We start from the raw sequence: 288,358 nt of genomic DNA, 5'->3' as shown, positions 1-288,358 counted from the left end.
GCCCCAAGGTTCTTAGGGCCTCATTCATGAGAAGTGACGCATCGCTGCATGAAAGCAGCGATGCGTCACTTCTCAGTGTGCCCTCCTTGCGACATGATTGATGCATCATATTTATAATATGACGCATCCTGTCGCAAGGAGCTACAGATACGTCAGTATTTCTGAAGTATCTGTATGGCGCAAAGGTGATGCATTGCTGGAGTGTGTCACAAAAGTGACGCAACTCCAGCAATGTGTCCTTTCACATATGGTAAGCCCAATGTGAAAGGGCCTGCGTCAGTCTTACGCTAGCTGTGAGGCAGGCGTAAGATATTGACGCATTTGCGTCCTAGAAGTGGCGCAGTGAAATCTTATAGATTTCACTGCGTCACTTCTATGACCCTTTCTTACCCTGGAACGCCCCCTCCCTGCATACATTATACCTGGCGCAGGTATAATGTGGCGCAGGGGTTTACAAAGTGACGCATCTACCTAGATGCGTCACTTTGTAAATATGGTGCAACAAGGCACATTTTTTACGCCACTGGTGCGTCACACAAAGTGACGCACCGGCAGCGTAAAAGTGACGCATGGCCTCATAAATAAGGCCCCTAGTGTCTCTAACCCAATGGTTGGGAATCACAGGTTGCAGTTCCCTTGTCTTGTGGGTGCCAAGTAACTGGAAGGTAATAGCGTGGTGATCAGACCAGTCTCATGGGTCTATCAAGATAAGCTATAAGCTTGACTGCTGATTCCTTAGCAATGATCCAGTCAAGAGTGTCACCTTTCGAGTATGTTGGGAGTGTGCAGGCTGGGGTAAGGGCTTGGTCGGCCAGGAAGTCTTTGATGGCATTGACCTGAGGGTCCTTGAGGTAATTCCAGTGCAGATTGAAGTCACCAAGCAAACTGTCTTTGGAATTGGAGGAAACCTTTGCTATGATGATTTCCATGAGGGGGTCAGTGAAGGTGTCCTTCATGCTTGGGGGGGTTGTAAAAGATGTGCAGTCCGCACAGTTGAGTGGCGTTGCTGCCTATGGAGAGTGCAAGGTATTCGCAGGAGTCTGTGGGGCCTGCCAGAAGTTCAGATACGAGGAGGTTAAAGCGGTGTATGCAGGCAATGCCTCCCCCTTTTTTTTTGATTGCCTGTCCAGCCTTGTGATATTATAGTTAGGAGGGACTAAGAGGTCTAGGCAGGGAGATGAGGATTTATTGAGCCAAGATTCAATCAGGATTGCTATGTCAGATTTTTGGGTCAGGAAGAGATCAGCAACATTGGCAGCAAGCTTTACTGCAGAGTGGCAGTTAATTAAGATATTGGACAGAGAGGGGTCGGGTGTGTGTTATGAGTTGAGGTGGAAATGGGAACTAGCTGATCTATTGGAGTTGATTGCAACTGTATGTATAGCGTGTTCATTACTCATGTCCAGAGGACTTGGGGTTTTGAGGGCAGATTTGTAGGTGACCTCAACAGGATTGCTGAAGCACACGAAGGTTGGGATCTGACTGTGATCGAGTCTAATGCACCCTGGCCTCAACTTTTGCAAACCCTACAATCCATAGTAACTGCATTAAATTATAATTCTGATAAACTTGACTTACAAGTCGATCTTTCAAATACACTTGCAGTATACACGGCAAGGATAGACCACAAGCTGGAATGTCTTACAAAACTGATCATAAAAGCACAATCCAATTCTAATATGGTACAATCAGTATGTTGTTGTTCTCCAATATTCTACAGCCTGTCCTCCCTCCCTCAGATCCTTGCTACAGTCCTGACAGAAATAAGGAAACTATCAGAAGTGCTGCAGGACTAGCCTCGCATCCACATTTATATCCAACTGATTCAAAGGCCCAGACAGTCTCTAATGAGCTTAGGGTAAAGCGATAAATTAATAAGGAAACAAGGTCTTAGTTGCATGTGCCATCACTCCACTGAAAGACACCTCAGCGGTTGCCCTGTCCCTGACTATCAAGCTGAAACACTAAGCGTAGAACTTACCAACAAGTTACATTAGATAATAAGTACCAAACAGTGTTGAAGACAGAACCACAGACCACTTTAAAGACAAGGCATAGGTGTTCCCGGGGATACTGGTCCAGGAATGGGAGTAATGAATAAACCACCACAAAAACAACAGCTGAGTAAAAGGGAGAAAAAAGACTGCCAAAAAAGCACGATAAGCAGAGTGATGCAATACAAGACATAATCAGTGATTCCTTTCTTAAACATAAAAGCAATACACAATGTGCCTCGATAAGCCCTGCAAATAGCGATAGCAGCTCCATTCTGTCACAACAATCATCCCCAAAGCCTTCAGCAGTGCTGACATGCATTATGACATCTGCACAATGCCACTATAATGAACTTAGGCAAACTCCTGGGCATCGGGGGGAAGATCCACCGAAGAAATCAGCACCTTGACCCCAGTTGAGTTAAAAAAGGACTGAGCAAGTTTTTTCTTTGAATTCCTTAGTAACTGGAATTGAAGTCCCAATAACTCCCATGAACACAGCAAACATGATCAAGTCAAAACAAAGAAAGTTAGTAACAGGGCAGCACAATGATAAATTTAAGTTAGGTGGTAAGGAGAGCCTTCGGATAACATAAAAAAACAGATATTGCAAACACGTGCAAATATGTTACTAAGAAGTTGCTCTTCCACCCTTGCGGCGAACAAGAGGGGCATATGCAAAGAGTAACCATCGATCAAAGGAGGAATGATCTATCGCAGAAAAAGGACAACAGCAACTACATGGCCCAAGGAGGGGTTCCGACCACAATAAAGCCAACATCTAAACTGCTATTTATCCTGGAATACCCTACCCAAGGGCAGCACGATATCTTGAACAGAGAGAACATCCTTAAATTGTTCAAATTTATCCCGGAACTGCGTAACCTTGAAACCAGTGACATAATAACCATTGAATTCAAATTAAACAAACCACTGAACGAACTTTAATTACACTGGCCTGAGCAACAATGAAGGAGTATGGTAATATCAAGATCTGACCAATTCAACAGCTGGGGTATTAAAATACCTCCTCAAATTGAGCTGCAATACCTTCGGCTCCTATAGATAATTCCAGAAATCCAGCTTTATCAATATTAAAATCGAGCTTCTGCAGTAATTAGCCAATCAGCAACAGAGAAGTCAGCCACTATGAAGGATGACTGGAAATGGTTGCCAGTGGCCCTTTCTGAGGTAAACCATGATTGAAATGGCTCCCAACTCAAACTTTTAGTGTGTTCTTGGAATATCAATGGACTCTTCATGAAACCCCAGTCATTGGACGTGATAAAGTTCCTAAAAAACCATGAGGTCATATTTCTTCAGGAAACATGGTACTAGGCAAGCTTCCCAATAGAAAGGTACTTGAAATATAGGTCCCCTGCTTTAAGACCGAATAAGTTTGGCAGACCCATGTTGCCGGCAAGCTAAACGGAAACATTGACCAGCTATCGTTTGAAGAAGATTGGATTACCAGTATAAGGATCAGAAGTTCCAAATCGATCCAATAAATGCTTCTATTTTATATATATATATATATATATATATATATATATAGCCAAACATAGCTCCCCCAAAAATGAAGAAGCGTAAGCCCAGAGGGGATCAAGGTAGGGAGCCTTTATTAACTTGCAAACATCCCTGATGGCGGCGAATGCATTTCGGTGTGTACCTTCATCAGCGCCCAACACTAGAATGTCTAATCAGCAGAGTAACTCCCCGCTTCCACTTATCAGGTGCAATCGAGGTTCGCTCCTCCCCTGCATTGGTGCGTCTCACCAGGTGTATATATATATGTATTTCACCAAATGCCAGGGAGAAGAGTACGGACCAAGCTAGACCATCTGATCTGGATCATGTGCAATCTATTAAGTGATTATAGAAGTATAGCCTGTCTAATCTCAGGGGATTATAACACAAATCTCTTCCAAGATCCTCCAGATGAGCACAATGAAACATGCATATGGAGATACCAATATACCACGGAACAAATAAAGTCAATTAGCCACAAACACAGCAAACTAGGTGACTACATGGTAGGTTTAGGTTTTATTAAATTAGCACAGTTAATTAAAACCATTGCAGAAAGAGTGTCATCATAGAGCAGTTACCATGTTAAAAGCAAAAACTAAGAAAAACATCAAATTTAAGTTCATATACATATAACTAACAAGGCAGTCTTGTAGTTACCATTATAATCAGGTAACAGGTTTCCCGAGCCAAGAATAAAATATTTACTACAGGAATGCTAGGACAGGGGGCAACAAAAGTAGGTGATACGTTTTTGGGGGGAGGAACTGGAAGGGCAGGGGCAACAGAGGGTAAAAAGAGATTGTCCAGGAGTCTCACATATTTTCCAGACCTTGCAAGCATTTGAGTGTCTAAGGAAGTAAAGCAAAGGGCTGATGACTCCTAACATGGTCTGATGCCCCATTTTAAATATAAGGGTTTTAAAAGAAGTCTTCTGGGAGTGTCAAGGGCGGGGCAACCACAGAAGATGCAACCATGATTCAAACCTGTAGTTGCACAGTCTGCAGGCCCCCTCCGCACTTGTTGGAGCCCATCGGTTGAAGGCATTGGAGCACAAACCTAAGAGACGCATAAACATTATATTCTTCCAGGCCACTCCGTTCAGATTTTCCAGAAGGTAAGATTGAGATACCCCAGGGAGGTATGAGTTATTCAAGGGAATTATTCATGGTATTGCAGCTCAGACTTCTGGGCTTCACAACCCTGAACAGTCACTTTCCCATGGATAAACCCCCAAATTGGACAACAGCAAATGGTTGTACTCATTCTTTTCTACACTACACTATATGCAATAAGGAAATGTTCTCTTTGATAGAAAATTACACTATTGTGGCACGGGGAGAAAGCGACCATCACCCCAATTACCCTGTCCTCCCGTTTAGTAGAGCATGCTACGACAAGCCTGACAACAAGCGGAATCTATACAGAGAACTTTAAAAAGTTAAAATGGACAAACCTCTCTACACAAACAATAATTACAACATGTAGAGTTATGTTATGTGTAAGGTGCCTTGATGACAGTCCACTCACTACAGTATGGGGGACTTTTTCCAGCCAACTGCTTAAACAATTCTCGGTCACCCCACAAAAAAACATAAGAGGCTACTCAACAATCGCATCTGTATAGACTAAGAAACTAAAAAATCTACGTAATTCGCCAATTAGACAAGCACAGAGGTGCCCGGGGGAGGAACAGTAATAAAACATCTACAAGAAAGCTCAAAAAGCATTTAGGTAAGCAATATTCCTAGGGAAACAAAAATGTTCCGACCAGTTCTGGACAAAATTAGTCCACGCAGGCATAAACCCTAATCCACAGGCAATTTAGTCGCTTATGAATCGGAGAATCTATGGCCAACGAGGAGAAAGTAGTGCAAATATTCGTGAAGACGAATGGGTATTGTTTCTAACTGCTCACCTCAAAGTGTCTGAAAAGGAAGAGGGTCCATTTGTCAAACCCATGCCATCGGTCCTCTCAACCAATCTAAGTCAACTGCAGTCCACCCTAGGCACAATGAGTTCCGGGATCAGCTAGTATATATGGCTACGTAGATACCATCAATACCTCACAATGAAACCCCTCCCCAGCAAGAGGAGCCTCCTCAAACGGCACTACCCGAACGGCATGAATCATAACCAGAGGCCATTCAGACAGGGCCCCTGGGCCAAATGCCCTTCCTCAGGTCCTATATAACCAGAATACTGAGTTTTGGGATGAATACCTGGTACCCTTATTTGTCTATTGTTGTTCTAGTCAGCTTATTCTAGAGTCCTGGCATGGAGGCATCATACATCCAATCTACAAAGGTGTCACAAGATCAAACCCCAAAAACTATAGGATGATAGCTCTTTTGGATGTTGAATATAAATATTATGCCAGTCTACTGCTTGAAGACCTGTAATTGTGGGCCACAGAAAACCATCTTCTACCTTTTAATCAGAAAGGATTTGAGGTAAACTCAGGAACAATAACAAACCTGCTTGTGATATCAGTGATGATGGATAAAGCATCAGCAGAATGCTAATTCATTGCTACTTTGTTGACTTCAAGACAGCGTTTGATCGTGCACCTAGGGGACAGCGATGATCCAAACTGAAGAAATGGGTATTCCACCCACCCTCTTAAAGGTTATAATTCAACTCCACACAAACACATGGATCCGTATAAAATTGGATAATGGATCTCACATCACAAGGAAAATACAAACATCACATGGAGTAAAACAACGCTGCGTGTTCGTGCCCCTCCGCTTTAACGTCTTTACCTCGGATCTATCACAGTCACTCAAAGACATTAATTCCCACCCTCTAAAACTTGGTGGAACCTGTGTCAGTAACTTGCTGTATGCAGATGACCCAGTCCTGCTCAGTCAAACAAGGGTTGTCTTGCAGAAGCTACTCAATCAGTTTCTTTCCTACATAACCTGCAATAAATTGGGATTAAATCTATCAACGACAAGGACAGACACCTATGAGACAAGAAAATATCAAGGTGACGGGTGGCAGTTAAACTGTAAAAGCATCGAAAGCACCGCCTCCTACAAATACCTTGGGGTTCAATTAGACTCAAGGTGAACCTTCTCAAAACATGGGGATGAGGTTGGAGCCAAAACACTGACAATTCAGGTTGCACTTACAAAGCTTGCAAGGTGGCTATCAGGTTCAAGTCTGACTTCTTTAACAACTGTTATGAAGACTAAAACCTCTAACTATCTATCTTATGGTCATGAGATTATGCTATGGGAAGATATGAAAAGAACAACAAAGAGAGAGAGAGAGAGAGGAATAATAAGAAGAAGGGGGACGTCCTTATGCCCATATCCAATAGATCAGCAACGGACCCGATATCGGAATCCAGATACAATGATGACTCAATGCCATACACAGGAATGGGTAGGTTTTGAAGAATAACACTCACCCACCAACCTAGTTGGTGGCATGCTTCATCATCATTGGGTTCCCAGCTGGCCTGCCAAATGCAACCCAGCTGTGCTACAACGCGTGAGTTGCAGCGGAGTGAGTTGTTTTTTTGTGTGAAAGGAGTGATTTTAGTGCGGTTTAAAAATACCTCTAGGATCCTCAATCGCTTTCATTTATTCCTGAGGTCCTGGAGCACGATCAAAAGTAAAGGGGATATCATTCATTATCCCCATAAAATGGTCAACATGTTTCAGCCTCGACAGATGTACTGAGGCTTTCTTCAGGACCAAGACTAGTGAAGTGCGTCAAAACATTTGTGCTGTGGGTGCAAAGGTGTAGCCGTACTTACGGTTCCCACCGTCAGGTGCTAAATCTGAAAAAAACAAACACAACATAAAAGACATACAAAACAAGTACACTGAAATATTAATGATGGCAGGTTTTGCAGCCACTTCATCTAATATGTGAAGGAGTACTATCAACTGTATACCAGTGCAGCCATTGAGTCGGTCTATGTGACACCTGGATTCTCAGGCAACATACTTCACAAATGGGTGCAAAATACACATACTGCATGCTGAAATATCGCATAGTGGTAGGGCACACAAACATTCCTCATAGTGAAGGAAAATATACGTGATGGCCTCTAATCCACAACTGTGGGTTAAGCCTTAATGGCATATGTTCAATTTGAGGTAGCATGCAGGTGTGACTGGTTTAATCAAATTATTCTGCTAAACCTATGTAATGTGGTCAATGCTAATGGGGTTTTACTGCTTTAAAGAAAACCCGGATTAAAGCTTGTGTAGGCAGCAGAAACTGACAACAGAAAAGTGACATATATGGGAGAACAGCCTTACAGAAGCTACGTAATTTAGGCAGCTAATAATGATCCCGGAGGAAGCGGACTCCTGTAGTCATACACTGCAGAGAGATGAACTAGGGAGACAGTTAATCTCAAGAGTAGGAAATCGATTTAACCAGGAAAGGAACATGAAAATGTATCCACCCAGCTAGCCCACAAAGCTTACTTCATCAAGGAGACCCGTCCGCTGTCGATACCTAATTTGGTACTGCTTGGGATACCGACAGTATTGAGGTATGGCGGAGTCTCCGAATATGAAAATAACTAGAGTGTCTGAGGCCCTGTAGGTGGAGTTAGGGGGCATGCACCATGAATTACGGCTGAGGGCTACGTTGTCCATAAAAAAAGCGGGGCACAATGTCTGGGAAGTGCTTAAGGAAATAATGTTGTGGAACAATGGACGCGTTACTGTTGGTAATGCAGTCGTGAAAAAAGAAGTTGGGGATTATTATGCCATTACATTGAGATCGCATAAGTGCTGCAAATGTTAAAGGATCTGCAAAGCGCCCAAAGCCACGGGATCTGGCCAAATTGCTTTGCACACCATTCTGTAGTTTACACGGGATAAAATAGGGCGCTTGATAAAGAGCAAAATGCTCAGAAGGCCTGGCATGATGAAACACGTCTTCTAGTTTAGCACAATCAATGATGCAGGAGTCAAGAAAAATGCACGGACAAAGTATTTAGTCAAAGGATGCTGTCTAAACACATTTTAACATTTTGAGTATGGTTTGAAAACTTGAACATCTCAGGGCTGTTGGAGTGATTATGGGTTCTTTGTACTCAAATGTATGAGCTGTGTCTTGGCAATATCTGATAAGTATGCCATTGCCAGGAACCATTTAGGCCATTTTTATTAGTCGATAGGCGATAGAACCACCATTGGAGGTCATTAGTTGTATGTCCTGTCTCCAGATAATGGTCTGTCATCCAAGTTGTGTTCCACTTGCATCTGATATTGCTCCAAAGTTTGCAAATGCAGACCTTGTTTGTCCAGCTGGTCATTCTGACATAGTGGATGCCATGGGGGAAGGTGATCAAATAGATCACATTGTAAGAGTTGCAATTAGTATGTTTCATGATGTGCCAAGTTTTTCCAGGTTCCAGATTGAGTGTTTTTACTGGCTTAGTTCAGTTCAGTTTCAGTTTCATACGTCTTTATTTCGATTTTTACACCATAAAAGACATAATATAAAATACATACATATTTCATAAAAATTCAATATATAATCAGTTTAACAATTTTAAGAAATGTTCACATTATTCACTAAAACATCATTGATCCATTAAAACTTGATTAAATAGACTCTAAAGACGTACAGAAGTTCATTCATAATAAAAATATTAATCTTCTCCTAATCATATGACAGATGGATGACTAGCTCTGATGATCCATGCCCACCCTAAGAATTTTGCCACACCTATAGTCACGCACTCAGAGGTATTAGATCTTAAAACCCAAAGGGCTTCCGTGCACACCTGTGACTTTATCCTCCTGTAATGGGTTTTAACCATTTGTGCCGGGGAGCAGAATATGCTGGGCAGGCAAAAAAGATGTGACCGATGGATCCCTTTGGCCACCTCACCAAGGGCAGGACTCTATTTGCTGACCACGCCATTTGTATGTAAACGACCTTACAGGTAGCGAACCAACTCTAAACTGATGATAGAGTTTTCTATCCAAACTTCTGGTGATGATATCCCAATAAGGCTCTAAGCGGGTGTCTACCTTGTGACTCAAAAACAAACCTGTGAAGTTTGCAGACTGTGATAACGTGACATATTGTTCTTTTACAGTCGCCCAATATAATAGTTTAAATTCGTTTTTAGACGGAAAAACATTGTTTCCTGGGTCTGACCACTGTAAACTTAAACCCATGTTTTGCAATATGGACTTCACATCTCGGAACCACGGAAGGTTACCTGACCCTATAATTGATCTTAGGTCTAAGATTTCCTTAGCAAATAAGACCAATTCTGGTGTGGACCATATGCGTCTCCACAGAGCCACCATCCTATATCGCGCTAGATCTTTAATAGAATGACAGCCCATATCAGCGCAGAAACTTATTTTGGATTTTTGCCAAAGGAGCAAGATCCACAAAACCCCATAAATCCACACCGTAAAGGATTGCAGAACTTATTTTTGCATTATACATTATTAATGCTGGCAATATCCTTTTGGTATGTGAACAACGTTGCTCCTTTACTAGACACCCCGTTACACGGGCAAATTTTAAGGCAGAGGGCCTCAATCTGTGGCTTCCATTGCAGCCTATAATCTAGAACCACCCCGAATAGGTCATAACATCCACCTGTTCTAAATCAGTGCCGCTCATGCTGACGTGGCTCCGTTGCGTTTTTTTTTAGTTAAGACTGTAAATTTCGTTTTAGACAAATTGATCTCTAGATCATTAGTTTTACAGAAGTCCACAAACTTGTTTATTGTGGTCTGTAGCCCCGTTTGGGTTTTTGCCAAAATCAACGTATCATCTGCAAAGATGAGGAGAGGAAACTTTGTCCCACCCAGAACTGGCGCGTCAGTAGGGGTGTCTGCTAGAAACTGCACTACTTGATTAATGAATAGTAAAAACAGGGTTGGTGCAAGGACACAGCCCTGCCTTACACCACGAGTCACGGGGAAAGACTCTGTCACATGTCCCTGCCTGCCCCATCTAACTCTAGCAAAGTTATTCTCATGCAATCTTGCAGTTAGCTCCAAAAGTTCTGGTGGCATTCCCATTTTTCCCAAGGCAACCCACAACTTCTCTCTCGGGACAAAGTCAAATGCGGATTTGAGATCCACAAATGCTGCGTAGATGGTGCCCCCACCTAAAAACACAACCTTCCAATATAGCAGAATAAATCTGAACACTTGGTCGATTGTGCTAGTGCATGACCTGAAGCCTGCTTGCATCGGGGATAATATAATTTCCTTACACATCCATGCCTGAATTTTGGCCAAAACCATTCTTGCTATGACTTTCTACAGGGCATCTATAAGACTTATTGGGCGGTAGTTCCCTGGTGACGATCGATCTCCTTTTTTGAAAATAGGTAGAATTTCCGCCCCTCTCCATGAATCTGGAATCCTAGCCCCATTAGCAATGGCATTAGCTGAAATCGTGATATATGACACCCAATTGTGCTGGTCATACTTAAAAAGATCAGCCGGAATGCAGTCCATGCCGAGGGCTTTACCCGCTTGGACCAGACTTAACGCCTTCTCGGCCTCATTATTTTCAACCACTAGTGGCGTACTTGGAGTTATAGGCAAGGTCAACAAGTCTTTCTCTGCTTCCTTTGGTGCCACCACCAGACCACAAAACTGGGTTGAATAGTGCACCACCCAATCCTCAGCAGGAACATAATTAACTGGTGTTTGCGAGTCCTGGGGCCCTCCCCATTTGACAACCTGCCAGAATTTAATCTGGTTAGAAGACAAGCAGGCTTCGTTCAGCCAGCGACGATCGTCCCATGATTTCTACGCTTCCCTTTGGACCTTCTTATAATTTAGCCTTTCCGCTTTAATATCTGATGTCACCCTGGATTTGGTGGCATTAATCAGGGAGCTATGGGCCTGACGACAAGTTTTATCGTACCATTTGCTACCGGAAGAACCTCCCCCAACTTTCCCAGATGTCCCTGGCTTCGTAAAAAGGGTTTTCAGTTTGTCAAACAGTTGCTCGTGTAAAGTGCAAATCTGCTCAAGTGGGCCTGAATTTGCAATCACTGACTTGGCCATGTTTACCGAAGATGAAACTTCGTGGGATATTTTGTCAAGAGTGACTGGGTCATCCAGGACCCTACACCAACGAACCCTACGACAATCGTTTGTTAAGATGGCCTCGGCTGTGATACAATTGGTAGCATTAGTTCTACCAAGCCCCCCATCAATTTTCAGACTTAGTATCAGGGGATTATGGTCACTCTCTGGCCGCTCAGAGATTACCATATCAACTAAAAGTGACCAGAACTCTAATTTGATTAAAAAATAATCTATTCTACTTGTACTTGTTCCATTATCGAATGTTACCTGCCCTATTTTATCAGAGTTTGCTCGTCCATTGGCTGCTCTTAGGCCCCACTTCAGGCACAAGCCCAGCCAATACAGAGGTGCCTCAGTAACCTTTTTAATAGGATTTAGGGCAGGGTGTGGAATGTTCCATAATTGGTCAACCTCTCCATAGCTATCTTCTCCCTCACTAGGCAGGGGTTAAAAAGTACAGTTTAAGTCCCCTGCCACTACTATGAACTTATCCCTCCCAATTGAATCCAACAAAAGATCGAGGTCATCAATAATTGCTGGGCTCCACCCTCCTGGTAAGCCCCTTGCATAGATATTAATTATGAACATGTCCTGTTGATTTTCCCTACTAAGTTTTAGTCCCAGGATATCCATGTTTTGGACTATCAATTCCAGTGGCCTGTAGCCAAGGGATTGTCTAATACAAATTATCAGGCCACCAGATGGTCTACCCTTTTTCCCCCTGATAGCTGGTTTATAAAAGTTAATATAGCCTGTACGAAAGATTGGATCAAGTGCCCAGCTTTCTTGAAAAATTAAAATATCGTGCTGGTCTATAAATTCTCCCCATTCAGCTCCATCTAGTTTCCCCTTCAACCCTGCGATGTTCCATGAAGCTAATTTAATCGTTGGTTCCTGATTTATTAATTGGCTTGGGTCCGTGGCCCCCGTTGGAGTCCCTCTTGATCTTTCTCCCCCACCCATCAGTAATCTACATGCAGAACCATCTGCCACAATGCAACCTTTGGGGTCATCCCCTCTATGTCCCCCCCCCAAGGGCTTTACTGCCACCTCAGCTTTACTACACTGTCTTTGGGCACTACTTTCCTCCACCGTGGCTTGAGATGGATTAAGATCCTCTAGACAGCTAGCTGTGTTAGCCACGCTGTTGTTGTCAGCTGACTTGCACAAAAGTCAATCAACCGCCTCCAGACCACAGAGCGATTCATACTGATTCGAGAGTTGGGGAAAGAACGGGGAATGTGTTACCAAGTCAAAGGGATGCCTTCCTCTAGGTCTGCTGTTTTGATGCGATGGTATTTGGTAGGATAGGCCACTAAATCTGCCTCTTTGGGGATAAAAATAGTGCAGGGAAACGATTGGACTTCACCCACTTTACCAAATCTTGGTTTTCTACGAATAAAATCCACCACCCAAGGCTCCCTGAAACTAACTATAATGCAATCCCCCTCTAGATCTTTTTGGCAATGGCCCACCCAATTTACTCTTCTGACATTAAGGATATCTGTTGTAGACATGGGTGGAAGAGTTCTGTTCTTATTGAGCCAGAAGTTAACTTTATTGTGTAGTTCCCTATATGTTTCCACTTTCCCCTCCTCCAAAGGAACCACTCCCGTTAAAATAATAGTATAAGGTGCTGATTTGGGTGGCAAGTTGACACATGGCAGCTTGGAATGAACATATTTTCTGTCCAGGTTACCTTGTCCCAATGGCCGGGTTGCAATGACTAACCTACTAGGGGCAGGCTGAGATTTATATGCCGCACCTTCTTTTGAAGGTTTATCCATATTGAGTTTATTATCGTCCCTGCTTTTCCCCTGCCTTTGCTGTTCTTGTTGGGGCAGCAACGGTGCTGGTTTGGCAGTTGGCCCTAGCCCTAGAATGTCATTTTTAGGCTGGTTCTGACTTCCAGATTGGACATCTCCTATATTTACAGGAGATTTTGCTAGCTTTTTCAATGTAACCATATTTTCTCTGACTAACACCTCCATCTGGTCAATTTTATCATTTAGCAACCTTGTTCGTTCTAATAACGGCAACATTAGAGATTTAACCAAAAATTCTATCTTGCCTAGGAGGACGTTGTCAGTATTATTTGTTGGGGGATATTGATGGTATTTATGGGGGCAGGGATGTTGGTGGGAGGTACAATTGGATTCTGTGTAGATTGTGTAGTACACTTGCTTTTAAATAACTTTGCGATTCCCCCCTTCTGAATTTTCTCTACCCGTTTCCTCTTGCTAGTTTTAGTTCTATGCGGTTCTTCCGTAATTGGGCTTTTATGCTCAAGACTAGATACTGAACTGGATATTATAGAGCGATCAGCATCAATATTCAGTAAGTTATTATTAAGGGAGCTATTCGTTGATGTATCCAGGGCATGAATGGCTATGTCGGACTCCAGATCCACTGACACCAATTCAGCGCTTGCACATGTGTTGACACTAGGATCAAGTTGGCATAGTGGAACTGGAGAAACTACCTGCCCTATTTTCCCCAGCGAAGACCGCTTCCCGGTTACAAGGTCGATAGATAGACGTTTTTCGGCAAGAGCAATTTCCTTTTCCAAGATACAGGTTGTCCGTTTAAAAAAATTATCAATGGTGCCGGTAAACACCCCATTCGATGTAGTAACTTGTTCCAGTCTTTCTTTTCCAGATCGCAAAGGCATTATTGCAAAGCTACTCAACCAAAGAGCCAACCACAAAAATGCGATCCAATATGATAAGCGATTACACCAAAACCCAAATGTGATAATTATAAGAAGGAAACTCAACAATCCCCAATATGACCTATATCAGTACAATAGAATCCACGATTCACAGGAAAGAGGGAGGACCCAACCCGACCTCTATCGTCCTCGGACGGCCTCAGACGGCCCGCCCTTTGTCCGGGCTTCGTCCGGGTCTCGTCCCGCGCGCATCCCGCTGCGCGTGAAGACCACCCGCACAATAAATATAGATGAAGGAGGAGGCGGGAAGAGGACCAGCTGCGGCGATTAGCGCCGCACGGCACGCTGGTCCTCGCAGTCCCGCTTCAGTCTGTGGGTGGGGTAGCAGGTAATCAGCTCCTCAGGTCTCCCCGTAGCAATGTCCACACTGCCTTGAAGCTCAGGGCGCGAGCGGCCCCCACAGAGAGGGGGCCGCAAGATGTGGCGTAGTGGCCCAGAGGAGGATAGGCACCGTCTAGAAAGCAGCAGAACGGGACGGCAAGGTCAACAGCAGCAGTCCCTCCGAATGTCCGCCAGAAGAAACGCAACCCACCAGGCACAGCTCCGCAAGATCTTAAGTGCAAGGAGGGGCGGGAAGAGGACCAGCTGCGGCCGATTAGCGCCGCACGGCACGCTGGTCTTCGCAGTCCTGCTTCAGTCTGTGGGTGGGGTAGCAGGTAATCAGCTCCTCAGGTCTCCCCGTAGCAATGTCCACACTCCCTTGAAGCTCAGGGCGCAAGCGGCGCCCGCGGAGCGGGGGCCGCAAGATGTGGTGTAGTGGCCCAGAGGAGGAAAGGCACCGTCTAGAAAGCAGCAGAATGGGACGGCAAGGTCAACAGCAGCAGTCCCTCCGAATGTCCGCCAGAAGAAACACAACTTAACAGGCACAGCTCCGCAAGATCTTAAGTGCAAGGAGGGGCGGGAAGAGGACCAGCTGCGGCCGATTAGCACCGCACGGCACGATGGTCCTCGCAGTCCCGCTTCAGTCTGTGGGTGGGGTAGCAGGTAATCAGCTCCTCAGGTCTCCCCGTAGCAATGTCAACACTCCCTTGAAGCTCAAGGCGCGAGCGGCGCCCGCGGAGCGGGGGCCGTGAGATGTGGCGTAGTGGCCCAGAGGAGGATAGGCACCGTCTAGAAAGCAGCAGAACGGGACGGAAAGGTCAACAGCAGCAGTCCCTCCGAATTTCCGCCAGAAGAAACGCAACCCAACAGGCACAGCTCCGCAAGATCTTAAGTGCAAGGAGGGGCGGGAAGAGGACCAGCTGCGGCCGATTAGCGCCACACAGCACGCTGGTCCTCGCAGTCCCGCTTCAGTCTGTGGGTGGGGTAGCAGGTAATCAGCTCCTCAGGTCTCCCCGTAGCAATGTACACACTCCCTTGAAGCTCAGGGCGTGAGCGGCCCCCGCGGTGCGGGGGCCGCAAGATGTGGCGTAGTGGCCCAGAGGAGGATAGGCACCGTCTAGAAAGCAGCAGAACGGGACGGCAAGGTCAACAGCAGCAGTCCCTCCGAATGTCCGCCAGAAGAAACGCAATGACACACACTTCAGTTCCTGCATGTGAAATGTCCCGTAACGTTGGGTAAGCCCCAAACTTTAAGAATATTGCAGGTTGGATGTGCCTGAGTCGGGGGACAAATAGCAACCAGACAGCCCCTGAAGCTCTGTGCTGTTCTATAGGAAAACATGGGTTTTCCCAGGCGAGTTTTACTGTCCAAAAAATCCTCCAATGTCTTTGTAATGATGCTGGACACTTGATTCGAGATAGTACTATACGTAGTCATGCATGTAAGTTGTATTGGTGTTGACGTTCGCTGTGTTTCCTCAAGCAAACCTTCTCTGTTTTGGTGCCGGGCATATTTTTGGGCAGTAGGGATGACCTTTTTGGGGAATCCACATTGCTTTAGTTTTACAGAGAGAGAAGATGCTTGGTTTTTGTAGTCGATAATGTTACTCCAGTTCTGTTGCAGTCTTAAATACTAGCCGAAAGGTAAGTTTTCACGTAAAGGTCTTGGATGAAAACTGTCAAATTTCTGGCTGTGGGTTTGAAGTGTGTTTTTGTCTTTAATTTACCCATCTCAGCTATGATGTCTAGGTCCAGGAACGTGATGGTCTTGTTATCCGTACTGTGTGTGAATTTTAAGTTTTGGTGGCACTCATTGATCCAGGTTAGGAAAGAATGCAAAGACTCTTCCAACCACTCCCAAATCAGGAACATGTCATCAATGTATCTTTTGTGGAATTTGACATTTTCTTTGAAAGGCATGTCTGGGTTGATGATGTGCTTTTTTTCAAATTCAAAGACATACAGACCAGCGACACTCGGGGCAAAGGTATTGCCCATCGATGTGCCGTAGGTCTGTAAGTAGAGGTCACCCTCAAACTCAAAAAAGTTTTCCTTTAAGGCTAATTCCACACACTGTAATACAAAGGACCTGGGGTGTTATAGTCCCCTGTAGTGGGCTCCAGTGATGTTTTTAAAACATCAAGTGTATCATCCTGATGGAGGCTGGTGTATAAACTTTCAATGTCTAAACTGACCAAGAAAGAGGTCTCTGGATTGTAGGTCAGAGAATCCAATTGTTGTAATAGATCTTTGGTGTCCTTAAGATAGGTAGAGGGTGCTTAGACTATTGGTTGAAGAAAAAAGTTGCAGAAGCGAGAGTCGTTCTAATAGTGAGCCAATACCCGACAAATCGACAAATTGGGCGACCTGGGGGGGGGGGAATTCTGTTTTTGTGTATCTTTGAAAGTGTAGAAATATGGAATCCTTGCTTCTCCTGTTGTTAGGAAATCGGCCTCATGTTTTCTGATTTTTCCCCTGGCTTCAACATCCTCTACTATGACTTGGATTTTGCCTTTCAAAATCCCGCTGGGGTCGTGTTCCAAGCGTCAGTAGTTCCTCTGGTCATTGAGTAGGCGTCTGCATTCAGCCTGATAGTCCTCCTTGTTTTGGAGGGCTATCTCACCCCCTTTATCAGCTGGTTTGATGATGATATCCCTGTTGTTCCGCAAGGTCTTGTGTGCTTCTAATTCACTGCTGGTGTTTTTGAAATGTTTGGCTTCAGTTGTCTTTTTGATTTCCTTGAAGACTGCTTGTGCAAATGAGATGAGTTTGACTGGCATTGTGCTGTGAGTGGGGGGTGAATGTCGATTTCCAACTCAAATTGGTATCGTCTTTTTCTTCTGATTTGTCACCCAGTGGGTGGTTCTGGAAGAATGCTTTCAGTTTAAGTTTTTGAAAAAATTCTGCAAGTTTGCAATGTAATTTGAATTTGTCCAAACTTATGGTGGGCACAAAACCTAATCCTTTGTTTAGTAGGTTCTCTTCTGTTTAGATAAGAGAGTGGGAGAGAAAGGTTTGTCACTATACTCTGTGGGAGCTGGGTCCCGCTTGCTGGACTCTGGTTCTGCTCCCTGTATTGGCTCTTATGTTCTGTTCCTCTTCCCAGTGGACTTGGTTTTGTCTACTTTTTCTGCCGCGTCCTTGTCTGCCTGTCCCTAAAAAAGGGTACCTAGGATTGTTGTTCACAAAAGGGTGTGGTGGTTGGGCAAAAGGTGGATTCCACCCATACATCAGGTGTGGATTCGGTTGGACAAATGAGCCCGGAAATTTAATCTGACCTTCCGGTGGAAATTGAGGCCAAGGTAGTTGCCAACTATCAGTGTGTCCTATTCTGCGTTGTTTACTCCAGTAGCTTCATCCACTAGACCCACTGTTAGTTGACGAGTCATCATCCAAAGACCCTCCAGATGTGTCTTGTCGTCTTACTGGTTTGTAGTCAGGGTCCGCATGGGGGTAGGTTTTTGTGTAAGAAAACATTTTAAAATTCTTTTGGCATTTTTGTATTTTAGATTGCGTAAGGTTTTTGTTGTACTCCGCCATTTCCTTGTTTACCTCCTCCAACTTTTTTTTTTGAAAGAGGTCAATTTTGTTTTGAAATGGTTTTCAGTGGCCTGATTTTCAATCAGTATTACATCTGACAACCGTTTCGCAGTCTGGATAATCAATATAATCCAGTCACAGGTACAGTGCCAGGCTATTTGTGCCCAGTCGTTTCTGAAAGCTGCATCTTCCAAGAAGATGCGGGGACTATTGGTGACAATAAGCCCCTTCAGAGGGAAGATATACGCCTAGTAAACAAAATAACAACAAGAATTTTTAAGAAAGTACTGAGCCTACCGAAAACCTCATCCCCAGGCAAGAAAAGACTTGAGTTTAGCCTTCTAGATCCCTGAGCGGGTGGGGACGGAGTATTTATCAAGCTGTGCAATAAGCTGTGCATGTTCAGAGAAGCAAGCTTGCAGGCTATGCTGTAGCAGCAAACATCATCAATCAGTCAGCGGATATCGTGCAACTTTTGAAAGCAAATGAAATCTGGGGGACTAACCCATCTCAGTAGGTCCTCACAAATTATAGCAAAAATAGTGTTTGTTCTTGGTCTATTCACTCAGATAGAGCATAACTGGAAAAATGTAAACAAGCCTGGATGATTATATCGGGGTTTAAGCCAGGGACTGTGGCATCATACCTGTCTGTACCAACGCAGTTGTTTGGAAAAAAAGGATTTCTGGCCCTCATGATGGGGGAATGGCCCTTTTTGCATCACCTACTTGGCTGGTGTCGTATAAATGACAATAGTAGGGGGTATGGGTGCTGCAAGGAATTGTTTGAGCATCTATTGCGTGTTTGCCCTGCACTACTTAAACGTAATTCAAACTTCAAACTTACTTCAAACTTAAGCCTCAGAAAACTGAAGTCATTCTCTTCTCTCCTAAAATCAACAGGCCCCCCCCATCCGAACCTGGATCTCTGATCTCAATTTTTTCAACTGTTCGCTCTCTTTGTCCAATTTAGTGAAATCACTTGGTATTCTCATCAACACAAATCTAACCCTTAACGAACAAATAAAAAACTCTGCTGAAGGAGCTCTCTTCACTCTCCGCCATCTGAAGAAAATCAAACCATTCATTCCACCGGAAGACTTCAAATGGGTTGTCCAATCCCTGGTGCTCTCCAAAATTGACTATGGTAACGCTATCCTCACAGGAACCCCCAAAGTTCACTTAGCCCCACTCAGAACCGTGCTCCACTTAGCAACCAGGCTTATCACTGACTATAAATGTTTTGACCATATCTTCCCAGCCCTGAAGGCCCTTAACCGGCTTCCAGTGGAAGGCAGAACTTCCTACAAGACACATGCATTACGCATAAAGCTCTATACCAGAATGCACCGCTGCACCTCACAAATAAACTCAGAAAAGCGGGCGGTTCCAGACTGATGAGGTGAATAAACACTTTCTTTCTCATGCCCCCTTATTCAAAAAGAAAACTACTCAATCTCGCTCATTCTCAGGAAACGCGCCAAACATCTGGAATGCCCTCCCCAAGGAATTTTGTTGTAACGCCTCCTACATCGGCTTTAAAAGTAACTCAACCTGCACCTTCTCAGCAAATACTGGGGTCCTTAATCTGGCATCTGACCCCTCACTCTGTCTCTCCTGTATGTATCCTCCCCTCCCTCACTCTTATCTCCCACCTCTCCCCTCTCCTCTTCTTATTCTCGCCATGTGTTCTCCCTTCTTCTACACCCTCTCCTCCATCCACTTCCCTTACCTCCCCCACCTGAAATCCCTCCCAGTCGACCCTTCCCCACCTCTTCTCTTACTTGGGGCCCCACGCCTACTCTTATGTAATTATGCCTCACCCGTAGTCCAGCACAGAACCCTTTTTTTCTCCCTCTGTCACTCCCTATGTAAATGTATTTGTTATTATTGTTTCTATGTTTATAGACATCCGTGGAGTGCCTTTTTATGTATATTGCCCTCGGCTCATTACAGTTTGATTTTACTTGCTTTTATGATTTGCTACTGAACATTCCTTTCTTTGTCCTGTAATTTTGTTTTGCACATGTAAATCGCTCTGATATCCCTGGGTCCAGCCAGTGCTATAGAAAACCTTTCAAATAAATAAATAAGTAAATACTTAATGACCAAAGGACGATGTGATGGGGTGAATGGAACAAACTTGGTGTTCACTCCCGCTGACATGCCATCCTTGCATCCATTAACCCAGAGACTCCGATGCTCTTGTCACTAGAGCAGCAACAAGGTTTACCCAGTGGGAGAGCCAGTAAGTCAACAATTACAATCCTGCATAGGGCTGCTTTAAATCCAACATGACGTCAATTTGCAGATTTTACGGCACTAATTGATAATGGCCTTGCCTGGTACACTGGCTGCCCTTTTCTAGGCTGTGTGTTTCTTGGGATTTTAGAATTTTGTCATCTTCTGTAGGGATTTATTCTTTTATAAATAGAGCTGTAAAGCCAGTGGAATTGCAAGTAGGATTTTAATGATTAGAGCCTGGTCCCCTTGTTTTAGTATAAAGTTAAAAAGTAATAATCTATTTGTGTTCCCTAACTGTGATCCAATTGAAAGGGTTTTCGCAATAGAATTAAACCTGCAACTCTTTCAAAATACAGTCTTAAGCAAAAGTAGCATAAAATTAGAAAAACTATGGATTGTAATGGGTGCTGGTTTGGTTTATGTAGGTATCTATTGCTTAATATCTCAATCTTTTATCGTTTGCTATTTAAATGTGATGTTACTAACGGTTTAAGGGCTATATTTAGGATCTTCACAGAATGCGAAGAAAACATGCAGTATGGATTTAGAAACTAATGAATTATTCCCCCCCCCCCCAAATAATCGACTGTTTACTATTGTAATGATTTTTACGAATCAATTAAGCATGTATACCACTACTGGCTGAGGATTCTAACCTTTTCCTGGATCTAATACTGGATAGACTACCCCCCTGTAAACTTAGATCAAAAAATCCCATACACAAATAAAAAGATAACCACCACACATAATCTTACTTACATCTGGAGGCCTTTTAACCCAACAGGTAGCGAGTTCATTTTCTACTCAAAGCCACATAATTTTCACTCAAGGGTCGACTATATACTAACCAATAATAAACTAACTCCCTCCTGTTTGAACCCCAGGATTGAAACAATCCTCATCTCTGACCATGCTTCCATCTCTGTAGATGTCATGCAATCTAACATCCAATATTCTGATAAACATTGGCGCCTCAATGACACCCTACCAAATGGTCCAACCTGTAGAGAAGGAATATGTTCCTGCTATTGTCAACTACTTCCAAGTGAATGCCTCTGCAGGTGTATCTTGAGAAACCCTCTGGGAAGCAATGAAAGCCACACTAGGGAGCAACATTATCAGTATTATGACCAACAAAAAATAAACCTTCCGACAAAAACTTGAAGGAACTCAAATCTAAACTCAAACAGCTTTTCCTCCTAATTTCAAAACATTCTTTAGAAACAATCAACAAAGTCAAGACACTAAAATATTGATCCAATAAACTGATAAGCGAGAGAGTACATACCTGGCTATATACTTACGAGGCAAACAAAGATGCAAATTTAACAAGGGACGGAAATCCTTGCAAACTAACTATAAGTGAAAAGCCAGAGTTTCTCGATTATTGCAATCAAATGCAAATTCAGTCGAACTGACACTAAAACTAATAAAATAGCGAGCTGCTTTTCACAATTTTATAAAGAACTAAATTACTTGGTGGTTTGCAGACAATACGCTTTTGGTCCCGAAAACCCCCAGTGGCCTCCAATTACTACATGACCGGTTTATGTCATTTTGTGTATCGAGAGGCCTGGAAATGAATATCTCTAAGACAAAACTCTTGCTAATGAATCTCGACAAATGATTTGGAGGGAAATTGTTACTGGGTGGGATTCCATTAGAAAGAGTGGACTCCTTTGAATATCTTGGTGTAACAGTGACTGAGAAATTAACCTCGATACTGCATATCTCCAAGCGTAATTTCCAGCAGAGGAAAACATCTGGGGCCTTAATTTTAGATCATAGGGCATCACAAACAAGACCTATTGCTGCCCGCTCCAGATATATGACCAGTAGGTGGTTGGTTCAGCCATGTATGGGGCAGAACTCTGGGGTTTTTACAACCTAGAGGGTTTGCTTTATACTGAAAACACATTTCTAAGATCACTTTGTTCTCTCCCCAGAGCACCCCGTTAATTCCATTAAGGTTGGATATGGGCAAAACAACAATAGTGGATAAGGCGAGGCTTCACCCACTTCTTTTTTGGCTCTGCCTAAAACAGACTCCTGAGCTTTCCCACTACTCAGCTGCCATGGACGAAGTGCTTAAGCTTGACCATTTTAAAAAGAATTGGCTGGTTTAATAACATCCAGAAATGGCTTGAGGTACTAGGACTGGGCAATCTATGGAAGGCAACAGATACCAGTTCTCTTCCCAGCACAGAGTGGGTTAAGTCGCACTACTGGAATTGGTGGCAGAGAGAGTTATTACACATACACAGGTAGGCCAACTCACATTAGCATTCCTGGAATTCAAGCTGTTTGGTATATATGAGCAATATATGGAGCTTATTACTATTCCTCAGGAAAGAAAGTTATACATTCAATTTAGGTTCGACTGTCTCCCTTTGAGATCTCTCATGGAATCATGGAACAGTAGCACTTTGGTTACATCACGTCACTGTCCATGTTGCCCTGAGATTAATGAAACGATAAAACACGTTCTTTTTGCATGTTTGTCTTACAAATCTGTAAGACAAAAATGGCTAGACCCTCTTTGTAGACAACTGGGTACCCGTTGTCATCAGGAGGCACTGTGCATCCTCCGAACCGATATGAGATCGGTGGTGGTATGCGCAGTGACCAAATTCTTGGGGAAAATGTGGCTCATCAGGAGGCTGGTAATACGGAATGTCAAGCAGATCCTTATGAAGTGATGTAACTTTAGCTCCTTCAGCTACTAGTCTAACTTGATGTCTCTATTCCCATTTTTTCCAAAATTGAATACAGGAATAATGCACAATCTACCTAGACTAGCGATTGAGTGAGGTCCATATACATGAGTATGGTCCTCTGCATGGCCCAAAGTATCCTTATACATGACTCTAGCACTTTATTCACTTTAGAAGGCTCTTTTTTCCTGAGGCTTTTATGGAAAAGTTGTCTGGCTCTAGCAAATGGGCTATTATATATGAATATTGTTTTAGATTGGGATTTTATCTGATGGATTCATCTTAATGATATTGATGTTTAATACTTTTTACTTTTTTAACTAATTTTAATTCCTATTTTTAGATTGTATAATCCACAGGCAAGGGCCTCTGTGGGTATTTGTACTTGGATTTAACTTTTGGGGAGATTCTGTCAACAGTACATTCTTGGTTGATAGCTTTATTTCGATATGCAGGTATCATAAAAGCATTACAAAATTTATAAAAACAGCACATCGTCAAAAGACTGTACATTTGAGAACAAAACAGATAAAAAGTAGCAATAAAATCAACAATGAATTATTTAAAAGTGTATTACATAGATAAAGACAGTCTTTTTAAACGGATCAACCATACACATTTAAAAAATTTAGATACAGCACAGACGACCCGGGAAGATGTATCAGATAATAAAATCTGTAAAGCCACCAAATGCTGGCGAGTACCCAATTGTCTGCAAAGCGGTTTCAGCCAGTGGGATCTTGGGCGGGCATAGTCTGGACATTCAAAAAGGAGATGGATGACAGTTTCGGGCCTATTAGTGCATAGGGCGCAGTAGCGTGATACCTGCGCGGGCTTGTTCCATCTAGAGATAAGGTCATTTAGAGGTAGTGTACCTAGTCTAAATTTAATGTAGAGTCCCCGGTCCATAGGTATCGTAATTATGTCCAAATATGGCTCAAGGGCAGCAACGTCTTTTATTTGCAGAAAAGCTGCGGTGGAATTGCAGTGACGCTGATTGCTAATGAGCTTGGCAGAGACCTATTCCCAATAAAGTTTTTTTAAGGTCGCCTTCGGGGGTGCACAATGGGTGGACCAGCACGACCCCAAGCCTAGTTCCCCTAAGAGATTTTTAATATCCCTAAGCCATTTGATCTTGTTACAGCCGTCCAAGCCCATCACCTCTGACAGCCCGTCTGCATAAGATTTTAGCTCCGAAACCCTCCACAGCGGGCCCTAAGAAGGAGAGGCCGTAAACAGGCCTGATCCTTAATTGCTTTGCAACCCGTATCCAAAAGCACAGGAACTGTCGGGGTGCTCATCGGGATGGCCAGGAGGTCCTTTAGGAAATTGTTCTCTGCTTTAGTCAGAGCCTCCACATTACCTAATCCCCAAAGCTCAGCCCCATAAAGTGATGCAGTTACAGCTCGGGCTTTGTAGATATCTATTATTGGAGCTACACATTGTTTAGATGAATTCTTGTACTCCTTCAACAGAGCTCCCCCCACCCTTTTGTGACTAATGGTCATTTTATTTATATGGGGTGTCCAGCTCATGACATCACTCATTCTAATTCCCAAATAGTCAAATTCTGACACTCTTTCGAGAGGGATAGAGTTCAGAATGGGAGGGCGGCCGAGCTTACGGGGTGGGTGCATAATGAGGTATTTGGTCTTATCCACATTGATGACAAGTCCTCTTTTTGTGCAAAAGTCCTGGAAGCGGTTCAAAAGCTTCTGGAGGCCCTGAGGGGTTTTGGAAATGAGGAGGGTGTCGTCGGCAAACAGCAAGGTTGGAATCCTAATGCCCCCCAGGGAGGTTGCATCTGCTGGTTCGCCAAGCAGGTGCTCTACCACCCCGTTCACATACAGGGAAAATAAAGTGGGAGCTAGTACGCAGCCCTGCAGGACGCCCCTAATGACCGGGATCCGATCGGTCTTTTCCCCATTCAGACCCCATCGCACCTGGGCATAGTTGTCTGTATGCAGTTTGATGAGGAGCATTAAGATGTAAGGGGGCATCCCCAGACCATACAACACCCTCCAGAGTTCCTCCCTAGGAACCAGGTCAAAGGCAGTCTTCAGGTCTATAAAGGCCAGATAAAGACTGCCTTTGCCCAGCTCCACCACCTTCCAATAAAGTAACAGGAGTCTAAAGACTTGCTCGATAGTTCCTGTACCTGAACGGAAACCAGCTTGCATATCGGACAATATGTGGTTGTCATCCACCCAATGGAGGATCCTCCCTAGAAGGGCCTTGCCCGCCAACTTCTGGGTTGAATCAATGAGGCTTATTGGCCTATAATTTCCCGGTGTGTCCCGACAACCCTTTTTAAAAATTGGGACCACCTCTGCCCCTTTCCAAGACTCAGGCACAGAGCCTCCCTCGAGGATAGCATTAAGGAGGCCAGAGATCAACACCCCCCATTCCCTTGGGTAGGCTCGGAGAAGGTCCCCTGGCAGCCCGTCTGGACCAGCTGCTTTTAGTGGAGTTAGAGTTTTAATCAGATTCGTGACCTCCCGTACGGAGAAGAGGTCAGTGGCTCTATCCACAGGTGAAGGGGGGGGGGATAAAAGGGTCGTTAAGTGTGCCTTCTACGGCAGAGTAGAGAGCCTTAAAGTGGTTAAACCACGCCTGGGCAGTAATAGTTTAAGTCCTCAAGGTATCATCTGGACGGTTTCTGCTACCCACCAGGTCCCAGAACCCTTTGGCGTCTATCCCTCGACTGGCGGCCAGGAGGTCCTGCCAAAAGGTGTCCTCCCATTCCTTTTTGGCATTTTTTAAACAGTGTGAATAAAGCCTTCTGGCCTCCCTAGTCCTGGCTTGTGATTTGGATTTAACCGCTTCTACAAGCAATATCTTTGCTTCCCTACAGTTATGATTATACCAACCCTGTCTGGCCCGAGGCCGTAATTTCTTCCCATTGGGTCTGGCTGGGACAATAAACAGATTGGTTAGCGCCTGAGTTAGGTTACAAAACCTATTAGACACCCCCACCACCCCACCCTCGAGAGGGTCAGAGTTATCTAGGGCTGCCGCTAGAAGCTGCGTTATAGAGGATGTTATCTCGGCTGAGAGCGACAGCCTTGCCCACTTTAGCCGTCGTCCACAGTTGGAGACAGATGACAGGTCAGAGACAGTGTCGCGTCGGGTTCCATTCCCTATACCTTCTAACCACCACGGAGTCATGTCGAGAGAGAGCAAATTGTGATCGCTCTCGACGGAGGGTATGATCTCCATGTCTTTGACCGAACTCCTTAAGTTGACGTCAAGCAGAATATAATCGATTCTTGACGTATGGCTGGGCCTGTTGTATGTGTGTGCTCCCTTTTTGTCCGAGTTAGTCCTGCCATTAAGGGCCCTCAGGTCAAACTCCATTAATAGGGCGTTTACCTGGAGCACCACTTCCGTCCATCTTCTGATAGGGCTGATCTCTAAAGCCGGTATCCCCCTCCTATAATCTACATCTTCTTGTTCTTGTGAAACATCTGAGCCGAGAGGCTCAAATGTACAGTTGAGGTCGCCCGCTACCAGGGTGCAAGACTTATAGGGGGAGGATCGAAGCAAACCCTCAAGGCGGGTTATAGTAGGGGATGCTCTACCCCCCTTGGTGCCTCGTGCATAGATGTTATAGATGTTTAGAATAACACGCCCTTGGGGGATTTGAGGATGATGTTAAGGAGATCCGGACACTTAGTGTCGTGCTCCTCCACCCTACAATTAAGAGAGGAGGCTACCCAAACAAGGAGGCCTCCCGAGGGGCGACCCCTACCAGTCCCTGAGTGTACAGCCGGTATGTGATGGGATGAATATCCTACCTTATGAGACGGCTCCCTACTCCAGGTTTCCTGGAACAGGCATATGGAGTACTCCTCCACAAGAGTGTTCCAGTCGGGCAGGGCCAATTTCCTGTCCAGACCGGCAACATTCCAGCTGAGAACCCTAACAAGTGGGTCCGCCACAGCTGAAATGCTGCTGGGCTCGACAGGGCCCTCCGTGTCTATGTCTCCCGGAGGAGGACAGACAATGTCAGGCTCAATTTGGACCATCGCCACCCCTGGTTCCCAAGCATCGCCAGGGGCGACCTTCTCCCCAGAGGTAGGCAGTAGGTCGTTTCGTACTACAAATCCGGAGCTTCTAGTGTTAGATGTTCTGTCCACACTGTTAGTTCTACCCATACCAGTTTTTGGGTCGTCAAGAGTCTGTCACCATCCCCTCCTTAGGTCTTGCCAACCACCCGAAGGATTACAAATCGGGCCAGTAGTATGGTTATAATACTGTGGCAGTGGAGCTGGTGTAGCAATCCCTGGCCACGGACAACTTGAGGGGCAATTTTGCTCATTAAACAAACAGGTCAAAACACTGGTAGGACGTGGGTAGAAAAAAGTAAGGTCAAAAATACCAATACCTCCATTACTTGCGCCCCAACCCTGTCTTGTTAGCCATCCTGCCACCCTTGGGTCTTGAAAGTTAACCACAATACAGTCCCCCCCCCAGGCTTTTGGTGGTAGAGCCTATCCAATCTATTCTCCTTACCCCCAATATGAGACCATCAACTTCCCCTGGTAGAGGCCGATTCACCCTTAACCAGTGCATAGCTTTATTTTTAAGCATCTGGAAGGCTTCTCTCTGTCCTGGTAGAAGTGGTGGGACATTTATAAGGACTACTACATAGGGGAAGGAATCAGGGGTGAGGTTCATGGGGGGTTTCTTATGAGGTGGCTTTATCAGGGGTGGTATGGACGGTCTGGTGACAATAGGAACAGGGCGGGGTATAGGTTTATTTGCTAAAGGTTGATTATTAGTAGGTGGGGCAGATGGTAAAGCGGTACCCATTCTGGTACACGCTTCACCCCCTACTTCTACAGTGACCAAAGAGTTTGAACTAAGCGGCGGTTGTTGCGCCGCAGTCTGAGCTGGGGCTACAATGATGGGGGGATTTATGACAAGTCCCAGTGGTGCTAAATTGGGAGGCTTAATAGGCTTCTTCACAACCGCACTAACATTCTTTGGTGGTAATGGAGAGTTAGGTTGATGCCTTTGTCCCTTAACTTGTGGTGCAACTTGGGTAGTGTTCTGGCACTTGCTACTTTCGTCCGGCCTAGCCTGAGCTTTTACCAAAGCCTTAGTAGAAAAAAAATTATCTAAGGTTACCTGCTCGAAATGGTCTAAGCGGTCAGAAAGCTTACTAATACGTTCCTCTAACGGGAGCAGTATTGACCGTAACAACCTTTCTAAGTCAGGAAACAGGCTGCTTAGGGGTGGCGGTTTATCAGCCGTTACCAACCCAGTGACTGGAAGATTGATAGTACTAGGATCTGGGCTGTCTAGTGTCACAACAACCCCCTCTTGTATAGTTTCCCTACCTTGGCTTACTTCGGTGACAGCCTTACTGGGACACATACTTTTGTTTACTTTTCTAAGTTTGTATGGGGGCTTAGCTGGGAAACATTTTCTGGATACAGTATTCCTTTTTCTTTTAGAACCTGATTTAGGGTGGGTCAATGAAACCTGGGCACATAATTCAGCTGTACAAGTTATAGAATCTGTATGACTCACACAAGATGGAATCGATTCGCCCGCAGTACCCTGGATCTCCTTAATAGTAATTGCATCATGAACTTGTTCGGTTACTACAGGCAAGTTTAGTGATGACAGAGGTGTTACCAATGCAGGATAGATTTGTGCAGAGCGCTTATCAGCTGGATTTTTAAGAAGTTCAATGGATAATCTCCGCTCAGCACGCCTCTCTGCAAGCGATATTTCTTTGTCAATAGACTGATTTGGGCGGTTGAAAAATTTATCTAAAGGACCAATAACTGTTGGACCAGCATCGCCCGGTGGAGTCATCAAGGCGGTGCTACTTGGGAGTTCCGGCATTCTTTAAAGTTACCAGCCCTTTTACAACACTTGCTAGTGAGCACTTGTATGGCACAGCAATGTACTAAGGAATATAATAACCGTCAAAGTCAGGGGGGTGGCCCAGCCCGGCCTCCTTCGGCCCCGGACGGCCACAGACGGTCCCGCCCTTGTCCCGGGCTTCTCCCGGCGCGCTCCCGCGAGGCGGTAGCACGATTTACCTTTGAACAAGAAGTGCAGCAGTCTCATAGGCTGATAGGCGGGTGGGCGTGGCCAGTGGGGAGAGCAGCCCAGGTGTGACTGATTGGGCGGGCAGGGACTCTTGGACACTGGAGTCCCTGCCTTTAAGCTCGCAGCCCCGCCGACACTAACACCTGCCCCGCACTCCTCACCAAACAGCTCCCAGAATCCAGCAGCCTTACAAGTCACAAAGCGCTGCGGGACCCGCGAAGCGGGTCCGGCGAGGCGCTTGGGTGTTCCTCACAGCCGAGGCACACAGGAGATGCACACAGGAGATCAGCGATAAGACCAAGGTCCTAGTACCAAGTAAGGTCGGTCGTAATTCACCAAAAAGGGTCATTCTATGTTTTATGTAAATCGGGATTTTATCAATAAAGATGCTATTTAACATTGCTATCATCTTATGCTTATACTATAATATGTTAAGTTTTGCTTTGTAATATCATTGACTGTGTATTGTACTGTACGCCTATATACTTTGATAGTCGGAAAGACAGAATAAAGTCTGATGATGATGATGACATCCCTCACAAACAGGCTTCATTAAAGGGAGACTGGCCTGAGATAACATCAGACTATTTGCACATACTTTAGAAAAAGCTCCCTTCCTCCACTTCCCTGCACTGGCGATGGACTTAGATGCCAAGAAGGTCTTTAACAAGGTCTCTTTTTTAATATCAGCAATGTGCAATATTGACCACGGTACCTTCTTTAAGCAGAGGGTATTTCTACTATAGGATAATTTCTTGGACAAAGTAATGGTAAATGGTTCCCTCTCTGAAAAAATCAATCTATCTCCAGGTACGAGGCAAGGTTGCTCCCTCTCACTATTATTTTTCCTTTTAGCCATGGAACCCCTTCTTTCTGAATATATTGTCATAGCTCCATCATCAAAAGCATCCCTTTTGGCTCTCCAACTCACAAGGTAGCATAGCACCTTATGCAGACAATGTCCTCATCTTCTCTAAGAATGCGGAATCAGCCATTCTGGAAATCCTTAACCTGATATTGCCTGCTCAAATTCCTCCAGTTACACACCAAACAAGTGCAAAACTGAGGTCTTCCCTCTCAACCCTATATGTACCCACACAAATCTCAGAAATACCAATTTCAAATGACAACACTGCCACCTTAAATACCTGGGCATACAACCAGGCAAGTCAATACCTAAATCTCACACACGCATTGAAAACAGGACCTCATCGAGATATGGTCTCCCAAGCACATAACCCAGTGGGTCAGATTAGAATGCACCAAAAATAATATTATCTCAGCAGATGAACTTTATATTCAGTATGTTTCCTCTTCAATTATCAGACTCTTTTTTAAACCACTCACCATGGCCCTTACCCAATTCATTTGGCAAAGTAAAAAACTTAGAATTGCTACTAAGCTCCTATTACTAGACAAAGAGAAATGCAGAGTGGGGCTTTCCAACTTTAGTAAACTCTAAATGGCATTTATGCTCAAGCAGTCCATACACTGGTTCCTTGCCAACCCCCTGCTCCCACCGCCCATTTGGACAGCCATTGAGTAAGAACTCTGTCTACCATTCACCCCCTTTGCCACTATCTGAATGGGCCACTTCAAGCCCCCACTATATACAAATATGATTAGCGATACAATTTTTGCAGTGAAACATTTAGACATGAAATGCACTATCAAAGTCAAACACTCTTCCTCTGCATCACTTTGGTACAACTTGCTAATAAAAATTGATGGTAAAACCCTTCATTGGCACTCCTGGTAAACTCACAATATCTTACAGATCCAACCCTATTCTGTTCTCCCTTCTACAAGCCCCCTCCAGTATTCCCAACAAGGAATTCTCTAACTACCTAAAACTCAAAGTTGCAGTCAATCGCAACCACGTCTTCCGGAACCCACAGAACCCAAGCATACTTAAGAAATTAGCTGTACTTACCTACCAAGACTACCAAGCCTCAAAAAGTAAAAAAAAAAAATACTCCAGGAATTTGTGTCCAACCCTATACATAAATCCCCAAAATAATGGTCTGAATCTTGTCTTAGGGAAGGCTAGTCTCACCTAAAGGAAGACAATTGGCCGCTTAATTTGGAAATAAGCTCAAGATCTCACCTGTTATGCTTCAATGCAAATATAAGGTATTGCACAGATCCTTTTGAACCACAGTAAAAATGTATTAAACTCAAACAAATGCTGGAATTATTCTTCAGAAGTTGGCGACCACAAACACATGTTTTTTATTGTCCTTTGCTCCGCTCCTACTGGAAGGACATTAACAATATCATTAACAATATCATCCCCGTAAAGTAACTCTGGACCCAGTGCTAATCTCCCTCCCCAACCCTCCACCACTCAATACAACAGAACTCCTACTATTTGATTTGCTTCTCACATTGGGTGTCAGAATGATCCTTTTCAATTGGTATCATTTCAAATCTATTTCTTACCACACTTGGTTGGCCTGGGTATGCTTCCTCAGAAGCGTGGACAACACTATCCTTAATCAGAACTTCAACCATGAAAAATTGAGAATTGCTTTGGTCACCCTTAGACACTCACATACAAGCCAACTCTTCTTCTCCCCCCAAAAAGGTACGGAGCAGCGAAATTCTGACTAATTTCCCCACTCAACATGTGATATCTACACACACTTCCAATTTCTAACTACTTACCTCCTATCCTCTCTTCTCTCTTCACTCTTTTTTTCCACATAAATTAAATCCCCATCTGACCAATGAACATATTCTGGCAGTTGTAGCAACCAATGCATGTTGGTGTCTGCATTCCCTCAATGGCCTGTACTATTCTAATTAGGGTGCTGTCTGAACTATATAGATGGTCTTTCTTTTACTGGACTTTCAGGTGCTGAACGGAATTCAGTGTACTGTCTTTAGTTCTTGTTGATTTTCCTTTTCTTCTTTGAAATAGAGGCACAAATATAACCTGGTGGTATCTGCTTGTATGGATGTCTCAAAATTTAGTGTTATAGATTTAATTTATGGCCAACCGACACCCATGATGGTTCTTCTTTTTTTTTTTTTTTTTGAAAACCTTTATTGTGCAGAAATTGCTCACAAATACGGGCCTACAACCCATCGGGCCGGCCACCACAATTATAGAAGCACAATGGTCAGGACAGAAGCTCCAACAGGGTACCACAGTAAACCAAACGGGAATCAAAGGCGAAAAGCCACAGAGCAACCACCACGAGCAGGATGAGAGAAGGTTGATTTTATAATAGAAGAAAGGGTATAACAGAATGATGACAATCATTAAGGTCCAGAGGGCCGTGTCGGGCCGCGAGCAAGCAGTAATACAGAATACAGGAAAATTAAAAAAGAACAGTTACATTTTAACAAAGGCAGAACGTGAGTCCCACATTAGTAAGCAATTGCAACCGCTGCCCAGCGCCCACCCACCACTACGAAAACACACAATGATACAAAGAACGGAAAATAGACTTACAAAACAAAGAGCCCTCTGCTACAACAACCCAGGGGAGGGAAAAAAATAAAAGGGGGAAGGGAAAAAGAAAAAGGACATCGGGAAAAAAGGGGGGAAGAAAGAACGCGGCATCACAGCATGCGCCCCATGGCTAACAAAGCACTCAAAAATAGACCGGCACAGGGAACCAGTGGTAACAGGAGTAATAGATGCGTAGTAAACCGTGACGGCAGGGAGACCAGAAGGCCCATGCTAGCAAAAAACACCCCAGGGGGCCCACATGCAGACACCGCGTCCCGAAAAAAGGGATACATAAGAGCCATAGAACCAAAAAAGGAAAAGAGGGGGAAAAACAAAATGACAGACCCCCCCCCACCCCGCACACCCCACCCTGCACCCCTGCAGAAGGCTATGGCCTACCCCCCAGCAGCGTGCCTGTCGCCCTAACTAGAAACCCGAAATATAGAAGAGTTAAAAGTAAAGAAAGAACCACAAAGACAAAAAGAAGAAGGGGAAATAGGGAGACAACGACGGGAGAGGAGCCACATAATCAAAACCATCAGCTCCCACCCCCCGGTCCGAACACACTCAGTGCCCACGGGAAGATAGTAATTACGAGGATAAGCTCCAGGAACATGAAGGAGAATCGAACATAGTCATACAGTCACAAACGGATCATCCGACCATACCGCAAAATAATAGTCCACCGAGGCAAGTTCATCTCAACCCTGTCCTCGTCTATCCAAAGCCGTAGTCATCCAACGCACCAGGAACCAGATCATGAGGAACCAGAGGCGAATAGCAGGGAGTCCAATCGTCAATCCACACAAGTCATATCGATTTCGACCCAGATGAACAGGAAAAGACGGTAACCACCGCAGGTAATGCAGGCACAGTTCCGCCGACAATAGGAGGAAAGCCGTTTCGGCGGAGCAACCACAGGATCTACGTACGGCCATTCGAGGCAAAAAAGGAATGGGAGATCCAACGAGACCGGTCCGGACGGGACCCGGCCGGCGGACCCCCAGCACAGGAGAAATCACATGATGATTGAGAGCAGAGGGTATCCGTATACCCAAACAAGCGGCAGCCGCCGGGTCCACGACCTCCAGGAAAGTCCCAGCAGCACACAGCAGCGATGAAGCCGCACACATTGGGGGGGGCCCAGCAGGCCCGGCAAAATGATCGTCATCCAGTCCAGCGATAGGTGCGGTCACGGAAGCACTCCAGGAGCGCAAGGCGGCGAGAATGTCGCCAAGCGTAGGCTCACCTGTACGGTATTCAGCAAACGAGCTATGCGGCGGACCAGCGTCGCCAGTCTCGGCCAGGCTGAGAGACAGGGAGCCGGCCGCCATCTTGAAAGCCCGGCGACCGCGGCAATCTCCGACCCCCGTCCGGCCACTAGCGGGGTCACACAGGATACAGCCGACCACAAGCAGAGGCACCCCCAGGGCAGGAAGGCGGGCCACCAGGATAAGGAGGGTCGCCGGCTCCCCCACGCCACCGGCTCCGTTCTCCGAGTCCGGGCGGAGGGACTCAAGATGGCCGGACAGGAGAACAAAGGGGAGACGAGCCACATACACGGTCAACCCCCGTCCATGGAAGGCAGCGCCTCAACACCAGGCCGCAGGATCGCCTGTCCAGGCCCGGAGAGCCGTCACCGGTCTAATTGCACATCGGCCTCTCCGCCCGAGCCCACACCTCCACCAAGGGCCGGCCACAGCGCTCCGCCCCGCCTGGGCGCCGCCGAGGAGTTTCAGGCCCGCCCGCTCCGGAGGCCCCGAAGTGAACAAGGGCGCAGCTCAGGATCCGCGGCACCTAGGAACAGACGGCTCAGACGGTAAGTGCCAGCGAAATGTCTTAGTTCCATAGTCTACCAAAGAATACTTCCCGGGGCAGGATAAGACACAGGATAGACGTTCCAGGCAGGAAAGCGAACGGAGCCGAGCTAAAACGCGGCCATCGCGGACGCGAGCTTGGCTCCTCCCCCCCATGATGGTTCTTCTTATTCTGGTAATGCACTTCCTGAAACAACCAGTGGATGATCTTCTCTGCAGGTCGAGATTATGTAGGGGCCCCCAGAAGGCTCTAGGTAGCCTCCCTCTGTGTGTGTGCTGTAAAGGCCTGCTTCATCATTGAATATTTTTTGCAGTCGCAAACGGGAAATCGGCTAAAAATTGGTCTGCCCATGTACAAACCCTATTTTGCAAGTCAGTAACCTATTACCGAATTGCAAAAAAGGATTTGGGACTCGCTATTAGAAAGGGGTGTGCCAATGGTGTCCCTTCCTAATAGCAAGTCACACTTCTATGTACAATTGTTTTGCGACCGCAATTGCAGTTGCAAACACTCTCAGTTTACCACCTGTTTCAAGTAGGTGGTAAGCCACTCGCAAACGGGAAGGGGTCCCCAGGGGACCACTTCACCTTTGTGAATAGATGGGAAAATATTTTTAAGAGGAGAAAGTGGACCCTCGGACCACTGCCTGCTCATAAAAAAAAAAACAGAAATGTTTCATTTTTTTCTTATTCAAATGCATCCTATTATCCTTTTATGTAAAACAGGCTGCATTTAAAAAGCAGTCACAGAAGTGGTGGTCTGCTGAACCCAACAGGCCACCATCCCTCGAAGTGCTAGCCATTCGCAATGGGGTCGCAAATTGCACCTGCCTCCTGAATATTAATGAGGCATGCAATTTGCAACCCCATTAGGACTCAGAAAGAGTGTCTGAGACACTGTTGTAAATTACATTTTGCGCGTCGCAAATTGCGAGTCACAAAACTATGCAATTTGCAAGTTGCAAATTGTAAGGGTGGTACTTCTGGCCCTTGATCTCTAAATATGGGTGATAACAAATGAGAGAAGGTAAACAGATGTATCCAAATTTCCACCTGAAATTTGCTGACTCCTACCTGTCTGTTCCTTGTTGTCCATTGAACAGTGCTGGCGTTGATTGTAAATGTTTTCCCTGTTGGAGCACTGGAGTCATAGCTACCCACCTTCATGTGCTGGATGGTCCCTTTGGGATCCCGCTGCCAGTTTACAATGTCATACCATGATGGGGGGTTGCCATGTTCATCAAAGAATGCTTCTGTGTCTTCAGGTCTTAACCTCACCTTCTTGATGTAGTAAAGGAGCTAGGAATAAAGCAGGGTGGACACAGGTTTAAACAATTTCTTCGCTAGTTATGCCTTGTTAAAGGTGCCCTTTTGAACCACCCTTCTTCTATTTCTATGATGGTATTTTTCATAGGAAATGTGAATGTTTAAGAATAGCATAGCTTTACAACATTCCCTAAATTGCATATTCAACATGGAATATTAAGGAAGGCAGACATATGAAACTCAAAGTCCTGATTCACGAAAATGCTACTTTGATATGTTTGGTGGCAATCTTAGAGCCTACTGTTTGTGCACGAAGGGGAGGCAATGCAGCGAGCACAGATTCTAGCATATGGATGCAGGTGATCTGGTATTAGGTAGCTCCCATGTGCCACGTGAGCATGGGAAGAGTGAGGAATCAGCAATGTTTCATCTGCGTAGGCACAGAAGATTCGGAGACCTCTGGTACAATGTAGCAGAACTCATCAAGGGCTAATTAAGCCTTTTGGATTGCTAACATTTTAGGGCCTCTCAAGAGCCCAAACACCAAAATGCCAGGCAATTAGGTGTATCTCCTTATCCATCACAAACACCCAATCATCGTATAATTAAGGTGGCAAGAGCTGCAGACTTTCATCAACACTCTCTGAAGAAAATTCACCACATCTCCCCAGTTCATCAAAAAGCAGCTGTTCAAAAACTGGCCATTTTCAGGATTGACTTTAGATATCCATTATTTTTAAGGCTTTAGCAATCAAAACCTGCCCTGCTTAACGTTGTACTACAATCCACTGTAATTCATTCTACAAATAAATTTGACCATGTCTCCACCATACTGCATGACTTCTGCTGGCTCTCCGTCTCTACCAATATTCACTTTAAGATTAGTTGTTTTGTTCATAAAGCTAAACATGGCACATCTCCTCTCTGTCAGACCTACTTAAAATACTTTATGGCCTTGATGACATGCTGGTAGTTAAATGTTGATCCCTGTGCAATCAGCAGTTTGTCTATGGATCTTAATTCTAAGTTGTGTGATAATTATCAAATCCTTACTGTTTTTCCCTGATAGATTTTGGCAAGTGAAACCTACCTAAATTTATAGATGAGAAAAAGCTGTGAGAAAGGCAAAAATGCAAATTTGGTGTCTAAAATAAATATTAATTCCGCATGTAATACTTCATTTTTAAGTTGATAACTCAGGACAAGATCCAATGACTATACCGGATAAATACCTCATCCCCAGTGGTAATGGTATTCATAGGGTGCAGTAAACACCTCACCATATTGCTCACAACTTGGAACAAGGGCCTATGTCTGTATTATGACAATAGCTTTTCTTTATGAACGTACTTATCTTTAAAATGTTATTAGAAAATCTTGGATAATCCATATAGGCATATTACATGATGAGGAAAAAAGTAAAACAAATTACATATTTGATGCTAACACATGCTATATGCAATCAGAGAGATAATTATCCTAAAAAACTTCCTGAGCTCCTCAGGTTGTTTTCAAATCATATACCAGACCCTCTACCAAACACTAATCCTGAAATGAACTGCAAAAACTATGCACTCTTTTTCAATGAAAAATCATCAAAATTAAATGTTGACTTGTACTGACACCAACATCTCCTGTTATTACGAAATTGAATAGGCCACGTTACATTGCATGCTTTTACAAAACAAGTCATTACAACACAGTCATTACAACAACTGCGTTATTACATCGCATAGCATTACAGTGCAAGTAATTTCACCGACTTGCTGTAGGGAGGCACTAGATTTTGGAATAGTATAATTTACTATTCCAACTCCAGTCTGTGCAATAGTGGGGAAGGTGTTGGATTTTAAATCCAATACATTTTGCCCCCTTCAGCAAGTTGTTCCGACTTGCATTGTAAGGGTATGCGATGTAACAACACGGTCGTTGTAACGTCCATGTTGTAATGGCTTGCATTGTATCGCACGTGTGATAAATAATGTTTACCTATGAAATTGATCCATAAAACCATAACCACTTGGTATGAATTCAGAGAAAGTACATAACTTGATCTGTGTAAGACAACAGCAAAGCTGAAACTTTCTACCTTCCTCACAGACCCTGTTCCTTGCTGCAACTTCAATGAGGTTAGCAGCTCCTTGATACCATGCTGGTTACATTGAATTCATCCATAACTATCACAAGGCCTCATCCTAGTTTGCCTACAAGCTGGCCAAGCTGACACCCTGTTTCAAAAGTCAATGATAGATATTGAACAGTAGAACACTTATCAACCAATAGCAATCCTTCTTTTTCTGGCAAAGGTCCTGGAACGTTGTGCTAAAAAATCCAACTAAATTTGGTAATTGGTCATAAATAACTTCTTGGTGACGCGCTTACCGATCCTTTGCAGACGCCGTGAGGGGAACGGCAGTCCTTGGGGTCCTCTGCTCGCGCCGTGTGGGAATCGGCTTTGCCCACAAGACCAGCGCGGTGAGGGGACCGGCTTTGTACATGAGATCAGTGCCATGAGGGGAACGGCTTCGTGGGCACCTTTGCCTAGATCCCCCAGCAGCCACCAGGGGAAACACATGACTCCAGCACCAGCCCCAGCCCTCAAAGCGCGCGCGCCCCCACGCATCGCGGGACACGCGCGGGACGCGCGCGGGACGCGCGCGGGACGCGCCGGGCTAAGCCCGGGCAAAGGGCGGGCCGTCTGAGGCTGTCCAAGGCTGGACGTGGCTGGTTTACTAAAATTGGGACCCCATACAGCAACGAACTAAGACTCACAAGTGCCATTAATGGTTGTGTAAGGGGACGATGACCTTCTGTAGTGTTCTTACTATTGTATTTTAATATTACCTCAATGAGGAGTTCTGGAATATAGTTTACCCAGTTTGTCATTCATAATAGTTTTTTTGTATATTTGATATAATCTATACTCAGTTACCTATTGCAAATATGGCAAAGCGAAAAGGAAACAAGACTCCTCTTGAGTTGGCTAGCGCTACGCTTGACAACTATCTGGTAAAAGCAGTCAATAAAATTAACAATCAAATTGATAAAACAGAACAGCGACACTCACTGGGCCTAGGCAGTCTGCCAGCAACGCCCTCGATACCTCTGGCAGCTCCATCTTTAGTAAGTAGGGAATCTAGCAATTTAGTTAGTATAACCCCTGAGGCTTTAGCCCAAATACCAATTACACCTACTACACTAATTGATATTTCGAACACTTCAATTCAGAGGTCCCCGGCCCCTAAAACTAGAAGGGGCTGTAGAAAAGCCCAAATGAACCGAGGAGGAAATTGTAAAAAAAAGGGAGCTAAAACACCGCCAACAGGCACATTAGGTGGAGTAGAGTCAATGGAGAACCCTAGTATAGTAAAATTGAACGCGGGTCAGCTTGACCAGTTAATTACCATCATGGGTGCCAAAATAAAAAAATTAATTAAACCTTTAACTGAAAAGTTAGACTTTATCTCCAGAGAGGTCTCTAGGCTAGGTGACCAATTATCTTCCCATATCGAACTGGTAAAAAGACTTAGAGACAAAGTGGAAGGACATAGGGCCAGTAATGTCGCACCAGGTATAACTAATGTAGTGACCGAATGTAGCGGGGAGATGCACAAGACAGTAACAGACAAGTCTAACTCCCAATCCACAGGAGGTGAGAAGAACCTGGTAGTAGGAGAACCTGATATTGGCCCGAGGCCGAAAGAAGTTAAGCGAAGCCACACTATTAATCTACCCCTGACTGTGCCCCATACGTGGTTGTCCTAACAAATGTGCCACCCTTTGAACAGCATTTGAACCAGAACCTAGAGGAATCGCATGATTCTCTTAAAAATAAAACAGTGTTCTGGCTCCATAAACAAAGTGGGTTCCCCATGAATTATTCGAATCAGATTCTGAGCACCAGAAGGGTTAATTGGATTGGCAACTCCCGAAAGAGAAGTGAAGGCGACTGCGTTATTGTTAATTTTAAATATCCCCAACATGCTGCACTCACCCTGTTGAGAGCGGCCTCGCTACCATATTTTGATAAGGGCATCACTCTACGACCACTGGGTTTCTTTTATAGCCACATTATTAGTGAACCCATTGGAAAAGACAAAAGAGGCCTTTCTGCCCCTAGTAATCGCACTAACTTTTGTCCTTTGTTTGAGATACCAGTGTTAAATCGTTATCAAGCCCTCAGTACCTTAGATGCTTACGACTGACTCTACCAAGATTGTTATACCAACACTGAGGTGATCCCAGTTTGCCAGGTTGATGGAAAAAGGGAACAACTAGTAGATCTCAGACCATCATATATGGTCAATCCGAGCTCTGAAGCAGACGATAGGGATACGCAAAACGGTGATCACAATGATGGGGCTGTACAACAAGACTGGGATCTGTGGTAAAAATGGAATATCTGTCGTTAGCTGGAATATCTCCGGGTTGAACTCTAAGGGCGATATTTTGGGCTGGATGAATTTAATCAATTCACATGACATAGTTTGTTTCCAAGAAACGTGGTGCACGGATTTTGTTAATTATGAGGGCTATGTTTCATATAATTTATTAGCACAGGGTTCTGTATCAGGAAGAGCCAAAGGTGGCCTTTTGATTTTAGTCTCCATTAATCAGTCTATAATTGTAAAAAGGTATCTGACTGTGGGGGCTCATGTACAGATTCTTTGGTTGCATGAGAGACATGGCCGCAATGTACTTCTCCTTAACTTCTATAATAATATCTTTGATAATACTCGGATGCAAGTTGTAAAGGATTTGGCCGTTGTGATTGATAATTTGATTGCAGATTCAAATGTTTTCTTTGATTTAATTTGGGTGGGTGATTTTAACATACCGATCTGTGAAAAGTCTACCCAAAAGGTCTGTGGGGTCAAAAATAATGTTGGTCTGGACGATCTCCATTTCCGCCATAATAGCTATGGAGAAATACTTAACAAATTCATGGGTGACCATGATTTGGAAATTCTAAATTACTCAAAAGATGAAAATGGTCAGACTGTCCCTACGTTTAAGAGACGGAACACTAGTTCTATTATAGACCATGTAATTGTTTCTTCTAATATTGTCCCCTACTGCCTGGCCCCTAGGATAGAAGTTTCCTCTTTGAGTGATCATAACTGTATTATCCTAGAAACCACAATCTGGGGAGGCAGGACAGTTCACCCGGGGAGAACAGTAAAGAATATTGAACCACATAGGCCTAATGGTGTTGGATTGAGATGGAAAGGGGAAAAATCAGATGAACTATTGAGCTCCATCGTTAAAGGGTGCTTTGCTGATATTACCCTCATCTTAAATAATAATAATGAAGCAGATCGGGTTTTAGACATTTTTAATGGCATTAACAAATGCATAGATGCTATGTTCACTGGGCCTGCCAGAGGGAATTTCAATCATAAACTGGGTTGGTATGATCATACCTGTACCACACTCTTAACTGAATCAAAACATGCACTGACGCTAAGGCCCAGGGACACAAAATCTATCATTAAGTTGAGATTAGATTACAAAACCGCCCTGAAACATAGGAAAGGAGATCTGCAACAACAGGCCTGGGATATCTTAAACCAAGCCGCGGAATTGTCTAATTGTGCCCTTTTTTGGGCTACGGTTAACTCCCCCTTCCTTAAGGAGGACTCTATCCCTGAGCTTAACTCGAATGTCTCTAGTGAGGGGTGGGTATCCCATTTTTCTATGATTGTTAAATCTGATAATTGTTATGAAACCAACCATAGTAACTGGCCTATTGTGTTCCCGAGGTGGAATTAGGCATTCGTGCTAGCAAAGGGGGGAAGGCCAAGGGGCCAGACGGGGTCCCTATTGATGTCTATAAAGCCGCTCCGGTGATGTGGAGCCCGATTTGAACTATTGTTTTTAATGCAGCTGTATGTAACGAGGCTCCCATGACCTGGGGGGAATCTATTATAATCGCAATATATAAGAAGGGCGATAGGTCAGATGCCAAAAACTACCACCCTATCTCTCTTTTAGACTCCTCAGTTAAGATCATGAGTAGAGTATTATTGGTCAGGCTGGAAGAGTGGGTAGAGACCAAGGGGATTTTGGCCAATAGCCAGTATGGCTTCCGGAAAGGACGGGGCACACTCGATCAATGAATACATTTAGATCCATTGATCGGGAAGTATACCCAGGCCAAACAAGGTTCACTTTATCTCTGCTTTGCAGATCTAAGCAGCGCTTTTGATTTGGTGGACCATTCCATCATGTGGCCAACCTAGTTACAGCTTGGGGCACCGGAGGGCATAATTTTCTTCATGGCAAGGCTCTATGAAAAATTACAAAGTAGTGTGTGCTATGGCGTCAAAGGAGAGTGTACCCCGAAATTTAGTGTAAATAGAGGTATCAGACAAGGCTTTGTTCTTGACCCCTTGCTTTTTACTTTGTTTATTAATGAAATTGATGCAGTTTTAAAAAATATTAATGCTGATGCCCTCCAGGTCAACGGGGACGTAGTGCCGGTGTTGTTATACGCGGACAATGCCGTGCTTTTATCAAGAACCCCCATTGGTTTACATCGTTTGATTGACAGTTTTACTGTTTTTATTAAAGACAGGAAACTGGTCATCAACAAAGGGAAAAAACATACCATGACTTGTGGGGCCAAAAGAAAGCCGTCCAATGCATTTTTCATAGACGGACAAAAAGTGCTACATGTAGATAAATTCTGTTATCTGGAAATAACCTTCTCTAATGATAGAACATGGTCTAATGAATGTATTAATGTTCGTAATAAGATGGCGAAAAGTGCTCACGTGGTTTTCCGATTTGCGGATAAGATTGGAGACAGACGTATCAGGGATATGCTTCATATCTACCAAGCCAGATGTGTGTCAATTGCTCTATATGGGGCAGGAGTTTGGGGATACCACTGTGATAATAGTTTACAGACGGAGGAACATTTTTTCCTCAAAAAGCTTTTATGTTTGCTTACTTCCGCCCCAACTTAGCTGATCCACAGAGAATTGGGGATCGCTTTAGATAATTATCTAAAAATTACAATATATTGTCGACTGTTTTCGGGAAATTTTTGATATAAATGTAAAGAGGCCAACCCTTGTGCTGCTGCCGCAATAACCAAAAGTGAGTTGAAGTCAACATTTTTATTGCATAGAATAGGGAGGCGGTCAATAAAGAATTGGTTATTGTCTTCTACCCTGTTTTACAATAGCCACACTGTCAACAAAGGTTTTCCCCTGTATTTACCAGAGGTGACCAGACCTTCCCATAGATTTGTTCTCATTAGACTTAGGTTTGGGTTGGTACACCACCTGGTGGCATTTCCCCACCTTAAAAATTATCCGACCGGACCCTGTCCATGTGATGGTCTATCCAAGCAGAGCACCTTGCACTTTCTTTTGATATGTAAACTATACATGAGTTTTCGTATTGCCTATTTGAAACCTCTGTTTATCAAATATGGTTCTCGATCTATCAATGATGCAATGAAATTCATTTTTAACATGCAATCTGTGGATATATGCTTTTTTACTGCTACATTTTTAAACCAATCAATTTATGCCAGAAAAAGTATGTTGTTTAGCTCTTGCATTGTTGTTAAAATCTGCAATACTTGTTATTTATGTGTCTCTCATGTGCTTTTATGGTCATTTTTGTATACACTGAATAAAGATTTATGAAATGAACTGAACTTCTTGGTGATTCCCAGCCAAGTTTCAGGACAGATTGAGGCACTAAGATTGCAATGCTTCAAACTGTAAATGATGTACTCCTTGGCAAAGTGACTTCTGCCTCATCACCCTCGTTAATCTCTCTGGGAGACTCAACACCATTAACCTTCAACTCTCGCCTTAACATTATTGATGAGAGGATGGGTCTCAGTGAATTATTATTGAAATAGTGATTTTCATGTCTGTACAACCACCCTGAACCCATAAAAGCCCTAACAGCACCAGCCTCATGTCTCTCCAACAATGGGTATGCTAATGTTCAATATAACCTCTACAGTATGGAAGCATGTGACACCTTGCCAAAACTGCAAAAAAGTATCCTATCATTGCATTTTAGATGACACAGAGCTCTATATGAGAGTATCTCTCCAACAGACTGGCTTTCTTGCTTTAGACATGCACAAAAATACATTCTTGGATGACCAACCACCAACTCAAACTGAAACCTTAAAAAATTGAACTATTACTGATTTCACCACCTGGGCAATCTTGGCTAAATGCCCTCAATATGCTTGAATTTCAGTTCAATATAATCCACTGAATAAAGTCTTGGACATCCAGTTAGACAAGTATGGCAGTCTTTAAACCCACATCAACCCCAATGCAAGGTGCCTGTTTACAAATAGGAATTCCTCACAGAATCAAAACCTTCCTCCCAGCCAATTACGAACCAATTTATCCAAACCCTAGACTTCTCCAGATTAGACACTTATAATTCCATGTTAACAAGTATACCAATGCTTCATCACGCATGTCCATATCTCTTTGAAGTAGCTCACAGTTGAAGCAAAAAGTATCTTGAAAGGTGATTGACCAAAGTATTGAAATCAAATGTTGTGTGGCCAAAATAGCATAGTAAGAATATAAGAATATCAAGGACAAGAATAAGAAGGTATTTTTCTATGGATAAGCAAAGTTTTACTAATTCTTAACTACTTATATATGTAACTTGGTGATATATAAATACATATGTTCATGAAGCTTAGATGTGGAGTTAAGAATAAAACATCTATGTTAATCTATTTGCGCTTACCTTCTTGATATTCTTGTTCCCAATATTTTTGCCACACTATACTTTTGTCCTAGATAGTCTGACAGATACCCATCTCGAAATGTACCTGCATTATTCATACATCTCCCCACCTTTAAGACACTGACTTATTTCTATAACCAACGTGTTGTCTCAGGAGGACTACGAAAATTACATAGTGCAATGACCGTTCTGTTGGAATTTATTCTCTGAAAAAAGAAAATGAGTTTTAACCAATCCTTCACTGGGGTGGGCACCAAAACTATAGAATTGAGTTCCAAACATTAACAGGACAATGCTGTTCTTTGAATATTTAATACCAAACTGAAAAAAATTGATTTTCCATCAATAATGTCTTTCTTAACTAATTGCCTCTTTTTGCAAATGAAATTTGGTAACAAATTTTCCATACTTGTAAACTAGACTTATCTTCACAAATTGATCATGATCTAAAATTGTCCAAATGCAGTCTCTCCTTTACAGATTTAGGCCAGGTACAATGTGGCGATTATTGTGCTTTTCTTAGTGGATGATAGTATGGAAAAGAAATTTGCCTCCTTGCCCCTGTGATTGGACAGCAGAGCAATCACTGCTGCATTTTATATTTTTCTGCAAACTCTATTGTAAATTCTTTGAACTTCACCTCAAACACATTGTGAAATCACTGGTGTTTAAAAGGTGCAGAGAGGCTGTTGTGTATCTCCAGCTGTTAGATAGCTGCCACATCTGTTTTGGCATATGTTGCTCCCTTAAAACGTTAATCTACAGTAGCAAAACGAAGAAGGGGGAATGAGCGAGAAGGAACTTTGAAAAAGCACTTTATTGACAGCATATTTTGCAATGTATTAAGTTTAATGTTGACTTCACATGGCTGTTTTAATATGATTTTTAAGCATGCTTTGTTTTAACTACATATTATTGTACTTTGTTGATAATTTGGTGCTCTGTTCTTTTATGATCTTTACTTAAACATTAAATAAAGATATTTTGATTGATTGGTCCTAATGTAGTTTTAAATAATGCATATGCTTGAAAAGATAGTTGTCATTTAACCATAGATATATGTGCCAATACCCATCATACCTTTCACTGCTCCACTTCACGTTGTAAATACTTTGTGAACTTTTAAAGATTTATTTGCATCTTATCTCATTCCTATACTAAGCAAATTACATCTTTTTGCTTATAAATCAGAATCTCTTTGAATTTCTTTTCCTTTCCTTTGGTCAATTACATGCTACACAACATCTTGAATAAATAAATAAATAGATTATTTAAACAACTGTCAAGATTTCAAATCATAGGATCTCTTTGGCGGGATCCTGAACTTTCACCTTTTGTAATTTGAATATTGTCTTCCATTCCCATTATTTACTTCGCTGACCTATTACAGTGTAGTGGCTCACTTTTCTTCACAGAACGAAATTTCAGGGTTAGTATGTAAAAAAACAGCAGTTTGAAATACTAGGGCTGCTGTTTAAAGATGAATTAGAATGTACCTATTGCTTAAATATTAAAAGAGAAAGGAGGACAACACAAAAGGACATATGGGAAAGCTCTATGCAATGGAAATAGACACCAGTATGAATTATCAAAATTAATGAGAGCTTTGAACTCGGAATAGATAGTTCAAGTGAAAAGTTCAGGAATTTATATAGCGCACTACTCACCCAGAGGGTCTCAAGGCGCTTGAGGGAGGGAGGGTGAATTACTTATCGAAAAGCCAGGTTTTTAGCTGCTTTCTGAAGGAGAGGTGGTTCTGTGTAAGGCGGAGGTGAGTGGGGAGAGAATTCCAGGTCTTGGCCGCTAAGTAGGAGAAGGATCTTCCTCCCATGGTGGATCTGTGGATGCGCGGAATTGCGGCGAGTGCTTGATTGGATGATCGTAGTTGGCGGGTGGGTGTGTAGAAGGACAGTCTTGTGTTGAGGCAATCGGGTCCTAGGTCGTAGAGGGCCTTCTGTGCGTGGGTGAGGAGACGGAACGTTATTCTCTTGTTGATTGGGAGCCAGTGGAGGTCTTTCAGGTGACCGGAAATGTGAGCTTGACGGGGGATGTCCAGTATGAGACTAGCTGAGGCGTTTTGGGTGCGTTGGAGTTTTTTCTGTAGTTTGGTAGTGGTTCCGGCGTAAAGGGTATTTCCATAGTCCAGTCGGCTGGTAACCAGTGCGTGGGTGACTGTCTTTCTTGTTTCGGTGGGGATCCAACGGAAGATTTTATTGAGCATGCGTAGGATGTTGAAGCATGAAGATGAGACGGCGTTGACTTGTCTGGTCATCGAGACGGAGGAGTCCAGGATGAATCCCAGGTTGCGTGCGTGATCTGTAGGTATGGGTGCTGTACCCAGGGCCGGTGGCCACCATGAGTCGTCCCAGGATGAGGGGGATGATCCTAGGATGAGTACTTCCGTTTTGTCTGAGTTCAGTTTTAAACGGCTGTTCTTCATCCATTCGGCTACTTCTTTCATTCCTTCGTGTAGATTGGTTTTGGCGGTGTTTGTGTCTTTGGTAAGGGAGAGGATCAGCTGGATGTCGTCTGCGTAGGAGATGATGTCGAGGTTGTGTTGTCATGCGATGGAAGCGAGGGGACTCATGTAAACGTTGAAGAGGGTGGGACTGAGTGATGATCCTTGTGGTACGCCGCAGATGACTTCGGTGGCCTCTGATTTGAATGGGGGGAGGCGGACTCTCTGGGTTCTCCCGGCGAGGAACGAGATGATCCAGTCCAAAGCTTTTCCTTGTATTCGGACGTTGTTGAGGCATTGTATGAGGGTGCTATGACAGACTGTGTCGAAGGCGGCGGAGAGGTCGAGTAAGATGAGGGCGACTGTCTCTCCGTTGTCCAGTAGTGTTCTGATATCGTCTGTAGCTGCGATGAGGGCTGTTTCGGTGCTGTGTTTGGCTCGGAAGCCGGACTGTGAGGGGTCGAGGGAATTGTTGGATTCAAGGAAGGCGGCAAGCTGACTATTGACGGCTTTCTCAATTACTTTGGCAGGGAATGGGAGGAGTGAGATGGGGCGGTAGTTCTTAAGTTCTGTTGGGTCTGCTGTGGGTTTCTTCAGAAGTGCGTTGAGTTCGGCATGTTTCCAGCTTTCCGGGAAGGTGGCGGAGTTGAAGGAACAGTTGATGACATCGCGGAGATGGAGTGCGATGATGGAGTCTGCTTTGTTGAAAATGTGGTGGGGACATGGGTCGGTTGGTGATCCTGAGTGGATGGAGTTCATCAGGCGGATGGTGTCTTCAGTAGTGATTGGGTTCCAGGCGCAAAGTTTGTGAAAGTGCTGAATTGGTTCGGAGGTGGGTGGAGTGGACTGTTCTTCGGATTGGTTTTCAAAGCTGTTATGTATGTCGACGATTTTGTTGTGGAAAAAAGAGGATAAAGAGTCGCAGAGGTCTTGAGAGGGAGTGATGTCGTTGGTGTCGGCGGTGGGGCTGGTAAATTCTTTGACGATGTTGAATAATTCCTTACTGTTGTGGGCGTTGTTGTCGAGTCGATCCTTGAATGCTGATTTCTTGGTGGATCGGATCAGTTGGTGGTGTTTGCGGGTGGCGTCCTTGAAGGTGGTCAGGTTGTCAGTGGTTGGGTTTTTTCTCCATTTTTTCCCGGAAGTACGACATAACTTCCTTGATTTCTTAAGGTCATCGTTGAACCAGGGGGCCTTTTTGTTACCTTGTGTGGTATGGTGGTTTTTCAAGGGTGCTAATTCGTCAGCGCTGTGGGTGATCCATTGTGTGAGTTTGGTGGCAGCATGGTTTGGGTCGATGATATGGCCGGGGGGTTTTGGTTAAGCGATGTGAAGAGTTGGTTGGTGGTGATTTTGTTCCAGTTTCTTCGAGGAATAGGTTGTGGGGGGTTGTGGGTCGTGGTCTTTTTGTAGCTGAAGTGAACGCAGCTGTGGTCCATCCAATGGAGAGCTGTGGTGTGATCGAATGAGATGTGTTTGCTGGAGGTGAAGATAGGGTCGAGCGTGTGTCCGGCAAGGTGGGTGGGGGTGTTAACAAGTTGTTTGAGGCCTAGATTGGCCAGGTTGTCCAGAAGGGTGGTGGTGTTGCTGTCGTTTTTCTTTTCCAGGTGGAAGTTGAGGTCTCCCAGTAGAATGTAGTTCTCGGAGGTGAGGGCATGTGGGCTGATGAAGTCAGTGATGTCTTCGTTGAAATGTGTGCGGGTTCCTGGTGGTCTGTAGATGAGGGTGCCTCTAAGTGTGGTCCTGGGGTCGGTGTGGATCTGGAAGTGAAGGTGTTCGGCAGTCGCGAGGTTATCGTCGGAGTTGGACGTGATTCGGATGGTGTACTTATGGACTAGGGCTATGCCTCCTCCTGTTTGGTTGGTGCGGTCTTTTCGGATATGAAGGTCTGCTTATTTTTTTAGAACACACTTTCTCTATATAGGAATATTTTCGCTCATATATTCTGTCTCCTTGTAAAGGACCCTTTTGGTATCCTTTTGCTCACATTCATGTTCAGTGTTCCTTTGCTCTGCAGCCAGGGGTGTGCTTTACAGATCGCCTTACACACATACATTCATCTAGTTTCTTCCAAATAATAATGTTAATAAAGCGATACTCTTGAATATTTCAACAGCGCCACTGTCTAAATTAATTCAAACAAATTGTTGCGCTTATGTTTCAAGATCCTATTCAGCATATATTAAAGTTTAAACATAGCAAAAACAGTACTTCTCATTTCAGCTCTAATCTCATTGGTAACAGAGAATATCTTGATGGTGCCAGCTTTGATGCTAGTAGCAATTATATTTTCAGACTACTTGATAGTTCACTCCCATAATGCAGTCTTCCTCTTAGTTCACTAAGACATAGGCATGACAAATGTTTTTTCTGTCAAAAGCTTGTATAAAACAGTTGTTTACTTATCCCTGGAATACAGTTTGTTTATCCTGGGCAAAATAGATACAGATATGGAAAATGTGTAGCAGTTCAACTAGCAGCCAACAGTTGCTGTATATTTTTGTTTAGGTTTCACAGCAAACAGGAATTAGTCTTTAGGTAAATATTAGTCAAAATTCTACATCGGTCACAGGTGGTTTTCCCAGAATATGCTGATCTCCTCTAATATAATCTGTAGGTAATTCTGAATATAGTGGCTTTCCCATATTGGACTGCAATAATGGCTTGTAAGTTACCATGCTGCACAGAATGTATACCTGTACTAATCATAAGAAACAGAACGGAGGACGTGACTCCTACACAGCACCCTAAAATAAACCAGTCTATAAAAACGCTAGCGGAGACTCCCTTTGATAGCACCAGGATGTCCCCTACTGCCTATATTTAATAACCTGCCCCAGACATGTACCTTGATGATATATACATCATTTAGATGTCAAGTTAATCATAGTGAATCTATACTTTGCTTCATATACTTACAGTTATGATATTTTAGTAGTGGATATTTTGGCCACCACATTTTTGGAGTGTGATATTTATAGATCAAATCCTCAGGTGAAAAGCCACTCAGATCAGAGTTGTAAGAGAAATGGCTATACCATCCGAATCAAGACATGCCGATTGAATGCATTAGAAGATTATACTATCAAGGTCTATGCTAGTTCTGGTTGCCTGATACCATACTAACCAAGCCAGATTTGTACTTCACAGGTAATAGGTATATGGCTATAAGCATCTTTGACATGAGTAATGGACTGCTAGTAGCAGAGTTACCCTGTGCTAATTACAGAGCAGTGTAACCGTTAGAGAGCTAAACACTGGTGGGACTTTAATTGCTCTCAATGTGTTTACAGTGATATGCTAAAGTGACAAGATAGTTTATGGTCATGAGAATGTCCAGGACTGGGCAAAAAAGCCTCACAATGTTAGTTTTCTTAACTTACACAGACAGTATGAAATGACAAGAGCAACCATATAAGTGAATTGAGCTCACCATCATTTCCAGTGGCTGAGCTTCTGAATTAGCACCTGCCAATGAGTCTTAGTCAAATGATCGAATGATATCAGTTTATGTTCAAACAGTGCAGTCGGCAACTTTTGTGGCCCCATCAATAGTCAGGTTAAAATGCCAAAAGATGCAGTCAGGGGATGATTAAAACAGCTTTCTGTTGAGTGCAAAGGTTTTATCTTGATGTTCTAATGTCATTGTGGAGACGTTACCTTATGCTCTTTTGCCATAATGTATGGGCACTTATTGGGGCCATGGTTAGCAAACACATGAAGCACCAAGTTCTCTTATTTGTTAACTAATACTGTGGGAGCATATCTGTGTTGGAACTATCTGTGCTACCCCTGCTCTCTTCCTCACATACACATGAGATGTCCTTATAATATGCTTTAAGTGAAAACATACCTGCCATGGGTGGAAGCCTGAGATATTTGGACAGATCTCTTGAATGAAAGGCCAACCACCATCTATGCACATTGTCAGATCCTTTAAAGCCATTGCTGTGGCATAAACTGCTTCGTAAATATTGTAGGTGGTTCTAAAGTCCATGCTGATTGGAAGGCTTTCCAGTTTCTCATCCCCAATGCATTTCTTGGTTGTATTGTCCTTCATCAGGAGTGTGTCCTCATCTGACCACTGACAGCCAAAGGCTTCTTCCCAGAACCTTCTCACAAAGATATCTTCTGGATCTGTAGATGGGTGGATTCTCATGAAGAACTCTGGAAAGCCCTCCATTTCTCCACCGTATATTGCAAATCCTATGGTGCTGGCCAGGATTTCTGAGTATTTCTCAAATGGGAAGAGGAAAGATGTTGACCAGCCTTCGCTGGCAATCCAGGTCTTCCCAGTTACATTTTGCCTCACCAGCTCATCTAAGAGAGGAATCAGGTATGCAATAGAGGAAAATATGACAATGGCGGTGGCTTCTGAGTTTTTGATAACTTGGGCAATATGAAAAGCATTTTTGTCTACTCGGCTTAAAAGAATGTTCTCGGTGAAGGCCACACAAGCCCCATTCTTGGTTAATGCTTGTTGCACTATTTGACTCCCCAGTTGTCCATAGCTGTCATCCGTGGCTACAATGCCAACCCAGCTCCATCCAAAATGTGTTACTAATTGGGCGAGTCCTCTGGATTGGAAGTCATCACTGGGGATGGTGCGGAAAAAGGAAGGGAATTGGTTCCGGTCACTTAGTAATGGACTTGTTGAAAGATAACTGACCTTTCCCAAAATAGAAAAAGACACCTTTTAGCATGAGGTTACTTCAAATGAACATATTCTCAAACATTAGCTGTATCCTAAACCTATTGTTAAACTAAACACCTGATGTAAAAAACAACAAGAAACATTGACAACAATCATTTTTAAGGGACTGTAAGTGGTGAAATCCATAAAAGCGGGAAGGCATCTTGATTAAACAGTGGAGGAACTCCAACTTAGGGACAAATTGACACATTTACTTTTAATACGGTATCATGAGTCAGTGGCAAAGAAAAATGACAAACTGTTCACAGTGCAACAGTGTTGAGTGCTACATACCATCTGACCAGTTGAAGTCGGCTTGTCTAAAGAACATCATAGCAGTCATTGTGTCTAACACCTTTATATAACACCTTTTACCTATACTGCAGCACTGCAATTCAGTAAAAAACCCAGACAGGACTACATCCTAAAGTTTCATCACAAACAGATACTGTGAAAAAGGTAATATTTTAACCATGATCATCCCCATTGTTTGATTGATATTGGTAGTAACTAACTCTGATTGTGCCCTGGGCTCCGCTTACCAGAGCCAGGTCCAGTGCTCTGCTTTACAGGTATTGTCTTATGAATAGATCGGACTATGTAAGGGAAGCCCTATTGCTAGTGAAGTACAACCATTGTTATGCCAGGGTTGAGAGTAACTATCTCACAGACCTTCAAGAAAAATATCATAACTTACTACAAGGGTGGTATGAGACCAAAATTCGAACCTGGGATAAATTACATTTTCTTAAAAAAAGTACACCAACCACATCAACCTTATTCCTCCTGCCTAAAGTACATAAACGTACCTTCACCCCTGGGGAGACCCATTGTTTACTCTAAGAAGAGTATTTTTTAAAATACATACATTTTTATTGATCACTTCTTCTTTACCAATGTGAAAAACCTGAATTCGTATGTGCGAGAAACCAAAGACTTTCTGTAAAAAATCCAAAACCTGTTTTGGGGAGGAAATGTTGGATAGTATGTTTAACCCCTTGCATGCTTTGGACAGCCCTCGGCCATCATGCATCACAGTGGGCGTGTGCATAGGACGGCCAAGGGTAGTCCGAATCCTTCCCACTATTTAAATCGCCTGAACAGCGTGAAAATGTGCGCAGCACGCAAGGGGTTAGACATGGAGAGCCTTTATATGAGCATCAGGCACCAAGAGCCTTTACATGAGCATCAGGCACCAAGATGGATTAAGAGCATGTAAATATTTTTTATGGACTAGAAATATCAGCATGTTGGAACACACCCATATGTTATATAAAATGATTGAGAAATGCCTAAAAGATAATTTTTACCTCTTTGAAAAAACGTTGTACAAACAAATACCGGGAATTGTGATGGGTACCTGCTGCACCCTTAGTTATGTCAACCTGGCCATGGGTTAGTGGGAGGAGCAGGAACTCTGGGGCAATGACCTTCTGGAATGGACACAGATCGTCAGAATATAGCTAAAGTACATCAACAATATTTTCTTTGTATGAGAAGGAAACGAGAAAGACCTGACTGTGTTTCTTTCAAACCTGAACTCAAATATTATCACTCTGAAGTTTACGATGCAACATAGCCAAGAAACCATTGATTACCTTGACACTCAGATAAATATCGATGAGTGCACTTTTCAAACTGTGCTATTCAGGACATCCACTGCAGGGAATTCTGTCCTACATGCAGTCAGTTAATTTACCTCTAGTTTTCAATGGAGTATCCTGTGAAGTGAATTTTTAAGAGCGAAGAGGAAGTGTAGCTCAGAAATGAGCTACTTGAAGACCAAATCAGAAATGACTGATTGATTTCAGGCAAGGGATTACCACCGAAAGTTTTGAAGTTGACCAGCAAAAAACAGACAGCCTATATAGAGCACAGATCTCTTTCCATTCCTCATCCAACAGGGAGAAAGAGAACAATGATTCCTTGTGGTTGATTACCCTTTACACCAATCAGGCCAGAAAACTCAGGGGCATCCTAAAAAATGGATGGGGTATCTTAACACAAGAGCCATCTTAAAAACCAAAATAGGCAGTACACCAAGCATCTCTTTAAACGTAACACTACCAAAAAATATCTGTTAGTACAGAGCCTTCTAATACCAACAGACAACAACTAGCTCACACAAATAAAAGGTTTTAATAGATGTGGGTCTTTCAAGGCATGTAGACATAGAATTAACATCCAAGAGGTCAAGCTGGAGAGGATCAATAAAAACTGGAGAATTCTGAAACTCATAACATGTAAAACAGACTTTGTGGTATCTGTAATCACATGCATGTGTGAAAAGTGGTACATTTAATCCGCCACTTTTCCAGTGCAAAAGAGAATCCTTGAACATTGTAGGGCCATTACAAACAATGACCTAATCTATAGCACAGCTAGACATTTTTGAGAATCACGTCAAAGTGACTAGACCTAATCCAAATTTTTTGGCCTTGACACAGTCCTTAAACACCAAAGAGGAGGAAACAAAATATCTGCCATACGAAGACTTGAATCAAGGTTTATACTACAAGCAGGCTGCCAGATACCATTTTGAATGAACAATGATGAGGAACTTTACTCACATTTATTAATACAATGATGACCTCTCTTCCCTCTTTCTTTCCCCAACCTCCTCCCCTACTGCTCTACCCCCACATACAGTCAGGTGGCCGGCTGCCCCCTTTCTTCTGAGTGACTCTGTTACTGCAGGGTAACTTATATGTATGCACGGATCATTGTGATGTTTTGTTTTGTTCTTTATTGTGGTTTGCTAACATGATATCTGTTTGAAAATGATGCATTAATACTGGCGACTTCCCCCCAAACTCCCCCATCTTTTGGAACCCCCGTTGTTGAACTCTAAACCATGATGTATTCCCTTGGGATCCTATGGGACTATAGCACTTAGGTTTACCAACCATGTATACTAATGTATGTTATTATATGTTACAGATAACAAATGGACACTATGGTCTGCGTAAGAACAACCACTTGAACAGAGGGAGTTCAATGCCATGGAGAAGTGACACCATTGTGAAACCTCTTCTTTGAAGTATGAAAGTTACCAGATTAAGGCTGCTAAAGCTGGTACCCCCATTTGTCTATTTTCATAGTCAGAGGTAACTCCAACCCCTCCATTTGTTACAAACTCCCTCAGGTACTAAACCATGTTGTCTAAATATGTAAATCCTCTCAGCACTACTCAACAAATAACCTACCCACAGAAAACCACAGACAGAGACATTACCCTATAATGCAGACTCACCCTAGTACAATCTGTAAGCCCCCCCGTATACCCAGAACTTAGAATCAGGGCACTGTCATCATTTTATACAGTTTTACACCTAAGATGGGGATGTGCAGCATATGTGACAAGACATTATCTCAGGACACAGCAAAAATATATTCATGCGGCACAACAAGTATGTTGCACCATTTGAAAATGATCACATAAAGGAACTTAAAATTGCACAGAGAAAAACAAGGAGATGGATCTCAAGCCCCTGCTCCTGACAACAATGCTCCAGCTTAAGTGGAGAGACAATGCAGTGAAATGTCACCAGGACTAAAGTGTTTCGCTACTTTCTGCATGAACTATAACAGCATTGAAACAGCTGAGAACCAGTCTATAGATCTACAATGTGAAAAACCATTGTTGTTAATTTGTATTCTTCTTTTATTGCAGAAGTTCAAGCACTGTCAAAAAATGTAAACAAAGAAGAATGTATTAAGATTTCATTTTGAACAGTAGGCAATGAAAACAAGATATAATGGTGAAGTGGAGATGTGAATTCTTAGATGCAACTTAAGGGTGCTGGCATTATAGTACCTCTGTTTAGTTTGTATGTGTAGTTTATCTGTAGTAACAGAATGTAGTCCTGTAATGTGTTATAAATTCATTTCCTTCGGTGAAAAACAGGCTTTCATTTCTAGCTACATGCTATAGTCAACAACCCTAATAGGCTGAATAATGTCTCAGAAACTCTAAATTCATATACATTTCAACACAATAACACATTTTGTTATCGTAAATGATCCTAAGAACTTATATACGTTTGTTACATAGTTTTGATTTGAATGACATCTCTATGTCATTGCACTCTCCCCATCCTGTTTGGCATCTTTAATATATTGTGCCGTTTATAGATGTTATGTTAACTACTTCATGAAATATGGTTTCTATAGTTGTGAAACTTCTTTTTGAAATGGAATTTTTCCAGCTACAAAATTTGTAATTTCAATTTCTAATTTACTAACTTCCACTCTGCCTCATTGTAGAATAAATATGACATATTTCTCATACGTTTGTAATAACAACATACACCGAAGTGCTAATCTGCAGTTTAGAGGGGTCATATCTTGATGTACGTTTTTGGTTATATTTTCAAAGGCCACAGCTGTACAATCTGGTAACGTCAAATAGACGAATAGTTCCAAATTAATTTCAGGGCTACATGTGAACTCACATTGTTCACGGTTATTGTTCCATTTGTAACTGAAACCAAATAATTCATTGATATTTGGATCCCCTTCCTCTAATACTCCTAGCATTACCATTAGAAATTATTGAGCCTCCGGCTGAACAATTTTGAAAAAAACAGTACTAATCCAGTACAATAATCTATTTTTGCTTACCTTTCTGCAGCTCTATTGGTGTTAACTTGCATACTTGCTGTGAGTTGAATTTGAGACTGTGATGACGTACCGAAATGGGTATGAATTTGGAGGTTTTTTCATTTCATGGAGCCCTCTACAAATAATATAGAGACGCCTTTGATAACTCATATCAGGATTTGGATGAGCATAATTGAAAGATCATCACAAAACCAATAATAAGGATGGTAAGGGATGGAATTACAATTGATTGCAAGGAACTTTGAGAGAGAGTTTGAGCCCTGAGGAAGTTGCAGGATAACTCACCCAGAGCGACGAAACACGTGTTGGCTTTTTGAGGCTAAAGAGTTATACAGTTGGAGAGAGGATCAACAAAGGATAAGAAAAAAGAAGAGCCTGAAATGGGTGGACACTTTGGATAATAATGGAGTCATAAACATTTAAAACCTTGAACTGGCTCTGAATAGGGAACCAATATTGACTTGTTATGCACAGATCTAGCAGACATTTTATCATCTTTTACTTTATTGTAAAAGTACCTACATATAACTTACTGTGTGGACAATACAAAGCATTTCTCTACAAATAAGTACAAAGCAAACTTTTGCCAGTTATCATTATTTTCTTTTTCACTTTTTACATACAACTCAGCACTCAGTGTTTAAATCTTGTAGTGAGTGTGTCGACAATATATACAAACAAACTCTGGCTTTTCAGAGCGCACTTTGATCAATTTTTTAATCGCTTCTTCAAAGCTATCAACTATAATACCTGCTTGCTGTTCTGCAACTCCTCCTCTTATCAACTTTTCATTTTCTGTAAAGTCCTGCTCGGGACAAAAGAAATTAAACTGCACATCATCACAAACCTTTTCTATCTCCGCCACAATACCATAGAAAAGTGCTCTATTCATTTCTTCTCAATATAAAGCACACATTTTCACAAAGTACAACCTCCTAACTAAACTTCACATTGTTGAGAGGTGTACAGCTTACATTCTGAAATAATGAAAGGTGCTTTGCCACACTGTCTTTGATACATAAGGTACTCAGTGTCCCTCCAAATTTGTATTGTTTATATCCTTGCAAGAATCTAATCCTTGTAAAGTACCTATTTAGTGTTTGAAACTTCACCTTAAAAAGATATGTAGAGGTTTTCTTAGTATATCAATGGATTACTGTCAAATACAAACACTACTAAGACATCATGTATATACATGGCCTGACTATGCTTTACCTGTACCTCTTCTGCAATAACTTGTTCTACATTTCCTGATACCATCACCTCTTTTGCGATAGGAGTGCCATTCTTAATTTCATAACATCATCCTCCTTCATCAATAGCATGAACTAATGCGTTATCATAGAGATAGCTTTCTTCATTAAAGAGAGGCTCTGTAGTAGAAATGTGTATCGGTTCTCTACTAAAACCTGCACAAAAGTTACTTCTAATGACTACCACTATTTTGTCAAGACTCTTCATTCAAGTTATAATCAAAATGAAAAGCTTCCTCTTCAAAAGACAGGCCTTATCAATGACTCACTCAACTTGTTCTTTCTGTATCAGTGCCTCTGTCCTTCTTCTATACTTCTTCATATCTCTCAATACATTTATAACCACTGTAGTTTGAAACATCTTGGCTCTGATTTCCTTAAACTGCTACTGGCTCCTGATTAAGGTGTGTCCATCGTTGTTACATTCTTTCCCTTTTCTTGTAATATAGATTTTGTTCACTCTTATTGTTTCTCATAGTTTGTTTTTTATTATATTATTTTCAAACCTTTGCAGGTGTCCAGATGTAGTTTTAAGAAATTACTTTGTCCTCTTACTAGTAGCTGTGTTTTCTTTCACCACTTTTTCTGCATTTTTTGTGTCAGTTCTACAGCAATACTGTAGTTACTTTTTCCTCTGAAAGTTTAAAGGCGTTCTAACTGTCTGTAGTTATATATATATTGTTCTGTAAAAAGAAATAAGTATATTTTAATTTTTACTCTAGCCAACATACCAACTACTTTACAACTGACTTACACATAAGACAAAAACTGTTTTTTTGTTATGTTGCAGTTTTAAATCTACATATGAACCTACCTATATAACTACATGCACTTACTTCAATATACCAAAGCCAAAACAAAACACAAAACTTTATTTATTAGTTACCTTTTAACATTATAGCACCCTTTCCTACAACACCAGTTCATCCCTTCTGTAGTACATTTTAAAATGAACATCAACCAAAGTGTAGATGTCATACAGTTCCTCAACACTTTAAATCCGAAAACACAAAATAAGACCTAGTTGTGTGCCTCTCTACCACTGTGCTACTGGTGTATTTAATATCTAAGTACTTTTCTTCTTAAATGTATCACATTTAAAATTTGTGAAACTGTGCATGTAAAAATCTGCACATTAATCTCTATCAAATCATATAGCTCACTAATTATTCTGAGAACATGCAAAGAGCGTGTGACAAGTTCATTATATATTTCACCAGGTGGTTCTAAAAGACCACACATTCCTTACTAAAACCTACAAATACATGTGTTTATGGTTGAATACATAAATACTGCCTGGATGATTGCATAGGTAGTGCCTAGGTGATTCCCTGAGGATACAGGTAGTGCCTGGATCATTCCCTGAATATCTGAGAACTCCACGGGTCCTTTCACATATGCATAGTTACTGGCTGTGTGTTTGTATGAGTACATCAATACTATCAAGGTTTTTGGATGAGCATATGCATAGTGGTGCCTGAATGATTAGAAAATTGCATCACTAATGCCTCAATGTTTCAATATATGCATCAATAGTGGTTGAATGGTTAAATAGGTGCAACTCTAGTGCTTGGATGATTGCAGGACTGCATGCATAGTATAAAGGTGATTTATAGATTGCATGGATAGTGCATATATGATTGTTTTAGTGCACACATTACATCTGGCAGATTGGCTGTGTGCATGAGCAGTGTTTCAGTGATTGCATGAGCACATTGCTGCTGCTGACGTGATTTTGGTTGAGTGAACATGCAGTCCCTGGGTGTTTAGATAAGAACATGGGTAGTGCCTGGATAATTGAATTAGTGCATCAGAAGTGCCTGGCTGATTACATGAGTGCATTAGTAGTGTCTGAATAATTGCATGAGTCCATTGTTAAAGTTGGAGTTATTGCGTAGAAGCAAGTGTACTGCTGGTGTGATTTTATTAGTGCAATAGTATTGCCACAGTAATTGAATAAGTGGATGATAGGTTCACTGCAATTGTGCTGTCTGCGTAATTGAATGAGTGCATGGGTTGTTCCTCTGTATTTCGATGAGTGCATAGGTTGTGATTGGGTGTTTGAATGACTGAATAGGCACAGCCTTGGTAATTGTATAAGTGAATGGTTAGTGTCTGGGTGATTGGTTGAATGCATGGGCAGTACCTGTATGGTTAAGTGACTGCATAATTAGTGCATGTGTGATTGCACAGGGCATATGTGTGCATGGGTGATTAAAAAAGTACATGGCTGGTGCGTTGGTTTTTAAATATGTGCATGGATGGTACGTGAGTGATTCGATGATTGCCTGAGTAACAGCTGGGTGATTGGATGAGTGCTGGAGTCGTTCCTGGCTCACAGTGACAGTACCACCATTGCTGTTAGATGCATAACAGTTGTGACTATATCTGTGACTCATTGAAGTCATTCTGTAAGTATGAAACTATTTTAGTGAATCTATCCTTTTTGACTGAGCTACATGTGAGTGAAGTCTACATATCTACACTGTCTACACTGTACATGCATCACTAACTTTCTAAAACTGAAAACAACAATACTTACTTTTTCAGAGCACAAAACCTTTTCTTAATGGTATACCTACATCAATTCCCAAATATGTATTGTGTCTTTAATATTCCGCATTTCTCAAAGAAAAGTTACTCGCCAAGGGACGCTAGCACATGACCTCTCAAGAGATATTCTACACTATTATCCGCCTCAATTTTAAACAGAGCTTGTTTAAAGAAATGCATCACCCTCACCATATGCATTAATAGCCTTAAAGAACAAAGATCACCATTTAAACATATATGCAATTTCATAATAGACATACACCTTCATGCCATCTTTCCAACAATATATAGTTCTCTACATATTTAAGTAAACTCAAGAGTCTCATCCTACATATTACTATCCGCAACCAGAAAAACAATATTGCACAATATAAACATATGCAGACAGACCAGTCATATAGGCTGACAACCACATTGACAAATACTTCCTAATATATATCAAACAAGTATTATTACATTGTAATTGATATACAGGTACAGCACATTTTCTTATCTTGTATTCATGATTACACTACTCCTATTTAATAAGGTGACTAAAAGTACTACAATTCCCAGAATGCAAATAACATAGGTCTGTCTGTTCAGCACATGATTCTTAGACATTTAAAAATCTGTCATTTTTAAAGGCACTGCTGATTGTTACTTTCAACAGTACTCACATCTTAAACACATACCCTGTACCAGATACAGTTCATCGCATATTTTTGTTTCATATCACTGGCATACTTTCTTTTATCTAACTACAATATACTTCTTTATTTCAAATGTATCTTTTTTAAATAATTAAAAAGTTATGTACATACCAGTAAATTGATTTCAAAGATCAAATTGCTCTTTTAGCTCTTTCTGGATAGTTTTGACACACTTAAGATTTGTAAAAACTAAGCACAAGAATGGTACACCACTCTAATATAAAACAACTATAAAATGGCATCCTCTTCAACTTTCCACTCTATGATCATGAGAAAGACAGCAAATGAATTCATCTCTTTCATTTTAGAGTACTCTATTTCCACTTATGAATGGTTAGCGTCTCCCTCTATTTTAAAATAAGGTTCCAGTCTATGTTTGTTTGCAATGTTTTCTCAACCATATATATTTAGCTTCATATTTTTAATTTTATAATACAGAACAGTTTATTACATAGTCCAGAATTGGATGTGAAATTTCATCAAACTCCACAACTTAAAAAAAAACAATTCTGTCTCTAAAACACCCTACCCCCAATATACTCTTAGCTCAGTGTACCTAGCAACCCAGTAGAACCAGTAGCTCACACGTTCACAACACATTCTAGTAGTGCCATGCTACTTCCAAATAATATACCGGAGGTGTGGTTTACTCCACAGATTCAAAATCATATCCATGTCTAAATTACATTTCGTTTTTAACCACTTCTATGCTCATGACGAGCTTAGCTCGTCGAGTCACAGTAGAGCTGTGCTCATGAGGAGCTTAGCTCGTCATAACGGCCGCGTCCCGCCCACGCTCGGTTAATTCCCCGCCTGTGCAGGAGAATTAATCAGTGGGCGGGTCTGTGACGAGCCCAGCTCGTCATGAGCATAGCTCCACTGTGAGTCATGACGAGCTGGGCTCGTCACGAGCACAGCGGCGCCAAGGACCCCCGCACCATGGGGGGAATTACCCCCACAGGGAAGGGGTTAAACAACAGCCAATAATAGGACTTCAAGCAAATGCATCCTTCATACTACCTAATTTTATTCACTTACATGCTGGCAGCTTCCAATGAAACATATATATATTTTTTTTAAAGAAACTGCTTTTCATTTGGAAAACTACGTCATTCAGCTCCAGCCTTCTCCTGACTGCTATTGCTCCTTCACTTCAAAATGCTTAGAGTGTGGATTGTTGGCCACAGGTATGTCCATTGAGCTAAACAGGCTACAAAAAAGAGAGGTATTGACAGGGACTTGGGTTTACCAAAGGTGGAGATTACTTGGTTTGGATAGAGAGGTTAAAGTTTCATCAGTTGCTGGCTTTGGTTAAAACCTTTGTGGATTACCGAGCTCATCATCTCATGATTGTGCACTGTGGTGGCGATGACCTAGGCACATTGACCAGAATAGGGCTGGAAATCCTAATGAATTATACCTTTGCAGAACTGATGTTGCTTTTTCCTCACACTGTCTTAGTGTACAGTATTTTAGACACTTGGGGTTTATTAGTGCACTGTTTAAAGTCATATTTTTATAGGCAGTTTGCATAAAAACCATAATTGAAACCGATTTTCCATGTTCATGAGTACTCCAAGAATCACGATAATCTCGGTAAGTGCGCTGATCGGGCCTTTTTTGAGAGGTGTTAAACACATATAGGTACACATTGTACAGCATTTTAGACACTAGGGGTGTATTAGTACACTGTGTAAAATCATCATTTTCTAGGGGGTTTGTAAAGAAACCTTCTTTAAAATCGATTTCCTTTTTTAAGCCACTGCAAATACTTAATGAACTTACAAAAAATAAAAGCAGACATTCAGTAGCCACCTCCACAAACAAAACATATAACTGCAAAATAGATCACAACCAACACACTAAACCTATTACTATCTAAAATAATCTATAATAACATGTATAACACCTGTAATATCTCCATAACACAGTGTATACCTATGTCACTGCAATTTGGGACTGCATGCACACTGTGTAAGTAAGTCTCTCATTTACTGCATAAGCATTTTAGTAGACCTGTGAGATGGTGCATCAGTCTATTAATAGTTCTGTATCGAACTGCGTGACTGTGTCAGTGCATCTACGAGTGGGTGCATCGGTGTCTCAATGGATCTTTGATAAATTGCATGACTCAGTTAATCTGTGAGTAGATGTATAAGTGCCTTTGTGCATTTGTAAGTAAGTGTATAACTGTCTGACTTGATCTGGGAGTGGATACATGAGTGTCTAAGTACATGTCTCAGTGGGTTAGTGAGTGGGTGCATGAGTGTTTGAATGGATCTGTGACTGAGTGCATGAGTCTCTCAGTGGGTCTATGACTGGAAGTGTGAGTGTTTAAGTGAATGAATGAATAAATGAATGGGGAATTTATAGTGCGCAAACTTAACCCAGAGGGCATCAAGGCGCAAGACGAACACAAACATACAGTCTCAGAGAAGCGGATGCCAGGATATTAGTAAGCCTGAGAGAAGAGCCAGGTTTTTAAAAGTTTGCGGAAAATCCCCAGTGAGGGTTGACTAGAGAGTTCAGGTGGGAGGGAATTCCATAGCTTAGGGGCCAAGGTGGAAAAGGCTCTTCCTACCCACTTCGCCTTTTTAAATCTGGGAACCGAAAGCAGATTACTAGAGGCCGAGCGAAGGGTTCTGCTGGGAATGTAGGAGCTGACAAGAGACCTGACACCTTCAGAGCCCAATCCAAACACTGCCCTGTGGGCCATGCAGAGGAGCTCGAAAGAAATTCTTAAATGGATAGGGAGCCAGTGAAGATCTTTCCCGGCCTGAGTTGCAGATGCAAGCCTAGGGAGGTTCAAGACCATCCTGGCTGCGGCGTTTTGCACCATCTGGAGGCGATGGACAGACCTCTTATTTATGCCGCAATAAAGTGCATTGCAATAATCGAGCCTGGAGGAAACAAGGGCAACTGTTGACTGTTTGCGGGCATCAGGTGAAAGATAGGGGGCAATCTTTCTAAGCGTCCGAATGATGGCACAACAAGTGGACACCGGTCTGTTGACCTGAAGGTTGAAGGAGAGGGCCGGATCTATCAATACGCCAAGATTCCTGGCGGAAGGGGTCGGGTGGGGGCAGTCCCCCAACGAGGAAGGCCACCAATCCTCAGACCAAATATCTTGATTTCCTCTGTCTTTTCCCCGTTCAGTTTTAAGAAATTTCGTACCATCCATTGTGATACTGCCTCCATACATGCTCTGAATTTAAGGGCTGAGTCGTTTACCGACTGAGCGATGGAGACCATAATCTGAGTATCATCGGCGTACGACAAAACCTGGAATCCAAAAGATCGTACCACTTTGGCAAGTGGGGTTACATAGATGTTAAATAACAGCGGGCTTAAGGAGGAGCCCTGCGGTACCCCACATTGCACAGACTGGGAGGGGGACAGAAAGTTGCCCAATTTTACTATCTGCTTTTTTTGGTGAAGGAAGGAAGAGAGGAGACTAAGGGCGATGCCGCTCACCCTTATTCCTTCGAGCCTGTCCACCAGGATCGAAGGAGACAGGGTGTCAAAGGCAGCCGTGAGATTGACTGGCACCAGCAGTGTCGTCTGGCCCATGTCGACCTCAGAATGGATGTTGTTCATCACAACTGTGAGGGCCGACTCAGTGCTGTGAGCAGCACGAAACCCATGTTGAGAGATGTCCAGCAGGGCCGAGCTCTCCAAATAGGAGGCCAGATGGCAATTGAGGTGGGCCTCAAGTAGCTTGGGCTGGGAGAAGGGGCTGGGAGAAGTGAAATAGGCCGGAAGTTTTTTAGGACTCCCGGATCCACAGAAGCCTTCTTAAGAAGGGGCTTGACAACTGCGGTTTACCCGGATATGGGGAAAATCCCTCGGTGATGGCTAAATTTATGACCTCTAGAAGAGGAGGAAGAGCGACCTCTCTGCAGGCCTTCAGAGTTTTTAGAGGACAAGGGTCCAAAGGCGAGCATGACTTAGTGGCGTCAAGGAGGCAATTTAGTTCTTCCAGGGTCAGAAGAGGCAAGCCTGCAAAACCGAAATTGGGGCCAGATTCAGAGACCTCATCCTGGGAAGGAAAAGGAGGAGGAAGTGGGGATGCACAGTTAGTATCCAACTCCAAATTGAGGATTTTAATTTTAGAGTGGAAGAAGCTCGCGATAATATCGCAGAGCTCCTGTGTCTCGACTACGGGGTCAGCTGCTTTAGGTGTCGACAGAGTATCAATGATTTTGAAGAGCTCTCTTGATGATTTAAGTGAGGCAGTGATATTGCTAAAATAGTTCTTTTTTTCGTCTGCTATGGCCCTCTTGTATTCCCTCAGGGAGAGTTTGTGTTGTATTTTTCCCGAAGAATCGGGATGTGCATGCCAAGACCTTTCCTTTTGTCTGCACTTCTGCCGTAGGAGTCTTAGACGTTCAGTGTACCAGGGCAGCGAGGGACTTTTCCTGGCAGAATAGTGTTTCTTGGGCAATGCTAGGGTGTCCATCGCGTTAGAAAAGGCGTTGGACAAACCAAGTGCAGCTGCATTGGGATCTGACAGAGAGAGGGAATTAAAGGCATCCATAAATGGAGCAAGGTAAGTATTATTGACCTCTTTATGGTTCTGGTTTCCCATACATTCCTATTCAATTTATATCGGGACAGAGGGAGTGATGTTAAGGTGAAAGGACACTGCCCGATGGTCAGACCAGGACAAAGGAATAGAAATTCCCGTCACCAGTCTGGTGTCATTTGAAAAGACGCCATCCAGCATGTGCCCAGCAAGATGCGTATGGCCTTCAACCAATTGGGTCAGCCCGCAAGCGGTCAGACCCTCGACCAAGGACATCGTGTCTCTGTCATCTACCACCTCCAGATGAAAATTGAAGTCACCAAGGAGGGTTAGATTGGACCTATTAATGAAGGGCTCTAAAAGTTTAAGTATGTCGTGTGAAAAAGTAGCCCTAGGGCCAGGGGGTCTGTAGCAAAGAATGCCAGAAAAGGAGGCTGTGGGGGCACACTTTATCGAGAAAAACAGTGCCTCAAAATTATCAGAGGAAGAAGTGATAGGGTCAGTGCACCAAGTAAAACAATCTCTGAATAGAATTCCCATCCCTCCACCCCTACGACCGGTTCGGTCCATTCTGGTCAGGGCGTAGCCCTCCGGGATATCATCAACCAAGTCTGGGCCTGAGGAATCCGAACCCCAGGTCTCAGTTATAAAAACCCAGGGGGGATTCCTCTGTAAAACAAAATCACTGAATGCTACATTGTTTCTGACCAATGACCTGGCATTGATAAGAAAACCTGTCTCCTTAGCGGGATTATCAGAAGGCTTCACTACCCCCGGAATAACCTGATGTTTTCTATGATGCCGAATCCGAGCTGGTCTAAGGACGCTACTGCAATAGTTTCTGGTTAAAAGATCATCCGGGGATAGAGTGTGATGACATAGTTTTGGAGGGGGCCTAACAGAGAGCAAAGTAGAGAGAGTATAAAACTCACAGTCGGCAGGAAGGGAAAAGCGGGGCCTAGCCTGTCTGGCCCGTGGCGCGGTCTCAGCGCAGACAGGCGCAGACGGGCTTAACTTTGGCGCAACCTCGGCGCGCGACCGCTGTGCGTGGAGAAAGCCATCCGTACTAAATAGGGTGGAGCCAATCATATGCAGGACCCCCTCTGTATTGCCTGCGCCCTCCACAACAATCGCCAGATCCCGTGGTGGAAAGGGGCGCCGGCACTGATGATGTAAAAGCGGTAAGAGCTACGGGGGACTGCGGGGGAAAGTGCACAACGGAACACAAGTGGTGGTTTTAAAAAGAAACACAGAGTATTATTATATCAAGCAGCAAAGCTAAGCAACATCTAAATCATGCTCTACAGGGCGATGCTATGCAAACAATACTGGCGGCAATTAAAAAGTGATTCTGTGAGTGGGTGCATGGGTCTCTGGGTGCAACTATGAGTGGATGCATGACTCTCTGAGTATATGAGTGACTGGGTGCATATGTTTCTGAGTGGGTATGTGAGTGACAGTATGGGTGTGTGGTAGGGTCTGTGAGTGGGTGTATGAGTGTCCCAATGGGTCAGTGAGCAAGAGCATAAGTCTCTGAGTGGGTGAGTGAATGGGGCATGCTGAGTGTCTCAGTGAGTCTGTAACTGGGAGGGTGATTGTCTGGGTGGGTCTGTGAGAGGATGCGCAAATCTTTGAGTGGGTGTATAAGTGGGTGAGTGTACATCTGAGTGAGTCCGTAAGTGGGTGTGTGTGTCTCTGAATATATGAGTGACTGAGTGCATAACCCTCTGAGAGGATCAGTGACTAAGTATGTGAGTGACTGTATGGGTGTATGAGTGGGTGTCTACGTATAGGAGTGAGTCTGCAGTGTGAGTGTCTCTGTGGGTCTGTGAGTACATGCATGAGTGATTGTGGGTCTGTAAATGGGTTCTTAAATCTCTGACTGGGTCAGTGCTTATGGTGTGTGAATGAGTGTATGAATGTTTCTGTGAGTGGATTCATAAGTGCCCAGGTGGGTCTGTGGGTGGGTATAGGAGTCACTAAGTGGGTATTAATCTGTGTGCATAAGTCTATGAGTGGGTCTCTAAGTAGGTGAGTGAGTCTCTGCGTGGGTCTGTACATGGGTGTGTCACTCTCTGAGTCCGTAAGTACCTTAACAAGTATTTGAGTGGGTGCATGAATATCTGAGTGGGTATGTGACTGAATGTATAAGTGTGTGAGTGGGTATGTGAATGGGTGTTCAAGTCTCTAAATGAGTTTGTGAGTACATACATGAGTCTGTGAATGTAACCTGCCAGGGTGTGTATATCGATATAGATACTTTTTGTTTTATATTTCCACCAATAATCACAATGTCACCGCAATAGTCATGATATCCCCGCAATGGTACACAAGGCTGTGCTGGCGATCTCATATTCTTTGCGAATATTGCGCGTGATTAGATACTCTGACCCCTTATCGTAGCTTTGACACAAATTTTCAACCCCGAGTATCATTCCCAATTGGTAAAATGGAGGGTGCAACTTTCTGTTCAGGCTGCGTCCAGCCAATCACAGCATTCCCACTGGTGTGCACTTTCGCAATTTACCTTTAACACATCGTGATTGAACTACAATAACTGGGAAACTGCTGCCAAATTTCTGCAGTCTTATATGTCACTATATTGTTTGGATTTATTTTCACAAAAACTAATGAGCGGTTGTGTACAGCCAATCAGAGCATCCCCACTAGTGATCGCTTTCACGATTTACCTCAAACTCATTGTGTTTTCACTGCAATCACCTCAAAACCGTTGTGAAATATTCACAGCCAGAGACATCACGATATTGTATGGATTTAATTTCACAAAAACTACTAACTTGATTTCCACCAAATTTGATGTAATTCTGTCCAACGTTTCTGGTTGTAGGTTCGACAATGCCCTCCTATGAGAACTAACATCACAAACACACTCTTATTTCATGCCCCTATTTCTCAGTCCCCACAGCACAGTTCAACACTAAACATTCCATGACACTCAGAACCTACTTTAACACACTTTTTAGGAAAATTCATGAAGATTGGTCAAACAACGGCAAAGTTGTAGGCAAGTCAAAAATACTTTTCGTATGGAAACTATGTCCTAACTACAAGTACCTACTGGTGACCACAGATAGGTTTTAAAATAATTTTTAAAAAAAGAAAAAAATAATAATATATATATATATATATATATATATATATGCAGCAAAACCTCGAACCAGTACCTCCAGCAAATCTCCCTCGAAAAGGACTCCACCAGAGACAGGAAACAAGAGCTGACCCAAGCTTGAGGTGAATAATTTATTCGTTATTTAATTTCGCCACCAGCATAACGTTTCGGCCTACCCAGAGGTCTTGGTCACATGACGCTATTACAGCAGCAGTTTCTTTTTAAAGTGCAAGTGTGCAAAACCGTGTTACATGAGTGATAGTCACAGCTAGATTAACTAGACATAGAGAAAATAATGGGTGCGTGGTAATAAACACGTTAATTTATGCAGCCTTGCATTTCATGATCCCTATTGAGACTTGAATATGATGGCAAACATTATCTTACAGATTGTATAACGGCAAGATAAAATATAATGCAGTACTAATTCCGATATGACATAAAAAGGTACTCAATATGATGGTCTCATGACTACTAAGAAAACCCCCGTTTAACAAAATTTCATTAACATTCATTGATTCATTCAATCAAATCAAATAAACGAGGAATTTGACCGAATACAACCCAAGTGGGTAAAAACACAATCCTGTTTGGAGAGTATATCCCCAGAATTTCTAAAAAATGGCTGTAAATAAAGTGCATATATATATATATTGTCCTTAACCTGTGCCATGTGATCAAGGCTCTGTTGGGAGCAGAAACCTTATGGCGGCACATCAAATAAAAAGATAATAAACTGGAATCTTGGGTCCGTGTCCGTATCTTTGGAAAAGGTGAATACTGAGTGAATTGATATATAAATATATATATATATATACATAAATATACATATATATAGGCATACATATATGTATAGATTTATATATCTATATACATATATTACCTACTGGCGGTCGCCAGTAGGTATATATAGTTAGGATTTTTTCTCTATGGGATTTTTGAAAATTCTATGTCTAATAACTTTGGCGTTTGTGGACGGAATTGGCTGAAATTTTCAGGAAAATGGAACATTCTGTTTCTGAGCAGCCCCTGAAAATTTGGGGGGGGTTTGTCAAGGGGGGGCCGAGAAAAAAGGGGGGTCCCAAAACGTGTTTTTAACATTGAGTTTTCCATAGGGCGGTTGGCCTCACTTTTAGCCCGAACGGCTGAATGGATTTGCACGAAACTTGGCAAAATTGTAGGGACTGGTAGCCCGATGTGCCTTTTGTAGGTCTCAATATATGTGCTCCAGTGGATTTTGAGAAATTAACGTTTAAAAAAAGATATATATCTGTAACAGCGGACCGGGCAGCGCTCCGGTTCGCGGACTTTCGCGCAACGGAGCTTTGTGAAGCGAAGCTGATTGGTTCTCCGGCGTCTGTCAACATTCCAAACAGTCCGTAGCGGCCGCCATCTTGTCTCTCGGTAGGATTGAGAGACAAGAGGAGGCCAAAACAAAGGGGGAAATAACCATAAGGGGGCATAGTAGATCCTCCCTGACCCCCTAGGTTTAATGTGGAGGTTTTAAAAGGGCCCCGCGGGGCCAAAAAAAAAAATTTTTTTGTTGTTTTTTTTGCGTGGGTAGCGCCCGGTCCGCGAACCTTAAGCGTTACGGGAGTCCACCATTTTGTGTTTCAGTCGAATTAAGATACAAAATGGAGGGCAAATAATGTTCAGAATGGGTAGAAGGGGGCACGGTAGACTTATCTTGACCCCCTAGGTTTTGTGAGGATGGCTGAGGAGGCTTATATGTGCGAAAAAAAACATTTTTTAAAAAAATTTCGCGAGGTTAGCTCCCGGTTCGCGTACAGGGTAGCGCCCCGGGGAGCGTACTTTGTTGAAAATTAGTGAAAAAAGTTAGAGTAAAATAATAATTGTGAGTGATCAGATGTAGGGTAGCTCTGAGAAGAGCTTTTGGGTTTATGGTACATTTAGGTACTTATAAGTAGGTACCAATGCACATTCTTAAATTCAGAATGAAAATTCTGTTGCCCTCATCTGAGAAGTGAACTCCATCTCCTCTGTAGATATCTTGCATGTAGTAATGCAAGTTATTGTTGTACAGGGAGCCCATTCCATGGTCTCTCATGTAAGCTGAAACAGATTTGTTTACATGCTTCCTCGACTTCTCAATTTGTGGACAAAATTGGTTTGACCACCTCCATTTCTGTCTTTGGCATATATTTGAATATACCAAGGCAGTCTGAGGAAAAAGTGCCATCAATTGCTCAAAGGTGTCCTTTAAAAGCATTTCCAGACCTACCCCAGTCAAAGTGCCCAAATCATTACCTCCACAGTGCACAATTAACAGGTCAGGTTTGGGCAAATGCATAAAGGTTTTCACGAATGGTATCAATTGGTGACATTTTAATCCTCTGTGGCCAAACCACTTAATTTCCACATCTTGTAAATTGAGGTTAGGTAATTTTCTGTTCTCAGCATACCTGTGAGCCCAGTGGATATAACTATGTCCAACAATCCAGACAGAAAACATGGTGAGAGAAGGTTCTGCTGCAGTCAGATGAAGTGTGGCAATGAAATGGCAGTTGAAAAAATGAGAGTTTAAAATGAAAAAAACTGTGGAGTTTCTGTGTTAATGAAGCAGTAACAGTGATTGGTGGATTTTGATTGCTGAAAACAGAAAGTTAGGGTGCATGGGTGAGTTCTTTGAAAGATGTATTTTGAATGGTCAATAAATAATCATTAAATGAAAGATTACAGTGGATACGCAGGTGCACTGAGAGTTCAGAGTTTAATTGCAACATTGTTGTGTGAACTTGCAAACACCAGAGGTCTTGCAAGAGGTGGTTGCTATGCAGAAAAGGCATGAAATGGCAGAGGGGGGAAGGGTTTTCATTTGAAAAAAAGTGAGGGAAGAGTTTTGATTGGGTGACATGAGAGATATGTGTGAAGAATTACAGCATTTCTGTGCTTTTGATAGCTGCAGACTCTGGAGTGCATACCTTTTGCTCTGCTGAAGACAAATTGGTGTGTTTCTGAGACTGTTTTCAAACTCAAAGTATTTGCTAAGGTGAGAAAATATTTCTTTAATTTAGATAGAGAATAGTGTGCTTTAAGGAGAAAATTATGAAGAAAGTTGTGTTTTTCAAATGTTGCTTTGTCTCAAGTGTTTTACAAATAGATTTTGTTTCTTTGAGAAAATGTAATTGGAGAAAATGTGAAGTATTAGTACTGACAGGGTGTTTTTCTGCATAGGAGCTGTGGAGTCTTTTCAAATTATGACTTGAGAATCGTTTTTGAGGAAGATGAATGGTTATAATATTTCTGAGAAGGACATAATGGTGTATGCTTCTTTATAATGCAATTGAATGTCTCTGATGTTATTTTTCCCATTTTAATGTAAGACCTTTCTCTGTGGCGCAAATTGCTTGTAAATATGCTCCCACCTGTGCATGGCAAATTTAGATTTTGAATGTTTGTGTTAAATAGCCATGTTAAAAGTGACCCAACCATGCTGGAAAGGCAATCAAAAAACACTTTCATGTGTCTTAAGGACATTTTAAGTCATTTCCTCATGTGCAGTGTTTTCAAATTATGATTTGAAAATCGTTTTTGGGGAAAAGGAATGGTTTGTAAATTTATGACAAGGATATAATGGTGTATGCTTCTTTATAAGGCATTTCTGTGTCTCTGATGTCATTTTTCCCATATTATATTAAAAGACCTTTCTCCGTGGGCCACATTCATTGTAAATATGGTCACACTTGTGCATGTTAATTTTGGTTTTTACTGTTTGAGTTACATAACCATGTTAAAAGTGACCCAAAAAAATTGCAAAGGCTTTCAAAAAACACTTTCATGTGTCTTAAGAACATTTTAAGTAATTTCCCTGTGGGCAGTGTTTTCAAATTATGAATTGAAAATCGTTTTTGAGGTAATGGAATGTTGTTAAAATTTATGTGCGCCATATGCCCCCAAATTTCTTTTTCAGGGGTGCAGCAGGGTGTTCTTGAGACACACATGCACCCTTGGAAAAATTCCTAATTTGCGATGAGCTAATTGCTAATCGCAAATTGCACCTTCATTCCTATGAGCCTCCTAGCCCATGGAAATGAATGGGTAATTTGCAATTAGCAATTTGCTCATTGCAAATTAGGAATGGTAAAGAATTGCTATTTATTCCTTAAAATTTGCTATTTTGGAAATGCAAAATAGTTATATGATACATATGCCGGTTGATGTCTAACAAGATAAGAAGCTTAGGGATACATTTATGATGACTGGCGCAATGAAGTGGACATTACTTACTTCATTGGTAGAGCTTTACATGTATTATGTCCTCTGTATTCTTCATCAAGCGTAACTTTAATCTGCAATCCTGAGTAGGCCTCACCTTAAACAAACCTCTGGATAGGCCACACCTTATCGTCATCATGAATTAATCATTTAAAATGCTAGGGACAGATTTATGATAGGTGTATGCCTCTTTTGCGCCACTTACAAAACACTGTCCACGGGGAAATGACTTAAAATGTGCTTAAGACACATGAATGTGTTTTTTTAAAGCGTTTGCAATTTTTTTGGGTCACTTTTAACATGGCTATGTGACTCAAACAGTCAAAATCTAAATTCACCATGCACAGGTGGGAGCATATTTACAAGGAATGTGCTCCATGGGGAAAGGTCTTATAATGTAATATGGGAAAAATGACATCAGAGACAGTGAAATGCCTTATAGAGAAGCATACACCATTATGTCCTTGTCATAAATTTGCAAACCATTCCTTTTCCCCCAAAAACGATTTTCAAATCATAATTTCAAAACACTGCACATGTGGAAATGACTTAAAATGTCCTTAATTCTAAATTTGCTATTCCTTATTTTGCGATTGCACTGAAGGATTTGCAAATTTTGCGATTTCTTAAATGCAATGTATCAAACAAAAAATATGTAAAAAATGACATTAAGGATTTGGAAACTACCACCAACTTCTAGTTTGTGGTAATTTGCGAATTCTTTTCAAAAAGAATTTTTTTTTTAAAAACAAAAGGTGCCACATGACGCCAATACATGCCCTTAGGGCATGTATGTGCACCATATGCCCCCAAATTTCTTTTTCAGGGGTGCAGCAGGGTGTTCTTGAGACACCCATGCACCCTTGGAAAAATTCCTAATTTGCGATGAGCTAATTGCTAATCGCAAATTACACCTTCATTCCTATGAGCCTCCTAGCCCATGGAAATGAATGGGTAATTTGCAATTAGCAATTTGCTCATTGCAAATTAGGAATGGTAAAGAATTGCTATTTATTCCTTAAAATTCGCTATTTAGGAAATGCAAAATAGTTTGATGGTACATATGGCGGTTCATCTGTAACAAGATAAGAAGCTTAGGGATAGATTTATGATGACTGGCGCATCACCAGGGATGTGCCAGTCATCTTGCGCCGCTGTTCCGCCACCCATGGTGTGCTGCATTTACAATGCGGCGCAGCATGGGGCAAAAATGGCACAGATGCGTGACGTATCTGTGCTGTAAAGGTGGCGCATTGCTGGAATTGTATCGCAAGTGCGATGCAGCTCAAGCAAGGCTCAGGGGTGCCCCATCTCCACAATGTTGCGTCAAGACCTATGCCTGCTTAAAGCAGGCGCAGGGTTTTGACGCAGCTTTCTCCTATCTGATTGTAAATACGGCACACCATGGGTGGCAGAGCAGCGGTGCACGTTAACTGGTGCATGCCTGGGGATGTGCCATTTAACATAAATCTGCCCCTTTACATTTAAGTATGTGCAGGGGACACAGAGTTGGTGAGGCTTATCCAAGGTTAAGAAGAGATGAGTCCTGTTCACTGAAAAATTAGACATAGGCTTCACCTGCTCAGCATCGCTGGACATGGCTAAATAATAGCTGCAAAATGTTACTCTTGTTAAACAATTTTACTATTATAATCTCTGAGATTTGTCTCTTACTCTGCAACATCTCATTGTTGTTATCTTTCTTTAAAGATAAAGACAACATCAACATGAGCGACAATCTGCAATCAGTTGATTTTTACCTCATCATTGAACTTGTAATTGAAACATCTGTGGATGTTGATCCCTTGGATGATTTAAATCCTGAGGATGAAGAAGAGCGTGATGAGGATGCAGATTTGTCCGAATTATATGAGATAGGGTGGGAAGCTGACCTGCTTGAGCCTATGGAACTATAAACATTTATTTTTAAAATTTATAATAAATAAAAAGTAAAAGTGTAAACCGTTTAATTTAAAAATAAAGACACCTTCAAAAACAGGTTATGTGTAGTGTCTTCAATAAAATATAAAAATATGCTCATAAAATTAGATCAGATTCACATATAAAATAGCACAGGTAACATGAATATAAATTCCATTTCTTTTCTGCTATTTCTGTATTGTAAATTTGCCAAGGACTAAAAAATCTTCTATTTAAAATGTCAAGTAGTGTGTTAAGTTTTTGATCACTGTTATTGATTTACTGTTTGGTAATAGTGGTTAATAACATTTTTTAATATATTTTACCACAGATTCAACTGCAGATCATTTCAACATTTCACCATGCCAACGAAAGAAAGAGAGAGAAAGGCTGCAAAACGTCAAAGACAGCAGGCCAATCAAAAGAAGCAGCAGTCCTCTAACAAAAAGATTTGTCAAGTCACGAAGAAAGCACCGGGTAAGAGTACAAAAACATTCATAAGAAATATGTGTAGTAAAAAAAATATTACTACAGAAAATGTTTCAGTCCATAAAAAGAGAAGGAATTCAAATGGAAAGGAAAGGCCAATCAAAAATGTTACTGCTAGAGCAAGAGATAACTCTGTGCATGATAGTAGAAGGAAACAACAGTTTAGGGACATTCGTAAACGAATGTTCCGCAACAGGATAATTGGCAATTTGTTAAAAAATATTAAGAAAGGTCAACAGAAAGTGGTTTTTTATAAGAGAAAAAAAAAAGTTGAGAAAGTTATTGATCAGGCATTTGAAATTAAACGTAAGTTATTTATTTTGATAATCAATAGAATTAGGAAGCTAAAGAAGGCAATTTATGATTTCAAAAGAAATAGTAGATGGAAGAGAATAGTTAATCGTAGTAATTTTTGTGAAGTTTTTTCTGGAGAATGGATGCATAGTTCAAGCTCTGAGGCATTTTTTAATGAGGAGAGTTATTTCCAGGATAATGATTTGGTGCATGCAGTTGACACCAGTGGTCGTGCTTATGAAGTGAAAGATGGTTGTCCAGTTGAAAAAGAAAAACTTGTGACAACAGTGGCAGGAGAGTTGTTAGGTAATGAGGTTTTAGGAAGACGTGCTAAGGGTCCTGTGTACACCTGGAAGTGTAGTAGTATTTGTAGTGTGCGACAGGATTCCTTCAATTTGCTTTGTGATTTTGTACGGTCATTTAATAAGAAAAGTTTGAAGCAGAAAATGATGTTGTTGCAAGAATTAGATCCTTGCAGAGTGAGAGAAGTGACAGGTTCGCATGGTCATTCACTGGCTTGTCTTTCCAGGAGAGTATGCCAGAGTGTTTTTCATCATTTCAGGATGCTAGCAGTGCATCATAATAAAGTGAGGAAATTAGTTAGAATGTTGTATTATGCTAAGAGTCCAGCAATTATGCTTAAACAATTATGCGCTGCTCTTTTGCATGGTTCTGAAATAGATGTGAAGAATATATGTGAAGAAATTGAATTTTGTTACTTTGGAAGTAAAGAGGAGAATGTTGAAATTGACCAAGAAGAAGCGGGTAATGTGGAAGATAGTGTACAGGTTTCCAGTACAGATAATTTCCAGAGGGAAATTGCGACGTTTCAGGTCAAATCAAGTCAGAGGCCAAATTTCACTTGTGTGTGTTGTCGACGCACTTATTATAAGAATCAGACTAAGTTAGTGGATTTATATGCAAAAAGTGAAAGGGAAAATAATAGTGAATGGAAGGATTTCACAACATACTTGATGGTAGAAAATTGTTTTGATTTGGGATTGGATCAACGTGTGTGTACTTATTGTTGTAACAAATTAAATCAAAACCAGATGCCTGCTAGAGCAGTTCATAATAATCTGGAATTGATTGAGATTCCTTCTGAATTGAAGGATTTAAATACTTATGAATCTATTTTGATTCAAAGTATCCATCCCTTTCAGGCTATTGTAAGAATGGAGCCAAAGACAGGGAAATTGCCTCCATCAGATTTACAGAGAGGATTAAAGGGAAGAGTTGTTTATTTGCCTCTAGATTTGAAGAAAAACATTAACACAATTGGAGTAGAAAAAGTGGACGAGGAACCTCTGGTTATCTTAGTTAATGGGGTTCCGACAAAAAATAAGAAAATATGGCAAGATTTAGTAGATGTTAGGAAAGTTAAAAAGGCAACATTGTATTTGAAAAAAAATAATAAATTCTATAAGAATGTATATGTTGCAGAAGAGGAAGTAAGTGAGGAAGAGGATAGCGATTTGTGTGCTGGTCAAATTGAGAAAGTAGAACCCTCTACTAGTGAAGAAATATATGAACATTATAGTGTTCATCCTTTGCATTCCAAGGAAGTCATGGGGAATGCTATTGAGTTGTTTCAAATGAAACAAGCCAAAGGGAGTCCCATTAGTGTTTGGGAGGAAAGTTTGGAAGCTCGGTGTTTCCCACAGCTTTTTCCAACAGGTCAGGGAGGAAGATATGATGAGCGACCTCATCAAATTCCTGCTTCTGAATACCGGACTTTGCGATTGTATGCAGGAGATGCTAGGTTTCGACAATGCATTCCTTATTTGTTTCATCTCCTGTTTGAAAGCGATCTGTCTGGACTGTCATATGCAGTGAACCACATCTTGAAAAGTGGTATACACATGCAAAACATCTCGGCAAGTGACTTTATGGATAAAGTCAATGTCCAAGACAGTATTTTGGATTCTCACCTGATTAATCTCATGGCGTGTCAGCGTGGTACTAATGAGTACTGGTACCGTCGTCATGGTGATTTAAAATGTATGCTGAGGAACTTAGGTACTCCCACATGGTTCCTTACTCTGAGCTGTGCCGAGTATGGCTGGGAAGACTTACTTGAATTTCTACGAGAGGCAAATGCTAACGTAGATAACATCGAATTCAAGACACCCGGAGAACTGTGCTCTTTGGATCCAGTCAATGTATGTAGGTACTTCAATCATAGATTTGAAGCTATGATGTCTTTCATCATGAATAAGAAGAATCCACTTCTTGGAGAGGTGTTGGATTTCTTCTGGAGAAAGGAGTACCAAGCAAGAGGTGCTCCTCATATACATATGTTGTTGTGGATCAAGGATGCACCTAAATTTGGATCGGATCCAGAAGACTCAGTGATGAGTTTCATCCAACAGTATTCTACGTGTGCTGTTCCAAACGCAAAGGAGAAGAAAAGCCTAAGAGAAAAAGTTCAGCGTTTCCAAAGCCATCGATGTGGAAAGTACTGCCGTCGTAAATTCCGAAACAAGGACAAGTTCTACACCAAATGTCGTTTCGGCTTTCCACGACCGGTGATTTCTAAAGGAAGAGTAAACAGTTTGATGTCTTCGCTGCGACATAATGTGATGAAGAAATCACCTAAAAACACATACAATTTGAAGAGGAACGAAGAGTCCAAGTACATCAACGACTACAACCCGGTGATTTTGTCCATGTGGAATGCTAACATGGATATAAAGTTTGTGGCTGATAACTGTATGGCTGTGGCTCGGTATGTGACATCTTACATCACCAAAAAAGAGAAGACAGAATTGAAGGATATGTGGGAGGACATTTCCCATGAAAAGAGCCTCAGCAAGAAGTTGTACAGTTTCAGTCTGAAGAAGTTGTCGCATCGAGAAATCGGAGCTTACGAATGTTCTGACCGGTTGTCTTCAGCAAGTCTCTATGCCAAGTCCATGAGTATCGTTTGGGCGAGTGTTGGTCTTGCTGCAACGCGTAATCGAGTTCTGAAACCTGTGCGGGAAATTGAGTATTTGGCGGAAAAGGAGCCAAACAGTACCGACATTTTGAAGAGCAACATGTTGGATACATATTATCCAAATCGAAGCAGTCACCTCGAGAATGTTTGTCTGTATGAGGTTCTGCAAAATTACATATTCAAGAGGAACATCAAAGAAGATACTGAGAAAGGAGTGTATGCTGTAATAGGAAGTGAGGGATGTCTGGTCAAGCAAAGAAAATGCCACTTGATAAACCATCGAAAATTGAGTGGCGAATCTCCTGAAAAAAAGGAGTTTTTCTATTTAGCACTTTTGCAACTTTTTAAGCCATGGCGTGCAGAAGAGGAACTGCTTGGAGATTTCCTTTGTTACGAAGACTCATTCAATGCTGCCAAGGAGACCATAGAATGTCCTGCTTTTCCCAAATATGTAGAAATGTTGAATGTGGAAATTGAGCAGGAAGCAACGATTGCAGCCGAGATTGCCAGAGACAGTTCTCAGGACGGTCAGAGTTCTGCTTCATTGAGTCAGGATCCACTAGGAGGACCTCTTATCGAAAATGAAGCTGCCACTGCTATGAATGAAGTGGAAAGAGCCATGGCACATGCTCAGGAGGATGCGGTTAACTTAGAAGAGTTGGAAAGACAACTCAACGTTGAGCAGAGGAAAATATATGACGAACTTACCATGCAAATTGATCATGGATTAAGTCATGACAAGAAAGAGTGCTCATGTACGTCGTTGAAGCCTGTCCGACTGTATGTGAGTGGAGAAGCAGGAACTGGAAAAAGTTTCCTTATTAAAGCAATTTCATGTTATTTGCAGGAAAGGACAGAGTCATCACTGTCTTGTGTTGTCACCGCTCCAACTGGACTGGCAGCACATAACATTAAAGGGATTACTTTACATCGTTTACTGATGCTGCCAGTGGAGCATGACAACAAATTAGTATATCACAAGCTATCTGGAGATGCTTGTTTTGAAGTTTCAAGAGTCTTGAGGAAAATGAAACTTCTTATCATTGACGAAGTAAGCATGGTTTCCAATGTCATGCTTGCCTTTGTGCATTTGAGAATGCAAGAAGTTCTCAAAACAGAGTATGATGTGTTATTTGGTGGCAAACACATCATTGTTTTCGGAGATCTTCTGCAGCTGACACCAGTGAAAGGGCAACCTGTGTTCAAAATGCTCACGCATGAAGATACCAGGAAGTGCTTAGGGAGCATTGGCAACGTCAATATATGGTTAAACTTCAATTATGCTGAACTGCATGAAAATATGCGTCAGGCAAAGGATGAAGTTTACAAAACTATTCTACAAGATGTTAGAATTGGAAAAGTGAGCGAGCATGGGAAAGAAGCTTTACATGCACGATTACTGACAAATTTATATCCAGACGAAGATGTTGTGCCTGAGAATATTTTTCAGAAAGTTACTGAGAAAAAATCTGGAATATGTTTGATGCCAACTCTTGCAGAATGTGCCAAATTCAACAACAAAATGTTGCATTTAGAAAAGCAAGAGATTGTGAAACTGGAAGCTATTGACAGAGTAGAGCATATGGGATCAACAATTATTTTGTCTGAGAATCTGAAAACAAAATTGGATTCATTAGAGAAGAGTATATCTAAAACTGCGGGTTTTGAAAAGACTCTGAATGTGTGCTTGAACTGCCGTATAATTTTAAGAAGGAATTTACATGTTGAAAGAGGTCTGGTAAATGGATCAATGGGTAATGTTGTTGATTTTGTGAAATACAGAAATAGAGATGGAATTGAATTTTTAAAAATTAAATTTGATGGCATTGAGGAAGTACAGCTAATTGCTCGTTGTTCTGCTAGATTTTTGCTTGTAAAAGACTTATATGTTCGTCGTAAGCAGTTTCCTGTTTGCTTGGCATATGCGGTGACAATCCATAAATCGCAAGGTTTAAGTGTAGACTGTGCATTGGTGAATATTGGCAGTTCTGTGTTCAAGGAGGGTATGGCATATGTGGCATTGTCACGAGTTAGAACTTTATCGGGATTGTACTTGATTGAGTGTGATGTCACAAACATTTGTGCGGATCTAGATTGTGTTAAGGAATACAATAGGTTAAGAAGAGAGTATGCGCCACATTTGCCTCAGTATCCTTTGTTTGAGAAACGTGTGGTAGGCCGGAAACGAAGAAATGTGACCAATACTGGGGAGGTTGTAGCAAAAAGACGAAAAGTCGATGAACCTGAAATTATAAGCAGAAACAAAAAGGATTCTGTTGAAGATGTTGTTGGTTTTCAATTTGAAAACAGTTCTGGTGTCAACTGCTATGCTAATGTAGTGGTTAATGTTTTGTTTTCTCTAGAAAATGTAAAAGAAGAGATTGTGGTCAATTCTGATCAAAGATTTTGCAGTTTGTTAAATTCTGTGTTAGAGAAATGTAGCACTGATAGAACAAACATAGAAAGTGTGTCTGAAATTCGAAATCTGTTAGACAGATGTTCAGGCCAAACACAATTCTCTCAAAATAGTCAGCAAGATTGTCAGGAGTTTTTAATGTATATGCTTGATGTATTGCATGATGAAGGTGTAGATGTAGATCACCTGTTTGGGCTTTCTTATCAATGGCAGCATGACTGCGAGAACTGTAGGGTATCAAGTACTAATTGTGTAGACTCAGAAAGATTTATATATTTAACTTTGCCAGACAGTAAATCAGTCTCTTTTAATAAGCTAGTAAAATCAGCTGATCACAACATGGAGTGTAGCCAATGTAAATCTGAAATGATGTCCACATTATTTATACGAACATATGGCCAGTATGTCATTTTAATGTTCCAACGATGTAGGCCTGATGGAACAAAATTGACAACTTTAATTAAAAATTTTGTGGCTTCACAGTTGTCAATATCAGGAAGGACTTTTGTAACTGTAGCAATTATATATCATGATGGTCCTTCAATAACATCAGGACATTATACAGCTTATTTAAAGTGTAGAAATGGCTGGTCATTCTGCAATGATTCTGTTTTAATTTTCAAAAAAAAATTGCCGTATGACCTTAAAAACTCTTACCTGGTGTTTTTAAAACCAAAATTTTAGGGAAAGAATCTCGGGATGTGCTCTGAGGAATTTCAAGAAGTTCTAATGGCTCCTACACGATTTGGCCTTGAGGATAAGTGTAGTACAGAGACATAAGTTCTTACCATAACACTGGACGTCATGGAGAAATACGTGCACTTTGAATGAGTTCAGAAAAACTGTTTCTTTTTATAAGCTAATTGAAGCAGCCAATCAAAACATGGAGTAGAGGGAATGTAAGTCTGCAATGCTGTCTACTGTTTTACATTGCTTTGTCATTAAAAGTGATGTAGAGAATTAAATAATTGTACTAGTCATAAAGGTAGTGTAAGTCTGCTTCATAGTAAGCAGTATCAGTGTGATAGGAAATGTAGAACATGATTGAGCAAGAAGGGGAAGATATTACTAGTCCAGGATTGTGAAAATGATCTTCAACATTTTAATTGTGAAAGTTGCGGAAATACAACATGACGGGATTGGCTTAAAAGAATTCTAAGAGTTATAAATGGCTCAGACACGATTTGGCCTTGTGGAAACGTGTGGTAGAGAGCGAGAAGTCATTTATTGTATGTAACATGTTTTTGAAAACGATGGAGGTTTTCTTTCAGAAAGTGGCGGGTTGAAAGTAATAACAGCACAACAGAGTGTAAGCTGTTCATAGGACATCCTTGGCCGTCATGGAAAGTAAGTTAACTTTAAGGAGTTCTGAATTCTGATTTGTTATGTTGTATGGGTTTTTTAAACACAATCATTTTGATTGTGTTTTTTTTTCCCCGCTGTTATATGATGAATACCTTCAAGTCACTGTTTTAGTGAAATTTGATACATTCTGAGAACAGCAAAAATAAACCATTTAACATGTATAATTAATTCTGTTCTGTTTGCATTTATGATGTACATGTAGAACTGTGTAGGAGGCATGGAGAAGGTGAGGCTTCTGTAAGTGTCAAAGTTGTTGCATACAGTGCTCATATTCTACGTAGTCTTTTATATTTCATTACTTTCACTGTTTCTGACTGATCTAAAATTTTTTTTTTAAAAGAACAGTAAGTATAAGGGAAGGAAAAAGACAGTTATGTTAAAAGAAACACAGCTATAGGGAATAAACTAGGGATACTGTTACCCGCAATCCTCTGCTGATGATGTCACTGAGCATGTCATGAATGATGTAATATGTGACATCATCAGCAGTGGATTACGGGTAATAGTATCTCTAGTTTACTCCCCTATAGCTGTCTTTCTTTTAACATAACTGTCTGTTTCCTTCCCTTATACTTACTGTTCTTTTAAAAAAAAAAAAAATTTTGGTTCGCTTCCGGTTCGCGTACCGGGGAGCGAACTGGGAAGCGAACTAAGAGAAATAGAGGTTGGCACAGTTCCAAATATTGTACCAATTTTTTAATAACGGGGAGGTAGTTCTGAAAAGAACTTTTTTTTAATTGTTTTTGTTGTTTTATATTTTTTTTATTATTTTTCTGAACATTTTTTTACTTTTTTTGAATTTTTCTGAACAGTTTTATTTTTTTTTTGTTTTTTTTTCGGAGGGGGCAACGAAAACGATTCATTGTAAAGGGCTCAACAGGAGCAACAAAACAAAAAAAAAAGAATTTATTGTTTGGGGCGTTTCGGACAAACATGAGCATGATTGTCAATAGCTCTGTTGATCAGAGTGATGCTACTTTCTCCGTAGCAAATGAATCCACTGCAATGTACGCAGACTTGTTTTACTTCACGAAATCTCGTTTGTATATTTGGCACCATCTCACTGCCCTCTGGTCCCGTTACTTCCGGTACAACAGATCTTCTGGCCATAATAGGGAGATTATCTAGGTCGTCCTGTTCCTCTTCTTCCTCTTCTTGCTGAATTATAACTTTAGCAGGTGGTCCACTCTTCCTTGGATGTGGTGGAGGTGGTGGGGAAGCACCAGCTGAAGCTACTAAAGAAGCCATTGCTCACTGGTAACAAAGGGTCTTTCTCTCACAATGATGAAAGTCAGAGTGAGGAAAGAAGGAGGGATTTTCATCATTTGGGAAAAACAATAGTTCTCAACCAATGAAAAGTGTTCATTTTAGATTATATGACCTAGTCTTACATCATTAGGAAAGCAAAAGTGAAATGAACCAATGAAAAGTGTTATTACCAAGTCACATGACCTGCTGTGTTTACGTTACGCGCTTTGCAGGGCCTCCCGGTTTGCTTCCAGAAACCTGTGCTTTGCGACTCGGTAAGCGTACCAGTTCGCTAACGTAGCACGTCATATGACGTATCATGCGACAACACGAAACGTCATGCGGACGGGAGGCGTCACGATGTTGTTTTCTAACGCGGCAGTTGCGGTAAAGAAACGTTTACCGGCTCGCGGTCTATTTCGCGGCATCAAGGTCAGCTAACGGGAAGCTTCCCGATTCGCAAAGCGGGAACGAAGAAAAAAAAATATAAAAAAAAAAAGTTATTAATAAACATATAAAATATATTTTTGGATTTAAAGAAGAAAACATTTTACAGCTACAGATATTAGCTGTTAAAAAACCAATGAAATTCACTGAAAAAACCATAGGTTATAGACCATATATAGTTAGGAATTAGCATTTACAAAACCTTGAAAATTCAGTGAAAAAACCATAGGTTATAGACCATATATAGTTAGGAATTAGCATTTAGAAAACCTTATTTTACTCACACAAAACCATTGAAATTCCATATATAGTTAGTTGCACTAACTATATATCGCGCACCCGCAATCCACTGCTGATGATGTCACATATTACATCATTCATGACATGGTCAGTGACATCACTGATGACATCACTGATGACATCTCAAATGACATCACTGATGACATCACTGATGACATCTCAAATGACATCACTGATGACATCACTGATGACATCTCATTTGACATTACTGATCACATCACTGATGACATCATTCATGTGATAATACGATGAACCTCTTCAGACTCTAATATAACCTTAGATACACTCAGTGTAAACAGATACTCACAGACTGTCACTCATCCATGGAGTTACTTACACACCTAGTCAGTCATGCAAAGAATCAATCACACCTCCATTTTCACAACTATACAGTTATACACACCTTACTAATTCAAACATATACTAAAACATATTTACTCACTTATACAATCCTGGATACAAGTGCACAATGAACCATACAGCCACTCACACATTCACTGGCTCTTATGCACAGTTATTTATATATGTCAACTCTCACATGTACTGTATTTTACATATGTACTTACTTTGACATGTAGCACTGAGATATCTATTCACTCACCAATACAGTCATGCACACAGTCAACCGCCCATACAGCTGTTTCCACATGCACTTTTGAACCCATACATCTATGCACAGAGTCATACACCTCCCAGCCACCCACACACACACTCAGTCTCCCATACAAATGCTTGGGCAACCAATCAATAACCCATATAGTTACTCATATAGCTACTGATCAACACATGCAGCAGTTTACAGAACAGACATAATGATGCACAAACTAAGACAGTTTAGTCACTAAACCATGCACTCAGTGAGACACATTTAACCACTCACTCATACAGTCAGTCATGCACCTACTAAATCCTTCATCCAGACACTTATACATCTACTCATTCTTAAATATGTAAGACATATTTTAACTTTACAGAAAAATACAGTCACTGGATGTTGTCATCAGTGATGTCATCAGTGATGTCATTTGAGATGTCATCAGTGATGTCACTGACCATGTCATGAATGATGTAATATGTGACATCATCAGCAGTGGATTGCGGGTGCGCGATATATAGTTAGTGCAACTAACTATATATGGAATTTCAATGGTTTTGTGTGAGTAAAATAAGGTTTTCTAAATGCTAATTCCTAACTATATATGGTCTATAACCTATGGTTTTTTCACTGAATATATATATATATATATATATATATATATATATATATATATATATATATATATATATATATATATACAAACACACACAGGTAGCCAACGAAGAGAAGCCTGCCAGGAGTTCGTAAGTATTCGCATTTAATAGTTTCAACAGCTTGCCAGCAGACAGCCAAAAACACTCACAGTCTTCAAAAATATTTGTTCGCCTGACGCGTTTCAGGAACTGTGTCCTTTCATCAGAGGCTTGTTCGTGAAGGATTCAAAGCTGTTCGTGGACTCGCACCCTTGATAAGTGTCAGCACCTGCCTGTAGTGGGCGTGGCCTTTCGCAAGGTCTTCTGGGTCCTGTAGTGCGTCCATCATCTTCCCCGAGTGGGGCAGCTTATGATCCCATAACTCAGAACAATTCTTTTCCCAGTGGATGAAGCTGTGCGCGAAAATGCCATCTGCCCTGCTTTGTAGCTGCGGAAAAATGCTGGAGGCGGCACCACCTGTATGGCGCCGTACTCGTCCCCTGTTCAATGCTGCAGGTTAAGGTTCTTAGCCTGCATGAACCCGCCTTGCCGCGGTGAGCTCCTCTTCACGGCCTGGCAAACGGCCGTATATATTACAAACACACACAGGTAGCCAACGAAGAGAAGCCTGCCAGGAGTTCGTAAGTATTCGCATTTAATAGTTTCAACAGCTTGCCAGCAGACAGCCAAAAACACTCACAGTCTTCAAAAATAATAGTTCGCCTGACGCGTTTCAGGAACTGTGTCCTTTCATCAGAGGCTTGTTCGTGAAGGATTCAAAGCTGTTCGTGGACTCGCACCCTTGATTTTTTCGCGCACAGCTTCATCCACTGGGAAAAGAATTGTTCTGAGTTATGGGATCATAAGCTGCCCCACTCGGGGAAGATGATGGACGCACTACAGGACCCAGAAGACCTTGCGAAAGGCCACGCCCACTACAGGCAGGTGCTGACACTTATCAAGGGTGCGAGTCCACGAACAGCTTTGAATCCTTCACGAACAAGCCTCTGATGAAAGGACACAGTTCCTGAAACGCGTCAGGCGAACTATTATTTTTGAAGACTGTGAGTGTTTTTGGCTGTCTGCTGGCAAGCTGTTGAAACTATTAAATGCGAATACTTACGAACTCCTGGCAGGCTTCTCTTCGTTGGCTACCTGTGTGTGTTTGTAATATATACGGCCGTTTGCCAGGCCGTGAAGAGGAGCTCACCGCGGCAAGGCGGGTTCATGCAGGCTAAGAACCTTAACCTGCAGCATTGAACAGGGGACGAGTACGGCGCCATACAGGTGGTGCCGCCTCCAGCATTTTTCCGCAGCTACAAAGCAGGGCAGATGGCATTTTCGCGCACAGCTTCATCCACTGGGAAAAGAATTGTTCTGAGTTATGGGATCATAAGCTGCCCCACTCGGGGAAGATGATGGACGCACTACAGGACCCAGAAGACCTTGCGAAAGGCCACGCCCACTACAGGCAGGTGCTGACACTTATCAAGGGTGCGAGTCCACGAACAGCTTTGAATCCTTCACGAACAAGCCTCTGATGAAAGGACACAGTTCCTGAAACGCGTCAGGCGAACTATTATTTTTGAAGACTGTGAGTGTTTTTGGCTGTCTGCTGGCAAGCTGTTGAAACTATTAAATGCGAATACTTACGAACTCCTGGCAGGCTTCTCTTCGTTGGCTACCTGTGTGTGTTTGTAATATATACTGCCGTTTGCCAGGCCGTGAAGAGGAGCTCACCGCGGCAAGGCGGGTTCATGCCGGCTAAGAACCTTAACCTGCAGCATTGAACAGGGGACGAGTACGGCGCCATACAGGTGGTGCCGCCTCCAGCATTTTTCCGCAGCTACAAAGCAGGGCAGATGGCATTTTCGCGCACAGCTTCATCCACTGGGAAAAGAATTGTTCTGAGTTATGGGATCATAAGCTGCCCCACTCGGGGAAGATGATGGACGCACTACAGGACCCAGAAGACCTTGCGAAAGGCCACGCCCACTACAGGCAGGTGCTGACACTTATCAAGGGTGCGAGTCCACGAACAGCTTTGAATCCTTCACGAACAAGCCTCTGATGAAAGGACACAGTTCCTGAAACGCGTCAGGCGAACTATTATTTTTGAAGACTGTGAGTGTTTTTGGCTGTCTGCTGGCAAGCTGTTGAAACTATTAAATGCGAATACTTACGAACTCCTGGCAGGCTTCTCTTCGTTGGCTACCTGTGTGTGTTTGTAATATATACGGCCGTTTGCCAGGCCGTGAAGAGGAGCTCACCGCGGCAAGGCGGGTTCATGCAGGCTAAGAACCTTAACCTGCAGCATTGAACAGGGGACGAGTACGGCGCCATACAGGTGGTGCCGCCTCCAGCATTTTTCCGCAGCTACAAAGCAGGGCAGATGGCATTTTCGCGCACAGCTTCATCCACTGGGAAAAGAATTGTTCTGAGTTATGGGATCATAAGCTGCCCCACTCGGGGAAGATGATGGACGCACTACAGGACCCAGAAGACCTTGCGAAAGGCCACGCCCACTACAGGCAGGTGCTGACACTTATCAAGGGTGCGAGTCCACGAACAGCTTTGAATCCTTCACGAACAAGCCTCTGATGAAAGGACACAGTTCCTGAAACGCGTCAGGCGAACTATTATTTTTGAAGACTGTGAGTGTTTTTGGCTGTCTGCTGGCAAGCTGTTGAAACTATTAAATGCGAATACTTACGAACTCCTGGCAGGCTTCTCTTCGTTGGCTACCTGTGTGTGTTTGTAATATATACGGCCGTTTGCCAGGCCGTGAAGAGGAGCTCACCGCGGCAAGGCGGGTTCATGCAGGCTAAGAACCTTAACCTGCAGCATTGAACAGGGGACGAGTACGGCGCCATACAGGTGGTGCCGCCTCCAGCATTTTTCCGCAGCTACAAAGCAGGGCAGATGGCATTTTCGCGCACAGCTTCATCCACTGGGAAAAGAATTGTTCTGAGTAATGGGATCATAAGCTGCCCCACTCGGGGAAGATGATGGACGCACTACAGGACCCAGAAGACCTTGCGAAAGGCCACGCCCACTACAGGCAGGTGCTGACACTTATCAAGGGTGCGAGTCCACGAACAGCTTTGAATCCTTCACGAACAAGCCTCTGATGAAAGGACACAGTTCCTGAAACGCGTCAGGCGAACTATTATTTTTGAAGACTGTGAGTGTTTTTGGCTGTCTGCTGGCAAGCTGTTGAAACTATTAAATGCGAATACTTACGAACTCCTGGCAGGCTTCTCTTCGTTGGCTACCTGTGTGTGTTTGTAATATATACGGCCGTTTGCCAGGCCGTGAAGAGGAGCTCACCGCGGCAAGGCGGGTTCATGCAGGCTAAGAACCTTAACCTGCAGCATTGAACAGGGGACGAGTACGGCGCCATACAGGTGGTGCCGCCTCCAGCATTTTTCCGCAGCTACAAAGCAGGGCAGATGGCATTTTCGCGCACAGCTTCATCCACTGGGAAAAGAATTGTTCTGAGTTATGGGATCATAAGCTGCCCCACTCGGGGAAGATGATGGACGCACTACAGGACCCAGAAGACCTTGCGAAAGGCCACGCCCACTACAGGCAGGTGCTGACACTTATCAAGGGTGCGAGTCCACGAACAGCTTTGAATCCTTCACGAACAAGCCTCTGATGAAAGGACACAGTTCCTGAAACGCGTCAGGCGAACTAATATTTTTGAAGACTGTGAGTGTTTTTGGCTGTCTGCTGGCAAGCTGTTGAAACTATTAAATGCGAATACTTACGAACTCCTGGCAGGCTTCTCTTCGTTGGCTACCTGTGTGTGTTTGTAATATATACGGCCGTTTGCCAGGCCGTGAAGAGGAGCTCACCGCGTCAAGGCGGGTTCATGCAGGCTAAGAACCTTAACCTGCAGCATTGAACAGGGGACGAGTACGGCGCCATACAGGTGGTGCCGCCTCCAGCATTTTTCCGCAGCTACAAAGCAGGGCAGATGGCATTTTCGCGCACAGCTTCATCCACTGGGAAAAGAATTGTTCTGAGTTATGGGATCATAAGCTGCCCCACTCGGGGAAGATGATGGACGCACTACAGGACCCAGAAGACCTTGCGAAAGGCCACGCCCACTACAGGCAGGTGCTGACACTTATCAAGGGTGCGAGTCCACGAACAGCTTTGAATCCTTCACGAACAAGCCTCTGATGAAAGGACACAGTTCCTGAAACGCGTCAGGCGAACTATTATTTTTGAAGACTGTGAGTGTTTTTGGCTGTCTGCTGGCAAGCTGTTGAAACTATTAAATGCGAATACTTACGAACTCCTGGCAGGCTTCTCTTCGTTGGCTACCTGTGTGTGTTTGTAATATATACGGCCGTTTGCCAGGCCGTGAAGAGGAGCTCACCGCGGCAAGGCGGGTTCATGCAGGCTAAGAACCTTAACCTGCAGCATTGAACAGGGGACGAGTACGGCGCCATACAGGTGGTGCCGCCTCCAGCATTTTTCCGCAGCTACAAAGCAGGGCAGATGGCATTTTCGCGCACAGCTTCATCCACTGGGAAAAGAATTGTTCTGAGTTATGGGATCATAAGCTGCCCCACTCGGGGAAGATGATGGACGCACTACAGGACCCAGAAGACCTTGCGAAAGGCCACGCCCACTACAGGCAGGTGCTGACACTTATCAAGGGTGCGAGTCCACGAACAGCTTTGAATCCTTCACGAACAAGCCTCTGATCAAAGGACACAGTTCCTGAAACGCGTCAGGCGAACTATTATTTTTGAAGACTGCGAGTGTTTTTGGCTGTCTGCTGGCAAGCTGTTGAAACTATTAAATGCGAATACTTACGAACTCCTGGCAGGCTTCTCTTCGTTGGCTACCTGTGTGTGTTTGTAATATATATATATATATATATATATATATTACCTACTGGCGATAGCCAGTAGGTATATATAGTTAGGATTTTTTCTCTATGGGATTTCTGAAAATTCTATGTCTAATAACTTTGGCGTTTGTCGACGGAATTGGCTGAAATTTTCAGGAAAATGGCACATTTTGTTTCTGAGCAGCCCCTGAAAATTTGGGGGGGGTTCGTCAAGCGGGGGCTGAGAAAACAGGGGGGTCCCAAAACGTGTTTTTAACATTGAGTTTTCCATAGGGCGGTTGGACTCACTTTTAGCTCGAACGGCTGAATGGATTTCCAAAAAACTTGGCAAAATTGTAGGGACTGGTAGCCCGATGTGCCTTTGCTATGTCTCAAGATATATGCTCCAGTGGTTTTTACGAAAATTAACTTTGAAAAATATATATTGGGCTACATTGGGCTATATATATGTTGGAGCCCAATGTAGCCCAATGTAGCCCAATGTAGCCCAAAGATGGCCACCAGAGACAAAAGAGCCCAAATGTAGCCCAAATATCAGCCAGATGTAGCCCAACTATAGCCCAGTGACAGAATGTCCCAGAGTGTTCTAAAGAACAACTAGAGCGCTAACAGTCTTATTTATGACAAAAGTATGGCACACCTGAAGTCATCTTGATTGGAATAAAGTGTTAACACTTAAAACATTTAATTTGCAAAGGAACAAAACGAGGGGTTTCATTTTGCCATAGAAATGTTATATATATTACCTACTGGCGATAGCCAGTAGGTATATATAGTTAGGATTATTTCTCTATGGGATTTCTGAAAATTCTATGTCTAATAACTTTGGCGTTTGTCGACGGAATTGGCTGAAATTTTCAGGAAAATGGCACATTTTGTTTCTGAGCAGCCCCTGAAACTTTGGGGGGGGGTTTCGTCAAGCGGGGGCCGAGAAAACAGGGGGGTCCCAAAACGTGTTTTTAACATTGAGTTTTCCATAGGGCAGTTGGACTCACTTTTAGCTCGAACTGCTGAATGGATTTCCACAAAACTTGGCAAAATTGTAGGGACTGGTAGCCCGATGTGCCTTTGCTATGTCTCAAGATATATGCTCCAGTGGTTTCACGAAAATTAACTTTGAAAAATATATATTGGGCTACATTGGGCTATATATATGTTGGAGCCCAATGTAGCCCAATGTAGCCCAAAGATGGCCACCAGAGACAAAAGAGCCCAAATGTAGCCCAAATATCAGCCAGATGTAGCCCAACTATAGCCCAGTGACAGAATGTCCCAGAGTGTTCTAAAGAACAACTACAGCGCTAACAGTCTTACTTATGACAAAAGTATGGCACACCTGAAGTCATCTTGATTGGAATAAAGTGTTAACACTTAAAACATTTAATTTGCAAAGGAACAAAATGAGGGGTTTCATTTTGCCATAGAGATGTTATATATATATATATATATATATATAATATATATATATATATATATATATATATATATATATATATATATATATTACCTACTGGCGATAGCCAGTAGGTATATATAGTTAGGATTTTTTCTCTATGGGATTTCTGAAAATTCTATGTCTAATAACTTTGGCGTTTGTGGACGCAATTGGCTGAAATTGTCAGGAAAATGGCACATTTTGTTTTTGAGCAGCCCCTGAAAATTTGGGGGGGTTTCGTCAAGCGGGGGCCGAGAAAAAAGGGGGGTCCCAAAACGTGTTTTTAACATTGAGTTTTCCATAGGGCGGTTGGACTCACTTTTAGCTTGAACGGCTGAATGGATTTCCACAAAACTTGGCAAAATTGTAGGGACTGGTAGCCCGATGTGCCTTTGCTATGTCTCAAGATATATGCTCCAGTGGTTTTTAGGAAAATTAACTTTGAAAAATATATATTGGGCTACATTGGGCTATATATATGTTGGAGCCCAATGTAGCCCAATGTAGCCCAATGTAGCCCAAAGATGGCCACCAGAGACAAAAGAGCCCAAATGTAGCCCAAATATCAGCCAGATGTAGCCCAACTATAGCCCAGTGACAGAATGTCCCAGAGTGTTCTAAAGAACAACTAGAGCGCTAACAGTCTTACTTATGACAAAAGTATGGCACACCTGAAGTCATCTTGATTGGAATAAAGTGTTAACACTTAAAACATTTAATTCGCAAAGGAACAAAATGAGGGGTTTCATTTTGCCATAGAGATGTTATATATATATATATATATATATCTATATATATATATATATATATATTACCTACTGGCGATAGCCAGTAGGTATATATAGTTAGGATTTTTTCTCTATGGGATTTCTGAAAATTCTATGTCTAATAACTTTGGCGTTTGTGGACAGAATTGGCTGAAATTTTCAGGAAAATGGCACATTTTGTTTCTGAGCGTCCCCTGAAAGTTTGGGGGGGTTTTGTCAAGCGGGGGCCGAGAAAAAAGGGGGGTCCCAAAACGTGTTTTTAACATTGAGTTTTCCATAGGGCGGTTGGACTCACTTTTAGCTCGAACGGCTGAATGGATTTCTATGAAACTTGGCAAAATTGTAGAGACTGTTTGCCAGATGTGCCTTTGCTAGGTCTCAAGATATGTGCTCCAGTGGATTTTGAGAAATTAACGTTAAAAAAAATATATATATCTGTGACAGCGTCCCGGTTAGCGCCCCGGTTCGCGTAGCAGACGCGTAACGGAACTTCGCGAGGAGAAGCAGATTGGCTCTCCGGTGACTCTCAACATTCTAAACAGTCCGGAGCGGCCGCCATCTTGTCTCTCGGTAGGATCGAGAGACAAGAGGTGGAAATAAACGAAGGGGGAAATGAATGAAAGGGGCAAGGTAGACCCCTCCTGACCCCCTAGGATTGATGTGGGGGCTATTAAAGGGCCCCGCGGGGCAAAAGAATAAAATACATTTTTTTTCGATTTTTCGCGGTGGAAGCGCTACCCGGTACGCGAACCGGGTAGCTCACCGGTAGCGTAACGGGAGTCCGCCATATTGTGTTTCGGACGAATTTAGTCAAAAGATGGAGGATAAACAATGTTGGGAATGGGTATAAGGGGGCACGGGAGACATATCCTGACCCCCTAGGTTTTCTGAGGGTGGCAGAGGAGGCCCATATATGTTAAAAAAAACACCTTTTTTTTCATATTTTCGCACGGTTAGCGCCCGGACCGCGCACCGGGTAGCGTTCTCGAAAGCGTAACAAGGGGAAAACCAAGGGAAATAGTAAAATAATATTTTAGAGTGCTTTGAGGTAGGGTAGCTCTGAATAGAGCTGTTGTGTTGTGTGGGTGATGTAAGTACCAACATGTAGGTACCAATGAAGAGTCTAAAATTCAATGTACACCGTCTCCTCTGTAGATATTTTGTATGTTCTAATATGGGTTATTTAAATGTAAATGTGTGGAAAAGCACTTCATGCTTTAAAGCAATTGTATTTTTGAACTGATTGTTCTTTCCTCTTAGTCCTCCTCTTTGGTTTTTTTTCCCCACACTCTTCTTCAGCATGATAGTTGATAAATTTGTTCCCTCAAAAAATTTATATACATAAAAAAATTATATTAAATACATATAAAATATATTTTTCCTTTAAAAGAAGAATACATTTTACAGCTTTTGATATTTGCTATTAAAAAAACATTGAAATTCACTGAAAAAACCATAGGTTATAGACCATATATAGTTAGGAATTAGCATTTACAAAACCTTGAAAATTCACTGAAAAAACCATAGGTTATAGACCATATATAGTTAGGAATTAGCATTTACAAAACCTTATTTTACTCACACAAAACCATTGAAATTCGCATATATAGTTAGTTGCACTAACTATATATCGCGCACCCGCAATCCACTGCTGATCATGTCACATATTACATCATTCATGACATGGTCAGTGACATCACTGATGACATCACTGATGACATGTCAAATGACATCACTGATGACATCACTGATGACAACATCCAGTGACTGTATGTTTCTGTAAAGTTAAAATATGTCTAACATATTGAAGAATGAGTGGATGTATAAGTGTCTGGATGAAGGATTTAGTAGGTGCATGACTGACTGTATGAGTGAGTGATTAAATGTGTCTCACTGAGTGCATGGGTTAGTGACTAAACTGTCTCAATTTGTGCATCATTATGTCTGTTGTTCTGTAAACTGCTGCATGTGTTGATGTGGCGCCTCGGGGTCGCTATGTACGGCTAGCGGGGCAGGGGTCAGGACTACAGTCCCTTCAAACAGACTGACAGAGACCGGTAGTCGGGGTAACGCAGGTTTTATTGCTTTAAACGTTCTTTTACGGGGTACTGTCTTTCTGTAGTATGGTAAGGCTGTCTCCGCCTCTTCTGAGAGTCTTTGTAGGCGTTTCTCCCGCTCTGCTCTTCGCACGTCCCGGTGGGTTCTGGGACTGGGGGTCCTGGAGCTCTCCTCCACGATGTCGAGCCGTCCGCCGTGCAGGGGAGAAAAAAGAACAGCGTTTCAGCTGACTGTTTGAATCCGAATCACGGGTAAGGGAGTGAGGGTTCACACGTGCACAACTCCTTCTATGGACTACGGTAGTGGTAGGTGAGGGAGGGGTAGTGCATTAGGGTGTGAGTGCCAAACTACTTTCGTGGTCTAATCCACTTAAAGCCCACCCAGCCTGGAAGCCGTGAACGTACCTCCGGTAGCCACACTTCCCTCGATGAAGTGTGGCTGGGCGAAGCGCCTTCCTGGTGGCCTCCTGGCTTGTCGGTTTCTCCCTTCCGCTGTCGACTCTCAGTGCTTTTTTCACTTTCCTCGTCTGGGACCGCCTCCTCGCTTCTTCGCCGTTCTCCCGCTCTTGCCTCTGCCTCTGGCCTACGATGTTCCTTCGTTTCCCGGCTCCACTCCGCTCCTCTGTCTCCCTCGCTCCTCAGCTCTCGCCTCTCCTCCGTACTCCTCTCGCCTTCGTCCTCTCCTCGCCAACCGTCCGTCTCTCCTTCTTCACCTCCGGGTGTGTAACACACCTGTGCGGAGTCATGGGCGGCTTTTACCTGCACATAGGGGGCGTGTTCAGCGACGTATTCCCTGTCCAGCTCCGCCCAATTAAAGTAGCAGGACTCTCCAGCCTCCTCGGGGTCCGGACCGTCTGTGTCCTCCGCGTTCCTCCAGGCGCCGGCATGCTGTTCAAAGAGAGGGGAGACAGGTAAGCCAGGCCTCCCCGGACCCACCCCGTCACACCCCTCCCCCCTTAGATTCTCCCGATCGGGGAGAGGAAACCAGGATAGAAAGTCCGCATTGGCATTGTCTTTCCCCTTACGGTGCAGTACTTGGAAGGAAAAAGGTTGCAACGATAGGAACCACCTCATGACTCTCGGGTTGTTGGAGGCGTTGCGGCTCATCCATTGGAGCGGGGCGTGATCTGTGTACAGTTTGAATGTGTGACCCTCCAGGTAATACCTCAGCTTGTCTACTGCCCATTTTATCGCCAGACACTCTTTCTCGATGGTGGGGTACCTCACCTCCCTGGGGAACAGTTTCCTGCTGATTAAGAGGATGGGGTGCTCGAGTCCTTCCTCTGTTATTTGTGACAGGACAGCCCCGATCCCAAAATCGGAGGCGTCCGTGTGCAGAACGAAGGGTCTGGTGAAATCAGGGGATATGAGAACTGGGTGTGAGGTGATTGTCTTTTTGAGGGTAAAAAATGCTTTTCTCATCTCCGGGGTGGGATTCCGGAAGTCCGACTTCGGGGTTTTCTTCAGGGTGTCTGTGAGGGGGGCTGCAATGTTCGAAAAGGCGGGTATGAATCTCCGGTAGTATCCCACCAACCCCAGGAAGGCCCTCATCTCGCGGAGGTTGGTGGGAAAGGGGGTGTCTGCGATGGCCCGCACTTTTTCGTTTTGGGGTTCGATGAGCCCCCGTCCCAACACGTAGCCCAGGTATTTCACCTTCTGGAATCCGATCCTCGATTTCTTTGCGTTGATGTGGAGCCCGGCTTTGGTTAACTGCAGCAGGACGGTTTCTAGGTGTCGGAGGTGTGTTTCCCAGTCCGGGCTGAAGATGATGATGTCATCCAAGTAAGCTGAACTGTATGCCTGGTGTTCTCGTAGTACCTCATTCATTAACCGCTGGAATGTTGCGGGCGCTCCATGTAACCCGAACGGGAGGACAGTAAACTCATATAAACCGTCCGGGGTTGAGAACGCTGTTTTCTTGCGGTCTTCTTCCCATAGTGGCACCTGCCAGTATCCCTTGGTGAGATCTAGGGTGCTGATGTATCTGGCCTCGCCCAACTTTTCGATTAATTCGTCTATCCTTGGGATTGGGTAGGCGTCAAAAGAAGACACAGCATTCAGGGCCCGGAAGTCCATGCAGAACCTGCTACTCCCATCCGGTTTGGGTACCATCACGATCGGGGATGCCCACTCACTTCTCGAGGGGCGGATGACTCCCAGGCGGAGCATTTCCTTCACCTCTTTGCTTATGGCTTCTCTTTTGGCGGCCGGTATTCTATAAGGACGCTGCTTGACAATGGTCCCCCTTGGTGTGTCGATTCTGTGTTCGGCCAGGTTCGTGGATCCCGGGAGGTCGGAAAAAATGGTCTCCCGACGCGTAAGAACACTTTGTAGCCCTTCTCGCTGCTCAGGGAATAGCTCTTCATTGATAACAAGATGTTGTACGGTGTTTTCCTTCTTGGTGTCTTTAGCGGGGTGAGAATAGGCTATGACGGGAGGGGCTCCCAGCCATTTCTTCAGGACGTTGATATGGAAAACCTGGCTTCTCCTCCCCGATAGCCGTAGCCGGTAGGTTGTGTTGCCAATGCTTTCGATGACCTGATAAGGTCCCTGCCACTCCGTTTGGAACCTCTTCGTGGTGGAGGGTAACAACACTAGTGCCCAATCGTTTGCTTCCAGCTTTCTCCATTTCTTTCCTTTGTCGTAGTGGTGTTTTTGTTTGGTTTGACTCTTCTCCAGTTGTGAATAAGCCAGCTCCCGTATTTTCCCTATTTGGTTTTTCAGGGTTTGGCTATACTCAAGGAGCGTTTTCGTGTCTCTTGTAGGCTCAGCCTCCCAATACTCCTTTGTCATGTCTAACAGACTCCGTGGCTGTCTTCCGTACAGCATTTCAAAGGAAGAACATCCTAGGCTGCTCTGGGTTTGGCCTCTAATGACATAGAGAGCAAGAGGAAGTAGCCGGTCCCAGTCCTTGAGGTTTGCTGTCAGCATTTTCTTTAGGATGGTCTTGAGGGTCCCGTTATATCGCTCCACAAGACCGTCCGTCTGTGGGTGATATATTGATGTCTTGATCTGATGCATGTTCAACAGGTGGCACACCTCTTTCATGACTCGTGACATGAAGGGGGTGTCTTGGTCGGTAAGCACCTCCTTCGGGAAACCGACTCGGGAAAATAGTTCCAGGAACTTCTCGGCTATATTTTTGGAGGTGGGGGACTTCAGGGGAAAGGCCTCGGGATATCTGGTGGCGTAGTCCACAATGACCAGGGCGTATTGGTTTCCCCTAGTCGTTTTTGGGAGCGGGCCGATGAGATCCATTGCCACCCTCTCGAAGGGGGTCTCGATGATCGGTAGGGGCTGCTGGGGGTCTGTGTACGTTTTTGCGCTGAAATATGTCACAGACCTGGCAGTGGGTCTTGATGTCTTGGTAGACTCCTGGCCAGTAGAAATTCCTCAGGATGTTCTGGGTGGTTTTCTCGCTCCCGATGTGTCCTGCTAGGAGATGGGTGTGGGCGTAGAACAGAATCTGATCCCTAAAACATACCGGGACCAGAAGTTGTTTTGGGTCGTTTTCCTTCGCCTGTCTGTATAACAGGTCCTCCTGTATCAAAAACCGAGGGTATCGGGGGCTCGGGTTGTCCTGCTCTGCATGGGCCTGTTCCCAGGCATTGAACAACGTTGAGTCGTTGGCTTGCGCAAATTGGAAGCTCCGGTCGCCCTCCCACGGGTCAGGGGCTATGAGCACTGATTTTGGGCCCACCCTCCCTCTGTTCAGCTTCTCAGCAAACAGGTCTAGGAAGTGGGGGTTATCAGTCCCCAGTAGGAGCTCCTCTGGAAGGTTGTCCATTATCCCCACCTTTACAACCACCTGCCGCCCCCCCTCCATCTCTATAGGGACGCTGGTGACCTGGTAGCTCTTTACGTCTCCATGCACGCACTTGATATGTACCAGGGAGTCGGGCATTACCTGGGAGTCACACACAAACCTACCCTGTATCACTGATTGTTTGCACCCAGAGTCCAACAGGGCTTTTACCATCTTGCCATTTACTAGGACACTCACGTGATAAGCGCCTCCAAGCTCCGCTGAAAACAGAACAGCACGAGGTAAGTAGCCAACCTCCATGGGTTCTTCTTGTATTCTCTTCTTTGGGCAAAACCGGGCTATGTGGCCCCATGTGCCGCAATCGAAACATTGAGGGCCTCTCGCAGGAGACGCATCTGGGTTCAGAGGTCTGGGTGCAGGAAGCCCGGGAGGAGGTCGGGGTTTCCGGTCTACTCGAACCGGTGGTCTTGTGGGTTTTTCGGGTTCCGTCGGGTGTAGCCTGGGTTGGGCCTGTGAATAGGTGGAGGCCATCTCCATCGCTTGAGCTGTGGTCAGGTTGGAGTGCTGTCGTAACCAGCGCTGGGTCCCAAACGGCAGAGCCTCCAGATATTGCTCTAGGTAGATCTTGTCCATTATGGCCTCCTTTGTACTCAGGGCTGGGGTCAACCACTTGTCAGCCGCCGCTTTCAGCCGGAAAAACAGTGTTTTAGGGTTTTCGCCCGGGGTTCCTCTCTCCTTGCGGAAGCGGGCGCGATAGGCTTCCGCATCCAGCCCTAAGTGATCAAGGATGATAGTCTTTATCTGCCCGTACGGGGTCTGTCCATTTCCGTTGGCCACTTAATATGCGGCCTGGGCTTCTCCTGTCAATAGCGGGGCCAGAAAGAACGGCCACTTCTCCAATGGCCACCCACACGCCAGGGTAACTCTTTCAAAGTTTATCAGGAAGGCATCCGGATCGTCCCCAGCCACATATTTTTGTAATGAGATGCCGGATGGGGTGGGGGTGTGTTGTCTTACTACTTCTCTCACTGGGTTACCGGCGGGATCGGTCCTTAGCGGTTGCAGTTCCTCAATCGTCTTTACCACACTTTCTCTGAGTGCAACCCTGTCGGCCTGGGCGGTGACTAACTGCTGTTCCACGGCCCAGCCCAACTGCTCCTGTCCTTTCACTAGACGTTGTAGCAGCTCTTCCATCTTTGGATCCCAGATGGCTATCGGTGTGCCCGCATTCTCCACCACTTGTGGCGCCTCGGGGTCGCTATGTACGGCTAGCGGGGCAGGGGTCGGGACTACAGTCCCTTCAAACAGACTGACAGAGACCGGTAGTCGGAGTAACGCAGGTTTTATTGCTTTAAACGTTCTTTACGGGGTACTGTCTTTCTGTAGTATGTTAAGGCTGTCTCCGCCTCTTCTGAGAGTCTTTGTAGGCGTTTCTCCCGCTCTGCTCTTCGCACGTCCCGGTGGGTTCTGGGACTGGGGGTCCTGGAGCTCTCCTCCACGATGTCGAGCCGTCCGCCGTGCAGGGGAGAAAAAAGAACAGCGTTTCAGCTGACTGTTTGAATCCGAATCACGGGTAAGGGAGTGAGGGTTCACACGTGCACAACTCCTTCTATGGACTACGGTAGTGGTAGGTGAGGGAGGGGTAGTGCATTAGGGTGTGAGTGCCAAACTACTTTCGTGGTCTAATCCACTTAAAGCCCACCCAGCCTGGAAGCCGTGAACGTACCTCCGGTAGCCACACTTCCCTCGATGAAGTGTGGCTGGGCGAAGCGCCTTCCTGGTGGCCTCCTGGCTTGTCGGTTTCTCCCTTCCGCTGTCGACTCTCCGTGCTTTTTTCACTCTCCTCGTCTGGGACCGCCTCCTCGCTTCTTCGCCGTTCTCCCGCTCTTGCCTCTGCCTCTGGCCTCCGATGTTCCTTCGTTTCCCGGCTCCACTCCGCTCCTCTGTCTCCCTCGCTCCTCAGCTCTCGGCTCTCCTCCGTACTCCTCTCGCCTTCGTCCTCTCCTCGGCAACCGTCCGTCTCTCCTTCTTCACCTCCGGGTGTGTAACACACCTGTGCGGAGTCATGGGCGGCTTTTACCTGCACATAGGGGGTGTGTTCAGCGACGTATTCCCTGTCCAGCTCCGCCCAATTAAAGTAGCAGGACTCTCCAGCCTCCTCGGGGTCCGGACCGTCTGTGTCCTCCGCGTTCCTCCAGGTGCCGGCATGCTGTTCAAAGAGAGGGGAGACAGGTAAGCCAGGCCTCCCCGGACCCACCCCGTCACAGTTGATCATTAGCTATATGATTAACTATATGGGTTATTGATTGGTTGCCCAAGTATTTGTATGGGAGACTGAGAGTGTGTATGGGTGGCTGGGAGGTGTATGACTCTGTGCATAGATGTGTGAGCAGTTGATTCACTAGATGTATGGGTTCAAAAGTGCATGTGGAAACAGCTGTATGGGCGGTTGACTCTGTGCATGAGTGTATTGGTGAGTGAATGGATATCTCAGTGCTACATGTCAAAGTAAGTACATATGTAAAACACAGTACATGTGAGAGTTGACATATATAAATAACTGTGCATAAGAGCCAGTGAATGTGTGAGTGGCTGTATGGATCATTGTGAACTTGTATCAGGGATTGTATAAGAGAGTAAATATGTGTTAGTATATGTTTGAATAAGTAAGGTGTGTATAACTGTATAGTTGAGGAAATGGAGGTGTGATTGATTCTTTGCATGACTGACTAGGTGTGTGAGTAACTCCATGGATGAGTGACAGTCTGTGAGTGTCTGTTTACACTGAGTGTATCTAAGGTTATATTAGAGTCTGAAGAGGTTCATCGTATTATCACATGAATGATGTCATCAGTGATGTGATCAGTAATGTCAAATGAGATGTCATCAGTGATGTCATCAGTGATGTCATTTGAGATGTCATCAGTGATGTCATCAGTGATGTCATTTGAGATGTCATCAGTGATGTCACTGACCATGTCATGAATGATGTAATATGTGACATGATCAGCAGTGGATTGCGGGTGCGCGATATATAGTTAGTGCAACTAACTATATATGCGAATTTCAATGGTTTTGTGTGAGTAAAATAAGGTTTTGTAAATGCTAATTCCTAACTATATATGGTCTATAACCTATGGTTTTTTCAGTGAATTTTATATATATATATAACGCTGGATATTGTCAAGCACTCACCTGCAATCAGAGGTATGTGTCTAAATCTATTGTTTTTTTGCTTACCATGTCATTCCAGTTTGGACCAAGCCATATGCAGACCAGTCTTGAACCTGCTCCCCATCGAAACTGTCCAGCATGAACTGCCAGGCCTGGTCCTTCCTGGACCAGAAACATGCATTCTAGGGCTGGTTTTGGGGGATCACCCCCTCATCAGCCAGATTAGCCCGAATTCAGTGGCATAGCAAGCATGGGACCCATGTCTTGGGATGCCTGTCCCACTCATTGAACAGTGATGACATTTGAGATGTCATCAATGATGTCATCAGTGATGTCACTGACCTAGTCATGAGTGATGTAATATATGAGGTCATAATCAGTGCATTGTGGGGGCATAAGTAATATTTAGCTCAGGTAACTATAATTGCTGAATTTCTATGGCTTTGTACAAGTGAAATTTAAGTGTAACTATATCGTCCATGTAGCCCATGTTTTTTTCAGTGTTAGAAATGGATTGGCAAGGGTTTGCACCTTTGTCCAAATAGGGACCATTCTTCCTAGTCAGGATAAGGGAGTTACTCTCCTAAAATAACCCCCACATTTGCACATAACCAGCAGTAATACAGTGTAAGCACTACGAAAGGACACCACACCACACCATTTTAGAAAAATATCCAATATTTTTATATACTTAAGACATGAACCAAAATGATAAAAATCCACAGTAAAGCACTTAAAATTCTTTAGTTATCAAAACAACCTTGAAAAAGAGTTCCTTGAAGTGATAGCTCCGTCCGGGGCTATCACAGCACTTTGAGCAAACAAATCAAAACAGTTCTGGCTGACCGCAGCGTCGTGGGCCAGCTATGGTGTCGGGAAGACCCGCAAAGAGTACCTTTTAGAAATGCAGGGCATCAGCGACCTCTTGTTGAGTTTCTGAAAGCACAGCGTCTGCAGGCGTCAGTTCCGGAGGTTGGTGTAGGAGCTGTCGGGCCCTCGAAGTCACATGCATTGCAGATCCAACTCCTTTTTGTGGAAGTCAGGAGCGCTGGCGTCGGCATGGGTTGTGTGTTTTACAGTACGAAGTGCAGCAGTGCCGCATGCGGTGCCCTCAGGTTGCGGTGCGAGCAGCGGCTCAGTTGCAGCGTCAGATTGTGTCATCAGTGAGACCAGGGTCGAGGTGCGAAGTGGATGCAATGATTGTCATGGTGCTGGCAGGTCGCTGTGCAAGCAGCGGCGTCAAATTGGAATCGATGGCACTGGCGTCAGTAGGCCAAGGCTGCGGTACAGGATGAGGACGGTGCATGGTGTAACTTTACGAGTATTGCCCTCAAACCACGGTGCAAGCAGCATCAATTTTGGGGTAGAGCGGCATCATCGGGGCTACCAAGGCGTTGTCATGAAGCAAGGCGGTGCAGAATGCGCTGCCCACAGGTCATGGTGCGAGCAGTGGCTCGGTGACGGCGTCAGCAGGTGTCGTTGGTGAGACCAGGGTCGCAGTCCAGCGATGCCCTCTGCGGTGCCGTCAGGACACGGAGTCGGCAGTAGCGTCGTTGACATCGTCAGGTTGCTTTTTCTTCTGTTGCAGCACACACAGTTCCCAGTGCTGAGGGCAGAAGAGCTTGAAGTCTTTGTTGTTCCCGAGACTTCTTGAATAGGTGGCAAGCTCTATCTCAAGCCCTTGGAGAAACTTACAAAAGCAGATTGCAGAAAGTTCAGCCCAGTCCTTTCAAAGCCCAAGATAGAAGCAGCAACTGCAGGTGAACACAGCAAAGCACACAGCAAAGTGGTAGTTCCGACTCACAGCTTCTCCAGCTCTTCTTCACAGTCATCTTGATCCAAAGGAGTTCTAAAGTTCAGGGGCTTAGGCCCCTATATTTATACCACAAAATCATTGTTCTCTGAAGGTAGAGAGTGTCTGTACGCAGCCCAAACCAGTTCTGTCCTCCCTGGTGCAGCATCCTGGCAGGAGGTGGAGAGTGCATTGTTGAAAGCAGACTTGAAAGGAAGGAACCTGAAAGGAAACTCCTCCACCTACTCTTTATTCTATGACGGCTCACGCAAGTGAAAGGAAATCTCCTCCGTCTACTCTCTATTCAATGCAGGGCCCATTCAGCCCGGCCCTGACCCATCAGACTGTTGGAGCCAAGGCCCTCTCCAGCCCCCTGTCACTCACAAACCAGACATGGAATACACATACCTAGCAGAGGCATACTGGATGGTTAGGCAAGAAAATACCTACTTTCTGAAAGTGGTATTTTCAAACACAGTATGTAAAAATCACCCTCCTTAAAATATGCTTTTTAACATTCTGCGTTCAGGCATACTAAACTTGTTTTTCTACTTTGTTCCCTAGGTCAGTTAGGATTATAAGATGTTATACTCAAATTGCCCCATTCTGATTTATGGACTATGGGAACAAGTCACCTTGCAAAGTGAAAAACAAAATTGTCTATAATTAACGATCAGGACATGCCACACACACAAGGGCATGTCCTGATAGTGGCTATTTTATTGTTCAACCATCCTGTGTGCCTCTGCCTGTTTGTGGATTGACTGACTGGCTTTGGAGTGACACGGGCTGGGGAGGTGCAGTGGCTTCAGGAGTCTGGATGAGTCAGCACTAGGCTGAATACGCTAATGGTTTTGGAGTGCTGGGAGCAGTAGCACCTGTACCTGAATAGGGCTGTGCCTGACTTCTACAATGCTGGCTCCGCCCCCCTGTGGTGTGTCTGGAACCAAAGTTCACACTAACAATCGGTGTTGTTGTGCACTTGCAGAGTGCCCCCAGAACTGGTTTGAACTGGGCTCAGAACCCCTTGCACAAAGAGAGCAAACACATTTGGGGGTATAATTATTAGACCTAAAACCCCTGAACTTTAGATAATTCCCTTTACCAAGGAGAAGTGCCGGAGAGACTGAGGAGAAATACTGCCCTTGCTGTGTGTCTGGGGTTGGCCTGCAGTTGTTGTTTCTGCCAAGGAAAGGAGAAGGACATTGCTGTGTGCTGTGTCCCCTGCTTGAAGGAGATCTCAAAGGGCCTGAAGTGAGCTGGCCTCCTGTTCGGAAGTCTCAGGGACACAAAGACTTCACCCCAGCTCCCCTGAACTCTGCTGCTGTGAGTTCTAGCCTGCCAAGAGGTGCTTGTGCCAGTTGTAGGCCTCTGGAGGTTGCTGCTGCTGTCTGGGAGCTGGAAGAAAGAAGAATTGTGAAGAACTGCTAAGATCGACGCATCGAGGGATTGCTGTCTACTACCACAGGGACCCGAAAGCATACATGACATCCCTGCTTAACATGCGTGACTCATTTTATTTTACTTATTTTAGACTTGGTGTGCCTTTTACTGAGCGGGGGAGGATGCATCCCAGATGTTCATGCTTCATACCTGTGCGGCATGCTTTCCTGATGCATCACCTGCGAACTGGAACTGTCACGAAGAATTGACACATCACTCCTGATACAGACCAGATTCAACCAACTCATCCTCTGCATGTACCAGAACTGTCATATTGCCTCCCCAAGGTCTCAGGAGTGTTGCATCTCTTTGTTTTACCACTCTGCAGCTGTTTGGCTTTCGGAACTTTGAAGCATCTACAGGTACGTTGGTGAAAAGTCACTCATCCATAGTTTTCTATGTTACTAGTTCTTGTAACCTTTTGAAAGCTATATTTGTAACTGTGTATGTTGGATTGTTGTTGTTTTGGTCTTGTTTAGTTTAGATAAAGATGCTTTATTTTTCCAAACTGGTGTGTTTTCCTGTTGTGGTGTTTTCACTGTGTTATTGTGAGTGTTGGTACAAATACTTTACTCATTGCCTTTGGGATACGCCTGCCTACGCCAAGCTATCAAGGGGGTGAGAAGGGGTTATCTAAAATGTGAATCCCCCTTACCGTGATTAGAAGCAAGGGTCCCGATTTGGACAAAGGTACCTACCTCTGCCAACTAGAGACACCCATTTCTAACATGAGCATCCAGGGCATCACCAAGCCTCTAATTCACCACCTGTGGAGGAGTAAAACACATCTCTGCGTTCATATATGAGGAGATACACGGTGTGCTTGATGTCTTTCTGTAGAATGTGATTCGAGATACTGTCGCCTACACCCAGCATACAAAGATGAAGACCGTCACATGCAGTCTCTATGGAGCTGGTGGCTTAATAGTCTGTGTTACAGGTTTTTATCTTGCCTGTGTTTACATGGTCACCACATAATGTCCAGATAGTATGCAGTTAGTGTACAGACTGGAACCCAAATTCAGCACTGAGAAAACTATTCAAACCAACCCCACACTGGGAGAATGATTGGGTCATTGCAGCCATCCTGTTTGAATGCAGCCTCCTAGTTTGCAGCATAAATAGAAAATGCCAATTCAACTGATTGCCAGTACTTGGGTTTCTCTCTGGGAGTTTTGTGTTATTATTTGCAGACATATAACACAATGAACAGCAACTAACAGCTGTATAACAGACAATGAACAAGACGATTTATTGCTGTTGTCAATGCTTGTCAGTAGGAAATGAGTAGTAACTATTTTGTTGCGAATAATTAGAATTGAAAACGTATCAATTCTGAAAATATTACACTATGAATGAATCATTACTAAGGTTTGTGGAAGAGTAATTAGTACTCATAGTGTCTCTATCGGTAATGTTCATCCCTTCACACCACTTTCCAATTCTGTCCCTCACTGTTATCCCGTCTCATCCTTTACCAGCATCTTTCTGAAATCTTCACTTTCATATATATATCACGTCAACTTATTCCTCCTCGTTATTGTCCTTTCAGGTGGGCAGACAAAATCTCGATTTTTTAATATCGACCTACCATAATATTGATGTTTTAATATCGAAGGGACAGAATATAGAAGGAAAGTAATATCGATTTTTTTAATATCAAAGGGACAGAATTTTGGAGGTAAGTAATATCTATTTTGTTAATATCGATGTAAGTAATATCGATATTAATAATATGGATTTCTCTATAATTTTTATGTATATTATTATGTATTTAATATGTATTATTTTTTTTAAATGTAATTTAAGTAAATGTTGTATTTTAGTACCGTAGCGGGTTGTGGGTTTATAGGGGAATAGGTTGGGAAGTAATTTAATTATACTAAATTATTTTTTATTTTTTAGGAATTATAAATTAATTTTAATTAATTGGTAATTAGTTTTTATTAATTGGTAAATTTTTTTAATTAATTGATTAATTGATAATTATGTTCTGTTGTGGGTTGTGGGTTTATAGGGGAATAGGGTGGGAAGTAATATAAATGTAATTAAGTAATATTTTATTTTTATTAATCGTTATATTATTGTTAATTAATTATTAATTGGTAATTCATTTTTATTAATTGCTAATTAATATTAATTAATTAGATTAATTGATAATTATGTTAAGTGTATTATTGTATTATTGGTGTTTGTTGTGCGTTTATAGTGTGCAAAGTGATTGATATGTAATTAAGTAGGTATTACATTTATAGTTGGGTAGTGATAGTTAATTTATTGTATATTAATTGGTAATTAATTGTTTAATAACTATATATTGGTATTTTTAAATACTTTAGATTAATTTAATAAATATTTTTTTAATATTTTAAAATATTAGTTTATTTATAAGTATGTTATTTTTACCTTCTATGCTATCCAACACTTTCCCTACTGTTGCACTCTCTGGAGTTGGAAAAGTAATTTTTACCCCTACTCTATCCAACACTTTCCCTACTGTTGCACTAACTGGAGTTGGAATAGTAATTTTTACCCCTAGGCTATCCAACACTTTCCCTACTGTTGCACTCTCTGGAGTGAGAATAGTAATTTTTACCCCTACGCTATCCAACACTTTCCCTACTGCTGCACTCTCTGGAGTGGGAATAGTAATTTTCACCCCTTCGCCATCCAACACTTTCCCTACTGTTGCACTCTCTGGAGTGAGAATAGTAATTTTCACTCCTACGCTATCCAACATTTTCCTTACTGTTGTTTTTTGGGGAGTTGGAATAGTATTTTATTCCCTCTGTTACTTAATATTTTTTGTTTTGTTTTAGTTAATGTAGTATATAATTAATGTAAAAAGTATTAAAAATATATATATATATTTTAATTTGTTTTGAATTTGTAATATATATTTTTAATTATTTATATGTTATTACAATAAATATTACAACTGATTATTAAGTATACATGTTATATAGTATATGTATATGTTTAATTTTTTTAATTACAGTATGTATATTACTTATTAATTATAAATAATATAATATATTTTGTACTATGTTTATTATATTTTTAAGTATTTTTTAATTAATTTTACATTTTTTTAATTAAAAAACGATATTTTTGACATCGATATTTTTGTACTTACCTTTTTGTAGATAGGATGTCGATATTGTTGACATCGATATTATTGCTCCGATATTTTTGTAGGTCGATATTTTGCCCTTCTATATTTTGTCATAGATCCGTCATTTCACTCTCTCCTTCCGTACTTCCTAGCATTACCCACCCACACTCTCTCCTCACCTGTACACACCATTTTCATTTTCTTTGTCCCATCAATATTCGCCACCTGTGTAACATTTTCACACACTTTAATGCAAAATGTTAATTACAATTAACACATATATGATCATCGCTCTGCTGTCTCTGCAGTGAGGCCAAGGACTGGATGAAAATGCAGTCTGACCACTTTTATCACCCACTGCCACAGTGAGAAACTATCACTGCTTTCCAACTCAACTCCAAGGCTCCCACTTGTGCCTTGTCTTCATCACTGGCCCACAACATCAACTTACACAGACAATTAGAGGTGACTCGGTTTACAATGTGCACTACACAAGAGTCACATGTTACTTGGGGGAAACAACTACAGAAAGAAAGAATCAAAAAGTACAATGTAAACAGAGACTCAGACTGCATTGTTGAAATCAATTACCATAAAGGTTTAAAGTCATTGCTGAGAACTTGATCTGAGCTCCACTGGCTAACTAAGGGGCTCATTATGATCGCGGACGGACTTGAGTACGTCCGCGACCATAGAGTAGGAGGGAACCTCCGCATGGCCGGCGGAGTTCCCTCCTGTCCGATTAGGATGTGACCGCCACCCTGGCGGTCACATCCTCTATTTTTAACATTGCGGCGGGTGCGGCTTCAAGCTGCACCCGCCGCAATGTTAAAAATGCATACATTGCATTTGTATGCAGAAAGCGGCAGGCACCGTGCGGTGCCTGCCGATTACTGCATACAAATGCAGGGGGGTACCATAGGTACCCCCCATGTGCACCACCCACCCCCCCTTCACCCAGGGGGCCTGCAACGGGCCCCCGCAGTGAAGTTACACATGCTTTTCCACAGCGGAAAAGCCGCCGTGGAAAAGCATCTCTTTTACGCCATCCTAATATGGCTGGCGGTGTCTGATAGACACCGCCAGCCATGTTACAGCTTTTCCGCCACGGTTGTAAGTCAACCGCGGCGGAAATGCGGCGGACTGAAACCAGGACCCACCAGCCATCCTAATGTGGCGGTGGGTCTTTGGTGGGTCCGCAGAGGATTTTCCGCATCCTCCGGGCCGGCGGTGGCTTCCGCCGGCCCGGAGGATGCGGAAAATCCTCCATCATAATGAGCCCCTAAGTCTGTACTGCTGTTTGGGAACCCCGGGCAAGCTTCCACTGTATGGTTGCTCTTGTCAGTCAGAAAGTTTCACCTGACCTGGAGAGAGGACTGAGCAGAGCTCAGAGTGCCTCAAACTTGCCGGGGTCTCAATGGGAACTTGATAGGATGCTGGTGCCAGGTGAAACGTGCACCTCAAAACTGACCCCCTCAGCTATCTGGCTGTCTGAATCCTCTACACTGCTCAGAGGACCAGCTATATGTTGCTCGTAATCTACTGTGATGTCTCTGGGGTTACACAGCACTATCCTGTCTGGACAAGATAGGCTATGCTCAAGACATCCTGCAATGCACTTCTCGACAGAGCACTGAGGGCCACAATGCAACAAAGAGATACATTGTAAAATCTGGGCCCACTGCTAGTTTCCAGGATAATCACAGTCTTTTCTGGACTTTTCTCAGACTGCCTAGGTCACATGAAAATAAGTGATCAATAAAACTAGTTCAGACTTTCAACATACTACAGTGAGAGCAAAGCACCACAATCAATGAAGAGAAGTAACTAATTATACATGCCAGTGCATTTTAGTGCAGTGATACAAGATATGCACCAAAGTACATTAGACAAGCCCTCAATGGTTCCACTAGGCAGGGGTGCTACGGCATTTGTGTGCTTACTCTAGAACTCAAAATGTGCAGAGTTTGTCTCTGTCTGCTTCATGCTGCATAGAATTAGTGTTTCTGCTTCAGAACCTAGAGGGTGGAACAAGCACAAATAGAATATATTTCTTGTATCTCTCTGCTCTATGTCTTCCAGGATTAGAACTTTGAGCCACCTGGACCTCAAAATGTGTTTTTTTAACACTATCATATCTTGAACCATGGTTTTCATTTTCCATTGAGGCACTGTTTATTGCTATGACATTACCTCACTTCTTAATGAATCAGGTTAAATGATGTGCAATAATGTCAATGTCTTACCTGTGGATATCTGTATAGACCCAGTATACGTGCAAGACTAATTGAGTGTGTGGATCCGGAATCACCAATGATAACTGCTGGTGGCAAACTCCTCTGGCACCGAAAGTTTGGAATCGGATCCTCGTGTCCTGATAGAATCCATAGAGTCCCTTTCAGTGATCGCTGGAGCATTGTACAAGTGTCATAGATCTGGAATCCCAGGGTAAAGTTGGGCAAAAGGTTTGGGTTGTTGTTAATTTCTTCAATGGCAAACAACATAGCCTGCACCATCTGGTAATTCTGGAGTCCAAACCTGGAATATGCAGAGTTTACTAGCACGTTATGTATTCAGCAGTTATGAAATGCCAAAATACTAAAGAAATGGACATTGTTGAAATCATTTCTAGCTCCAATTCCGTAGCCATCATGTCTATAATATCAATATATATTATAGAGCAAAGTAAGCTGCTAAGGATGATAACTGTTTCTTCTGCGTCAACATTTTTACAGTTGTGTACATGCTCCGCTATTGGGTATCTTATATCGTTTTTTTAATCGCTCTTAAGTGTTCGCCCATGCGCTCCATCGGCATGCGTATTGTGCTACCCACATAGATTTTTCCACATTTACATTCAATGATATAGATTACATATTTAGTGCTGCATGTTATATTTGTCATAATCTCATACATTTTCCCATCATTGATTTGAAATCTTTTTATTTTGTCCTTAGCACACCTGCACATTCCACAATGTCCACATTTAAAGAAACCCCTCGATTGTTGGTCTAACCAAGTGGCAGGTTGTGCTGGCTGAGGATAACTTGGACTTGACAGTGAACCCAGTGTTCTTCCTTTTCGATATGTAATTTGAGGCCGTACCCCCACATACTTATCCAAGGTTTTGTCCAATCGTAACACATTCCAATGTTTGCTCATACTGTTCAATAGAACGTTCCCCACTGGAGTATAATCTGTGATCAACCTAATTGGTTGCTTTACCTCCAAGCTCTTTTTGGTAGGTTTTATGGTTATTATGTGCTTGGTCCTCAAGCCCCTTTCCTTTGCCTTGAGTACATCTTTCCTACAGTACCCCCTACGGATAAATCATTCTCCATGTCATCAACACAATCTTTAAATTGCTGCTCTTCACTACAGTTTTGCCTTGCCCTTAGCATTTCACCAAATGGAATAGCCTTCACCTGGTGACGTGGGTGGGCGCTTCGAGCATGCAAGATTGCATTGCATGATGTTGGTTTCTGAAACGTTCTACTCTGGATGCACCCATCTTTTACATACAATTCCACATCCAAAAATGTTATCTCTGTCGTGCTGTGGTTAGTGGTGAACCTGATATTCATGTCATTGCTATTCAGGTAATCAAAAAACTCTTTCAAAGCCACCTCGGTTCCTGTCCAAATCATGATGCAGTTGTCTATGAATCTTTCCCAATAGAGGATATATTCATTCCATCGGCTTCCTTCTGGACCCCAGATAAATTTCTCCTCCAGCCATCTCATAAATATGTTGGGTAAGGCTGGTGAAAATCTAGAGCCCATGGCTACACCTTATTTTTGTTTAAACCAATCCCCTTTGAATAAAAAGAAATTGTTTGATAGAATTAGCTCTGCCAAAGCTAATGTCATACATGTGTGCTCCCAATGGCTCGCTGGTCTTTTGGATAAAAAGTAGTCAAGCGCCTTTAGTCCTAATTCATTTCTGATACTCGTGTATAACGAGACCACATCGAGAGTTACTAATGTAATCCCTGATTCCCATTGTATATCACTCAAGGTGTTCAAGATGTGACGGCAGATTAGTCATAATTGGCTGCAAAAAAAACATCCACAAATTGTGACATACGTTCGGTTGGTCCCCCAATGCCCAACACAATCGGCCTCCCTGGTGGAAAGGGGAGGTCTTTCACCACAGTAGGTCAAGATGGCGGACTGATGCCGCCAGTGCAGAGAGCGGCTGCTGAGGGGTTCGGCTGTGCTGACTACGGCTGGCAGCTGGTAGTGTTGCTAAACGGCCGGGATTCAATCTAAATACCACTACTGACAAACAGTGTAAGAGCTGAGGGGGTATCGCTGAAGCGAAGTGGCGGATTACCTGCTTCACGGCACAGCATCGGAAAACCATCGGAAGAACGCGGAGGTGGAGCGGGGCTGAGCAGAGTGTAGCAGAGCGGAGCGGAGCCAGGTTGGAGCTGGATGCTGCGGCTGAGGTCTCTCGAGTTCCGGGTGAGAGAGTTGCTCCGGTCTATCAGACTACCGCACCTCACCCCTGTGGCCTCTAGGGGCTGGATGGCATTTGGTCGGTTTAACCTGTCGGCTTACTGGAGGTTGGCTCAGGCTTGCCAGGTTCTTCAACGGTAGCAGTGGATCCGCCCGTAATGGCGCCAAAATCTCAGACGAGGAATGCATGATCTACAAAACAGACGGGGGTAAATCCTGTTGATAAGAAAATGGCATCTACGATAGCGGTGACAGGGGCTATCACAGAGAGACCGGCAGCGCAAATTCCAGACGGCGGAAAGAAAATGGGCAAGCAGGAGAAACCCGGACTTAATGCCAGTAAGCCTCTTCTTCGTTTACCCCTTTGCGTTAAAACTAACTTGGTGCCTAATCTGGTGCCTGATAAAAACATATTAAATCTTACTGTTAATGATCTACAATGCTATCGGAGGCTTCCGGCTCCCCGGGGTTACAGGGTAACATTCTTGCTAATCAAACAAACAGGGAGAATAATGTTACAACCACTGCCTCTTATGATATGATGGGACTGAATACAATCTCCCTTAAAGGCTGTTCTCCCAGTATTGATACTCAGATTCAATTAGAAGTTCAACTAGAAACTGAGACTGATAATAATGCTAATCCTAATAATAGTATCACGCTACCTTTATCGACTTCATCTGCACCTGCGTCTGTACTGATAGAGACGACAGAAGGTGTATGCGATAACGAACTGATCAAAGGAGAAGTAACGGAGGTTGGACAACTATCAGGTGAAGGAGGGGAGAATACTGGGGAAACAGAAGCGGCAGGGGAGATTGATCTGTTTGAACACTTGGAGGGATCTCATACGGACGAGAACTATAGCGATTTTCCTGACCCAGGTAATAGTACACCTTCGTGCCTAACTAAAGATAAAATCAACAGTGTAAGGAAAGGAAGAGGCAAAGTGAAGAACAAAGTAAAAAAGATGGTAAATAAACCAAAGCCTACGACGGCAAAAGTGATAGCAGAGAATAGCCCCATAACGAAATGGGTACAGGCTAAAGGTGGTGTTAAGTCTATGGCCCTAAGGCTCTCAGGGAACAGCCCTACCGAGACGGGCATTATACCAAGGGAAACAAACAGCCTTGGTGATAAGACAACCCCTGTAGTGGTTTTGGCAGATGGATTGGACACCGCGACTGCTACAATGAAAGAAACAGAAGATGTTTCTTTTCTCCCCTCTACTCCACAGATAGAAGCAACAGGGATAGCTCCCATACCAACTTCAGTATCTATATTATCCGGGTCAGCCCCAGCCGCAGTAGTAATAAAAGACACTGGCTCTACCTTAACAGGGGCAGGTAATATCAACAGTATACCCTCCCTACCCTCCTCTCAAGATGTCACACCTACTGATTGGAACTTGCATGGGGAAGTTTCCTCGTCATTTCAGATGATTCTGCAGCTGCTCAGTGAGCAAAAACAAGAAGCTCAATCTCACTACCAACAGATGCGGGAAGATAGTAGTAAGACTCAATCATCGCTTCAGGAGATGTCATGTAAATTAGGGCCTATGTCTCAGGAGATGGAAGAGCTACAACAGAGGTGTTGGACAGGCCCCATGAAGGGCTCGCTCCCTCCCCGCATGACAGGGCCCTGGTACCGGCCTTCCAGGTACTACCCGCAGAAGCAACCCCCAACCCGTCCCCCATGGGAAGTCTGCTCCTGGGAATCCCTGTGTCCCTGGCCTGGGCCACCGTCAGCACCCTTGCCCGGGCCAGCCGCCATCTTAGACACTGCGCCACGAGGCCGCGTGGCCTCAGCTCGACCCCAACCCCGGGCCTGGCCAGGTCCCGACATCCCGGCACCACCCTCCACCCAGGAGGTGGACGGACCACTTGGCAGGTCAATGGGAGTAAGAGGTGTCGATGGCTCTCTCCCGCCAGGTGCCGATCACCCCCAGCCTCCCCGGGCGCTGGCTCCACCCCCCTGCTGGGTGTCTGGACTCCCTCATCCCGGACCTCCCGACCTCCAAGAGCGAGGGTCCGGACATCAAAGAGTGCCAGACCTATAACTGAGGCAGCCCCAGAACAGGAAGGCAGTTGTATCCTGGAGTCGAGAGACACCGCGACAAACTCATCCTTGACGGACTGCTGGCGCTGCCGCAGCCCTGCCTTGTGAACTATTGTCCTGCCTGCTGGCGCTGCCGCGGCCTTCTGCAACCTTCATCCTCGTGGGACCTGCTGGCGCTGCCGCGGCCCGTTGTCACCTTCATCCTCGTGGGACCTGCTGGCGCTGCCGCGGCCCGTTGCAACCTTCATCCTCGTGGGACCTGCTGGCGCTGCCGCGGCCCGTTGTCACCTTCTTCCTCGTTGGGACCTGCTGGCGCTGCCGCGGCCCGTTGCCACCTACGACCTCTTCGGGACCTGCTGGCGCTGCCGCGGTCTGACCCGTCCGAACACCGAGCTCGAGGATTGTGAGCTATCACCGTTCCACCGCCGTACCTACGGGTACCAAGACTGTCCCGCTACCCCCTTCCCTAATAGAGACTAGAATTGAGAGGATCATCGTGTCCTGATCTCATTGTATCGTACTACCTTACTTCAAGAGCTGCCTATAAAAGGTGTTAATCTGATCTTCGTGTGGTGTCCATCTGTGGGGGGGGAAGTTACTTGTCTGTACGATCGCTGGGGACGGCCCTCACCGGAGGCCTCTCCCCTTGTGCTCGGCCGACCCTCCAGGTCCCCGTCTAACATTGGTGGCCAGCGGCGCGATCCGAACCAACGCGTACCGTACAGATAGTAACTCACCCTACGACTAAACCACAATGACGACCAAAGAGAGCGGATCGGCAGAGAAGTTCCAGATGGAAAAGCTGGAGGAATACAGCCACCGAGAGCTAAAACAATTTTGCATGGACTTAGGCATTGCTACCACCGGGCTAAGCACAAAAGAAGACTTCAAAAACGCCCTAGAGGCCTGGACAGAGACGAATACCGCCACACCCCGGGACCTCGAAGCCCCGGAAGTCAACACCACCCTGACGGAAGAACGGAGAACAGGTCCCTCCCGAGAAGAGATCCAGGAGCGGGAAAAAAATAGACTACACGAGCTGGACTTGGCACGGCTCAAATTAGACGGAGAATTGAAGCTGGCGGAACAGAAAATAAACTTAGAACACTTACGGCTCAGAGAAGAGCGAGAGGAAAAACAGAGACAGAGGGATCTCGAAGAAAAAAGACTGGCATACGAACACGAGTGCAAACTAGCAGAGATAGAAATACGTAAACTGAACACAAACCTAGGGGTGCCCGAGCCACCGCGCTCCCCGGGTACTACCGAACAGAAGGTCCACATCCCCAAGGATGTGGTCCGAGAATACCACCGGAACGACGACATACAGCAGTGGTTCAAGGCCTACGAGATCGCCATGACGGCCCACCGGATCGCTCGAAGTGACTGGGGAGCTGGGCTATGGGGAAGATTCGTCAATGAGGGCCGTGATGCCCTGCTGCAGCTTCCGGACCATCAAATGACGTCCTATGACCACATGAAGGCCGCCCTCCTCAGCCGATATGGGCTTACGCCCGAAATGTACCGCCAGAGGTTCCGCAACTGCACCCGGATCCCAGGTACAACTTGGTTGGAGTACGTAAACTATTTCAGCCGAGCCTTCGAGGGGTGGATCAAGGGTAACAACGTAACCACCTACGAACAACTCTTCAATCTCATTGTGTGGGAGCACCTCTCCAACAACTGTTTCGTCGAGCTCAGGCAGCACCTCCTCGACAGTAAATTTACTGAACCACGGCAGCTCGCCACCGAGGCGGACCGGTGGGAGAGCACCCGAGTGGCCCGGAGTGGGCCGAATGAGCAGAACAGATCCAACCAAGGTCATCATCGTCCCCGAGGAGGAGGAGGAGGACCGGGCCGGGGCAGAGACGCTGTCCCGGTCACTCCCGCTAACACCACCCCGCCCCCAGCCGGCCGGGGAAACCCCCCGATGCGCTCGGGGTTCCGAGCCAACGTTACGTGTCACCGATGCCAGCGAGTCGGCCACTACGCCAGTGACCCGACCTGCCCAAAGAACCAGACCCCCGGGCCCCGCCAGGTGGCGGCCGCCGTCCTAGGAGAAGAACAAGTCTCCGAAGACACTGAAGCATACGAGTCGGAGCAGTTCGAGTGGGAACCTGCCGCCATGACCCTGGCCTGCCTAGGGGGAAGAGACATGGTCCCGCGGACTCCCCTGCCAGCCAACACTCGGAAGTACAGCCAATGGGTGAGCATAAATGGGCGCAAGGCCGAAGCCCTGCGTGACACCGGGGCCAGTGTGACGGCAGTCCGTTGTCACCTGGTGACCCCAGAACAAATCCTGCCAAACGTTCTTTGCCCGTCCGATAGGCAGACAATTCGGAGAGCCTGTGTCGGATGGCCTGCGTCCCCTTCGAATGGGGAGGAGTGTCCGGCATGCTAAAAGTAACTTTCCGCGACGATGCCCCCGTGGACTGCCTCCTGGGGAACGATCTCGAGAGCTCCCCGTGGGCAGCTGTTGAAAGAAGAGAGCATCTGGGGATGTTGGGTCTCCCGGACTGGGCGTGTGTGACCACCCGGTCCATGGCCACCCGCACCATCCCTAGACCGGAAGAACCCGAATGGTCAGCACCTCCTCCCCCGATCGCTCCCGAAGACGACTCCATCCATACCGTCCACCCGCAACCAACCCCAGAGGGGTCCGCACAGCCCCCCGAACTTCCCGACCTGGCTCAGTGGCGTCAAGAAGGGGGGCCCACCCAAGAACAATTCCGGCAGGAGCAAAAGACCTGTCCCTCCCTCGAGGGACTGCGACAGCAAGCGCTCGCCCAGGGCCAAGGAGACACCACCGGGGCCCACTGGGTTTATTGGGACAATGATCTCTTGTACAGCGAGCAGAGAATCGCAGAGCTGTGGGCCGGTCGAGTGCTGGTGGTGCCCCTCCACTTCAGAGACTTCCTGTTGAACTTGGCCCATGATGTCCCCCTGGCTGGGCACCTGGGGCAAGACAAAACCTACCACCGCCTGGTGACTCACTTTTTTTGGCCCAAAATGAGAAATGACGTCTCCAACCACTGCCGGTCCTGCCCGACCTGCCAGGCCAGCGGGAAGAGCAGCCGCAAACTCAAGGCACCCCTACAACCATTCCCCGTGGTGACCACCCCGTTCGAAAGGGTGGGAATAGACATTGTGGGGCCCCTGGACCCCTGAACAGCACAAGGGCATCGCTTCATCCTGGTCCTGGTGGACCACGCCACCCGCTATCCTGAAGCGGTCCCCCTTCGTACTATAACAGCCCCAGTAGTGGGTCGAGCCTTAATGGGGATCTTTTCTCGAGTGGGCTTCCCCCGGGAAGTCGTCAGTGACAGGGGCACGAACTTTATTTCAAAGTATATGAAATCCCTCTGGCAGCAGTGCGGGGTCACTTACCGATTCACAACCCCCTATCACCCGCAAGGAAACGGACTGGTCGAGCGGTTCAACCGCACTCTCAAGGGGATGATCATGGGGCTAGAAGAACCCCTACGCCGCCAGTGGGACGTGCTACTACCGTGCCACCTCTTCGCCTACCGAGAAGTCCCCCAGAAGTCCCTCGGCTTCAGCCCCTTCGAACTCCTGTACGGACACCCCGTTCGCGGGCCTCTCAGCCTAGTGAAGGAGGAATGGGAAATGGCCCCCCTAAAATCCCCTCCAGACGTCTACAAGTACCTCCTGACCCTCCGCAATCAGACCCGGAAATTCAGGGAGATCGCCAAAGCCAATCTGGAGGCCAGTCAAGAGGACATGAAGAAGTGGTACGATCAACATGCCTCCTCCATCGAGTTTGAACCGGGTCAGCAGGTATGGGTGATGTCCCCCATCGAACCGTGTGCCTTGCAGGACAAATGGACAGGGCCCTTCAAGGTGATCGAGCGCAAGAGTCCCGTCACCTATCTCATCGACCTGGAGTCCCCCCGGAACCCCCTCCGGGTTCTCCACGCCAACAGACTCAAACCCCACTTCGTGCGCTCAGAGCTCAGCCTGCTGATGGCTACCGACAGTGGCGCAGAAGGAGACTCCGAGCCCCTTCCTGACCTACTGAGGACCCGCGAAAGAGATGGTTCGGTGGACGGGGTCCGACTCTCCGAGGCCCTGACCCCAGAGCAGCGTCAAGATTGTCGGGCCCTCCTACTGCCGTTCGCAAACCTGTTCTCCCTCGCACCCGGAGTCACCTCCTGGTGCCTGCACGACGTGGACACTGGGGACAGTCCTCCTGTCCGACACCGGGCGTACCGAGTACCGGATCGGGTACGTACATGCATCCAAGAAGAAGTCTCCAAGATGCTCGCCCTCGGGGTCATCGAACCTTCGGACAGTCCCTGGGCCAGCCCGGTCGTCCTGTGCCCCAAGGCCGCGGCCCCGGGCACCACACCTGAGCTCCGATTCTGCATCGACTATCGGGGTCTGAACGCGGTCACCCGAACCGACGCTCACCCTATCCCCCGAGCAGATGAACTAGTCGACCGCATGGGGGCAGCCCGCTACCTAAGCATCTTCGACCTGACAGCGGGCTACTGGCAGATCGGCCTCACCCCCAGGGCCCAAGAACGTTCCGCTTTCTCCACCCCGGATGGGCACTACCATTTCAGAGTGATGCCATTCGGCATGAAGAACGCTCCAGCCACCTTTCAAAGACTGGTGAACCAGGTATTGGCGGGCCTCGAGGAATTCAGCGCCGCCTACCTGGACGACATCGCGGTATACAGCCGCCACTGGACAGACCACCTCCACCACCTCCGAGAGGTCCTGCAGGCCCTCCAACAGGCCGGCCTCACCATAAAGGCCAGCAAGTGCCAAATCGGGCAGGGGTCCGTGACCTACCTCGGACACCAAGTAGGGAGCGGTCTGGTGGCCCCCCTCCAACTCAAGGTAGCTGCCATTCAGTCCTGGCAACCCCCCGAAACACAGACCGAGGTCCAAGCCTTCCTGGGGCTCACCGGATACTACCGGCGGTTCGTGAAGGACTATGGCAGCATTGTGGGGCCCCTCACGGAACTCATGTCTAAGAACCACCCACAAAGAGTCAACTGGACTCCCGACTGTCAAGCGGCCTTCGAGAAGCTGAAGGCCGCCATGTGCACCGCTCCTGTGCTCCAGGCCCCCGACTACAGCCGCGAGTTCATCGTTCAGACCGATGCCTCCGACCATGGTATTGGGGCCGTCCTCTCCCAACTGAACCCCGAAGGAGTTGACCAACCAGTGGCCTTCATCAGCAGACGCCTACTGCCCCGAAAACAGCGCTGGAGCACCATTGAGCGAGAGGCCTTCGCAGTAGTATGGGCCCTCAAGAAGCTCCGGCCTTACCTCTTCGGAACCCACTTCTGGGTACAAACAGATCATCGGCCCCTGCAATGGCTCATGCAAATGCGGGGGGAGAACCCCAAACTATTGCGATGGTCCATCTCCCTGCAGGGGATGGACTTCACTGTAGAGCATCGCCCTGGTCAAGACCACGCCAACGCGGACGGCCTGTCCCGCTTTTTCCGCCTCGACGAGGAAAGTCCCCAAGAGGATGGGTGACTCTCCCCGCCTTCAGCTGGGGGGGACGCATGTTGGACAGGCCCCATGAAGGGCTCGCTCCCTCCCCGCATGACAGGGCCCTGGTACCGGCCTTCCAGGTACTACCCGCAGAAGCAACCCCCAACCCGTCCCCCATGGGAAGTCTGCTCCTGGGAATCCCTGTGTCCCTGGCCTGGGCCACCGTCAGCACCCTTGCCCGGGCCAGCCGCCATCTTAGACACTGCGCCACGAGGCCGCGTGGCCTCAGCTCGACCCCAACCCCGGGCCTGGCCAGGTCCCGACATCCCGGCACCACCCTCCACCCAGGAGGTGGACGGACCACTTGGCAGGTCAATGGGAGTAAGAGGTGTCGATGGCTCTCTCCCGCCAGGTGCCGATCACCCCCAGCCTCCCCGGGCGCTGGCTCCACCCCCCTGCTGGGTGTCTGGACTCCCTCATCCCGGACCTCCCGACCTCCAAGAGCGAGGGTCCGGACATCAAAGAGTGCCAGACCTATAACTGAGGCAGCCCCAGAACAGGAAGGCAGTTGTATCCTGGAGTCGAGAGACACCGCGACAAACTCATCCTTGACGGACTGCTGGCGCTGCCGCAGCCCTGCCTTGTGAACTATTGTCCTGCCTGCTGGCGCTGCCGCGGCCTTCTGCAACCTTCATCCTCGTGGGACCTGCTGGCGCTGCCGCGGCCCGTTGTCACCTTCATCCTCGTGGGACCTGCTGGCGCTGCCGCGGCCCGTTGCAACCTTCATCCTCGTGGGACCTGCTGGCGCTGCCGCGGCCCGTTGTCACCTTCTTCCTCGTTGGGACCTGCTGGCGCTGCCGCGGCCCGTTGCCACCTACGACCTCTTCGGGACCTGCTGGCGCTGCCGCGGTCTGACCCGTCCGAACACCGAGCTCGAGGATTGTGAGCTATCACCGTTCCACCGCCGTACCTACGGGTACCAAGACTGTCCCGCTACCCCCTTCCCTAATAGAGACTAGAATTGAGAGGATCATCGTGTCCTGATCTCATTGTATCGTACTACCTTACTTCAAGAGCTGCCTATAAAAGGTGTTAATCTGATCTTCGTGTGGTGTCCATCTGTGGGGGGGGAAGTTACTTGTCTGTACGATCGCTGGGGACGGCCCTCACCGGAGGCCTCTCCCCTTGTGCTCGGCCGACCCTCCAGGTCCCCGTCTAACAAGAGGGTTGTTTTAACGGAAGAAAAGTCAACCTATTCTGAGACAGTAGTGAATAAACACGAGGCCCAGATGGACATTGAACTATATTTTGCCTATCTTATGAATAATGATGAATTATGGAATTATTCTATATACAGGTTGATCATGATTGGATTCTGGTCGTTTGCTAGCTGAACTTGCAGTTAAATTTGAAAAATCTTTATTTTTCTTTTTTTTTTATGTACAAGACACTGCAAGATAGGATACGTAGCTATGAGTTTGTAGTAATGCATGGCCGGTTCCTCGGGGCCGCGACTCTGCGTTTGCTGCCACTTCAACGGCAGCTGGGTTAATTGGGGGACCTGTAGGTAGGAGCAGAACGGGGAGGGGGTGGGTCAGTGCTCTGCAAGGTAGGGAGTGGGGGGGTGGCATGGTTCAGGGGAAAAAATGCATCACAGGGGCAAGTAATTTAATAATACTACGGTGTAGCAAGGCTGATTTGTTTCGGTGTATTGAAATCAAGGATATGAAAATGTATTATATCAAATGTATCAATTAAAGTGTTTGGTATGGAATGTGGCGGGTTTAAATAGTAGGACTAAAAGAAGTCTGGTGTTTGAGGAGCTTAAAATGTATAATCCTCAGATTGCAGTAATAACTGAGACTCATGTTGCATAAAAAGATAGAAAATTATTTAAACAACTTGGTTATGATACTTTGGTATGCATGGATTTTAATGCTTCAATTCGGGGGCTAGCAATTCTAAAACATAAACAGCTCAAGTTAGAAGTAAACAAAACACTGACGGATAAAGCCGGCAGGTGGGCGATTGTACAGTTAACAATCGAAGGCTGCAAATACACTATCTGCGGCATCTATGCGTCTAATTTAGATGAACCTAGAATTATTGATCAAAACAATGTGGAGCTGCCTAGTTGGGAAGGGGAGTGTATCGTGCTAGGAGATTTTAATTGCATTATGGACTATAATTTGGATACAACTAGAAGGGGATCATTCCAAAGAATGCGGAAGACTAGGGCTGCAATTCGGGATCTTGCAACAATACATCAAATTAAGGACACTTGGAGATATTTATACCCTAACATAGCTGGCTATACTTATTATTCTGCCGCACACAAATTATGCTCATGCATAGATATGGTCTGGGTCTCAGATTCTATCCTTGAAACTAGCACTATGGTAATTTGCCCCAGAGTCACCTCGGACCACAACCCTATTCTTTTGACATTTGAGGTAAAAACTGAAAGACAAGCTCCTCGCTCTTTTTCATTCCCTAGATATTTATTCATGGATGCTATCTTTTTAGATCAATTAAAAGAACATATAAAAGAATTCATAGATATAAATAATCATTCTGCCTCACCAAGGATAGTGTGGGATGCATGTAAAGCGAGCATTCGAGGATTTTCACAACAATATATCTGGCAACAAAATAAGGAACGTAGGTGCCAAAATGAGAAAATGATAGCTGATATACTTTATATTGAAAATCTATTGCCTGAAGCTTTGCTAAAAGGGATAGCGTGGAAGCATTAAACTTTAAATTAATTGAGTTAAAATCAGCTCTAAAAAATCTATTTAGGGAAAAAAGTATTATTAAACTCAAAAAATACCAATTAAGTCAATATGAAGGGGGTGAAAGGATAGGCAAAATCTTAGCGTATAAAGTGGCTGAAGATCGAGCTCAAATGGCTATTAAAGAAATTAAAGGGGCTAAAAACCAAATATTCCAGGATCCTAAAGCAATTCTGCATCAATTTGCTCAGTACTATCAAGAACTATACACACCCGAAAGCGAGGTGAGTAATGATAAGATCAAAAGATATTTAACTTTGAATAAAGTTATGACTATTGATATAGAACAATCAGATCAATTAACGTGGGATATTACACCGGCAGAAATCAGAATAGTTATTAATTCTTTGGCATCTGGTAAAGCTACGGGAGAAGATTCGATCCCTATAGAATTATTTAAAACCTGTGCAGAGGAACTGATACCATTATTAGCTAAGGTCATTCAAGCTATTGGGAATGGGGAGCAAGCGCCAAAGTCCTGGAACTCGACTCAAATCATCTTTTTTTTCAAAAAGATAAGCCAGCTTATGAAAGAGGGTCTTATAGACCTATATCGCTTATAAACAGCGATGCTAACATATTTGCAAAGATATTAGCAACTAGGCTGTCTCCACTAATGTCACAAATGGTATCACCCCGACAACATGGTTTCATCCCTAAGAGGGACACTACGGCCCATATCAATATGGCCATTATGACTTTTGATGTGGCGCGGATCGGGCCAACCCCACTCGGTAGGATTTTATTAGATGCAGAGAAAGCATTTGACCGAGTGGGGTGGGGCTTTCTGTGGGCCAAACTACAGGCTTTTTGTATAAAAGGCCAATTTCTGAAGTGGATTCAATCCCTTTATGATGAGCCTATGGGTAAAATCTCCTATATGGGCAAATGCTCCTCTATCTTTCCGATCAAACGTGGGACAAGACAGGGGTGCCCTCTATGACCTCTGTTATTTGCCCTTATAATGGAACCATTCTTGATTGCATTACATAGTCAAGACCTGATCCGTCCTTTTGTAAACGGCGTAGACTCCCTTAAAATAACTGTCTACGCTGATGATGTTGCGGTTTACTTCACTAATGTTTTGGAAGCAATGCAGGGTATTATAATAGAGGCAGGGGAATTCGGCTCGGTCTCGGGATACAGACTTAATACTGGCAAGACCCAAATTGTTATGAATTATAAACCACCAAGCTCAGTGACGGGGGTAAGTGATGTAGCTACTTATTTGGGGGTTAAAATTTCTTCGGATATTAATTCAATATCTGCTTTAAATTATGAACCGTTACTAAAAGAAACTGTTACTTTATTTAAGAAATGGCAAAAACTACCCTTAAGTATTATCGCCGAATAAACCTGGTCAAAATGAAAATACTACCCAAATACTTATATCTTTTTCGTTCTATCCCTTTATGGATAAATAATTCTTATTTTAATAGATTAGATGTTATTATTAGTAGTTTTATTTGGGGGTACAAGAAAGCCCGCCGCGCTGTCACATTGCTTAAATTACCATTTAATCAAGGAGGATTAGGTTTACCAGACTTTAAAGCTTATTATTGGTCTACTTTTTTGATTCGCTTTCAGAGTTTGATAGTCTTCGATAAATGTTTATCTTTTCATAAATTTGTGTTAGGGGAAGACGCAAATATGTTCCTTTACAGGTTAAATTACCCTAATGATTTTAAACGCGTGAAATTTAAGACGGCACAAGACCTTGTTAATATTTGGCGCTCTATTGTGATTAAGTGTAAAACTTCTCTTTTTCATCATAGAACCCCATTGTGGTTCAACCCGGGTTTACCGGGAATCTTCCATGACTCAGCAGGCTTAATATTGTCAGAAACTGGTATTAAAAAACTGGGAGATCTGTATGACCACAACGGGTTTTGTACATTTGAAAGGTTGAAGGCATGCTATAATCTCTCAGAGGGGGCCCAGTTTAAGTATTATCAAATTAGAGACTTTTTGGGACGGAAACTAGGACTATAGAATGTTCTGGACTCTGATTTATCGAATTGTATTTATAGAGAAAATAATAAAGCTTGGATTAGCATTGGTTATAAAATATTTATTGATTATAGAAGTGATGACTACAAAATTAGCCGAGAAATGTAGTAAGAAGCTAGGAATTGATGTGGCTCCAAATTTAATTACCTTTTCTCTAAATAGCTTAAACCGCTCTGTCCACTCTTCCAGTTTACAGCTGCAGTTATTTAAAACCATATGTCAACTCTATTATACACCAGACAGGATTCTTAAATGGGCAAATAATAATGTCATCAGCAAACGTACGAAATGCCCAAAGTGCAATTTAAGAGCAGCTGATATTACTCACGTGTTTTTTACTTGTCCGCAATTAACTGAATTTTGGAGAGGTGTAACTAAAGTTATGTCTGAGAAATTAGCATGTCCGATAGTATTAACATCAGTTGATGTGCTTGTGGCCAACTCTGGTGGATACAGGTTTCATTTATTGAATATTCTAATTTTATGCGCTAGATTAATAATAGCTAGGGTCTGGATCCAACATAACCCACCGACGGTCATGGAATGGTGGAGCCTTGTAAAGGAAATTTATAATATGGAATATGCTTTAGCTGCAACAAGGGGTCTTCAAACTAAACTGAAAGTGGAAAGGATTTGGGGACTGTTAATGTCATGATACTACTTTTATCATTTTCTTCTCTTGATGTTATAGGTACTCAATGCTTTATGAGGTTCGCTTGGCCTTGCTGAAGATTTTGTATTGTATTAATTATGTTTCGATGCTTGTATGAAACTTTTCTGTTTTTTTCCTTTTTTTTATCTCCTTTTTTTCTCTTTTCTTTATTATCGGTTACTATGTGCTTGTCCCTTTTGATGCAAATAAAAAATAAAAAAATAAAAAAAGGAAAGGGGAGGTCTTTGTGAATCTTCTGTAAAGTATATTTAGCAACACATGGTCACAAAACACTGCTTAATGGAGGGTTTGAGTGCTATGCTTTGAGAAGACAATCAGAAAAGTGATATAATTTAATTTATTGTGTTCTTAACAAAATGTGCGTGATCTATAAAGCATTTGGAATATGTGTGGACAGACATCTTGCATGTATCACAGACTTCATTATCATTATGTGCACAGGGATGTTTGGAAACTATGGGCTCCGGTAATTGTACGGAGCAGTCTGAAAATGTGATTGTAAATAGAGCAATTTGTCTTATTTCCAGCCCTGAGGTAGCCGGTGGGCTTTTGTATTCCACGGCAAAACGCGTTGGCATAAGGGATTGGAATTGGGAGGATAAACAGAAAACAAAGACCATCACAAGCCTAATGGATTACTGCTGTATTTTCTCTATATGAATAGTGTCTGAATAGACTGTAATAAGTGGTGTGCTACGAGCATTATTGTGATACAGATCTGGGTTTAATCCATCATTATTTTGCTCACCAAGCCACCCCAGTTCAGACATGGCCATATGCAAATCAGTCTTGACCCAAGCTGCAAGACAGTCCTCTGAAGTACAAGGCAGTTCTTCTGGGGTTCTACACAGGTCCAGAAGCATACTAAAGAGTTGGTCTGAGGGTCCAATATTTATACCTGGTGCCACCCTGTGAATTGGGGAATACTTATAGGCCACCCCTGCACCTGACCTTGGAAAGTTCCTTCCTCCCCCTTTCAAAGCTCCTAGAAGACTGAGGTGATGAAAGGCTTGTATGAATTAACTGTGTGTGTGCTAGACAAAGCTCTTTGAAATATAATTGGAGCTTGGAACAGCTCAGCTCCACCCATCTGGGCAGGACAACTTTCTAAAAGTGATTTTTTTTTGAATTTTCACTTAAAATCCAACTTTAATTTTAAAGATTTTAAATTACAATTCTTCTGAGACCAAAAATGACAGTTCTATCTGTTACCAATCAATTACTAGCATGTTAAAAGGTTGCCCAAAGTTATCTTATGAGAAAGGTAGGCCTTGCATTAGTGAAAAACGAATGTAAGACTTTTTCACTAACAGGACATGTAAAACTTAAAAGTACATTTTCCACAATTTAAATACACTGCACACTGCCCTACAGGCTCTTTAGGGCATACCTTGTTGGTGCTTATGTATTAACAAGGACGATTTGGACTTGGCAAAAGGTTTATTTTGCCCGGTTGAAACAGCATTTTAAAACTGATCAAAGACTGCAATGGCATGCCATAGACAGGTTTCAAAGGGCTACTTAAATGGATGGCACAATACGTGCTATAGTCCCACTAGTAGCACTAAACATAGTGGTTACAAGCTGTACCACTTTACTAGTAATGTACAAGTACATTAAATGTGCCAATCAGGAGTTGGCCAATTTTACCATGTGTAAAGGAGTGTGCACTATCAATTTACACTGGTTACTAGTGGTAAAGTGCCCAGAGTCATAAAGCCAACAACACCAAATTTCAGCCAACAGGAGGGGAGAAGGAAAAACATGTGGGGGAAGTCCACAACAAAGGCTGTCAGGTCTAACACCTACTATGCTGGTTGAAAGCTGAAAGCCCAGACCTTTAAACCCAAGTCGGAGACCTCAATAGACCTCCGAGGACTGCCAATTATTTGTGACTGAGACACCATTTGGCTGCAATTAGAGATAAGTCCCATAGAGGATTACTTTATATATCTGATTAACTTCCATGCATGCAACCTGTTAACTACATCTTATCACATTAGATGTTCAGGTGTGATCCTATCATCAGCATCTACATATATACTTTTCACACACAACTTAGATGTATCCCTTTGGTGCTCAACTTCCCCCGGATTGTAACTCTGATTTTATAGGCCTTAAATCACCAGAATGCTTGTGTGCTCAATGCTTTAGCTCACTGTTCAGAATGCCTCAAGATATGTGCTGTTTTAAACATGTTATTGCTATTTGTACAATCTGACAAAGACTAGATATAGCATGACCCTATTACTGTTTCATTTTACTGCAATATTTGCATTTATGTATCTATGTATAGGTATTTCCATAGTGCACACCTAGCGCAAAGGTATGGAAGCAGTGAAGAGAGTCAAAGACTAACATAAAATCAAGAGTGATACAAGAGGTAGCTCTGTTGTGGATGGTGAATGCATTGTGATTTAGTGCTCTTTGAAAAGGAGTGTCTTTAACTCTTTTTCTAAATTGGAGTAGCGTTAACGTATTGTTTTGGGTATTATGAAAAATCCAAATGTCACACCAAGAACAAGTGCAGCAAATGAGCCACTTCCATTCTGCAGGAGAGTGATACGAATATTGTGTGTAGCACGTAGTGCATTTAGGAACGCAGAATCGTAAATATATTACTAAAGCATAGTGTGCACTGTTGTTTACGGAAACCAAATTTGTCATTGCAATCATCACTATATTGTCACAGTCGTGCAGTTTTACTGATGAAGCTTTACAGTGCACAAACAATATGTGGGAATATAGTTTTCAACACATAACTATAATTTTTGCAACACCCCGAAAAGTGTCTTGATTTGTTCTGATCCTATTAACATCTTTGTTTCCATCGCAATTCAGAGTAATAAAAAGTGTGCCTCGTGTGCTTTCCTAATAGCTGTTATGAGCATTTGAATCATCAGTTAACTTTAAAGGTACAGTTATTACAAAACAAATTTTACCCAAAGCAAACATATAGTTTTTTCACCAATACCATTAAGTGTTGTGAGTCCTTCCACTTAGGGCACCTGAAGTTTCAACACAATGTGCGAATGTATTGCAGAGCTGTTTATATCTGGTTGCTCTTGCTCCACACAACATCCCCTTAAGCTGAGCTGAGAACAAAAGGTTTCTCTGAAAGTAGGGCAGGTTCTACATGAGTGCCTCTGGTGGCCTCTTCAGCCATTTAATATTTCTCTTTTGCCAGGAGAATGGGTGACAAAATGCCCATTAGCCTACAACTCAAGAAAGGCATTCACTGGTAATCTCCATATCCACGGTGCCCTGGTCGCCTCGCATTTTAATCACTGAATGCTATACAACACGGCGACGAGGAAGTTCTGAGAGGGTGATAAGATAGTAGTAAAAAATACTGTCTCTATTTTATGTGCCCCGGGCAATTCACAGTGGCTATTATAATTAACATCATTCTTCAGCTACGTCTAGTGAATAATGACAAACACAAAGAGATGATGGGTGGAGCGCTGAAACTGTTCAGACACTCACCCCAGTCATAGAATAATGACACCAGCAGCAGGGCTGGTGGGAAGCCAGTTTGACAGCATCTGGAGAATGGCTGTAGAGTTGCATCCTGAAGATTGCCCTCTAAGGGGCTGGAGCAGAATCCAACTCTTTACTATTCAGTGAGCTTAGACTACCTCTATTTTGCTACTAAAGCCAACATTTGGAGAGAATTGTTTTATTTCGAACACAAGCCACTAAAACGTCAAGCAACGCCCTATATTGCATACGTGACTGCATGATAACGGTATCACTGGCCTTTCTTGTTTTGGTGTTGCTTTTCTTACACAATAGTGCACTTCTAAAGGTAACAACTGCAATCAAACCATACATATATTGCTGGAGCCGTGCTTGCTGTGGCAGCCTCCTACACGCACTCGTGATAGCAATGTTGCCTAGTTAAATTATTATCAGTTTTGCTGATTAGGTGCTTATAAATACACTGAATAGAGAGACCTACATAACCCCTGGTTTCCCCAGAGTTTATGGATTTCACACATCTCTACAGCTTTCAGCAGAATGCATAGTGACCCAGCATACAAGAGACAATGTGAATAAGGCACCAACGTGGGAAAAACACTGCTATGCCTTTAACAAATATTCTCACAGTTTTGTGCTAACTGCCTGCAGGACAAATTATGTTTTCACATAATTGTAAACATACTGACCAAAGCAGATTGAGTATTTTTGCACAAGCGCAGTGTTCTAGAAATACTGAATTACCTAGTCTCAATATTGGGTTTTATGAACAAAGATGTAGTCCCATAAGTTGTAATGGCACTGACCAGTAATGGAATATACACCCTTACAATACAATTGTAGTGAACCTTCTTGGGACCTGGGTGTTTTCTTAGCTTTATTTAAGTTGCTTTAGAGAAAAAGAAATATTACATTTTAGAAAGTGGAATATTCAAATAGCAACTACATACAACATGATAGAGGATCACACCTCAACATGAAAAAGTAACTCTTACATGAGAAAACATACCAAGGAATCAATATGCATGTTTAGTTGTAGATTTAATATATGTGCCATTCTAGGTGACTTTCACATTAGCAAACTTTGTAACTAGGGAATATTGTGGCTGAGGACTCATGTCAGTCGTCAATAGTACTGCTTTACATTCAAGGACAGCTGACCATACACAGTACTAGGTCCCTGCACCACCATTTTACATTGCTACTACATTGCTACTATCACTGTTGTTATTCATCAGAACACGACTTTAGGGCTTCTGGTGTTAAGTTGAAACAAGTATGCAAACACTCTGTTTACTAGTGAGAAGTTATGGACTTACGTCTGGCACCTGGCTTCCTCAGGTTCTTCTTGGAAGGTGATCTCTTTCTGCACCACAGAAAAGTGAACCCGGAAAATCCCAGCGATCAAGATGTCTCCATTTCTTGAAAATCCACTCGCATTGTCTCTCTTGAGCTGGCACCCAGACACCATGCCATGGGTAACAGACCCTGGCATCAAGCAGCACAAGAGGAGGTACATGACTAAGCAAATGCCCAGAAGATTGTTGATGAAGGCCATCAATGTCATATCTCTGCTTGTGGGAAGAAATGTCTTGCCCATTGTATAGATGAATTTCTGATCTAAAAACACTGTTAAAGTGTGTTTTTGGCATTAAACGTGAGAGTACTAGTTATGCATCTTGCTATGATCATGTGTTTGTTCATTTTACGTTATTGCATCATCACATAAATCTCATGATAATTCTCATGTAATTGTATTACCAAAAGAGAGGCAATGTACTATATAAATGAACAGAAATATATGTTATTATAGAAAGTATGATAGTGAATGTCTTTGCATGTGTGTGTGTGGGTGTGTGTGCATGTGGGCGTGTGTGTGGGGGGCACGTGTGCTTGTGTGTGTTAGTATTAGATTGAGTGTCTTTATATGAGAGTTCAAGTGAGTTTATCAATTATTTGCAGAAAAGGAAATTTTCTTCAGTGAGAGGCTGTCATATAGAAGCTGCATAAATCCATACAAAACTGGCACACTATAAAAAAGTCTGCAGTCTAAAAAGTCTTTTTCCTAAAACAGTGTAGCTGATCTGCCTCACAGTGGTATTTTGATGCTCTATAAAGTTTCCGTACTCTCTTTAATACCCTTCAGTGCTGCCAAGGGAAGGACTGGAGGGTCCACAGAGGATGGTGGTAATTGTGTTTAATAGCATGAGATCTTGGATGGTTGTTAAAGCTCAAGTGAGCATGTGTTCACTGAACAAACTGGAGTCGTGACATTGACTGGTGGCTTAGGAGATGACAAGCAGATAATTAGAGTTAGTTCCCCACAGTCTGTAATAGGTTCTATCACTATTGCACACACATACCTTCTTTAACTTGTGATCATTTATTCGACTGATTTTGAGACTGAATGTAAAGAAATTGGCAGGGTTAACTGGGAAGAGGCATTAATAATGATTAAACTTGATATATAGAGTTGATTTAAAGTAATGTAATCATTTTAAACAACATGTGTTATCACATTATTTTTTAAATTCAAAATAGATTAAAATACTTCATATCTAAATATTAAACATGATTATATTCCGCTTTCAATACGGTTAAGCACAACAACCTATTGTCCCTACTGGAACGAAAGATTGTCCTAACTGTCCCAGTGCTACAATGGTTCAACTCCTTCCTAAATAACAGAAACTAAAACATCAAATGAAGCAATCACTTTCTCATCCCTCCATGGCCACCATAGGGTTTCCACAGGGCTCAGAACTTTCACCCACTCTTTTTAATCTATTCATGGAACCCCTGGCAAAGGCACTAAACTCTGTAAACCTTCTATATTACCTGTATGAGGACGACACACAGCTATGTATGAAAATCCCCTCTCTAGATGACTTCATCTCCCTCAACGCTATTCTACGTAATACTCAAAGTTGGCTCACTGGCAACCACCTCATGCTTAACACCAAAAAAATGTTATTCCTTCTCATCTCAGTTATCACACACTCAGGATAGACTTATGGCTGAAGCATCTAACTTCCTTTGACTGCGCTGCCCACATCATTGACTCAGCGAAATCCTTGGGAGTCACCCTAGACAAACACTTGAATATGCAGGCGCAAATCAATAATGCCACCAAGGGAGCTAATCAACAGATGAGTATCCTAAGGAAACGTAAACCCTTCCTCCCACAGACCGACTTAAAAATGGCAGTGCAAGCCCTAGTGTTACCAAGATTGTACTATGGAAGCACCCCGGTATGTGGTCTTCCCAAATACAAGCTGGCCCCATTGAGGGTATCTCTTAACGCTGCGGCCAGACTGGTCTCAGGAACTGAAAAAAATAACCAAATTTCCCAGATCTTGAAAGTTCTGACTGGTAACCCCACAAGGCAAGAATACAACTAAAGATCTCCTGCATGACGCATAAAGCCCTGCATACCAATCCCCCCAGTTACTTAGCACAAAAGCTAGAGCAGTCAGGAGGTTGCAGACAATTGCGAAGTGCGAGTTCACTACTACTGAAACCACAATCCTTCCATAAAAAGAGAACTGGTTGCAGACCATTCTCAGGGATCGCACAGAAGATTTGGAACACCCTACCTCCAGATGTATGCAGAATCTCCTCCTTTACCTCCTTCAAAAAAGAAGTAAAATGCTTCTAATGAACAAATTCACATCCTAAGACTTTAATTCTTTAAGGACTACTAGCCACCTACGCTATCCATATGCCACTGTCTACCACTTTTGTATTGACAACTACATTTTGAATGTATTTATATTACCCCAAAAATCTAATATTTAATAACTGTGTATTGTAAAGCGCTCTTATACCCTCGTGTGTCATGTTCGCGCTATATAAAACGTTATAAATAAATAAGTATATTCATAAGCTATCCTGGCTGAAGACGGCTGATAGCCAGAAACCAGTCCTAGGATGCTTGATTCCGGTCCAGGAAAGACATAGCTTGGCAGTTCGGGCTGGACTGTTCTCATGAGGCACAGGGTCAAGGCTGATTTGCATATGGCCAGGTCTGAACTGGGGTGGTGTGGAGTGCAAAAAAACAATGGATTTAGGCCCAGATCTCTGTACTGGGGTGAATGTATGACATTGTTCTGCATTCTGTCCATCAACTGTTGGTTTTTCTATTTATTCGTACTCCTATGCTGGAGTGTCGTGCGTTGGACCAGCACACTCCGCTTCTGCTTCCAGGGGGGGACAACACAGCTACAAAACCGAGATCTTCCCCGCTGCCTGAGGTAACATGGTTGCGTGCACTGTGCACTACACTAAAAGTATAAATAGTATATCTCCACATGGAGTGTTTTTTGGTTTGCACAGTGAGGTCTGTGCAGCACATCAGCTTTACACTTGGCATTGTGTGCATTATTATTATTGATGGGTGACTTGCTTTCTTCATATATAGTTGGTTGCCACATCTCCCAACATTCAGCTATTGTGCGGCTGAGGGACCATGGTATTTTGGGAAGGTTCGTTGTCCTGTTTTGCACTGCCTCGGTGGTAGTAATGGGGGGGTGGTCTTGGGGGAAGGTTCTGGTGGTGGTGGCGCTGGGTGTTGTGGTCTTGTTGGGTGTCGAAGCTGCATGATCAGTAGATCCTTCACTTGTTGGTCTTTAGATGAGGCTGTGAGTTGGATGTAATTCTCGCAGTAGATAGTCAACCTCCTTACACCAGTTAAAGGTTGATGTGAATTTGTTACTGGTAAGTCAGCTTATCATCTGCTTTTTGGATCGCATTGCAGATTTGGCAGGTTGTTTAAAATATGGGAAAGTGGTGTTTTCGTGTTTTTTTTGCGCGGGAACGCCTAGTTTGCATATCATTAGCGTTAGTTGTGGCTCTCATTTGTGGCGATTTTGTTGGCGGAAGGTATCGATGGAAAAGTGGTGAGATTTGCAGTTTTCACCAGGTTGAGGATGGGAAGATAATTAAAAAACACAGAAAAAAAAGATATGTTTAATGAAGATTAAAATTAGAAATTATCATTTAAAAAACCATTGTAATTCACTGAAAAACCCATAGGTTTCAGGGACGTTATAGTTCGTTGGACATTTCCCTCATACAAAACGATAGAAATTCCGCTGTTATAGTTAGTTGACCTAACTATAACTTGTGCCCCCGCAATGCACTGCTGATGACGTCACATATTACGTCATTCACAACATGGTCAGTGACATCACTGATGACATCTCAATTTACATCACTAATGACATCATCCACGTGACAATCTGATGCACCTCATCAGACCTTAATATATATGATACACCCACTTTAAAATACAGACTATATTTTTTTAAACCATTAACACACCAATACCAGTTAGTACATATCCACTGACTAATTCCTAGGTCTAAACACACATCAATTCATTCACCCATACAGTCATTCATACATACAGTAAGCCATCAATACAGCATTATCATATCGAGTCACATATCTATATAGACACTCAGACACTGCCTCTCATCCATAGAGTTATTTAACCGCATGCGTGTGGGCGGAATTCCGCTCGTACGCTGAGATTTTTTAAAGCGCACTTTACGTGACGAGCTGGGCTCGTCATCAGCGTGCGAGGAGGCTACGCCATGACGAGCCCAGCTCGTCATCAGCGTGGAAGGGGTTAAACACCTAGTCAGTAATGGAAATAATTAATCACACTTTTATTTACTCACCTGTACAGTTATACACATACCACCTCATTTATTTAAACATATACTAACACATACTTACACTCTAATACAATAACTAAAACAAGCACACACTGATCCATACAGGCACTCTCACAACCACTCACCCTCTCATATAGTCATTTATACAGTCCAACACTCATATATGCTGCCTTTCACTTATGCATTTACTCACACATGTACCACTGGGGTATCCATTCTCTCACCAAGACACTCATACACACACTCACCGAGCCATACAGCCCTTCACAGATACAGTCTTGAACACATATACCCAGTGAATTATCCCCTCACACATCTATGCACAGAGTTACACCCCTCACCCAGCCACACAGACACTCAGGCACCCATACAGATTCTCAGACAAGCAATCAATAGCCCATATATATATCTTAATTTAGCTGCTAACCAAACCATGCAACCACTTACACACCTTCTGACAACCTAAACTGTGTGAATGTCTGTGTCAATCGCTAACACATGCATTAAGCAAGACAAAATTAATCACTCACTTATACAGTCAGTCAAACACCTACTTAATCATCCATCCTGACTCTTATACACCCATTCATTTGTCAATACACTTTGGCATATATATAAAACATATTTACATTTTATAGAAACACACATTCACTGGATGATGTCATCAGTGATGTCATCAGTGATGTCACTGACTATGTTGTGAATGATGTAATATGTGACGTCATTAGCAGTGCATTGTGGGGGCACGAGTTATAGTTAGCTCAACTAACTATAACAGCAGAATTTCTGTCGTTTTGTATGAATGAAATGTCCGACTAACTAACTATAACTCCTTCAATTCCCCTGGTAGTACCCAAACAGTCTAGCAATCACCCTCTCACTTCCAATGCACTCCTCCAGTCACCCAGCCACTACCATGTACTAATCCAAACACTCCACCAATACCCAAACACTTATAAATTCACCACATAGTCTCCTTGCAGTACTCTAATCATCTACTGAGTACCCATGTACTCATGCAAAGACCCAGTCACAAACACATGCACTGCTGCAATCCTCTATGCACTACTCATGCAGTCCTCTAACCACTTACACACTTCTCATCCGCTCCTAAACCTCTACACATATACTCATTCAATCACACATGCATTAGCATGCAGTTATTTCTCCTTTTTTAACCAAGTAAGGTCGCTCTGAAATTAACTCTTTTTTTTCTTCTTTTTTTGCTTTTATAATTTTTTTGTGTTTTTTAAACCTTGGTTTTTTAAAAACGGGAAAACAACAGAACTAAGTTTAACTTTTGCAATTAAACATTGCAAACATAAAAAAAATAACAGTGGTGATTCCTTGCTGCACGAATCAGAGCATCTACAGATTGCTCCCCGCAACAAATGACACTCTTGCACTTGATGCAGTGTTTCTGCAGATTTCCAAATTCAAGACGAACTTCTGGACCTCGAGATGAGGAGCTTGAGGCTCTTGAAGTACTTGGACCAGCTCCCTGCTCATTCTGTTGCATCACTTGTTGGGCATGTCGCAGTTGTTCGCGTGCCAGAGGTCGAGGGTGAATTGTCTACAGATGTTTCAGCATGCTAGAGGTTCCGCATGACTACTTTCTGTCACTTCCCATCGACAGTACTCTAGGACAAAGAGTACAGCTGACCTTGAGTGCATTCACATTTTTTTCACCTGGAATAGTGAACATTTTTCACACAATGGATTCCTTCTTTTTTTTAAAGGCAAGTCCAATTCCTCTTCTTCAGTAGCAACATCCACAACAGGAATCAAAGAAGCCATTTCTCTTCAAGTAGCAAAACACCAACAACATATATGAACCAGCACAAAAAAACACAGCAGTTGGTATCTACTGGAATGATGTAGAAAGAATGACAAAAATGGGTGGGGTCCTTCAAGTTCTAGAAAAACCTTATAAACCAGTACTAAAACTAAGACTATGGTCATAACCAGACGCCACAAAGTGCAACCAACCTTCACTATAGACAATGTCAAACTGGAAGCGGTTGAAAGTTATAAGTATCTCGGGATACTACTGGACAAGCGTCTCAACTTTGCTACGCACCTAAACAGCATGGAAAAGAGGAGCATGGTCCTATTGCACGCTTTCAGTAGCTTGGCAACCAAATTTAGAGGCCCCCTGGTCTCCCCCCTCCTAACAATAATGAAAGCCAAGCTACTTCCAACAATAGGTTATGGGAGCGTATAACATCATGGCAAGAGTGCACAACTCTTGGACAAACTTCAAATGAAAACCTATAAGCGCGTATTTGTGTTACCTACGAATGCATCACCCGCACAAGTCAGACTTGAATTCGGTGTGCAATCTCAAGTCCTGCTGAAAAAGTACGAGACCATAACATTCTGGTACGATGTTTGGATGAACCAAGAAATTGCGCTGTACCGTGCCATGTGGGAAATAATCAGTAAAAGTCCCAACTCGCATTATGCCAAGTACCTCAAATCATCACTAGAATCAACCAACCTGCCTTCACTTTGGGAATCCAAGCTTCCGGTGCTTTCCTTTAAACAGTTGATAAAAAAGGCTGCGAACAGGCATTTGTTGCTCAATGATAAAATAACCTTTAGTCATCGGTCCCACGCCTGGATGACAATTCAATCTTATAAAAAATTAGCACCAGCAGCCTACCTAGACCTTGCTTTCTCGCCATTCATCAAACGGAAATACCTCGATTTAAGGCTGGGTAGCCTACCAACAAATTCTGAGTCACCAAAATGGAAGCCCCAAGAACGTGACGGATGTTGCTTATGTGGCGCAGGAAGACAAGACTTTATCCATCTGATCTGTATTTGCCCGGCTCTGATCCAGGAACGTCGGAGCTGGTTAAAGTCCAAGTTTAAGGAATATGGAACACGTACCTGCCGGTCTGCGATCATGCTAATCCTGTGCTCAGTAGATCCGCAACTCATTTGCAGGGCAGTCAAATTCATTGTCAATTTCGATAAAAAACAAAAAACACTGGTAAAGTCTTGAACCCTGAACACTTTTACCTTCCTGAACTGAAAGGCGTTCTCTTTTTATAACATTTTTTTTTATTCGCTCAGCAGTGTAAATGTTCATGTGTTTTAATATTGCCGTATTCACATTTTGTAATGGTTTTTACTAACTATACAATAAATATTGTTTGTTTATTTGTTATAAACCAATGAAATGCTTTATTTTAAGGTCACATGGGAGTCTTGCACCCAGCACGCACCCAGCGCACACCGGACACGACTTCGCAAAAGTATATTTAAGAGTAATATAACTTTATTGCAATTAGAAATATATGATTTTTATAATAAGTTTAAATAATCTCTTGGTCAAATATACATATTGAAATAGTATACATATATGTTTTAAACATTACGCGGGGCAGGCACCGTGCATCCGTCGCATTACAAACGCCCACACGACGCGATCCCATACATATATGATGTCACGTATGGTCAGGCACCCCTCACCGATGCATACAAAACACGCACACGACTCAATCCTATACGTGTATGTTGTTACATGGCAGCAGGCACCGCACACCCGTTGCAAACCCAACACGCATAGTTAACGTCTTTGCCAATATGGCGGCTTGGATCCGCGCCCCCACTGAGATAGGTACATGATGGTTATGCGATATATATTTATTTAAATTTAACAAAACACAAGACATTATATAATTTTAATAACATTAAAAAAAATTAACAAGTATTTTTAGGATATTATAATATAAAATATCTCTAAAAAAATTGATAAATATTAGAAAATTCATAGGTTTAATGAATGTTATAGTTAGAAATTATCATTTGAAAAACCATTGAAATTTACTGAAAAACCCACAGGTTTCAGGGACATTATAGTTAGAAATTAGCCTTTAAAAAACCTTAGAAATTCACTGAAAAAACCATAGGTTTCAGGGATATTATAGTTAGCTGGACATTTCGCTCATACAAAATACTATAACTCATGCCCCTGCAATGGACTGCTGATGATGTCACATAATACATCATTCATAAAATGGTCACTGACATCACTGATGACATGTCATGAAAAAAAAATAGAACATTCTGATTGGCTGAGGTGTCTTTTTTCCCATCTTCCATCCCACTCCCGCGGGGGTCAGGGTCACGTGGGAGCGACCACTCAGCATAGCAGGCTGCAAGATGAAAACAAATATTGCAGTGGCCATTACTGGACTCAGGAAATTAGTACCCTGTCCTGGAAATGTTTTTTTTTTAAATATAAGAGGGCTGGGTTATGGATACCCTGCCCCCCCCTTAGACCTTGTGGGTGGACCAAACTTTAAAGATTTTTTTTTTTGCTGAGATTCCGCTGTACTCCACTGGTGTTGCAGTAACAAAATGGCGGGCACAATTTTATTAATTAAAATGAGTACCCGCCCTGGATCTAATTTTAATTAATAAATCAATGGCGCTGATAATATACATAAAAACCAGTGAAATTCAGCAGTTATTGTTACATGACCTAACTAGATCTTACAACCCCGCAATGCACTGCGTATGACCTCACATACTACATCACTTAAGACAAGGTAAGTGACATCACTTATGACATCACTGAAGGATGGAGCAGTAGCACGCAGGAGGCAGCTTGAGAAGACTGGGAAGCTAAATGGGGCAGTTTTTAAAATGAAGTCTTTAAAAGAGACCCAAGCAAGTTAGATTTAAAAGATCACATTTGATTGGATGCTGTAATTATGGCACCTTTTTAAATTAAGGTTGTGGTATAACTTTAAAATAGGTACATTTGTGATTGGCTATGTGAGATATGTTTCTAACGGCCTACAGTCAGCCGTACCTGCAGTCTTAAGTTTAGGAGTTAGCATGCTGCTGTACAGAATGATGTGAACTTTTGACCTACTGTTAGCAGAGAATGTCACAATTTTGTTTTCCATGCTAAAAGAGCTACATGTGTTTGGGGAAGGGAACTAAAAAGGCCTTGATTGTTCATTGGGTCTAATTTAAAGATGTATAGGAAGTGATGTGTAAGTAGTAGTGTTTAGGATGAGTTTCTAATAAAGATTTTGGTCTGCCGCATTGATTCACTGATCCATCACAAGGTTACACGTTGGCCGCGCTGAGCGCCGTGGATCTGATTGTGGAGCTGCGGATCCCATCCAAAACCACTACTATATTGGGCTCTATTTGAATGGAATTGAATTGACATTGATATAGTGTGCATATACTCCAAGGAGTACCCTGGTGCTGACCCTAGGGGAAAACTTGCCATCTGCCATAAAAGGTGATTGTGTTACTCTTTTTGTTGGAACAGCCACCTTTTTTTACCTGAAATCGGGAAGATGTGGAGTAGTCAAACAAAGAGTTAACAAATGTGATGATTCAGAAGAGCTATATGATTAGTAAGAAAATGAAAACAGTATTTCAATGTGTTTGCAGCCTCTGTAACCTTGAAAGCAATGTTGAATTGGGTGTCATTAATGGTTGAATTGTATGAGAGTGGGCTACCATTCTTCTGCTCAGTTTTTCTGTGCTTTCTTAAGACAAGTTTGACATCTTGATACTAAAGAAAAACAGCCCAACATTTAACAGTTTTGTGAATTAAGCTATAGTATAAAAATAATTGAAGGAGAGAGTCGAGTAAGGTGGATGAACGTGAGCAGAATATGTAAGAAAATTAACTAGAAATGTTAAAAGAGAGCTAAAAATGAAAAACAAGTAACACCTACTGATCAGGAAGTATGTGTAAAATGTTGTGAAGAAAATCAAAACAAAGGTATAATCCAATCTAGGGAATGACACAAGGAGTGAAATGCTAATCCAATTGCAGTGCCACCACCATGGGAACATCAAAAAAGCCCGGCAGATGAGCAAAACACTCGCAATCTGGTGGGCGGCCCGGCTATGGGATTGGCGGTGCTCTGGTGCTGCGTACCTGGCGCTTCACTGCCAAACTCGTAATCGAACCATAAGTCACTACAAGAGATATTGATGTATGTACTTAGATAACTAGCTAAATAGTTAAATGTAAGATGAGGTACCTGGAGAAAAAATAAAATACATAATTATTATCTGCAGTAACATACATATAGACAGAGGCCCAAATTAATGGGACAGTAATAGAGGTATGACATATAGATAAGTACTGAGTGACCCTAACCAGACACTGTAATGCAGGGACAAAGTAAATAGTAACATTCTTAGAAAGATAGCCAGCAAAGGATATAATAGTGGTATTTACAGGACCAGGTATATCTTGAGACACACAATAATAGACTAAGTGAAACAGTAATGTATGTAGTTAGAAATAAATGTGCACACATGAATCTTTAGAGCAATACAATGCGTGTATCTGTAATACCTATCCATAAGAGAGGTAGATGGATAGAAAGTTATATGTGTGTATGGTACAAAGCAGAGGAAATAATAAATGAGCAGTATTTTTTGCATAACTATTTAGAAACTGTACAGTACAACTACACAGAAGCTATGGGCACAGTGATGCACTCACTAACACACTAACTCACTGACTTATGCATACAGTTAGACACCCTGGGAGACATTTATGCACATAGTTATACACCCATGGACACATTTCTACACACACGTTTGACACAAACACTATATAGACACTCAAAGGTACCCATGTACACAATAATGCACTCACTGACTTATGTAGACTCTAACTTATATATAAAATTACACACTCTGAGACATATTCATTCATACACTGACATAGCCATGCACATAGCGATGCATTCACTGATTCACTCACACTGTCACTTACACACACAGGTTTGATATTTTTACTAAGACACCCATGCACACTGCGATGCACTCACTGAGTTACTCATGTATTCACTGGCACATACACTCAGACACTATTGTAGACATTAATACATACATACACTGATACACTCATAAAAACAGAGCTGCATTGAGTGATATAGTGACACACTCACTTATACACATACTCAGATTCCAGAACAGAGTGATAGATATAGTAAGACAGTGACACATTCAAGTATACAGACAGTGAGATACTCTGTGACACACTGATACATACACTAAGGAATCTGTGGATACACAGATGCAGTCATTGACTTAGTCACATAATCTGATAAATACAGTACGATATTCTTAGAGGGAGAAATACATACAGGGGAAACCTGTGAATTGCGGACTACTGGGCGGAGGCTCCTTCATCTTTGTTCTCTGCCGCCATTGGATCGTCCTGGGACCGAGGGACAGCTCTACGCCTTGCCGGACCCGCTGCGCAGGTCCCGCTGCGCCTGCTGACTCTGTGGGGCCTCGGGAGGGGAGCAGAACTTGCCTGAAACCTCTCTCCGCACCGGCAGGGCTGCGAGCAGCCTAGCAGGGACTCAATTGTCCAGGAGCCCCTGCGTGCTACACCTGTGGCCGCTCTCCCTGCCGGTCACGCCCCCCGAGCCGGATAAAGCAGTACTGCCTCCACTACCCAGCGGGAAACCTGTGAATTGCGGACTACTGGGCGGAGGCTCCTTCATCTTTGTTCTCTGCCGCCGTTGGATCGTCCAGGGGAAGCCCCGCCCCACATATAGCTAAACTCTCCGCCTATAAATCCAACCAGCGACCCCCGCGTCGCGGGAGCGCGCGGGAGCGCCCGGGGATAAGCCCGGGACAAGGGCGGGACCGTCTGTGGCCGTCAGGGGCCTAAGGAGGCTGGGCTGGGCCCACTCTCTTTCGCCTGCACTTCCCTGATTTCAGTTGGATTACGGTATAGGCTTTGAACATGCCTTCACCTGCCCTAGGCGGAACCCCAGTGAAGGCGGGGGGAGGCAACCCCGGGACTCTGGATAACTACTTTAAATCGGCTAAGGGTGATGGGGGAAAGGAAAGCTCTTTGGAGAAGCGCAGGGCAGAGCGTCGCCGCTCTATCGAACACATGAAAAATAGGTCCCTTAGTGATATAATCCCCTATCCTATCTCCCAAGAGGATAGTCCCCTTAATGGTAGCCAGGATTTATTATCCCAAGAAGGCGTCCCCCTACTATTACGGGATAGCATTTCCAACCGCGGCTCATACCCCGAACAGACTACGGATGTCATCCCACTCCCAATTTCTAGTAGCATGGCTGTTGATTTAGTCACCCAAACGCTCCCCGTAGTTAAAACCAGGAAAAACAAGCCTAAGCAAATTGTTGCGGCAGAGGTGCACGGCCCACCGCCTAACAAGCGCAGAAGGAAGACGAGGGGTGGCCAGGGGAAGACCAAGATACCCCATTCTAATTTTGGAAAAAACCATAACTCTGCACCCATGTCAGACAGGCCTAAAGAGAATGCGTACAATGCTACTCCCCCTAAGGGTACCAACACTATCTCCGCTGCCTCCACCAGTGACCAAGGGGTCAACCTACCCAATATAGTACCCCCTGTCACATCTTTGGGGAACATAGAATTCCTACTCAGATCACTCCTGCTGCCCATTAGCGAGAGTCTGAGGAAAGTAGAGATCAGGCTCACCATCCTAGAGGCAACCCTAACTAGCCTGAAAGTCTCAGCCAGTAAACAGACCAGATCCACCGAGTCCAATCCACCAATAGGAACCTTCCCCAATATACAAAACCTTTCCACTAATACGGGACCCCCTCTGGGTGCCGCTGCTGTCCTCCCATTGCAGCCACTTATGGCCAATCCAGCTCCAACCCCATCCAACAATTCTAACATCTTACCTCCACAGACAGTAGTCCCAGCTTCCCACAGTTCAGCTTTTGGTACAAATTTGGGGCTACCACCGAATGCTAGTATTTTTCCTCTACCTCCTGGTAAGCCCGCTCCCAGACCACGGAGACCCGACTTGCCACCGGAAGCTAACAGCCTTATGGTGGTTCTGGCGGGTGCCCCCCCTCTCGAAATGGGCAAAAGTGAAAACTTCCAATCACTCAAGAGGAAAGTCATCAAATGGCTGAATTGGAACACACCTCTCCCAGCCCATCTCAACAACAAGATCATTATGGTGAGAAGGGTACCATGGTTGGGGAAGACGAGAAAAACAATAACAGGGGACTGCATTATGGTGTCTTTCTGTGACCCTGGGACAGTATTGCATATTTGCACTGGGTCAAATAGATCACTGGAATCCACCATACAGACTTTGCCAGTCTCTTTCTTCTTTCCCCCCATTCGCATGCACCATGACCTACCACAAGGTAACTGGACAAGGGTAGAACGGAGACCCAGATTTAGGGGATATGCTGCACGTCCAGGTTATCGACCCCCGGAGACACCTTTTTTGGACTATAATCATTTTAATTGTCTTAGTGGACTGGATGGGGTCGATTGACTGTCCTTAAACTTTGACTCCAATCTTGTGACCTCGGACAACGGCCCCAGTGGACTTTCTGACCCAACTGGACTTATTGCTGACAATGGCCCTGATGTAGTATTTGGTGTAGCATCTGGCACTGGCTCCTCCCTTACTCCAACTGGACTTATTGCTGACAATGGTCCTGATGTAGTATTTGGTGTAGCATCTGGCACTGGCTCCTCCCTTACTCCCAACCTTGTATCCCCCCCTGCCGCGGCTCCGGCGCATCTGAGACTAATCTGGTGGAATGTGGCGGGCCTAGCTAATAAGCTGGTCAATCAAGACTGGGTAACTTACATTGAGTCTGGGGATGTTTGCATGTTCCAGGAGACCTGGGCAAGGGAAGAACATAGGCACCAGGGCTACCTGTCATTTTCCATCTCGGCAAGGTGGGAGGGCAAGGGTCGCCCTTCAGGTGGTCTCACAACCTGGGTGGCATCCCACCTAGGCTGCCAGGCATCACGCTTACCGGTACCATCAGATGATATCCTGGTGGTTCTATTGGCCTGGCCGAACCAAGCGAAACTTGCCCTGATAAACATCTATTCCAGGCCAGTGGGAGCTTCTAGTGAATCTTCCACCATAGATGAGCTTTCAGTTTATTTAGCTGAAATGCCAAGAGAGCTACCCTATGTAGTGGGAGGAGATTTAAATTCCCATTTTGAGCCGCTGCCTGGCCTCCTAGAGGGATTCCCCATGGAAGAAGAGTCCAGGTGGTCAGTACCTTCGGTATCTGCTCCCCCCCGAAGGCATGGACCCCTGTAGCACTGCAGATCACTGCCCTCACCTTAAAACATGGAATTAGAGCCTGCAATGGGCGTATTACGCCTGATGTACCAAGCAAAACCACCTATAATAGAGTGGGAAGAGAGTCCCGCTTGGATTACGCCCTTGTACAGATAGTGAATTGGCCATCTATCCTGAACTTTAGGGTCACTGAGAGACTGGATAGTGATCACAACGCCCTCGAACTTGATCTCATCCACCCCGGCCGTCAAGCCTCTATAACAACCAAGGAGGAGAACAAACCTGAACTTCTACTGGGTAACAACAGGAGAAGAATCAGGTGGGAAAAACTAGTCACGAGCCAAGTGAAACTCCAGAGGCTCTATGCAGGATTAATCCCTATTTTGGAAAGAGTGGGAGATTTAGCTAATGGCGTGGGCAACAAAGATTCCCATGATAAATTATACCAGGCCCACGAGGACCTTATAAAGGGAGCGGCCTCCAACCTCTTTAGTAAGGTACAGAATTCGAGGAGGGGGCAGCAATACAAATCCTCATGGTATAACTTAGCCTGCAGGAAGGCAAAGGGAGAACTTCTCAGAAACATCAAGGAGGGACTAGGAGGAGAGAAGCTACGAGATAATAGACGGGCATATAAAAAACTAGTCGCCCATGCTAAAACTGAATGGGAGGAGAACCAATGGGAGGAGCTAACTAATTCCCTCGCAACAAGAGACCACAGAATATTTTGGAGAGTAGTTAACGAGGGGTCGGGGAGCCTCCACTCGGCAATAGAGCCCAATATTGCAGCAGGGGTGTGGCAGGCACACTTCCAGTCTCTCTATAGTCCTGAGCTGGGAGAGACCTTGAATGTCATTGGTGATGGATTGGCTGAGTACGACGGGGATCTGATAACAGTGGGGGAGGTCAAGGCAGCAATAGCGGGACTGACGTCTGGAAAGGCGCCAGGATTGGATGGCCTACCAGGGGACCTGTTCAAGCTGGAGCCCGATGTTTGGGCCCCCTACCTTGCCGTTCTGTTTAATGGAGTCCTGCACGGCATGGAAATCCCGAGTACATGGCTGGGGGCAGAGGTGGTTCCCATATTTAAAAAGGGCTCGCCCCTGCTCCCAGCCAATTACAGACCAATCAGTTTAATTGATGTGCCACAGAAGCTGTTTGGTAGGATACTGTTGAACCGGCTCCAGGACTGGGCAGAAGAGACAGGTGCCCTTAGTCCGTATCAGGCGGGCTTCAGAAAGGGAGTCTCTACAGTGGACCAGGTCTTTCGTTTGAACATTATTTACTGGAGGGCAGCGATATTCGAAGGCGGCAGCTTATACACAATATTTGTGGATCTGAGGGCCGCCTTCGACCTGGTACCCAGAGGGAAACTTTGGAGTGTTTTGGCCGAAATGGGGGTCCCCCCGGATATCCTGATAATTTTACAGAGACTGCATTATAACAACTATGCCCGGGTCAGGTGCGGGAAATTTGGGGAACTGACGGACAGATTCCCCATTGACAGGGGGGTTAGACAGGGTTGCGTACTGGCACCGACCCTGTTCTGCCTCTTTGTCAACGGGGTAATCGCCCACCTAAATGGCACTGAATATACTGACGCCCCAAGGTTGAACGGCAGCAATCATGTTTGCAGATGACACCCTGCTGCTGTCCAAAACCCCCATGGGGATACAGAGGATCCTTGACTCATTTGTGGCCTTTTGTACAGATAGGGGCCTAGAAATCAATGCTGCAAAAACTAAGTTTATGGTTCTGAACCCAACCCAAAAATCACGTCCGAATCCCCTATTGGGATCTTCACGGTTAGAGAGAGTCTCACTCTCCACCTTTAAATATCTTGGTGTAACGTTGAATGAAACCGGATCACTGAAAGAATATCGACGGACAGAATATCGACCATCAAAAATATCGTTGAGAAAATATCGACAGTCAAAATATCGAGTTTCTATCTACAAACAGGTAAGTACAAAAATATCGAGTTAAAAATATCGTTTACAAAAATATAGTTGTAAAAAATATCGTATTTACTAAAAACAGTGTTAAATTAAAATAATATTAATAATTAATTACTCAAATATACTTAAAATTACTTAAATTAACTTATAATAATTAAATAATTAATGAAAGTTAAATAAATATTTTTTTATTTCATATTTATTAAACATATATATATAGTAATAAAATATAATAAAATAATACCCAAAAACTGAAAACTGACCCTGAACCCTAAAAATACCCCTTTACCCAAAAACTGAAAACTGACCCTGAACCCTAAAAATACCCCTTTACCCAAAAACTGAAAACTGACCCTGAACCCTAAAAATACCCCTTTACCCAAAAACTGAAAGCTGACCCTGAACCCTAAAAATACCCCTTTGCCCAAAAACCGAAAACTGACCCTGAACCCTAAAAATACCCCTTTGCCCAAAAACTGAAAACTGACCCTGAACCCTAAAAATACCCCTTTACCCAAAAACCCAAAACTGACCCTGAACCCTAAAAATACCCCTTTACCCAAAAACCCAAAACTGACCCTGAACCCAAAAATAAAAACGATATTACTTCACTTACCTTAAAAACGATATTACTTCACTTACCTTAAAAACGATATTTTGGCTGTCTATATTCTGTCCTGTCGATATTTTCTCCAAACGATATTTTGGAGTCGATATTATGTCCAAACGATATTTTGGAGTCGATATTATGTCTGTGCACCAATGAAACCATGTCCTGGGGATCACACCAGATTAGGGCTAATCTTAAATTAGTTCAGACCACTGGGGGCATTACTCGGATGATGAATAGTTCCACATATCGTCCGTTGGGGCCGCTTATCCAGATCTACAAGGCACAGGCCAGGGGTGCTAGTATGTATGGGGCGGAACTGTGGGGTCACACAACTTCCCGCAGTCTGTCTATAACCGAGAACAACTTTATTAGACAGATAGTTGCACTTCCGCCCAGTAGCCCGCTCCTTCCCCTGAGGATGGACCTGGGACTGAGACCAATAGCAGATGAATTTGGTCTCAGACCCATAGTCTTCTGGCGAAGGCTATGGAGTAGCGAAGAACTTTCTACTTACAGGGCGGAACTGAGGGAGCTTCTAACCCACCCCAAAGCTTTACAGATCCCCTGGATAAAATATATACAAAAGTCCTGTGTGAGACTGGGGCTCCCTGACCTCTGGTCCGATCCAGCTAATGCCTCACTAAAGATCCCACGGAGAGCACTGGTCAATGTTTACCATGAGCAGAAATTAGCTATGGCCTTGGACTGTCAGGGTGAGGGGTCATTAACATCTGTATTTGTACAAAGCAAGGACTCATACAGGCTGGAGAGGGTCCTGGACGCCATGTCCCCCGTGTTGGCCAGGAAGCTATTTCTCCAATGGAGATATGGCACACTGCCTCTGCGATCCTATACTAGCTCCTGGTCAACACCGCCCTCTACCAAGCAATGCCCGGCATGTACTTGTGATGAGGAAAGCGATGTACATGTGGTCTTGTTTTGTCCAACTTACAAGGCAGCTAGGAAATACTGGCTCCTCCCACTTATTAGAAACCTTGGTTGTAGGGAGTATCTCCAGATGTATAGAATTTTAAAAACTGATGTTTCAAGTCCAATTGTGTTTGCACTAGCTAAATTCCTTACCAATGTCTGGCATACTCGCACCCGTATTCTAAAGTCGCAGGCTCCCACATAATTTTAAGTCTAAGAAATTTTAAATGTACGGTCTTTTATCTGTTCTCACTCTAGTAGTATTCAATTCTTAGAATGGAACGATCTTACATTGTACAATATGTATCTGTTGTTTATTCTTGATGATTTTATAACGTTTTAAATGTGTTTTTATTGTATATCTTTGATGGTCAAATTGGCTGAAATAAAGATTGAAATTGGAACTACATACAGTGGCACACCCATGGACATATTATTGCAGTCACTGAGCCACTGACACACTCAGTTATACTTAGCACATCTATAATTCATACATTCAAAAGAGGTAGATGGATAGAGAGCAAAAATAAAAGGAAAGTATGTCTTGAGAAAAGAATAACCAGCTAGTCAGTAATTGTGCAATAAATGTATTTATTATGGATGTTAATTTATTGTTTTTTTACAGACATCTGATTTTATTTTTGAAATAAGGTTTACAATACATGACAAGAGACAAATAAGAAAGAAACAGAGAAAACGGTTTTACCGACAACAAACTGAGGGAGACAAACAAAATATGGAGTAGAATAGAAGTAAAATAAAAAAGATAAGATGATGAGAGTGCTAAGCAGTTTCTCAAAAAAAGATGTTGTAAAATGCAAATTGTGTCTACAGTTTTACCTAAAAATGGAATATACCCATCAAGTGGAAAAAAGGAAGGAGTACATGTTTCTGAAAGTAGGAGGTGCTCTAAAAAATAAGGGAATTTGTCATGGAGACAAAAACAGTTTAAGGAGAGCTAAAATGTTTCGAATCAGAGTAATACAAAATTTGCTGAAAAGGATGAAGAAAGTATAGGAGAAGAAGTGCGGTATTTAAGCAAAAGAAACACATTGAAAATGTTGTTGAGAACTATTTAGCTTTGAAGAGGAAATTATTTATATTAATATTGAATAGAATGAGGACACTAGATGAAACAGAGTTGTGTATGAAAACAATAAGTTAGAAAACAGCTTATTAATAGAACTTTGGTTTTAATGGTGAATGGAAGCATACCTCTAGTACATAACTTTATTTTAATGAACAAAGCTATTTACAAGAGAACACACCAGTGCATGCAAGTGATTTAACTGGTCATTGTTATGAAGTAAAATATGGTACTCCTGTTGCAATAGAGGAGATGGTTTCCAGGAATGTAGATAAAGTGGTAGCTGAAGAGGTGCAAGTAGGCATACACAGGCCCCATTATACAAATGGAGCTGTAGTACTATGTGCAGTATTCCTCAAAGGTCAATGATTTATTTGAAATTAAATTATACATGTCTTTTCAGCCAATACGTCTTAAATGGAAAATTTCAATTTTGTAAGGATTAGATCCATGCAAAGTGAGACAAAATACAAATTTACAGGGACATCCATAAATTATTAAGGGCCTTATAAAAGTTTTGCGGTCCTCCTGTTGGCCCGCCACAAGCTTGCTGACTGGAGGTCCAATAAGCTTGTGGTGAGCCTGCCCGCTGGATTATGAGTGTAATCCACTGCGGGTGGGCTGTATTGCAATGGTCTGTTACGCTCATAGGAGAGCCTAACATGCAGACCACCACAGTGAGTGCGCCAACTGAATGTTACAGCACAGTGGGGCATATATGCCACATCATGCAGGAACAGGGGTGCAATTTCAGCGGGACACATCCTCCTGCAGGCACCCGCAGGTCTAGGAGTGGCAGAGGGACATGTTAGGGCCCCTTTAGTTGATTTCCCACCACCCTTTTCATGGTTGGCTCTCCACCATGCTGCAGCACCGCCAGCATATTAGTGCTCCTGACTGCTGCCGACCGTCACAGCAGTAACAGCAGTGACCCTGTCACAGTTTGACTGCCTCACTCCTAATACTGCGGGCAGGCCCACACTGTGGCAGTGGTTGGGCCACCACCGCGAGTATGACAGTCCTGTGGACCACTGTCCTCGTAATAATGACCTAAGGTGCAGATTTACAAGCTCTTGTGACACTTTTGTGCTCCAGTTGCATCACTTTTTGTGACGCACCGGCAGCGTAAACAATGCGCCGTATTGCGGTCCATTTACAACGTCAGGCATCTAAGGAGATGTGTCGCATTGTAAAGCCCTGGTCACATTATACTTGTGTCAATTGCATACAGGGTGGGTGTTCCCACGCATAAAAATCCTCATAGAAGTGACGCAGTGAAATCTACAAGATTCAGTGCACCACTTCTAGGACGCCACTGCGTCAAAACCCTATGCCTGCTTGGAGCAGACATAAGGAGTGACATAAGGAGTGACTCAGTGTATTGGGAATAGGCCTCCATGTGCGTTGCTGGAGCTGTGTTGTGCTTGCAACTCAACTCCAGCAATTAATTACTTTTGGGTCAACAGATGTGTCAGAATGTCTTACGCATCTGTCAATCCTTGCCCTATGGTGCACCATATTGTAATTACGGTGCATCCATAGTGGCGCAAGGGTATCACACACTGGCGCATGTTTACAGATGCCTGTTTCTTGTAAATCTGCCCCTAAATATTTATGAATCCATTCTAAAACAGTGTATGGATCCATTCCAAGCCATAGTTTGTATGGAGGCGAATACAGTAAAATTACCTTCAACTGAGCTACAGAAAGGACTACGAGAAAGAGTTCTGTATTTATCTTTAGATTTTAAACAGAATACTGAAACTATCGGGGTAGATAAAGATATTGAAGAACACATAATATTTTAGTAAATGGTGTTCATTAGAGTTAGTAGATGTTAATAAAGTCAAAATAGATACATTATACTTAGCAAAAAATAATGTTTAGTATGATGATGTTTCTAAAAATTTAACTTGTATAGAGGATGAGACATTAGTATCAAACGGACAGATAGAAAAAGTGGATCGATACAGATCAGAAAATTGTGAACACTACAGCATCCATCCCATGCATTCCAAAGAAATAATTGGTGATGCTATTGAGCTGTTTCGAATGAAACAAGCAAAAACAGCTCCTTTGAGTGAATGGGAAAAAAGTCAGGAGGCTCACTGTTTTCCCCAACTGTTTCCCACTGGAGCAGTAGGCTGCTATGATGACCATCCTTTAGAGATGCTAGCAGCTGTATACCATTTCACGCTACTATATTGAGAGGATTCAAGATTTTGTTAGTGCATTTTGTACCTATTCCATCTGCTGTTTGAGAGGGACTCGTCTGTACTTTTCATATACTATGATTTACATACTGAAGACAGGTGTTAATCTTCAAAATGTCTCTGTTAGGGACTTTGTTGATAAAGTTTATGAAAAAGATGAAAACTTAAAACACATCTTAATAAAACTGATGACGTTCCAAAGCGGCACCAACAAGTAATGTGATCATTGTGATGGAGAACTCAAATGCATGCTGAGAAACCTGGGAGGGGGGGGTGGGCAACTTGGTTTATTATACTTAGTTGTGCTAAATATGCATGGGATGAGCGGCTTGAAATTTTAAGATAGGCAAACATTGAGGACATCAACATAAAAACAGCAGGAGAACTTTGCTCTTTAAACCTGCTAATGTTTGCAGATATTTTAACCACAGGTTCTAAGCCATGCTATCATTTATCTGTAACAAAAGTAATCCTCCTCTTGGCAAAGTAACTGATTTCTTTTGGCATAACTTGTACCAAGCAAGAAGTACTCCTCATATTCACATGCTGTTATAGATAAAAGATGCTTCAAAATGTGGACAGACAGTAATGACGGTGTGTCACCTTTCATAGAACATTGTGTGAAATGTGCCATCCAAAAAGATACTACTGACAAATGCCTGACAAAGCATGTTCTGTGTTTCCAAACACATAGATGTGGAAAGTACTGTGGTTGAAAATACAAAAGCAAAGCAAGATTTTACACAAGATGTTGTTTTGGCTTTCCACTACCAGTTATTTCATAAACAAGAGTCAACAGCTTTTTGTCTGCAGTGAGACTTACAGTACCATGGAAATCAATGAAAAATACGTACAACCTAAGAAGACAGAGCCTTCCAAGTTCATTACTGTGTGGGTCTGTGAGTACATGTGGGAGTGGCTGTGCAGGTGTGTGAGTGGCTGTGTGGGTCTGTGAGTGGCATTGTGGGTATGTGAGTGAGTGGGTGTGACTTTATAGGTGTATTAGTGGTAGTGTGAGCTGATGTATGGGCGCGTAAGTAGGTGTGTGAGTGTGTGAGTGGCTGTGTGAAAGCTATTTGGGTCTGTGAGTGGGTGTGTCTGTGCTTTTGAGGGTCTGTGAGTGGGTGTGTGAGTCACGTATGAGTATGTGAGTGGTTGTATGGCTATGTAAGTGGGTGTGTGAAAGCTGTGTGGGTCTGTGATTAGGTGTGTGATTGGCTGTATTGGCATATGAATGGATGTATGAGTTGGTGTATGAATAGCTGTATTTGGGTGTGAGTGGGTGTGTAAATAATTGTGTGAGTGTTTGAGTTGGCGTTTGAGTGGTTGTGTGTCTGGGGGCAGGTGTGTGAGTGGTTTTGTGGGTATTGGAGTTGGTGTGTAAGTAGCTATATGGATGTGTGAGTGGGTGTGTGGGTGGTTGTGCAGCTGTGTAAGTGGGTGTATGACTTAGTGTGTGAGTAGGTGTATGGATTTGTTAGTGAGTGCATGTTTTATTTATTGAGGTCTGGATCCCATGATCCTGCCCAGATCTTCCCCGTATTCCACCCGAATCCAATAAGGATTCGGGAAGGATCCACAACTCCTGGCGTGAAAAAATAAAAAGATTTTTGTTCAATTTCTTACCCTCTACCCTGACCCCTTCTATCACTTTTTAACATAATTTTACTCACAGGGAATGAGTCCCGATGAGCAAAATGGCAGCTGCGTCCAGCACTGCTATTGATACATGGATTCGTGAATCGGAGGAGGATCCTTATCCCTATACAAATTTGAATTTCAGTCAATATCTCTAAAACTACTAAATGGATTAACACCAAATCAGAAAAAGGCACTTCTTTGTACCAATATCTACCTTTATTCAAAATTTAGTGTAATTCCGTTTAATAGTTCAGGCTGTAGCTGTGTCTAATGTCCCTATGGGAATTAACATAGCTTAGGAAGAGCAGCAGGCGGCTTCACAGGGACAGCGGGGGCAGCGCCAGCACAAGCGCTGCGCCTTAGGCTGCTCCCCAGAACAGCCCAAGATCCGAATGCCAGTGCGACAGAGTATCCTGGTGAGACTGCAGTAAAAGGGCAAGAAAGGAGTGGGCCCCCGAGGTGGAAGAAGAAGGAAAATGGAGGTATAAGCTGTCTTTGAGTGGGGCCTGGTGGGGCACTCTTGAAGCCATCCCGCGCTGCTGAACAACACCCTGGTGGGATCCTGGTCCCAGGGTATAACGTCGTGCCTTTCTTCTCATCCCACCTGGCTGACACACACCCTGGTGGGACTCAAAGTCCCAGGGGGCTTTGAGTGCCACTTCGCCTTCCCGCCAACGCAGCAGAGAAGGAGGCGCTCTCCATCGTGCAGGGCAGGGCCACCCCCCTTCAAGTCCTCTTACAAGTCGGATTGAACACTTACCACTATGATCATATTTTATCTGGACAAGGTGCTGTGCCAAACTCCATTTGTACATGGGACTATCGAAGTCGAAGGCAATGTAATTGACCTGCAGACGCACACTGTGCTTGGATTGTGTAAATCTTGAACTGGTTTTTTTTTTTATTTTGCCACTGTCGCTGTTGCTGGTTACTGGGGTTTCCCTTTACCTTCACGGTTAGGGATACTGCCTAGGAACTGCCCTTCTCCCGTCTGGGCCATGGAGAAACGGAAAACCATGGAAAGCATAAAGGCTAGGAAAAGTCAGAAGCACTCAGCTGTTAATTGTGTTATCGATAAAATTGACACTCTTATCAATGAGTGTGAGGAAATCCTGGCCTCAGAACCCCTGTTACCACGTAGTAGTGGTCATTCCTCACCTGCACATGCAAGTCCGCCATGCCTAATCACCATCCCTGCTATGTTCCAGAAAGGCACTAGGAAGGGCAATTCCGAGAACAGCAATATCCCATTTGTTTAAATAGAAGGGTTACAGGATGAGGCAAATAAAGAATCAGCTTCTATCACTGACTTAGATGAATGTGTTTCTTATCCCACAGTTCCTTGTTCAAATACGTTTGCTGTGCTAGCTGTGCCTGATTCTAATCCAGGTACAGATATACAGCTAACAAATACAGCCCAAGTACTGCCTCATCTGCGAGGCAGAATAGATCTGCGAACTTTTGTTCCTCATGGTGATTATACGTCTATTGACTTACTGAAGGGGGAAATATCCACTATGAGACAGATGATTGAAGATCTCACTGCAATGGTTAAAATGTTATTAGCCCTGGCCACACTTCTTCTGCAGTACCCAAGTAAGTAACCCTTCTTTTCCTAATGGGAATAAGGATATAATGGCTAAGACACTTTCAATTGAAAGGGATAATCCAAGCGGACTCGTTAGTCCATGCCCCCCATCCTCTATGACCCCAGTCTCCAAAAGTCAGAAACCAAATAACAATAGAAATAACATTGTACCTAAAAGTCATCCTGTCACACAGAGATTGACATCTAGAGAATGCCCAGAAAAATTGATACCTAGTCTGAGACCGGAGCAAGCAATACCTATTGATATACCCTTGGCTAAAAACTCTGCTGCCAACTCATACCAGCAGATTCGTTATTCATCTATTACCCTATATCTACCGGGCAAACTATTTATATGACTAATGTCCCCTAACTTAGCCCTAAAGTTGTTCACGAGAGTTCTAACTCCCTAAAAAATAAAGTGATACATTGGATTTGACAAGTAAGGGGCTGTCGCTCCTTGATTCGGCTGGAATTTGCACTCATAGATGCTCATCCCGAGCCCAAACACATGATTCTTTACTTACATTATGTTCTACTGACCTAGCAGAGAATCTGCTTTCGTTAGAATTTAAAACTTGTCCCCCATCTGCCTCATCTATGCAATTTAGGAGCATCCGCTCGCACACTAGGGGTGGAACAATTGGCACCTCGGAACAAGGATCGTCCTTAGAAGCAGTTGACTGACTAGAAACCATCCGTTCTCGTAACATAGCTCCAATTACCAACACCTGTAGCTCCAAGTAGGACATGCAAATATATTAGAACATTGGAATGTTGGGAGCTCCTTTGAAAACAATGGAGTGCTCCGGGTTTATAATGGCTGGTATAAGCCTAGAGCTCCAACATTCCAATGTTTCTTTGTTCACAGCTATGGCTTCAGGGAGCCTGAGGGGATTCCAATCCCCTTACGCTCCCATAAGGCTTTGTTATTCTGCTCTCTAGTGGCAGAATGTTCTAATAGCCTTATAGCCCTTCGTAGCTGGGCTATACCGGCTATTAAAGTCCCTCTCCCTTGTTAACGCTGGAGAGGGACTTTAATAGCTGGTATAGCCCTCTACGGCAGGCTATAAGGCTATAATGTACATAACTCCTTATTAACTTTTGATACACATAACAATGTATTGGAAACTGGGGGGAACATGGGACTAAGTCCACACACTGAGTTCAACCAGAGGACATGTGAGACAGGGTTAGACAAACTTCTAGTTCACCCTGGAGAGTCTGGTTCGCAAATACAACCGAAACTGTTTGAACTGACAAGTTATAGCTTAGCCCTGACTCCCTCATCCAGCTATCTTAGGATTTTATTGTGGAATGTTGCAGGACTACAAAACATACTTTATACTCCCCCATTTTAATGAATGCATTGAGGGATTTGATATCTGTATTTTTCAAGAGACATGGAGTCTTGTGCCACTACACAAAACAGGTTTTGCTTGTTATTGCATTCCAGCTACCACTGTGGTGAGAGGGCGTCCCTCAGGAGGTCTGATCGTATGGGTGAATATTGCCATGAGTTGCCAAATTCACATGCATTTACTTCTAACTCATGACATCTTGAGATTGACTGTCAGGGGCCCAAATGGTGGGGTTATTTTAGAGTTTTTCAATGTTTATAGCAGGGGAACGAAGGGGGGGAACCAATCTCCCACTATCACACTTTTAGAGCATGCAGTATCTAGTTACCTGCCAGGTAATCGTATTATGATTGCAGGTGACTTAAATTGCACATTTGAGCCCTTGAGCTCAGATGATTTGCTGGAGTGTGACTGGGCTGATGGTAAAAGAATTATCCCTCGACTTAATTTATCCCAATTAAAAATGGACTAGCGGAGCCATTCAACTCAATGCATTGGACACAGAGTTTGATCTTAGTGCAACAAATGGAAGAACTTCCTCAGATAAACAGGGGGCAAACACCTTTAATAGAGTCGGCAGTTCTTCACGAATCAATTATATTTTACTGGATGTAAACTTATGGGACGAGTAGACTGACATGTTTGTAGGTAATACGACGGATAGCGATCATAATCCCTTATGTATGACCATGACTAACGCCTGGGCTCCTGTATTAAATTCCTTGATCAGTAGGGCAGCAACCTGTATTACTAACATCATACCCTCTAATTGCAAGAGGCATCTTAAGCGGGACAGGGTCTCTCTGCATGAAGAAACATTATTGGCTATCTTCTAATTCTTGTCCGAGAAAACTGTAGAACTTAGTGTTGTGGCTTCAGATAAATCCAAGTGCAATATGATCTCGACAGTTCATTCCAGTACTGTAGTGACACTCAGCCATATTTTCAGGCTCCTCGTAAGGACAGGACTTTGTGTGTCTGCCATAAAACACAAAATCCTTGGTATAACCCAGATTGCAAACTCAAAAGACAATCTCTGTACCTAGCTATTAGAAACAAAGATTGTTCTAGAGTTAAAAGTGCTAGGAAAGATTATAAAGTAGCCCTACCTAAAGCTAAAATTGAGTGGGACGAGCGATATTGGTTTGAGCTGAAGGACACTAGTCTGAGGAAAAACAAGAATCTCATTTGGTCCCTAGTGAGTCAGGGAAAAGATAGGGATTTAAATACCATACCCAATCATATTGCTGGACTCGATTGGCATAACCATTTTGCGAACCTATATTCCCGTACAGAGAACCAAAGGTGCACCAGGAGGTGTGTTTGCAGAGTGGTGATGTCATTTGAGATGTCATCAGTGAGGTTATCAGTGATATAACTTTAGATGGCATGAGTGATGTAATATGTGAGGTCATAAGCAGTGTATTGCGGGAACATGAGTTATAGTTAGCTCAGCTATCTGTAACTGCTGAATTGCCCTTTTTTTGTGAGTGAAATGTCAGCCTAACTATAACGTCCCTGTAACCTTATTTATTTTAGTCAATTTTTAAAAAAATTTTTCTGTTTGAATTATAACGTCCCTGTAACCTTTGTTTTTTTTTAGTGACTATCCGCTTCACCGCGGCAGACATTCCGCCTCAGTGTGGAAAAAAATTACGCGTGCACAGTTCGGACGTCCGAAGGACAGGCCCACCACGACAAGGCTATATCTAGCCCACCACGAAAAAGCTATATCTAGCCACTAGTCCCAGAATGCAGCATAAGTGTAAACTCAATTGGGTGGCTCACTTAAGGTCCAAAATCATTTAAAAAGCAAATTTCACTAGTGCCGCCAACAGTGTTGATGAACTGATCTGTGAACAAGGTAATTCAAGAATGAAACCCGTTGGGTGCAGAGGATTACCGGTTTCAAAATAATTAAATTGGTGATGACTAATTCGGAGTGTGCCTCATCTATTTTTGGAAAGGAGTGATTGGAACATATCAGCAGCGTGGTTCTGCCGCAGAGTACAGCACCACCACAGTGAAATCTGTTCTGCCAATATAGGACTAGCACTTAACTATGTGTTACAGCTTACAACAGATAACATAAACATAGAAAACCTGTGCGCCTGTTTGTGATCTTCAACAAAAATCATAAAGTCATAAAATTGCTTTATAAGTGAAAACAGACTTACAATTTGATACTATTTTACACAAGTGAAAGAAGGTTTTTCTGTTCAGCCATGGCATTTATAAAAACTTTGTTGTGAAAGAATTGAAGCACAGGAAAAACATATATATGTGGGGGAGAGAGGTTAAGTGATTAGGATACATCTTTCAGTTTCCAACATTACAAACAGAGTTTTGTATAAATGTTTGTCACATTGTAGCACAAAGAACGTTCAGGTATCTGGGTGAAACAAGCAATCCCTGCAACAAAACAATCAATAACAAATCAAAATTGCACTAATATAAAATACAGATACAGAAATCAATCAATCAGAATACGTGTAAAGTGTGCTACTTACCCGTGAGGGTCTCAAGGCGCTGAGGGCAGGGGGTGATGCTACTGCTCCAAGAGCCAGGTCTTGAGGAGACTTCTGAAGGCGAGAAGGTCTTGGGTCTGCCGTAGGTGGGTAGGGAGGGTGTTCCAGGTCTTGGTGGTGAGGTAGGAGAAGGATCTGTCATCAGAGGTTGTTCGTTGGATGTGGGGAACAGCGGTGAGGGCGAGGCTGGCGGAGCGAACCTGGCGGGTGGGGGTGTAGAAGCTGAAGCTGAAATGTGAGGCCAAGGAGCCTGACATCCACCTCAAAAGGTAAGTGTGATTGTTAATAACATGTATCTTAAACACATGATAGCTCTGCAAAATGTATACTCTGTTACTGATAAAAATGTAAAGCTTTCCACCAGTTTCAAGTGATAGTCCTGTGGCTCAAAATGGCTAAATAACATCTCTCTGGACTACTCCAAACACTTGATTGAAGAAAAAAAAGGCAAATACAAATCACCGTCAGTATCCTAAAGCATGCAAAAAACATGGTATGACTAACATAAACAAAATATTGTGAGAAATTGGGTTGTTGGTTAATTGGGAGGTGGCAGCTGTTCAAGCAACAGTAATGATCCCTGGCAGGCAGAACCACAAAAAGTCACTACATTAACCTGTACTTAACCCTGGGCAGTCAGGTATGACTTAGAGTCAACGTGTAAGGTATTTATGCAGCAAATAAACAGTAATAATGCACAAACACAATAGAAGGAAAAATGCACACCAATTTATAAAAATAGTGTAAATTTGACACTAAAATGACAAAAATGAAATAAAATCCTAGTGACTGAAAGATCAAAGCACCAACCATGGACATCTTGTCTCACATGATCAGGTCAAAGTTGAAAAATTTGGATGACTGCGGTAGAGTGTGGGTCGAATATAAGAAGTTGATTTGCCCGGTCAGCACTTACCTTCAGACTTAGAATACATTTTGAACAAAAGCTTCTGAAAAGGTAAGGTTTAGTGGGACAAGGCTTCAGGCAGTGTCTGAGAAATTAGCGTCATTGCTGGGGACACACTTCACAAAGTCCCAATGAAGATTTGTACATTTTTGGAAGTAAAAAAAATTCAGTGGGATGAGGGAGGAAGCTGTAGCCGATGAGAGTTCAAGGAGGCCGCATACCCCTTTAGCGAATGACCACTAAAGACTGCAGCTGCGGAGAAGATCATAGCAGGAGCTACTGCGAAGTCAGGCTGACCGGTGATGCACCTTGGGCAGACAGGTGAGCATGTTGGTTCCTGTCTATTCTAAGTCCCATGTTTTGGATTTTGGTTATCTGGGCACCTTTAACACGACCATGATGGGTCCAGAGCTGCAGTGGTACCACTTGGGAGGTTACCCCTCACTCATGCGGGTACAGGTACCTGTTCAAGATAGTGAGATCCTGTTATGTCCCTGTGACTCTGAACAGAAGGCCAGCAATCTAGCACATGAAGTCACTCCAGTAGTCCTGGGTGAAGGTGAAGAAGCAGGGCTCAAGCAGCAAAGCAGTCCTCTGAGGGTGCAAGGCAGGTTCCAGGCAGCAAAGCTCCTTCCAGGTGCAGCAAAGCAGTCTTGTGGAGTACACAGCAAGGCCACAGCAGCAGGTAGACTTCCGAGGGTCCTTCTGCAGGTCTAAAAAGTGAACTAAAGAGTGGGTCTGGGGCCTTATTTTCATATCTGGTGAATTCTTTGAAGTAGGAAGTTGTTTCTAGAAGTGTTCCTTTGAAATGCTTGGAATTTACTGACTTCCGTGCCATGGCTCCAAGTTGACTGCAGAGGCAATGCAGTGGTGATAAGTGCTTTGCGTGAAGGCAGAGCACTTCCTATTCAGATGCAAGGGAACCTGTGCTTAGCACCGCCCCCTCCCTCCTGCCAGCAGATGGCCCATTCAGGTTCAGCTAACCCCTCTATTGTGTGACTGTCTGGAAGGAACGAACAAAGTCTAACTGTCAACAACTCCCAGTCACGTGACCTAGGATATGCTGCAGGCACCAAAAGTTTTTTTTTCAAAATTGCAATTTAAATTGGACTTTACCGTTAAAGAAGATTTTTAATTACAATTTCATAGATACCAAACATGAAATGCTTATCTGACCCAATCAAATGCTAGCACTTATTATTTGTAATAAGGCAACTCAATGTTATCCTAAGGGACAAGGAGCCCTTAATGTAGAGAAAACTAATTTAGAAGTTTTTTACTACCAGGACGTGTGAAACCTAAAAATATATGTCTAATCTTTTAATTGCAATACAGCATGCCCCACGGGCTACCTACGACCTACCTTAGGAGTGATTTATATGCAATAAAAGGGGAGTTTAAGGCTTGACAAGTGGGTAATATTGTCAGGTCAAATTGGCAGTATACAACTGCATATAGGTTACAATATCAGACCTGGGGCATGTTTTAAGGGGCTACTTAAGTGGGTGACACAATAAGTGGTGCAGACCAACTAATAGCATTTAATTAACAAGCCCTGGGATTATGGCACACCGATCTAATAGGGACATATAAATCAATCTGATATGCCAATCAGTTGTAAAGCAATTTTGCCAGGTTTAGGGGAGAGGGCACAGGCACTTTAGCACTGGTTAGGCACCCATATTACATCATGCATGACATGCTCCATGACATGATCTGTGACACCATTGATGACATGACTGCAACTTCTAAAATTAAATCAAACACGACACCACTGTACATGGCTGGGACTTCAGTTATATATATTTTAGGGCACAAGGGTACTCCAAGCAGCTATGTGGGTAGCACTCTGAAATGTTTCTGGATCCAACCTGATGCCTGGAAAATACTGAAAAGGTGAGGAACTTGCGTTTAAATAAATTACCTGAAAGAGTGTTACCCACGGTTCATAACTTGTTCTTTTGAAACTTTTCTTGTTAGTAAGATGGACCATGGCAGTTATGCTGTTTTGTTTCTTGCATCATATCAATGTTTGAGCTCAGTTATTCTCTAAATAAATCTTTAGGCTACATTTTTTTCAGTATATCTTCAGAAAGTTAATTTTTTAACGTTTATAATTGTCTTCACCTTGCTATTGATTGCAGGTCACCTCTGTTTTGGCAATAGGGTTGCAATCTTTCTCCGAAAAAAAACAGTGACTTGTTAATGTTGAGCTATATGTGAATGGGCAAAACTTTGTAGGTAAATAAGAATTTGTATAACATTTTGAGCATTTATCTTTAGAATGGTATTTATCCCTTTGTTCAGTTTATGAATCATTATGAAATACTTTAGGTAACTCATTAATTTTTTTAATCACTTTCTTCAAGTACTTGATGTTCTAAGTTTATATTACAAATGAGAAAAAAGACAGAATTTTACAGACTTTCCCTTTTTTTTTACTTGCTTGAGGTAGAAATACTGGACAAGTTTGTACAATACAGGCCAGGAGGCAATAGTCAGACATTTTGACTAGTTTTCTAGCTGTTTCTATTCAATTTCCATCTCTGAGAATTGTAAACAATCTGAGATCAACACAAGCTCCATCTGGCGTGAGTGTGTCAGAAACCCAATGCTATTTTGCCCCATGCTTTCTATTGGGTCTGAAGAATTGTACAATGCTCTAGATTTCACTTCATTCAGATAGCACTAATCTACATTTGCTAATAGTTGTCAGTGTATAGTTGGGCAGACTGTGCAATTGCTTCTTCACAACAGCAAATTAATAAATGAAACTGAATAGGAGGTGGTTTCAAGATTAGATCACACCATTCCATGATCCAGTTTGACAATTTGCCTATGAGTAGAAACGTGTTACCAAATGAATGATGTGTCAGTTGGCTAAAATTGACCAATTTTCTTGCCTGTGATGAGTCCCGAAAAAGCTTTGTAAATGGTGATCAGAAAGCACAAGCCTGAGAAATTGTATGGCTTTCTGATTAAGTTTTAAAAAACTCTAAAAGGTATAACAGTGAAGCAAGTCAAAGATCAGAAATGTAGTAATGGGATTGACAATTAGTACTTTAATTTAGTTTTCAGTGCTAAAGATTGCAGCGTATTTCCTTCTCCAATAATACATTCCCTCTTTACCAGTCTCTGGGGCTGCTTTTGCCTTTGAGAACAAATTATATAAGATTGTTAATGTAGCTGGGCACACCTCCCTAATCTCTGTCATTGGTGTGCTTAGTGTGTAGGATGTGGTCCTTGTGGAAGTAATTTGTACCAAATTGGTTTGAAATCTTTCATCCTGTTTTTTGAAGCAATTAACACGGTTGCTTATTGCTCCCTATCTTCAGTGAGTCACAGGTTCATATAAAAAAGCAGGTTGCAATGAGAGAGTGTTTATTGCACCTCGGAAGGCCGAAGGGCTAAGCTTGGGCTTATCCCATTGAGCTGATCTAGACTGAGGTCAAGCTCAATAAATACTGAAGAAGGTGAACACCGTAGGTGTGCAGAGAGGCTGGGCAGGCAGTTTCAAAATATGTAAATAAAACCAGTTGCACTTCAGACAGAAGATATTCTGGGAGCAGCCAACTGCTGATGTTTACAGCCTCCATGTCACAGAACATCTGCAGTACACCTTGGAAGTAGGGGAGTGTGCCTAAGCCAAGATCTACAGAATGTCTTCTGCCAACCCTCTTGGAAATACTAAAGAACAGTGAGTAATGCACTGAAAGTACTGCTATCATTGTTTGTCAATATTTTATATCTGTTCCTGATCACTGCCCTGAACCATTTCTGTGATCATCCAATGGAATTCTCTTCAAATTGAGAAGTCCAAGCCCACCTTTTCCCCACATCCTAAAAAAAGGACTACTCTTCACTATGCTACTAGAATATTTATGAAGTTTTCCACTTATTGCTGGACCTTGTTATGTTTTTGCTATATATATAATATAAATATAATCCACATTTGTAAAGCGCACAATCACCCGTAAGGGTCTCTAGGCGCTGGGACTGGGGCTGTCGGGAAGATTAAGCAAGCTATTGCCCAGAGTCACATGGTGCTGGGCTAATCTGCTGCTGGTGACAGGGATCCTACCGTGATCCCCAGATTCCGGAGTCAGTCGCCCTAGCCGTGGCGCCACACCTCTTCTTATAAAGGTGCCATGATAGTTTCCTCTGGCTTTGACCTCCCACATAGGGTATTCATAGACTTCAATGGAATGCCAAAAGAGAACACTTCTTGAGTGTTTCTTGATCCAATATTTTTATGAGCTGGTAGAAAAACTTTCATTTGATTCTTTTCTTGATAATTTTGACATACCATACATTAAGACAGACAGCCAAATTGTGTTTAGTTCAGGCTCTTATGCCAAGGAGCTTTCTCTAGCCTAATAGTTCACATGTAAATGTATAAAATGGGGGAGAATTCATCTTTAGCACAAAAGGCTTTATATGGAGCTGATCGAAGAGGTCTGTCTTCTCATTCCTACTGAAAATATTTGTAAATCATTTTTCAATCAATCAATCAATCAACACTAAATAAATTAGAAGGAATACTTATGAAATGCCCTCAACTTCACCATTTCCATTTGTGGTCCTACTTTCATAACCCAAATCCTCCTCCACCACCCACACCCAAAGTACAATTCTTCAATAGCAAAATGGGAGGAAATCTACTGTTTTGTAAAATGCCCTGAATCACTACATGTATAGTGTGGAGAGCTCGGCAGCCAGATTACTGGTTGGATGCAATCCATGCAATGTCTCATTACGTATTTCTTGACATGCATGCTTGATATCTAAAGTCAAATCAGAGCACAATGGGCATCTCAAACAACTTTACAAGCCAGGCAGGTGAAGGTTGTTGTGTACGTTTACAGGGACAAAAGAATGCAGCATATTTTACCGCCTGGGATAAAAACTGTGGCTGCTTAGTGGGTCTCTGAACCAAACATACATGACTGAAGCCAGTAGCAGTCTGGGAATGATAGGTACCTGCGTGATATTGTACTGAGTGATTGATCCTGTCCAGGAGAGTTAGAGGTGCAGGGTTGACTTCCAAGAATTTAGGGCCAGATTTACTATTGTGTTGTGTCATGCTTGCACCAATGTTGTGGCGCATCCATGATGCAAAATGATAGTAGACATTTACAAAGCCATGCAAGGGGTGATTTGTGCTGCCTTGCATGGCTTTGTAAAAAAACAAATGTAATGCATTTCAGCGGCTTGAGCTGCATTGCACTACTTTTCATTCTGGGAGGCATTGCATGGGTGGAATATGGGTGTGCAGACACACCCACCCGTTGATTTAACACAGTCCGAGATTTACAAAGGTTTGTAACCCTGGGATTGTGTGAAATATCTACACCGCCCAGAGGATGGCATTGACAACGAGAAATCTTTTAGTTATTTCCTCTTTTTACTTGTCCTGCATTCTGAAACAGTCATACAAAGAGGAACATGTCTTGGGGATTGTTTTTGTGCAGAAAGGTATCCCTTCTTGCACAAACAAATTCTCCTTGTAGTGCACGCAACCCTGCACCATGCTGCTAGGGTACCTGCATTGGCGCCAGGCTGCCTGAAGAGAAAAAGCACAAGGAAAGGACAGGAATGCACTGCATAATGCTAAATATGGAGCAGTCCAGCCCTTTCACGCTGCGCAGCAAGGTGGCTTGCTGAGTTGCACTTCACGAAAGTATGTTAAATATGCCCCTTAATTATGTAAATGGGGCCAAACTATTAATTTTAAAGCACAATATCACAAATATATTGGGAAAAAACATTTGTTTTACAGGCTGTTTTGAATAGTAATTTATGAAACATTCCAGTACCTCCATGGGCTGACTATGGCACCAAGGCATGCATGTGCAGATGAGAACATTGTGTGATGCTTGCTTCGCTGTGCCCAATACTTCTGATTCAGCTTTTCTAGGAAAGACCAAGTTTTGTATTTGCGAAGATCTTTGGGCTGCTGGATTCCAAACTTGGAGATGTCTAAAAGCTAGCACTACACTGGCATTGCACCCTTGAGTTGTTTTGAATAAATTATTTGTGAACAATAAAAAGTACACAATCTCTATGCCACTGAATGGCGTTTCTACCTGTTGGTATTGTGCTATGTTGTGTCATCATGAGATTCTCTAATGATATTCGTAGATATCATGCAAAGCAGAGGCTATATGTACAAAATACTAATATTAACTGCTAACTGTGTTGATCATCTTATTACAGAATAGTGCTATGAACACCAGACAATTATGTGTCTAGAAGACCAGAGATTTTGTGAAATATCAGTTCTTCGAGCAACAGTAAAAGTTGTGAAGTATACAAACCTGCCATAAACATGTTTCTAAGAAGGTTGAACCAACCTCAGTCCTGCCAGAGAGCAGTTTCCTGTCTGTTGATCAGCTGCCTGGTGCCAGCTTCTTTTGAGCAAAAGAGAGCAGATGGATGCCACCTCTCTAGACCACAGGCAAATGGGTACTCAAGAGATGGAGATATCCTGATTGGTGGTCTATTTCCACTCCATGCTGAGTCATATCCCGAGATCAGCTTCAGAGAGGAGCCCGCTCCGATTAGATGTCACACGTAAGATCTCAATCTATAAATGTATATTTAAAATGCTCTAAAAACAAATAATCATCAATGTAATGATGCATTCCTGCCATCTTGGTACTTCAAGCAAGAAGAGGGGAGTTGCTCATTCATCATTTTTGCCAAGAGTTTGAGATATTTTCTTCCTCCCATTATAAACCATGCATAGGTAAGAGGATTATCAAACCTCTTCCAACCTATCTTTTGATTGTTGTCCTGCGTATAGTGCAATCATGATATTAGGTATTTTTCAGATGCATGTTGTCATCTTCAACACAAGCACCATGGATTTGGTGCTCCATGGTATTATTAGTGATTGTGTGAGTATGTAGTATACACATCACCTTTAATTGCTAGCGGTGGTACTCCAAAACAGAGTTTTGGCATTGAAATGGAAAAGTGGTGGTAAACATGCACTGCCCACCTGTGCTAGATCTATGGCTACATTCGAGGTCAGATCAATTTCTGGAACCATCAAGTACACCAATAGCACATAGAGGTAAGATGCTAAAACTGAGACAGAGGGATGGTTACCACATTAGGTGTGATCCTCATGTTGGCTGGCCAACATTATGTTGGTTGGCTGGCTCTATGAAGAGATATAAAAGATGGTTTGCTGGATGATGGGTCACAGAGTCCTTACACGTGTTATGAAATGAGGCTAAGTATTTAATATGATAGATAATACATATTTTCATATGACAAATCAACAGAGATGTGATTGGTAACTGGATTAAGCTGGGAAACAGTAGAAACTCATAAGGCTATTTTCTTCCGCAGCAGCTTTAGGTACGTGGGTACTGCTAGCATTCTGTCTACATTCCATTATGCAAATGAATTCTAATTGCACCCGCAGTTTGGTCAATCAACAGCCTCTAGTTATTTCAGAAAAGTGTATGACAAAATATAGAGTACAAAAGTATTGTATGTAAATAACAAAAATATAAACTTGAAAAATACTGTCATTCAAAATCAACAATAGCAATGACAAAATTATATAGTATTAACATATCAATAACAGTGTATTTGTCAAGATGATATAACGAATAAATCTGGTAAAACAAGAACACTTTAATTTGTATTTTCCTTATATGCTTATATGGAAATACCTACAAAAATACCTCCTAACTAGAAATGTAGCCAATCACATTTAAAGGCAATACAGTTAACAAATAGATAAAAACTATTTTAAAAAGAGCATGAATACAACGCATAAGAAATACACAAATTGCTGCACAGCTAGCCTTAAGCAAAGGAGACCATCACTCTAACCAAACAGGAGCCCTTCAGCAACCTACACAAGGGATAAAAACTGGATGAAGTGGGAAAAATAAAAGTTGAGTAACTCTCGCCATAATCAAAACATCATTCATCTCCAACATAAAAATTAATTCTAATGAAAATGAATAAAATGCATACTCCTTTTTGGATATTTAAAGTATAAAACTTAATGTCTGAAACATCAAAACACAACTTCAAGAAAAGGGAACTGTGAATTACTGCACCAACCAACAGCAAGTCAAACAAGAAGGCATGGATTAAATAATGAAATATAAAATATTAGGAAGTATTTGTCATAATCTCATAGAATTAAATGTATTTCACTTGCATTTCTCATATTTATATAATTGTCCATATTTACATTTCCAGTGTAGCTATGTGCCGAACTTCACTGAAATTTAAACCCCTACAAAGCCATATGGGTTATGCACACACTAAAGAGAATGCAACCAATGAAAAAAAAATACTGAAAGTGAAATAATGACTGTTGAGAATGCAAAAAAAGATAATAATCCTTCAAACACAGCGGAAGCACAGGTTTGTATCTACTACAAGACTTAAAAGAAGATAGCACTAGCTGAACAACACTAGCAAGTAAAAGTTTCAAGGTTTTGGGGACAGCTGGACAAAGCATTTTTGCAGTTGCATACGGTCAAATTCACAGCATCAGGCCGTTGGAAATTCCAAAAATGCCATTTCTTATGTATAAACCTTACCGAACCACAATTTGGGTTTTCAACCCAATACAGATTTGGTATTTGGGAGAGACATGTTTGGGTTGTATGATTGAAAATCTTAGTGGTATGTATTATTGTTTTATAAAAAAGTCCAGTCACAAAACATTAATCTTTTGCCATCTCCTCAAAGAAGGTGGTAAGCCATTCAGAAAGAGGAAATGGTACCCCTTTCAGTTAGTGACAGTTGACAAAAACCTTTTGAAACCCATCTCATTTTCCTTTAAGAAAAGTGGGTTGCATTAAAAAAAAATATTTGTTTGAAGCAATCACAGACATAGTGGTCTTCTGACACAAGCAGGCCACCAGCCCTGTGATGAATCCCATTCCTAGTGGGTCGAATTTGCAACCTACCTTACTAATATTCATGAGGTAGGTCGAATTGCAATCCACTAGTAATTACTAATTTGTAATCCGATCTATTAGTAGATAGGTCAATTTGCAATTACCACACTGATCACAAAAATACAGGTCACAAATTGCGACCAGTAATTTTGCGACTGTTTCTTAATACATCCATCTCTTTATCCCTAACTTTCCTGAATAACTATAAGTCAACCTGTGCAGCTTTGACCCACACCACATTAGTGTCCGAATGATAGTATACCCCCTCCCTATGCAATCAGGTTTATCAAGATGTGCTAGAATAGATGAAAATGTTGAATAAAAAATGGAGCACGTTAAGGAAGCTGTAACTCATGGACTTTCACTGGTAGGACAGCCTTTCCAATGAGCCACATATTGAAGTTGGCTTCTATATGAGCTGGAATCAAATATGTAAGGTTATTCAACTTCTGAGGTTTCTTTTAACATGGTTAGAGTTGGACGAGGAAAAGCATCCAAAATATATGTTTTTATTTGAGATACAAGAAAGGTCGGACTAACTTTCCAAGACAATGGTACTTTTAGATGAAAAGCTATTGGATTATTCTGTTTCTTTCTGAATTAATAGAAACCTAGGAACTGAGAAGAAAGTCAGGCTTTATTTCCAACACAAGGCATTGCTTTTAATGAGAAGTGTTTTTTATGTTTGTAAATGTCTAGGATTGGTGTGCATTCTTGCCAATTATTGCATATGCTCCTCTAAATGATAGATGACGTAGGGAGCAGCAGGAATAAAAGTATTAATTTGAGGAGCAGCTGGAATACTCTGCAAATTAAAAGCCAGAGGCAAAAAGGAGAAACTTTAGGGACAGAGTGAATAGCATTATTATACTCAAACTCTGCCTGGGGCATATTGTGGCCCACAATGACTTTGTGTAGCATTGATATAACTATGCAAGTACTGTTCTAAGGATTGACAGGTTATCTCTTTAAATACATTTGAATGAAAAATGATTAAATAATTGGACTCTGACAGGTAAGCCCAGTACTTGTCAGAACTTTGAAATATACAAGGACCTTCTGTCTAAAAGTATAGAATTTGGTAAAACATGTGGATGAAAATTATCTGAGATAAATATCTTTTTCCATTTGCGAAGATGTAAGTCCAGTGCTTTCAAGAATTATACTGGACACTTCAGCTTACAATCATAAAATTAGGTAAACCACATAGATAGAAATATCTGAGATAAATAGCTTTGCTCTTTCTGAAGCTGACAAAGTCGTCATAAATTGTAAAAATTGGCCTTCTAAGAAAAGGCATTTAGAGTTACAATTATTAACTGGTCACTAAAGTTGATAAGTATACAATACAATCAATGGGAACAGTGTGCCAAGGATGGGGTGGAAAAGGCCCCAGAAATAACTATCCATAGCGACACACGATCCATAGTGAAAAGAAGTCTGTAGGAGCCTAACATAGGTTTTCAACTGCATGGGTACGCTTAGACTTCCATTTAAACTTTTGTATGTGTGTTGTACGATCCATCACACAAGCAAACTGTTAGACCTGAGAGCCTTAGGGTTCGCTTCCACTAACTTTTTGAGTGCTTCCCTCCAATATTCCGACCTTGTTTTTGTTTGTTTTAGGATTCTGTGCACTTTACCACTGCTGACTGGTGCTAAAGTGCAAGTGCTTTTTTCTTACTACATGGTAACATTAGTTCATCCACAATTGGCTACGACCGCCTGCAATGAGAAATCTCTCCGGGAGGAGGTCTAGCGCATTTTTTTCACAAACGCTCGCCAACTTACCATTGGGAGTCACTCAAGAAAAAACACTCTGCTCGCATCACTTCATGGAGTTTTGCTCAATTACGCACGGAGCGTACACAAACTCAGCTGGCAGAGCAGAATTCTTGGGCCACTCCTACAAGTTGAGATGATCAAGATTTTAGTTTTCTTTAACAAATCATTATTTTTAAAAACCTTAAATAATTTTAAACAGTAAAATTGTTCACTTTCCATAACAACACCATACATTTGTCAATGTTTTAACCCTACATACTCAAACGAACAAGGGACATAAGTAAACATGTATGGAGTTGTCCTACTCTAGTACATTTCCTAAAGAAAATTCCCTATTTATGCACATTATGGGATCTATTATGATGTAGGGCGGATCGCCACCGCCCGCATGGCAGTGGCAATCTGCCCTACATCTTGCCTCGCCTGCCTACTATTTCCCCCCGCCATATTATGATGACCGTCCACTGATTTTACACCCGGTTGAGGGGTCGACCAGGCAGAAAAGGGTTTCATACAGTGGCGGTGTCTGCTAGACACCACCAGCCATATTAGGATGCCAGCGGGAAGCAGCCTTTCCATGGCGGCGTTGATGCCACTGAAAGGCATGCGGATTCCTGGCTTGGGGGCCCGTTGTGGGCCCCCTGGATGTTGAGGGGGTGGGGGGACACAAGGGGGTCCCATACATTGGCATGGACGACGGGGCAGGAACCTCGCAGTGCCTGTCACATTGTGCATGCAAATGCACACAGTGCATCCACAGCATTATGGCGGGTGGTGAGCACCGCCCGCCACAATGTTGTGGATGAGGGATGCCAACACCACCGTGGCGGTGGCATCCTAATTGCTGGTGCAGGACCACCGCACCACTGGCGGCCAGTCCCAGCATCACAAACTAGAGTCCGCCTTCCATCCTAATAGGCCCCTTAGGGTGGTTGTTAGAACATTTCATTTCGATACAGAAAGACATCCGATGTTCCTTTTAGGATTGCCTATGTGTGGTTGTTTATTTATCACCACCTTCTGTCGTGCAACAAGGTCAACACGTTTCAAATTCCCTTTATTAAGGGTTATCTTCAGGACCAACACTGTTTCTGGATTGATGCTGGTATAAAACTACAAAGAGAATAAATTAAAGCATTTTTGTGAAGCATGCCATTTGAGGGTTATAAATATTTTTTTCTCTCTATTATCATCTATTATTATCTAGAAAAAGAGATGTATGTCCAAAATTTGGATTGAGTACTTCAAGCCAATCATTGATATTTTCCTTTGTCTCTTTGCCTCATTTCAATTGACTTGAAGTACTGCAAAAACAAAACCACCATTCCCACTCAAAAATCAAAGAATTCCTATAGCAAAAAAACAATAACCTAAAATATCCCATGCAACATAAGTGGAATCATGTATCTACAAAGCAACAATTTAAACTTAACTGGATGAATTACTCATTGCTGTCCCACTTACTAAACTAACTATAATGATTTCCAAATTAACGGAACCACTTTAACTAAACAAATTATCAAACACTAACCTAAATTCAGAACCACCAACGTACCACTATCATTTACAAATCATAAAAATATACCCTTACCTGAAACACAAAGCTGCACCCCCATAGTCATCACTATTGAAGACTAAAAACATGCAATTAGCATTAAAAAATTGCTGCAAATTTGAAATCAGTAAGCTACTACTGTTACATTGATCCAAGTGTAAAAATCATTATCAAATTGTTTAATAAAACAGTTTTATATTTTATATTTTTTTTAAATGATCAATAATGTATTAACAAAAACTGATTGATAAATGAGTAAGTCATTTACTGACAGCATTTATTATGATATAAAATGTCTTTTTTTGATTAAGCTCATATTTTATGTTACATCTACAAAAAACGATTTGAACATTTTTGATGTCAATAACAAGTGTCTAAGAAAATGATTTTATTTTTATAAATAATTTTACTTATTTTAATACATGTAATAAAAAATATTTAATAAATAATTTACAAAAGAGTGACTGAGACAGTTAATACCCCATCCATCAATACAAAATACCCAAGAAGGAAGGGTGCTCGAGTATGGGAAATCAGTACAGGCCATATGTACACGTAAATTTGAATTGTGGTATTCAGCACTCCAGAGAGAACTATTTTTAAAGTAATACAATGCAATCTCTAGTGAAGATCAATGTCTGAGCTTCCATATAGGACAATGAGCAAGTCACAATATTGCTCACTTCGTTATTGTTGCTCTTCTTCTAAAGGCATTTTTGATTGTAGCCATAGTCAATGCGTTTCATCCCTCTGTGGACTTTATCTGAGCTACAAGAATATATATACTATTTGCAATTTGTCCATGTAAAATTAAAACCATCATACATACAAAAACAACTGTAAAACTTGACTATGTGGCTCCTCTTTGATACAGTTCATCTGTTAATAATGCACATGAAACTGCATTGGATACATCCAAAAGCATGGACGGCATTTGAAATGTATGTTTCACCATTCAGGGCCTACACCGCTCAGCATTACCAATGGTGTCTTAATGTCATCAGTATGGTTAAACTTATCAAATGACCAAGTGCACCTACTTTTGTTTACTACCAACATATTAACCATAGTCATCTAATGTGTTATATTAGATGTATTAGATATAGTGTCACACAAATAGCCAATAAAAATTAGATCCACTTTCAATGAAAATCGTTTTATAAAACTGATTAGGTCCCACTCAGGACTATATACTAAACCTCCTATTCTACATCACAGTATAAAAGATCCTTTAATATGGAACCTTTTTGTTATTGACCCACACTTTTCTATAAATTATATATCTATAAACTTTTCTTAATTTAAGTCCATTTTCGGATGTCTGTATTGTTTGTAGTCCTCCAAAAATCTGAAGGGATTGATCTCTGCGGTTCTAAAAAAATTAATAAAATAAATTCATGACACTACAGACCAGACCTGATGCCTAACATAATATATTTTATTTGAAAAATGCCTCTGCTGATTGTTCCAAACAACAGTCTAACATTTAGATCTTGATCCTGCGGGTTACCAGCAACAGGTAATCCAAAACCACATACTCCCCTGGGACCATAAATTCACCTCACATCACACAGGTAATAAACGCTGGAATCATGTTTTTGTAATTCTCTGGATTAATTATCTTTAGTCCCTAACTAATCTTTTCACTGAACAAAAGTTCTTTCCTCTGGTCAATGGACCATTTAGTTGGAACTAGTTGATGGTGAAATGACGTAAGATTTCTAATTACTTACACATTAGAAATGATCACAGAGTCGGGATGTCTTTGAACATTTTATCTCAGATTAAATTCTTGTGAACAATTTACACAGCACGGAATAAACTCTGTCTCTCTCAGGAAGGAAAATTCTAAATATCAATCAAGAATACATTCATTTATACTTTGCAATGACACTGCTTGGAAAGGAGAGGACAGAGAGAAATTCACGTAAGTGCATATACAGATATAGATATGATTACCAACTATGGTGTGGAAACCAACTCCCAGGCCTAGGAATTGGGAAGGGGCCCCCAGGAAAGATCTGCCAAACAAAGGCTTCAGGACAGGATTCAGGACAAGACAGACGACCTCTCTATCACCGACGCTTGCGTAGCACCCCTCTCTGCCACTCTCTTCCTCCTCGAGATTCTTCTACGATCTTCTTCTAAATTAATTTGCTTAACATAATTGGTTCTCAAATTTGATTCTTCTTCAGCATCAAAATCTGGGACTTCTCTATGCTCTCCGATGGGAAACAACCTTTACAACGCAACTTTTACATCGCACTACCATTACAGCGCATTTTAAACATCGCAACAACCTTTACATCGCATGCCATTATAACGCAGACATTACATAGCATGTCACTAGAACACATACCATTACAACGCATGTCACTACAACTCAGGCATTACATCACAAGACATTACAAAGCATACGATTACAATGCATAGTACCCTTAAACTATCCAGCACTTACCTTACTGTTGCACTCACTGGAGTTAGAATAGTAATTATTACCCCTACACTATCCAACACTTACCCTACTGTTGCACTCACTGGAGTTAGAATAGTAATTATTACCCCTAAACTATCCAACACTTACCCTACTGTTGCACTCACTGGAGTTAGAATAGTAATTATTACCCCTACACTATCTAACACTTACCCTACTGTTGCACTCACTGGAGTTAGAATAGTAATTTTTACCACTTCACTATCCAACACTTACCCTACTGTTGCACTCACTGGAGTTAGAATAGTAATTATACCCCCTACACTATCCAACACTTACCTTAAATGCGATGTAATGGTATGCGTTGCAAATGTATTTTGCGATGTAATGAAATGCGTTGTAAAGGTAATTTGTAAAAATGCGTTGTAGTGACATGCAATGTAAAATCATGCGATGTAAAGGGTCTTTGCGATATAAAAAATGCGCTGTAAAGGCATGCGTTGTAATGGTATGCGTTGTATCGTCCTACCTCCCCTCCGGCAGCGTCCCGGTCTCCTGTCTCCTCTGTGCTCTTAGCTCTGAATAACTAACTAACTAATGCTGCATTCAATTATACTTTTCTGTATGCTTGGACCACCCATTAATGTTTCAAATTCATGAAACTCCAAATTCTGATTGGACAGGCAAGGAGAGGTGCTCATCACACTATGCTTATTTCATAATATTTTCTGTCAGCTCTTTGTTTAAAATCCCACACCTTACATTTTATACATCAGTCTTTATTCCCACCCGTATTCACAATGTAACTGTAGCAATTTAGAGAAAAAAAACGGTAGTTATCATGCATTTCAGTGAACTGTCATTCCGGTTACCATGAATGTAACAGTTTTTCAGCCTTGACCAAAGTTCAAGTTGACATGGCGTCTTCCAGCTAGGTTTCATCACACATGCGTAGCAGAACGAGAGGGAATTGACTGTGGCTCATAACTGCAGGCCCATAATAAGAGCTATTGAACGAGTCAAAAGACAAATGTAAAAATCTAAAGTAAATGGTTTCACTGTATACCACCTATATGTACTCTAATCCCATGTACTTATTATTATTATTCCCGCATTAGCATTAGTATAATAGCTGGGTTTAGTGTTACAGCAAGCAGGTGGCAAGCATGTGAGTTTCAAGCGGCCATCTTGTTAGCGCAAGTGCAGAAAGTTTCCCTCCAAGCATAGATACGTCATACTACTTAGATGCAGTAGATGCATGCGCACTAAAAATTTCAGTTAGCGGCCATCTTAGCATCACTCTTGAGTTGCTGGTTAGTAAAACACATATGCAAGCTTCATTCTGATACTCAAGTGTCATGTAAAAGCATGTTATTTCCACAAACAAGTTTTAATATGGGGTTACATGAGAAGATTGCATCCAAGCAAGTCTCTTTTTCATGAGCCCTTTCTCCATCATCAGATTGCCCCCAAATGACAAGGTGTGAAAATTGCCAAAGTCGGGTAAAGAATACTAACGACAACATTATACAACCTTGATAATGTTTCAAAATCATCTCACATAATCATAGGTAAACTATGACACTTTGTTTTAATGTTCCATAGGGTGTGCGCAGAGTGTAGAAGCGCCAAACCAAAATTGGGTACTCTCAGAGAAAATCATATATCCTTTTTAATGTTTCAAATCAGCCTACGTAACTTGGGGGTGAACTATATCATTTCCATCAGGCATTTCATACAGCGCGTTCACAGTGTTTAACTGCCACACTGCTTGTGATGTGCTTTGTAGATGATTAACAAGAGACCCTTTGACATCTCCAAGGAAAGGTTACAAATTAAAATGGGATTTACATCATAACTCCCACCGCCAGGATGATGTTTATGTTAAATAATTATCTACACGTTGTAATGTTATGAAAAACAACGCAATGCTTACCAGTGAACAATGTTGTTCCTGTTTGGCATTCCGAGGCGCATGCTCACATTGTATAAAGCGCCACCAGGGCCTGACTGGTAAGTCCGGGCACCGGGCAATCCCCCGGTAGGCTGGAGGGGGTGGGGGCCGGTTTTGTGACAGGGGGCCGGTTCTGTTGCTGGGGCTGATTTGAGCGCGTGGAACTGACCCCTGCGTGAGTCAGAGACAGTCATTACATTAAGAACAGCCAGGCATTACCTCCTCTTTCCTCCTTTCGTTTATTTGCTCCCTTGTGAAAAGGATCCAAAAAAGAAAATCACGTTTGCTGGAAACGTCTCTTTTTCTGACATTTTTCAATTTCTAAGTGTGCAGCCCCGGGGTGGAGAGAAATAAAACATTCGGAATATAAAAAAATAACTAACTAACTAACAAACTAAAGCAAGACAGGGTAGTTGCAAGGTGGCCAGATTGATTTATTCACACCTAAACCCATTAGCGCCACTGTACAGTGTATGACAGTGAAGTGCTACTTTTGTTTTCTCATCTCTCAACATTGCTTACCCTGGGTGGGAAAGTGCACTATTTCTGGAGGTACTGAAATACCTGCTTGATGGGTGAATTGGAAAACAAAGTATGTACAGCGGCTTTGTGTTCACAAACGTGGTCTTTTTAAACCAAACTGCTTATGTTTTGTAAGGATATTAGCAATGGGCATTGAAACGTGTCCCTTCTAGGCCCTGTAGTAATGGCCTTAACTTTTCAGGCAAAATCACTCACTTATTTCTGAATGAGTGTTAAAAGAAAACGGTAACCATGTTGTTTCCTGCTTACATTTCACATGCTTTACTTAATCTTGTATTCCCTATGAGTGTTAGCTTTTTCTAGAATGTTGTAAACTTTTTTTTTAAGCCAGCATATTGCTCTTGTCTAGTGCGCAATTTGAATTAAGTCACATCCAGGTGTTCATAGTGGGTCAGTGCAGTGCAAGTTTCTCTCAGTGGGGCAGTATGGTGAGACCCAAGTTCAGCCTTCATGACCAGTCTACCAGACCACTCTCCTGAGGGAGCACATTCCCATGCTAAACCTTAGAAGGCCCCACAAGACCTTAGAAGCCCTCGTGTCTTAGCACCAGCAGGTGGACCCTAGCAGTGGCAAGTGTGGGTTAACCTAGAAGGCCTGTCCGCCACAATTCATTCTGAAGTTCACCTTCAGTCTTGCAGGCAGGCCTACGAAGCAGTACACCGTAGAGTGACAGTGACTTTGTCACTGAGGTCACAGGACCCTTGAGCAGGGTGGCTCTAGGGCAGTCCGACCGCACCAGGCGCTGACCAGCCGCGGTCCATGCAGGTAACAGCAGTGAAGCAGAGAGGCCGGGTAAGGGGGTTTTTGAGAGATGATGCAGAGGGAAAATTAAATACATACTTAATTTTCCCTCTGCATTGCCCCTCAAAATCCCCCTTTACCCTGCCCCACCTCCCACCGCTCTTACCTGCACGGACCACGACTGGTGCTGACTTCAGGTGGGGGCATCATGTTTGCAAGTATAATATGGTTTGAAAAGCACTTGCTGCCTCCTTCCTGGCCTCCAACAATTTTCTGCAACAATAAAAATGTCATGATAACTCCAGTGAATCATCTTCTTAGTAGAGACAGAAGGTGTTTAGTCTAGTGGACGTTTTGACTCATGGAAAGAGGGTTAATGTGCCTGCTGCTAAGAACATGTACCATACAGATCACAAAGTGCAGATAATGTAAATAGTGTAACTGCAACAAATGAAACTGGTACTAGAATGCTTGTTTCCAGTTCAGGGAGGACCTGGCTTGGCAGTTTGGGCTGGGCTGTTTCCATTGGGCACAGGGTCAAGACTGATTTGCATATAGCTGGGGTCAAACTGGAATGGCATGGTGAGCAAAAAAACAATGGATTTAGGCCCAGATCTCTGTACTGAGGTGAATGCGTGACATTGTTATGCATTCTGTTAACCAATTGTTTTTGCATAATGTAAAAAGGTCAGTGGGTTCCTGCTTTTGCCAGAGAGGCCCTATTGTTACTTGCAGTTAATAAGTTAAAATCCTAACATAGAACAGTGAGCTATTAACTGTCATCTAAGAGCTGCATGCAAACTGCAAGGTATAAATTAGAGTGTTAAGGTTTTTTCCCCAGTCTTTGATTATCCTAATGTTACAAAAAAGGGTTTATTTGGGTAGAAATGAATTCTGATTATTAAAGAGAACCCCCAACCATGTTATTACATTTTAAATTCTGAGTTTGTGTTTCTCTAGAACAATCACTATTAAGTTATGCTGTTTACCAGTATGGTTGTCATGTGACTCCTAGACCTTGTAGTCCTTTTTCTTATGTAACATTTCCTATTCAGCCATTCACACTCGTAAGATTGATTGTCTCTGTGTAATATGTGTGATGTAAAGCGCTCTGACACCCTACACGGGTATAAGTGGTGCTGTAAGTTTTCTGATACTTTATTATTTTGACATTTTTACACATGCTAACAGCCTCTGCAAAGATTTTTACTTATTAGTACCAACCGCAGCAGTGAGAAAGGTGACCAGTCAATCTTTTCATTGGGCCCTCCACTTCACAGCAGTCACATTTCTTACTAACTTTTGATACATTTGAGGTATAAAACAATGTCTTAGTTAAAATTGTCCGATTATGCAGCAGATGATGTATTATGTGGCAAATATGACAGAGCCATAATTATGTGGAAAACATTTGCAAACTAGGATATTTTGCCATTCATGTTTGAACTGCTCTTCTGGAAAAGGGAGGAGAAGTGCTGATGACAGAAACTCCATGGCTGGGAGACAAAAGGCTTGCGATTCCACTTTTAAGGATATTTGGGACATTCTATGATTGGAAACGTATCCCACTTTGTGAATGTATTTTAATGTCAATAACTAATATTAAACCTTAAATAAACATGTGTATCCATTGGTTAAATTAAATAATATAATAAGCTGTAACCAGTTAGTGAAATAGAAAGCAAATACTAAAAATTGGGATATTTTTCTCTTTCTGCCACACCTTTGACTCCGCCCACTGACCCCAATCCATGGCTTATTCAGCCCTCTGATTCTCCGCCCACAGTTCCCCTACTTTTTTTCCCCCACTTCGACCACTGGGTGGTGGGCGCTGGGCGGCACTGTATGGGGGCGTCCCGACCGGGCCAGAGAAATGGAGTAAAAGCAAAAGGGGCCTAAAGGGGCAAGGAGCAGCAGGGCTAGGCCCTGGCCCTGGCCCGGTTCCACAGCGTAGTGGTTTTATTTGTTCTGAGCAGGGGCGGAGCGGGTGGTGGCTGGCATCAGGCTCTAGGCCAGGCAGGCTCTGATTGATGACTCGGGGAGCGGCTACCCCGGACCCCGATCCTCCATGTAACTTAGCCAGCCATGAGCCATCACCACCCCTCAGAGGTCGAAACATGCTACATGCATCAACCTGGAATCCAGGAGGACCTTGAGGGCATGTGGTGAGCAGGGACAGGAGGAGGCAGAGAACCTTCACTATATTTCAGCTAAAGCATCACTCTGGGCTTTTCCAGAACTCATTAGAGAATACATACACATCAAAATTAATTGGAAAAATGTTGCACCACCCAGCTACAAAGATCATTCATTCTGTATAAAAAGCAAACAAAAAATGCCTCAACCTACGCACAGCATTGCTGCAAACGGGTTAGCAAATGTTTAAAATAAATAAAGTGGGTGCTCAGTGTCCCATACTGCTGCATTCACCTCAGAAGTGCAGTCACTGACATATTACAGTTATTACACCCTGGCAGTGACGTGCTGCACCAAGAAAGGAAATCAGTCCTTTATGGAAGTGTTACTTCTGGCCGCACTAAAGAGTAGCAGGTCTTTGCAAAAGTGTTGGTACCACAAGGGTTGAAGTACTCATTGTCTTGTACACTTTTTACTCTGAAGCCTTGCACAATTGTTTGAATTTAAGTGCGTTTTTAAATGACTTTATGCTATTTTATATAAAGAATAAATTGGTTATATTTAAATTCATGTTCCGTGCTCGACATTTCATTTTATAGTGTTCTCTGTAGGAATGTCTGTGATTTATGACTGGGTATCCTGTTGCTCCATAAGGTAATCATTTACTATGCTTTAAAAGTGAATACAATCTAATATCTAATGAAAAATGTGTTGAAAAATGCTTTGTTTTGGCCTTTCTGTCTCAAATTTTCTTGGGTGGACAATCCCCCAAACTCCCCCTAGTAGTGGTTGTTCACTGTGCTTGCTCGCTACACACCATGTGGGGGCTGGTCTCACTTTTACTTTGTTCTCTCTGATTCACTTCTTGTATTTATTTTTGGTGCTCTCTGAAAGAAGGTCTATGGGTACATATGACTTGGTGGGTAACCTGGTGCACTTTAAGGTCATCATCTACTATTTACTGTGCTTTGAAAGTTGATACAATTAAATATGTAAAATTCACCATTTTGGGCTGTCTTTTTTCAGTAGCAGTCGGTCTCGCTCGCTGCACTCGCTTGCTACGGGCCGGATGGGGGCTGGTCTGGAAACATGTGCCAGGGCTGCTTTCAGTTCCCACTCCGGCCCTGAGCACCACAGCATTTTGGAATGTGTTTTTATAATCAGAAGTAGGACTACCCTCATGGCCACAGCCTCCACATTTGAAGGAGAGAGGCTTTATATGAACATGTTATTTACAAGTATGTTAGTATTTACAAAACTACAATTGTAAATTCATATTCCTTTTTTATTAAAGGGAATTTGTAGTGTATTTAATGGGTATCTACCACTATAAGCCTTTTAATTAGTAACCTATTGTAAACGGGAAGTCTGGGGAAAACATAACTTCCATTTGTCATTGTTATCATATTCAGGAGACAACTCCAGCGCTAAACTGAGTCACCTAATATGTGGTGTTTCACCCCATTTTTGCAAATTCATATTCTTACTCTCAAATTCCATATCGCAGTGTATATGCTATGTCTAATTTCTAGAGATTTATATTATCATTATCAAATTAGAAAAGCTGCATATTGCATGATATATAATGCATTAAAGATGTTACACACCTCTATGTCTATTTATTTGTGGCAAATTGTAAAAGGAGAAATCTAAGGAAAATATCAATACTTTTGTCCTTAATATCGCATTCAGTGGATAACACATGTGATGACTCAAGGGCTCGATGCGGGCACCTTCTATGGCGTTCCACTCCATTTTTTGTACATTCATATTCTTACTCTTTTCAACTGAAATTTTACGGATAAATATAATATATATTACAACTGTATTTGCACTCAAACAACATAAATTATAACTGCTAACTGTAGAAAATTGGATTAATAGTTATGTAGGATGTGGGGCCTACACAAGTATTAGATCCACAATTTCACTTTAGTGGGAAACAAGCAGCCCACACAACACTTTCCAGAATCATTGAAGGTGCCACTATCCACCTAGGTATAAAAAAGATGCAAATTAGCTGGGCATTATGGGGTGCTTTTCTTTTTTTTTTAGAGTTTTATATAGCGCGAACTAGACCCGAACCGAATCAGGTATCAGAGCGCTTTACATAGCACCAGTAACGTTACATGAGGACACACTTTCATTTTAGGCACGGGGAGATTAAGGGATTTGCCCAGAATCACAGGAGGTTTTGGCGTCGTTACCGAGACTCGAACCCAGATCCCCAGGTCCGAGGTCGAGCGCCCTAGCCGTTAGGCCAACTCCTCTCTGCTTCAGCCTGGAGCAGTGAAATATTCAGTAGCAGGTCTTCTGCAGTGCCGGGGCGAGCCACATACTGTTGCTCTTGTTTTTTCATTGTTTTTGAGGGAGCTCAGTCCCTCACAGGCACCCCAACCGGCTGGCTTGGGGAGCCCTCCTCCCACTGACACAGACAGCTCACAACCCCACTGGGCTATCTTCTCGGCTTGCGCAGGAGCCGACAGTGCTGTTATCCCCTGGAGTTAGGTATGTGGTGACCGCCTGCTACCCCACGACACAGGGACTGAGCTGAGGTCAACTCTATTGGGAGTCTGTCAAGCTCTCCCTCTCCGTTTTGCATTAACCCCTAATGTGATGGGGGCCCGGGGCAAAAGTAGAAACAAGGAGGAAGCCACACACAAGTCCCTACCTGAAATATGTAATTTAATTGTATGCTGAAACCTAGGCCCTAGCCCACCCCAGGGATAATTTTTCACTGGGCAGTGGAGTCTCACATGCTTATCCTTTGGTGGGCATTCAAAGTTTATCAATCAACCGTTGGGCCAATTTGGACAATCCTGGGCTCATTTTACACCTCACGGCGAGCTCTAGCCTGAAAAGCGGTATAATTTGGAGGGACCTGTTTCCAGTGGTCCCTGACCTTTGTTTGCAAAAGTCCAGATCTTTCCCTCATCTGGTCTTCAGGGGTTTAAGGTGGACATTCTCACTGTCCCTTGGAGAGACCCACTGGTCCTGGAGACAACTGATGAAGAGTCCTTAGTCCTTTTGGGCATTAGGGAGTTTGTCTTTCCAGTTGTCCATGGCTGTCACAAACAGCACCAACAGCCCTCCCTCTCCCTTGTACAAAAGCTTTTAAAAGGGGGTGAACAGTACTAGAAGCCAGGCACCCATGGCCAGTGCTAGGGTGCTACATCACCTCTCCATCCCTGTCCCAACCATCCTGAACAGCATGCTCAGACAGCAAGATTGCATCCTCTGGGAGCCACTAGTCACCTCTGCTTTTGGGGTCCCAGGTTTGCCCCCTCACTGACATCAGTGACAGTGCCTTTTCCACCACAATATCAAGGAGTAGCCCCCTCCTGTGTTGACTTCAGTTGTATTGGATTCCTCTTTTGTTCAGTGGGTCCAAAGCCCTGGCACAGTGTGCCTGGTAATTAGCAGATGCAGATTTTAATCCCATCCCAACACCTTCATCCTTGGTCACTGAGGGAAACACTGTTAAATATGTTTTTGTGTGGGGCAGCCTGTGTTCCCTCAGCTGGGGAGAAATGTAATTTACTTGGCCCGGCAGTGTGCTAAAATGCCTGGGCTCTCATCCCGAGCTAAGGCAGAGAAATCTGAGAGTACGGGAAGACCCATGAGATGTACATGTATGGTCTTGTGAAATGTAAATACTTACTGGGAACATCTTTCCTACTCCAGTTTCATAACTCACAGGACTTTGTAGGCCTAAGAGAAGAGACACTGCACTCTACGACAGACTTCCCTCTATGTATATAATAAAGTTTCATTGCAGACAAAACAGTAAATGACTCTGACTTTACCAATAGGTGCCCATTATTATTATAAGGCCTACTTCAGGTCAAATCTAACCTTGTAGAGTCCCCTTTGCACCAGGTTACCTGTGTGTAGTTACTCGGCTGTGCATGGTGGGAGTCTCCCACATGCTGCCCACAGAAATGTGCACAAATGCGTGCATGTGTTCAGGTGTAACCAGCCAAGTGCCTCTAACCCTAGCTGTGATGCAGTGACCTTTTCTTAACAAGCAGACACTGGCAGTAAACATGTGCAGTCCAGTTGCCATGCAATTATTGGGAGTGAGAGATGTAATGAGGCTCAACCGCAGTAAAAAGTCAACAACAGGGTGATCCACAAAGAACTAAATCTGAATATTAAATGGGTGGAACACATTTTGCAGTGCTAACAATAAACAAGTTTAAGTCAAAACCACACCCATTATCTAAACCCTTTAACTTGGGTTCTGCGCATCACTATTGCAACTCCGAAAGATTAAGGAAAGTTCAAATTTACTGTTCTAACTCTAGTCAAACTACCACTGGGGTAAACATTTCATTTTGACAAGTGCAGATATATTATTCCCATTCCAACCCAGAACAATCTATAAGAGCTTCACTCAGTCAATAATGCTATTACCAAAACAGAAGGTAGAGGAGAAACAAGAGGGTGTTACAGCTATGGAAGTGCTAATGTTAATGGATGTGTGGTTCCATAGATGTGGTGCAGAGTTTTTGGTAGCTGGGTCAGAAGAAGAGATTCTCAAAAGCTTTAAATGTGCAGGGAGTTTTGAGGTTAATATCATGATGGATTCAGGTTCTATATAGGCATTGATTTCCGAGAGGTGTTGTAATAAGTATTTACATGGAGCTATAGAGTTGCATACCACTACCATCCCGCTAGCCATATATAGTGAGTTCCCGTCAGATATTTCTGACTTTTTTAAAGACTTAATTTGTTAAGAGCTCATTGGGAACAGTGTATGCACATAGAGTGGCGAATGACTTTATAAGCTTGTCTCATCAGACCATCGGATTAGGGTTGACCCATATAATAGTACATAGGTCTGCAGTGTAAAATGAACAAAGTATCTGAAGTGTGGGAATTACATGATTTTCCAAATGATTATATAAGGAGATTTTGAGTTTGTTCTAAGTGGTCTCTTTAGCTGCATGTTCCTCTGAAATGTAAAGTCTTTCCCAGAACCCTCCAGAAGGCTGTGTATATGGGCCCTTTATATTTTCTATAAATGGGTACCTTTTATACTATTAAAACATTGTCTGTGTTGGAAATGGCCCTTTTTGCAGGGTTATCCCCAAACTTTTTGCTTCTTCCTCCCTTATTTTTCCTGGCCTGTGGTTGTTGGCAATAGTACTCTGGGCACTTTACCACTGCTGATCAGTGCTAAAGTGCATATGCTCTCTGTAGAAATTGTTATTGTGATTGGTAATCCATGATTAGCATATTTTTGTTACCAAGAAGTCCCTAGTAAAGTGCACTAAGCGTGTCAGGGCTGGTGATTCAAATGCTACTAGTGGGTCTGCAGCACTGGTTGTGCCACCCACATAAGTAGCTCTAAAATGGTGTGTCAGGCCTGCCACTGCAGTGCCTGTGTGCAGTTGCTTACTGCCATGCTGACCTGACCAGTGTCCCCACTTGCCAGGCCCCACTCTTTCCTTTCTGTACACATTGGACACCCCTACGGAAGGCCCCAGGTACCCCCCTGGGCAGGGTGCAGTGTATGTGAAAGGTAGGGCATGTCCTGATGTAGGTGACATTCCCTGATAGTGAAATACTGCCAATTTAGTTTTACACTATTGAAAGGCTATCTTGCCCATAGGCTATAATCGGGAATGCTGTGTATAATGTTTACCTGCATATCTTCCCATAGGAGCAAGATAGAAGATTAAAGTCTGGTATCCCTAAACTCAAAATGTATTAACACATCTTTTAGGAAGGGGTTTTTTAAATCCTGTGTTTGAGAACAGCACTTTTAGAAAGTGGCTGTTCTCTTGTCTGACCTTTCTGTGTGCCTTGGCTTGTTTGTGAATTCACTGTCTGGTTTGTGAGTGACAGGGGCTGGGGAGCCCCCAGGAGGCTGGATGAGTCAGCCCTAGGCTGAATAGCTGCATCTGCATCTTGAGTGGTGTGCGGGGATAGTACCTGGGGCTGAATAGGGCTGTGCCTGCCTTCCACAATGCTGGCTCCACCTCCTGCTGGGCAGCTGACAACCCTGCCCCTCTCTCTGAAAGGAAAGGAGAAGACAGAAAAACAAAGTGCTCAGGAACTGACCTGAACTGGTTCTGACTAAGCCAAGGCCTTTCTGCCTCTAGAGAACAAAGGAAAGATTGGTATAAAAACAGCTATCCAAACTACAGAAAATTAGATCATCCTGGAATCAAGAAGTAACCTCTAACAAGGAGAAAGCTGGAAAACTTTAGAGTAAGGACAGTCCTGCTGTGTGTTTGTGGGCTGACCAGCAGTTGCTTTGCTGCCAAGTAGAGGGAAAGGACTTTGCTGTTGCTTTGTCCCCTTGCTTGAAGAGATCTCCAAAGGCCTGAGAAGAGCTGGCCTCCTGTTCAGAAGTCCCAGGAACAAAAGAACTTCACCCCCAGCTTCCCCCTGAACTCTGCTGTATGAGTTCTGCCCTTCCTACAGTGCTTGATCCAATTGTGGGGCCTCTGGAAGTTGTGCTTGCTTTTTGGAGAGCTGGACAAGGAGAAAAGAAGACAATCTGTAATTTCCATGCATCACTTGCTTGCGGAGCGCATCGTCGACAGTGCGAGGAAATACCCGCCGTCGCAAAGATCGAGATCGTCGCAGCGCCTGTCATCGCTGGGTGAGATCGCCGCACCGCTTGCTTGCGGACTGCATCATGTCGCTGCGAACTTCGTCGCAGAGACATCGCAGTGAGAGGAGAAGATCGAAGCTGCGCATTGCCGCCGCACCTGAGATCATCGCTGTCCCGAAGATCGTCGCATCGGGCCTGTGCGAGACGCTTCCTACTCAAACTTACCACCGGAATCCATACAAGGTATCGCATCCCTCCCCATACAGACCAGATTCGTCGCAACATGCCTGCTGCGCCCAGCTGGGCTGTTGCATCGCCTCCCCAGGGTCTCGAGAGTGACGCATCACTTGATTTTCAAGGCTGCAGCTTCCATTTGGAACTTTTGTCGCATCTACAGGTACTTTGGGGCTAAACGTGACACAACTGTGGATTATTGTGACGCAAACCCTAGAACTCTTTTAAAATCATATTCTTGAACTGTGTATGTTGGATTTTTGTCGTTTTGGTCTTGTGTAGTTTAAGTAAAGGTACTTTATTTTTCTAAACTGGTGTGGAGTCAATTTGTGGTGTTTTCACTGTGTTACTGTGAGTGTTGGTAGAAATACTTTACACATTGCCGTTGATAAGCCTGTCTGCTCATGCCAAGCTACCAATGGGGTGAGCAGGGGTTATCTAAAGAGTGTATCCCCCTCACTCTGACTAGAAGCAAGGGTCCCTATTTGGACATTGGTACCTACCCCTGCCAACTATAGACACCCAGATCTAACAGTCTAATTGAGTGGATTTTTAGTGCTGTATAATGGACTTTGTTTGAATTGCACTGGCTTCATTAAGATTCCATAAAGGGGCTATCCAGTGTAAAGAAACAAATTATTCTATTGTGACATTATTCACTGGATGGCTTCTTTAAAAAACTAGTTACAATGCTTCATGTTTTTCTTGGTTGGACCAAAGAAATGCTGTTGCACAGCTTTTTTGTTTGGTGATTGCACGCATGCACTCTGGTGTTGAACATCCATGTATTCCCTGTTTTTTATTTCTACTGCAAAGGCATTATGTCCTTAATTCTTCCTTATGATGATGTCAAAAAGATTAATACATATGAGTATAAACAGTATAGATCAAGACCATTGCATATTAATTATAACCTTTCTCTTTTTACTATCCTGTGCTTTCTAGGGTATCTTTAAAAAATTACCAGTGGCTCCAGGCTATGGTCTTTGCTATTGAGGTGATCAATAGAAAATCTACGCTGCTACCCAACGTCTCTCTGGGTTTCAGGATCTATGATTCTTGCACAACCGTGCAGCGGTCACTCTATGGGACCCTTTGGATGCTCACAGAGCATGTGAAGCCTGTTCCAAACTATAACTGTCATGGGAGTCGCCCTCCAGCTGCAATTATTGGGGACTCTGGTTCCACACGTTCCATGCTTCTAGCACGCATCCTTGGTCTGTATCGATACCCGCAGGTACCACACTATAATTATTTACTTACTCTAACTTGAGATCCAGCGCATTGCTCCCCTACTATGTCAGATCACAGTTGAACTGCCAAGTAATTTAATAACATGATGAAAACTAAAATATTAAATGGGCATGCACGTTCAAATAGCATCTTTATCACAACATTTCAGGTTGTATTGCACCTTACAAGAAAATTAAAATTAATGTTAATGAAACACTCTGATTTCATCTGTTTAAAAATTTCCACCAGTTCATTCCAAAAAGATATGCCTTACCATGTCCCCCCATGAACCTTCAGCGAGGTTCTGTTAAGAATTAACCAAATCCTTTATGAGTAATTTTAAGAAGGATGCAAGGCCAACTGTCAAGTAAGACAGGTGTGGCTCACTGGTTAGAGGCGGCAGACCTGTAAGCAGAGAACGGCCCGGGACCAAGGTTCAATTCCCAACGCGGCAGGGTCTTGGACCAGGGTCAACGAACTCGATAATTCTCGCCTCAGTGCCTACTCTAACCAGGGAACACACTCGGTAACTCTGGGCATTAAGCTGGCCTCATCTCTACAACAGCCCCCCACAGATGCCGGGGATGCCTGGTTTCACCCTGGAGATACCCAGAAAGGGACCATCTCACAGGGAAAACCAGGACAGGTTCCCCAGCGGTCTACAGCGCCAGGACAGTGTAACAGTGTGCTTTACAAGTATCCCACGTTTACATTTACATTTAAGATGGGAGCTTAGGAAAAAATTTACTATCCCAATAAAACAATCATGTGGATTCTGATCCTGCATCTCAAGGCTAGAACACATTTTAGAACTACGTCTGATTCGAGAACAAGCAGGGCAGTGGATTTTGCCGGGTGGTGTAATAATAGATGAAAGATGTCAGAAACTAACATGGGGTGAAGGGAGTACTAGTACGGCCTGGCGGAACACTCTCTCAGAGTCCTGGCAGTGATTTAGGGGCATATGTAGGAAGCGTTTGCGAATCCCAAACAGCGTTTTGGTATGTATGGGCCACATAGCAAAATAAGGAATCGCAAAAATTGCGATTCCTTATTTTGCTCAAGCATTTAAGGAATCGCAATTTTGCAAATCCTTAAATGCTATGAAGGGGTGCTTCGCAAATTGCGATTTTGGCTTAAGGAATCGGAAAATGCCGCCTACTCCAAGTAGATGGTATTTTGCGATTTCCTGTTAAAGTGCATTTTAAAAAATAAATTCAAAGTGCCATGTGGCGCACAAGCAAGCCCTTATGTGCGCCACATGTACATACATGCACATTCCAGGGGTGCAACAGGTGTCCTTTGGACACCCTGGCACCCTTGGAATTGCGATTCTCAAATTGCGATTTTCTCATAGAAATTCGCAATTTTCGAATATATCCCCATTCATTCCTATGGGCCTCTTGGGAAGCAATCACCTGTAGCCTGTGATTGACACAGTGATTGACACTTGCATTTGCCAATGGAGAACTGGCAGTACCAAACATTGAACTATGTAGTATCTTAGTTATTATGCTTTTCATGTCATCCACTGCTCCACCAGTGTAACTCTTTAGATATGATGTAACATAGAATGTTGGTGTATGAAATCCACAGTTGGAGAAGGGCTGAGCACCTTGCCGGCTGCTTCTGGTGGGGCTGTATTACCAATCTTGTAACCAACTTGAATAAATCCTCTTGAACTTCATCTACATGCGTAGAGTGATTACTACAATTTTATGGTGACGAGGACCTCAAAGAACCACGCGTGTCTACCTCCCAAGACCTCCATCTTCAAGTGTGGATAATCTGGTAACCTCCTGTCAAGTTAAAGAAACTCTTCTAACTACAGCTGCACTTACTCTACTACTGGCACATTTCAGCCCCATTAGTGACCTCCCACTGGTCGCCCTCAAAGCAAAAGTGTCATTTCCAGTTTCTACGAAGCTCAAGTCTCTGTCTGCTGTTCCCACAGCATCTCAAAAGGTCTGTTCTTACTGTTTCTATAGTCTGTTTCAACTGGGAAACATCCTTTACAACAAAACTTTTACAACGCAGTGCTTTTACAACGCAGGTTTTACAACGAAAACCATTACAACGCATTGCGCTGGGGGCGCTCTAGGATAGGGAATAGATTTAATTTACTATCCAACACCTTCCCTAGTGTCCACGCGTACTGGAGTTGGAATAGTAAATTAAACTATTCACTATCCAGCACCCCAAAGCGACATGCGTTGTAAAGGTTTGCGTTGTAAAAACTGCGTTGTAACAGCATGCGTGGTAAAAGCATGCGTTGTAACGTCATACATCCGTTTCAACTGCATCGCCTGGTGAAAAGTATTCTTCATTGGTTTTGTGCAGTGTGTGTGCCTGACAACTATTTGTTTTGGAACACACTTTGTCTAAAATGACGTTTCCCAGACTGTGTGGCTGTTCAGTGTCTGCTTTGGAACTGAGCCAAGAGACATATTTGAAGCTATTGTATCACCACTATTCCGAGTTTTTCATCTCTACAGTGGCATTTGCTGGGAGAATGATGCCACATGACAAGTTGTGTTTAGGGTCAAACAGCTGTGGTGTCAACAAACCACAACTAACAGTACGTCAAACATCATCTAGAGGAAGCTGTACCACACGTGAGCCTATCTGTTTTTCCAAGGGCGACTTGTCATGTGTGGTGCAACATCGTTTGTAACTTTGTGTGTGTTACTGTGCGGTTGACTGAGACTACACGCTTTCAGGTGAGCAGTGACTTTTTTTCCCTTTTGGATACCTTTTTGGGTTGGCACTGCGACATGGCAGTTTAACAGCTGCCATTTGAACATTACTGCACGAGCGTTGCACGAGCTCCAGCGCACGCATTAATTCAAACGCGTGCTGTCTCTCCTCACCTGCTATGCCGCCGTCATACGATACAAAAGGGGATGATGAACGGAGCGTTTGAGCAAATCAAACACTCACCCCCAGTCAACTGATCTGGGTTTAATCCATCACCATTCTTTAGCCCACTCAGCCACCCCAGTTCAGACATGGCCATATGCAAATCAGTCTGAACCTGTGCCTCATGGGAACAGTCCAGCCCGAACTGCCAAGCCATGTCTTCCCTGGACCGGAAACAAGCATCCTGGGACCGGTCTCGAATTCATAATCCTCATCAGCCAGGCTATCTTGAATCCAGTGGCCAAGTGAGTGCCTCCGTCATACTGCATGCAAACTCTTCTTGTTTCATGTTCTGTAGAATGTTTGGCGCACACAGTTGCCGCTATCCATTCGGCTCGGTATCTTTATTGCGTGCCGCCATCTTTAGTTTGTCTAAGCTCCTTGTTGACAACCATGTTGCCGCCTGTTTCAACTGAGTTGTTTTTCAACCATCTCAATAAAGTTTCAACAAACTTATCCTCCGGTCACGTCGTGACGCAGCAACATGGTGAAGTATTGTCTTTCACTTTCTTCTTGGGAGACGTTCAACTTTTGAAGGTACTTTTTCCTGTCTACGTACATTTGAGGATTACTGTCAGCTGTACTGCCTTGAGATTGGCAAGCGGTCATAATGCCACAGGAACAATTTTGGCGAGCATAATTAGATGGCAAGCGGTCATAATGCCACAGGAACAATTTTTTTAACGATAATTACATAGCAACGAGATGTTGGCATATTGTTGCAAGGGGTTCCGTTATGGATCAGTTTCTTTATCCCAAAGTTTTTCTGATGGGTCCTGTTTTGTCTGCCTGTTCCTACCACGGTGACAGGCACACCAGTGACTTTTTGTGTTTTAAAACCTACACAGCGCATAATAATAATAATAAGGAAGTTTATAAAGCACCTGGTTACGCCCACCGGCGTGTCTCCGCGCTGCAGTAAGTGAGAGATTCAGAACCCCATACCCAGACTGAAGTGCCAAGTTTTAAAACACCTTTACAGTCAGAGGGTAACGATCGTAGCAGCAGCTTGTGGGCTCTGCCACCGCCCACTTACCACCAGCATGTATTGTTTAACATTTATTTTACACATTTATGTATGCCAAGGTTTCCTTTGTTTCAAGTGCTGGAATTTGGGTTTTAGTCCCCTTTTCCTTGTTCTGTATTTTATAAGGTTTGGTGATGGGTCCCAGTCTCTATCACCATGTGCACAATTTCTGTACCTTCATAAGGTGTTGGTGTTTGGTCCTGTTTGTTACGGTGCACGTTGTTTTATGTTCTAGTCAATGGTCTTCATGTTCTTCATGGCTCTACAGTGCACAACAACAGACACTCACCCATATTCACTGCTTCTTGTTTAGTCACTCTACATTGGGTGTCTAGGGTGTGTTTTGGGGTTTTCCGCCCATATTTTACAATGCGCAACAACAGACTTTGACTCAAGGTCATCGTTCTTTGTTGTTTCCCTACACAGGGTATATTGTACAATGTGTGTACTTCAACATTAGGTGTCTGGCAGGGGTTTGAGTCCCTTTATTACAGTGCACATTGTCCTTGCCTCCACACGAGGTCTCTCGCAAAGGTTCTAGTCCTGCTACTTTAGTGCAGAACACTGACCTCTTCTCGAGGTTTGTTTCTTTATTACAGTGCACACTTTCACCTCATGGCTCACATGTTGCGAGGATTTTTGTCCCGCATTTCCACAAGGTTTGTATCTTTAAATACAGTGCACACTTTCACCTCATGGCTCAAATGTTGCGAAGATTTTGTCCCGCATTTCCAATGCACATTGTCTCTTGACCTCTCCTTTTGTGCACAACACTGACCTCCCCACGAGGTATGTTTGACCTCTCCATGAGGTGCTTCCTTACACGTACATGATATTACACATGTTATTACATGATTTATACCATCCTTACAGTGCACGTTCTTACCTTCCTTAAGGTGTTTAGTGTGGGTTGTTTGTTTTATTCTACAGTGCACAATAGTTTGATCTTCTCTTGTTCTCTTCTTCTTTTCTCCTGATGTGGTTTGCTCTCTCGCATACTTACCTGGCCAGTTGGTGAACAGAGAGTACTCATTGATGGTTTATCTTTTTTTTCTTTATTTCTTTCTCTCATTTATAGAATGGAGGATGCAAATAGGTTATGTTTATCTGTTTCTTTAAGATTTTGGGTTGCTTTCTTTTTCTATACCTCTGCTTTATTTCTCTCTAGTACTCTCCTCTCCATTTCGTTCTTCTAGCCTCTACATCTGATTCTATATTTCTCTTTTCTCTTTTCTGTATCCCTTCTGGAAGAAAGGAGGATATGTAGTATCTTGGTTATTATGCTTTTCATGTCATCCACTGCTCCACCAGTGGAATTCTCTTGATATGATGTAACATAGAATGTTAGTGTATGAAATCCACAGTTGGAGAAGAGCTGAGCGCATTGCTGGCTGCTCTTGGTGGGGCTGTATTACCAATCTTGTACCCAACTTGAATAAATCCTCTTGAACTTCATCTAAATGGGTAGAGTGATTACTACAAACTACGTGCCTTATTTTGAGTTTGGTGGGTGGGTAGATCATAACAAATGCCATGTATTAGGATATAATGAACTTGTGTAAAAAGGCAAGAGGGAAATCCGCCATCTTTGTGTCCAAGTACTCATCTGCCAAACTGCAAATCAGGCACCATATTTTTATGTATCATATGTATATCGGGTCTAATTCTGCTTCTGCCTCATACAGCAGTGAAAAAAGAAAAAACGACACCGTGCCACATCAACACAGCTATAGTATGCCAATTGGCAGGGTCCTATAAACAGATGAAATCAGTGGGATGTATAGTATGGGTATGGCATAGACTTGTTCGATACTTTGGATGCATGATCCCAAACTCACCTGAGCAGCCACTGCTTGATATCCTATGTTTGCCAGTGATGGCAGAACCCAGGGCATGCACCCAACTTCTTCAGCTTTGGTTCACCAAACTGAAAGAAATGTATCCCAAATTGTCAAAGTGACATGCCCATTTATGTTTTGAAGCACAAACTGCAATAACCATTTGGGTTGCTGGCAGCACATATTACATTGTGTGGAACGCTAGACAAATAAAAAGGGCATACAAGCGGGTCCATTGCTACTGTTAATTATACTGCATAACTAGGGCCTATCCTGAGTGTTCAAATGGCAACCTTATGCACTGCTTCACCTTAAGCACAGCACCGCCTCGACTGGTTTCAGGGGCCCAATTCTAGGACCTTGAACATTATCACACATGGTTGCATTGTCACCGTCAAAGCAGCACAACCCGCTATCCCTTTCTAGCTGCTGGAAACGCCCCTCATACCCTAGTCTTCACATTGATAATCCACTGTGAGGTTCTTGCGTTGATATTGTATTTTAATAACAGGCATGAATTAAATGTCCTGAGGATGGTACTGTTTATCCTTGCACAGGGATCGAACCGCCGTCGACATCATATACACTATATGCGTTTGACTGTATTAATATAAACAGGTCACAATAGTGTATTCATGTCTCATCGGTCTGCATGATTAGATTGTACGCAGACCCTTTTTTCGCCTTGCCTGGCCCTCTCTTCTGTATGCCATACTTGTCTATATGTGGTAGTTGGACCCAGGCTGTGTCCCACTTGGATCTATATGGATAAATGACTACCTTAACTTATGATATATTAAATTCTGTCCGACTGGACAAAGGATCTAGAAGCATTTGATCTATATTTATTTTTTCATTTTCCTCCATTGTCTAGGACCACTGTCTTAAAAAATATCACCTTAAGCATTGTCAGTTCTTTAACCACTGCAACACCGCAGTCAAAGTGAGGCTCTAGAATGGAAGTTGGGAGTAAGTTTGCAACCATGAGACAATGTGCTTCACTTGTGTTTTACCTCCAGTGTTTGTTTTTAGGACAGCCATTGGAAATGTTTCACTTCTGCAGGTCAGGCGCCCATTAGGTCAAGTTTCCTACCTATTTCACAGTAAAACAGAGGCAGCATCCATTACACCAGTGACTGTCTCTGGTGCAGATGGGCACAGTTTTCTAAGATCAAAACACTGAGAATTGGCTTTATAGGTTACCAGAATGAACATATTTGCAGTTAGGGAGTATTTTACAAAATAGTCACAGCTCTTCTGCCATATTACACAATAATTTATGTAGCTGACACCACTCACCAGATGGAAGCTAAGGTTTTATTCTACCCCAGTCCACTTTATTTATATTCATTCTACCTATTGTACTTTTTGGGAACAACATTTTCTTAGGACAAATTGTAGTTGTGTGGAAATAACCTACAATTAATTATTGATGATTGCTTGTAATTCAAGACACTTACTTCCCTCTAAAGTGACGCAAACTCACCTAAGGCCCGATTCCATTCCGATACAACCCTCCAATCCATCTCAGACTACACTCCTTCCAAATTCTGTCACATCTGTTTTAAACAATAATGCTAGAAATGTCGTCCACCCTTATCATTCATTGCACTGAGAAGAGAGCAGAAAGTGTCAAGGCGTTCCTATAATTACCCAGATATAACACCTGATGAGACACGCAGTCTGCAGCAAGTCTTCCCTTATCAATATATGATGACAATCAAGCAACATCCCTTGAATATTCATTATAGAGGTGTAGTTCAAATTGACACCCCCTTGATTCTCATTTTATTGAAGATATGTCTAGGACCCTTTCTATGGTGCCTATAATTTATATACCACATTCCTAAAACGAAGTCAGAGTTTTTCATCCCTGATAATGTTTAATATTTAAGGAACAACACTCGACCCCTCGGGCAAAGATGTCCTTCATCCCAGATTATCCTGCAAGATGCCACCCGAAGACAATCTTGATTATTGCCAACATTCACAGAAGCTGATGTTTCCTGCCTGAAGCTGATAAGAACTGAGTACACAAGGAGAGCTGCTACCACAGCTCTTCTTATATTGACAGGCCAAGCTGTCAAAAAGGTTTGCAGCATGCTACTTCCCAAGCTTCCAACTAGGTATGCAGTGCCCCGCTTCTTCAAAAGAATCTCTAGTTCGCAAGCTGCTCTACTATATGCTCTCCTAGGGTAGAGCATAGATGTAGGTTTGGGGTGCTAGGCTTAAAGATTACAATTTAACCATTTTAGAAATGTTCATTTTATTCTCGTTGTTTGCAACATTCCTTCTTGTTGTTTTTATGATATCCTGTGTGATTATTTTAGATCTGCTAAGAAAAAGGTTCACCCTGTTGTAATAAATACTTTTAATTAAAAGTGTCTGTTCCTCTTAGTACTGTGTGTGTGCAGCTGTGAAGAACAAAATAGGATTACTGTTACCACAATGTCCCAATCCCCTTCAGAGATTGTTAGTAACCCAAAAGCAATGATTTTATTTCAACTGTGTATTGAGTAGAGTTCTGCGGAACTACAATAACCTTTCACGTTTAGAGTTAGTGCAGTGAATTTAGTTCACCTAGGTCATCCGTAGGTGGGAAAATAAATCTTGTAGACCTATACCAGACCCGTAGCTTACACAACAATAATACCCATTAAAAAATGTTGGCTCAATAAAGACCATGATAGGTGCCACTACTTAAACTTCCGGTGATACTGTGTTTACTTTGACCTAATACCAGGCATTATATATGCCCACTTTGCGTGGGTCCTCCAGAAGTGGTCTAGAATTTAAGTTCATCAACATTATTATGGTAATTCCTGACTTGCATTGATGTTTATTATCTCCCTACAGATTACTACTCAGGAAATATTCTTTTAAACTCTCAATATTTTTTTTATCAGATCAGTTACTTAGCAACAAGCCCACTCCTGAGTGACCGGAACCAGTTTCCTTCCTTTTTCCGGACCATCCCTAGTGACGACTTCCAGTCGCGTGGTCTGGCACAGTTAGTGATACACTTTGGCTGGACTTGGGTGGGTCTCCTGGCTGATGACAATGACTATGGTCAACTAGGCATCCAACTCATAAAACAAGAGCTTGTTCGATCGGGGGCCTGTATCGCCTTCTTGGAGAACATCATCACCAGTCGACCGGATAGGAATTCATTACACATAGTTCAAGTAATCAAAAGCTCTACAGCCAAAGCTGTTGTCATTTTCTCTTCTGACCCCTTTGTAACTCCAATTATGAATGAGATGGTGAGGCAGAAAGTGACTGGAAAAATATGGATAGCCAGTGAGGCCTGGTCTACATCCACTGTCCTCTCCAAGGAAAAGTATTCAGAAATTCTTACTGGCACCGTTGGGTTTGCAGTCCACATCGGAGAGATGGAAGGCTTTGAAGAATATCTCAGCAATGTCCAGCCTTTCCTACCTTCCACTGAATCTTTTATTAGACAGTTCTGGGAGGAAGCTTTTGGATGCACGGACCAAAAAACTCTCCAAGTAGTTGGTGACAAAGAAACAAATCCCTGCAACATCAATGAGGAAAACGATGTGACTCTTGCAAAATACATCGGCAATATTGATTTAAGAATAACTTACAATGTCTACATGGCAGTATATACAATTGTTTTGGCTTTGCAAGATCTCATTTCTTGTAAGAAGGAGGAAGGACCTTTCTTTGGTAGGACATGTGCACAAGGCATGGATTTCCAAGGATGGCAGGTAAGTTTTTTTTAACCAACCACCATCCATATAAACAACCACTGAGACAGCCAATAGGGCTGTCTTTTGTGTAGCTCAGACACACAAAATATAGGCAGAATGCTGGCACATAGTCACAAACACATGCATACATTCACCCATGAGAGACCAGACCAACATCCAAAAGCATTCTTTCACACAGACCAATGTACATGAAACAACACATGCATATCACCCTTTTATGTATATGCACCACCAATGTATATACAAATAAAAGATATATAGAAACACAATATCCATACAAATAACATAATAGCATTACAATTAGTAAACACGCAGGTCCACTTACACTCACACACATGTGGATGGATGGATGCGTATAATAACGGTTTGGGAGGTGAAGGACTGGTTATGTGTTAGTAGAAGAATGCACAGGTAAAAGATAGAAGGAGGGAAGGCTAAAATGCTTACCAGATGGAAGTGAGTTTATTTGTATGTGATTGGGTGTTTTTGAACGGATGCATGTATGAGTGAATCAGTTGCTAGTGGATTTAATTGGTTTACCAAATTGCTGTACGAGCAAAAGAACTGGTGTAGGTGAATAGTTCATGTATAGGGCTTGTTCATCGCCTATGAATATATGAGATTTTAGAGCAATGAAGTAGTATGGTTGAATGGGTAGACACAAATTAGGATGTGGGTGGATGATTGGCTGAATGGAAAAGCTTGGTAGACCAGATGGATGTTTAAGGTCATTCTGTTGGACGATAAATGCATGAATGAATGAGCTCACAAGTTGTTTGGGTCCGGAGAAATGTCTGTGTGTGTGAGAGAGAGGTTGTGTGTGTGCGTGTATGTGTGTGTTTGTATGCCAGGTGAACTCAAACAAAAACAAAAAATGATGCAATCATGGTAACACTCTGACTGTCACATGTAAGAATTCTTCAGATTCATCACTACTAAAAATACTATAGGACTTCACATGTCTCTTCTCCTAAGATGTTGCTTACTGAAAGCAAGCTCCCAGACCTTAGCACTACACAGAGTCTGTCATCAAGCTACCTTTATATGCTGCTGTGCTGTCTGGTCAGTCAGCAGATAAGTGTCGCTAGGAGAGCAATCAGGTCGACAGAGAGATTCATATGCAAACACAAAATCTGTTCAAGTCATTGATTCCGAAAAGGAAACAGATTGGTCTGCATAATGAACATGTGCTGCACACTTAACCTATTTCAGATGCCCTCAAAGCCCAAAGGAATCTCTCTTTGGGTACAAAAATGGCAACCTTTAGTTGGTTTTCTAGATCTCATTAAAGCAGCACCTTACTCATCACCTCCATACTGTCCAAATCAACACCTTCTTCCAGTTCTTGCACATTTAGGTCCTTCATGGACCAGTGAGGAGCATTTCGCACTTCCTCTTCGTAATTAGAAGCAAGCACCATACATAAGAGTTGCAGCCTGTTTCAAAAGAAGTGAGTGACTTCCTGTATTGCATTGTGCACCTTTACTAGCATCCCCTGGCCATCGCTTGCAAAGGTTTGGACTCTGAACATTAACATGTACATCCCTTCTCCCCATTTCTCCATTCTACAGCTTCTCCACTATGTGAAAACTCTTGGTTTGCAGAAAAGAGATGGTGTGGAGCTGGTCTTTGATGCTCAAGGGAATCCCCCAGCTCTCTATGACATTGTGAACTGGCAGAGAGGTCCAGGAGGCTCCCTGAGACATGTGAAGGTTGGGAGCTATAATGCCAGCGCCCCTCCAGAAAAGATCTTCATTATCAGCAACAGTGATGTCCTTTGGTACAATGGGATGTCACAGGTATACGATGTACTTATGAGAACCAGTTTTTGACTTCCACTGTGTAGCCTATACTTATTGTCAGTCATGATCAGCCACATCCTGTCTTTTTATTGGCTTTCAATGTATTCACCAGTTTTTTTATAAGGAAATGTGTATAGAAATATGATCTTTTCTAGACAAGGTTCGATTTATTTCTGTACTTTTACAAGTTAAACAGTTCCCGTTCATCATCAGGCCTTTAAATGTTCATTTTCAGTGATTCAGCTGTTTCCACGTGGTCCTTTTTGGAAGGCATTTGACTTTTATCCTTGGCAGACATTCAGCTGTTCTCATGGTTATCATTTCAGCCCACAGCCACTCACCAGCGTCACCGGCATAGCTGGGGGGGTGGGGTGGTCCGCCCCAGGCAACAATATTTTCGGGGCGACGGCCACGCGGCCCTGATGGCCCATGGTGCCGGCCTTTATAATTTATTTGCAGACACTGACACAGTGTCCCAAAATAAATTATATAGGCAACCGTAATGGGCCATCAGTACCGCGCTGCCGCCGCGTATGTGGGTCCCAGAGCCATCAATCTTGCAGCGTGCGAAAGCGCTACCAATGATGGCTCTGGGAATCACTTTTGGCCAGCCCCCCCTGCGCTCAATGCGCAGCAGTGACGTGCGGCACCACAATGCGTGGGACGATCTATTAAATTCAACCGTGACAGGAAGTGAAAATCTTGAAGCAAAGCCTACAGCAGGTCCAAGTTGGTGACCAGTGAATTTTCATGCTCACCTGGAGGCCATGACTGGACTGGACAGTGAGTGTGCCTGCTCATTTTTGTTTTTAAAAGGGCCTTCCTGGTGCCTTAGTCTGTGTAGCCCTGGCCCTGCTTAAACACATTGACCCAGCATTCACGCATTGTCGTCTCCAACATATATAAAAGGCCAGGGATTAGCGACGGGGCAGGAGGGGGGTTCATAGGCTGTTTTCTCAGCGCTGCCATGGCTGTGGCTGGGGTTGCAAGAAAATAGAAAAAGCTAAATACTTGCTGAATTTGCTAATGCGTTCTTTATATTTTACAACTGCCCCAGATATAAAGCGTGCGGGCTTTGTTAATTATCTCTCAAACCATTTTGCATAATTTTGTCATGTTCTGCCATTCTATAGCAATGCTTGGGGCAACCATGTGGCAGCCTTCTATTTTCACTGCGCCATCTCTCTGTTTATTAAGCGGAGTCATTTCAAAACATTACATTGTTAGTTGAAGTGGTATCACACGTCTGTTCATGCTCTAAAAACACAAAAAATTACATCACACAACCTTTTATCCAGATAACTGGCTACTACTATGATAAAGAACAGTGGCAGTTAAAAGCCTCAAAATATAAAACTCTACTCACTTTTGAAGATCAGCAATGAGATGGATTAATTAAAACAAAAAAGGTAACTAAGCTGGCCATAAGTAAGCAAGCACCAATACACGATCAACCATTGCCCCCCTTAATTCATAGCTCTCAATCTGCCCGGTGTCATGAGGCTGACCTCTAGCCAGTCCTGCTCACTGAACATACCTACAAAGTGGAAGATGAAACTATAAGTCCCTCCTTCCCTTCTGTTATTGGTGGAAACAATATAGTTGTCACAAACATGACAGGGAAGTTGACAGGTCGGCATTGTGATGCCTTCACATTTATTGTAACTGTATGTGAGCAGTTTTTTTCATAAGCCTGGGTGTTTCCACGTATCTATCAGCAGAGCATATCAGTCCAGTGCATTCTGGGAGATGAAGTCCTCGTTTTCTTTCATTAGACATTGCTCCCACGTTTTGCATTCACCATTTCTTTGACTGTTCACACCATGTACTCTCCCAGCAGGCTATAAACCCTCTTCTTGCTGCCTGACAGGCCTCCTATGCAGCATGTGTTATTCTTCTAACACAGCACTGCTGAGAGCAGGAGCTGGTAAAGATATGCTGGTTTATCGATATTTTCAGACATGACTTGCAGTATGTTATTGTGAACATATTCTGAGCCCAGTATGTGTTGGAACAGCAGGAACGAGGCCTTCCCAGTGCTTGTTATGATATCATATTGAATTTTATAGACCCCCTGATCTCTGCTCAGCTGCAGCGATTTGGTAGAAATTAAATGCTTTCCTTCAGAGGAGGAGCAAGGCCATTATACGTTCAGGCCAAAGGTCATGCAGCATTTGCTGGTGAAACAATATACTTTTGTGGGGTTGAAACCTCAAAAACCATACCTTTTTCGGTCACAGAATGTTGTTAAGAGTATGATATCTGTCAGTCTGTGTTTCAAAAATAGTAGTTGCTCTGCGCGCCTGTTGTATATTGACAAATAGTTGAGGGAAGACGTTTGTGGCTTCCATGACACGTGACACTATCATTTCTGTTACTCAATTATCTTCACCAGCTAACAACCATTTAGAAAGCCAATTGTACTGACAGGTATTAGGTGTATGTCAGTTGTTGTGTCATATATCTGGCTGCTATTACAGCTCATAGAGAAACCAAAATACCCATCGTGTGGCACGGAACCAGAAATGTATTTCACATGAACCCCCACTTTTTTCATCCCATTGAAGATCCTCTCTGCACATATTTCTATACAACTGATTGCAGCCAGAAGCTGTGGGTGCTCCCCGAGGCCTGGTTAGAGCATTTTCTTCAAAAGATGCTGCTGCATGCTATGCAAGCTGAGCAAGCACACATTTTAAATGGCTGAACTTGTCAAGCTGTATAATTTGCACATTACCGTAATTGCTGAAGATATTAATGCAGTAAGATATGGTGCCGTTTTTAACATATTTCTCAGTGAGTTGCTGCATTTTGTCACAGAGCTCCTTTGGTTACTTGCAGTTCATAAGTTACAATCCTAATAGCACAATTACATACAAACTCCCATCAAGGAGCTGCATTCAAACTGCATTTTATTTTTCCCTGCAGTCTTTAAATATCCTTATGTTATTAAAGGGTTTTGTTTGGATAGAAATACATTCTTGGATGGGCACGCACATAGCTAGGGGTCACAACTCAGGCTGGAAGCTACTGAATGTGGTGATGAGGAATAAGGTTTATATGGTTAAAAATACATGGTAACGGGAGGGAATAATGGAGTATGTCTAACGTTATGACGTAAAGCATGCCAAGAATGTCAGAACACAAAAGCAGTGTGCGATTTCTCTAAGTCACTAGGCCTTGTGTGAAATTAACTTATATATATCAATAACAAGCTGGAGGTTTTTGGCGCGATAGAGCCAAGCTACACAGTTGACTTCATTGGGGGCTCCGGAGCAAATACGTCCTTTTTTCCACAGCCCCACCCTCCCCCTCCCGTTATCGGCCATGGGCAGCAATCTGAGGGACAGCCCCGGGCGCCAGAAGCTCTAGCTACCCCACTGACCAGCGTTCATATCAAATGGCCTCGAATATAGTCAGCTGAAGTTGCAAAGTTTTCAGTGAAGCACAGAGCATGGACGAGCTTCTCTCAGCAAAATGATGTAAGCTTTTTCTACTGTGCAGATCCGGGAAAAGCGAAGCCATTTTGGAATTGGCAACCAACCAAAACTACGATAAACACAAAAAGAAAATGTATATACACAGAATATAAGTGTTTTCTGTCCCCCCCATCCCACCAGTGCTAATATTTATCCTTTAAAACTGTTACCTAGCAGAAAAGCATCACACAGCAAGCCATTAAAAAAAATTAAGCAGAAAAGCAGCATGCAGTGTTCAATGTACATTGCAACATAGACATGCACTATTACACTACTTAATGCACAAAATAGATTAAACATGCGTTTTACATCTTTAATTAATATGTTAATCAAACCTGTTAGTGCAAAGCATTTCCCACATGTAATGTGTGTGTTTTGGTTAATACACAACAATCAAAATTAATATATTTTCTTTGTTATAGGTGTGATTGATCTGAATGGGGTACACACAAAATCTTCTGTACCTCGCTCTATCAGGTACACCTCCCAAAGGCAGGCCTTTGGAGGAATGAAAGGGGGTGCCATAGATCCCCCAAGAAATACCCCTGCAGGCTGGTGCTTTCACTCACTTCACCCACTTGCAAGGGGATCTAATCCCTCTTAAAAGTGCAGGCCGGTCGCCGCTTGCACAAAGATAAAAGGAGCAGCTTTTAAACAGTTGCTCCGTATTTCCCTTGAATGCCCTGCCTTAGGGGCAGCGCGTGTTTGCAGCTAACCTGAGGACATCGCATTCAACATATTAGGGCACACTTTCACTGTTTGAAACCAGTGCACCTGCTCATCGGTGCGCATTGTCGCAAAGAAGAAAAGTGCGCTCTATCTGTAATAGGGCCGCTGAATACTCAGCCACTTTGGCAACGGCGAACACCAAGAATCCTATGTCACTCTTATATTGTATCAGCACCACAGGCCTGGACTAAACTGCAGTCTCACAACTGCAATTTATTCAATTAAGTAGGACTACACACTAACTCAAACTATCCTTTCAACAGTTTTTCATGTGGGATTTCCCCTTATATGAGTGGTACTGCACTGCTCTAATAGCTTTTTAAATTATTGTTATTTTAAGGTTTACTTTTAGAGCATGATTTCCTGTAGCTTGAACATTGTCTCTTGCATGTGTCATCATAGTTTGTAATCTTCTTTCCCTTCCTGCAGTTGATTTCACCTGGGTGGTGCAGTACGAAGGTGTCTAAATTTTGGGGGCAGTGCAATTAGCACATTGTGATCTATCTATATTATTGATACTGGACAAGGCACAAAATTAACTATTTTAGTGGATATGTAGTCTCAATTTTCCACATTGCGTTTGTGACCTCCAATTACATTATATTGATTGTGATTTCTTACTTTAATGAATTTAATAATAGTACAATTCACAAATAAATATGAATCTAGTTCTAACTCAAACAATTCTCTGCCATACAGAACTAGTCCCTTGTCCTACAGGAACTGTCAGGCACACCAGGCTCTTCCTATGTGCAATGAGTCCTCTTGTCCCTTAGCAATGATAATGTTTCTTCTTTCATGGACACCCCTATCATAGCACTAAAGAGCTCAAAGGAGCACTGCATTCTAGTTGGCACATGTACGTTGGAAAGACCTGACCTCCAGAGATGTTCCTGTCTACCTCTATGTGTCATACCTGTACACATTTATTGTCTACATCTTCATAATGTGAGTCGCACACTGGAGTGGCTATCAACAGTGCAACTGGTTCATTTATGGTACTTCGTTTGCAGTTTTACATACCACAAACTCGACCCAAGGATATTGGCGCGCTTTACATAAGAACAAGATACTTTACAGAAGAATACATTAAATTTTGTTTTTTTAGGCATAGGGAAATTACATGATCTGCCCAAATTCACAGAATATTGACTTAAGAGGAGTGAGGCGTTAGCCTTCCTGGCTTAATGCCTCACTCCGCCACTTCAAAAACTCAGGGTTGCACCACAGTTACAAGAATGTGGTACAGCCCTGTGTTTCCCACTGCGCTGGCGCTACCCTTAGCAGCCTAGCACCAATGCAGGCCCCCTTCCACCATAGTGCAAGGTTTTCTGCATGCAGGGGAAGATTGTTTATGTGCAGGAAGATCCCCCTTCATGCACATAAATTATCTTTAAATTGTGCTTACTAACTTCTATGTGTGCAGCTTAATGCAACACACACAGAAGTTGCAAAACAGCATTAAAAAATAAAATGTATGTGCCGGAAGGGGTACCTTCCTGTACACAAACAACCTTGGCATTTTGCTGTTTTCATGTGTGATGCACAATGCAGCATACATGAAAACAGCAAAAACATAGAAAAATGAAACACTTTTCCTGATTGTGCCAGGGTAAGTCAAGGTTTTCCCTGGTTTTAATTCTGGTGCTGTCTCCTATTTACGCCTCCCTTATAAATAGGAGGCAGCGTCAGAATCAATAGGTGTTTCGTGGAACACCCACAGCAACACCCATTGCCTTTCCCTTTTAAGTGGCTTAACGCTGCCTTGTAAATAAGGCGAAGCCCCTATCGCTATCACAACATCACGGACACCAGATCGCTGAGAGCAGGGCTTGATTTCTGTGAGTACACCGTATAACTTATTCGCCATGGATCCGGTACCGTTTTCTCATACAGTTATATGTATTTGGATGTGTTTTGATACTCCATTTACTGATGGTTACTTTTTACTTTGTGCCTTTTCCTTAGAACTGAGATACCCAGGTACCCGTGCCTTACCGGAGACCTAGCCGGTTTTTCTTTCTGACACCTCGCCACCCTGGAATATAGGTGAGCGGGGTCCTCCTAACTTTATGTTGCACAGTATCCTTACGCGCCATATTATTTTAATATCACCGCCAGGTATCGTAGGGCCTTTTTCTTTATGACCATTTTTTCTTATATCTAGGTGCAGATCTGATATGGTTTCCTTACCACTGATGACTCTCGTGTGCTGGCGCCCCGTTTCACTTTAGAGTTTTCGGCCATCAGTGTAAGTTCCCCTGAATTAGTCTTGGCCCCTTCCACGTTCATAGATTAAATAGATTACTTTGGGAGTCTATTGTTTGCGTTTGTCTATAGACTATGAGATTTCTATAGAATATTATTAATTCTGTTCAGGTATAGATGAGAAGGGGACTTTATGTGTACTGGCATGCTTCTCACAAATATGAACAGATAACATGGCACTCCCTTAAGTATTATTGTTCCATTATGCCGAGCCACATTTAGAATTTGAAATTAACCATTTGAGCTCTTTTGAGGACGTTTGGAATATCACTTTTGCTCACCTATGATGGAAATATTTTGTCATTAGGACCTTTCGTCCGATCTCTGACTTAATTGGATTGGAACATTTTCCCTCATGTAAATTGTTCATTTTTTAATATTAAAGCCTTTACCCGACCTCTTCCTATCCTTGATCACCTACCCTTGATCAGACAGAACTTGTTTACCCTTCCGGGTTGGAATTATCACCAAAACCGGGGTAAGAACACTTTGGCCCACATGCATCAATATCGGCTTTTGCGAGTTCTAAATTGCGAAAAATAACGATTCGCAATTTAGAATTCGCAAAAGTCTATGCATGAATATTTTAGCTTTTTTTTGCAATTCGGTAAAAATCGCTATTTTTACTGATTTGCAAAAAAAATGCAAATTTTCAATTGCGAATTCACAATTCCCATTCATTCCTATGGGCCAAAATGCCCATAGGAATGAATGGGAATTGCGAATTCGCTATTTGAAATCGCAATTCATCAATGCATTTCAAGGGTGGAGAGGGGGGTGCAAATGACCCCCCCCTGCACCCATGAAATGTACTTTTCAGTATAAGTTACATACACACATGTCCTAAGGACATGTGTGTCTGTAACTTAACAGTTTAAAAAATGCATTTTTGTGCATTTTTAAACAATTTCGCAAATTAGCACGAGGTTGAACTTCGTGGTAATTTGCACTTCCTATTTGAAAAATCACACTTTTTTTTTAAATGATGCATAGCATTTAAGAAATCGCACAATTGCGATTTCTTATGTGCTATCGCTATTTTAGAATTTGCAAAAAAATTGAATTTTCTAAAATAGCATGATGCATCCCAAACAGCACTTTTGCATTCGCAAACGGCCGATTTTAAGGAATCGCACCGTTAGCGAATCCAAAAATGCTTGATGCATGTGGGCCTTTGGTCTTTGCACTATCATTTCTAGTTTAAATTCTCTCATATAGAGTACATTTCACTAAATCCCCCTCACCCTTTCCCTTTCTCTTTTTCTCTTTTCCTTAGCCTGGAGTTCTGGACTTTTTGGTTCCGTCCAGAGGTGTCAGGGACAACACCCGAAGACCCCGGAGTTCAACCTGTCTCGGTGCACAAACAAACAGAAACACGGGCTTCTCGATGGTGGCGTCAAAGACCAAAGGTTTATTACTGCAGGGACACAGAAGTCACAGAAACTGCACACGGGCAGTGTCTAGGAGCCTGTTCAATTTGTACAAAGAGGGTTGTTCCTTATATACTAAATATTCTGCTCGGGGCAAATTCTTTACATGTTACCACAGTTCTAAACATTCGTGTCTTAAACAATAAATATTTGGCGTTGCACAGGAATCGTCAACAGTATCTGATGTCAAAACATTACGAATGAGGGGTTCCCACTAGTCCATCATAATCCCATGCCAATTCTTCATTCAAGACCCGGACCGCCTCATCGTAAATTTCGTTACCTCCCCCTAATAAAGGCCCAGAAGGAAAGGAGCAGAGCCAGGTGTGGAAGATAGAAAGACAGGACAAGAGATGTTTGTGGGTCGTAAATGGGCACGGTTACCAGCTTCGGCCGCCTAATCATGATCAGGCCAACGAACACAAGAACCAGTATAGCAGGACTGGCCTCAGGCTGGGGAGGCAGCTCTTGCCGAGTCATGCTGCCACAGCGTTGCTGGCCTAAGGTGCACGTGTCACTCGCAAGGTGAATCGCCGGCTAAAGCCTACGTGTCCTTAAATGAAAAGAGGTCATTGTGTGTCCATTGACTATGTGAGGGCAAGGAATACAAAATGGCTTCCGTGTTCTAAGATGGATGCCATGGGTAGAACAGAAATGTGTTTGTAACTGGAGTGCTCTTGCTCGTAGCATAGCGAAAACACCAGGATATACTAAATGGATCATTTGCGGTCCACTGATACCAAAATTATGTATTTACGACAATGTTACAAACACGAGTAAAATCGTCACGGAACCTCAGACCCTCCTTTTGCCCTTACATAGGCAATTACTCAGTCTATATCAGAGTCAGAGTCTAATTCTATGCTCATTAGGTCAGTGACATGTTGTTGTATCATCATCCTGTCTCGTGCCTTTTCTCCTAATGCAGGTGGTTTTCTGAAACAGGTTGCAGCACAGAGACTACACAGAGCGGGACCACATTGGATAATAAGACAGCACGAGAACAGAAATACTAGGATGACACCAATGACCATCAGAATCTTCCATCCCCACGCTGATACCAGAGTCCAAAACCACTCCATGAAGGACCAGTTTCCCTTATCTACGTGTATAGAGTCGGAAATCTTGTGTAGCTTAGAGATTGCTTCATAGACTGTTGGAGCATTATTTGGAATAAAGACACAGCAGCTTGATTGGATCATTCTGCATACCACACCTCGATCTGCAAGTATTACGTCTAGAACCATACGGTTCTGCAACGTCATGAGACGATCCGCCTGAAGCTCAGCTGTTAAGTTACTAAGGGCACCAGCAGTTTCTGTAATAGTAGATTCAACTACCCGTGTTAGTTGACGTAGATTTCTACTATTGGCCATAGGCCCCCAAAACGGAAGGAAACCTTTGAAAAAGTCTCCAGCTTCTTGACCAGCGGTATCTTCCTTGCTGAAGACACCTCTTGCTACTCTGGTCTTGTGATAATCTGAAGAAGCAGTGTATGTCGGAGGTAACAATCGAGCAATATAACATGAACCTGAGAAGTCAGCAGGCAGCCATGTATAAGCTCTGTCCTGACAGATGAAGTAGGTACCCCTAGCAGTCAGAAAGGCAGGGGAGGAGTTAGACGGAAATACGTAAGTCTCAACGCACTCACTCCTCCCTAGCTGAGCTCTCGGATTTCTCCCATTTCCTTGCAAACAGACTTGACCTCGGTGAGGCACGACCCAAACTGAAGTGGAGCTTTTACGCTTGCTTTCTCCCAAACTAAGGCGATACTCTGTAGAGTTCCAACTCAAATACACCCGTAATTCATCTCTAGGGTAAGATGGAGTATTATTGACGCCTTTAATCATATCAATAATTCCCTGGACTAAAGCTTTGTTGGCTGAGTTGTATTTAGTGGACAGTGGTGGACGCGGAGGATAGGTCTCAAGGGCATATGAAAAAATGGTCTGAAAGGCCTGAAATGATCCATTGTAGCTAAAAGGCAAGACTAAATAGGGAATGCCTTTATCCATAGTGTGAGGTATCAAGCCGCACACCCAGCAGTCTGTAGTATTAACTACCAGTTGGTGTTGATGCAAGAGCTGTACAAATGTATTGTTAATAAATTCTGAGCGTCGAGCTTGTTCGTGTTCAGGAAATGAGTGAAAAGAATGCATAGAAGAAACCGTAGAAGTAGTAGGATCAAGGGGAGGTACTGTAGTTACTGGCATAAAAATCAAATGTACACCAAAGATGATTCCACCCACCAACGTTATCAAAACGATTAAAAACGTAACTGCACATTGCATTAGAAAGCATTTGCTGTGAGGTATTCGGTACAGTCTATTTCTGCGAACATAAATTACATTTTCTCGTTGCAGCTCAGGAAGCTCCATCTTCTACGACCGTTCGCGACCACTGATGATGTGTACGTAGATGAAAATGCCTCTATCAGCCCTGGGAGTTCCCAGAACTAACAGAAAGATCGACCTTGTGTCTGACCCCCGCAGATTCAACTAGGCACACAGCCACGACCCTACGGCTACCCAGACGGCAAGGCAATTTTAAAACAAAAAGAAACAATACAAAGTATTAGCAAACTTCCTGGCTGGAGGCAATGTATAGCAAATTCAAATCTGAAAATAGGCAGTTTCCTGCTTTATTTGTCCATATTGCGAGAACGTAAGTTGTATCTCAGTTTTGCAGGAGCTGTCTGATCTGGAAACAATGTATTTTCAGCTGACGTTGCAATGTTCACGTTCGCAGATGGCAAATGTTCTTTTGGTGCAGATGGCAAATGTTCTTTTGGTGCAGATGGCAAATGTTCAGGGTTCAAAAGAGCAGTTTCAGGAGGAGAGTCAGAATTTGGTGAATCCGTGATCAGTTCTGCATCGCTGAAAGGTATGAACCTGGGGATTTGTTCCGTTTCAGAGGCACCGATTCCTTTCTTTACCCAGTTGTCGTAAGGAAGTGGCAGAGGCACACGTTTGGCATGTGTCGTATGGATCCAGTTCTTCCTTCCGGCCACACGAATAGCAGTTCTCGTTGCTAGTAGGACTTGGAAAGGGCCAATGAATCTGGGCTGAAGATTTTTCGTTCTTGCAAAATTTCTAATGACCACCTGATCACCTGGTTTCAGCTGATGGCCTGGACTCTCCGGTGGCTTTGGCAATGCATCGAAAACCTGTTGGTGAATAAGACTCAATTTAGCAGTCAAGTCGAAAAGGTAATCAATTAACATTGGGTATTCCAGCTGCTTGAATTCTTTTGGTCTAGGTACCCCCCAAACATTTGCAGGACGACCAAAAACTATTTCATAAGGACTAAGCCCTACTCTAGAATGTACAGTTGCTCTTGTTGATAGCAAAGCCAAAGGCAATGCGTCTGGCCAGGACAAACCCGTGGATGCTTGTATCTTAGCAAGTTTCAGTTTAAGGGTGCCATTGTAACCCTCGACTAAATCCGCGGACTGGGGATGATTCGCACTATGAAACTTCTGTCTAATCCCTAGGCCGGCACACACACTCTGCATAACTTTCCCTACGAACTCACTTCCGTTATCTGACCATACAATCCGTGGCATTCCGTATCTGGGGAAGTATTCTTTAAGAAGAATTTTGGCAGTGGATAAGGCAGTATTGTCCTTTAGCGGGTATGCTTCGATCCATCTGGAGAAAGCACAAACTACCACTAGGACGTATTTCAGGTTATTACAACGATCCATGTGAATGAAGTCTAGCTGGATCACTTCAAAGGGGCAGGAAGGAGGAGCGAAGTGACCTGCAGGTGTGGGGATTCCCTTGCCAGGATTATGCATCAAGCATACCATACAATTTCTCACCACTCTCTCTGCACACTTACTAATCCCATCATTCTTCCAGACCGGAGCCAACATCTTACATATCCCTTTTGAACTGATGTGAGCTGTTCCATGTGCCATCGTTACTACTGCAAGCACATACGCATCAGGCAACATCCAACGCTGTTGTTCCGACAAGTCAATCCAACACCCACTCGAGTCCAATTTACCCGTGCTCTCTCTCCATGCAAGCTTTTCCTCCTCAGTCGCCTCTTTCTGAATTTCCTTCACGCTTTCCACTGTGTCCTCACACATTCCAGACTCAGAAATCCATCTTGCAGACGTTGCAACATACATTCTACTCATCATATTTCTAGCTGTCTGTTTTGCAGTCTCATCAGCAAAAGCATTCCCACGACCAACATCATCCGTGATTGCTTTATGAGCACTGCATTTCACAATCGCAACTTCAGTCGGCAAGGTTAGAGATTCCAACAAGTCATTAACTAGCTGGCCATGTTGAATCTTAGTCCCATGGGACGTAATGAAACCTCTCTCTTTCCACAAACGGCCAAAACTATGGGCCACGCCGAACGCGTACTGACTATCTGTGAACACATTCACTCTCTTTCCCTTAGCTAAAACGCACGCTCTTGTTAGCGCGATCAATTCTGCAGCCTGGGCAGAATTCTGACTCACTCTTGCAGTCTCCACAATCGTACTCAAGGTCGTTACTGCATAAGCAGCAGTCACATCACCATTCTCCAATTTGAAGCAAGACCCATCAACATACAGCGTGCCATCTGGATCTGACAACGGAGTGTTTTTTAGATCAATTCGTCCTTTTGTTTCTTCCTCAGTTTTGAAATAACAGTCGTGTGGTTCGGAATCACTCGACTCTTGGCTAGTCGGCAACAATGTTGCTGGATTCAATACATTGCATCTTTTGATCTGAATATGACTAGCTAACAGTGTCAGTTCATAACCTGATAATCTAGCACTGGTAAGGTGTTGCGTCTTGGTTCGGTTCATGAGTGTATCCACAGCATGAGGAACCATAACTACTAGCATGTTGTTCATTACTAAACCAGCAGATTGTCGAATGGAAGCTGCAGCTGCGGCTGTAGCTCTCAAGCAACTAGGCAATGCTCTGGCTACCGGATCTAACGTTGATGAAAAATACGCACAAGGGCGTTGTTTATCACCAAATTTCTGCGTCAAAACACTCAATGCACAACCTTCTCTCTCGTGGACATAGAGCGTGAATGGCTTACTGTAGTCGGGTGTACCCAATACAGGTGCTGAACACAGTGCATTTCGTAACTCAGAAAAACTCTGCTGACATTCAGCAGACCATGGTACCGGACTCGGAACACCTTTCCCAGTCAAGGCTACCAATGGTTTTGCTAAAAGAGAAAAATTTGGGATCCATTGCCTACAATATGAGGTAATACCTAAAAAGGCACGTACTTCTCTCTGCGTGTTAGGAACATTCATCTGTGTAATTGCTTTTATTCTCTCTGGGGTCAACTTCCTTCCCTCCTTTGACAAGAGATGACCTAGGTAGGTCACTTCTTGGCAGCAGTATTGCATTTTTGAAGGTGACACCTTGTGATTCAAATCTGACAAGTGATGCAATAAAGAAATCGTAGCTGTTTTGCAAGTTTCCTTGTCATCAGCAGCCACCAGAAGATCATCGACATATTGTACTAAAGCAGAACCAAGAGGAAGTACGAAGGAATCTAACTGGCTTTTTAATGCTTGACTGTAAATGGATGGGCTTTCACAATAGCCTTGTGGAGCGCGTTTAAACCTAAAGCTTCGTCCTCCTAGAGAGAAACCGAAGATATCTCTGCTTTCTTCGGCTATCGGAATGCTGAAAAAGGCATTTTTCAAGTGGACAACCGAAAACCATGCTGCTGTAGCAGGAATCAACGTTAACAATGCAGTAATGTCTGGAACCACAGGAAACTGTGGAATCACAATTTTATTAACCTCTCTGAGATCAATTACAAACCTATATACTGGAGGTTTTGTAGGGTCAGTTCGTTTCAAAATAGGCAGTACAGGACTATTACAGACATTACCTCTAGTTTCTTCTATAACGTCTTTCTCAATCAGATCATGCACTATCAGTAGGAGCGCACGCTCACCTTCACTAGAGATTCTGTATTGTGGAATTCGTGGAAGTTTGACATTTGCTTTCAAAGTTACTACATAGGGTGGAATTTCCAATAGACCTACATCATTAGGACCAGTCGCCCAAAGAGTATCAGGGAGTGAACGCAGCTCTGGTGGGAGCGCATCCATCGACAAGTACATCGGAGAGATTATTCTTTTACCCAACGTAAGCTGTACTCCTGCTGGAGAACAGTACAATGTCGCGTACAGGCGTTTTAACAAGTCTAAACCAAGCAGATTTTCGTTACAACCTGTCGTCAAAATCAGGGGTGCTTTCAATTGACAGGGTCCAACAGAAATAGACAAAGGACCAGAAACAGGGTTGTGAACAGGGGCGCCCGAAAAACCTACTGAAACGTTTGTTGAGCCAGACAAAGGTGCGCCAGGGAGTTTCGCATGTATGATAGAACTTTTTGCTGCACCAGTATCCAACAGAAACGGTTCGACTATACCTGATGTTGCTACTGGGACATAAGGCCCACTCTGATCTACTGGAACTGATACTACTCCCTCTCTTTGTCCATGGCTGTCCTAGTACTCACTTTGCTGAACTTCCTCACTAGCTTCATAATAGTCTTCAACATGATATTGTGGAGACCTATTCTGTTGGGCAGATTGTCCATTTCGCTGGTCGAAATAATTAGAAGGGCGATCACTCGTCTGCGGAGGCATAGCACCTCGTCCTCGACCTCTAGAGTTTTGCATAGAACTACCACGACCTCTCTGAGCTGCCGCAGCATTATTTTGTGCCCGAACTGGACACTCATTTTTGTAATGACCTTCCACTTTGCAATAAGCACATTGATTCCATTGGTATTGTGGTCTTTGAAAATTATATTCCGTTCTTTGATATGACCCTTGCTGCATATTCGTCTGATTCGTGCGAGGCGGATAAGCTTGCTGTAAAAGTACTTTAGTTTTTAAATCTTTCGTCTTTTTATCTGATTTTTCCTTCTCTTCTTTATCCCTATTTTCATAGTACTGGGCAGTCGCAAGTATTTGCGCAGTCGTAGAGACAGCCCACGCACTTTCAGAATTCTTTAATTTACCACTAAGTTCTGGTAACAGATTGTGCACAAATTTATCAACAAATAATCTCTGGCCTCCTTCTGTGCTCATATCCTGACCACTATGATCCACGAAAGTCTCCTCGAATCTTGTGAAAAAGTCTGAGACGCTTTCGTCTTTCTTTTGTTTGCACGCGGACAATTTGTCCCAGTTAACGCGTAATGCTGGCATCAAGGTTTTCATTAAATCGATTATTCTACCAGGCAAATTAGCAATTAGGGGTTCTGGTTTGGAACCACCTATTTGTTGACCATCCGCTGCAATTATAGCTGCCCAGTCACCACCTAGGGCAACTGGATGATTCTCTTTACGAATTTTAGCCCAAATTGGTTGCGGTACTACATTACCAAATAGCAGATCTATGTCAGCAAGATTCAATACACAAGCGTCAACTGTTTGAGCCAACTCTTTGTAGTACCCTGCAGGATTTTTACGCGGATCTGGCAAGGCCTGTTTCACTGCTAATACTTCAGCTCGCTTCCATGGAATATGTATCCATACTCTCTGGAATTGTGCCGGAGCGGCTGCAATACCAAGGTTTACATTAGCTTGCACAGCTTCACGCCAAATTGGTGGAACCTCTCTCATTGGGTATTGACGATTTTGTTTCGTACTGCGTTTCCCTAACTCTCTTGGTGAACGAAGGGATGAGTCGGTTCTATAACTTAGAACCAGTTCCATCGCTTCTTTTATATTTTGTCCAACTATCATACCTGCAGCAAACTCTTTCTGAACATTAATTAATTCTTCTAGATTTGATTCAGGGTCATCCTCTTCCAATTCCTCACGTAGAAGGAAACACATTTCATCGAACACATATCGTTGTGTCGGTTCATTCCATTGCATAAATGTATCTAATACATCTTGTACATTATATCTTCCAACTTTCGAAACCCATCTAAGAGCAGTGGAATCTAATATTCCTCTTTCTTCAGTACTGGGAAGCTGACTACGCCTCTGTACAGAGTCAGAGGTAGGAGTCTTAATCAGAGTTTTATAGAAGGGAGATAGAATATTAGAGACAGAATCAGTGATTCTCCGACGAACAGAAAGCGGAGTCATAATATTAGCAGAGGCAGTAAATAGAGTAGCAGTTGGAACAGATAGATTAGGAACAGTAGGAGTAGCAGGAAAAATAGCTTGTGAACTAGCAGGTGTGAGCGATACAGGTATAGGTAAAGAAGCCGGCAACCCTGGAAGAGGGGTTGTCGAAGGAACATTAATATTGACCACAGGAGGTACAGGAACTTGATTCAGGGGAGCGGGAACACCAGGTTGTCCAGCAACCGGTAATTGAACATTCGGTATAGGTGGAGCCGTAGCACCCTGTGCATACGGTGGGGGTGATCGTAACAAGTAAGACAACAGGGGATCCTTTTCAGGGTCCTCTACTATCTTAGCCGTACTCGATGGTAAAGCAGGATAGCACTTGTCTATCGCTAAATTACGCTCTCTATTGGCCACCTCCATCGCTTTTTCAGACTCGTTGAGTTGCAGCTGCCTAGCAGACTGTTCTAAAGTCAACTCTTGCTCTTTCTGTTCTTTCTTCAACTTTTTAATTTCTCTCTGTTTAGATTCTTTTCGCCAATAACGGAAAGAATCAAACATTGCCGGCCGGGCTTTCTTCTTAAACAACCTTCTTTCTAGATTATCGAGAACTTCAGGTTCAAAACTACCATGTAGTGGCCAACTAAGGACACCATCTTTCTCTGTGAAGCGGATCCATACCTCGTTATAAGAGATAGGGCCCACACCAAATTTGCAATATAGATCATAAAGGGGAGTTCCAATCGGAGGAACCAAACACGAGTCCTCCAACTGGGAATCACTGTTGCAACTAAAACAAGGCAACATACAATTTTTCCGACTTACCATTTTATAATCCGGAACACAAAACAAACAAGACACAAACAGAAAAGATGCGCACTCGAACCAAGAACTTAGGCCTACCAGAACTGACAAATGTATCGATACCTGAACTGAACAGAATGATTATCGTAACCAGAATAACCAGTGATAATCTTACAGAACTGAACTGAACTGAGAACTAAAAGGATTATCCAAACAGGAGCAACCCTCACAAAATACTTAACTGAGGTACTGAAGACGTCACCAAGGAGAAACCCGTCACGTCTCGCCGTACTAAGGACTGCACCTCGGGTCCAAGACAGGGCGACGGTCAAGGCAACGGACCACTGCAGCCGTCTGAACGGGAACCCTCGTGGAAGAGAACGTCGGGGCCACTTTTGCGATATGCCGGGATCGATGAAGTGGGGCGCCTCCCTCTGAAATCTTCACACGAAGCTCCTCGAACTCTTCAGGCTTTTGGACCGGTACCGAATGACGTCGCCCCACGTTGGGCGCCAATTGGAGTTCTGGACTTTTTGGTTCCGTCCAGAGGTGTCAGGGACAACACCCGAAGACCCCGGAGTTCAACCTGTCTCGGTGCACAAACAAACAGAAACACGGGCTTCTCGATGGTGGCGTCAAAGACCAAAGGTTTATTACTGCAGGGACACAGAAGTCACAGAAACTGCACACGGGCAGTGTCTAGGAGCCTGTTCAATTTGTACAAAGAGGGTTGTTCCTTATATACTAAATATTCTGCTCGGGGCAAATTCTTTACATGTTACCACAGTTCTAAACATTCGTGTCTTAAACAATAAATATTTGGCGTTGCACAGGAATCGTCAACAGTATCTGATGTCAAAACATTACGAATGAGGGGTTCCCACTAGTCCATCATAATCCCATGCCAATTCTTCATTCAAGACCCGGACCGCCTCATCGTAAATTTCGTTACCTCCCCCTAATAAAGGCCCAGAAGGAAAGGAGCAGAGCCAGGTGTGGAAGATAGAAAGACAGGATAAGAGATGTTTGTGGGTCGTAAATGGGCACGGTTACCAGCTTCGGCCGCCTAATCATGATCAGGCCAACGAACACAAGAACCAGTATAGCAGGACTGGCCTCAGGCTGGGGAGGCAGCTCTTGCCGAGTCATGCTGCCACAGCGTTGCTGGCCTAAGGTGCACGTGTCACTCGCAAGGTGAATCGCCGGCTAAAGCCTACGTGTCCTTAAATGAAAAGAGGTCATTGTGTGTCCATTGACTATGTGAGGGCAAGGAATACAAAATGGCTTCCGTGTTCTAAGATGGATGCCATGGGTAGAACAGAAATGTGTTTGTAACTGGAGTGCTCTTGCTCGTAGCATAGCGAAAACACCAGGATATACTAAATGGATCATTTGCGGTCCACTGATACCAAAATTATGTATTTACGACAATGTTACAAACACGAGTAAAATCGTCACGGAACCTCAAGCCTAACAGACTTTGGATCCAGCCATTTAGGTACCATACTAATCCCTGATACCAAATGTATTCTAATCACTTGGGTATGACTTGGAGCGTGCTTAGCAGTCACTATAATGAGTATATACATGTGTTCGGGTTGAAATGCAATAAGTGTGGTTTTTACTTTTCTTTCCCTGACACTGGGCTGGCACTTATGTTGGGACAATTAGGCCTTTCAGTCAAATTATGTGTTTGTTTATGTTTAAATGAATTTGACGTTAGAATTTCTCTTTTGTGGTCTCCACGCGTGTTGGGTGACGGTAGTGGATTATGATTTGTATTGCTGTGGACATGGATACCCATGCCCTGTTCTTAGGTCATCTCTTTTCTATTTTTTCCCAGCCCTGAGGAGTTGTAGAAATTTGTTTGGTGTACAACGAAACACGTGTAGGCATGCTTTGTGTAACCTCTACTTGGTGACCTATTAAAAAAGGGAGAACAAAAAGCTCCAGAATCAACGCTGGATTGTTTCTCTTCATCAACAGAACTTTCACTTAACACATTGTTGTTTTTCTGTTTTGAGTGCGCAGGATGTTAGTTTATCAGTAACTGTACGCAGCCCAAGTGGGATATGCTCAGCAGTCCTCAAGTTCCTCACACATTGTGAGAAGTTGGCCTGATATGCAGTGCTCACTATTCTAGTGATCACTATGTATCAGTCCAAACAACCCTTATTGATGATTGGTTGTAAGTCAACCTTATAGACCAGCTATCCTAGTAGCATGGATACGAGCAGTCTAAGGCTAAGACTCTAGAGGGCGTGTTAAGCCAGCTGTTTCACCATCACATTACCCCTTGAACACCAAGTGAAAGGACACCACACAAGTTGTTATGAAAATAAACAGATATTTATTCATAACAAGACTACCCTGAACTCTTTATGAGTCAGGGAGCTAAGCACACAACAAAACTCTTACGAAAATACTTTAAGTCGCACAATTTACACAAATGCCCTAGGGGTACGAAAAACCATATACTCAGTAAGTGGAATGCGAACTTGCTAGCAGGTAAGTAATACTTTTCTAGACTCAGGAATCGCTAGGCCTACAATTCTAAACACTGGGAGTAGGTGCAGGAGGCCTGTGGACGTCGTGTGCAGAGTGGGAACTCTCAGCGTAGGGCGGGAAAAAGTCTATGGGGGCTAGCAGTTGCAAAGTTACTGTTCTCGGGCGAACCCGACTAGGTGGGTCGAAAACAAGAGTGGATCCGAACACTAGGAGTGTTGGACTATGCTGGAGCACCGGAGTACTCGGTTTACCTAGCCCAGGGGCTGCGGCTGCATAGGGTTGAAGTCACGTCGGAAACCCTCGTTGACGAACCAGGAGCCTGAAGTGGAAGTTGCTGGCAGGCGGCCAGTGAAGAAAAGTTAGTGGTTATCCAAGCCTGGATCAGGGAAGAGGAAGACCTGAAAGCAGAGGGGACCAAGTTCTGAATCACTAGCCAGTGATTAGATGGGTACCAGAGTGGCACCGGGCGAAGTCACCTCGACCAGGTGAGTGGGCGCTGCTGGGCTCTGCAGTCTCTCGGACCAGGAGGCATTGTCGGCGACCAGGATGGAGGTGCGAGCTGTCCCACGAAGGTCTCTGCTGTCGACGTCGCTGGACCCAGGATTGGGCAACAAGTCTTGGCAAATGCAAGGCCCACGCGGTGGACCTAAAATGGCGTCTTGAGTGGACCAGGAGGGTCCAGGGTGCTCCTCTGGTGGAGGGGAGCACGGGCTAGTCTGGAGCAACCAGACCAGCAGTGTTAGTTGTCGTGGAGCGTCGTGAGGGGGTCACTAGCCAACGGGCAAGTGACCTGGACAATGCGGTGAGCAGCAAAAAGCAGAAGGGCCCCACGCCGATCTCTTGGATGCAGGGGGGCTGAACTTTGGTGCTGGAGCTGCTCAGGGTCGGGGCTTCTCTTACCCCAAAGCACTCAGTCGAGGGTCACTCGGGAGTCGTGCTGGGCAAGCGTCGTGCAGTCTTGAAGATGGCCGGTCCCTCGAGGTCTCGTCACACCCACGAATCTCAGCGTGACTGATGATGTAGGTAGAGGTCAGAGGTGCCAGGGAAGCCGGTTCTCGTCGAGCTGGGCAGTCTTGATCCGGAGGAGAGACTGGCAACAAACCGTGATGCTTGGTCGGTGCCTGCTGCTGCAGGGTGACTACTCCTTAGTCACGAGGGAGAATCTTGGGAAGAAGTCTTGAGTTCCTTTCGTGGAAAGTAGTTTCAGGATTCAAAGATGATCTGATTTGGAAGGGGGCCAGTTCCTACCTTTATCCTGCAAAAAGGGGCTGGCACGCGACTAAGTCCTGCCCTATGGGTGGGACTAGGAGGGGGGTGGTTACACCCCTCTCCTTTGGCGGGCTTTCCCCAGCTCAGGGTCTGGTGTGCCCCTGGAACTGGTTCAAGCCGGCCTATGCACAGTGAGCACCGGGGTGCCACTTGCAGTCACCTTCCTCTAAAGCCCTGCCTACCTAGAATACACAAAACCCTGTCTGGGACGGTGCTGGCACCGCCCCTGGCAGGAAACCCTTTGTCCTTGCCTCCTGCTCTGGGAGGACTCCCAGCAGCAGGAGGGCAGACTTGTGTCTCGGTGGCAGCATCCATTTTGTGGAGCTAAGGCTCTGTCTGACTTTAACCGGGGTTATAGGTTACATACATGTCGTGTCCCTCTAGAAGGGTGGAATGCTAACCCCGTCGCCAGAATTGGCGAGGGGTTAGTATTCCAATTCGTATGACACCTTACTCGACATGTTTTGATAAAGCGATACCAGAGTTGGCATATAACCGCGAGGATTATAATGCACTTAAGAGTATATGGTATGCGTTATCAGGGAAACGGCTAAGGGATAGATCCCGAAAGCCGCAGACAGGCTCAGCTCATGCCAGAGCACCATCTCACACGATTCCAAGCACTCTGCCTTCAGGATTGTCAAGGCCTGCCATAGGAGTGACTGATAGGAGATCTGTGTGCCCATTTTAGGGTTAGATATAGGTATACTATATCTAAAGCAAAGGGTGATTACACCACCTTGCCCCAGCTGTCGTGCTGCCAGTTGTGTCAGATTTGGATGGCCAGCCAGGGGTGGCATAATACATGCTGCAGCCCCTGGTAGGCCCTGGGTACACTATGCCCTGGGTCCCTAAGGTACACTGTACAGGGACTGATAAGGTGACTCAGTATCCAATTAGATATGTACCTAAGGTACATGGAATCCATTTTACAAAGAGAGCAGTAGGCCTGGGGTCCTGAATAGCAGGGCCCCAGGTCAACTAAGTCAGAAAACCAGCAAAACACCAGGCCAAAAGTTGGGGGCAACCATAGTCAGGGATCTACCTTCCTACATAACCCCCCCCAAACGAAAGGAGATAAGGCTATCCTTGACCAGGTAAGCCTATATTGCCTAAGTGGCCATATAAGGAAGTACCAGCACTGGCATGGTTACCCCCTATCTCATGGTCCACTAAGCAATCCCTCACCCTAAGGGTCTCTGAGGGTCTCCACCATAGGGAATCTCTACCTGTGGTGTGTTTTGGCAAAGTAAAAGACTGGTGCTGGGATGGAGTACTGAAGTGAGACTCCACTAATGTTGGGCTCAACTTCCTCCAATCACCATCTACCATGTGTGCCTTTCTTTCCAGGACTGAGTTGCTATGAGCTCTCAGGGTCAACCTCTGGCTACCTAAAGCTGGAGGCTGGGTCCCTCTGTTTGGCTTACTGGAGGGACAGGTCAGGTCTGGGGCCCTCAGGTCCCAAGTTTGGCTGTGCCCAACAGTGTCCATCTGTGGGAGGTCCCTAACTAATTTTAAGGGGGATCCCTCAGGAGTTTGTTTTATTTTCACTTGGCTAGGACTACTAGCTTCAGTGCCCTTAATCTGCTGATTGGGGAATTCTTTTGGACAGGGGGCCCTTTGGGGTCCAACACTGGCCTCCCTGACCTCTACAGCCCTGGGCTGACTGAGGCAGGGTAGAGAGGGGCAGGTTACCTGCTCCAGACTGGGTCCCACCTTGGAAGGGTCCACTGACATCAGGGGTTCTGCCAGGCTAGGCCTGACTACCTCTGTGGCAGTTTTTTCACAAGGGGTCAGATCAGTTCCCTGAGGAGGCTGATCCTTTCCTAAAGTCTGGTGGGAGGGAGATTTCTCTTCCTCCTCAATACTCTCTGTCTGAGTGGAGTGATCCATAGTTTCAGGCTTCACAACACTATTATCTGTCTGAGTTTGAGCTGTGGCCATCACAACTCTACCAACCTTTTCAGGAGGGGACTCAGTTTGGGTATGGGCTGTGAACATCACAGCCTTGACAACCTGTTCTGGGAAGGAAGTTGTCTGAGATTGGGTTGTGACTGGCACAACCCTCCTGACCTGTTCAGGGAGGACATCTTGGACTGGGGCTGTGGCTATCACTGCCCCACTAACCTTACCATGGAGGTTTACCATTTTAGAATGGGTTTCTTGCTCTACTTCAGCCCAGGCTGAGAGCTCTAAATCATTCCCCAGTAGGCAATCTACAGGCAAGTTTGGTGACACTGCCACTCTCTTGTGGCCAGTGACACCTCCCCAGCTGAGATTGACCACTGCCATGGGATGATCTCTCTGTACTCCATCAATATTGGTCACCTGGTATGTGGCACCAGGTAAAAGTTGCCTTGAGGGGACTAGACTCTCAGTCACCATGGTGATGCTAGCCCCTGTATCTCTATAGGCCTCAACTTTTATACCATTGATGAGGGGTTCCTGTCTGTACTTGCCCAAAGTGTTGGGACAAGTTGTGAAGTTGGCAAACCCCATGCCAGTCTCACAGACAAGAGTATCTAAGTTTGGGGACCTGGTTAGGCCAGAGTCCCCAGAAACTCCCAAAGTAAATGCACCCAAATTCTTGGGGGCACTCCCACCACCTGGGGGATTACTACTAGTAGTAATAGGAGGTTTGGGAATGTTACTTGGGGGTATGTTCTCCTTATTGTTGTTCTTTGGGCAACTGCTGTCAGTTTTCAAATGACCCACCCGTTTACAGGGATAACAATAAGGTTTCTTCTGGTTATGAGAAGGATTCTGGGACCCACCCCCCTCAGAGGATTTTTGGGGCCCTGATGTGGTTTGATCTGTAGATTTATTCCCACCCTTCTCTTGAGGCTTGGTTGATTCCTTTTTCTGGTCACCACCTTGGTTCTTGGGCCTAATCCTGGTTCTGACCCATTTGTCTGCCCTCTTACCCAATTCTTGTGGAGAGGTCAGCTCAGAGTCTACCAGGTGCTGGTGTAATAACTGGTTCTGACAATTATTTAAGACTTGCTCTCTTATAATAAGATTATACAATCCTGTGAAGTCAGTAACCTTGCTACCCAGTAGCCAGCCTTCCAAAGCCTTAGTGGCACAATCAACAAAGTCAGACCAGTCCTGAGACTGAGTTTTCTGGGTGTCTCTGAACAGCAACCTGTACTGCTCAGTGGTTAAGCCAAACCCATCAACCAGTGCATTTTTCAGGACCTGGTAATTGTTAGCATCCTCAACTCTAGTAGTGAGGAGCTTATCTCTACCTTTACCATCAAAGGAGAGCCACAGTATAGCTGCCCACTGACTCTGGGGAATGCACTGCACAGTGCAGGCCCTCTCCAAAGCAGCCATCCATTTCTGGATGTCATCCCCTTGCTTAAAGGGGGGCACTATCTTTGTCAGGTGTTTAGTATCTAAACCCTTCTCTTTTTCTCTTGGGAGATTGCAGCCACCAGTGGGAACTATCCCACTCATCTGCTGCTCTCTAGCAAAGGCAAGCTTCTCTTTGGCCAGGGCAAGTTCTTCCCTTTCAAACCTCAGTTTAGCTTGTCTCATCCTTGCTTCATGCTCTCTTCTCTGAGGGGAAGTCAATCTCCTCTGGGCAGAGTTCCTTCTCCCCTGAGAAGAGGCATTAGAGTGCAGAGATCTAATGGAGTCCCTAGAAGGAGATCTATTTCTCCTAACTCCAAGGTTAGGCCTAATTACGGTCAGTACTGGGGGTCCCCCAGATCCTTGCCCAAGTAGGTCTAAGTTGGCCCTAGTGAGTCTGCTGACTAGTTCAGGCCTGTCTGCCTCATCCCCAGAGAGTTCCTCTTGATCCTCCTCCTCAACTGCATTTTCAGTGTCAAGGAGGTCTGGATCGCCACGAGTACCCTCTAAGGCTGGCATATTCCCATCTGCCTGAGATGCTTTCCTAGCATCATAAGTCTCTAAGAGACCTATCAGAAAGGGAATGGTGGGGTTAGACCCCTGTTTCAGTTTCCTGGAGGTACACACTTGTCTCATCTCCTGGAAACTGAGAGCTGCATATCTTGATTTGACCTGTGGAGGGTCAATAACCACAAGGGGAGTCTCTGAAGACTCTCCATGGGTAGACATGCTTTTCTAGTGAGGTGTAAGTGGTGTACTTACCTACACTATATGTTTGCCTACTGATCCCTTGCTAGAGTTGTAGTTTAGGGTGTGCTAGGCCCTAGGAGCTACAACAGCTGGTTCAGTAGAACTCAGAGTATTCTAAGCTAAGTTATATGTACCTCAGTACTTATGTGATCTTTCACAAAATATTCTTAGGATATGTGTGGTAAAACAACAGCAAGCTCAAATCCCAACCGCTGCTCACCAATGTGAGAAGTTGGCCTGATATGCAGTGCTCACTATTCTAGTGATCACTATGTATCAGTCCAAACAACCCTTATTGATGATTGGTTGTAAGTCAACCTTATAGACCAGCTATCCTAGTAGCATGGATACGAGCAGTCTAAGGCTAAGACTCTAGAGGGCGTGTTAAGCCAGCTGTTTCACCATCACATTACCCCTTGAACACCAAGTGAAAGGACACCACACAAGTTGTTATGAAAATAAACAGATATTTATTTATAACAAGACTACCCTGAACTCTTTATGAGTCAGGGAGCTAAGCACACAACAAAACTCTTACGAAAATATTTTAAGTCGCACAATTTACACAAATGCCCTAGGGGCACGAAAAACCATATACTCAGTAAGTGGAATGCGAACTTGCTAGCAGGTAAGTAATACTTTTCTAGACTCAGGAATCGCTAGGCCTACAATTCTAAACACTGGGAGTAGGTGCAGGAGGCCTGTGGACGTCGTGTGCAGAGTGGGAACTCTCACGCGTAAGGCGGGAAAAAGTCTATGGAGGCTAGCAGTTGCAAAGTTACTGTTCTCGGGCGAACCCGACTAGGTGGGTCGAAAACAAGAGTGGATCCGAACACTAGGAGTGTTGGACTATGCTGGAGCACCAGAGTACTCGGTTTACCTAGCCCAGGGGCTGCGGCTGCATAGGGTTGAAGTCACGTCGGAAACCCTCGTTGACGAACCAGGAGCCTGAAGTGGAAGTTGCTGGCAGGCGGCCAGTGAAGAAAAGTTAGTGGTGATCCAAGCCTGGATCAGGGAAGAGGAAGACCTGAAAGCAGAGGGGACCAAGTTCTGAATCACTAGCCAGTGATTAGATGGGTACCAGAGTGGCACCGGGCGAAGTCACCTCGACCAGGTGAGTTGGCGCTGCTGGGCTCTGCAGTCTCTCGGACCAGGAGGCGTTGTCGGCGACCAGGATGGAGGTGCGAGCTGTCCCACGAAGGTCTCTGCTGTCGACGTCGCTGGACCCAGGATTGGGCAACAAGTCTTGGCAAATGCAAGGCCCACGCGGTGGACCTAAAATGGCGTCTTGAGTGGACCAGGAGGGTCCAGGGTGCTCCTCTGGTGGAGGGGAGCACGGGCTAGTCTGGAGCAACCAGACCAGCAGTGTTAGTTGTCGTGGAGCGTCGTGAGGGGGTCACTAGCCAACGGGCAAGTGAGCTGGACAACGCGGTGAGCAGCAAAAAGCAGAAGGGCCCCACGCCGATCTCGTGGATGCAGGGGGGCTGAACTTCGGTGCTGGAGCTGCTCAGGGTCGGGGCTTCTCTTACCCCAAAGCACTCAGTCGAGGGTCACTCGGGAGTCGTGCTGGGCAAGCGTCGTGCAGTCTTGAAGATGGCCGGTCCCTCGAGGTCTCGTCACACCCACGAATCTCAGCGTGACTGATGATGTAGGTAGAGGTCAGAGGTGCCAGGGAAGCCGGTTCTCGCCGAGCTGGGCAGTCTTGATCCGGAGGAGAGACTGGCAACAAACCGCGATGCTTGGTTGGTGCCTGCTGCTGCAGGGTGACTACTCCTTAGTCACAAGGGAGAATCTTGGGAAGAAGTCTTGAGTTCCTTTCGTGGAAAGTAGTTTCAGGATTCAAAGATGATCTGATTTGGAAGGGGGCCAGTTCCTACCTTTATCCTGCAAAAAGGGGCTGGCACGCGACTAAGTCCTGCCCTATGGGTGGGACTAGGAGGGGGGTGGTTACACCCCTCTCCTTTGGCGGGCTTTCCCCAGCTCAGGGTCTGGTGTGCCCCTGGAACTGGTTCAAGCCGGCCTATGCACAGTGAGCACCGGGGTGCCACTTGCAGTCACCTTCCTCTAAAGCCCTGCCTACCTAGAATACACAAAACCCTGTCTGGGACGGTGCTGGCACCGCCCCTGGCAGGAAACCCTTTGTCCTTGCCTCCTGCTCTGGGAGGACTCCCAGCAGCAGGAGGGCAGACTTGTGTCTCGGTGGCAGCATCCATTTTGTGGAGCTAAGGCTCTGTCTGACTTTAACCGGGGTTATAGGTTACATACATGTCGTGTCCCTCTAGAAGGGTGGAATGCTAACCCCGTCGCCAGAATTGGCGAGGGGTTAGTATTCCAATTCGTATGACACCTTACTCGACATGTTTTGATAAAGCGATACCAGAGTTGGCATATAACCGCGAGGATTATAATGCACTTAAGAGTATATGGTATGCGTTATCAGGGAAACGGCTAAGGGATAGATCCCGAAAGCCGCAGACAGGCTCAGCTCATGCCAGAGCACCATCTCACATGATTCCAAGCACTCTGCCTTCAGGATTGTCAAGGCCTGCCATAGGAGTGACTGATAGGAGATCTGTGTGCCCATTTTAGGGTTAGATATAGGTATACTATATCTAAAGCAAAGGGTAACTACACCACCTTGCCCCAGCTGTCGTGCAGCCAGTTGTGTCCGATTTGGATGGCCAGCCAGGGGTGGCATAATACATGCTGCAGCCCCTGGTAGGCCCTGGGTACACCTATGCCCTGGGTACCTAAGGTACACTGTACAGGGACTGATAAGGTGACTCAGTATCCAATTAGATATGTACCTAAGGTACATGGAATCCATTTTACAGAGAGAGCAGTAGGCCTGGGGTCCTGAATAGCAGGGCCCCAGGTCAACTAAGTCAGAAAACCAGCAAAACACCAGGCAAAAAGTTGGGGGCAACCATAGTCAGGGATCTACCTTCCTACACACATGGTTGTGCAATTCCTGTGACTGGCAAATTTCATGAGTCCTCCTGGCAGGTTGAGTTTTTGGTCGGGTAAGAGGGGAGTAGTGCGAAGGTGGTGATGCAGATCCTTTGTCCCTGTGAAGATTTGCAGGGGTGCAGTGGCCTCACCCCTCTGGTAATGATCCTGACACTGTCTCACCTTTTACTGTTCCCAGTGACACCCTCGGGCTGATGGAGTCACTATAGCTCTACTGCACAGGGGCTCCAACCAGATTAGCATAGGAGATTCCTTAACAGTGGCCTCTCCTGGCATACAGGGTAACCCGCCACTGCACATGGACTGAACAAACTCAACACAGCAATCTGTCCAGGAAGGCATGCTTGTCATATGAAGTCACCAGTCCTTCACCGCACATGGGCACAGCCCAATCAACACAGCATGGGTCAGCATTTACTTGCCAGTGGCCCCTCTGTGCATACAGTGTCACCGGCTGCTCACTGCACATGGGCAACGACCCATTTAAAACAGCGATGTCCACAGCTCACTTCACAGCAGCCCTCCTCTGGCATACAAGGGTTGCCTACTATTTTGTGCACATGGTTACCAATTGGTACAGCAGCTGGATCCTCACAAAAGGAGTCCACTCAACAGGATTGCCCACTGGACTTCACTCCTGCCAATGCTCTCCTCTACCTCAGAGTGCACACTGGTTTTTGAAAGCAGGCAGGCACTGGTGCTCCAGGCGAAATGGCAGGGGGTATTGGATTCCCTGGGTGATGTCCCTTCACCCAACTGGGAGACTAGCAGTCCTTAACCCCCAGTCCTGGTCACAGATAGAAGTCTTGCAAACCATCTCCTCGTTGCACAGCCTGACGAGCTTGCTTGAGAGCTGACAATGTTTGGGGCCTCAAACTCCCCTTCTTATAGTCCATTTCAAGACACTAAATGTGATTTAGAGCCTGTTTTGATGTTTATGTTGTGGGTCTTCTTCATTTGATGTGTCCACTCCTCTGCCCTCTCTTCCTCTTGAAAGCAGTCTGTTATAGCAGGAGTGACTCCAAAGCGGATAGGACTATCGTTCACACCTGGATGTCAGCCACAGTGATATGAATATCAAACGGTTAGCCCAGTGCCTCCATCCTATTCAATATGATTCTCTTATCATCCCCAATTTCCTTCATAAGATAGGCCCAGGGCCCTCCCTTTTACCCTTCTCTGAATAAAAGAGCAATCTTGAGAGTTCACTTGGGGTGCCCACTCACTTTTTCTAGTGTGCCCCACCTAGCTGATGGGAATGCAGCAATACATAAATCTGTCTGGGGGTATTCCTCCACCTCTTTTCCTCATGCTTCACCATGGAGCCCTGGGTGCACCAAAATGGAACCTCCATGTACACACATACACCCAACACTTGCATTTAACATACATGCAGTGCATATCACTATACCCTTCATCGATTGTACCACTCAAAGGTACACATTTACCCAGCACATGCATTCAACATGCACGCACTGCACTGTACTACATTGTCCTTGTATTGTATTGTTCCGAGGCCCACATACAACCAGCGCAGGTACACCTCTCGTGCTGGGCAGCACTCCACAGCAAACTGATATAGGCGAATGGGTAAGTTAAGCACACAGCAGAGGAACTCTGAATGAGTGGGCCTGCAGGCCTCACTCCAATGACATTTTAAAAAGGGCCTCCTACTGGTAAAGGCTGTAGCTTTTTACCACTATAAGGGTAGCACTTTTGGTGCCCTTCCTCATCCAACAACACCGCACTCCATGAGCCAGACCTATAGCATAACACACATGCATGATCTGTGTTTGCCTATGACAACACAAGTCAGCAAGAGGCATCCAGGTATTAGTAGATTTGAGGCACCAAAGGCAGGGATCCATGTCCATTACCATACGGATGACTTTTCTGTGTCAACAGCAAAAATTAGCTAATCAATTCTTAAAATGCAAACATTTTGCTTTTAAAGTCATCCTTTTGAATTTTGGCAACATACCTAATATAACCAAACAAAAGCTTTTCATTTTCTAGGCTGTGCTACACATAGGGGAGATACTCTCAGGTAGCTCTCCACCTCTTAGCTTCTCACTGGAAAACTTTGATCAATGCAAAATTCATCCCCATTGAACACCTCAGTTCTGAGTGTGGGATTACAAAGACAAGAATGCTGCTGGAAGAAAGTTATGAAAGCTGTCATTCTCCTTCCCCGTTTACATTACTGATCATGTCCAAGACTGCGCTCAGCGCTGACTAAGATGATAGAGGAGGTGAGATATTGAAAGAAGGCACATAAGCTACAACATTGGTTTTTATTCACACAGCTTGTATCTTCAGATGGAGGTTCTCTGATTCTCCGTAGTGTCTCACGAGTGACAGCTTTTTTAAACTAACCAGAACACAGTACTACTGTTACTCTCTGCTCTTACATCACCTTAAAATAAAAGCAGTTTTTTTCACTTATATGATTTTGCATGAATGGTATTATTCTTCAAGAAATTTGAAATATCCAGGATTTATATTCAACATCTTAATGGGACGGTACCATTATCTTCTTAAGAGTCAACAAAAATCATCATGAGACTGGCCTTGTTCTGATGTTCTATAACAGTTGTTACTGCTCCACAACTGGAGACACTGATCAGAATGAATTTGCGGAATTTGGGTAATATGGGTAATTTCGCATTCCATAGAGAACGCGGAATCACCCAAATTCCGCGATCCGCAGCTTCGTGGAGTTTTTTTCTTGTTTGCGCTTTCAAAATGCGTGTTCTCAAGATATTTCCCCCCGAGCATGCAAACAGCGTTCGCGAACAGGAAAAAAGCATTGCAAATGGGCGGAACAAGCAATTCCACGTGTTTGTGGAACTCTGTATGCTCGTGGTGATTTTTGACCGCGGAGCTTTGCGTAGCATGACTACGCAAATTCCGCCCACCCCTGGTTTACACAAGATCTACAAATAAATCTGCAAATGCCCAATAGACATTTGTTCCAACAACAACTTTCAGGGCATGACAAAATCCAAGTACATAGCTGCAGGTAACAGTACAAGGGCTTACCAGAAGGACTGCAATCCACACAAGCTATTATTAACTCCCCATAGCTATCACTAACCTGAGCCTCTGAAGACAGCACAGGGGAGGTTGAATAATTCTAATAATGCAAGGAAAGTCTTTGAGGTAATATTGCAGAAGAAATTTCGAGAGGTTCCACAAACCGAAAACTTCTAAGAAGATGTTCTCAAAGCGTGACTTGAAAACAGAACCCAGCACAGCCATAAATCTGCTATTCACGACTGTGGAAAGAGGCAGTAGTGAAACTTCTTCTCAAAAAACCTAACCCAGGTCCGGAGATCTTAAAAACTTCTGACCTATCTCCCTTCTCCCAGTCCCTGCAAACATCATGGAATGCCATCTTAATAACCACTTTATGGTTTGTGGGGAAGAGCAGAACTGGTTAGATGTGTCACTGTGGATTCCGTAAAGATCCTCGTATAAAAACTACATAGTTGTTGACTATGGACAGTATCAGGTGACTCGTGTACATGAGGAAAGGCTCATCTTTGATCCTGCTGGATCTGTCCGCGGCCTTTGACGCCATTTCTCCATCCCTTCTGATAGATTGCCTTCACAAACTTAGCATCTCAGGGAGAGTACTAAAACTACTGTCCTTTTTCCTCAATCATAGATCGCAGAGGGTGGCAGGGTGCCGCAGGGCTCATCATTAAGTCCTCCTCTTTTCAACTTGTTAGTCTCTCCCCTTGGCAGGATTATTCACTCATTTGAGCTACAGGTTGTCTCCTACACCGACGGCTCTCAGTTTATTGTGTACATTTCAAAAAACACAGTAGGGATTGCAGTCAATTTCAGCCATTGCATGACAGCAGAAGTTGGGTGGATGACGAGGAACTACCTTAAGCTCAATTGGGAAGCATCTGAGGTGCAGCTAATTGGAAATCAAACCTCTACCTGGAATCACAGTTGGTGGCCTGCGACATTAGGCACTATAGCAATGCCTACTGAGAAGGCTAGTGACCTGGGGATTCTGCTAGACTGTCACATCTCCTTAGACCTCCAGGTAAATTGTATGGCAACAATGTGTTTCTGGTTGATCAGGATGTTAAGGAAATGTTTCCTTTCATTCCCTTTGCTGCGAGTATACTAGGGGCTTTGGCACTAGTCATGTCTAGAATCGATTACTGTAATGCCCTATATTTCGATACCAACAAGAGCTCCCAAGCTACATTGCAGCTAGTGCAGAATGCACTGGCGGGGCTCACCTTTAACATTCCCAAACAGCAGTCACTGAACAATAGGCCACAATACCTTCAATGGCTACCCATAAGAAAACATATTATGTTCAAATCTGTCTACTTAGTGCATAAGGTCCTCTATCGGAGCTGTCCAGCAGGACATATGGCTATGTTTCATAGCTACGTCCCTGGTAGTCATCTATGCTCTGCTCTCTTTAATTTGGTAAAAGTGCACTGGTTTCAAGAGAAGAAATGAGGAAGGCCGCAGTAGCAATACTATGGAACTCGCTACCAAGTCATTTGACTAGCATTAGAGTTCGCTCCCCGTTCACGAAAGCATTAAAGACCTAACTTTTCACACTATAGTTATTTTTTGCTAGACAGTGTGTTCACTACTCATGAGTGAACCTTTATCATTGTGACCTTAGCACCCTGACGTCTTCGGACATTGTGCTGCGCTCTATAAATACCCTTCATATCATATATCACATGATCACTCCAGAAACTATAACGAATAACAACAATTCTACTATTCATCAACTTTCAAGTATTAACAATATTAGATATTTAATTCTGGCAGTCACCACTCTTAGTGATATTGACCACCTGATCTTCACTGGTAGTTAGGAAATGTGACTAGAGCAGAGCTGGAGATGTCTTCAGATAACTAATTTGTGGGGGACACACACATTGTAAAAATTGTAACACTGAAGTGGGATATAGAAATGTAGATAATAAGGGGGGAGGAAACCTTAAGTGGAACATGAAAGAACCTAACAAATGAGAACACATGGGGGTTATCGGTGCAACCAAGTCGAACGGAGGGAACTCACCAAGAAGATGTTGCGAATGAGTACTACAACTTCACTGTTTACCTTTTAAGCACTCTTGCCACAGGCCACCCAGAAGCCAAAGTGAATTTATCCCGGATAACTGGCAGCATGATAGACCTGGAAATGAGTGATCTGTCACCATCTTGGATTGGAACTTGATGCACCTGATACCAATCTCACATCCTACCACAGCAATGTCAGGCTCAAAGAATAGAAGCAGACAAGAGAATGACAAAAGAAGATTGACAGTGCAGCCATACGCCAACCAGGGAGAAAAATGCAGGTATAGTGAAGGCTGGCTACACTCCCACTATTGCGCTACTTCTCTGTTTAGCAGCTTGGTTGATACTCGGACATGCATCCCTGAAACCACGCAAAATCTTCTGTAAACTTGAATTCATCTCCCCTTTCCTACACTTCAAAAGGTGTGCCCTCTACCGTATCTGTGAAGGATTACCCTCTCTCCTACACCCACTTACCTGTTCACTCAGCCCAACCCTCTTGAAGCAGTGCCCCATCTCCTGAATAACTGAAGCCCTGTCCCCTCGTGTACCCCGTGAATATTTTCCTTTTCTCCTGCATTCCATGATCCGCACCCTGTTGCATGCATCATAAAAAGTTTACTACCCACTGCTTACTTTGTAAAAAGAAAAGAAAAAGAGTGCCACATTCCTTGTTAGCAGGTCCCTGCAGTGCACCCTACCCATTGCATCTGCCAGCAGTGCCAATGTCAAATACCTCAACTGACCATCACAGTATAACAATTTATACTAGTCCTTGCCATAAAGCTATAAGAATGGATTGGGAAGCAGGCATTAGTCTATGTAATGCATACTTATTTAATAAATAACCATTGTTGCACTAATCTCTAACATAGACAGACAGTGACACCTTGTGGTAGACTGTCAAAAGTACTGGTGTTAAAAATTAAGTGCCAGTGATGAGCTCCAGAAACCACTGGCTCAAATTAAGCACCGATACTACCTCACTTACACCTGGTTATTGTGCCATCTCTCCTAATCTATTGGATCTGTGTGCCCTCTCTTGCACTAACAAATGCTCCCCCACCACTAAATCAATAGTCTCGATTTAACATGTGTAGAAATGTGTTCTCTCTCTTGAAGACTTAGGTGACTAGGTATGCAGGTGTGTGGCAATGTGACAGAAAGAACTGCTCATCGGAACTGAAGGACCAACCTGTGGAAAGTGCAAGATTGTTACTTCAGGGCTTATTCTGGCCGAAATAAAATTTGCTAATGGTGGCAATGTGCCAGAGAGCCACTGCTGTGCAGCTTGACACAGGGAGCTGAACTGGCATAGGGTTGTGGCTTGGGGTTGTGCATCAATGTATGTTGGGTAAGGCCGCTTTTCAGGGAAATCCCTGACGGGTCACATATGATGGAGCAAAATTTTGCATGGGTTAGAACTGGGGTGCTCAAGTTATCGCCACTGTTGAGGGGGATTTTTGATATCAAAAAATCATTTTATAGACAGAAGCAGCTAATTGTGATAGTCATGGACAACAATTAACATACATTTCATCTTGAGTTTGACATGAACCTGAAGGACAGTCTCTAGACTGAAATTCACCAGTGGAAAGCCAGTGATTAGTCCCAACATGGATGCCACCAGTCTTAAAATGAATAAACATCTGACTTAAAGGTCAAGATTGGTGCTCATATAAAACTGCATGTGATATCTCTTAGCTGTTCTACACAATGGATAGAGACAACTTATTTGTAAACAATGCTAGCACTCTGAGCTGCCTCAAATAATTTTGTAATCTATATATTCTTGAAACAGCTTTTAAATTTATACTTTGTTTGAGAGGTTTGTAAATCAGAATCTTTAAGACCCAACATTTCCGCAGCAGAAATAGTTAATCTGATGAATCTATAATTATTAAGTTCAGCAGAAATAAAGGATCACATGGTCCTGTGGCATCTTGGTTAATATTCCCCCAAGTCTGGATAATGTAGGCTGAACCTTAACCTATTACAGGTGAATGTATACCATAACTAACATAGCCAGCAGTAGAAACTCTTAACAAGCATCAATTATCAGATGACCTGTGGCAGTAATAACTCAAGGCAATTGAAGTGGCTTTACTGCATTGTACTTGAACTTGTTCTTTTGTGCTTAAATGTGCCCCAGAGAGCATGCCTAAGTAAAAATATTTCTGATCAATTTCAAAATGTGACTTTATCAATACTCCAAGTTTAGGACTTTTTAACAAATGACCTTCTAAAAACCATAACATGGAGAAAATGATTGTTTCAAAATCACTATAGATCCGCCAACTACCACTAGAGTCCTATGGGAGTAGGATCTAACAAACCAATGTCAGCAGCATGCATTAGGATATTCATTGATCGTCCCTCATTTTTTGTGGGGAGTAGCATATTCATTTAACTCAGCGGGTAGCTCGCCTAGGTGCACTGGGAAAAGAAGCCAAAACACATCCCTGATTCTGACCTTTTTTTTTTACATATGATCATTCCTATGGTAGAGCTAAATTCCTTGGCAGAACCGTTTCCTGGCCCCTTTTCTGTTTACCAGTGTGTACATCCTACAATGTTTTGAACAAAGGTAATAATAATCACTGTTTTGCCAACTTAGCCGATGACAGTGAGCACTCCATGTCATTAAAAGATGAGGAACAAATGAACACTGTCAGAGATAAGCAGGCCCATAATTGTTTACCAGAGTTTAAAAAGATGTAATATGTATTTTGTGTACCAGTTGCATCCAATGGCGAAATGGGCCATAAACAGAAGAGTATTCATGTGGTCCTTTGTTATATAAGGGCAATACTAGCCCCCCCCCCTTGACTTCATTTATTATGCAAACATTAAATACACAAACATTGAGTACCAGGTCTAAAAACATGAATTTGGGTTGAATTATTGTGATCAGAACCCTATCAGGGACTTGAACATGCAGAAATTTAGCAGATTGAATTAATTTTGGGCCATATGTATCAAGCAAAATTGCATTCACAAACGCCGAAATTCGCAATATTTCGGCGTTTGCGAATTCAATTTTGCCAAATGGTATGTATTAAGGCAAAATAGGGAATCGTAAAATTTGAGATTCCTTATTTTGCGATTGCATTTAGGGAATCGCAAATTTTTCGATTCCCTAAATGCAATGTAAGAAGCACCAAAAAAGTGTAATTTGGACTTAAGGAATCGCAAATTACCACCAACTTCAAGTTGGTGGTAATTTGCGATTTCTTTGAAAAATGCACTTTTATGGGCATGTATATGCGCCACGTGTGCACCCATGCTTATTTCAGGGGTGCATCAGGGTGTCCTTTTGACACCCCTGCACCCTTGAAATTATTCTCAATTTGCGAATCGCAAATTGAAAATAACTTCCCATTCATTCCTATGGGCCTCCTGGCCCATAGAGATGAATGGGAAAGTATTCCTTAATTCCTTAATAGCAATTCGCACTTTGCTAATCGCAATTAAGGAATATTAAGAAATCGCTAAAAAAATTGCAATTATTCACATACATCCCTATTTGCAATTCTCAAATAGCGATTTCTAAAAAATCGCTATTTGAGAATCGCAAATCAGGATGTTGATACATATGGACCTCAGTCACTAAATTTTCTGCACAAAGTAAATGTTGAATAATGCTTTATTTCTTAATAAAAGGTAACTGATCATTAACCAGGTAATAGCAATGGACTACATATTACTCGTCAAAATATTTCCAAACTAAACTGAAATAATCTCTTTGGGACATTCTTTCCTATTGATTTCCATACAAAGTGCCAACATTCTTTACATTTCCCCTTACTAAATGGTATGCTAATACAAGACCTGGCTCGTACCGTTTGATTTTCCTATATTCAGTGAGACAAAATACTCAATTATCACTTCAAATATTATGCTTCAGTTGGAGTTCTAAAAAAAAGGACTGTCTGCATATCTAGGACATTGTTCATAAAGACATTAAGCTGGTGTATAGTGGTCCAAATAGGATCCGTGGTCAGGTCCAGTAAATCATGAAGACATACATCAATCATTCCCACAGTGGTGCCATACAACTTAATTTCTAGTTGTGTAAAGCCCTGGCATCCTGCAGAGTGCTTTTATATGGTCAGTTCACAATTAATTTTTATTGCAACAAGTCATAAATTGTGATTGATCCTGGCTTTTCTAGCTAAATGTGTAGAAACAAAAACACAATCAACTATTGAGGAAACCCAACCTTTGGACCAAGTACAGAGACCTGGAGATCCACCTTCGGTTTGACCATTTAGTAATACTTAATTTAATTTATATGCCCATTGGAGCCACATTGTTATACGTCCTCTTTAAGTGACTTGTTCCAGTGATAATACATATTTAAAACATATTTGTTCATAACAAGGTTTCATTCTCAAACACAAAGTTATGCCTTTTCTTCTCCTCTAGGTCCCTCTATCTCTGTGCAGTCCGAGTTGTACTTCTGGATTCAGAAAATCTGCTCGAGAAGGAGAGCCCATCTGCTGCTTTCAATGTGTGCCATGCCCTCAGGGAGAGTTTTCTAACCAAACTGGTAGGTAGCCAGCAGCACTGAGATCCAAATGCAGAGTCTTACAGAGATGATGGTGAATGACCTCTAAAATCTCCCATGTCTTCTTGATATTTTAGATTCCACTGAGTGTTCCAGCTGCCCCTGGGATCATTGGCCCAACAAGAAACAAGACAATTGTATTAAAAAGACAATAGAGTTCCTCTCATATCAGGATGTGCTGGGAGCCACCTTGGCAGCTGTCAGCATCTTCTTATCATTGATGACCTCTGCCATTCTGGGACTTTTCATTATTTATAGGATCACCCCCATTGTCAAAGCCAACAACCGCTCCCTTAGCTACCTCCTCCTCTTATCCCTTATCCTGTGCTTTCTCTGCTCATTGGCGTTCATTGGTTACCCCACAAAAGAGAAATGTCTCCTCCGCCAGGCTGCATTTGGCATTAATTTTGCTTTTTGTGTCTCTTGCATTTTGGGCAAAACCATCATGGTGGTCATTGCATTCAATGCCACGAAACCCAATAGTAACATAAAGAGGTGGGCTGGACCCCAACTGTCTCTTAGGATTGTTAGTGTCGGTACTCTGTTTCAGATTCTTCTATGTTTGTTTTGGTTGATTTTCTCGCCTCCTTTCTCACAATATAACACACATGCACAACCTGGAAAGATTATAATTGAATGCAATGAGGGGTCTCCCATTGCTTTCTGGTGCATGCTGGGATATCTCGGGATTCTATCCACTATCAGTTTCATTGTGGCCTTTCTTGCCAGAAAACTGCCCGATAGCTTCAATGAGGCTAAATTGATCACTTTCAGCATGGTCACCTTCCTCAGTATTTGGATATCTTTTATTCCAGCCTATTTGAGCACTCATGGAAAGTACATGGCGGCCATGGAGGTCTTTGCTATCTTGGCTTCCAGTTCTGCATTGATTACATGCATATTTTTCCCAAAATGCTACATCCTCCTGTTGCGATCAGAGATGAACACAAAACAATACCTAATGGGCAGGGGAACCAATCATAGGAAGAAACTGTAATAAATCTAGAGTGTCCTTAATGTATTGTACGACATCTTGTTTCCTTTGTAGTATATGTAGCTTGCGACTGGCGTATGACGGACATTCTTTTGAAGCATTGTATAAAGACCTGAACAGTCTCCAAAGCATAGAATTATTCAAGTGGCAATATGGGTTTCTGCATAGGAACAGGGCATCATTCTGTGCCTGAAACATATTCCAAGGTAATCAGAGTGGCAAACTATGGAAGCAATTAAAACAGCATCAAAAGAACTGCAACAAAGTAGTCAGTGAACAAGGCAGTCCTTTTTTTTATACCAGCACCTGAATCTTATTATGTTGAATTTCACTTTTGTAGCTGATGTAAAAGATAACACATCCACTTGCAACACATGTATAAGTAATGTATTGACAGTGATGGATAGGCATGGTACCATATTCAGTTTGATAGATAGTAGACATATTGACTGATAGATAGCTGAGATAACACATCAACTGTGAGCAGAATTAAAGATAACACATCCAATGTGAGTGACAGACGAGATATCAGAACGACTGATCAATAGTGTGGATAATGCAGGCACTGTGATTCAAAGTAGAAATAGCACATCACTTATGATCAATACTAGTGGTATCAGATCCACTGCGAACCATACTAAAGATAACATATACACTGTGATCGATAGTAAGATAAGATACCTACTGTGAGTCATAATAAAGATAACAATAATACAGTAATCTTCTGAATCTCCTTTATTTTTCCCAGGCCATTCACTGTGGAAAGATGGGTTAAAGGTCGCATTGGGAGTTAAACACATGAGGAAACAGAAGAGCACAGCAGTAGAGCATTGAGGCAAAACCCCTGCCACAAAGTAAATTGCAGACACACAGCCAGTGATCATCTTCCAATAAGACAAGGCAGCCCCACCCCCGATTAGCACTGCTCCGTAATACGACTCATGTCACCCACTGCATCACGCCAAAGGGGGAAAATCTAATGACCTTTCTTGATTGGGCATTATAAGTTCAATAAGATCACAGGGGAGCATGGGCCTAAGCTTCGAGTTCTTGAGCCATGCCTTTCAGTACATGATATTTGTGAAGGGTGTGAAAACAGTTTCTGTTGTTCAAGGTGGGGAAGTTTCCAGGTAAGTAGTGGCCTATTGTCTACCCCTATTCCCATCTTCAAGAAGGTTGATAACAGTAGGATTCATATATCTCCCACTTCACTATGATCAAACTGAGTGCTCTAGTCTGAGGCTGCCTCAGTCTGCAGACAGAATCACTTCACAGAAAGTTTGTGTCTGGACCCAAACCATTCCACTCTCTTCAAGTTTCAAGTTCTTCGTGACAAATGAAGGGAGTGCTCCGCAGAGTATTCAAAGGACTGCTGTTGGTCCAGGGCAGGTACGTCTTGACAGCCAGTCTACCAAAGGTGAGAGGACATTACCCGAAGTCTGTACTTCCTTCTGCAGGAGCTGATGGTTTGGCTAGTGGCAGGAATCCTGCCTCCCTGCTGAGAGATTGACGGAGTCTGAGAAGAGATTATCCAGGGGAGGATGACCAATGTGTGCTTGGCCTGAGATATAAACCAAGAAAGCAGACTGCCTAGACAGCAAAGTCAGGAGTGACCTGTACGTCAGAGAGTCTCCTGGCCTCTATGACATTCTCGGCAAGAACAGGAAAAGTCTATGTGCATCACACATTAGCCCAACAAGGGTTCCTTCTACCTTGCCATGTGCATCAGCCCAAGTCGGGCGACCTCTGCCTTGCCATGTGTATAAGTCAGGTCATAGCTGCATTTGCCTTGCTGTGTGTTCTGGCCCAGGTCAGGAATTCAGAGTACTCATGCAATTTGCTTTTTTCTAATGTGGTGAATAAATGGTTTGATGAAGGCTGACTGGCTAAACTAACTTGTACATGCTTCACATGGGTTTGCTTGGAGAAGGACTACATCAGGATATCATCAATACAGGCTACAGTTCATACATTGAATAATCCCCAAAGCACGTCATTGACAAAGGAATAAAAAGCTGCTAAGACATCATGCAGGCCAAGAGACATTACCTGGTAGACGAACAGATCTGAACTGTGTCTTGATGAAGTCTTCCATTCATCTGTAGCCTGAACAGACAAATGCTCGTAATCTTCCCAGAGGACAGCCTTTGTATTAACCTCGATTTGCAACTCTGGCTTAGTACATGAGGCCATCAGTTACTTGATAAAATGTTTGTAAAATGAGAGGATGGAAACATGAATCCCTGCCTAAATGCACCAATTTGCCAACTCTACCCACAAAGATTCTTGTAGCAGAGAAGAAGAAGAGCATGTGCATTGAAAATACATTTAAAATAAGTGTTGTGTTGTACATGACAATAGTCTTGAGCTCTCAGAGAGAACTACCAGGCCCAGATGGGTCAGGCAAGTGCATAGCTTCAAGGAGGTGTTTGTGGTGTAACACCCCCGAAATGCATTCTTGGCTTGGTAGTTGGGTGTGTGGCCCTTCGTCAGTATGTAAGTACATATTTATTGTTTGATCATTTAACATCTTCCAATATTTTTTTTTAAATGACAATTCATATTACAACAATATATTTTAAAAAAAATCTAACTTTGGGATAAAAATATACATTTTTAAATTGATCGAAATCATCCACATATATAATTTGTAACACGTATAAACGTTAACTTCATAGTACAGATTAAATATTAATTAATACCGTATGTTATCTTTTCTGACCAATTTCATGAATCAAATTTCTTTCTTATCGATAATATAAACTTTGCAAAAGCCAGGTTCAAAACTATGTCATTTGATTGTAGACATCTTATAAGCGCTTGCCTACAGGACCAAATTCCACGAGTGTTAAATTTGGGCAGATGTACATCAAATGGATAATGTTTTCTTCTCCCTTTTTACAAAAATGGTATGGTAACCGTACTGCTGTTCGTAGCCATGGTACATCATGACAAGATCCAGGGAAAAGGCCAAAACGAGCTCTAAAAAATACATTTTTAGGTTCAAAGACCAAAGAGTCTCTATATATGATTGTGCCTTCATTAAAGTGTATCCGTTCATAGTGGCCATGCATGTGTTCTTTTTACAAAGATACCCTTGTCTTTATACAGCAATAGATTGTTTGTTATTTTATTAATAGTTTTTTTAATGATTCTATAGTATTAGGCATGTCCCAGATCTCATGCGCTGAAATCTATTTAGGGTATTACCATATTCAGTGTGACAGAAATGGGGGACACAGTCTCCTTCGTTATCCTGTATTCCACAAACTAACGCATTAAGCTTATCACAAGGGTGAGCATTAAAATCCCCAAGCCAAATTATATTACAGGGTTTGCTGGATTTATCCTGTAACTCAATGACATCCCTTTCCAGAGTTGCCAACACCGATGCTTGATTACTTCCAAAATTGTTATTGTAGTAATTAATAAGAAGCCAGTAATAATCCAAACTATGTTCAATTAAAATAATGTGATAATAGGAGACTCATTCAAAAATACCTTCACCTTAAACAGTTAAACATTAGAGAACAATGTCAGAAGACTGCCCTTAGCCCGACCAGCGGATGACGGAACAGCTGCTGTGTGAAAGAAGCGGTACCCAGTCAGATATATTGGGTCCCTTTCCCAGGTCTCCTTAAGACACACTATATCACTAGAAGTCATCAGGGAAAGCCATTCATTATTAGACCTTTTTTGGTTATAACCAACAATGTTCCAAGACATAGCTGATATGAAACCAATAGAATTCCTTCAAGATGTCAGGCACTGGGACAAGTTAGAACTGCTTTTACGTCTGACTAAGGTTACTGCAGAAGTGATAGAAGTAATAGTGTGGAAAGGAGACCTTTTGTGCAAGTCTAAAGCAACATTCCCTCTAATTGTCATAGACTGAGAATCCAGTCAGTTACAGATAGACAGGCCTTCTAATGGGGCAAATCTATTTCTTAAAGAAAGTGGAGGAACTGGAGTAGGGGGAGTTTGATTGAACAGGGGGCGAGGAGGCTTCCAGTAAGTTTGCCGACAAAGATGTGGGAACTGTGGAATAGAGTAAGGTTTATAATAGAAACACAGAGGTAGAACAAATATTTCTAAATGAAATGAAGGCATATTTGGTAGGACTGATAATAAATCACCCACAACATGGCAAATATCACAATTTACTACGATAGAATCACTTTTATGGGGCTTTCCCTACCCAGGATACCCTCCTTGCCATGATGCTATTAGGATAAACATTGGAACTTTCACCTAAACATTTGGATGACCATTGATGCGATGTATTTATTAGCTACTCCGTATTTTTTAATGTATTAGAATTAAGTTCAGGGACGTTAACTAGAACCATAACATACGGACAAGCAGCTGGAGGGAGATCCAATGTTGACGTAGGCTTCCCAAATTCATCTTGATGCTGAGAAACACCCTACTCGAGCTTAAGGACTGTGACCCTCCAGTGGCCCTTTCTCCAGACAAACTGCAGGTATAGGCCATCTCAAGCTGGTCATAAATGTCTAAAGGGGATCACAAAAATTTCAAATTACATTATGTCATCAGTATGAACTTTCCATTCTCACCTCCAAAGCAGGCCAGCGGAGCCTAAGGAAGTGCTCTACCATCATTCAAGGGATACTAAGAATGGGGCCAATCACGTAGAAGAGTACTGGGAGTTTCAGAGGGATGCCTTGTGTCTTATATTAGGGGCTCGTAGAAACCATTAATGCCCAAAATTCCATGACCTCCACTCATTCACTTTGTAGCACCACCAACCTTCTCCACCTTCTGCATCAAAAACTGACCCAATTGTTTTAAGAAGGCCAGTTTGTGCCAATCACGAGCATTTTAGGTCTAACCACTCTACTTTCACCTTTATTTTGTACGTTGTTTGTGCAAAAGTGTTAAGAAAGGCATTTAGGATGGGTCTAGTGGAATCAGTCTCGCTTATGAGTTGGACAGCTTTGCAAACTGTCACGAGTGGAGAGAGTTGCTGTGCCCCAAATAAGCCTAATGATTACCTTGAATTCCTCTACACTGTGCACTAATATTCCAACCTGCAGCACTGCACAAGTGAAATGAGGAGGTGGAAGGAGATGAAAATGGCCCACCAGGAGAAAAGGAGTCTTCAGCACTGTAACTCTTGACATCTTGTAACATTAGATTAGGACACAACAAAATGGCTGTATGTCTCACAAAGAACTGTGTACTACTGTTCCACAATAAGTGCCATCTACAGGGAGCATTTAAACCTGCTGCTTCCTAGACAAAACTCTTGTCTTAGGTACCAAGAACATGCCGTTTCAAAGCACAAGCTACGTAGCAACTATGTAACAGCGTGTCTTACAAGTGGGCCCTTTTACCTAGGGTAGCACATTTGAAACCAAGACTGAAATAAAGGCTGAAAGAAAATCTTGCATATCTGAGTAACGGGTTCTTACTCACGTTTACCCCCTAAATGGCAAGTTCTCAAGAGCTGAGCATCTAAGTAGACTGGTCGCTGCCATGGATTGATTCACCAGACTTTGAGGACTCTTCTGTTTCCACAGTGCACTGTTTGCCCCTACACTCTCTGCTTCATAGTGACAATCCTTTGGGCTTTTGAATAAAACATTTTTTGTTTGTTTTATATAGCGCATACAAGACCCGGGGGTATCAGAGCGCTTTACAACATACATGAATAGAACACATAAGCATTAGAGTACAGTGAGTATCATCTAGGATATTGGGGGCCAAAAAGATCGAGGTCGTTGGCCAGATGCATAGAGATGACGGTTGAGGAGGAATTCTTTTAGTTGTCTCTTGAAGATTGGGAAGGAGGGATTAGTCCTGATGTGGGTAAGGAGAGAGGTCCTGATGTTTGGGTTTTTGGGGCATTCCCAGAGAAAAAGCGGGAGAGGGCTTTTTGTTTATGTCTTTTTTGGGGGGATTAAGAGGAGCGAGTTGGAGCTTCTTAGGTTTCTACATTGCCCAGCTTTTGTGAGTTTGGCAGCGAGGTAGTCTGTTTTGCCTGTGTGCAAGGCTTTATGGGTGAGACAGGCAGTTAGTTTTGAAGGCGCAGCGTGCTTCGATGGGTAGCCATTTTAGGGCCTGTAATGCAGGGGTGATGTGGTCATATTTCTTGGTACCTGAGACCATTCTTGCTGCTGCGTTTAGGGTGGCTCTCATGGGGGCTGTGTGTGTTTTAGCTGTCCTGGTTAGTGTGGCATTACCATAGTCAAGTCTGGACAGAACGAGAGATTGGGTTGCAATTTTTAGGTCATTGGGGGTATGAAAGGTTTGATTTTCTTGAGGATGTTTAGGTTGTAGAGGGCGCCTTTTGCTGCGGATTTGATGTTGAGGATTGGGTCTAGAGAGATCCCCAGTGATTTGACTGAGTTTGCTGGAGTAAGTTTGCAGTTTAGGGAGTCAAGTTGTTTATCCATTCTTGGATCTGAGGGGGTTGTTCGTGATTGGAGAAGACAAGGATTTAATTTTTTTCTTGGTTGAGTTTGAGGTGGTTGAGAATTAGCCAATTTTCTACTTTTGAAAGAGTGGAGTTGAGCGGAGGATGTCGTTTAGGGAGGAGATCCCGAGATACAGCTGGGTGTCTTCAGCATAGAAGTGGAAGGCGATGTTTGCTTGTTTTAGAATGGTAGTGAGTGGTTCCATGTAAATGTTGAAGAGTGTGGGAGAGAGGACTGAGCCTTGAGGGACATCCCCTCTAAACATTGTTCACAAAGCTTTACTAACATAATAAGTGGATAAAGCATGTAGACATGTTAGAAGCGTTGCGTTTATGGTTTTTGGGTGACAAACATTTTGCAGGCCATTTCTTTGAATTCTGATCCAAGGAGCAGCTTGTAATTAAGAAAACATATGTCATGCAGAAACAGGAAAAGCAGTACTTGTGGCAAACCAGCAGTGTTACTTGTTAACATGCTTCAAGAAGGAACAGGTCAGATCATCTGTTTTATTATTTAAAAAAAGGTTGTAACACGTGAGCAGGGCCCCATAATGTGTGTTTCCCAGATGCTCTTCCCTTGCAACTGCTCTTAATGAATGGTCTTTAGCAGTGCCAACCTCCCTAACACTAAGAACAGTCACAGGATAGGTGGAGGAAGTACAGGCTTTCTCATAGACATAGAAGGGGGGGCAGTAGCAGTACAAAATGCCCAGTGAAGGGGAAATAAGCAACATCTGCTGGTAGCCTTGTTTAAGAAGTTTGAAAACTTCTGTCCCATCAATTGATACATGAACATGATCTTTTTTACTTTATATTAACCTAGCACTTACCACATAGAGTTGTACATCATTGATTTAATGGAAACATTTTAGTATATATCATTGCTGTACCCCCTTAAGTTTTATGCTTACATTTTACACACTGTACATGTAAATATGTTTTTTTGCAACTGCTGTATGCAAAATCAAAAATACACATATTTAACAACACAATCTGTGGTACCTTTACCTGACTCTGGTCAACACCAGAACCATTGAGTTCCTAAATTTAGCAATTGTCGGAAGATTTGGAAGTTTTTGAGGACTTTCAATTTACAATTGAACTGTATCTGACACCAAGTGCAGGATGTATTGTAGTTTCTTTCTCATCAGAGTGGTTAATCTCCTGCGACAGCAACTACACAAATCTGGGTCATGCAATGACTACTTTGACATCATATGGTTACAGTTTTCCTAGAATCTTGTCACGGGTGCTGGACCCAGTCACACAAATGAGGTACTTTTCGTAGCTGGAGGAGTGTAGGACGATCAGTGGTAGAAATGTTGTGGACCCCCACAGCTTATGGAACTTTCCCTCACAGAAATGTAAGGAAAACAAGAGATTTTAGCCAAAGTGGAGGTTTGCAGGGTATTCTGGGTACAAAAACATAGTGGGATCCATACAAGTCATATCACCATGATCTCCTCTCAGAGTCGATATTTCAGAAATGTCTGTGTTTGGTAGATGTCAATGGGTGGCAGCGGGGCCTGGGCCCAGATTTGCAGTTACTCTCATTCTCATAAAGGTAATTGTTCCAAAATTTGAGGGCAGATTTACTAAGGCAGCATACAATTCAAAGCAGCAAAGAAAGTTGCTTTGCTGCTTTGTGTGAAGAAGAGAGTAGAAAAACTACTCAGATATGGCACACTTCTGATCCCTCCTTACTCTGGTGCACTTGAGGCTGCCAAGCACCAACGGTGGCATCATAGTGCAAAGGAGCCTTTGTTACAGCCAGGATTCTTTCTGTGCATAAAGGGTCACCTTACTGCACAAAAACAATCCGTAAATGCATTTTCCTTTTTTCTATGTGTAATGGTGAATGCATAACAGAGAGATATAAAGAATAGATATTTGTCCTTGTCATGCCTTGGTCTGGGAGGCACACCATTTTAAACTAAACCCAGGGTTACTGACTTTAGTAGATCTGTGATTGCGTCAAAATCCATGGGTAGATGCATGAGTACACCCATATTCCACCCATCGAATGCCTTCTCGATGCAAAGTAATGCAAGTCATGCACTGCCTTGACTCACTTTTTGAATTTACAAAGCAATGCAAGGTGCCGGAAATCTGCACTTGCTTGGCATTGTTGCCACTACAACACAAAATGTTAGTAAAACTGCTCCTCGTTGTCTGAACATTATGTTCTCTGGGTCGTTTCTATCACAGGTGCTTGGCCGAGTCACAAAAATGTCATACTATTTTATCAAGCAAAGTGTGGGAAAACTGGTGATAGCAATTTTGTGAAGCCCTGCAGCTTCCTGAACTTTCCCTTACAGATATGTGAAAATGTATGATTTAAGCGAAATTCTAGGGTTTGTTTTGCAAAATGTCCTCTAAATCAATATAGTATGGGGAACCTCAAATTCAGGGCTGTACAAATGACTACTCTTCCTAAACTCAGTATCTTGTGAACATTTAAAAAACTACAAAGGTTTCCTTCACACCCATTTTACATTAGTTAGATTTTACTGAAGAAATTGCTACTTGATCAGTAAACAATTAAAAATTATTATAAGCTGCAGCTCACTTGTTGGCTCTGGGTAGTGTGTGTTATTGAACAATTGGCAAAACTATATAGCTCTCTTTTTTTATATATTTATTAATGCAACGGAGATAAGCACAGCAGCAAAAAAAGATAAACATTACATCAACATATTACATATTTTTCTTGTATTTCTGATTACCAAGGGGAGAAAAGAAAATACAAAATAGATAAAAAAATTAACAAATATTAAGCAATAGAGATACCGCAAATAGGAAAATCAATCCTGATTCATACCATGCCAAATAGCATAATATTTTCACAGTGACTTTAAGCCCCTAACCTTAGCCAAAGCCTTTTCCCATTCAAAGACCTCTATAAAAATACACCACCATTCTGTTACATTACATGGTTTCAGAGAAATCGATGCTCAGGCTAATGCCAGTCTAGCAGTAACTATGACTATAGCCATTAATGCACACCTTGATTGATTAAGATCCGTCTTAAAGCCAGGCATTATCTCTTTACTAGAAAGGGTCATGTCCAGTCCAAGACAATTTTTTGAAACGAGCATGAGCTCCCGCCAGAAAGCTAATAACTGAGGACATGTGGCAAACATTTGAACAATATTAGTTATATTAGTTAGTTATGTCCACATTTAGGACAGTTCACCCTATTACCGGAGTATTGGAACAATGTTTGTCCCCATCTAGCTATCCTGTCAGGTGTATAATACAACATGCATATTGTTTTAAATTGCTACACTCTCAGATTATTAGACCAAGTGGCTCCTTTAAATGTTGATAATGCTTCATCTAGAGATGTAGAGGTTATTTCCTCAGCTAAAATCAAACTCCATTTTACAGCTAAGTGTGCAAGAGAATCCGCACTATCCAGACTAAATAGCCGAAACGCAGTGCATATTAACTTCTTCTGGAGAGGTTCATGTAAAAATGCCAATAATGGCTGAGATTCCAGCAATTTAAGCCCTTGCGCCCTCACAAAATAATCTCTAAATTGAAAGTACTTATAATAATGTTGACGTGGTATTAAAAAAGTATCCTGGAGATCTTGAAAAGTACGAAAGCCTTGACCATCAAAAAGATCTTCTAGTTTATCTACTCCAAGACTAGCCCATTGTTTGGCAGTCCTATCCTGAAAAATGTCTGGAGTAGTGGATTATCCAACAATGGAAACTTAGTAAAATAAATTGGTAAGGAAAACTTAGATGCATTTTCCCGCTAAATAATAATCATACCCCTGAGTGTCTTAAATCGTACGCTCTTCAAGTAGTTTGGATCGTGTATCTGGTAAAGAAACCTACAACTGTCATGGCTTCGCAAAAGAGCCAGGTGTTGAAGTTCTTCCAGAACTGGGGCAATGTGGGAAATTGCCAGAGGTGAATGGGTAGGATTTTCCAGGCTTTGGCTGTGAGGGAGGAGAAGAACTTTCCTCCCGTTCCCATCTTGTTGATATGAGGAACAGTGGCCAGAGAGGGCTGGGCTAATTGGAGGTGTCTTTTGGGTGCATGGAAGGAGAGGCGACTGTTCAGGTATGCGGGGCCGGTTTTGTGAAGGGCATTGTATGCATGGGTGAGGATTTCAAAGGTTATTCTTCTTTTGATTGAAAGCCAGTGGAGATTGCACAGGTGTTGGGTGATGTGACTGCGACTGACAATATTGAAGCTCAGTCTGGCTGCGGCGTTCTGGACAGTCTGGAGCTTTCGAAGGAGTTACTTATTGATTCCAGTGTAGAGAGAGTTGCCGTAGTCCGGTCTGCTACTGATGATTGCATTTATGACGGCTTTTCTGGATTTGGTTGGGATCCATCTTAAAGTCTTTTGAAGCATGCAGAGGGTGTTGAAGCAGTTTGAGGATACAGCATTGATCTTGCAGTTCATTGTGAGCAATGAGTATAGTATGATTCCTATATTTCGTGTGTGGTCCATCGGGGTGGGGGGATTTCTGAGGGTGGAGGGCCACCAGGAGTCATTCCATTCAGAGCGTGTGGAGCCAAGGATGAGGACTTCTGTCTTTGAGCTGAGTCAGAATTGATTGGGAGATCATGTTACTCTCCGATCATGGGTTGGCAGAAACCCAATGGGAAGTACAGAATAGTGCAGCACCATAGAAAGATTAACAGCATAGTTGCTCCATGTTGTCCCGTGGGACCAAATCCAGCCACACTATTATTCCAAATTCCATGTCCTGAAGAATGGCTTACTGTCATTGATCTTTGTCAGGTTTTTCTTCTCAGTGCCATTATGAACATAGGCAATTAATGTATTAATTTATTTTTCAGCAGACAGTTTTGGCATGGTGCCGAACCCCACAAGGGTATAGAGAGAGCCCATTCAAGTTTTAACCAGATCTTGGAAAAGAATGTGGAGTCATTGCAAATGCCATACAGATCAGTCCTTGTGCAGTACGTAGACGATCTACTTGTAGCATCACAAACACACGAAGCCTGTAAGCAAGATTCCATTGCATTGTTGAATCACCAGGTCGAAAGCAAACATAAAATTTCACCAGGTAAACTGCAGTCCTGTCAGAAAGAAATTAAATATCTGGGACACATAGTTGAGAAGGGAGCTAGAAAGGTATCACCAAAGAGAGTGGAAGCAGTTCTTCAGATGAATCCACCTCGTACACAGAATGAAGTCAGGATGCTTCTGGGAATGGTTGACTACTGTAAACAGTAGATACCAAACTTTTCCCTAGTGGCAAAGTCTTTACTGAGGCTTTACTGAGGCTGACACTCAAGGATATGTCTGATCTGCTTCCTTGGGACAACGAGCGCTTGAAAGCTTTCCAAGAGGTGAAAGAACAACTTTGTCATGCCTCAGCACTTGGAATGCTAGATTACAGTAAAGATGTTACCTTAGTTCAAATAGAAGGCTGCACTATCTTATTGCTGACTCAAACACATGGTGATGCTCGGATGTCAGTGGCCAACTTTTTTGACTACCTTGACCCTGTTGACGCATGTCTGCCCTGCTGCCTTAAAGTGATTGCTGCGGTGAGCACTAGTTTGGAAAACAGTTAGAGCGTAGTGATGGGATTCCTTTAACTGTAATGGTCCCACACTCTGTAGAGCTTCTATTTACACTAACCAAAACCCAATACATGACCCATAATATTCTCATCAGATATGAACAGAGAACTTTTTCATCTGACAATGTCGTTTTGAAATGCTGTCAAATTCTAAACGCATCAACTTTGCTGCCCATACATGATACTCTCTGTGATGAAAGTTAACATGATTGCCTAGATGTCACAGATTTATGCACCATGCCTAGACCTGATATTAAGGATGAACCCCTGATTTAGCCCAACCATGGAATTTTTGTTGACGGCTCATATCTGAGAAATAACGAAGGTACTCTGGGGGCAGCTTATGCTGTGTGTGCAAATGATGTTGTCGAAGCTTCATGGCTTGAAGGGTTATCTTAGAACAAGTTGCAGAATTGATTGACCTTGCAAGAGAAGGCAGTTTAATTGTTCACAAGAGAGTCACTATATGTACAGATAGTCTATATGGCTTTGGTTTTGCCCACGATTTTGAGCAGTTATGGTCACAAAGAGGTTTCATGGTCTCTTTAGTCACACCCTATTAGGAATGGGGTGCAAAGGAAATATATATTGTAATCCCTACAATTGCCTGCAGAAATTGCTGTTGTTAAACATGCAGCCCATCAGAATGTGAATTGTTGCATTGCCTTGTGAAATAGGTATCCTTATTTAGTAGTACAATATTGTGCTTTGCTGGTCTGCACATTTAATGGAAATTTCACAGGTGAATTGGAAGAGGACACTTCATTTTCATTATTGATGAAAGTAACCTATACTTGGAATTAACAAAAAAAAGTAAAAAGAGAGTGGGGAAGTGTTTCAGAAACAGAACAGCAGAGTTGGATCAAAGCAGGTTGTGACAAAAAGGCAAATAACATATTGATGTCAGCTGATGGGAGACCAATGTTACCTGATAGTTTGATATTCCCAGGGAAATTAACACATGTTACACTGAGTCACATACGGAGATCAGTTGGTCCTTTAAACAGAATGCAATTGGACTACATCAATTGGCCTGTCTGGAATGGAATGAGATATGTCTGATTATTGTATGTGTCTTCTTGAGCTGGGTGGAAGCCAGCCCAACCAGAAGAAATGGCAGCCTCACTATAGCAAAACTGTAATTATGACAACTGATTCCCAGGTATGGAATGCCAGTTTCTCTGGGATCAGATAGGGGCACCCACTTTAATAATGAGGTCCAGAAGAAGATTTGCACAGCATTACAGATTAAGCAAAGACTACATTGCAACGATCAACCTGAGGCTTCTGGTATAGTCAAACAGATAAATAGAACTATCAAGTGTCAACTAGCTAAAGTATTTGCTTCAACATCACTGAAAAGGTCAGGTGCTTTACCTTGGCTTGTTGGCAATCTGAATGTGTTTGACTTGTTAATGTGAGAACAATTCTTAGCCATTTTTCAGGCTTGATATCACAGTACATGTTAGCTACACACATTCTAATGTGATTGATCCAGGTTTTAACAGGTGGATTATCTACTTTAATAACCTCTAATGTAAGGCAGGGTGGCGGCAGTACTCTTTTGCAGTGATGCCATTGACGACACTAGTGCGTGCTAGCGTGTTCGTTAACGTGTATGCCCAGACGCTTGCGTTAGAATGCTTTTGTGATAGGCTTCTAACTAAGGATTGGATTTTACTACTTAATCCAGTGCTAGATCTCATATTTGGTCAAACTACATTGTAGTAGATTTGAAATACCTTTTACTTCTGGCATATATTGTTAACAAAAATACCTAGGATATGACAATTATGTTAGGAATATATTTCATTGCCTATATCCAGAATGCTTCATCAGCCCTTGTGTACACTTGCAACTACTTTTAGGTGCATACTCCTTTTTTGAGAGCCATGATAGCAACTGCCCATTACTAGTACCTTTTCACCATGTGTGCCCATCCTTTGTCCTCTATTGTCTTAGACGCCACTATCACACTGATGTTAATAACATAGGTGAGCACACTTACTATATACCAGAGTGTTGTGACGTTTCCTTGTGGTTTAAGAGCGGGGCTCCCTTCTCTGAGTAGTGACCAGGTTGAGGTGGGCTAGCTTGTCCTACAAAATTGGCTGAGTAAATTAATTTTAGAGTACCTTACTGGACTCTGTTGTATGGAATGACTAAAGGATCATCTACACATCGCAAAATGTTTGGAAATCCCAATGAGTTTTGATTGATTATTTTTTTCTGTGTCTCATTTCCCTTTAGATAATTATGCCAATTTTCAACCTAGCATTACTGGTTTTGTATTAGAGTTTTTTTCTTTTCCTTTTCACTTCACAGCAGCAGCTTTGTTTTCTGGTCCAGAAGAAAGCCAAACATGCTTAATAGATGACCAATGGCTGGAGCATGTAGACCTTTCTTTTCAATCCAGCAGTTTAATTATACACTGCACAGCACTGCGTTTTAATCCTGCCAGCCCAGATGGCCAATAAAGTTTCTTTTCATCTGCACTAGGCAGTTTTAACTCACCTCTCACTCACGTATAGCACTGCACCCTCACATCACTAGCTTGCTCACATTTGGGATTTTAGCATCCATATCTGCTGTACAAATAACAACAAAAAACATCCCAGAGCCCCCACCTCTCAGAGAGGTGGTTGTAGCCCTCAGTGGGACTATGTTTTCCCACTGGGAGGAGAAATCCCAAATAATGAAGCATGTCACCTATGGTGAGTGAGGGCATTCGTCCTAAAAGGGATAGCTCGCCGATAGGGTCTTGCTAGAGAGGCACAGTTTTACCTCCCTTGTACCTGTTCTGTTTGCTACAAGGTTGAAACTGCCACTGAAGATCTGCATCAAGAACAATGCTACGACCTCAATCCTGGTGATTGGGTCATTTTCAAGAAGCACATTCAGAAGACTTGTTTGGAACCGAGATGGAAATACCCCTTCCAAGTTACTTTAGTAACCGACACTGCTGTTAAATGTGCTGGACTTCCAAATTGGGTGCATGCATCGCACACCAAGAAAGTGAAAAAACCAGAAGAAGAATTTGTGCTCTTTCTTCCTGAATGAAGAGTATTGGTGACTGCACCAGCATCAGCTGGGAGGCCACAAAGAGTAGTGGTACAGAGAACACAACAGCATCCAAGAGAAGAAAGGGGTGAAGATTCACAATCTGCAGCACAAATTCAAGTACCTACTGTTTGATGGAGTGCCATTGAAGTCTCTAACGAAGGAGAATCATAGACTGACTCTCAACTTGGAAACTTGCTGAGACAACATCAGTACAGTCAGAAGATTGAGGTGAAGGAACAAGCCCTGAAACAAGAAGAGTCATGCGTAGCATTGAATGGCCTCATAATTGTAATCAAGGAAGGATTGCAATCAGATGATTAGATTCCAACAGCTATTTTTGAGGCGACAGAGTGAAGTGATGAAAGTAATATAGAAGGAGATCATCAAAAACTGAGAAGATCAAAAAGACCACAAGTGCCTTGCTAAAGGCATTCAGCACCTGAGTGATCTAACTGAACGTCATAATAGATGAGCTGTGTTGTGTGAGATCAGAACAGTTTGAGCCTCTAATACTTCCCTACAGTAAGCATTGTTGAGCTAAAGATAATCGACAAAAACAAACTCTACAGTCATTGAAAAAAAATCTAATCAAAAAGATTGTTTAAATGATAAAGAAACTCTCACTAACTCATGTTTTTATTTTAAAGAAGATTACCTCAGCCGGAATATGCTGTAGAAGAGTAAGGACAACAATATGGAGTACGGTTAAGGTTTGTCTATAACAACATTGCTTTGCTGAATGTTAGCCACCCTAACGATTCAACGTAAAAACATTCAGCATTAAACTCTGAACTTGGCTGCCTCTAATCTGCTTTTGGAGAAACATGTTTTGCCTTAGAAATAAGTGTAAATATATTATGTTGTTCAGTCTTCATAATAACAGTAGAGGATGTAGCCTAACAGCTAGGGAGGTCGACCTCAAATCTGGAGAACTGTGTTTGAGTCTGGGCAACAACGCTCAACATCCTGAGATTCTGGTCAAATCACTTAATCTCCCTGTGCATAAAAAAAAAAATGTAATGTGTCCTTGTGTAATGCAACTGGTGCTCCTGAAAAGCACTCTGATACCTTAGGGTCAAGTTTGCCCTATATTAAATTTTGGGGGAAAAAAACAATTACAATAGTGCTAGCAGAGGTTTCTTTAATACCCGAGAAAGGTTTTGGAAATGCAAAGATAACAAAAACACATATATACCTGAATGATGAAGCACAATTAAAAACTTTATTTGTCTCATACAATAGAGAGGATAACTCAACTAACGTTTGTTCTAGATTAGTACAGGAATACACAGATGCCATGGGAGCAAAGGACTAATATGGCTGTGCTCATTTACTGTCATCTGCATCAAAAAGAAATCACATTTTATTACATGCCATTATCTTACGGCATTACATGCAGTATACTGCTTTCACTTGTACATTTTGCATTTTTTCTATTCTAACTAAGATATAACACTTTCTAGAGTGCCTTTAGTAGTAGTAGTAGTAGTAGAGTTTATTGTATTAATCAAGGATTACAATAAAAGTATGCAATATCTCACATAACATAAATAAGTTTCTAAAATAGTAAACAATTCTACAATTAAAACTTACAATTATAGCTTACAGTGGTCAAATTCAATGCATAAAGCTCCAAGCATAAAACTATATTCATGTTTCGACTTCAAGGGAGTTTGCAATTAATCCATATATAGTTAATTAACCTTTTAACAATTATGAGGTTGCATGAGTAAACCTTTCCAATTTCAGCCATTAGCAGCGCTGGCTGCGTTATTCATACTGTTGACTACCACATTTTCCGCATTCCTTCAATCTTGCTTGGTAGCACTGTCTTTTTACCTAATATGTTAAAGTGTTAATGTGCCGAAATGTGTAAAACACATAACATTTCACGCAATGTGTGCAACAGAGGATTTGCTCCAGGAAGGAAATCCAGTGTCCAACTAAATTATTATAATTATGGGTCTTCCCTTTAGGTATACAAGTGAGGGTTATAAAAATTATAGAAACAACAAAGAAACCTAGGGGTCTATCAAAGAGGATATCAGAAAGAACCTCAATCTGTCATCGATAATGTCTAAATTAGTATAGCGATGATCAACATTTAGGGGCCGATTAGGATGGCGGACGGACTTGCGTCCGTCCGCCACCCCTGAGTAGGAGGGACCGTCCGCATGGGCAGCGGCGGTCCCTCCATGGCAATTAGGATGTGACTGCCAGGGTGGCGGTCACATCCTCTATTTTTAACATTGCGGTGGGTGCAGCTTCAAGCTGCACCCGCCGCAATGTTAAAAATGCATGTGTTGCATTTACATGCACAAAGCGGCAGGCACCGCACGGTGCCTGCTGCTTTGTGTACGCAAATGCAGGGGGGTACCAGAGGTACCCCCCATGTGCACCCCCCACCCCCCATTCACCCAGGGGGCCCGCAACGGGCCCCCAAAGTGAATGTCCGTATGCTTTTCCATGGCGGAAAAGCCGCCGTGGAAAAGCATATTTACACCAACATCATAATATGGCGGACGGTGTCTCATTGACACCGCCTGCCATGTTATAGCTTTTCCGCCGCGGTCGGAAGCCGACCGCGGCGGAAAAGCGGCGGACGGAATTCCAGACCCACCAGCCATCCTAATTTGGCGGTGGGTCTTTGGAGTCTCCGCCGCGGTTTTTCCGCATCCTCCAGGCCGGCGGACACTTCCGCCGGCCTGGAGGATGCGGAAAAACCGCCATCCTAATTGGCCCCTAAGTTTGTAGAGTAGGACAAACAGTGCTTAAACACAAGGTCTGCGGTGATTGTGAATAGAACCCACAAGGTGTTGATAGGATACCCATCAAAATATTGTATGATCAATTTTATCATCTGGTCATCCATCAAAGGTAATTAGTCTCTTGAGCAACGTCACGAACGGAGGCCCTGAAGAAAGCCTTGGGTCTTCCCCATTTAGGCTGAAACATGTTGGCCCTTACGCAGTTATTTGCTTAACACTGCTTTCTTGCACTGTTCTTGTTTTTAACTAGGAAGAGGTCATATTCTTAATAAAATTGCCCCTTTTTTGTCCTCTATACCATTTTAATTCACCACATTTATGATTTTTTTGCACTGCACTTTTACCCATCAGCTCAATATCAACTGGTCATAAAGTGCTTGTGGGCAGTGACCCCGTTCTGATACAGGGTAAGAATATGGTCTCAATGATCAAGAGACTTATTACCTTTGATGGATGACCAGATGATAAAATTGATCAAACAATACTTTGATGGGTATCCTATGAACACCTTGTGGGTTCTATTCACAATCACCGCAGACCTTGTGTTTAAGCACTGTTTGTCCTACTCTACAAACTAAATGTTGATCATCGCTATACTAATTTAGACATTATCGATGACAGATTGAGGTTCTTTCTGATATCCTCTTTGATAGACCCCTAGGTTTCTTTGTTGTTTATATATTGTTGGGGGGTACAACCAAGGCACGGTCTTTAAACATCCCTTGGACCCTTTCTCTACTTGTATGTTTTGATTATAAAAATTATAGGCCTGATTTAAAACTTTTATCATCATTATTATCGCACTGTTTTCTCTGATTCTAAAACAATATCTAGCAGTGTTTGCAGTTGTTCTTATAGGATCATTTTTAAATCAGGAACACTAGCATTTGTTTACTAATAGACAACAATGTTGGCCAAATACATATAATATGTATAAGGGATTTGACTGCAGAGCCACAGAACCTGTTTTTTTTTACAAATTATGTTCCATTTCACTTCAAACTCCCAATTCGGAATGTATAACAGTCTGAATCTTAAAAGTACTTTTTAACATAAACAAGCAGGTTCAGCCATAAATATTCTTGGCTCTGTGTAGTGTACGTATCAATTATGAAGTACATGTGCTTGTATTTTGCAGCTTGTGTCAAATCTGAGGTCCACTTCTTAGTAGTAAAAGTATTGTGGAGAAGGTTTTTCTGGGCTAAGTGGTTCTTTTGCCCCAGTGTCTGTGGATTAGGTAGAGATCATAAGATTCTAAGCCCTCCAATATAGTGTGCAATTCTATGTCCCTATATATCGATTTCCCCAGTTCTTTGTATATTAGATGTGTTAGTGAAGTTGTATCAGCTTTTGCACATTCAACAATGTCATTCACAATACTTCTGTAGAGGAATAATATCAAAGATTTAAGGCCTAATTCCAATCTCATATTGCAGTGACGATTTGCCGAGCGTAAATGCAATAGATTATGTACTCTTTGCTTAAAGATTCTATCAAGACTTGAAATGGCCTTGTTGTTCACTACATGCGATGCATAGAATAGGTATGAACCCAATTTTTATGTTTTGTGCTTTGAGTGATGGGCTAATCGCTTTTCCTTCAAACATATTTCTGAATCTTAACGCCAATCTGGTAAGCGTAGTTGACTTCAATTTCCTAATGGCCAGGTGCTTCTACCATGATAGCTTATTGTCGAAAGTCACTCTGAGGTAGTCATATTGGTTTACTACTTCGATTGAAGTTTCTCCTAGAACACACCCCTTGGCTTTAGTTTGCTGTCCAAAGGTCAAAATTTTAGTTTTGGAAAGATTGGCAGTTATTCCATTCTCCGTATTATAAATGTGTAGTAGGTTTAGATGACACTGTAGCCCTTTCAGTGTCTGAGACAGGATCACCAGATCATCCACATAGGCAGATATGTTATTTTTGTACCCCCAGCTTTGAAGGAATACCCTGATATGACTTTTACAACATGGTTAGGTCAGCGATGTACAAGGAGAATAATAAAGTGCGAGGATATATCCTTTTCTAGGCCATTGTCAGTGCAACATCTAGACGATAGGGTTTTGTCAGTTGATAGCTTTATCTGTAGCCTTGTTTCGGAATGCAATAAAATAATAAAGGTCAGAAGGTTAAGATCTATTTCCCATGCTGTAAGCTTGTACCACAAAAGTACAAAACAATGTTCACAAGAAACTCATTTATCTTGATCAGTACACAATCTGCAACTAAAGTAGTTGCTCTGATTAAATCATCGTCAGAATAAATTGTATTCATTCCAGACCCTCCTTCGAGTCTCAATATTGTTTTTTTTAAAAAGGCCCACACACCTTATATTTAACTTATACCTAACTTCAGCCGAAGTAGGTAATTTTATTATGCAGTTATAGTCTGTGCCACAGATGTATTTCCTTATATATAATTGAGTTTTTTCACATATCTTTACACATTCAGAGTGATATTGTTAACCCCAGTAAAGTGACCATAACCTATTTTAGTGAGGACTGTGTGACAAAGTGAGGGAAAAAATTGGAAACAGGTTATTGGTAAAGTACAAAAGGACGAGCTTAATACAATAATAATGATTTAATTTAGGCTCTCTAATTTGTCTGGTGTCTTTTCCACAGCCTTTGCCGGTTTACTTTATCGAAAGCCATTGAATAATCCATGAAACAGGCATATAGTGTTGTTTACTGTGTACGTGCATTTTTCTCAAGGATAGATAATGATGTAATATTGTAATGATTTTTCCTCTGCCCAAAGCCTTAATTCATTTTGTAGATGTTTAGTGAACAATTTCCCTTTAAAGTCTAGTAGTACTATTAGTCTATAGCTAGTTGGATCTTGTTTTGGTCCGCGTTTATATATCGGATGTGCAATCGCCCCTTTCCAGGAACATAAGACTTTCCCAGACTTGATTAAATGCAATCACAGCTATTCTAACAATGAGCTCCAAAAGATTATATTTACCTTGGCCTGATCTATAGGTATACCATTTGGTCCAGCTGCTTTGGACAAGCAAGTACTTTTTTATTAATTTTGATATTTTTTCCTTTGTGATATCAGGATATGCCCCATCTTATTTAATGGTGTATAGGAGCAGGTGATGACTGATGTGAACAGGGACTTAATATGAGTTTCACATTTATCACCTGGAATAAACAGATCATCTGGCTGCTTGTATGAGGTTGTGCCATATCCCACCAAAGACCAATATGCTTGTTAATTTCAGGATAAAATAACGAGGAATAACTTTTCATAGGTGTTCTCTTCACTGCCCTGTTTTATCTTTATGTTTCTGTTCTTAAAAACCCTGTTTAGTTTTTGCAATCTCAGATCACGATCCTTAGATACAAGAATGTTTAGTGTGTATCGCACCATCTTATGATACACTCTCTTTGATTCAATTAATTGCTCAGTATTAGTTTAAATAAAAAGATATGGTTGTGGTTTTTGTTACTCTGTCATCAGGAATGATAGTAGGCACTTTAATATGGGTTTAATATGGTTTGGCAGGTGTTCATCCACTTGCTTCCATATGTGCAAAAACTTTTTTAATAGATGATGTCAAGGCTCCACCAAGGTTAGATGCAGAGGGGCAGATTTACAAGCCCCTTGCGCCTCTTTTACGCCGCCGTTGCGTCACTTTTGTGATGCAGCGGCGGCGCAAAAGATGCACCATGGTGCGGGGTATCTACAACGTGACGCATCTCCGAGATGCGTCACGTTGTAAAGCCCTGTACCATAAGGAGGCGTGCCGGCGCAGGGGGGGGCGTTCCGGCGCAGGAACGCCTCCTAAAAGTGGCTGAGTGAAATCTACAAGATTTCACTCAGTCACTTTTAGGCCAATGCTGCGTCAAAACCCTGCGCCTGCTTGAAGCAGGCGTAAGGCTTGATGCAGCATTGAAAGAATAGGCCCCCCAGAGCATTGCTTGCGACGCAACTCCAGCAATGCACCGCCTTTACGGCACAGATGTGTGAAGCATCTGTGCCGTTTTTGCCCCATGGTGCGCCGCATTTAAAATGGGTGGCGGAGCTGCGGCGCACAATTACTGGCGCATCCCTCCTAATTTGCAGGGAGGTACCAGTAATTGTAAATCTGCCCCTTTGTTCTTTAGCATGTTGTTCCAGGTGAGCTTCCTTCCGTTAACAGCAATGAATAAAGTCACAGTTTGCTATTGCACGGGCCTTCAACCGATTGTGCTTGATGTTACCGAATAACCTTTGGGGATCTTGATCACTCTCGGGCCTTTGAATGATAGCATACTGTGGTATGCGCTCTAGTCTATGAGCGTGTGCGCGATGACGCGTCACGCCATAGACTAGAGCAGGAGGCGCACGCATGCGCAGGAGACAGTGGGGAAAGGCGCGAACGGAGGAAAAGCGGCAGTTGGCGACCGGAGCGGTCACTGTTAGACGCTCGGCGCCCTAAGCTCTGTAGGGTATTTACAAGAGAATAAAACGTTGGTTACACACCTTCTACTGCCTCAGCTTGTACTTGAAGGGGGAAAAAGAGTACATTACAGTGGCGACGAGGCTGGGATCTGAACACCACCAGGTGCAGAGGACGACAACCATACCCCCCTGCAAACCCTTCGCACGAGCCAGCAAGGCAGGATACCTACAGGAAGAGCTAAGGGCGTGGCAGCAGCGTAACAACAGGATACAGACCCAAACACCGACTTAACAGTCAGGTCAGTGCTGCCCAAGACACCAGGGGCCCTCAGCCAGCACCCTGGCAACCAAGGGAGACATCCCCAAGCTAGAGGACGGGGAGAAGACCGAGCAAACTGCGCAAAGTGCGAGGGACAATACCCCAGGTAGCCCAAGGGGCCGAGGCGACACGGCAGAGAGTGCAGGGGAATCCGGTGAGCCTACCCAACGAAGGGCCCAGGAGGGAGACCCTAGAGAGGACGTCAGAATGGCGAATCAAGCTTCTGCTCTGATGGCACCCGTCCCTTTCCTACCCAGGCCGGGAGAACCCCAACTAAAATGGGAGGACTGGAAAGAATACTTTCTCAACTACATAGAGGCCCTCGGAGATGAGAGTGAAGGGGAATACACGCCGGAAAGGAAAAAGAGACTGTTGCTCCACAACTTAGGCCCAGAAGGGGTAAGGGTGTTCAAGAATCTAGTACCCAAGGAGAGAGGTGCAGCGGAGACAGATGTCTTTATGAATGCACTGGACGACCTGGACAGCCACTACCGCCCGGCGGTTTGTGTCTCCATAGACCGCTATAATTTTCAACATAGAAAGCAAGAGGCGGGAGAATCTATTGATGACTACGTGGTGGCACTCCGACGCCTAGCTATCACATGCCGGTATGGGGCCCTGCAGGATGAATACATTAAAGACCAAATCGTGATGCACACCACCAGCAGAGCGGTCCAGGACAAGTTATGGGCGATGGACGAGACGTCCCTTAAAGAAGTGGTGGCGATGGTCAAGAAGGCGGAAATGTCTAAGCGAGGTGCCGACGCGGCAAAAAGGGAAAGTGGGCCGAGGCAGATGATCAACAAGATTGACGAGGCGCCACAGTCCAGCAAGCCCAAAAGCAATTACGGAGACCAAAGGAAGGACACGAGAGGAACTGGAAAACAGACGGCCCGCTCCAGTCCTGGTAACAAATTTGCGTGTTACAGATGCGGCAGTGTAGCGCACACGGCGCAGGACAGACGTTGTCCCGCGTTCCGCGCCCGGTGCTCGTTCTGTGGGCTGACCGGCCATTTTGAAAAGGTGTGCCGGAAGAAGGGATCGAAGTCCACCGTCAAGTGCATCGACTCTGCCACAGCGAACTTGAGTGAGGAAGAAGACCCAGAAGAAGATGATCTGGTTCTGTGCATAGAGGATCAGGTACTGGATGTAGCTGGGAAGCGAAGAGATAAGCCCCGCACGGACATGCTCATTGGGGGTGTGAAGGTACATGTGGCCGTCGATTCAGGGTCCCCCTGGACCATCGTGCAAAGATCGATATGGGAAGAGGACTTCGCACCGGTAGTGGGGCCCGATTTAATGCCGCCGGACATCAAACCCATCTCGTACACAGAGAATTCCATCCCCCTGGTGGGGTGCCGGGACTTCGTGTTTGAATTCAGAGGAAGGTCGGCCACGTGCACCCTATACGTGGCGGAGAAGGGCCCATCGGGGTTGGGATGGAGAGACGCAGGAGATCTTGGCATCATACTCAATCCAGGAGGGAAGGAGCAGATACTGTTAACAGATGAATGGCCCCTCTCGAAGGATGAGGACTGGAAAGCGGCGTACCCCAAGGTCTTTGAGGGCACGGTCGGCAAACTGGACAAATTTGTACATAAAATAGTCCTTAAGGAGGGGGCAGTACCAGTTGTCCATAAGGTCCGAAACATACCCATATCCACGAGTGAAGCGGTGCAACAGGAATTGCTGAAATTGGAAGAACAAGGCATCATCGAGCCAGTGGACAGTGCAGAATGGCTATCGCCTTTGGTAGTGGTCAAGAAACCTAATGGGAAGGTCCGGCTCTGTGTGGACCTCAGAGAGCTCAACAAAAACCTCATTGTGGAGAGATTCCCGCTCCCCAGGATCGAGGAGATGCTGGCGAGAACGAAAGGCATAACTCACTTCTCCACAATAGACCTCACGTCCGCATATTACCAAATAGAACTGCATCCTTCAAGTAGGAAGTACACATCCTTCATAACGCCCTTTGGCTGCTACCAATTCAGGAGAATGCCCTTTGGCTTGGCTTCCGCCGCGGCCGTTTTTCAGAAACTAATGCACAGACTGTTTAAGGACATCTCGGGGGTGCAGTATTTTCAAGATGACATTTTAGTGATGGGCTCCGACAAAGGAGAGCACGACAAGAAACTGCATCGAGTCCTAGGAGTGTTGCAAGGGAAGGGCTTAACAGCGGAATGGAGCAAATGTAGAATTGGGACACACTCAGTGACCTACTTAGGTCATGAAATTGGTACACACGGCATCTCGCCGAAAGAACAGAATGTGAAGGCGATAAGGGATGCCAAAGCCCCAGCAACCAAAGAGGAAGTGCGGTCATTCCTTGGAATGGCCGAGTATTACAGCAAGTTTGTCAGACACTTTGCCACTCGGACCTACAGGATGAGACAACTGATCAGAAACAATGCAAAATTCGAATGGGACGCAGAGGCTCAATCCGAATTTGAGACGGTAAAGGACTGCATCAGCCAAGCCATCCCGCTGCAAGGGTACGTCCCCACCGGCAAGACCATAGTGACGACAGATGCAAGCGACAAGGGATTAGGGGCAGTGTTGGCGCAGGAAAGAGAAGATGGATCCAAGGAAACGATCAGTTTTGCGTCCCGTGCACTCTCTCCGACGGAACAACGGTACAGCGTAATCGAAAAAGAGATGCTGGCGGTCACGTGGGCCCTAAACAGGTTTCGGCAGTTCATATGGGGCACGAGATTCAAGCTTCAAACGGATCACAAGCCGCTTATCAAGGTGTTGACATCCTCTGGCCATGACACAGCGACCCCAAGAATCGCCAAAATGACGTTGAAGCTGCTGGACTACACCTACGACGTAGAATATCTTCCAGGCACGCAAAACAAAGTGGCTGATTTTCTCAGCCGGGCTGCTGCGATGGAGGAAGCGCCGGAGGAGGCTCGGACAAAGAGGAGATGGTGGCCAGCATGGAGGATCATGAGATGTCGATTAGTGCGCAGGAATGGAAGGCGGCCTACGAGCTTGATGAGGAGAAGGTGGAAGTAAGGAGACACCTCACAAAGGGCTTGCCGGACAAAAAGAAGCTCACGGAGGGAGTGCGACGATTCTATGAGATGAGAGAGGAATTGTCACTGAGCGATTCGGGAATATTCTTGTACAGAGGAGAACGTGTTGTGCCCCCAGTGACACTGATACCCAGGCTATTGAAGTTGCTGCACGAGGGACATTTGGGCATAGTGAAAACCAAGGCGTTGGTCAAGCAGATGTATTGGTGGCCAGGAATGGATGCCCACATAGAGAGACAAGTGCGGGAGTGTGGGCAATGTCAAGGAGCGGACAAAGTGCTCCGCCCACTCAGACCTGCATTGGGGAAATTTGACACCCCGCAAGGCCCCTGGGAGGATGTGGCTATAGACATTCTGGGACCTGTCCTAGACAGCAGAGGGGTGAACAAATACATTTGTGTGATAATGGACAAGTATTCCAAATGGCCTGAAGTGGACATACAGGAGTCAATGGACACGATTTTGCGATTCCTGACATCGGTGTTCCTACGTGAGGGCATACCCAAGTCCATTCTCAGTGACAATGGACCTCAATTTGTGTCAGACAAGTGGGGTCGATATATGAAAAGGAATGGGATTGAGGTGAAACACACGGCCGTTTATCACCCGGCATGCAACGGCCAGGTCGAAAGGTTCAATAGGGTGCTCATGGGCTCCATTCAGGCAGCCATATCCCAAGGAAAGGACTGGGAAGCGGAAGTAATGAGCATGCTATGGGCCTACAGGATCACGCCCTCAGTGGTGGGGTACAGTCCGTTCCAAGTGCTAAGGGGACGGCATCCCTTCACCCGGGACAACGTCGCATGGAGGGAGAAGACCATCACCAGCAAGTGGTCCCCAGCGGTGGTGCAGCACAATTTGGAGAAGGCCCAGAAGATCTACGCAGCACACTATGATAAGCGACGCAACACAAAGGAAACAGTGCTGGAAGAAGGGGAATGGGTCAGGGTTAAACTCCCTACCCTACAAAAGAAAGGAGAAAGCAAGTTCAGCCGGCTCCTACAAGTGCAGGAGGTACGAGGAAGGGCGGCTCTTCTCAGTGACGGCAAGGTCTGGTCGCAAGACCGCATGGCCAGAGTCAATAAAATAATAGTTTGGCCCAAGTCCGAAGAGGACGAGAGACGGATGGACTTACAGGAAGAAAGACCCCAAGGGGGGCACAGCACAGGAGACTGTGGGGAAAGTGTAGGTGAGGACACTGAGATGGATGGCCTGGGAGCAAGGCCTACCGATGGAGATGGCGCACCGGTGAATGCAGAGCAGAGAGCTGATGGGAGAGGAAAGGAGAGGTCCCAAGGAGAGACAGAAGAGAGAGAGAACATGCCGGTAAGACACACCCGCAGCGGAAGGGCAGTCACTGCGCCCTCTCGCTATAGAGACTTTGTGATGGATGGACACTAGCTTTTGGTGCCACCTCCCGAGGTGCCCCAACATAGACTCATACGCCTGCTAGGGGACTCTTAACCTAAGGGGGGAAATTGTTTGTTGTTTATATTAAAGGGGGGAGATATGTGGTATGCGCTCTAGTCTATGAGCGTGTGCGCGATGACGCGTCACGCCATAGACTAGAGCAGGAGGCGCACGCATGCGCAGGAGACAGTGGGGAAAGGCGCGAACGGAGGAAAAGCGGCAGTTGGCGACCGGAGCGGTCACTGTTAGACGCTCGGCGCCCTAAGCTCTGTAGGGTATTTACAAGAGAATAAAACGTTGGTTACACACCTTCTACTGCCTCAGCTTGTACTTGAAGGGGGAAAAAGAGTACATTACACATACCCTTTACATAGGTGAAAATATGAATAATGCACAAATGTATAGTCTATGATGGTGGAGGCCATTGGTCCTCGATAAGTTGGTGCAGCTGGTTGATAATCTGCCAACCTTCCATTTAGTGCTATAAATCCGAAATCTACCAAAAGGTCATACGTAACCTGGTTTGGACATCGGAGCCCTTTTGTTTTTCCTATAATAACATTTTTAGATGAGGAATATTGTGGCTCAAGTCTGGCTCCTCAGTGGTTGAGAGCTGGTTCGCTAATGGCAATACAGTAACTGAAAACCTCTCCTAAAATAACAAATAGTTAGCCATATGTTTCCATTATTTGCTCCAGTTTCTCTGGTGTTTTACAGTGTCTGTAGCTGTTTTTAACAAGATGAGAGGGAAAGTAGATGTTTATAATCAGCAGTTTAGTAGGGCATTGGTTTGTGAATAGACCTGCCAATATATACTCCGAGGATGTTTTCATTTTTACGCTTGTCAAACAGAGTTTATACTGATTGAGTGCTTTTAGTAGCAAACGTGAATTTACACCCACAAACAAAAAAGGAAAGGAAAACAGCTCGGTACTGTTTTATGTCACACATTCTATAGATAGTGTTATGGTTAATTAAAACAATTTAGCCTGCTCAATGTGACCAGTGGAACACGTTTTTTATTATGAATTTAGAGGAAATAAATATTTACCTGGCATGCAAATAAACACAATGATTTTTTTAAAATGTTTGGAAGAAAGAAGACACATTTAGAAAATAAATCGTTTTCCCAAAATTAAGATTAGGCAGTCAACATAACAGGAATTTCTGCATTTACAGAAGAAGAACACCCAAAAGAACCAGGCATGTAGGGATTAGTAGTTGTGAACATACATTCAAATTAATGGGAGGAACATGGAACATTTCACAGGGAGAAGAATCTGCAATTCCAGGATATTATTTTGTTTGTGGACAGAATGCTTACTTTCTGCTTTCTGCTAATTGGGAGGGTACGTGCTATTTAGCAGTGCTATTTCCTAAAATGTACCATGTGAATAGTATAGATGCATTACATTGACACCGGCACACATACACTCTTGTGATACAAAAAAGTGAAGGTGAATTAGATGGAGACATATTTGGTGCAATTATTCCACCTGTAGGAGTCAAATTATATGACGAAAACATTCGAAAACTGTCAAGCTGTCTATCAGTATGTTTGGAGCTTTCTTAGTAGTAAACTCTGAACTTATAGCAATACAATCAATGGTTTTGCGAGATCGTCTACCATTAGGCATTTTACTCGAAGAATAAAGCAGAGTCTGCAAGATGCTTAAATTAACCCATTGATGCTCTTACATTAATATATGATGTTACAATGCAAACAATAACATCACAGGCCTTTACAACACAGTTTTTATATCGCGACTACCATTACATTACATGATTTTACATTGCATGCCATTACAACGCAGTTTTGTAAGCTACCATTACAACATAACAACGCATAATACTTTTAGGGTAACAGTGGGGTTAGTGTTGGATAGTATAGAGGTAAAAATTACTATTCCCACTCCAGTGAGTGCAACAGTAGGGTAAGTATTGGATAGTGCAGGGGTAAAAATTACTATTCCTACTCCAGTTAGTGCAACAGTAGGGAAAGTGTTGGATAGTGTAGGGGTGAAAATTACTATTCCCATGTACCCCAAAACCCATACCCACCCTAAAACTAACAAATCTCCATTACTTACCTTATAATGCGTTGTAATGGTATGCATTGTAATGGCATGCGTTGTAGTGACATGCGCTGCAATGACTGTGTTGTAATGGTATGCGATGTAAAGGCAGTTGCATTTTAAAGGTAGTGCGTCGTTATGACTGAGTTGTGATGGTTGTTTCCCCTCTTATATACCTTTATACTCAATAAATCTACATGATAGGAAAAACAAAGTGACCAACTAGAGGCAAGAATAAAATAGATATACCTACTAGCCAGGTATTTTTAGACTACACCATAGCACAGTACTATCCACCACTCCCCCACTTATAACATCTTCTTTATCATCATAAAATGTTTCAATAAGTGCACCCAAGTAGTTCGTAGATCGTAGCACGCCCCGATCTGTAGCAGATGGGGATGGACCCGATGATGAAGCATCCCACCAAGAATTAAACCTGGTGGGTGAGGGCTTTACAAGAAAAACTTTGTGTTTCCTATCACGGAGAGTTATTGAGTGTAACACTGCTGGGTTTGGCATTACAATCTTTAGTTGAAGCGGATGAACCCGGTATATCCTCTTCCTCCCACATTTTGTGTCTTATGCTCCTACATGCCTGACAAGAGTAAGAAAATAGAGGATTTTGCAAAGAGCATTCCAGACTTAAAACCTGAAAAACATAGAACCTGAATGGAAACACCCAGTGTTTTTGAGAATTTTGGAACAGGTTTTCATATAATTGAGCATTGAATTGCAACAGCAGGAAGTCTTTTGAAAGTTTTACTTATGTCAATACTATTAACAGGGATTGGTTTGTTATGCCTAATTGCTTTAATTAAAGGCTGTAAAATTTACTTACAGAAGAGAAACAGCAGAGAGAGAAATAGATTTGAAAAAGAATTAGATTGTAATAGCCTCATAAATGATGACTATTTTAAGTCATTAAAATTCCAAAGTTTAAAGCAAAATCAATAGGATTCAACAGATGATGAAAGTGACCTTGGAGTAAAACTCAGAAGTAAAACCAAGATAGTGTGATGGTTAAGATAACCATCAGATGGGGGACTGATAAGGTTGACTAAATAAAAAGCAAATTATCTAGTCTAAAAGTTAAAAATGGGCGTGATTAGTGTAAAATTCAAAGCTGAAATTACGCACATTGTGAGCCTTTTTTATGAAGCCTTGCATCACTTTTACGTGACTGGTGTGTCACTTTTTGTGAAGCACTGGTGATGTAAAAAATGCACCATGTTGCGCCCTATTTTCAAAGTGATGCATCTAGGAAGATGCGTCACTTTGTAAACCCCTGTGCCACATTATATCTATGTCAGGTATAATGTATGCATGGTGGGCGTTCCCCTGCATCCAAGCCTCGTAGAAGTGGCACATTGAAATCTATAAGATCACCTGTAATTGGTGGTAATTACAAGAATGAACCATAATATTACATTTTGGCCCCAATCCGCGCTATCAACGTCATTGAAGGAGTCTTTTATTTGGCTACTGGGTCAGCTCAAGTGGGTCTGGCCCAATCAGAACATGTTGTGAAGTTAAGAGTCAAACTCTGCCAGTTGGCTACAGAGGGGGCTATGTCTGAATATAGTTGAGGCCAGTGTCTCTGATTAACTTCTTAATCTTCCAAACTTCCTTCCCAGGTCACAGTTGTGTAATTTGTGCATGTCACTCTTCCTAGATCAATCACATAGATTCCTTCATCTTGGAGAATCAATTGTCAATATTTAAGCTTCTTGCTTTACATCCTTTTCACCTTCATACTCTGCCCTGCATCCCGCCCCATCAAATATTCCTTTGTGTTTATCTCAGATCTAAACAAGATGATGTAGCATTTGGGGAAGAATAAGCAGGAAACCAAGGATAAGCTGGAAGATAAGATAGCGAATATCTCCATTGCCACCATGTACTTGCCTCTAGTGCTGAGATAGGCTGGAACAAATGAAAGCCATACGCTGAGGAAAGCGAGCATGCTGAATGTGATTAATTTGGCTTCGTTGAAGCTGTCAGGCAGCTTTCTAGCCAAGAAGGCCACAATGAAACTGATAGTGGCTAGAAAACCAAGATATCCCAGCATGCACCAGAAAGCAACGGGAGATCCTTCATTGCACTCAACTATTATCATACCAGGATGAATATGAATGTTATATTCTGAGAAGGGGGGAGCGAAAACCAACCAAAGGACACAGAGAACTACCTGAACAAGAGTACCAGGAAATATGATTATATACAAAAGTTGAGGGCCAACCCATCTTCTTAAGTTACTGTTTGGTTTTGTGGCTTTAAAGGCAATTACCACCATGATTGTTTTGGCCAAAATGCAAGAGACGCAAAGTGCAAAGGTAACGCCAAAGGCTGCCTGCCTCAGGAAGCATTTCTGTTCTGTGGGGCAACCAATGAAAGTCAGTGGGCAGAAAAAGCACAAGGTGAGGGACATTAGCAGGAAGAAGCTGAGGTTAGTATTATTTGCTTTCACAATGGGTGTGTTCCTGTAGCAAAAAAAGAGTGCCATTATGATAATAGGAATCCCTGAAGATAAAATGCTGCTTGCTGCCAAAGTAGCTCCAAAGGCATCCTCATAGGAAAGAAAGTCTGCGTTCTTTGGAATGCATCGATCTCTGTCATCATTAGACCACTGATCCCAGGGGCATTTAAAGCATTCACTGGAATCTAGGCAAGGAAACATGAAGAAGTACATAAGAGTTCTTTCCTTAACAAAAATAACATTATAAGTGGAGGGCACCCTTGTGCTGGGCATCATACCTGTTTGGTTTGATATCTCCCCTAATCTGCATGGAAAGCATTGAAAACAACAAACTGGCCATCCTGGTTTGATTCCTTTTCTGAATCCTTTTGGACAGCTAGGAGAGCATACAGAGACAGGAACCTAGAAGGAGATAACAGGACAACATTTAACCATAATGACTATGATTGGCTGAAGCAGTGACCAATATTGGCATTGCAGCAAAACAGAGATCTGCTCAAAAAAGAGTTTCTACAAAATATAGCGAAGCTACAAAAGTATGAGTCTTGTGGGCAGAATGTGAGTCTCTGGTATTAAACTGAAGAATATACTTACTATCTCTTCTCATAATGAGAAAATGTATTGCAAATCATGCTGGTTGATGGTCTATTGTAGAAGAGGACACTAATGTTTAGACTGTGAGATGAGTTAAGGAAGCTGTCACTGTTGATGTCTAGCGTGACTATCTTACAAAGTTCATTTGATTTTGAAAACCATAATTACAAAGAGGGCAATTCATCATGGTTGCATCTTTGCCTCTTTGGCTTTCTCAATCAAGGGATCCTTGAAGGGGAGAGGGGTTGGCCTAACGGCTAAGGCGCTCGACCTCGGACCTGGGGAACTTGGTTCGAGTCTCGGTAACTACGCCAAAAACCCCCTGTGATTCTGGGCAAATCACTTAATCTCCCCGTGCCTAAAAAAATGAAAGTGTGTCCTCATGTAACGTAACTGGTGCTATGTAAAGCGCTCTGATAACTGATTCGGTTCGGTTCTATATAAAACTCTGCAAAAAAAAAAAAAAAAGGGATGGACACTATTCCAATAAGATGGTAGCTTAAAACAAGGGTGAATGCTCTCCCACTATTGTTCTATTACAGACCATGAGGTTGATAGTAAGTTTGGGCTGATCAGAGTATTCTGAGGCAAAGCTGATCCAAAACGCTGACTCTCTTCCCTGAGTCAAAGTATGACTTTCCGGTGACCAGGTCACCTTTTGTGTAGTAGAATCTTTTTGAAAAAACAGATAACTAGCCAAGTAGTATGCCACATTGCATTTGCAAAGTGTGTTGCTTAACTGATTGAAATTTACTTGCATTAACACTGCATTTATTGGTTACTGTTCCTTGAGTCAAAGTATGACCGCCCGGTGACCAGGTCAACTTTTGTTCAGTAGACTTTTTTAATAAAACAGAAAATGAGCCAAAGTCCAATATCACATTGCATTTTCAAAGGTGTGTTGCTTAACTTATAGAAATTTACATGCATTAACAATATATTTATTTTTATTAAATTCTCCATAGTTGATCCTCACAAACACTCGGTGGCAAAACTGATCAGATTTTTGCGAGAGCCATGCACAAAACCACTTTAGAATGTCAACATTTATGTGACTAGGACTTTTAAACATATTTCTTTTTTACTTCTTGCATATGCTTGAGAGGTTGGATGGGGCTCATGTTAACCTCATAGTAATGTTTGTTTGCTGGGGGTTTTGGAACAAAGCAGGACAAATCTGCTAAGACTCACTTGTGCCCTCCGGTAATGATCTGAATAGAATCTCTCTCACAAATATTAATGTTACTTTTTTGCATCAATGCATCCTTAGTCCTCTCAGGGATTTCCTATTGTCGAAGATGAAATAGACACCCAAATATACTCACTTTGGGCCAGATGTACGACCTTTGGTAATTGTGACTCGCAAATTGCGCCAACTTGCAAGTTGCAATTTGCGAGTCGTAAGTTCCAACGTACAACAGTGTCTGAGACACTGTTTGCGATTCCCAATGGGGTCCCAAAGTGCATGCCTTCAAACAGCAAGAAGACAAAGATCATGGTTATAACTCGTCGCCATAAGCACCACCAGCATTCGCAATAGATAAGAGCAAATTGGAAGTGGTGGAAGGTTATAAGTATCTGGGGGTACAACTAGACAAGCGCCTAATTTCGCAATGCATTTAAATGCCATCGAAAAGAAGGGGATCACCTTTTTACACGCTTTCAGCAATCTAGCAACCAAACTTAGAGGCCCTATGTTCAATCCGCTCTTAAACGTAATGAAAGCTAAGTTATTGCCAACAATATCCTACGGGAGCGTATTACATCACGGGAAGAGTGCACAGCTCATAGAATAAATACAAGCAAAAATCTATAAGCGTGTATTTTCTTTGCCAATGAACGCATCACCCGCACAAGTGCGACTTGAATTTGGTAAAAAAATATGAGACTGTCAAATTTTGGTACGATGTCTGGATGAACCAGGAAACAGAGATTTATCATGCCATGTGGGAAGCAATTTATAACAGTCCTAATTCCCAGTATTCAAAATTTATAAAACTCTCTTTAGAAACAACTGAATTGGCCTCACTTTGGGAAACCAGGCTTCCGGTACCATTGTTTAAACAAACAGTAAAGAAGGCGGCCAGCAAGCATTCGTTACTTAACGATAAGTCATCCATGAGTCATCGTGAACATGCTTGGATGACAATACAATCATATAAAAAGCTGGTTCCGGAAGCATATCTACAACTTGCTTTCTCAGCGCATATCAAATCTAGATATCTTACATTGAGGCTGGGTAACCTCCCAACAAACTTTGATCAACCAAAATGGCGGATGCAAGAAAACAAAGGGTGCGAATTGTGTGGAGCAAGAAAACAAGACTTAATTCATCTGATCTGCATCTGTCCCGCCATGAATTTGGAACGCCGGAGCAGACTAAAGGCGAAGTTCAATGAACTTGGAGCACGTACCTGTTGGTCTGCAATCATACAAACACTGTGCTCTGTGGACCCTCAACTTATTTGCAGAGCAGTCCAATTCATAACTAACTTTGAGACAAAGAGAGGAACCTTGGTAAAGTCTTAATCTCCATTACGAACTCGTACATTAAACATAACTGTTCTCCCTGTCCTAGACCCGGAATTTTTAAGCACGAGACTAATTTTTATAAATTTTACAATTCATTACCTGTTTATATGCTGTCCAATGTGCATCTTCTGCTTTTTAAATATTTTGGAATTTAATATTTTTGTAATGGTTTTTATTAACTATAAAATAAAGAGTTTTTTTTCCATGCATAATGAGGCTGTTGCAATTTGCGACCCCATTGGGAATGACTGGCACTCCCAGGGGTAGTGGCCTGCTGGGGTCAGCAGACCTCCATGTGTGGGACTGCTTTTAAATGAAGCAGTTTTTTTTAATGCAGCCTGTTTTCCTTAAAGGAAAACGGGATGCATTTAAAAAGAAATATGTTTTTGTTTAATTTTCTGAGGGCGGGTAGTTGTCCCTGGGACCACTGCATGCTCTGAAAAAAATGTTGTGCACCCATTCACAAAGGGGAAGGGGTCCCCCGGGGACCCCTTCCTGTTTGTGAATGGTTTACCACCCCCTACGAAGACTACAGTAAACTGCAAGTGTTTTGCAAAACATTCTTACATAGGTGTTGGACTCGCTATTAGGAAGGGACGCTCTTAGAATGCCCCTTCCGAATAGCGAGTCGCTAACCCTATTTTGTGAGTCGCTATTCTTTTTTTTTTTTTCTTTTTATTGAAAGTTTTTGCTGTTACATACAGGGCATGGCATTGTTTCAAACAAAATATATCACAATGAGAGAAAGAACAAAAAGAACAGTGACAATAAAAAGAGCAGCACCCAACCGTAGAATAACCACAAAAAAAAAAAATTAGCAGTCCATGTTCTGAAAACATAAATCTAATCAAAAGAAGTTTCCATTCTAAAATATTCCATATCTTTACTTATATACAGTTAAATCATAATCAGCTGTCTACCTTTTATATCTCTCACAATATTACAATAGTAGCATTTGATACCTGATTTGTTATCCTAAATCATCCGAATTTTACTCGCATCTAATTTTTATTCTATTTCACCCTCTTTCCAGCGTGTAATGGGGCCCCATATTAGCTTAACCAACTTCCTTCCCCTTTTCCCTTTCCGTGCATAGATCTCTTTCTCCACATTATATGTTGTTATTAATTTGGCCAACCAGTTATGAAAAGTAGGGGGAATAGGGTCAATCCATGCAGACGCTATACATAATCTCATAACTGATAATGCTACAAATAAAAATTCTCTTCCGATTGCCAGTTGTTCATCCTCCACATTCACTCCTAATAATATTGTTCGGGGAGTTAGCACAATTTGAGTTCCTAAAATGTTGTTTATGAAGCCTTCGATATCTTTTTTAAGTGAATATAGATGAGGGCACGATGCAAATACATGTTTTAAATCAGCTTCCAGACTTCCACACCTATAGCACTTAATACCCACAGTACCTCCCCATTGTGCTATTTTTGCAGGGGTATAATATAAATGATATAACGTTTTATAATGTTGCGCCTGCAGTGGTGCCGAGCATAACAGAGAATATCCCTTTTCTAAAGAGATACCAAAGCTTTCCCCGCTAATATTAAGATTGTCTTTCCATTTTTCATTCCATTTTTCATAATCATCCTGTTTTGATTTTATCAATTCGGCGTAAAACCTCTTGATAGTACAATCTTCCCCTGATTGTGCCACTTCCATAATCGGATCGTGCCTAAAGCCCAATGGACCCCCCTTTTTACTCAACAAGAAGCTCCTAATTTGTAAATATTTAAAAAATTGCCTGGTGTCTAGCTTAAATTTAGCCTGCAATTCTGAAAATTGAAAAACCCCTTGTTCCCCCATTACATCCCCTATACTTCTAATTCCCTTGCTTTCCCACTCAATGAATTTGGACCCCGAGAATATCTCTTGTGGAAGATTTGGATTATCTATAAATCTAGTATATGCATTATATTTCCCCAAGCCTGCTCTTTTTATAAAGCTTTTCCAAATTGTACATGCTGCTATTAGCGTCTTGAACTTTGTCCTTTTGTAATAACTAGCCTCTGTAAACTTCAAAAACACATTCTCTACTTCTATTCCCAAGGTTAGTCCATAAATTGCCAGTGTTCCAAATTCACTCCAGCCTTCTGACTCTGCCCCTCCCAGCAAACCAATCATATTTTGAAGAGCTGCCGCCCAAAAATAAAGCTTTAATTCTGGTACTCCCCAGCCTCCCCTCTCTCTTGGGAGTGTCATGAATCTGAGGGCTCTTCTCGTTTTCCCCTTTGCCCAAATTAATCTGTTGATTACGTACTCTAATTTTTTTAATAATTTGACATCGAATAACAAAGGTATGGCTCTGAATAGATATAGAAATTTTGGGAGAACCAGCATTTTTATTATATTCGTCCGCCCCACAATTGACATGTGCAAGTTGTCCCACCTGTCCAGGTCTTTCTCCACTTTCTTAATTAAAGGGGAAGTATTCTTCTCTACTAAGGAGTCCAAGTCTGCCAAGATAATTACCCCTAAGTATATGCCTTCTTGCGTCACTCGGTTATCTGTACAGATAGTATAAGAGTTTTTAATTATCTGTGTTTTGGAGGTATTTAATTTATAACCAGATATCTTTCCAAATTTCATCGCCTCAATTTCCACATACTCTATAGATTCAGTAGGATTGGGAGTGATTACAGCGACATCGTCTGCATAGGCTAAGATTTTACAGTGCCCAATGAGTGTTGTTAAAGGTGTAATCATCTCAGACGCCTCCATTCTACGTATTAGTGGGTCCATATATATAGCAAACAAAAGCGGTGAGCAGGGGCACCCCTGTCTTGTACCCCTTTTTATTCTAAATTGCCCCGTGTTCCCAGCATTCACACGTAAAGTTGCTACCGGGTTTAAATATAGAATCTGTATTGCTTTGAGATATCCCTGTTTAACACCTGTTCTCTCTAATGCATACCAAAGATAATCCCAGGAGACCCGATCAAATGCTTTTTCTGCATCAAGTAACATTAATGCCATCGAGTCTCCTGTGACTGTTGTAACATCAAATAGAGTTATTACTTTGCGTATGTGGTGAGTAGTCCCTCTTCCCGGTATAAATCCATGTTGAGCACTACTGACTACTTTGTGAATTACCCTAGCAAGTCTTGATGCTAATGTCTTGGAGAATACTTTCACATCTGCATTCATTAAGGTGATCGGTCTATAAGATCCTGGTTCCTCCGGATTTTTCCCTTTTTTCAATATTACTACCACCTCGGCACTCCCCCATGATTTGGGTGCTGATTCACCCAACTGTGTTAGCTGCATGATCTTTATTAGCTCTTCTTCCAACATATCCCAAAACACTTTGTAAAACTCTATAGGTATTTGTCAGGGCCCGCTGCTTTCCCTGAGGGAAGTTTCCATACTGCCTCCTTAATTTCTTCTGTCTGCAAGACCCCCTCTAGGCCATTTGCGTCATCCTCCTCCAATATATCTACCGGGATCCCTTGAAGATACTCCTGCATGTCCTCTTTAACTCTCCGGGTGTCTCCCCCCGCTAATTCATCATCATATAACTTCTCATAAAAAGTCCTAAATACTTCCCTTATTTCATTCGAATCTGTATACCCCCTGCCTGATGTATCCCTAATTTCTCTCACTGTTCCTACTGCTTCTTGCTGCCTTGTCCGGGTAGCCAAAATTCTCCCTACTGACTCACTCAGTTCATAACACTTCTCCCTTTTAGTAGTGTATATTTTTGCTGCTTTGCTAGCTATATCACTCTCTGCTTCGCATTTTGCTTTCACAAGTTCTATCAGGGCATTATCTATTTGACTTCCAATCAAGACACATTTTTCGAAATCCTCCTCTGCCTTAACCGCATGCGTGCGGTCGATATTCTGCTCCTGCGCTGGGCTTTACAAAAACCCATTATTCATGACGAGCTGGGCTCGTCATGAGCGTGCGAGGAGGCTACCTCATGACGAGCCCAGCTCGTCATGAGCGTCGAAGGGGTTAAGTACCTTTTCGGATAACTCTAAATTCCTCAACTGCTCCTGCTTCCGTTTATAAGAATTAAAGCTCTTCGTTTCCCCCCGTACCCCTGCTTTAAAGGTGTCCCAGACCACCCCCAATTCTGCACTATCCCTATTAATGAAAAAAAAAATCGCTAATCCATTTATTCATATGTTCTATATATTTATCCTCTTTTAACAGCCCTCTTTCGAAAGTCCAGTTTGTATATTGTCTAGGATTTGTTTTTGTTGCTATTATAAGTACTAAGGGATTATGATCGCTAAGGATCCGTGGCAGCCTTTCAATATTTGAATTCGATATGGTAGTACTTGACACAAAAAAATAATCCAGTCTTGCACAAGTTCGGTGTGGGGCTGAGTAATATGTAAAACCTTTATTATCCAATCTCTTTTTCCCCCCATACATCTGAGAGAGCATTATTTATGACTAAACTATGTAGTGCCTGGTTAACTTTCCTTTTCCGACCTTTATATTTTCCAAAAGAGCCCAGTCCTAATCCATCTGCCCCATTTATGTTAAGATCACCTGCCAAAATAATTTTCGTTGCCCAATTAGCTAACTCCACATCTAAAAATTGAAAAATTTCGGGGTCATCCTCCGTTGAACCATAAACAGTTACGAGCGTTGTCCACTCCCCATCTATCAAACACTCAACCATGGCCCATCTTCCCCGTTTATCCTGTGCTTTCTTCCTAGTCAAGGTATTCTATTAGCAACTCGCAAAATAGGGTTAGTACATGGGCCATAGATGTTTTGCTTGTGAAAACGGGTCTAAAACCTATTTGTGCACACAAAAAAACGTTGTACATCTGGCCCTTGGTGTCTATTTGTACAGACAGCAGAAATGCTGGTATTGTAGACTTAACTGCATGGCCGAAAGGCATGCCAAAAGCAAGCCCATCTGTGCATGTCCGCGCCTGGCTCAAGCCTTGTGCCAGCCATGCTGTCAGTTTTGACCCCCAGTTTGTATTAAAGAGAACTCACTCAAGAGATCAGCTGCTAGACTGTAATGGTACTAGTAAGTCTGGCCTGGAACCCCCCTTATGCTTAGATCCATCCTCTGCTTCTAGTCACTTCCCTGACTGCAACTTTCACATTTGCCCCCGTAAACCGCAATTGCGATCACCTAGCTCTGCCCCTGTGTTGGGAGGACTACCCATGACTAGGTCAGTCTGCTTTACCCAAATTAATGCTTGATCTTTATATAAGCATGCTTCTGAATTTGCCATCCTTCTGGACACCAATGTTGTTGATTTAGAATTTAAAACTCAGACATGGTCGGTGGCCCAGACCTAGCCACTGCTGTTGCAACAGGGTACACCATCTTTAAAAAAAAGATCGGTTTGGAAAAAAGGGTAGTGGTCTAGCTATAATATATCTAAGTAGTTGGAAAGGGACATTGCTTACTCAAAATAGTACGACATCCTCAGAATCCTTAGTTTTAAAGATTTCAATAAATAACCAATACACTTTCAACGGACTGTTAATTTATTGACCTCCAGTCCCCAGAGCAGATTATCTAAACTTCATGAGCCAGTCTCTGGATGTGATTTCTCAGTTGTCTGAAGTTATACTTCTGGGTGACTTCTTTCTACACCTTGAAGACCCCCTAGATAGGGATGTGGTACATTTGATAGATGGCATGAATAGCTTGTAGCTTACACAACAAGTTACGGGCAACACCCACTCAGCAGGTCACTTGTTGGACTGAGTATTTTCTAAAATCGATCTCTTACAATGTCTTCTTTCTCTCCTGTTCACTTGATCTGATCATAAAGCTGGCATGTTCTCTCTTTCTCTTCATCAATTCAGCTCATAGAATTTGAGAGATATATGTACCAAACAGTTCCGCCCTTGGAACCAAGTTTCAATTGATGCCCTAGAAAATTCTTTGAACCAGAATCCTCCTGAGATCAATAGTGACCCTAATATAGCGCCAGCCACATTCGAGCTGTGGCTTCATAGTTCGATTGATAATATATTACCAGAAAAAATATCTGCCAATGGTAGATCTAGGTGTTCTGAACCCCGGTGTTCTGACAAGCTTAAGCATCAAAAACAGAAATGCTACCTCGAAAGGAGATGGCGATATTGTTATGATGTCAGTTACAGAATAGCTTATAAACAATCTCTGCTAGAATACAAAATATTAATGCATGATGAAGAAACCCGCTACTTTACCACAGCTATAGCAGCAGCAAAAAGCTCATATAAAGAACTTTTTGCTACAGTAAGGAAGCTAGCCAAACCTCCTGAAATAGCAGATACACCAGTGAGCCAAGCTTTTTGCAACTCTTTGGCCACCTTCTTTCAGGACAAAGTTGAGTTATTCTACCGTAGTTTTTCTATGGATGTACGTCATTACGACGCACACTTTGGGGCCGATTAGGATGGCGGTTTTTCCGCATCCTCCGGGCCGGCGGAAGTGTCCGCCGGCCTGGAGGATGCGGAAAAACCGCTGCGGAGCCTCCAAAGACCCACCGCCAAATTAGGATGGCTGGTGGGTCTGGAATTCCGTCCGCCGCTTTTCCGCCGCGGTCGGCTTCCGACCGTGGCGGAAAAGCTATAACATGGCAGGCGGTGTCTATGAGACACCGTCCGCCATATTAGGATGTTCGTGAATACATGCTTTTCCACGGCGGCTTTTCCGCCATGGAAAAGCATACGGACATTCACTTTGGGGGCCCGTTGCGGGCCCCCTGGGTGAATGGGGGGTGGGGGGTGCACATGGGGGGTACCTATGGTACCCCCCTGCATTTGCGTGCACAAAGCAGCAGGCACCGTGCGGTGCCGGCCGCTTTGTGCATGTAAATGTAAAACATGCTTTTTTAACATTGCGGCGGGTGCAGCTTGAAGCTGCACCCGCCGCAATGTTAAATATAGAGGATGTGACCGCCACCCTGGTGGTCACATCCTAATCAGCACGGAGGGAATGCCGCAGCCCCTGCGGACGTTCCCTCCTCCTCAAGGGTGGCGGACGGACGCAAGTCCGTCCGCCATCCTAATCGGCCCCTTTGTTAGGTCCTGGTCCCCAGTCCTCTTTTGCTGACCATGCCCATAATCATCACATGACACACCGGTAGTATAAAAAGGAGTCCTACCCTTATGTCAATGCTTGTTATTGCTACCTGTGGGTTCCTGCATCCTGGCTCCTGTGTTTCCAGTTGATCGCTGTTGTCTTTTCACGGGCTCGTGTAAAGAAGAAGGAGAATTCCCTGTTGATTTCAAGTTTTTCCCTTATCCTTGCTTCATTCCTTGTCCTAGTACCTTGTTTGTAGTATTCCCCTTACCTGCCTGCCTGCCCCTTTCCTTAGCGAGGTCTCCTTCTAGTTAGTTAGTGTCCTTAAGTTTAGCCCCTTCCCCTTTTCCCTTTTTTGATTTTGGACCGTTGGGTGCGACTACGATAACATTCAGGGGCCCCTGTTTGTTAGTTGCCCGTTTCGCTGCTCTCCCGATTTGGAGACGCGGTGAAGTACTCGGTTGCGTGAGCGCTACCCGTCCGCCTCATTTTGCGGAAGTGACGTTTTCGTCCATTCCGCGAAACAAACCCGGCGGGGTTTGTTTACTTTCTGGTAATACCGAGCGGATGAGAAAACGCGTCCTCACCGATTCCTAGTCTCATTCCAAAGTACCCGATAGGCAGGGGTTTTTACAGGCCGGTACTAGTGGTCTGATTTTTACCCTGCATATCCCTCAATCGACCTAACCATACACCCTTACGGAAACATACAGTCCTTTAGAAAAGCCGCCTAAGAGAAGTTATCTTAGGTTTACAGTGACTGACAAACTCCTTGAAGCTAAGCCTGCTAATTCTTCCGGTAAGTGTATGTGGCATGTTATGCTTGGATAATGGTCTTTTGTAGCAGAAGAAGGACTGGGGATTGAATAATTACCGTAGGGTGTACTTTGTGTTCCCCTTTTGCAGGTGCAGAAGAAGGAGGTGGGTGTTCCTTTTTAAGGCACGTTCTAAGGGTGGAAGGTTTGGTTACCTTTTGATTTCCACCCTCTTTTCTGGGTCAGCAGCTTACTCATGTGTAACATTCAGTGAGTGGCTGGTGAGTCGGGGAAGGGGACTGGACTATTCCTCGTTCCTGCAGTGTGTGGGTTGGGCAGGAGTCCAACAGAATAACAAGCCCACGTTATAATACACTGCCCGAACTTGGATGGACGAAGAAGGAGGAGGGGCCATGGCGGGCGCGGAAGCACCCTCCATGAATGATATAATGGGGGCCCTTGCTGCGTTACAGGCGCAAGTACAGGAATTGAGACAGGAGAACGTAGGGTTGAGACATGAGCTGGTAGCGGTAAGGGCTCAGGCACAGGCACAACCTAGAGCACAAAATCCCGTTATACATCCGGCTACCTTCCAGTATGGGGGGGCAGGGCAGAGTAATCCTGGAGGAGGTGTTCCTGTGGCAATTACCGTAAATTCCCCTGTTCCTGTTCCTCTGGCTCCACCCGAAAGGTTCTATGGAGACAGCGGGAAATACGGGATGTTCATGAACCAGTGTCTGTTACACTTCATATGTAGGCCTGGTGCGTTTCCCGATGATGCTGCGAAGGTGGCCTTTACTCTTTCATATCTGGCTGGTACTGCTGCCCAGTGGGCTATCCCATTAGTGGAAGGGAACGACCAGGTGTTGAGGGATTACAATGCTTTCAAGGAGTTGATGAGGGGGTTGTTTGCCAAACATGCTTTCATGCAAGCTAGTGACTCGGAATTACTAAAATTGCGACAGGGGCGACAGGATCTTCTGACATACATAGCGTCTTTTAATAGATTGATTGCAGAGACACATTGGCCAGCCGATAAGCGGACTTCCTTATTCTATCAGGGTCTTAATGATGATCTGAAGGACGTGGTGTCACAAGTAGTGGATCCCCCGGAAGAGTGCGCCGCTTTTATAGACTTAGTGGTTAAATTGAACCATAGGTTGTCAGAGCGACGCGGTGATCGTGGTCGTTTTCAGGTGTCCCGAGGGAACTTCATAAAGACCGAAGTGAAACAGCAACCCGGTGAAGTCAAACCTGAACCCATGGAAATAGGAGGTGTCAGGGGGCCCCTTACACCTGAAGAAAGAAAGAGACGTAGAGATCAGAACTTATGTCTCTATTGCGGACAGGGAGGTCATTTTGCAAGAGAGTGTCCCGTTAAACCATCTGGAGCAGGTTATGGAAAAAAGGTGGCATGTGTACAGGTGGAAAGACCGCTCCTGTCTGAGCCTTGCAGAGGTCAATATGAGGTGTTGGGGGCAGTGGACTCGGCGCCCAGACATTTTGTGATTTCGGCACAGCTTCTATTGGCAGATTATCAAAGGGTGCCTGTTTCTGTGTTATTGGATTCGGGGGCCACTGGCAATTTCATTGACATCTCCCTAGCAGAGAAGCTCGGCGTGCCTTGTCAGTATAAGAAACAGCCAGAGCCGGTCCGAGCGATAGACGGAACTGAGTTGTCATCAGGGTGTATCACTAGACAAACCATGCCGCTCCGCTTGTTATGTGATAATGGTCATTCAGAGTGCGTGGTATTCGACCTGATAGACGCGCCTTCCTTTGGATTGGTGTTAGGGGTGCCTTGGCTCCAAGAACACAATCCTAGGATTGATTGGGTGCTCAGGCTTGTCACTCTTGATTCGCATTATTGCTTGAAGCATTGCTATAGCGAGGCCAGTGGGGAGGTCCCTCCTTTGTATTGTGCAGCCATGGAAGAGAACGGAGTTCCAAGACAGTATGTGGAATACGCCGATGTGTTTGATAAGGGTTGTGCTCAGAGTCTGCCACCTCATCGGTCGTTTGACTGTAGGATAGACTTAGTGGAAGGGGTTCCCTTGCCTTGTAGTAGAGTTTATGCTCTGTCTGAACCTGAGGAAAAACATCTCAAAGAATATCTGGATGAGATGTTGGAACTAGGTTTTATCCGTCCCTCTTCTTCACCTGTCTCTTCGGCGATCTTTTTATTCCGAAGAAGGAAGGCTCTCTGAGGGCGTGTGTGGACTACCGGACATTGAATAAGGCCACTATTAAGAACAGGTACCCTCTTCCACTCATCCCCGTGTTGCTGGATCAGCTCCGCAAGGCCAAAGTGTTCACTAAATTGGACTTGCGTGGAGCATACCATCTGATCAGGGTGCGGCCCGGGTGATGAGTGGAAGACGGCTTTTAAAACTAGCCATGGGTTGTTTGAATACTGTGTGATGCCGTTCGGCTTGTGTAACGCGCCGGCGGCGTTCCAGTATTTTATAAATGAGGTCTTGAGTGAACATCTGGATAAGACAGTGATAGTTTACTTGGATGACATCCTTATCTTCTCAGAGACCGGAGTAGACCATCACACTCACGTGCGACAAGTGTTGCAGAAGCTGCGGGAACATCGGCTATATGCCAAACTGGAAAAATGTCAGTTTGATGCGAAGGAGGTAGAGTTTTTGGGATTCCTTATATCCGCTGAAGGGATACGAATGGACCCTAAAAAGATACAGGCTATTTTATCCTGGCCAGTGCCCACTACGGTGAAGCACATACAGGTACTTTTGGGGTTCGCCAATTTCTACCGGCGTTTTATCACTCACTTTTCGGACATTGTTGCACCAATGACCCGCCTGTTAAGAAAGGGGGTGTTCTTTGAGTGGTCCCTGGAGGCACAGGGCGCTTTTCAGTTACTGTTGGAGACCTTTACGACCGCTCCGGTACTGGCTCATCCTGATCCAGCGTTTCCCTTCTTTGTAGAAACGGATGCTTCAGCGTGTGCAGTCGGTGGGGTTTTGTCCCAGAAGGAGGGGGGCACAGGAGATATGCACCCTATCGCTTATTTCTCAAAAACATTGTTGCCGGCCGAACGTAATTATACAGTAGCGGAGCGCGAACTTTTGGCGGTGAAATTGTCTTTTGAGGAATGGCGACACTATCTGTGGGGGGCCCGTCATACCATCACAATCTATACAGATCATAAGAATCTAGAGTATTTCAGATCAGCCCGGGCCTTGACACCAAGACAAATGCGATGGGTCTTGTTTTTTAATCAATATGATTTCATTATCACCTACAGACCTGCCGCTCAGCAGATTAAATCAGACGCCTTGTCCCGGATTCAAGTCGACCCGGAGGAAGTGAAAGCAGGGAAGGAAAATAGACCTATGCTTGATGGTAGAAAGATTGTGGGAGTAGCTTCGGTGGAAGAATTCGCTTCCAGGATAAAAGAACTGTTGCGCAATATGGACTTGGCCCCGTGGTTGCAATCGTCTCAGGTGGTGGTTAGAGAGGGGTTGTTATATCAGGGGGATAGGTTGTTCATTCCCCCCGAGTTGAGACAAGAGGTGGTGGAATGGTGTCATTCGTCCTCTTTAGTTGCGCACCCAGGAATTGGGAAGACAAAGGAGTTGTGCCTGAGGTGGTTTTGGTGGGATACGGTGGCTCAGGATATCCAGAAGTATGTGACAGCATTCCCTGTTTGTGCCATCAATAAGCCCTCACACAGTAAGCCCTCGGGCCTTCTGCAGCCGTTGGCAGTACCCCCTTCCCCGTGGCATACTATTAGCATGGATTTTGTTACGGACCTTCCCTTGGTTTCCGGCTTCACTGCTATCCTTGTGGTCGTAGACTTGTTTACCAAAATGGCTCACTTTATACCACTCCGAAACATTCCCACAGCGAAGGAGATGGCATGGGAGTTCATGGTTTCGATAGTGCGGTTGCATGGGTTGCCCACAGCAGTCATCTCAGACAGGGGGGCGCAATTTGTGTCTCATTTCTGGAAGGAGCTTTGTCTGGTGCTTAAGATGGATATACGGTTGTCATCTGCGTACCATCCCCAGTCAGATGGGCAGACAGAACGCACCAACCAGACAATGGAACAGTTCTTGAGGTGCTTGACTACGTCCCTCTCGTGTGATTGGGTGAGGGCATTGCCTATTGCGGAATTCGCTTATAATAACAGCATACACTCGGCCTTGGGCATGACACCATTCTATTGCTCTATGGGATACCATCCTAGAGCCCTAGCCGTCCAACCCACTGGGCACATGCCAGCCATTGATGACATATGTAAACGCTTGGGGGACATCTGGGAGGTGGCTAGGGGCAGTTTACAGGATGCTAAGGAGGCAATGAAGGTACAGGCTGATCGCCATAGAGTTCCGGCCCCTGGTTATAAGGTGGGCGATCAGGTATGGTTGGCTTCACGTAATCTGAAACTACCGGGATCACGTAAACTACAACCCCGGTATGTAGGCCCCTTCCCTGTGAGTCAGGTAGTCAACCCCGTGGCGATGAAGCTGTTACTGCCCTCGGACTATAAGATCCATCCTGTGTTTCACACCTCATTGCTGAAGCCCTTTGTTCCCTCAGACCAGGTTCTGCCCCCTCCTGCCCCCTTACTAGTGGATGGCGAAGAGGAGTTTGAGGTACAGGCCATTCTTGATTCAAGGCGGAGAAGGGGTAGGTTGTATTACCTGGTGGATTGGAAGGGGTATGCCCCGGAGGATAGGACGTGGGAGCCAGCTGGAGGTGTACATGCGCCTCGCCTGGTGAGGTTATTCCATAGACTGCATCCCCGGAAGCCAAGACCTGTGGGGAGGATTATCGGGGGGGGGGTACTGTTAGGTCCTGGTCCCCAGTCCTCTTTTGCTGACCATGCCCATAATCATCACATGACACACCGGTAGTATAAAAAGGAGTCCTACCCTTATGTCAATGCTTGTTATTGCTACCTGTGGGTTCCTGCATCCTGGCTCCTGTGTTTCCAGTTGATCGCTGTTGTCTTTTCACGGGCTCGTGTAAAGAAGAAGGAGAATTCCCTGTTGATTTCAAGTTTTTCCCTTATCCTTGCTTCATTCCTTGTCCTAGTACCTTGTTTGTAGTATTCCCCTTACCTGCCTGCCTGCCCCTTTCCTTAGCGAGGTCTCCTTCTAGTTAGTTAGTGTCCTTAAGTTTAGCCCCTTCCCCTTTTCCCTTTTTTGATTTTGGACCGTTGGGTGCGACTACGATAACATTCAGGGGCCCCTGTTTGTTAGTTGCCCGTTTCGCTGCTCTCCCGATTTGGAGACGCGGTGAAGTACTCGGTTGCGTGAGCGCTACCCGTCCGCCTCATTTTGCGGAAGTGACGTTTCCGTCCATTCCGCGAAACAAACCCGGCGGGGTTTGTTTACTTTCTCGTAATACCGAGCGGATGAGAAAACGCGTCCTCACCGATTCCTAGTCTCATTCCAAAGTACCCGATAGGCAGGGGTTTTTACAGGCCGGTACTAGTGGTCTGATTTTTACCCTGCATATCCCTCAATCGACCTAACCATACACCCTTACGGAAACATACAGTCCTTTAGAAAAACCGCCTAAGAGAAGTTATCTTAGGTTTACAGTGACTGACAAACTCCTTGAAGCTAAGCCTGCTCATTCTTCCGGTAAGTGTATGTGGCATGTTATGCTTGGATAATGGTCTTTTGTAGCAGAAGAAGGACTGGGGATTGAATAATTACCGTAGGGTGTACTTTGTGTTCCCCTTTTGCAGGTGCAGAAGAAGGAGGCGGGTGTTCCTTTTTAAGGCACGTTCTAAGGGTGGAAGGTTTGGTTACCTTTTGATTTCCACCCTCTTTTCTGGGTCAGCAACTTACTCATGTGTAACATTCAGTGAGTGGCTGGTGAGTCGGGGAAGGGGACTAGACTATTCCTCGTTCCTGCAGTGTGTGGGTTGGGCAGGAGTCCAACACACTTTTACAACGCGTTCCATTACAACGCGGTTGTAACAACGCAAGTCGTTACAACGACTTGCGTTGGGGGGGCGCAAATTAAAAAAATTTAATTTACTATTCCAACACCAGTCCCTGTGGATAGTAGGGAAGGTGTTGGGATAGTAAATTAAATGATTTACTATCCTTGAGCGCCCCCCAGCGCAATTCGTTGTAACAACTTTCGTTGTTATGACCGCGTCGTAATGGAACGGCGTTGTAATGGTTGCGTCGTAAACGTCGCATACCTTTCTCTATGGCCATGTCTCAAGGCTCTACCTCCTCCTAATGTACGTCGGCCAACGGTAATGGTAATATCTTACTACATTGAGGAACATGCACTCCTGGATGCCACCCAGTTCGGTTTCAGGAAGCATCATAGAACAGAACTAACACTGATTTTGGTATCTGAACAGATCAGGCAGATGATCGATGCAGGGGGCAATGCAGCACTCGTGCTGCTTTACCTTTCTGCCACATTCAATACCGTCAATAACAAAAAAGTGCTGGAATGCCTCGATGGAATAGGTATAAAAGGAAGAGCTTTAGCCTTACTTAGATCAGTTTGTTGCTCTTTCTCAGTTCATGTCACCCAATTTTACACTGCCTTGCGGGGTACCCCAACCCTTTTCAATGTTTACTTTGCGCCTTTGGCTCAGTTGATTCGATCTATTTTTTTTTGCGGCAATCTGCTATCCTGATGACACCCAAATTATAGTTCCATGACAAGTACTGCTTCTGATACAGCCTCTCAGTTTTATACTTGTCTTAGTCATGTTGGTGAGTGGATGGCCGCTTACTGTCTATAATTAAACTCCAACAAAACGGAGGTCTTACTTTTTGGTGGCAACACAACTTTTTGATCACCAGCTTTCTGGCAGTCAGAATTGGGTTCCTTGCCCATTCCAACAAATAAAGTGTAAAATCTAGGAGTCACTTTTGATTCCAAGCTCACATTTGAAGGGCATGTAAACAATGTCACCTCTGCATCCTTCTATACGTTAAAATTACTTCGGAAAATATTTCTGTTCATACCTGTCAATCTTCGCAAGCTTGTCATCTCTGCTCTGGTTTTGTCCAGAGCCAACTACTGCAACCTAAGGACAAAATGTATAACTAAACTACAGATTCTACAAAATGCTGTTGCACATATTCTGCTGGACATCCCAAAGCAATCACCCACTTACATTAGCTTCCAGTAAAAAGACACATTGAGTTTAAAGCTCCCTGCATTGCATTTAAAGCAGTACACAACATAGGACCAATCTTTTTCAAGCAGAATTTTCAACAATATATTCCCAGATTTAGGAAAAGTTCCTGGGGTGGCAGAATCTTTTTGGGTGGCACTACCACAATCTGGAACTCCCTTCACCCAACATTAAAAGGTGAAACGCAACAGCTGGCTGTCAGGAAAGCCCTAAAAACATGGCTGTTAATTTCTGAGTTATCTAATTAGGCTTCATGGCATAGTTGCTCAATGAGCTAGCGCCTAGACACCTTCGGGTTATTGCTCGCATTTTATAAATCTTTTTTTTTTCATTTCATTTTCATATAACGATGATCATGCTTTTCCCTCTTGGAGTGCACTTCATGAAACTACCAGGGAATGAGCTGCAAAGTGTATTCTATGCATCTGAAAATTATGCAGATCTCCCCAGCCCCAAACTTTAAACAGCATCCTGATTTGTGTATTATTCAGGGACCTCATCATCATTGGGGAAAGTAGCATCTTGATCTCCAGACATGGGTGATAACAAAAATGATAGAGTTAAGAGCTGTGACAGATTTTCATTTGAAATTTGCTGATTCTTACCTGTGTATTCTTTGTGTTCCATTGAACAGTGCTGGCATTGATTATAAATGTTTTCCTGGTAGGTGTGCTGGAGTCATAGCTGCCCACGTTCACGTGCCTGATGGCCCCTTTGGGATCCCGCTGCCAGTTTACAATGTCATACCGTGCTGGGGGGTTGCCATGTTCATCAAAGAATGATCCTGTGTCTTCTCCTCTCAACCTCACCTTCTTGATGTAGTAAAGGAGCTGGGAATACAGGGGGGTGTAAACAGGGTCAGCGACTTCCTCTGCACATCTTTCCATATAAAGGGAGCTCTTTTGAACCACCATTCTTCTAGTTCTATGAGGGAAATCTTCATAAGAAACGTGAATGTATAGGACTAGTATAGCTTTACAACATTTCCAAAATGTACATGAAATCCCCCTCATGGCATATTAAGAAAGGTAAACATTTAAACTTAAAGCCCTGGTTAAAAAAAAGACACCTTTCGCATGTTTGGGGAATGTGATGCAGCAAGCACAAATTTTACACACATAGTTGCAGCCTGTCCACCATGTCAGAACAAAACAGCAGAAGGAGCAGGTGATTCGTTATTTGGTATCTCTTATGTGCCACAGGAGCATAGGCAGGGTGAGGGATTAGCAAAATATAAACTGCCCATGCACAGTTCAGAGGAGCCACCATGGATCTTAAGACACAGAGAACTTTAGTGCAATGGAGGACCGCTCACCGAGGGTAATTAAACCTCTTGGTTTGCTAAAGTTCTTAAGCTTTAAAACTCCATCTGACAGATTCCTTCTACTTGTAAGAGTCCACCAGTCATAATCTTCTCTGCTTAATGTTGCTCCACAATCAGCTGTTACATGAGTAAATTCCACCATGTCACCCACATAGTGTATGATGTCTGCTGGAGAAGTGTGGCTCACTGGTTAGAGGAGGCAGACCTGGAAGCAGACGTCAGCCCGGGAACAGGGATCAATTCCCGGCTGGGGGGGTCTTGAGTCCTAAAATGTCCATGGACTCGACAATTCTCGCTCCGGTGCCTACTCGATTCAGGGGTTCACACTCTGCGACTCTGGGCAATAGCTTGCTTAATCTCCACAAGGGCCCCTCGCGGCGGGATGCCTGGCTTTCACTTGGGGATACCCTGCCGGGGTTATCTCACAGGGGAATACCAGGACGGGTTCCCTAAGCAAGCGCT

At 43.3% G+C, this 288,358-nt stretch overlaps 2 protein-coding genes across 2 annotated transcripts; one reads left to right on the top strand and one right to left on the bottom strand.

The window, feature by feature from the left end:
• The first annotated feature begins 112,609 nt into the window (after positions 1 to 112,609).
• LOC144797867 (vomeronasal type-2 receptor 26-like) lies at positions 112,610 to 236,966 on the top strand. Its single transcript, XM_078668669.1, has 9 exons — positions 112,610 to 113,460; positions 165,592 to 165,822; positions 187,084 to 187,375; positions 196,062 to 196,886; positions 198,461 to 198,650; positions 201,443 to 201,463; positions 208,774 to 208,799; positions 235,828 to 235,951; positions 236,047 to 236,966. The coding sequence occupies exons 1-9, from the start codon at positions 112,610 to 112,612 to the stop codon at positions 236,964 to 236,966; spliced, it is 3,480 nt and encodes a 1,159-aa protein (XP_078524795.1).
• A 30,816-nt stretch (positions 236,967 to 267,782) lies between these two features.
• Positions 267,783 to 287,486, bottom strand: LOC144797866 (vomeronasal type-2 receptor 26-like). The gene is made up of 3 exons (XM_078668668.1): positions 287,178 to 287,486; positions 268,805 to 268,928; positions 267,783 to 268,711 (listed from the first exon to the last, which is right to left on the bottom strand). The coding sequence occupies exons 1-3, from the start codon at positions 287,484 to 287,486 to the stop codon at positions 267,783 to 267,785; spliced, it is 1,362 nt and encodes a 453-aa protein (XP_078524794.1).
• Between the last annotated feature and the right edge of the window lie 872 nt (positions 287,487 to 288,358).

Source organism: Lissotriton helveticus, chromosome 12 (genome assembly GCF_964261635.1).
Source record: "Lissotriton helveticus chromosome 12, aLisHel1.1, whole genome shotgun sequence".
Classification (NCBI taxonomy): domain Eukaryota; kingdom Metazoa; phylum Chordata; class Amphibia; order Caudata; family Salamandridae; genus Lissotriton; species Lissotriton helveticus.
The sequence above is the reverse complement of the archived record's forward strand: the minus strand, read 5'-3'. Positions and strand labels throughout refer to the sequence as shown.

Excerpts from the sequence above, each read along its gene's own strand:
- LOC144797867 (XM_078668669.1), top strand. The coding sequence starts at position 112,610 with ATGCTATCGGAGGCTTCCGGCTCCCCGGGGTTACAGGGTAACATTCTT. Across the intron at positions 113,461-165,591 it reads TCAGTATCTATATTATCCGG|GTTGAACCAACCTCAGTCCT; the intron begins GTCAGCCCCAGC and ends GTTTCTAAGAAG. Across the intron at positions 165,823-187,083 it reads GCTCCGATTAGATGTCACAC|GGTATCTTTAAAAAATTACC; the intron begins GTAAGATCTCAA and ends TGTGCTTTCTAG.
- LOC144797866 (XM_078668668.1), bottom strand. The coding sequence starts at position 287,486 with ATGGTGGTTCAAAAGAGCTCCCTTTATATGGAAAGATGTGCAGAGGAA. Across the intron at positions 268,929-287,177 it reads GGAACACAAAGAATACACAG|GTTCCTGTCTCTGTATGCTC; the intron begins GTAAGAATCAGC and ends ATCTCCTTCTAG. Across the intron at positions 268,712-268,804 it reads GGAGATATCAAACCAAACAG|ATTCCAGTGAATGCTTTAAA; the intron begins GTATGATGCCCA and ends TTCCTTGCCTAG.